A 288,358-nucleotide genomic window follows, 5' to 3' on the forward strand; every position below is an offset into this window, starting at 1 on the left:
TCTGGGACGAATATTAATAATTGACCACTTTACCGGATGTACCGGAACTCACGGAGAATCAGTGGGAGGCTACCACTAACTGGTCAAGCAAACGTCAGTCAGCATTGATTTTCCTATCATATTGCCATTACGAAAGATGATGAAAACCGCATCTCGCTGGAATGAATGCATTTATTAAATTGTGACTTCACACGTGTTCCAGAATCCGGAGCATCCGGATGTCCACCCGGTGGCCAAGGCACCCAGGGAGCTAAATTGACGTCCGGCCTAATGCACTTATCGTCGTGAACAATTTTGTTGAAGGTCCCATTATTCTAAATGGAAAAGATCCGATGGGAATATGGGAGTTCTGAAGTGATGCTAAACTTCTTTGGGGGAGTTGCAATATTCAAAGTAGGTGTTGCAATACTTATTTTTGCGCTTCCATACTTTTGGCGGGTAGTGTACATACATGTGCTCAGTTCGTCGAGCTGAGTTGATTAGTATTTACGACTTGCGTCTCCGAGCCTCGGATAAAATGTCGGTTTGTCAAGCTATCGTTATACCCTTCTTAGGGTGTAAGAAGGGTAAAAAGGGATATTTCTTGAGATTTAACTATTTTAAAAAATACAAAAGACTGCAGATTTGATTTGCCACCTTAAATGGCAATATAACAGCTTCTGTTTAAGCCCAAAAGAGTTCAAATCGGGTCATAGACGGCTGAGATATTGGTGTGACAATTCTTCATTAGTAGTCTGAAAATATGTCTCATATTCGTATTTCACAGATATCTCTGAAACCGAATTTCCAATTGCAGAAGAAAATGAATGGGTCCAATGACAAAAACATAGCTTTCGTTTAAAGATAAAATCGTACAAATCGGTCCAAGGACGACTGAGATCTTGATGGGACATATTTTACCAATGTGTGAAGTTGATACGTCTAATGCTTTATGTTCGTATTTCAGAGATATCTCCGGAACCCAATGTCTAATTGCAAAACAAAATACAATGGGTTCAATGGCAAAGTCATAGCTTTCGTTTAAAGATAAAATCATGCAAATTGGTTTACAGACGGCTGAGATATTCATGTGACATTATTTTGTTAGTTTTCTGAAAATGCACTTCATGTTCGTATTTCTCACATATCTCTGGAACCAAATGTCCGATTGCAAAACAAATTGAACTCGTACAATGACAAAGTCATAGCTTTCGTTTAGTGTTAAAATCGTGCAAATCGGTCCACGGACGGCTGAGATCTTGATGTGAGATTTTTGTAACGCACACACATACGCACACACGCACACACGCACACACACACACACATACATACATGTGCTCAGTTCATCGAGCTGAGTTGATTGGTATATACGACTTGGGTCTCCGAGCCTCGGATAAAAAGTCGGTTTTTCAAGCGATCTTTATACCCTTCTTAGGGTGTAAGAAGGGTAAAAAGAGTACGAAGAACAAGTTATTAGTGAAGCGCAGGAAAAAATGGAGCAGAATGATATGCGGAGGTTTTATGAGTCTGTCAATGGCGTGCGGAGAAAGACAGCGCCATCTCCCGTCATGTGCAACGACCAACAAGGGAATTTGCTGACAGATAAAATCGAAGTGGCTGCCAGGTGGAAGCAACACTTCGAGACTTTGTTGAATAGTGGAAGTGACGGTGCATCGGTGAACAGAATAAATATTGGCGACGATGGACAAGCTGTGGAGTCACCTACACTAGATGAGGTTAAAAAAGCTGTTAAAGAGCTGAAAAACAATAAGGCTGCGGGGAAGGACCAGCTCCCGGCTGAACTTCTCAAACATGGCAGTGAGCAGCTTTATAAAGTTCTGCACCATATTATGTCGAAAATATGGGTAGACGAGGAAATGCCTGCTAGCTGGTTGGACGGCCTCATTTGCCCTCTCTTTAAGAAAGGGCACATACTGGAGTGCGCCAATTACCGAGGAATAACCCTCCTTAATTCGGCGTACAAAATTGTGTCCCGTATTCTGTTCAACAGATTGAGACCGCTTGAAGAGTCCTTCGTCGGCGAATACCAAGCAGGTTTTCGTGAGGGTCGATCAATCGACGGATCAAATGTTTACCCTGAGACAAATCCTTGATAAATTCCGGGAGTACAACTTGCAGACACATCATCTGTTTATTGATTTCAAGGCGGCGTAAGATTCAGTGAAACGGAATGAATTATGGCAGATTATGCTTGAACATGGTTTTCCGGCGAAACTGATACGACTGATTCGTATAACGTTGGACGGATCGAAATCAAGTGTAAGGGTTGAAATATCGACGTCATTTGTTACCTTAGATGGATTAAAGCAGGGTGATGCACTCTTGAATCTACTGTTCAATATAGTGCTCGAGGGAGCGATTAGGAGAGCTGGCGTGCAAAGAAGCGGTACCATTATCACAAGATCGCATATGCTCATGGGTTTTGCGGACGATATCGATATTATCGGACCTGATTGCCGTGCCGTGGAAGAGGCTTTTGTGCCTTTTAAGAGGGAGACAGCGAGGATTGGACTCACGATCAATACCAGCAAAACGAAGTATATAATAAAATAAATCGCCGAATTCGGTAAAACTGTTCGGTAAATAATTTTACTGATTTTCGGTGATTTTGACAGTTGAACAATGGAAAAAATTACAAAAAATCTGTAAAATAATTACCGAACAGATCTGCTGTTGAGATTTCGGTAAAATTTACCGAATACTGTGAAATGAGTTAAGAGTGTATGGTCGCTGGCAATCAACGTGGGCTCATTAGTGGTGGTGGTAGCGAAATGGTGCTGGATGACGAAATCGAGGTGGTAGAAGAATTTGTGTATCTTGGAACATTAGTGACGTGCGATAATGATGTTATCCGCGAGGTGAAAAGGCGTATTGCAGCTGCAAATAACGCTTATTACGGACTTCGTAACCAGCTTATAAGTCCCGTAGTCTGCAAACGAAAACAAAACTCGCGCTGTATACTACTCTGATTCTTCCGGTGGCTTTATACGGCCATTGAACATGGACGTTAAAGGAGGCTGATCGGAGAGCTTTCGGAGTGTTTGAGCGTAAGGAGCTGCGGACAATACTCGGCGGTAAACAAGAGAACGGTATCTGGCGGCGTCGCATGAATCACGAATTGTACCAGGTATACAAAGGGCTGGATATTGTTAAGCTTATACAACACGGCAGACCACCGGTCACGTTGTTCGTATGCCGGAAGAACGTCAAGCGAAGATAATATTTAGTAGAGAAGCCGGAAGACGCCGCAGGCTTCGTGGAAGGCCGCGTACACGATGGCTTTTTGCAGTTGAAGAGGACCTGAGGGTTCAGGGCGACTGGAAGCGATGGTTGTATGACATTCGCCAGAAAGTCATTTGCCAGAAGGCCTTTTGCCAGAATCAATTAGCCAGAATGGACCATTCCCCAGAAAGCCTTTCGCCAGAATGCACCATTCCCCAGAATTGGTCATCTCCTTTTTAACATGCGCGCGTTTGTCCAGTATGCGCAATAATTCTTAATGTCACGTCGCGAATTTTTGGCATAACTATGAACAGTGTGCAGCAGGGACTATGTCCAAGGGCTTGACGATCCCTCCCCAGGCCTTCTGCGAGTTGTGGCGCCTGCCTAGGATGTGGTGGGGTTTGACAGTGGGCCCTGTTAAACCTCTATAAAAAGCTGCATGTATCCGCAAGTATGCTCCGCCAAAGCGACCGTGTGCCGCTCAAAGCGCACAAGCCCAAGTCCTGGTGTTAGGTGGGACGCTAAACAGCCCTGACACGACGGCCCTCCGACGAGACAGGAGGTTTGCGCAGGCCCAATAAGCCGCCTTTAAAACAACTATTACGAACGACATAGAAGATAATACGACTCGATACAATCGGCAACGACCTAGGCGACGAACAAAGGATCACGATTGGAAGCTTGGAACATGGAACTGCAAGTCGCTAGGCTTCGCAGGTTGCGACAGGATAATCTACGATGAATTACATCCCCGCAACTTCGATGTCGTAGCGCTGCAGGAAATCTGCTGGACAGGACATAAAGTGTGGAAAAGCGGGCATCGAGCGGCTACCTTCTACCAAAGCTGTGGCACCACCAACGAGCTGGGAACCGGCTTCATAGTGCTGGGAAAGATGCGCCAACGCGTGATTGGGTGGCAGCCAATCAACGCAAGGATGTGCAAGCTGAGGAATAAAGGCCGTTTCTTCAACTATAGCATCATCAACGTGCACTGCCCACACGAAGGGAGATCCGACGACGAGAAAGAAGCGTTCTATGCGCAGCTGGAGCAGACATACGATGGATGCCCACTGCGGGACGTCAAAATCGTCATCGGTGACATGAACGCTCAGGTAGGAAGGGAGGAAATGTATAGACCGGTCATCGGACCGGATAGTCTGCATACCGTATCGAACGACAACGGCCAACGATGCATAAACTTTGCAGCCTCCCGCGGAATGGTAGTCCGAAGCACTTTCTTCCCCCGCAAGAATATCCACAAGGCCACATGGAAATCACCTAATCAAGTTACGGAAAATCAAATCGACCACGTTCTAATCGACGGTAAATTCTTCTCCGACATCACGAACGTACGCACTTACCGCAGTGCGAATATTGAATCCGACCACTACCTCGTCGCAGTATGTCTGCGCTCAAAACTCTCGACGGTGATCAACACGCGTCGGAGTCGTCCGCCGCGGCTTAACATTGGGCGGCTACAAGACGGTAGACTAGCCCAAGACTACGCGCAGCAGCTGGAAGTGGCACTCCCAACGGAAGAGCAGCTAGGCGCAGCATCTCTTGAAGATGGCTGGAGAGATATTCGATCCGCCATTGGAAGCACCGCAACCGCTGCACTAGGCACGGTGGCTCCGGATCAGAGAAACGACTGGTATGACGGCGAATGTGAGCAGTTAGTGGAAGAGAAGAATGCAGCATGGGCGAGATTGCTGCAACACCGCACGAGGGCGAACGAGGCACGATATAAACAGGCGCGGAACAGACAAAACTCGATTTTCCGGAGGAAAAAGCGCCAGCAGGAAGATCGAGACCGTGAAGAAACGGAGCAACTGTACCGCGCTAATAACACACGAAAGTTCTATGAGAAGTTAAACCGTTCACGTAAGGGCCACGTGCCACAGCCTGATATGTGTAAGGACATAAACGGGAACCTTCTTACGAACGAGCGTGAGGTGATCCAAAGGTGGCGGCAGCACTACGAAGAGCACCTGAATGGCGATATGGCAGACAACGGTGGCGGTATGGTAATGAACCTAGGAGCACGCGCGCAGGACATGCGACTTCCGGCTCCGAATCTCCAGGAAATCCAGGAGGAGATCGGCCGGCTGAAAAACAACAAAGCCCCTGGAGTTGACCAACTACCAGGAGAGCTGTGGTGAGGCACTTGCTAGAGCGCTGCACTGGGTAATTACCAAGGTTTGGGAGGATGAGGTTCTGCCGCAGGAGTGGATGGAAGTTGTCGTGTGTCCCATCTACAAAAAGGGCAATAAGCTGGATTGTAGCAACTACCGTGCAATCACTTTGCTGAACGCCGCCTATGATGTACTCTCCCAAATTTTATATCGCCGACTAACACCAATTGCAAGAGAGTTCGTGAGGCAGTACCAGGCGGGATTTATGGGTGAACGCTCTACCACAGACCAGGTGTTCGCCATACGTCAGGTATTGCAGAAATGCCGTGAATACAACGTGCCCACACATCATCTATTTATCGACTTCAAAGCCGCATATGATACAATCGATCGGGACCAGCTATGGCAGCTAATGCACGAAAACGGATTTCCGGATAAACTGATACGGTTGATCAAGGCGACGATGGATCGGGTGATGTGCGTAGTTCGAGTTTCAGGGGCATTCTCGAGTCCCTTCGAAACCCGTAGAGGGTTACGGCAAGGTGATGGTCTTTCGTGTCTGCTATTCAACATCGCTTTGGAGGGAGTAATACGAAGGGCAGGGATTGACACGAGTGGTACGATTTTCACGAAGTCCGTCCAGTTATTTGGCTTCGCCGACGACATTGATATCATGGCACGTAACTTTGAGAGGATGGAGGAAGCCTACATCAGACTGAAAAGCGAAGCTAAACGGATTGGACTAGTCATCAACACGTCGAAGACGAAGTACATGATAGGAAGAGGCTCAAGCGAGATCAATGTGAGCCACCCACCACGAGTTTCTATCGGTGGTGACGAAATCGAGGTGGTTGAAGAATTCGTGTACTTGGGCTCACTGGTGACCGCCGATAACGATACCAGCAGAGAAATTCGGAGACGCATAGTGGCTGGAAATCGTACGTACTTTGGACTCCGCAAGACGCTCCGATCGAATAGAGTTCGCCGCCGTACCAAACTGACTATCTACAAAACGCTTATAAGACCGGTAGTTCTCTACGGACACGAGACCTGGACGATGCTCGTGGAGGACCAACGCGCACTGGGAGTTTTCGAAAGGAAAGTGTTGCGTACCATCTATGGTGGGGTGCAGATGGCGGACGGTACGTGGAGGAGGCGAATGAACCACGAGTTGCATCAGCTGTTGGGAGAACCATCCATCGTTCACACCGCGAAAATCGGAAGACTGCGGTGGGCCGGGTACGTAGCCAGAATGTCGGACAGTAATCCGGTGAAAATGGTTCTCGACAACGATCCGACGGGAACAAGAAGGCGAGGTGCACAGCGGGCAAGGTGGATCGATCAGGTGGAGGACGACTTGCGGACCCTCCGCAGACTGCGTGGTTGGCGAAGTGCAGCCATGGACCGAGCTGAATGGAGAAGTCTTTTATGTGCAGCACAGGCCACTCCGGCCTTAGTCTGATGATAAATAAATGAACAGCGTCAAAAGGGAGGGTCATTTGGCATGAGGGACATTTTTCATAATTTTGCTTTGTTGTTGTTTTATAGTTGTTTTCTACTACGGAATATAACAGCGCACCGTTCGATAATAGAATTGAAAAGACCTAATCCGTACATAAGACGTAAGCATATATAAGCCGAGTATAGCAGCTTGTCCGGATTAAGGCAAAAATGGCGGATGTGATCCTTTCTTTCAAATAGGTGTTTGCCCGGATAAAGGTGGATGTGATCCCTTCTTTCAAAATAGGTGCTCGGATTAAGGCAATGGTAGATGTGACTCCTTCTTTAAAAATAGGTGCTTGCCAGGATTAAAGCAATGGTGGATATGACCCCTTCTTCAAAAAAAGGCGTTTGTTTGAATTAAGGCAATGGTGAATGTGATCCCTTCTGTGTGCCATGAATTTATAGTTATTTGAATGCTCATTTGGCAATATGTAATATGCATAATATCCATTGCCGATATCTATCTCATCGATCTTACGTCTCACATGACTCGCCAAACGCAACCACGCCAACGAGACGAATTGAGCGTCAGTAGCCCATGACTTGACACACGTTTGCAAAGCAACCAGTTTTTCCCCTGATTAGTTATTATTAGTAAGTACTATTTTGTCCCCGACAAATGCATAACGTATTCGGCTGGTCCTTTTCCGATAACACGAGGCCACACACCTTCTTTAAAAGTAGGTGCTTGCCGGGATTAATGTAATGGAAGATGTGATTCCTTCTTTGAAAGTAGGCGCTTGCCCGGATTATGGCAATGGTGGATGTGAACCCTTCTTTAAAAGATGGGGCAATGGTGGATGTAATTCATTTTTTAAAAGAAGCCGCTTGCTCGGATTAAGGCAATGGTGGATGTGGGCCCTTCTTTAAAAGTAGGGGTTTGCCACAAATGAAGCAATGGTGGATGTGATTCCTTCTTCAAAGGTAGGTGCTTTCCCGGATTAAGGCAATGGTGGATGTAATGTCTTCTTTAAAAGTGGGCGCTTGTCCGGATTAAGGCAATGGTGGATGTGGTCTCTTCTTTTTTAAATAGTCAGAAATGAAGCATTGGTGGATATGATCCATTTCTTTAAAAGAAGGTGCTTGCTCCGATTAAGGCAAGGATAAATGTTATCCCGGAGTCCTCCTTAGCATAGCGGTGAGATGCGCGGCTATAAAGGAAGACCATGCTGAGGGTGGCTGGGTTCGATTCCCGGTGCCGGTCTAGGCAATTTTCGATTTGGAAATTGTCTTGACTTTTCTGGACATAAAAGTATCATCGTGTTAGCCTCATGATATACGAATGAATGAATGAAGAAGAAGAAGAGGAAGACGAAGAGTTATCCCTTATTTAAAAGTAGGTGTTTGTTCGTGCCCGTGTTTGAATATGTCAATTGTGGATATGATTCCTTCTTTAGAAATAGGCTTTTTGCCTAGACTTGTAGAAATAACTTCTTCAATGAAAGCAAATGGCGTCTAGTATGACTTAAAATGATATTATTCAATTGTAGATATGATTTAATTTTTGAAATGAAGTTTGCGTCTAAAATGAGGCGAAGAAATATGATATCCATTCGTAAACAGTTTGTTTGGTATTAGACAAATATGATTTTTTTTTTGATAAATAGTATCCATCTTTCTGAGAATTGTCTAATATGTTAAATAATCCCTTTTATGAAAATTAATTATTCCGCAAATCCCTTCATTAGTAAATAATTCTAAATCCCTGTTACGCAAAATTACCTTCTTTATATCATTTTTTTTTCTATTTCTTAGCAACCCATAATAATCGGAATTTCTAGTTTTACCATTTCTGGAATGTTTGTACGGCCCAGGACGTCCAAGAAACTTAAAAAATAATTTATTGTACATCACAGTAACTCTACGGATACGTTTGAATAAAAATCTTATTTTGAAACAATACAATCCGCTGCCAATATACCTAAAATTTTCTCTTTCGTAACTTCACCGTGTTCATGACGTTCTAGGTTGTCGTAGGGACTTGATCGCTCATTCCTGATATTTTTCCCTGATAGGGGAATTAATTTCAAACAATTTCGCTGAAGAGAGTGTTCACTTTAAAAATCCATCGTGCGGTTTTTTACATCCATTTTTCTGTTGGGGTCATATACTGCCGCTAACCGCAAGTCGAACACATCTGTATATGAATGCCGCTGGGGACTAAGACAAGGTGATGGACTTTCGTGCCTGTTGTTCAACATTGCGCTAGAAGGTGTCATGCGGAGAGCCGGGTGTAACAGCCGGGGTACGATTTTCAAAAGATCCAGTCAAATTATTTGTTTCGCGGATGACATGGACATTGTCGGCCAAACATTTGCAAAGGTGGCAGAAGTGTACACCCGCCTGAAACGTGAAGCAACAAAAGTTGGATTGGTGGTGAATGCCTCAAAGACAAAGTACATGCTTGTGGGCGGAACAGAGCGCGACAGGGCCCGCCTGGGAAGCAGTGTTACGATAGACGGGGATACCTTCGAGGTGGTCGAGGAATTCGTCTACCTCGGATCCTTGCTAACGGCTGATAACAATGCCAGTCGTGAAATACGAAGGCGCATCATCTGTGGAATTCGGACCCACTACGGGCTCCAGAAGAAACTGCTGTCAAAAAAGATTCGCCACCGCACCAAATGTGTCATGTACAAGACCTTAATAAGACCGGTAGTCCTCTACGGACATGAAACATGGGCAATGCTCGAGGAGGACTTGCGAGCACTCGGAGTATTCGAGAGACGGTTGCTTAGGACCATCTTTGGCGGTGTGCAAGAAGACGGTGTGTGGCGGCGAAGAATGAACCATGAGCTCGCCCAGCTCTACGGCGAACCCAGTATCCAGAAGGTAGCTAAAGCCGGAAGGGTACGATGAGCAGGGCATGTTGCAAGAATTCTGGACAGTGTTCGCTTCCGATCCGGCAGGTACGAGACGACGTGGAGCGCAGCGAGCGAGATGGGCAGACCAGGTGCAGAACGACTTGGCGAGCGTAGGGCGTATCCGAGGATGGAGAGATGCGTCCTCGAACCGTGTATTGTGGCGTCAAATTGTTGATTCAGTGTTATCTGTTTAGATGTAGACTAAATAAATGAAAATGATCGTAAATTCTCGAGTGAGGCACGATCACAGAGGAATTAGGTAGAAAGTATTTTTCTTTCCTTGGTTTTTAAGCTTGTACCGGGAATACCAACCGTAACCTTACATCCGTTATATTTGTTGATCTTTCTAAGCCTGTACATTGCAATCGAAACTATTATTATTATTAAATATTATGTCTTAATTAGAGAGACTTGCAGCCCTTGGTTGAATCGTCTATATACAACCAAAATTGTTATTACTGTTAGTCTACCGCAAATAATAAACTGGTTTCTTCAACAAAATTTCAAATGATACAAATTTGAGATAAACGGGCAGAGTATTATCGAAAAATTAAGGTGATTGATTGAATGAATGATTGATGTGAACATTTTTACACATTCTAGAAAATGGTATGTGATCATTCAAACATCACAGTTCTTCATACGTTGAAAATATGAATTCAAGTTCTGATAAAAGTTCTCGGCAAATGAACCGAAGTGTCATTTTATAGGCCTACTCAAATACCCTTCCACATAACTCAAACACTTTCGGCTTAGCGCAACCCACGATGCTTGATTAATGTTGAGGGCATTTCTCAGCGTTAATTTTCTAAGCCGCTTCATATTAACTTTCTGGCCATCCCATTTCCCCAAAAGCTCCGGAAAAATCCCTTCGTGTTCCACATTCAGAGCTGCCATCCTAACACTGAATATGGGATCCGACATCACATTACACGGGTCCCCGTATGGAATGCCATGCTTTTCATTCATCTGGTTCCATTCTTTCGTTTTTTTTTCACCGGTTACCATTTTCAAACACATTGTTACCGTTCTTCCGCTTCCCTCGTTGGGGAGCCACAGCCATTCATCCCGTCATTTATCTAGCTTTCTCGTTCCATCAACGCAAACACCGACAACGACCATCATCGTTGCCGTTGTCATCAACGGGCTTGCCGAGATGGATGCAGGGATCAGAGAACTCTTTGTGGGTGGAATATTTTTTTGCGCATAACCCGCCACCAACCTAGCCGATGACGACCCCTGAGCGAAGATCTGCGCGTTGTGGGGGGAGGTGACATAGGAAAAATTGATCTGTTTCCTACTATTCGGCAAGCTTACTATACTGCGTCCGCACGACACAAACTACAACAAGAATCCGATATAGACTATCGCTAGGTTTCTGGTTGGTTGGTCTGGTGCATATTCTCACGCAGATAAATTGAATTTTCTTCTAAAACTGCCGATTAGTTGACTGAATGTGAATGTGTTGTGGCGGTTGTGGCCAAATTCAATATCGGATATTTGAAAACCAAATTTTTCAAATTGTTTCCCATCAAAATTTCATCATAGTTTTATTCAATATATTTTTTGCTGAAAATAAAATCGAACAACTTAAATAGTGATATTCTCCACATATTGAACTTTTAAGAATGACGTCTCCCCTCCTCGGATTTTATTCTATTTCATTTTCAGCTTTCATTCAACTTCCCATGACTTGCATTAAAACATATAAGATAATTCTTATCAATCTTTTTGTGTATACTGTGTGTCTTCAATGAACCAAACAATGATTCTGAGGTATTTCGTTTTCAGTAAATTCACGCTTCGCAAAACAGTGTGAAATAAATACAATTTTGGTTTCGCTTGCAGTTCGCTAACCTTTGATGTAATTTCGCTACACAAATGCTAGATACAGCCGATGCATGGGTGAGGGGAAGAAATTATTTTTGCTATACCTCCATATCCATGAAAATATCTCATCTGAAATAACTATAGGGGAGAAGAGGGTGAAAACAATAAAAAAGGTACAGTGTCTACATCTACTCTGAGACGAGACCTGCAAAGACGGCTTCTTTTTCCTTGTTTTGACGCTTGTTCTTCTTTTCATCACAGTTGATCATCGATTGTCAACTGTTTCCTTGAGTGTTTCGCCTAAATCCCGGGTAGAATCTTCTAAGCACAATAAAATTGTCTGCAATTTACGGATTTGCAAACTTATTTTTATTAGTATTTTCCTATCGGGAATAAAACACGTATTCATAATTGTTCAATATTAAGCTGTCCGGCTATTCTAGAATACTTTTCAAAGTGGAAAAATACTCGTAAAACAAAATCATTTGCAATACTTATTGAGGGATACCAATACTTTCACACAAAAAGGTGCTGGTTGCATCTGACAATTCGTGACAGCGCTTGCTGGTTGCAGATGAAGTTACATTTTTTCTTCTTTGCAAGTCCCGTCCCAGCATCTACTGAGTAAAATTATATTGCCGTCTCTTTTCTTCCCACGGAAATTTATCTCAATTTCCATCAAAAGCTGGACTACTCATAGTTTGGAGTAGTCCTGCTTTTGACGGAAATTGAGTAAAATTTCAGTGGGATGAAAAGTGAGAAATGTGCGAATACTTTTCCAAACGATTTAGGGTCTGTCTCAATTGGATAATTAAACTGAAATTAAACTTAGGCTTTGGTCCGTTTCGCGAATTAAAATCAAATTAAACCTTAAAGTGACAGTTAAAAAATTTTCAAATAACCCTGCGCGCAGAGCAAGATTATTTTTGACAGATATCGAATCATTTTTGATCGATGTTTTATTGGTATTGCTGGGTAGCACCAGCCATTCTTATCTCCGGGTGATATTTTAATTTCCGAACTGTCACTTTTAAGTTTAATTCTCCAATTGGAACAAAGCCTTAAAAGTGACATTTCTATAATTATCGAATAACCCTGCACGCAGAGCAAGATTACTTTTGACAGATATCGAATCATTTTCTATCGATGTCCTATTGGAATTGCTGGGTAGCACCAGCCATTCTTGTAACGGGGTTATTTTTTAATTTTCGAACTGTCACTATTAAGTTTAATTCTCCAAATGAGACAGACCCTTAGCAACGCTGTTACTTTCGTAAACAAACGCTGCCAGCACTTGCCGCGGCACAAAATGTTAGACGATGCCCACCAGTGCGTAAATAAAGCCAAACTAGCAACCTCTATCATGACGCGAACGCGCACCGGTCGTTGGTAAACGGGTTTGGGAAATGTAAACGCAACCTTCGGTGAATAGCGAGTTGGCAAATTTGGCGACCCGCTCCAACCGTTGCCAAACCATCACACGGAAATATAAAGTAACCCATAAATAAAAATCTGCCGTCTGCTGAAAAATTGTTCGGTATTAATCATCAAAACCATTGTGATGGAGGTCAGTTTAGTTTGGATTTCAACTGATTGGCGGCGCTAGCGCATATGAAATAACCTGATAGGTTAGATATCTCGAAATCTGGAATTTTTAGAATATTGGCGTCTTCTACAAAGTTGTTCGGGTGGTCAAAACCATCATGACGAAAACAAGTTTAATTTGAAATACAACCGCTTGGCGGCGCTAGTGAATTGGAAATAACCTAAAGGTTAGATATTTCGATAGTTGAAATCTTAAGAATATTGCCGTCTTCTACAAAATTGTTCGAATGATTAAAACCATCATGACGAAAGCAAGTTTAGTTAGTAATACAACCGCTTGGCGGCGCTAGTGTATTGGAAATAACCTGATAGTTCAGGTATCTCAAAATATGTAATTTTTAGAATATTGCCGCCTTCTACAAAGTTGTTCGGGTGGTCAAAACCATTATGACCAACGCAGGTTTAGATTAAGATTTAACCGCTTGGTGTATAAGACATAACCTGCTAGGTTAGATATTTCGAAAACTGATTTTTTTTTAATATTGCCGTATTCCACAAAGTTGTTCGGATGGTAAAAACCGTCATGATGCTAGCAAGTTTAGTTTTAAACACAATCGCTTAGCGGCGCTAGAGTATAAAAAATAAACTGATAGGTTAAATATCTCAAAATCTGGAATTTTCATAATATTGCCGTATTCTACAAAGTAACTTGCCATAAGACGAGTTCGTACAATTCCATTTAATTCCACCACTTGGTTGTACCTTTGACAGATACTACAGTAAGACCATCTTCAGTGTCTCGTACTTGACTCGATTCGACTCAACTCGAGCGCCAACGAGTATTGCGGTTTCAAACTAAACTTCTGGTTTTGACTCCCCTTTTAAATCTTACATAATAACCAACCTAACAGATAATTCGGATAACTTTGTAGAAGATGGCCACTTTCTAACTCTAACGGATTTAGAAATATTTAACCTAACATGTTATTTCTCATATACTAGCGCCGCTATGCGTATGAATTCCAAACTAAACTAGTCTCCATCATAAATGTTATGGTTACACGAACAACGTTGTAGAAGACAAAATCTTTCTAAGTCTTATAGATCTCGAGATATCCACCTCACTAAATTATTGCATATAAGCTAGCGCCACCTAGCAGATGTGTGTCTAGCTAATCTGATAATCACAAAATGTATTACGCACATATTTATATTACAAAAGTTGCTCGCGCGTTCTGAAATATCTGAAAATAAATAATATTTTTTTCCTGATTTTATTTATTTCCGTGTTTGCCTCAATAGCAACCGGATATTCACCACCGGTGCGAAGCATGATTGCACTTCAACAACCTTGATAGAAACAACCGGTGCGAGAACAAGTGCATAAATAAAATATGAACGCATTTCGTTCCTATACTAGACACTCATTTGGATACACATTGGTGGGGATCGTCTTAGAGCTCGAACATGACTTTGCGTATGATGGCACCTTTCGATTTTGTTATCTAACGTCCAGCAATGCATAATCACTAAAATAAAAGTGCAATACAAATGAACTGCGGGCTGCGAAATGGTGAGTTGACATCCGGGAAGGGGCGCCTAACATAGCTCTGGTCCTCACAAGTTCCAATACTCACGATTCCACGGGTCCTCCGATGACAATTGACCGCCAGCTAAGGGTTGCGTACTTAGCTGGTAGTGCAGTCTGGGCACTGTTGTCCTTCTGACATCCGCTAGAGTGGGAGGGTGCGTCCTGTGGGATCTGCCTAGGATGTGGTGGGGTTTGACAGTGGGCTCTGTTGAACGTGTTGGCAGCGTGGAACACCAATGGACCGCCATCAAGAATGCCTTCATCGCCACCAGCAAGAACAATCTGGGCGAACTACGCACCCAGAGAAAACAATGGATCACCGATAAGACCTGGAGAAAGATAGAGGAGCGAAGAGAAGCCAAAGCCGCGATAGAGCGATCGAAAACCAGAGGAGCCAAAGTCTTAGCCCGTCAACGATACGCGGCTTTTGAGAAGGAAGTAAAACGCTCATGTCGACGGGACAAGCGAGCGTGGCAGACTCTCTGGTCGACGAAGGAGAGAGAGCCGCCGCAACCGGGGACATTCGCCTCCTCTACGATATCTCACGACGCTTAAGTAGGGCGAAGATGAATGCAACGATGCCTGTGAAAGACGCGAATGATCAGTTACCGACCCAACTGACCAGCTGAAACGCTGGTTCGAGCACTTCGAACAACTTTTTCAAGTGCCAGCCAGGCCATCACCACCTCGGCATGATCTGCCTAGGATCCGACGTATAACACGCGTCAATACCGAAGCTCCATCACTGCTAGAGATTCAAACAGCCATCCAAAGCATGAAGTCGAATAAAGCCCCAGGGGTCGACCGCATATCAGCCGAGATGCTCAAAGCTGACCCCATGACATCCGCTCAACTACTGCATCGTTTATTTCGTAATATCTGGGACACCGCAACTTTCCCGGTCGACTGGATGCAAGGTATCTTAGTGAAGGTGCCCAAAAAGGGTGACCTGACTGTATGCGATAACTGGCGAGGCATTATGTTGCTGTGTACCGTTCTCAAAGTTCTGTGCAAAATTATCCTAGCCCGGATTCAGGAGAAGATCGATGCGACTCTCCGGCGGCAGCAAGCCGGATTCCGTGCCGGAAAATCCTGTGTGGACCGTATTGTCACGCTCCGCATCATTCTGGAGCAGGTCAACGAATTCCAAGAGTCCCTTTACTTGGTATTCATTGACTACGAAAAAGCTTTCGACCGTCTCAATCACGAGAATATGTGGGGCGCCCTGAGACGCAAGGGGGTTCCTGAGAAAATCATCGACCTCATCGAGGCACAGCCTTCTCGTGTAGAGTGCTGCACAATGGGGTCTTGTCCGACCCTATCCGGGTCGTAGCTGGTGTGAGGCAAGGATGTATTCTATCACCGTTACTGTTCCTCATCGTAATCGACGAGATTCTGGTAGATGCGATTGACCGTGAACCAAACCGCGGGCTGTTATGGCAGCCTATAACCATGGAGCACCTAAATGACTTCGAATTGGCGGATGATGTTGCACTCCTCGCGCAACGGCGCTCTGATATGCAGAGTAAGTTCAACGACCTTGCCGAGCGCTCCTCTTCGGCAGGTTTAGTCATCAACGTCAACAAAACCAAATCGTTGGATGTAAACACCGTGACTCCTTCCAGTTTCACAGTAGCCGGGCAACCAGTGGAGAATGTTGAAAGCTTCCAATATCTTGGTAGCCAAATGGCGTAAGACGGCGGTACCAAGATCGACATAGGCGCACGGATAAAGAAAGCAAGGGCTGCCTTTGCGAGTATAACCTTCCTAATGCATTAGAAAAAAGTTACACATTGTGCATTGGGGTCCATTTGGACCAAAGATTTCATCTCGATCACAAAAACTCCAATTTCAACCGATTTTCGATCTTTAGGCGCCAAACGAAAGCTGTAGGTTCCAATAACAAGCCCACGGTATGATTCATCCAAATTGACCACTCGAGATCTAGTCCCCGGGGAACCTGTGCTAAAGAGGTACTGTTTGGGTTTCCCTATTTGGCACCAAATTATCGAGTTTCGTGTTATGAAACATAAAATTGCTTTGCAAATATGTGCTCTGATGATCCCAACTGTATTTGCTATATTGTATATGCCATTTCTGGACAAATTTATCCCTCGAGCGGTCATCGGAAAGCCCTCTGGAAGATCCGGAACATCCTTAAAATTGGCCAATTCTAAAAGTTCATCCCAAAGCTTCGCGATTTTTTGATAACCATTCATTCTGGCAATATGTGGGGGCTATCAATAGTTAAAGCCTTCTGTGACCTACAAATGTCCCAAAAACGGTCCTCCGGAAGATCCGGAACATCCGTAAAACGGCCAATTCCAAAAGTTTATCCTAGAGCTCCGCAATTTTTTCGTAATGATTCATTCTGGCAAATTGTGGGTACAATCAATAGGTAAAGTCTTCAGTGACCCCCAAATATCCCAAAAACGGTCCTCCGGAAGATCCGGAACATCCCGAAAAGCCAATTCTAAAAGTTTATCCCAGAGCCCCGCGATTTTTTCGTAATGATCCGGGACATCCGTAAAAGTGGCCAATTCTAAAAGTTCATCCCAGAGCTTCGCGATTTTTTGATAACCATTCATTCTGGCAGATTGTGGGGGCAATCAATAGTTAAAGCCTTCTGTGACCCCCAAATGTCTCAGAAATCGGTCCTCCGGAAGATCCGGGACATCCGTAAAACGGCCAAATCCGAAAGTTTACTCTAGTGCTTAGCGACTATTTGATAACCATTCATTCTGACAAATTGTGGGTGCAACAAACAGTTAAAGTCTTCTGTGACCCTCAAATGTCCCAGAAACGGTCCTGTGGAAGATCCGGAACATCCGTAAAGGTGATCAATTCTAAAAGTTAATCCCAGAGCTCCACGTTTTTTCGTAACCATTCATTCTGGCAAATTGTGGGTGCAATCAATAGTGAATGTCTTCTGTGACCTCCAAATGCCCCAGAAACGGTTCTCCGGAAGATCCGGAACATCCGTAAAATGGCCAATTCCAAAAGTTCATCCCAGAGCTTCGCGATTTTTTGACAACCATTCATTCTGGCAAATTGTGGGTGCAACAAACAGTTAAAGTCTTCTGTGACCCCAAAATGTCCCAGAAACGGTCCTTCGGAAGATCCGAAACAAAATCCGTAAAATGGCCAATTCTATAAGTTAATCCTAGAACTTTGTGATTTTTTTGGAACATCCGTGAAAATGGTCAATTCCAAAACGTCATCACAGAGATTCACATTATTTCGTAATCATTCATCCTGACGAATAATGGATGTAATCAGTAGTGAAAGTTTTCAGTAATCCCAAAAAGCTCCCGAAACGGTCATCCGAAAGATCCGGACCATACGTAAAAGTGACCAATTTCAAAAATACATCCCAGAGCTTCGCAGAGCTAACCGAATCGCCTGTGCAATCAATTGTGCAAGTCTTCTGCGACCTGGAAATGCTCCCGAAAGGAGCAGATACCACAAAATCATTTCAGAGCATTGCTATTTTATTCGTAACCATCCATACGGGCAAATTGTGTACGCAATAAATTATTTAAGTCTTCTTAGATGACCACAAACGGCCCTCCGGGAAATCCGAAACATTCGTAAAAGCGGCCAATTCAAAGCAAATTCTCGAATCTGCTTATATCATCGAATGGATTATGCAATCAATAGTGAAAGTCTATTGTGGCCCGAAATGACCACAATGCGGTCCTCAAAAAGCCCGAAACTTCCGTAAAATAGGTTAATCCTAAAATTTGATCCCAGACTTGAGCACTTTTGTTAGCATTCACGTAGTAATGGTGAATTATATGTGGAGTAAATAGTGAAAGTCCTCTGTGACCTACCAAAAGTTAACGGCTCCGGTTCTCCGGGAAATTTGGGACATCCGCTAAAAGTATGAATTCTAGAAGTTTCTCCCAGAGCTCCACATTTTATTTCGAAAACATCCATGTTGGAGAAGTGATTGCGCAATCAATAGGGGCAGGTGGGGAGACTTGATTCCCGGAAGACCCCCTGTTTTATCGAGAACTAAAGTAGTTTTGTTCTAGCGTATTTTTAAGTATAGATCCTCTAGACAAATAACCTTTATGTGGTGAGTTGTTTTCTGGATTGACAAACCTTATTCATTCTGCAGGCCGGTTTGTGTGTTTTGACTTTCCCAAAGATTTGTTTATTGGCCACGCAAAATTTGAACAACTTTTCATAACAATGACGAAATGATTTCGTTTTTTCACAGCACAAAGCCATAAATATGCTTAATGATCTGTACTGATGACAATGTCAACATTCCATCAATGTTTTAGAATATTTGGATTTGAAGTTATTGTCTCAATATGAGGACACTTGATCCCCCATTAGTTTTTCATTTATTTTATTTCGTCAACCAACGTAAACTAGCACATATACATATACATGTTTGTTTTTGTAATGCTATAGTATGATTAAATAATAGTTTTTTTTAGTAAAGTGATGTATAATTTTGATTTTGAATTTATATTGCTGAATTTGTAATGTTTGGTCAATAGTTTCGCAGTGTTGATTGTAAACAGCCATCATTCGGTTGAGAGGCCCAAATTTGGCGTAATTTGTTCGGCAGTGGTTGGTTAAAAATAATGTTCTATGTCGAAGAAGCCGAGAAGGTATGTAAAAATTAAATTTCGATAATTCTTAGAGAGTCTGTGTGGAAATCGCGTATGTTTATTTATTTTTGGTTGTGATACATCGGAAATCAGAAAAAGGGATCAAGTCAACCCAGTCTCCACTAGTAGGAATTTTCTAGGACGTCTGAATGTGCACAAAACCGTCCTCCGGGAGATCAGGAATATCAGTGAAAATGGTCAATTCCAAAAGTTCATCCCACAGCTTTGCTAATTTTCGCTTTCATTCATATGGGTGAATTATGTACGCAATCAATAGCGAAAATCCTCCATGATGTGCAATGACAATAATACAAGTCGAGTCAAGTACAAAACACTGAAGACGGCCTTACTATTAAGGTCGAAATACGTATCTGCAAAACACATAGGGGAATCAAATCAATTGGAAAGAATCAAACTCGTCTGATGACAAGTAATGACATTCCACTGATAGCTCAAAATAATTTTCTTATCAATAATAAAAATTCCTTCATAAAATCCGGAACATCCGTAAAAGACGCCAAATCCAACAGTTAGCGTAACAGATCATCATTAGCCAGCGACGGCGGCGTGGTGGCGTTCCTCGTTGAATTCCTCCGGAAGTTTGTTTAGAAGTTCCTCCGGTAATCCCTTCGGAAGTTCATCAAGTAAGTAATGAGAACTTTGAGAGTTCTTCCGCAAATCTCTCCAGAAGTTCATCAAGTAATTCCTCGGGGAGCTGCTCCGGGAGCTCCACCGAACTTCTTCCGGAAGTTCCTCCAGAAATTCTCAACGAAGTGTTCGGAAGTTCCTCCGTGAATTCTTTTTCGATTTGGCCACATTCACGGATGTTCCGGATCTCCCGGAGTACCATTACCGTACAGTACCGAAATCTTTTATTATTGATTGCAAACACAATTCGCCAGGATAGGTGGTTACGAAAAAATTGCGATGCTCTGAGATATTATTTTGGAATTGAGCACTTTTACGATTGAACTGGATCTTAAGAACTTGGATCTCAAGACCGTTTCTTAAGAACTTGGAGGTCACAGAATACTTTCCCTATTAATTTGTCAGAATGAAAGGTCACGAAAAAAAATCACTTTGCTGAAGTTTTGGAATTGTCCACTTTTACGGATGTTTCAGATCTTCCGAAGGATTGTTTCAACGACATTTGTAGACTACAGAAGACTTTCACTATTGATGCACCCACAGTTAACCAGAATGGATGGTTACGAAAAAATGGATGTTCTGGGTTGAACTTTTTGAATGGCCACTTTCACGGATGTTCCGGATCTTCTGGAGGACCGATTTTGTGGCATTTTGTAGGTCACAGAAGATTTTCATTATTGATTGCATCCATAATTCGCCAGAATATATTATTATGAAAAAAATACAAAGCTCTGGGACGAACTTTTGGAATTGGCCATTTTTACGGATGTTCCAGATCTTCCGAAGGACCGTTTCTGAGACATTTAGGGGTCACTGAAGACTTTTACTATTTATTGCACGTACAATTTGTCAGAATGGATGCTTGCGAAAAAATCACGAAGCTCTGGGATGAACTTTTGGAATTGGCCATTTTACGGATGTTCCAGATCTTCCGAAGAATTATTTCTGGGGCATTTGGAGGTCACAGAAGACATTTACTATTGATTGCACCCACAATTTACCAGAATGAATGGTTTAAAAAAAAATCCTGAAACTCTAGGGTGAACTTTTGGAATTGGCCATTTTACGGATGTTCCGGATCTTCCGGAGGACCGTTTCAGGGACATTTGTAGGTCACAGAAGGCTTTAACTATTGATTGCGCCCACAATTTGCCAGAATGAATAGTTATCAAAAAATCGCGAAGCTCTGGGATGAACTTTTAGAATTGGCCACTTTTACGGATGTTCCGGATCTTCCGGAAGACCGTTTCTGGGACATTTTGGAGTCTCAGAAGACATTAACTGTTTATTGCACCCACAATATTCCAGAATGAATGGTTTTCAAAAAATCGCGAAGCTCTGGGCTAAACTTTAGGAATTGGCCGTTCTACGGATGTTCCAGATCTTCCGGAGGACCGTTTCTGAGACATTTGGGGGTCACAGAATGCTTTAACTATTGATTGCCCCCACAATTTGCCAGAATGAATGGTTATCAAAAAATCGCGAAGCTCTGGGATGAACTTTTAGAATTGGCCACTTTTACGGATGTTCCGGATCTTCCGGAGGACCGTTTCTGGGACATTTGTAGGTCACAGAAGGCTTTAACTATTGATAGCCCCCACAATTTGCCAGAATGAAACATTACGAAAAAATCGCGGAGCTCTAGGATAAACTTTTGGAATTGGCCGTTTTACGGATGTTCCGGATTTTCCGGAGGACCGTTTCTGGGACATTTGTAGGTCACAGAGGGCTTTAACTATTGATTGCACCCACAATTTGCCAGAATGAATCATTACGAAAAAATCGCGGAGCTCTAGGATGAACTTTTGGAATTGGCCACTTTTACGGATGTTCCGGATCTTCCGGAGGACCGTTTCTGGGACATTTGGAGGTAGCAGAAGACTTTACTTATTGATTGTACCCACAATTTGCCAGAATGAATGGTTATCAAAAAATCGCGAAGCTCTGAGATAAACTTTTAGAATTGGCCAATTTTACGGAAGTTCCGAATCTTCCAGAGGGCTTTCCGCGGATGACCGCTCGAGGGATAAATTTGCCCAGAAATGGCATATACAATATAGCAAATACAGTTGGGATCATCAGAGCACATATTTGCAAGCAATTTTATGTTTCATAACACGAAACTCGATAATTTGGTGTCAAATTGAGAAGCTCAAACAGTACCTCTTTAGCACAGGTTCCCCGGGGACTAGAGTGGTCAATTTGGATGAATTACCTCGGGGGCTTGTTATTGGAACCTACAGCTTTCGTTTGGTGTCTAATGATCGAAAATCGGTTGAAATTTGAGTTTTTGTGACCGAGATGAAATCTTGGGTCCAAATGGACCCCAATGCACAATGTGTCACTTTTTTTGTGGCGCCTTTCCTAGATGTCGCTGGAAGCTGATTTTCTCAGGGAATCCTTATTTCCAAAAGTTAGGAAAAGTCAGAATTTTTCAGATTTTTATCTCGTTGCGTTACAAAGTTACAGCGGTGTTTTGGGTGTGCTTGGGTCGAAATGGACCCCAATGCACTAGGAAGGTTAAGAAATATCTGGAAAAACAGGCAGATAAGTGAACGCACCAAAATACGAATTTTCAACTCTAACGTGAAATCTGTGCTGTTATACGCTAGCGAAACATGGTGTGTATCAGTGGAGAACACTCAACGGCTGCAGGTGTTCATTAACAGATGCTTGCGGTATATAATTCGGGCCTGGTGGCCTCACAACTGGATCTCAAACAACGAGCTCCATCGTCGTTGTCACCAGAGGCCGATAGCAACAGAAATTCAGGATCGGAAGTGGGTCTGGGTCGGCCACACTCTACGTAGGGGCGGAAACGAAATCTGTAAACAAGCATTAGACTGGAACCCAGCGGGACATCGCAGCAGAGGCAGACCCATAGGCTCATAGCGGCGAAGCCTCAATAAAGAAATAAAAGAAGTCGACCGAAATCTAACCTGGCAACAGGTTAAAGCGATAGCCGGGCAACGCTCAGGATGGAGATCCTGAGGGAGAATGCATTTACACACTGACCCAGTACACGTGCATTGTAGTTGCCAAACTACCACACGGAAGTGTACTGGAGTGTCGGACTCGACCATACCGGTAATACCGACTAAACTCCCTTGGGCTCCACCATCGTTTCCCCCAGGAACTACCTCGCAGTACTACTTCTGGGGAGATGGCAGTACTAAGCGTACTCGCTCATTATCGCTCACACAGGCACTCGTCCCATGCGAGACTGACTTGGGTGCTCGCACACCATTCACTCCATTTGAGTCTTACTTGGATGCTCTCCCAGGCGCTCCGCTGCCATGCCTCGAGGTGTCAATAGCGGTAACTGCCTGGGCCTACAGATATTACGCTACGACACTCCTGCCTCAGCACGAGCAGATCAATCACACCACTGCCGAAGCAGACCACACGCTACCCTGCCGAAGCAGGGACACTCCCCATGCACCACATGTGCACAACTGTAGGTGTGTGGGTACAACCCACTGCTATCCTGCCGCCGAAGCAGCTTCTCCAAAGACCATTCGCTCCATGTGACCCTTTTTCGGGTGCTCACTCTAACACTCCACTGCCATGCCTCGAGGTGTCGATAGGTCCCTCGACTCCTACCTCAGCATGTGCAGTCCATGCTCAGACTTCTGCTGCGCTTCGAGGTGACAATAGCGGCGACACGCTATGACACTCCTGCCTCAGCACAACCAGATCACTCACTCCCTGCCGAAGCAGCTCACGCGCTACCCTACCGAAGTAGGGACACTCCCCAACTCACTCTAACACTCCACTGCCATGCCTCGAGGTGTCGATAACGGTATGTAGGGACAAATCAACGATACTACGCTACGACACTCCTACCTTAGCATGTGCAGTCCATACTCAGACTTCTGCTGCGCTTCGAGGTGACAATAGCGGTAACGCGCTATGACACTCCTGCCTCAGCACAAACAGATCACTCACTCCCTGCCGAAGCAGCTCACGCGCTACCCTACCGAAGTAGGGACACTCCCCATGTCAATTGGCACTCCCTGGGCTTGTGCTTTTGAAGCGGCACACAGTCGCTTTGATAGAGTCTGATTACGGGCACTTGTGGTTTTTTGGGAGGGATTTTAGCAGAGCCCACTGCTAAATCCCACCACGCCCTAGGCAGTTCTCCCTGACTCGCAGACAGCTGGGGAGGGGTCGTCAAGCCCTTGAACATGGTCCATGCTGTCCCTGCTGTCCCTGCTGCCCCCCTGCTGTCCCCAAGTCGGCCCTTTGCACCACCGGAGGTGTACAGGATCCATAAGTAAGTAAGTACAAATGAACATAATACCATTTAAAAACTAGACTACTAGAAAATCTTTGGAAACCCATTATTTGAATCAGATTAGTATTGTTCAGCTGTGTATTTTAGTTTTGATTATTATACGAAATTTTGAAATGACCCGAAATAACATGAAATTGTTGATTTAATACAAATAGTTAAAAAAAAAATGTCGCAAAACGATTTAAAATTTGACCTGTTAATAGATTTCGGTTTTACCCACGGTTCCCCTGCATAAATAGAATCAGCAGTCCCATTCCTGTTGAATTCACACAACACCGAAATTCCGTGTTCGACGTGTGTCCATCGCCTCTGATTTTGGATCCCGAGCCTTTCTGAATATGGCGATTATTTCAGCAGCATGTTGTACATCAATCAAAATAAACCCTTTTCGTCTAATGTTACGTGATGAGTTAAACATTCAACGATGCGAACATATGTCAATTGGTTGTGGTAGGTTATGTTTCGTTATTTGATTGAGCAGAAGATAGGGTTCAATCAAAGGTAATTGCCTATTTCCGGGGATTAAACCACCCGACTTGGACGTTAATTTACAAATGAAAACTCATATGTGAATATGTACGTTATGTGGAAGATATTGATTTGGAAAATGTATTGGAGGTAACCGTTGAAGAAGCGCGGAAACCTGCTTTCAAGCTTCTTTTAACGAGGTTTGGAAGCCTTCTTTTAAGAGGCTCGAAAGCTTCCTTTCCAGAGGCTCGGAAGCCTCCCTTCGAGCGTATCGGGATTATCGATCGGTTAATCGATCGACGAACTCTTTTGCACAACTACCGAAAAAATGTATTCGAGGTGCAAAAATATTGAAAAATTGCATTGCACTGTAAAAAATCGTTAAACCAACCAATCGCGTATGTGAATCGCAAGCACAGACATCAAAATCGTGCAACTTACGGGCTGGACTCTAATCCTCAGTTCAATTAAGTTTTCTCGGAGGGCGGACACAACGATGACGCCCGTAGCAGCAGTCTCAGCAGAAAGCGGATCATCGAGAGGCCGTCGCCAAGAGCAGCAATCTTGGGACTATCGTTTAGTTACTGTTAGTGGCGCATTGTGAAAAGAAAATCGGTTCTTCTCAGGATCAAAATTTTATGAGAAGAAAGGTTTGATTGTGAAATGAAAATGTTTTCTTAATAGTGGCTACTTGAAAATTATCGAATGACTGTCCGACAGCAGCAGCAGTCAAGTGAAATTTTTACGCAAGGTACGGACTATTGTTTGTTTGCTATGAGGCGCATTGTGGATCAAAATCGATTCTTGTCAAATCTACCATTTTACGCAAGAGAAGGTAGAGCCGAAATATTTTCTTCAAAGTGCAAATCATAACCGCTTGGCGACGGTAGAAAGTTGGAATAGGTAGCAGTGAAAGCGCGGGAAGTAAACGCTACAAATTTATTTACAATGGTGACGTCTCATAGAGTTGAGTGGGACAAGAGTACGCACTTAGTTTTCAATCGATCATGTAGTCCTTATGAAGCAAACTTGGGGCTGTCCAGAAACCATGTGGTCATATATAGGGGGAGGGGAGGTTTGGAAAATGACCACGATGAGCCACATGGGAGGAGGGGGGCTAGCTCTCGAACCACGTGGTTTTTTTACACGAAAAGGTTTTGGTGAACGACAATAGTGGCGTGAAAAATACAAATCAATAAATCAATGAACGCAATGCGCATCTTAAGCCCTCAGTACACTATTTGTCATGATGACAAATATTTGTCAAGTTTATCCGGATATCTGTCAGACTGACCAGAAATCGACATGGATATCAGGCTGACTTGACAAATATTTGTCATTATGACAAACAGTGTACTGATAGCTTTAGTGTAGATGCCCACGCAACTCAGCGTTAAAAAGACGCAGGTGTACATTGAGAAGAAGCGGTAACGCAGCGTTGACGCACCGATGCATACCTGCGTTATGTGACGGCTGCGTGCATGTTGGGTTAAAAAGACGCGACGTGGGCATCGGGCCTTAGATCCTATATCCATAAAAAACGAAAATACAGGTTGAGATACAGTCCTAATTTTCACAACAAATTTTGGAATGTATAAATGGAATCCGCCGGAAGCCGGAAGCCTACTTTCAAAAGGTTCAGAAAATCTCCTTTCAAGAGGCTCGGAAGCCTTCTTTCAAGAGGCTCGGAAGCCTCCTTTCAAGAGGCTCGGAAGCCTCCTTTCAAGAGGCTCGGAAGCCTCCTTTCAAGAGGCTCGGAAGCCTCCTTTCAAGATGCTGGGATGCTGTTGTTCAAGAAACTCGGAAGCCTCCTTTCAAGAGTCTCAGAGGCCTCCTTTCATGAGGCCTTCATGAGGATATGAAGCTTCCTTTCAAGAGACTCGGACGCCTTCTTTCAAGAGGCTCGGAAGCCTCCTTTCAAGAAGCTCGGGAGCTTCTTTTCCAGAGCATCGGAAGCCTCCTTTCAATAGGCTCGGAAGACTCCTTGCAAGAGGCTCGAAAGCCTACTTTCAAGCGGTTCGGAAGCCTCCTTTCAAGAGGCTCGGAAGCCTCCTTTCAAGAGGCTCGGAAGCCTCCTTTCAAGAGGCTCGGAAGACTCCTTTCAAGAGGCTCGGAAGCCTCCTTTCAAGAGGCTCGGAAGCCTCCTTTCAAGAGGCTCGGAAGCCTCCTTTCAAGAAGCTCAGAATTTTTCTTTCAAGAGGCTTGGAAGCATACTTTCAACAGGCTCAGAAGCGTCCTTCCAAGATGAAAAGGAAGCCTCCTATTAAGTTGCTCGAAAGCCGCCATTCAAGAGACTCAAAAGCTTCTCTAAAAAAGGCCCAGAAGCCTCTTATTAAGAGCTGCGGAAGCCTACTTTCAAGAGATTCAGAAACTCCTTTCGAAAGGCTCGGAAGCCTCCCTTCATAGGGCTCGGAATTATTATTTCAAGAGAATTGGAAGCTTACTTTCAAGAGGGGGTACCTCAATTAATGCAAAAGTTCGAAGGGGTACCTCTCAAGAAAAGGTTGAGAACCGCTGTTTTAGAGCTACAATAATCAAATTTAGTCTTTAATTATTTGTATTCAGAAATGTTTGCTGTTGAATAAATATTTTAAAATCAATCAACTTTTCATAAGTTAATAAAATTATTAATCTTCAATAAATTTGACCTATTGAAATGCCAGTTCGGTCTCTTTACCCTGTTTTGTTCAATAAGTTTCGTTAGGTTTCTCTAATTTCGACACTTCTACAGCTCTCAATCTGAAAGGAACAACTTTAAAATTTACAGTAAGGAGATACGCAAAACACTTACACACAAACAAATAACTTTTGTTTTAGATAATATTATACTCAACAAAATGTATCACTTTTCATTTCAAGAGTGCTTTATATTTAATAAAACTATTTTTGTTTTTTTTTGTTTGTAGGGGCAAGCATTATATCAGCCAAATAATTCGCCAAAAGCGGCTTTAGAGCATAACTAAAGTATAATTTGGGGTTTAGTAGTACTGTTGAGCATGTTCTAAATAGTTCTAAATGTTCTAAATAGAACCGAATTAAAGTCATTTTCAACTACTTAATGGTTTCTTGGATTGCGTTAGTTTTCAGGTCCGTTTTCCATATATCTTATGAGTTATGCATAATTTCATTTACAGCGAAAAAAGGGGGTACCTCCAAGTTTGAGTTTGAAGTTTGAAAAGGTATCTCTCAAGAAAAAGGTTGAGAATCGCTGAACTATATATAGTTATATAGAGTATAAATTCTCAGCGGAAATATTATAAATTCAGTAGAAAACCGAATCATAGCCGCTATCGAAATTGGATTTTTCTCATAATCCATACGTTAAACCTAATTTCGGAAGTGGTGCGCTGTATAGCAAATCACCAAATGAAAACAGCGCACTACTTCCGAAGTTAGGTTTAACGTATGGATTGTGAGAAAAATCCAACTTCGTTAGCGGCTATAATTCGGATTTGCACTGAATTGATAATATTAGGACGCAAGCAATAGCAAGGCATTTAGGGGTACCACTTAACAAAAGGGTTGAAAGCCGCTGGTCCAGAATACAAGTCCATTTTCGTGAACTGTAATGTATGATAATCTTCCGTCTCCACCAAATCATGAATTCCACATAGAAAATTGCATAGGGGTAATGACGGCTTTGGCAGGTTGTGTTCTATTATTGGCAGGGGGGGTTTTTTATGACTGATTATGCTCAAATTTGGCCCAAACATTCTTTGCATATCAAAGAATATTGTGGCCAAATTTCATAAAATTCGGTCTACAAAAACCCCCCTGCCAATAATAAAACAAAACCTGCCAAAGCCGTCTGTTCCCCTACTTGCAATCACTGAAAGCTCCATTTCTCGCATAAAACTTATCCAGCAATGCGCTCAATGCCGTCGAGTAGTGGGGAGCTGCATCGAATTAAGGTTAACGGTGGATTGAGAACTCTGTGTCACGATTCATTCCCTTTCTATATGCAAAGCAAACTACAGAGCGACTCGTTCGCATTCCAATCGCATAATCCGTTACGAGATTCACCAGCAGGGCTATCTGCTTACCTTCTTCCCGGGGTGGATTGCTAAACGCATTCAGTAAAGTCCAAAGCATCCAAAGATAACGAACCGGTAGAAAGCAATCGTACACCCGTAACAAGAACGCAAAACCGGAAATGAATCCGTGTCATATAGGAGGACTGCGATCCACTGGCTGAACGGCAACGACAGGTGGTCACAGTGGCTTGCACTTGATGGCAGCTACATTACGCCATCCACAAGTACTGTGCGCTATCTGGTGGAATTTGAATTTGTAAGGATTATATACCGACCTGTACCGACGATGACACACACAAACAGCTCCGGTGATCCCTTTACCGCCGGTACGTCCGTTGGAACCGCAGTAGGGTGCTGTTGAACAAGAATCGCAACTAACTTTCAAATATTTATTGTACTAGTGGGTGACCTCAACAATACTGGAGGAACATTGCCCAAAATCGACGATTATACACTTAAATTATTTTGCCGACCTCAGCAAAATTTTCACCGAGATTCCAACAGCCGAGATCTAGGTAATTTTTTTTTACCAAAATTCGGTAATTCCTTTACCGAAATTTCGTCATATTTTTACAGAAATTCGGCAAAGTAGACTTTTTACCGATGACTCGGCTTACCGAGATTCGTCGAAATTATTGCCGAGATCTCGGTTGTTGGATTCTCGGCAATCGTGAAATAATTTTAAGTGTGTATGGATCTCCCGAGGATCTCCACAATAAGCTGTAACCGTTCGGCTACAAAATCCTTGCATTTATTTAAAATTAGGTGTGTGTTGAAATGTTTCCAAACTGTTGTGTCCTTTTTATTATAATTGTGTTGGGTTAGTAGGATTAGGGAAAGACGAATTGTATTATTAGTAATAAAATCCAGTTCGAAAATGTATGCAAAATTTATAAATGGGTGAGGTTGATCAACTGTGGTAGAAAGTGGGAGAAGGATTCGTGTTGGATGGGTGGAAACAGTCGACATGGAAGGCATGTGGAAGGAAAATGGAAGGAGGAAAAATTGCGCGGGAAACTGTATGAAAAGGGGAGCTAGCATACCTTTGGGGAGTAGTTGGCTCACTAGTAAATCGGCGTTCGTGCGACACATTTGTGAGTGCGTGATTATCCAAAGTGCTTTAGTAGTACGAAAGTGAAATTGGCTTTAGTGAACGACCTCTTCTGTTCCCAAAAACTCGTTCAGGTAAACTAGACCACCGGAAATAGCCAAAGGCTAGTGTTGCGCTAGCAATCGGACAAATAGAAAGTATTGTTTCCGGTTTCGTAACTCTTGTATTTATTGTTTAGTTTCTTTCTAGTGATAATTTGCCCGTACTAGTTCGCAACGATCCGTACTATTTTCGTAGTGAGTATATAATTACTTCTTTTTGCATGTAGTTTAAGTATAAGTAATATAATAATCAACCGTGACACTGCCCTTATGAGTACTAAGCTATGCTAATGCACTTTAACTTTCTGCTGACTCAACTGTGCTCCTTTGTTGCTACTTACGATTAGCTGCCTGTCACCCGTCGACCGGTGGGTGGTTGACAGTTAACGAGCCATGGTCGGAGCTAAACTCATAAATAGACAAGGGTGATGTTGAACGCAAAGGTGCGTCGCATCTCGCAGGGTTGTGACACTCCCCCTCGGTACGTCACTGTTGTTCAGCTGGCTTACCTCCTGTTGCACCGACGTCTAATACAGCAACCTTGACCGCTGGCCTTTCCATCAGTCCAGTTCCTGTTTGCACGGTTACACGACGGACCTGTCCGTCTTCGGCTTGGACCGCTTCGATCACTCGTCCTCGTGGCCAACAATTCCTCGGAAGTTTCGCATCTACAATCAACGCTAGATCACCCTTTTGGATGGGTTTGACGGGCTGGAACCATTTTGTCCTACGCGTCAATGTGGGCAAATATTCGACCACCCATTTCTTCCAGAAGTTATCGGCGTACAGCTGGGCCATCTTCCACGATTGCTTTAGTACAGAAGGTTTGTCATCGAAAATGATCGGGGGCTTATTCCCATCAGCAGACCCTAACAGGAAGTGATTTGGTGTTAGAGGGGGTTCAGTGTCGGTATCTAATGGTATGTCAGTAAGCGGTCTTGAATTCAGAATCATCTCTATCTCCATCAGTGTGGAGCGAAGAATCTCATCCGATGGCAAACGCGGAAGGTCGAAATCTTTCATGGTGCGCTTGACAGACTGGATCAAACGCTCCCAACAGCCACCAAAGTGTGGGGCGGCTGGTGGATTGAAGGCCCACTTGGTGACAGGACTGACGAACTCTATCTTAAGTTTCTCCTCGTCGACATGCTTGAGGGCTTCGCGCAGCTCCCGGGAAGCTCCTATGAAGTTCGTACCTCGGTCGCTTATGAATTCCAGCGGCGGTCCTCTTCTTGCTATGAAGTTACGTAGAGCTAAGATACACGAATCGGTCGACAACGAATGTGCGATTTCGATGTGCACACCTCTGGTCGTCATGCAGGTAAGCAGGACTCCCCATCTTTTCTCAGTTCGTCTGCCAACTAGCACTAACATCGGCCCAAAATAGTCGACTCCAGTGTAAGAGAATGGTCGCTGGAAGGCTGCCAACCGGGCAGACGGAAGGTTTCCCATTGCTGGTGGCTGTGGATTTGCTTTAAAATCTTGCATCGTTGGCATCTTCTACGGACTTGATCAAACTCTGATCTGAGACGGGATATGTAATACTTTAATCGGATCTGATTCAACGCTGTACGGTGATTTTGATGTCTGTAAGTTGCGTGATAGTCGGCGATCACCAACTGAGTCACGTAGTTTTGCCTCGGAAGCAAGATCGGGTTTCATCAACCCAATCGCAGGCATTTATACGTCCTCGCATTCGCAAGACACCGTGCTCATCGATGATCGGATTCAGTTTGTGCAGCGGGCTGTTTCTCGGTAATGTGCGCTCCCATGAGTGTTCTGTTGAACCGTTGCGCAGCACCTGGATTTCACCTGGATAGGCCTGCTGTTGAACTGACCGGTAAATAATGTTCTCTGCTAGCTTCAGCTCTTCCTGCGTTAGTGGGCCGAGCTCGATGGAGGTCTTCCTGGCGCGCTTACGAAGATTCGATACGAAGCGATGAACATACGCAACCGACCTAAGTAGCCGTTTCCATTTTGAAAGCGTTCGAAGTTTACCAGTGGTTTTGTTACTGTGTGGTGAAGAATATTTGGACGAAGCTCCTCTACGGTTGCATCTTGATCTCCACTATAACCAAGCCATTCATTCTCAGGCTTCCGCAGAAAGTCCGGTCCATGGAACCAGCGACTGCTAGGCTGAAGGTTCGGCATCCTTTGCCATTTCGTCCCCTCGTCCGCTACATTTGCTTTAGTTGGAACCCATCCCCACTCATTCACCTGCGTTGTATCAAGAAGCTCGCTGACCCTGAAAGCCATGAATTGGCTGAAGCGTCGGTGATCTGAACGTAACCAGCATATCACGTCACGGGAGTCGGTCCAGAATACACGGCGAGAAATCTTCACACGGTGCGACTTGGTTATACAATTCAAGGCGAGGGATCGAGAGAAACTTCAGAGGAGCCACACGTGTTTTTGATCCAATAAGGGCACACTCCACTGTACCCTCTTCCTCGAACCTGAAATATGATACGGCAGCTATTCCATTCTCACTAGCGTAACAGAATATGTGCAATTCTACCCTATTCGTGCTGATGCTGACTTGACGAACATTCGGCAGCGCTTCGATCCATGTGGTCCATTTCTCGACTAGCTTGCCACTGATCTCGTCGTCCCAACCGCACCCGGAGCGCCAAATTTCCTGCAGCAGGATCTTTAAGTAGATGAGAAAATTGGCGATGAGTCCCATCGGATCATATATTGCCATCAACGTCCTCAGAACTTCACGTTTTGTAGGTATTCTGGCACCAGAGAGTAGCTCCACATCGTGCTTAGGTGACAACTTGAATGTGAACGTATCAGTTGTGGTATCCCACCACATTCCAAGCACCTTTTCTGTGGCCATCTCTGCGGAAAAACTCATGTTCTTCTCCTTCGTGTGATTCTCGTGCAAGTTTTCGACGACGGCACTGGAGTTGGATAGCCAGTTGCGAATTTCGAAGCCTCCCTGAGAATGTATGAATCGTACTTCCTTAGCAAGCTTCACTGCTTCTTGTTCGGTTTCAACATACGCTAGCATGTCGTCGACATAATGTTCGTATTTGATGCATTCAACTGCTCTTGCATACTCCTTTTCGAATCTTTTACCATTCAGATTCTTCACGTAACGTGCACAGCTCGGAGAGCACGCCGCTCCGAATGTCATAGCCACCACCGCGTAAACTTCGGGTTCAATTTCTGGGTCTCCATTGTGCCACAGAACCATCTGACTTCGCTGGTCCTGCTTCTTCATCTGGACTTGAAAGAACATTCCCCGGATGTCCCCTAAAATAGCGACACGAAACTCGCGGAATTTGTACAAAACGGTGAGCAACGATACCAACTGATCAGGTTCCGTAAGGAGAAAAGAATTTAGCGAAACACCGTTGATATTCGCCCATTAAAGACAATCTGAAACTTTCCAGGTTTGTTAGGGTTTGTAACTGGCACAATCAGAAGGTACCAATCGTTAGAGTGCTTCTCTGTTTACCCGCTGCTGAAAGCCGACAATGTACCCCTTCTCTTCGTATTCGGACATTTTTGCTTGCATTGCTACAGCCAACTCTGGATCTCTCTGCAAACATGCCAGACGATTCATAGCCATCCATCTGTTGCATGTGACATAATTTGGTCGTATCGCCACAATAGGCAGGTCTCGTATCGACTTGCTATCAAGCAGGTTTCAGTCGACAAAATTTGTATATCACGCTCCTCATCTTTTGATGGTAGTGATTTAGATGCAGCAGAGACACCCAGCGACTCGATCGAAAAATACTCCTTCATGGCTGCATTCAGATCCTTGTCTTCCTCATTGACGCAGGCACAGATGTGGAAACTGTGATGGCCGCTGTAGCTGGAGATTATTGTTCCAGACTCTATAGAACAGGGACCATATACCATCCATCCCAGGCGAGTTTTTGAGGCCACCGGTTCATTCTCGCTTCCTTCTATGCTTCTCGACGCATGCCCAAGCCGACAGTTATCCATACCTATGAGGATTCGTGGGAGATACTGTCATAGGATATTAATGGCAATCCTTTGAGGTAACTGTACTTAGTCGCTAATTGAGATATTGACACCGACTGCTTCGGAGAGAGAGATCTCGGACTGTATGAACTTCCGAAAGCTCGAAAACGTCGTTCCTGTCGGTCACGCCAGAAATTTTAAGTGCTAGCATAACCGACTCGTTTTCATGTCGCTTGTGGCCGCCCGTCCAATCGAGACACAATAGATTTGGCGTTCCTTTAAGGCCTAGCTCCTATAGCAAGCTATGTTCCATCAATGTTGACGACGATCCATCGTCGAGGAACGCGTACGTGAACACTTGCTTCCCCTTGCCGTAGATAGTCACCGGCACGTACCGAATAGAACCTTTCTAGCCGTTTTCGTATGCGTATTGCAGCTCTGCGTCGTTGTCATTTCGATCGTCGGCTTCGCGGACTCAGTTGCCGTCGTGGGCTTACTGTACCGCTTGTCGTCGTGTAGAAGTCTATCATGCATGAATGTGCAGCCATTCCTCCCGCACGGTGTCTTCACTTGACAGGCGCCGAAATGTTTCCGTAAACACTTCCTACACAGCTTCTGCTCCTTAACCACTGACCAACGGGAACCGACGTCCATGTCGAGGAACTTCTGACACTTCTCTGGGCCGCCACAGTCACACTTGCAAACGGGACAGCATTTTGTAGCTGTAACGGGACTGTCTTTTGTAGAAAGCGTGACATATGGCTTACTTTCAGAGTGAACGTTGATGTAGTTGTCTTCCCTTCGTCCGCGCTTCTCTTGTTTCGGAGCACTGAGAGATGGCAACGTGACAATGCTCGCTGCTTCGACCAATCTTCCCAACCAATCTCCAAACTCCGAAAGCGAAACCCTCGGCAATCCCTGTCGATGGTATGCCCAGTTCAACCTTATTGACGGTGGCAATCTCTCGGTCAGCTCCTGAAGAAGCGTCACATTGCACATGTACTCTTGCAGTCCTGAAGCAGTAATGGTAGCACATATGTTTTGAACTGCAACTCCGAAATCAATCAATGACTGCAGTTTCTCCGCCTTCGGTGGCGGCATCTCCCGAATCTTGTTGACCATCGAATGAACAATGATCTCCGGCCTTCCAAAGAGGGTTTTCAGGGTTGCCAGTACTCCAGGTAAGTTCGCAGGATGCAACAGACGACAGCGCACCGCTTCCATAGCCTTCCCCTTCAGACTTCTTTGAAGCCGCAACATGTTCTCCTCGTCGCTATATCCACAGATCCTGGTAGAATTCTCGTAGCTTGCGAGGAAAAGCGGCCATTCTTCCGGGTTACCAGAAAACAATGGAAGTTCTTTAGTAACAGCTTGGCGTGCTGAGATTTGACTTTTGGCTTAGCGTAGGGCCACCGACGAAACTGCTAAAATTCGGCTGAAAGACAGTAGCTTGAGCATTCAATCCGGTACCTCTACCATTAGCCCCTGCATCAATCGACGTATGACGATGTAGCAATCTATTCCGTTCTTCAAAATGCTTCCTTTCTAATGCCTGCCTTCCTTCTAGCAACTTCAGCTCCTGTGCTAGAACATCATCGTCTTGACTTTCGTCGTGCACACTGATTCGTGGCAGTGGATTACCGGTTGAACTTGCTGTCGGTCCTGCTCCGAGTGTCAATTGCAGCTGTGGGTTTCCGTACGCAGCTACCGATGGTCCACCAAAGGCGCCTTGAAGAGGCAAATTGTCCAACGAACTTGCTGTCGCTCCTCCACCAATTGACAATTGCGTGGGCTGATCGCCAGACAATCCCTTTCTTGCTGTTCCAGTCTGCCGAAGTTGGTTTACCATTTGTTCCTGCACTCGGCGCTCCGAATCCTTCAGATCCTGTTCATATTTCTTCCGTTGATCTCTGAGCTCCTTCAGATGCTGGTCTTCCTTCTCCTTCATCATCCTCTCGAATTTCTTCTGCATCGCCGCTAGCTGTTTCTGTAGATACTCTTCCAGACTCGGATCCGTTGGTGCTCCGCTTGCTGACTTTGGTTTTACTCCTTTGCTTGCAATTTCAGATGTGGCTGTTCCGGTTGGAAGTTTATTCGACGCCTCCAGGCATTTCTTGCAGCACCACTCCACATCCTGAACACTCGAATCCACACTGACACACGCGAAATGATACCACTGTCCGCACTCATCACACGCTACCATACGGCTGTTATCTGGTTGCCGACATATCTCACAGCTCACTCCCGGCGGCGGATTTTGACTCGATGGGGAAGTTCCCCGCTTCTGACCGTCACCTCTTTCGACATACTGACTGAAGCCCCGATCTTAAACGGATTTTATAAATGTTGCGCTAGCAATCGGACAAATAGAAAGTATTGTTTCCGGTTTCGTAACTCTTGTATTTATTGTTTAGTTTCTTTCTAGTGATGATTTGCCCATACTTGTTCGCAACGATCCGTACTATTTTCGTAGTGAGTATATAATTACTTCTTTTTGCATGTAGTTTAAGTATAAGTAATAATATAATCAACCGTGACACTGCCCTTATGAGTACTAAGCTATGCTAATGCATTTTCACTTTCTGCTGACTCAACTGTATTCTTTTGTTGCTACTTACGATTAGCTGTCTGTCACCCGTCGACCGATGGGTGGTTGACAGTTAACGAGCCATGGTCGGAGCTAAACTCATAAATAGACAAGGGTGATGTTGAACGCAAAGGTGCGTCGCATCTCGCAGGGTTGTGACAGCTAGTATTAAAGCTGGATTGGTCTTCAGGACCTTTGTTTTTCCGTTTGTTAAACCAACAGATCGGTAACCGCATTGCGTGCACGATCGGTCAATTCAACAATCTAAGTTGAGTTGGCCTAACAGTAAAGGAGCGAAACTCCAGACACCACTTCCGCCGGAGCAACCCTTCTCGGCGTGACCAATACGGTCTCGTCCGTGGTCCGTCGATAGCGTCAAAGAAGGGGACGCCGTTGACCCCCAGCTACGAAGCTAGCGTCTCTGGCGCGCCGCCATCGCGCCAGGCCCAGAAAACGTTCGATTCCGCCATTGGATCGTGCTGATCAAGCCAGTAACCCGCCATCCCAACGGACCCAGTCGTCAAACCTCCTCTCTCCGCAACAAATACGAGCGCTCGTCAACGTCGTCGAACATCACCAACGGTACGTACCTACAACGGATGCCACCTACCCAGATTGGACCCCATTTTGCAATAGTATAATAAAACTAAACTCCCAATCCATAATTGTTTCTAATAAACCCATAGACCCACACATAGAGTACAGTTCATCCCCATTTAAAGAATTCCACAGTTTGCGTACCCGTTGTTCCGCGAAGCCCATCCGAATTACCCAGTAGCATGCCGGCCCTGCGACACAGTTCAGGGGTCTCATGCTACTGAGCTAGTTATCCGGGAGTCGTTGTCGTCGTGAGGCTTGAGAGCACGCCGTATAAGTCTAAGATAGTCTCAAAGCCTTACACATAAGTGTAAAATTCATTGCCATATCGTTGCCAGATTGGCCTGGGCATATTTTTTTTCCATATTTTGTTTCAGTTATGACACCGCGCTTGGCACAGGCTCAAACAACGAAGTCACTTAATTCTGTTTTTTTTTTGTTTTCGGCCACTGTGTGTTTCGTCGCCCCAACGTCTGTGCCGTAAGGCTCCTAATACCTAAGATACTGCAAGACTGATACTGAACCGTACGGAGTCAAGATAAGCGACTGCGGAACGAATCAGGAAAGTAGATTAAAGCAAACGAGTCTATATATAGCTGAAATTCGAAAGTTCTTGCTTCCAGTCTTACACTTGAGCGAGAGGCTCCCTCCCACTATGTTTGGAAATGTGGCCTAATTACTGATTTGTATTGGTATTACCGGCCAATCGCCAATACTAATCAACTTCTTAAATTACTTAAACTCACGATGTTGAGCCCTCAAGCGCTACTTGTCCACCATCAGCCGAATTTGTTTCGCCGGAAAGCTATACGTTTAAACAGTATCTGCTAATTTCTTCGCATTGTTAGGGATACGGTCAAAATAACTAAATGTCCTTATTGCTTTTTATACCAAATTAGATAAACAGTTCATGTTTACAATATTTACCAAAATAGTACAGCTGAGGAACACTAGCATAGACAAGCTTTATCTTGGTCACACTCTCAGCTTACACTGAGCTGTTTGTCGAAAAAATCACAAAAAAAGATGTTCAACCAAAAAGTAAGCTCTCTACTGCCATACCATCAAAGGATAGAAACAACGCGAAGCGTTGGATTCGATTTGTGATGAAATTACAATTTCTTTTCACTTGTTGGTAACGACGTACGCAGGCATATAGCACGTTAGGTCTGACGACTAGTATTCCTGTACGATGGAATAAATTTGCAATCGTCTCTGTGTATAGCTTTCTATTCGTTGGCCACGCCATGCAGCTCAGCTGTATCTATTCCGCTTCGGAAACACCACGTTCAAATGCTAATAGGCTTTTCTTCAGGATTGTGCGAGTTGCTCGCTTCCCGGTTGGCATTGGGAAATTTGCACAAGTGAGATGGTTCTACCCTGTAGGGTAGGGTATCGGCAGGTATTCTTGGTAGCCTATTACGCTTCGGCACACCCATATAACGCCGCAATTGCATCTTTTAGTTCAATTTCAACATCGTAAATTCTCGAGTGAGCACTCACGATTACGGAGGATTTTGGCAAAATAATGATTCTATCATTGGTTTGTGAGCCTGTGCCGGGAATGTCATCAGTAACCCTATGCCTATATATGCCGTTGAAGGCACGTTCAATCAGTTTGTATTTATTACTGGAAGATGAAATTCTACCTGCGCCGTGAAATGTCCTACCAGGCAATCCATTGTTAGAAATATACCACATGTAAACATATGTAAATATCTCAGATGGAAGAAAATTAATATTTAAGGGTAACTTTATTAATTCATTCAATTAAGGCTGGAGTGGACTGTGCGGTACATTAAAATATTCCTTCATCCGGTTCATGGTTGCACGTTGCAACCTGATCGATCCACCTTGCTCACTACGCACCTTGCATTCTTGTCGGATAGCTAACGAGAGCCTTTTCATTTGGGTTACTATCCGACACTTTCGCTACGTGCGCGGCCCACCGCAGTTGCCCAATATCCACGTGTGAGCGATGGATAAAGGAAGAGGGCTACGCAACGGTGAGTTGACATCCAGGATAGAGCGCCTGCATGGAACCGCAAATCAACTGACTATTGGGTTCCTTTAACTCAAATCCGTTCTTGCGTGGAAGAAGCCAAAAGCAATTTTATTTATTTATCATCAGACTAAGGCCGGAGTGGCCTGTGCTGCACATAAAAGACTTCTCCATTCAGCTCGGTTCATGGCTGCACTTCGCCAACCACGCAGTCTGCGGAGGGTCCGCAAGTCGTCCTCCACCTGATCGATCCACCTTGCCCGCTGTGCACCTCGCCTTCTTGTTCCCGTCGGATCGTTGTCGAGAACCATTTTCACCGGATTACTGTCCGACATTTTGGCCACGTGCCCGGCCAACCGCAGTCTTCCCATTTTCGCGGTGTGAACGATGGATGGTTCTCCCAACAGCTGATGCAACTCGTGGTTCATTCGCCTCCTTCACGTACCGTCCGCCATCTGCAACCCACCATAGATGGTACTTAACACTTTCCTTTCGAAAACTCCCAGTGCGCGTTGGTCCTCCACGAGCATCGTCCAGGTCTCGTGTCTGTAGAGAACTACCGGTCTTATAAGCATTTTGTAGATAGTCAGTTTGGTACGGCGGCGAACTCTATTCGATCGGAGCGTCTTGCGGAGTTCAAAGTACGTACGATTTCCAGCCACTATGCGCCGCCAAATTTCTCTGCTGGTATCGTTATCGGCGGTCACCAGTGAGCCCAAGTACACGAATTCTTCAACCACCTCGATTTCGTCACCACCGATAGAAACTCGTGGTGGGTGGCTCACATTGACCTCTCTTGAGCCTCTTCCTATCATGTACTTCGTCTTCGACGTGTTGATGACTAGTCCAATCCGTTTAGCTTCGCTTTTCAGTCTGATGTAGGCTTCCTCCATCCTCTCAAAGTTACGTACCATGATATCAATGTCGTCGGCGAAACCAAATAACTGGACGGACTTCGTGAAAATCGTACCACTCGTGTCAATCCCTGCCCTTCGTATTACTCCCTCCAAAGCGATGTTGAATAGCAGACACGAAAGACCATCACCTTGCCGTAACCCTCTACGGGTTTCGAAGGGACTCGAGAATGCCTCTGAAACTCGAACTACGCACATCACCCGATCCATCGTCGCCTTGATCAACCGTATCAGTTTATCCGGAAATCCGTTTTCGTGCATTAGCTGCCATAGCTGGTCCCGATCGATTGTATCATATGCGGCTTTGAAGTCGATGAATAGATGATGTGTAGGCACGTTGTATTCGCGGCATTTCTGCAGTACTTGGCGAATGGCGAACACCTGGTCCGTGGTGGAGCGTTCGCCCATAAATCCCGCCTGGTACTGCCCCACGAACTCCCTTGCAATTGGTGCTAGTCGACGGCATAAAATTTGAGAGAGTACCTTGTAGGCGGCGTTCAGCAATGTGATTGCGCGGTAGTTGCTACAATCCAGCTTATCGCCCTTTTTGTAGATGGGACACACGACACCTTCCATCCACTCCTGAGGCAGAACCTCATCCTCCCAAACCTTGGTAATCACCCAATGCAGCGCTCTAGCCAGTGCTTCACCACCGTGTTTAAACAGCTCTCCTGGTAGTTGGTCAACTCCAGGGGCTTTGTTGTTTTTCAGCCGGCCGATCTCCTCCTGGATTTCCTGGAGATTCGGAGCCGGAAGTCGCATGTCCTGCGCGCGTGCTCCTAGGTTCATTACCATACCACCACCGTTGTCTGCCATATCGCCATTCAGGTGCTTTTCGTAGTGCTGCCGCCACCTTTGGATCACATCACGCTCGTTCGTAAGAAGGTTCCCGTTTATGTCCTTACACATATCGGGCTGTGGCACGTGGCCCTTACGTGAACGGTTCAACTTCTCATAGAACTTTCGTGCGTTATTAGCGCGGTACAGTCCCTCCGTCTCTTCACGGTCTCGATCTTCCTGCTGGCGCTTTTTCCTCCGGAAAATCGAGTTTTGTCTGTTCCGCGCCCGTTTGTATCGTGCCTCGTTCCCCTCGTGCGGTGTTGCAGCAATCTCGCCCATGCTGCATTCTTCTCCTCAACTAACTGCTCACATTCGCCGTCATACCAGTCGTTTCTCTGATCCGGAGCCACCGTGCCTAGTGCAGCGGTTGCGGTGCTTCCAATGGCGGATCGAATATCTCTCCAGCCATCTTCAAGAGATGCTGCGCCTAGCTGCTCTTCCGTTGGGAGTGCCACTTCCAGCTGCTGCGCGTAGTCTTGAGCTAGTCTACCGTCTTGTAGCCGCCCAATGTTAAGCCGCGGCGGACGACTCCGACGCGTGTTGATCAACGTCGAGAGTTTTGAGCGCAAACATACTGCGACGAGGTAGTGGTCGGATTCAATATTCGCACTGCGGTAAGTGCGTACGTTCGTGATGTCGGAGAAGAATTTACCGTCGATTAGAACGTGGTCGATTTGGTTTTCCGTTACTTGATTAGGTGATTTCCATGTGGCCTTGTGGATATTCTTGCGGGGAAGAAAGTGCTTCGGACTACCATTCCGCGGGAGGCTGCAAAGTTTATGCATCGTTGGCCGTTGTCGTTCGATACGGTATGCAGACTACCCGGTCCGATGACCGATCTATACATTTCCTCCCTTCCTACCTGAGCGTTCATGTCACCGATGACGATTTTGACGTCCCGCAGTGGGCATCCATCGTATGTCTGCTCCAGCTGCGCATAGAATGCTTCTTTCTGGTCGTCGGATCTCCCTTCCTGTGGGCAGTGCACGTTGATGATGCTATAGTTGAAGACCCCAGCTTGCACATCCTTGCGTTGATTGGCTGCCACCCAATCACGCGTTGGCGGATCTTTCCCAGCACTATGAAGCCGGTTCCCAGCTCGTTGGTGGTGCCACAGCTTTGGTAGAAGGTAGCCGCTCGATGCCCGCTTTTCCACACTTTCTGTCCTGTCCAGCAGATTTCCTGCAGCGCTACGACATCGAAGTTGCGGGGATGTAATTCATCGTAGATTATCCTATCGCAACCTGCGAAGCCTAGCGACTTGCAGTTCCATGTTCCAAGCTTCCAATCGTGGTCCTTTATTCGTTGCCGATTGTATCGAGTCGTATTATCTTCTATGTCGTTCGTAATAGTTGTTTTTAAAGGCGGCTTATTGGGCCTGCGCAAACCTCCTGTCTCGTCGGAGGGCCGTCGTGTCAGGGCTGTTTAGCGTCCCACCTAACACCAGGACTTGGGCTTGTGCGCTTTGAGCGGCACACGGTCGCTTTGGCGGAGCCTACTTGCGGATACATGCAGCTTTTTATAGAGGTTTAACAGGGCCCACTGTCAAACCCCACCACATCCTAGGCAGGCGCCACAACTCGCAGATGGCCTGGGGAGGGATCGTCAAGCCCTTGGACATAGTCCCTGCTGCCCGCAGCCAAAAGCAAGTAAAACGTAAAAAAAAGCCTTTAGAGTGAAATCAAGTTTTCGACCACTATTCTAGTTTGAATCGGGAGCAAAATAGAACAAACTCGCTGATTTTCTCAGCAGTGTTCCATTAATGTTTTTCAAATTTTCAATTAAATGAAATTATTGTGTTGCTGTGTAGAAAGGCGCCGTACAGTATTTATTTATTTATTTTATTTTATTTCATCTGACAAAAAAATGTCTTAATGAAATAGGGATGGGGAAAATCTTTTTTGAGATAACGATGTGTACTGAAAAAAGTATAAAAACTCCATATCTTTTAACAAACATTACATATACAAAACAGATTAAAACTACAAATACAATATAAAAATAAGAATGGTCTTATTGTTAAAACAAAATAAACACATTTTTTTTGGTACTCATTGAAGATGAAGCGTAATGACATGTACCGAACAGGATCGTACCTACCTGGATACCTGGTTGGCTACAGCCTCGTTACACCTATGCCTGACGTATTGTAGAGATCCATAATAATAGTATAAATAGTATAAATAGTGTAAGCTGCGAACATTTTCTTCAAGTCGAGTCAAGTACGAGACACTGAAGACGGCCTTACTGTTGAGGTCGAAATACGTATCTGTCAAGATACAATTAAGTGGTGGAATGAAATGGGATTGTATAAACTCGTCTTATGACAGGTGAAAACATTCCACTAAAAAGCTCAAAATAATTTTCTTATAAGTATTCCTTTTAGCTATGTAGGTTTTCTTTTAACCAGCGCTTAATGAGGAAGCGCCATAATCACTAAAATGAAAAAATAAATTTCCCCATACTAATTTGCATGCTAACTTGAAACGGCTTGTGCTAAATCAGTTTTAATCCAAATGAGCTCAAATTTTCAGAGAACACTCAGAACATGGTAAAGAATCAGATGAGCACTGTGGAGCAAAATCGATTTTTTGAACCACCCTAGTAGCCAAACTATGGTGTCGTAATCATGATTAGCCGTAAGAAGCCCTGAACGACCTGATGGATTGCAAGGTCAGCCATCCATTCCATCAAAGCTAAGAAGACGACACCATTCATCATTTCCGAACACAGAGTCAATTTTCCAATCAGTATTCTCTCTGCGGACAAGTAAACTCAAAGGCGTTTTTTTGGACTGCATTATCTACTCCGACGGCATTACAACAATTCTACCTTAAATTAATGATTTCGTGTGTGTTACGTTGTTACGTTACTTCTACGTGAAGTTGAACGATTTACAATGATATGGAAATGCTAATATCATCTTCCAAACTTGGACGTACATGTTCATGATAGAATTAAAGGCGAAAGTATAGAATTGATAGTTCCGTTAGGATACGGCAGGCATGAAGAAACAGGCATTGAACATCAGCATTTAGTCGAAAAGGATTTCGAGATAGGATTTCCTTTTGCCAGTGGAGATATATCAGCTTCCACACTGATATTCTTCCCTCCCCCTTCGCCTTCATACGGGAGCTTGGCAGAAGGAAGGTCGTGTGATATGTGCCATCACAAATATTGCCCTCCGCTCGCTTTCAAATCGACTTGTATAAAAACATTCTTCATGCCTGCCGTATCCTAACGGAACTATCAATTCTATACTTTCGCCTCTAATTCTATCATGAACATGTACGTCTAAGCTTGGAAGATGATATTAGCATGTCCATATCATTGTAATTCTACCTTACTTGATACTTGATGGGCTACAGCTCTTCGATGAACCTACGCCGAATGGAGTATCCTTTTCCACTGGACTCGATCCTGGGCCAATCGCTTCCACTCGCCCTGAACATTGAGCACCCCCAGATCCTCTTCAACTGCAAAAAGCCATCGTGTACGCGGCCTTCCACGAAGCATACGGCCTCTTCCGGGTTCTCTACTAAATATTATCTTCGCTTGACGTTCTTCCGGCATACGAACAACGTGACCAGCCCACCGTAGTCTGCCGTGTTGTATAAGCTTAATAATATCCAGCCCTTTATACACCTGGTACAATTCGTGATTCATGCGACGCCGCCAGATACCGTTCTCCTGTTTACCGCCGAGTATTGTCCGCAGCACCTTACGCTCAAACACTCCGAGAGCTCTCCGATCAGCCTCCTTTAACGTCCATGTCTCATGGCCGTATAAAGCCACCGGAAGAATCAGAGTAGTATACAGCGCGAGTTTTGTTTTCGTTTGCAGACTACGGGACTTAAGCTGGTTACGAAGTCCGTAATAAGCCCTATTTGCAGCTGCAATACGCCTTTTCACCTCGCGGGTAACATCATTATCGCACGTCACTAATGTTCCAAGATACACAAATTCTTCTACCACTTCAAATTTTTCACCATCCAGCACTATTTCGCTACCACCACCACTAATGAACCCACGTTGATTTCCAGCGACCATGTACTTCGTTTTGCTGGTATTGATCGTGAGTCCAATCCTCGCTGTCTCCCTCTTAAAAGGCACAAAAGCCTTTTCCAAGGCACGGCGATCAATTCCGATAATATCGATATCGTCCGCAAATCCCAAGAGCATATGCGATTTTGTGATAATGGTACCGCTTCTTTGCACACCAGCGCAATATTGAACAGTAGATTTGAGAGTGCATCACCCTGCTTTAATCCATCTAAGGTAACAAATGACGTCGATATTTCATCCGCAACCCTTACACTTGATTTCGATCCGTCCAACGTTATACGAATCAGCCGTATCAGTTTCGCCGGAAAACCATGTTCAAGCATAATTTGCCATAGTTCATTCCGTTTCACTGAATCGTACGCCGCCTTGAAATCAATAAACAGATGATGTGTCTGCAAGTTGTACTCCCGGAATGTATCAAGGATTTGTCTCAGGGTAAACATTTGATCCGTCGTTGATCGGCCCTCACCAAAAACCTGCTTGGTATTCGCCGACAAAGGACTCTGCAAGCGGTCTCAATGTTGAACAGAATACGGGACATAATTTTGTACGCCGAATTAAGGAGTGTTATTCTTCGGTAATTGGCGCACTTCAGTCTGTGCCCTTTCTTAAAGAGAGGGCAAATGAGGCCGTCCAATCAGCTAGCAGGCATCTCCTCGTCTTCCCATATTTTCGACATAATATGGTGCAGCAATTCATAAAGCTGCTCACTGCCATGTTTGAGAGGTTCAGCCGGGAGCTGGTCCTTCCCCGCAGCCTTATTGTTTTTCAGCTCTTTAACAGCTTTTTAAACCTCATCTAGTGTAAGTGACTCCACAGCTTGTCCATCGTCGCTAATATTTATTCTGTTCACCGATGCACCGTCACTTCCTCCATTCAACAAAGTCTCGAAGTGTTGCTTCCACCTGGCAGTCACTTCAGTTTTATCTGTCAGCAAATTTCCTTGTTGGTCGTTGCACATGACTGGAGAAGGCGCTGTCTTCCTCCGCACGCCATTGCCAGACTCATAGAACCTCCGCATAGCGTTCTGCTCCATTTTTCCTTCGCCTCACTAATAACTTGTTCTTCGTACTCTTTTTTCTTCCTGCGGTGGGTTTGTTTTTCGGCTGCTCTAGCTTCTTTGTACCGATCTCTATTCGATCGGGTATCCGACACCAACATCCGGCTTCTGGCAACGTTCTTCTCGTCTGTCACTCTCTGTCAGTCCGCATCGAACTAACTCGTCCAACTCGCCTCTGTGCAGTGTCTACCACTTCTCGTGCTGTTGTGCTCACCGCTCCATGGATCGACTCCCACAGATCGTTGATGTTATCGCTACCGTTGATTGAACTTATCCGTTCGTCGAGCTTCTGGCGGTACTCAGCCGATACTCCTTCCGCCGACAATCGCTGGATATTGTAACACATCGTTCGCTGTAATCTTTCGTTCGATACAGTTGACAACCGTGATCGAATTTTACTGACAACGAGGTAGTGATCAGAGTCAACGTTCGGACCTCTGAATGTCCGCACATCGATAACATCCTAGAAATGGCGCCCATCCACCAGAACATGGTCTATCTGGTTGCAAGTTTCACCATTTGGGTGTCTTCAGGTGTGCTTTCGGATGTTCTTTAATGCAAAGTAGGTGCTACTGATGGCCATCCCTCTGGCAGCAGCAAAATTTACTAGCTGTAGGCCGTTGTGATTGGTAGCGGAGTGAAGGCTCTCCCTACCGGTTATGGGACGGAAAAAGTCCTCTCTACCGACCTGAGCGTTAGCGTCTCCGATAACAATTTTCACGTACTGCTTTGGGCACTCTCCATAGGCTTCAAGACACTCATAAAACGTGTCCTTCACGTCGTCGGATTTATCTTTTGTCGGTGCGTAAACGTTGATTAGGTTGTAATTGAAAAATTTGCCCCGTAATCTCAACACACAGATTCGTTCGCTAATGGGTTTCCACCGCATCACTCGCTTCATCTGCTTGCCCATCACTACGACACCAACTCCATGTTCTGCCTTTTCACCGCCGTTGTGATAGATGTTATACTTGAATGCAGTGTTGGTCGTGGGGTCCACGGCTCGGAATTCACGTTCTCCGGATCTAGGCCATCGGACTTCTTGAATAGCAGCCACGTTCACTCCAAGCTTCTGTAGTTCACGGGCCAGAAGGCTCACTCGTCCAGGTTCATTTAGGGTCCTGACATTCCAAGTACCGAGTTTCCAATCATAGTCCTTATTTCGTTGCCGGGTCGGTTGCCAAAAATAACGTTCTCTTTTTCTTCTATCTCCATTTTTCGTGGTATTTGAGAGGCTTCTGTAAGCTACCTTACCGGGGTCGCGTTACCTACATCGCGATGATGAGGTTGCCACCTTAGGTATAGCTGACGCGATACAGCATTTCATTAATCAGCCGCTGGGTACCAGGCAGACGCTATTTGAGCCGCACCTCCTGATGAACAGACGCTCGAGGCGTACCTTCTCACTCTAGCTGATGTCAGAAAGACAACAGTGCCCATCAGGCTGCACTACCAGCTAAGTACACAACCCAGTGGCGTAGCCACGGGGGTGGTTTTGGGGTTAAAACCCCCCCCCAGAGACAACATTTTTGGAAGAAATTTTTTTTTTCGAAAAAAAAAATGTTCAGGAAACCCCCCCCAGACCAATTTTCTGGCTACGCCACTGACACAACCCTTAGCTGGCGGTCTTTTGTCATCGGACGACCCGTGGAAGCGTGAGATAGGGACTTGTGGGGACCAGAGCTCTGTTGGGCGCTCCTTTCTTGATGTCAACCCACCATTTTGCAGCCCAGGATTGGATTTGTATTGGATTGGATTTGGATTGGATTTGGATTGGATTTGGATTGTATTAGGATTGGATTTGGAATGGATTTGGATTGGATTTGGATTGGATTTGGATTGGATTTGGATTGGATTTGGATTGGATTTGGATTGGATTTGGATTTTGATTTGGTGGTTGTCAAATGTTCCTCATTTTCTGACAGCCCAATACAAGATCAAAAAATGGTTAAATTTTTACTCATTAATGAGCTTACGAATCTATCCGTGATTGTATTTTTTATCCGGGCGGGCAAAAGATATTTTAGTTACCAAATAAAGATTGTCGCTTCGGATCCCTTTGTTCTGCTGTCCGAAACATGTGTGGTACCTAACTGTCAAATCGTATGTATTTTTTCTTCATTGACATTTAGATCCCATATCCTCGCCAGCAAAAGATGTTCCGGACAGCGACGACAACGACAATGTTTATCTTATTGTAACAGATTGTAACTAAAATATTTTTTGGGCGGGCAATGCTTGACGTGTGTGGGTAAAATTAATAATGTTTAAAGGTAATTTCATATTGGCGTGTTGATGTACCCCTGGCGCTGAGGCGGGCGTTTTTGTGTTCGAATTTCGAAATCGAAGTGTCAGAAAAACATCAAAATCCTTTTACCACTTCGTCACCGTCGATCTGTTCTCCCGAATTCGAAATCATGGTGGGAAATGGTCGGTGACGAAAATGTGAGTGAACTTTGCAGTGCATTTGTGCTAAAAGAAATTGTGCAAATTAATGAAGAACTTCGCCAAATCTCTTGCCAGTGATTTGAACAATATTGTGGAGTCTTAAGTGCATGTAGATAAGGCAGATTTAGTTAGCTTTGAAAGCCATAAGTGTCGACGAAGAAAAACAAGGTGACTGGCCAACTAGCAATAATACGCAATCTCACGACGGAGAGTAGAGGGGATTAACAAATTCAGGCCAGCAGTACCAGTGGACAGCAGAAGAAGGAGAAAGAAACGGATCAACTGGAAACCTTATTTGCTGCAATATATCTTTCATTTCTTTAGTGGCAGCACTATGAGCGATAATTGGGTCGGCAAATCGGTTTCGATCCAGTGCCGCGGGGACATTGGCATTTTCCAAGGGGTGATCAAGCAAGTTAGTCCTGCGGAAATTGTGATAACGAAAGCCGTGCGAAACGGAATTCCGCTGAAGAAAACCAGTGTTGAAGTGACGCTAACGTGCAAGGACATTGTGCGATTGGAACTGATTTCTAGCTCAAATGTACCAAATCTGCTTCCGGTGAAACAACAAGCGCAGCCTCAAGGGTCAAACCAATTGGAAGCGACGGCTGTTAGTGGATTGGATTCTTTAAAATTAGGAAAGACAAACGGACATAGGAGTAAAACTCCGCCAAACGATAATAGGGCATACAATGCGAAACTGTCGACGAAATCGCCGGGACCGAATAGGTACGGAAACGGCCAGCAGCAAAAAAACGGATTCGAGAGCGGATCTGCAAAAAGCACAAGTCGTCCGATTGAGATCAACGGAGGAACATCGTCGCAAAAAAGTAAGAACTCATGTTTTTCTCTACGGGAAAAAATAAATTTTCAATGCGGAAAGGGTAATGTCTAATAATCATTTGGATGTATTTGGGTTATTGTAGCCTTTAAGTTATCTTAATAATTATAACAAAATTTCTTATGTAAGCCAAGATACATACGTACTCTATTTTACAGGTAACTCCTTGTGCAAAAATGATAACCAAAAGAAAAAGTCCCGTAATGGAAACGGGAATGGGAACGGAAACAGATATGCAAATAAGAATTCTACATTTGGAACTCCTGTCGACGATCCGATGATGGATGAGGAGTTTGATTTCGAAAAGAATCTGGCTCTATTCGATAAAAGGGCCATTTGGGACGAGATTGATGCCATCCAGCAGAAACCGGATCTGCTTCGCCAGACAAGTTCCGCTACCAACAGAAAGTACCGCCATGACGAAAATGTCCTCGCATCGGAACCGACCCAGTATCGACAGATCGAACTGGAAAATTTAGTTGTACAAAGATCTGTTGCCTCCGGCGGTGGGCCCAGCCAGGAATACGTAACAGACGAAGGCCTTGTGATCCCTTCCATTCCACGCAGCACTAGAAACCTGATCCAACAGCTGGCGGAGAACCACGGCCTAGCGTTGGAGCGCCAAAATGATCTCCTGGCACGAGGGGCCACCGAGATAGCCCTACAGCTGCTCGGAGGGTCACGTCGTCTGACACCGAACAATCAGCACCAGTGGCCCAAGATTGTGATCGTTTGTGATGAACCGTACAATGCAAGACTGAGTGAGATTGGAATTGCCACCGGCCGATTACTGGCCTGTCACGGCTTGAAGGTGGTCGTTTATGTATCGTGTGCCACCAATACCACTCGAACCAGTCACGAGCTGGAACTGTACGCGGCCACCGGGAATCTCTTTACGTTTAATGTTAATAGTAAGTAAAGTCATCTCCTAAACTCTGATAAGTTTCAAAAATCGAACGTTACATTTCTTTTTTTAGCGCTTCCATCCTCAGATCTGGTAATTGCTGCCATTAAGTCGCATAGTCCAGCCGAACCACTACGTAAATGGCTTTCGGAAAGCCGTGCCCCGGTATTGGTGATTGATCCACCTGCCGGAGGTTTGGATTCCATTTCGGCCAAATGCTCAATTCTGCCCATCTTGCCACTGAATGACCTCGGGCCGGAAAGTGCCTCAGGCCGACTATACTTGTGTAGCCTGGGCATTCCGGACAAGTTTTTCACCGACTCGGGCATAAAGTACAAATCACCCTTCGACAAAGCCGTCATTCCGATCCACCGGCGAAAGGAGTAATCAAGCTTGTCGGAACAGCATTCTATCACCATCATAATCATCTACGAGAAGTACCAAGCCAAATAGAGAGGGAAGCAAAGGAAACGCTTGATATATCGTGAAGGCATTTTAATCGTGATTGTGTCTCTTTGTGTGACGCGAAGGGTCGACCGAGCACACGGTCTGTCTGAGACGGATGTTTTTAGAAAATTTACTTTTTATTTTGTGGACGAATTCCCAAGCGGAACTACAAGGGAGACAGAAAAAAAAACCAAGACAAGAAAGAAAACTGACAATGGATACAGCTTTCTGGGGAGGCGTTTATTTTAGTGAAGCCGTTGCAAAGTTGCCATTCTACTCTGGTTCTACAGAAGGAAACTACATCGAAAACAAAACGAAATAATGGCAATAAATTCGACGAAAAAATGTGATGTATAAACGCCGGAATTGAATTGTGTACCTAATTTTATTTCAATGATATCACACAAAAAAGCATAATTAATTCAACTAGCATTATGTATTGTGAATATCTCTTTGGATTGAGCAAGGATAAACGAGTCTAGGCTGCTCAGAAGATATTGCATTTTATCGCAACTTGTGAATTCGAAATAGATGTTATTAATCGTGTCACAGGTAAGCTAAATAAATGAATGAATCGTGTCTCCGGAAGAAAGTGTGGAAGGTTAACCCTACTGAACATTCAACTTTTTCTATACGTATATTTTGAATAATATTTCGGACAGCAATAAGAAAAATCTTTTTATTACGCTAAGTGGCCCAGTAATTTTTGAAGAGGTGAAGCTTATTTTTCCGGGAGCTACCGTTGCATCAATCGATTATACTCAAATGGTGAACAAATTGAAAGAGCGGTTACACGGTGCACCGGTAGACCGTTATTATAAAATAAAAATGTCCATCAAAACCAAGAACAGCTATAGCTGGTGCCAACACTAGATATGTGAGGATTTTCGACTTGCCACCGGAAATCCCTGATACTGTTTTGTCATCTGTGATGGCAAAATTCGGAAAAGTGAAGCGCACAGTTCGAGAACGGTTTCCGGCTGAATATCAGCTCGATATGTATACCGGAGTTCGTGGCATCTACATCGAGATTGAAAATGTGATTCCTGAGGTGATGTATTTTCGAAATATGAAAGGACGCATATACTACGACGGACAGAAGTTGAAGTGCTTCGAATGCAAGTCAGACTCGCATCTGAGAAAGGTATGCCCATTGGGCATTGCCCAATACTTTTATAACGCCGTTAGGGACATAAAATGCAAGTAAAACAAACAGTCGCGCTTGAGAACAATTCTCATGGAGAAGGACACACAAAAAAACACCACAACCGGTGGATTATCCAGTAAAGTGGATAATGCCGAATCCAGCAGCGGTGCAAACAAAGCAGAGAATCTGATGCAAAAGAAAGAGAAGAAGAAAGACCCAAATCGAAATCCATTATCTGCAGCGCCGGTAGATAGAATATCTGGATAAATCAAAGCCAATGATACATCAGCAAGCGGCATGCAAAATAGTACTCCCGCCCCAGATCCCCCCGCAAATGTAGAAAGGAAAGATGCCGAATCCCATCGTACGATTGGATCGGGGACGAAAATGAACGACGAGAAATTACCAACTAACATTTAATGTCAATGTAAATGTTATTTCAACTCGATTATACGGCTTCAAGCTGAATATGTGTGCTATACATATGATCAAGAACTTCTATTCAATGCTTTTACCAGCAAATCTGGCGAATCTACTCAGCTGTTTTTGGCGTACCTGCACAACTACTTTACAGCATGTTATACAATTTTTTCTCGATTTTTACTAAACCATTTAGTAATATAATTCGCTTCAATGGCGCTTATTCAGATTTTTTCAATTTGTTAAATAAGTTTTATACAGCCAATGAATTCAATTTGATTAAATATTATTTGAGAGGAGAGTGAATTTCGGAGTTTATCTAATGTTTTTTTTTTGAAAACTCAAATATCAATTTTGTTGCTACCTAGATTCGAACTTCTGATCTCCTGATTCAATGGCCGCTGCTCTGTCATCACCGTCACTTTGACATATGTAAATAACAAAGAATATTATGGATGTGCTTCTTCGCATATACCCTATCCAGTATTTTGCGATGGTAATGGCGGCCAAGTGAGTGCCCTTTTGACGTTCAAGAGGTAGAAAATATTTACATATTTTAATCGTAGTAGGTCCTGAACTCTTGAAAAATATTGGCACTCATGAGCTCTGCCACATAAAGCAACAATTTTGTTTATCGAAAGTCAAAATATGTTTTCTGTAGATTTCTTTATTTCTTATTCGCTATATCTTTGTATTTCAGCTGAAGAATTTGAGAACCAAAAGCACAATTGAAAACCCTGCTACACACAATATCTAATTATCATGAAAGCTGGAATTAAACATGAATTGGCTGATTCGCTCTTAGGACGATGGTTGGTTAGTTAGCGGACGAAATTTAAGAAATAATATGCTTCATTACGACTAAGGAAATCCGCACTTCAGAATTATTCGCCAAGCTCCGTAGTAGGAACGTTTGTCGGAGTCCATCATAAGTCCGCTAGTATTTGCTTTGTTCAACTCCGTTAAAAGCTAACCAAATCTGTCGAATTCATACCGGCAAGTTTGCTTAGGGATTCTGGTGGCTGGGCAATTTGTTGATCTACCCAGTCCGTCTGAGTATTCGTCAAGTTAAATAATCGCGCAATAGATGACAGCGGTTTATATATTATAAAGCTATCTCAGCCGTAGCCTAATAACAAAAAGATTTCACTTTTGCGAACTGGGCTTTGACTAATTACCATTTATACATGCGTAATTCAATTTTGTTAATATAATAAACATATGTGTTTCGGATACGCGCGAAAAGGGTGGACGAAAAATTCCCAATAAAAACACGTCCTTTTACACACGTTGCTATCTTATTCCAACTAAAAAAAACTTCTTCGGTGACAGTGTTGGCAGTAAAAAAAGAAAATAACAATCAGAAGTAATTATAAAGAAAACCTTATTCAAGGGGTTTGCTGAATTTCATAACATCCTCCCCGCGTTGACACACCGTGTCAAATAACTCCATTTTCGCATTAATCTTCGATTGGCAGAATAGCTATCTTAGTTACCGCCCGGGTGACTTCTCCGTTAGCCGTTCTAATCTTCACCACACGAACTAATCCATCAGCACCTGGTGTAACCTCGACAATTCGACCCAAACGCCACATTTGTGGTGCAACGTTGTCCTCTCTCAGGACTACAAGCATGTCTGGCCGAATCGTTAATTTATTCTTATACCATTTACTTCTTGGCTGCAGTTCACTTAAGTACTCCGTCGACCACCTGCTCCAGAAATCCTGCTTCAACTTTTGCAGATGTTGCCATCGGGAAAGTGACGACACTCGTACATTATCATAACTTGGTTCAGGTACGGCTGTCAGTTCTCGACCCACCAAGAAATGGCCAGGAGTTAATGCGTTAAAATCGTTAGCATCATTGGAGACTTGCGTCATAGGGCGAGAGTTTAGTATCGCTTCTACTTGAACCAACACGGTGGTCATCTCTTCGTAGTTCAAGGATGCTTCACAAAGGACGATTTTGAGATGGGATTTTGCTGCTTTAACCCCAGCTTCCCAGACGCCACCAAAATTTGGTGACCTGGGCGGTATAAAGGACCACTGAATTTCTCGGGCAGTACAGAAGTGATGGATTTTGTTCTTATATTGTTGGGACTGAAAAAGTTTGAAAAGTTCGTGCAATTCGGAATCAGCTCCACGAAAATTTGTAGCGTTGTCTGAGATCAGTTTTTCCGGACATCCCCGTCGTCCAACAAACCTTTGTAAGGCCGCCAAAAAAGCTGCACTTGTGAGGTCCGACACAAGTTCTAAATGTATAGCCTTAGAGCTCATACAAATAAACAGAGCTACGTAAGCCTTTATTCTTGTGACACGACGAATGCCAGATCGTATGAAAAAGGGTCCTGCATAATCTATGCCAGTACAGTTGAAGACTGGCGATGGGTTAACTCGGTAATCAGGCAATGATCCCATAAACTGGATGACTTCAGGAGGATGCATACGGAAGCATCGGACGCATTTCTTCACCACTTGTCTAATGACACTCCTTCCTCGCACTGGCCAATACCGTTGACGAACTATGGCCAGTAAACCTTGCTGACCGATGTGAAGATGTTCGTTATGCAGTGACGCAATCAAAATTTTTGTCACATGATGGTGCTGTGGCAGTATTAACTGATGCTTCTTCTCAAACGAAATCTTGGCGTGTTTCAAACGACCACCGACTCTCAACATACCTTCACGATCGACAAATGGGTCCAACTGCAATAACTTGCTTTTTGACACTTGTCGTGTAACCACCATTCGTAATTCATCAGGAAAGCCTTCTCGTTGAGTTTGTGCAATGATCCTTTGCGTGTCGAAACGAAGCTCGTTGACGGTAAAAAATCCAGTTCTACGCAGAACTTTGTCCTTCTGTTTAGCGTTATTCATGAACCGACACATGTACGCCACTACTCGCTGAAGCACCCGAAAGTCACTGTATCTTGTTAATAGCTCACTAGGTGATGTCTCAATTGCAACATGTGCTTGTGAAAGTTCGCACATCTCTGCTTCCTGAATAATTGGCAAAACGGTTTCGTATGGATGGTATACGTAATGAGCATCGTGTAGCATCGGGGGTCCATGCCACCATAAGGATGATTGTTTGAGTTCGGAAAGGTAGACTCCCCGCGACGCTAAATCTGCAGGGTTGTCCTGTGTGTTTATGTATCGCCATTCAAAGCAGTTGGTCAGCTGGTTGATGTCACGTACCTTGTTGCCGACGAAAACTTCGAGACTCTCAGGAGATTTATTGAGCCAGCACAGGACTATTTGCGAGTCACACCAGAGCACGACGGAATTGACGTCTAGACGTAGGCAATCGATAGTTGAACCAAATGAGCCAGCAAATGAGCACCACACAGTTCCGCTCTCGGTATGGTGAAAGGTTTATTGCTTCGTTTACTACCAGCTTTCTTCGGTAATGGGGCGACACGTGTTTTACTGCTCAATAGATGGAGGTCGGCTGTTCCATCTGATTTAACGCTGCGCAGGTACACACATGCGCCGTACGCCTTCTTGCTGGCATCCGAAAAACCATGAATTTCGAAAATTACAGCACCATCTGCGACAGCTCTTCTCGGTATCTTCAAGTCATCGATGCGCTGCAATTCTTGAGTGAATCTATTCCATCTGCTTTCCTGATCTGCTGTCAATCGTTCATCCCAGCATACACCATGGGACCATAGTTCTTGTATAAAGATTTTGGCCTTGATCGTCACTGGTCCCAAGAACCCGAGGGGATCAAATATTTTTGCTGTGTCTGACAGTACTGTCCGCTTCGTGTTGTATTCTCGTGTCTCAGAAGTGTCAATTCTGAATAGAAAATTGTCGCTGTTGGGGTCCCAAAGCAATCCTAGTGCTTTAATCACTTCATTGGGACTATGTTCTTCAATTTTGACTTGCATTTCGCGCTCACGTTCTGGAATTCGTTCCAGAAGCACCGGTGTGTTTGCACACCATTTGTGCAAATGAAACCCTCCGCGATGTAACATAGCTATTAGTTGGTCTTGACCTTCCAAAGCCATTTGCAGATCATCAGCACCGGATAGAACGTCGTCCATATAAAAATCCTGTTCTACTATTTGAGAAGCATTCGGAAAAGCCGCTCTTTCATCCTGTGCCAATTGTTTAAGGCAAGCGGTGGCACAGAACGGTGCGCAAGACGTGCCGTATGTTATAGTCGTAAGTTCGAGTGTTTGCAACGGTTCCTGCGGGTTCTCTCTCCATAGTATTTTCTGGTAAACCGAGTCGGCTTCATCTACCTTGATTTGCCGAAACATTTTTACTATATCAGCGGTGAAAACGTATTTGTAGCGCCGAAATCTTAGAACAATCGCCATTAGGCTGTCTTGCAACACTGGTCCTGCGACCAGCACGTCGTTCAAGGAAAGATTTGTGTCTGAACGTGCTGACGCATCAAAAACAACCCTGATTTTTGTCGTTGAGCTCGTCGGTTTCAAAATTGCATGATGCGGTAGGAAGTAATCGCTATCATTATTCTCCTCAATATTAATTTTACGACAGTGTCCTAGCGACAAGTACTCGTTGATGAACGATACATACTGTTCCTTTAGCTCCGGTTGGGAATCAAATCTTCGCTCCATCTGCAGGAACCGTCTCTCTGCTAGGTTTCGTGAGCTACCGAGTTGAGCGACTGTGCTTCGGAACGGTAAGCGAATTAAAAAACGACCGTTTTCTCGCCGATGAGTTGATTGAAAATGCTTGACACACTGCTCGTTCTCTGCCGTAGATATCGTTGATTCCGGAATCTCCTCTTGTTCCCAAAATCGCTGTACAGAGTGCTCCAAGTTTGTATCCGTCATTTTGCAGGGGGCGGCCTTTACCAACAATGGCTTATTAAAACTTTTGTATGAGCCGCATACAATCCATCCAAGCTCTGACCTCCACAGCATAAGATTATCGTTGTTCAACTTCAGGCGCTCAGTGATCAGCAGCTCGTAAAAGAGCTCGGCTCCGATCAGCATATCTACTTTGGCGGGAATGTTGAATCGTGGATCCGCTAGATTAAGTTCTGACGGTATTTTCCATTCACGTACGTCGATTTTCTGCAATGGAATGATACCAGTCACCTGTGGGACGATGAGGAAGTCCATCGTCCACGATGCCTCCCCAACGGAAGACTTTACTTCGGTGGTAGTTTGCTGTTTAGCTGTTATCTTCTCTCCGTTGATGCCTACGATTGGAACACAGACATTATCCAATTTGAGTCGCAGCATTTTGACGCAATTTTCCGATAAGAAATTGGATTGTGATCCAGAATCCAGAAGCGCTCTACATGAACGGTAACCGCCACGAAAATCTCTCACTTGGACCACAGCTGTTGTCAATATCACCTCATGACCGTATCGTGACTTCGCAACCGCACTGGAACAGGTGATTGTTGATGTTGTTCGTTCAGATTGCAACGATTGCTCCTTTGATTGGTCAGATACATTTCCTTCGGCAAATCCAGTCTGACTATTGACTTTCTTCTCCACCATCACTGGAGCCTCGTTATGTAACTGCGTATGATGCTTCTTTCCGCAGCCTACAATCGTGCACATCCTTGACTTGCACTGTCCGACCCGGTGTCCCCGTTTCAAACAATTGAAACAAAGCTGCTTATCTTTAACTATAGCAATACGTTCGGGCACCGTCATTTGTTTCAGTGTGTTACATTTGTTGATGTGGTGAGACTCTTCACATACTGGACAAACATTTTCGTTGATTTGTAATGCTGCATGTACCTTGACGTGTTGCCTCTGAGGCACAACCAGCTGCTTCGGCTTCATCCCATCGCAAGTTCTGTGCGCCATCCCAGCCTCACAACGCTCAAGAACAAAACAACGGTTTTGTAGGAACTGCATGGTCTCTTTGTAGTCCGGTAACTCCTTCGGCGTGACAGTGCTTTCCCAAAGATTAAGCGTAGTTTTATCCAACTTGGAAGTTAGCAACGAAACCACTAACTGCTCGGACATGCCCTCCATAGGTTGATCGTGGAATTCCAAAGCCTCAACGTGTCGACTGCATTCTTCAACTAGCTGCCGCAAATCGGATGAGCATTCCTTGTTCATCTTTTTCAGATTGAGTAGACCTCCTACGTGAATGTCGATGACCGTTCGCTTATTTTCAAACCGCTCTTCCAAAATATTCCAGGCTCCTTGGAAGTTATTCTCATTCAGAATCTGCTCACTGAGAACATTCTCCGCTTTCCCTTTTAATGATTGCGCCAGGTAATGTAGCTTTGTTGCGTCTGATAATCCGGGGTGCTTCTGCATCAGATCCTGGAACAACTGCTTGAACCTGAACCAGCGTTCATACGTACCATCGAATGTCGGGAGTGGAACAGTAGGCAATCCGGGTGGCTGATTAGCGATCACTTGCTGTTCTCTAGCTGTAGCGGCCGTAACTACTGCTGGAACGGCTACTTGCCTCGATCGAAATGTTTCCATAACACAGCAAATCTTCACGCGGAGCTCCTCATAGAGTTGTTCGAACGCTATGAAGTATTCTTCCTGCTCCTCGCGTTGGTCAGGAAAGCACGCGTATACTTCGTTTTGAATGTTATTATATTCGTCATAACAAGCATCCACCCGTCGCAAATAGGTGTCCAAATGATGAACGGTGATTTCCTCTGGTTTGCCCAGCACTTCCCTAATCCGCTGCAACTTAGACGACACAGCTTGTCTTCGGAACTCGAACGCGTTCATTTTCTGATCCATTATAAGTTGTTGTTTTTTGTTTTCCTTTCTTTTCTTTTGATCAGCTATCGGTGAATGCACTACGTTTCCTGATGCACTGGCCACACTGTTCTGCGCTTCAGTCATAGTCTTTTTCAGCTGGTTTTCCCTCTCACTCTTCTCATCCAGCCTAGTGGTGGTTTGGTAATGATATCCGGCTGGCTTTTTCGGCAGCCAACGCTTTCTTCTTCCTTTGCAATAATGCCGGCTTCCACGGAAGTCGACGCCTCGTCTTGTCGATAACCTCACCGCTCCTCAAAGGGACACTGCGGAATGGTGGTTATGCACTGTAAACAATTCGCATCCGGATGCCACTGCAAGATGCACGAATACGAAGTTGTTTTCACTCGCGAAGAGAAGTGATTTCCTCGGAACTGCACTTTGTCGCTTGGGACCGGTCACTCCGCGAGATCCGGTTCGATAATCGGACCAATAATGTTTCGGATACGCGCGAAAAGGGTGGACGAAAAACTCCCAATAAAAACACGTCCTTTTACACACGTTGCTATTTTATTCCAACTAAAAAAAACTTCTTCGGTGACAGTGTTGGCAGTAAAAAAAGAAAATAACAATCAGAAGTAATTATAAAGAAAACCTTATTCAAGGGGTTTGCTGAATTTCATAACAATATGAAAAATGTAATATAACAGATATCTTGGAGAGAGGGGCAAGAATATTCAGAAAGCAAAACATTATGCGAATGGGCAAAACATTATGCGACGCAAAGCTGAAGTTCGACCAACCGGACAGACAAAATTCATGATGTCTTAGGTTTTTATAGAGTATGAAAAAAGGAAAATTAAAAAAAAAATAACTCTTCCCTACTAATATCAGAGATACGGATAATAACCAAAATTCGGAATAACTCCTTTCTGATAACACGCATTCCAAAGATTCGCACAAAGTAAATAAGATGTGTATAGCAGAATTGATTTTCTAATGTTCACGATCTCGTGATTTTCATATTCTTCAGCTACAAATTGAAAATGTTTATTTAAAATTATATGGAAAATGAAGCGAATGTTGGAAACATTTTAATCAACAAAAGACTCTTTCGACTTTTCAGGAACAAAATTGTTGATTAAAGACAGAGCAGATGAGTGCCAATATTTTTCATATAACCGAAGCCTACTTTGATTAAAATATGTAAATATTTTCTACCTCTTGAATGTCAAATGGCACTCACTTGGCAGCCATTATCGATCGCTAACGCTATTAGGTTCTGCAGCATGACGTCACGAATGAATTCGGTCCTCGTCGAATGAACTTTTTTGACAGTTCAGTAGTACTTTCGACTGACTCCGACAACGGTCGAGCTCGTGATTGGTTGGCTGCCCCTGAGTCCAACAAGAAGTACTACTAATCTTTCACCAGATTGAGGTTACGTACAGATGCTGCAGAACCTAATTTTCAGATTCATGCTGTATAAACGTTAAAAAGAGGCCTACATGCTTCTTAAGAACAAACTTTTGATTTACAAACAAATTTTTGGACCTGCCATGTTGTATGCTGTGCCAATATGGACTAGTTGCTGCAATACCAGAAAGAAGGCACTCCAGAGGATTCAAAATAAAATTTTGAAAATGATTCTGAAGTTGCCTCCAAGGTATAGTACCAATGAACTTCATAGAGTTTCTAATATTGAGGCATTGCAACAAATGTCCAACAAAATAATTTCCAATTTTAGACAAAAATCGTTGCAATCTTCTATTCCAACGATTAACTCCTTGTACCCTTAGTATAAAATAGGTTAAGTTTAGTTTAAGTTGAAAACATTGTAATTCCTACATGGTTCAATTCAACCAGAGGAAAAAATTCTAACTGCCAGATGCAATTGAAATGTATTAATAATAACTAAAAAAATATGACATAGCAAATAAGGATGATAGTGTTAAGAAAACACGGAACACCTAGTCTAACAGATGAATGCATGTATTAGATAATTAGCAAATAAAATTAGTTAAAATAAAAAAAGGCCTACATGCTGCTTTCACCACATAAGCCTTAAAATTATGCTTTTAGCATTATTTCAACCATTATTCAAACATCTATCAGCATGTTCTGTTGGCTAACTTTTAAGGTTCCCCCAAACACACGCGATGCGACAGTCGCGACGCGATTCTATCGCTTGGCGACAGCGATTCTGTCGCCGTTGGTATGGCAGCGTAAATAGAACTTTGCCGGCAGCGACCGAACGATAGAATCGCGGCGACTAGTTGTCGCCGTCGCGACGATGTAATCGCTTCGGTCTGGGGGAGCCTTTATGCATCATCAATCGCTGAAATTGTTTTTAGGCAACATTTTCTCGACCTGTATAAATGCTACTCTGCTGCTAATCGTTTAACAGTAGCCGTCAACAGAAATGTTGCTTCTAAATGGCTTGTTTTCTTACACTATCTGCTAGCATTAATGGCAGCGCTTTGTCAGTTGCTATAAGAGCAGGTGAATACCTTTGTAACTGCATTACAGAAATCAATAGCTCATACACAGCTCCAGCAACAAAAATCAAATGTAAACATTGCGGTTTTGACGTTCCATACTGCAGTAAAAAATATACACGTCCATGCGAACTGTTTTGCATTTGAATACGCACTACTTTGGAATCAAATCAATATCAATAGCTGAGCTCGTCGCATTCAACCACCACTTCCATTTGACGTGCACAATGTTTTGAATATTAAACAACAAAATAAAAAAATAGAATTACCTCAGCTCAGATTTGAATAACATACCTTTGCTTGAAAGTCCTTCGTCTTACCATGACTCCATCTCACACTTCGAAATACCTTGTGAAATAAGCAGAACAGATGAAAGAACTGTCATCTATTTTTAGAACAACACCAATATCGCTCCACTCTTAAATCAATAGCCTTGAACCTGTGAATTCAATAGCATAGCACTTTCAATTTTAGTGAAGACATTATTGGTGCCGATCGAAGTGCTAATCATTTCAACATCTAGTGAGTAGCACTTTGATCAACAGTGTTGATGTTATGGAATTGTCTGCATTCAACACACTTGTGAAAGGTGTGACACCACTTCCAAATCAAAGGAATATCATTTTCAATAGTAGTGATTTTAAAGTTGATCATTCAATAGATGGAACAGTTAAATTGAGCGTGTTGATTTTTTACCGTGTGATAAGCTATTAAAAGATGCAGTATAATAGCCTATTCAGATTGGGCTATTTATGACTTTGTTAAGTGAGAGGGTATCCAATTATTACGAGGTGTTCAGACTGCAGCAAGATAATATATCTTGACGTTTTCATGTTTCCTCATTTGCACGCTAATACAGGGTTGAATTCAAGGAGAGTTTTAAAATTTAATTTGCGAAATCAAGCATTTGTGTGGCGACAATCGAACATTTTTTTCTGAACAAAGTTTCTACGAAAAAAAATATTTAAGAAAATATGAAAAGGGATTTTTGAAGAATATTTGAAGCTCTCATTAAGGATAATGAGCGAAGCTATATTCATTAGTTGGGTGCTCCGTTCTTCGCGGAATCAGACTATTCCTCAATTTATTTTTAAGTTTAAAAAGTATTTTGATTCTGTACTATGATCGAACGGAGATTTGATAGAAAAATTTAGATACTTTCATTACATGTACCTTAAACTGCTCATTACATATACATTATATACATATATGTATATAATAATGAGCAGTCCAAAGTACATGTAATGAATAGAATCAACAAGATAAAAATAGTAAGTTTAAACAACTTAAAAAAAAGGTAGAATGTAATAGATATTTAGAATTCAATTGATGTATTGAATATAACAATATTATTAGGAACAACAACATATCCGGATGGAAGAAGAGGTGCTGATAAACATGTGATATAATTTTTATGGGGTGTTTGACACTTTGTAACAAAAATTGGCTAATGGAGGGGGCTGGTTCTGATTCAGTGACAAAATTTACGTATTTCCCTCTAACTTAAGTCATGTGCAATCTTCGATTACATGTTATATTACGACAGAAAATTATCCACGAAATGTGATCACTCATTATTCATTACATTGATTGTCGCGGAGTTTGTTTGTAGTTTAGAAAGGCTACTAATGTGGAAAGCACGAATAATTATAATCATAATTTTCCTCGTCGATGCTAATCTTTTTTCCTACAAAAAGTGGGTTGTACTTCCCGAGTTACCCCAAGTGAAATAATCAATGAACCCCTAAGAAATTCAGATAAACAAATCTGTTACTTATCTTGAATGCAGCCTACGACCAGTACAGCTTTTGAAGAGCTCCAGCCATTTCATCACAACTTCGTGCTTTTCGTTTTGATTTTCGTTTGAAAAAGAAATTATGCTTCATCCGCAATATATTCGGGACTCTCCAAGATCTCCTTGCTACGGTCATTCTTCTTTTTAGTCCTCATCCGGCCATCTTCTTCTACATCTCCTCACATTAGTTATTAGGTTCAATTACCTATTACATTTAAGTTTAGTAACTTGAAATTCACGACAATTGACAAACCGGATGAATTTTTTCGCGTTTATGAATTCGGAAGTTTATGAATTCAAACTTAAAGAGATCCAATTACTCAGAAAAAAAAGGATAACTTGGGCAATCTAGAGAGTCAATTGAATTTAAAGAATGAAGGTTTGAATAATTTTGAGAAAACAGACATTTTGCGTAAGTATCATATAATCTAGGCATACCAAGGATTATTTTATGCAACGCAGAGTTTTACCCTCTCTTGCATTATGTGATGCTGAAATTAGGCTCCTAATCATTTGATGGCAAAAAATAAAAATAAAATAAAAACAATTACACAAAATTAAAATATTCTAGTTAAATTTTACTATTTTGGTCGAGCATGGGTCAGCCGCTTGACACCCGCGTTGAAAAATATGTTCCATGCGTGCCCCCACATAAAATAATAATGTGTGCCAATCACTAATGAAACTAAAAGATTTAAATGGAATTAGGTATTGTTCCCGCTTATCATTTTAGCACCGCCAGGGGGAACTTGGCCGGTACCCTCTGCACTTTTCTTTCCCTTTCCACAAACAATTACTATCATTTGTGATATTTCAACGGAATCTTATTGGGAATTCTAAAAAGGCAGACAATCAATGCAGTTACATTGCCAGGTAATACGCAAGTGGCATCCATATATAGATGGGACTGACTTGCGATTCACGACAGAACAGCCCATGAAAACATGAACTTAAATACGTTTTAAAAATCGCGGCCTCTTTCGGAGTTTAAATCGAAGAAAAACTTTAATATTTCATTTGAGTAGTGATAGTTGTGTTTACTATAAATTAAATAATACATACATACATCATTCCGTTTTTAACAACATATTTTAATAAACTAGTTTAGATTGACCAGCTCTCAAAAATCACTTTCTTTGTGCGCGTACAATTTACGAAATAATTTAATTTTAATAATTTCGCCTCTGAAATTCTTTCACTGGATAGCGACATTCGTTTTTTTTTTCTGCATACCAAATTATTAAGAATTTTGCTGTTGCTATTGCTTTCACGGAAAACTCATGTAGATCACTATGCAAGGCACTCCCACATCTAACTCTTCCGCGTTGCTCTCTGCTAGCTGCAAAATTGTTTAAACATTCCTAGTGTAAAACTTGATTGGAAATAACATCCTAGTATTTTTTATGTTTGTGATTCAACGGAACGAGGAGACTCGCGTAGTTGGTTAAATATTATGGCAGACAACTTCCTGAAGTTTTATTTCTTCTTTATACTGAAATTTCATCTTAATTGTATGTGTTGCTTTTTACTTTTCTGTTTCCTGTACATAATTGTTTACGGCTAGATAAAATAAAAAAAACTGGATTCTCTTTCGGAGATGTCTGCTCCTTCCCTAGTGCTCTAATTACGCTCTGGTGATTTCTTGTAATCTACTTGACGCGGGAATGTAGCAGCGTGATCGATGGCGTTCATTGGTTTCAGCATTTTAATCTACTCCAGCGAACCCTTGGCTACCCTCGATAGCCTTCACTAGTTTGTCTTTCAGATGAGAATAACTTTCGTATGGTGGGAGATCCAATCGGTTGAAACTAGAAATTAGAAATAGGATTAGAAACATACCAATCAAACCATCAACGTATGATTGTCATCGTACATACCACGTATGCGCCCGTGGGAAGTTATCAGTCGTACCCCACTTCTCGATTGTGAACATCTGTGGTCCATTGGAGCCATACAGCTCCTTGAATCCATTCATCGGAACTCTCGAGGTACCCGTCACGAATTGCAATAACCGGGACCGCATCTCGTTGCTAAACGATAGAACCGCTCGCCAGAACCATTGCACCACTACATGATTTGCGTAGTAATCACCCTTGTAAAGCGTATTCTTCTTCCAGTCACTCACGTCAATGCTCTGAATTCCACACATCAGCAGCTCAAGTTCATTTTCATCAAATATCTTTAGTAAATGTAGTGGTACCAAGGATCCAAATCCTTCCAAAAATGCCTGCATTTGACTCTTTACCCTGGCTACGAACCTCCACTCAATCACAAGTTTGATATACTCGTCCTTGTTATCATTGGTTACCTCAATGTTAGCCCCGTTTGGCTTCAGGTCCCGCTGACTAGTGGTACCGAAACTTTCCTCATCCACGCTAAACGTTAACATCAGTTCCGACGGATCGTTTTCCTTGATGTACAACAACGAGTTGTAATACTCTGTATCAACGGACTCCATATCCTTCAGATCGATTTGTTTCTGAAGCATCATTTTGTAGAACGGTCGAATGAAGAAAGCATCCAACAATTTGCCGTGGTACACGGCCATGCCCGCTATTCGTCCGATGAATCTAATTAAAATTCACATAAGCGAGATTGACAACAAATAACCAGTTGTAGAAAATACTCACTTGAAATAATTTAAATGCTCTTCGTTGCACAGCCCACTGGACGGGTTGATCTGCAAGGTGTAGTTGTCCATAGCCGAGTATTCGAACAGCCCGTAGTATGGGTTGAACATCTCCTTCGACAGCAGGTAGAACCACTCCCGAGCAAGTCCACCGTAGTCGAGGCCTGCCTCGCCTTCGAATTCCACCCACAGTTTGGTTTTGAGCAGTTCCACCTTTGTCACTGAATTGATGATTCGGTACGAGTCTTCGAGGATCGATGCGCGGCGTACCTTGATATCGATTTTGTTTGGAACATTGGCCTGCAATTGAAATAATAAACGTGATAAGCAATTTTTGTTCACTGTTTGACCAAAGCCTGGTAAGCTGCTGAAATACACCTGTGTTCAAAATAATAGCAGCGGAAGCTGTTTTTCATACAAAATAGTCAACTTTGACAAGCTGTAACTTTGTACCCCGATGACCGTTTGAACTGAAATTTTGGCAGTTAACTACAAATATGTTGAAATTTACACATACTACACTGACAAAAATCCAATCATATCCATTATGTGTGGCTCACATAAATTTTGACAATAGCATTTCCCACATAATGGCTATATGAATTCGCATAGCATATATGTGGAAACACACATAACCGTTATTAACTAATAACCTTTATGTGGATTCTCCTATAGCGGGTGGTTATTAACGCACACATAAAATTTATTTGTAAAATTCTTTAGATTTTTGCCAATAAAAATGTGTGGATTTTTATTAGTGTAAGTATGCTAAGTAGCTATTTTTTGAACAATTTGACCTAGTGCGTAATTTTTGAACGCGTCATTCGAGTTTGTGTAAATTTCAACATATTTGTAGTTCACTGCCAAAATATCAGCTCAATCGGTCATCAGGGTACCAAGTTACAGCTTGTCAAAGTTGGCCATGAAAAACGGCTTCCGCTGCTATTATTCTGAACACAGAAGCGGATCCTGGGAGAACATCCGAGGACAAGAACATCCGAGGTCCACCGTCTGGCCGGAATAAAAACCTTACATGAACGCTTTGGTGAGTGTAAAGAAAAGTTTAGGGTCCGTTGCTTGCATTCGGATCAGGCTCCAATTAGGGCGCTAGTTCCAATCTAGGTTATCAAATTTTTATTGTAAATATTAGTGTACATAGTAGTTAGGTTATCAAATTTTAAAAAACACACTAGCGCCTCCTGAAGGCCGTCATGATAGATTATATTTTAAAAATTAGGCAACAATATAAAAATAATAATAATAATAATTAAAATTGAAGTTGGAGGGCCAAGCCGGCCGATCACTGTACATTAGGGTGGCTCAAATTAGTATGGGAAAAACTTTTTTTCATTTTTTTTATGGGCCGCCCTCTTATTCGGTTCTATTTGATGCCCTGATGCTCTGGACAAAATTTCAGCCAAATCGGTCAACGCTCGGGCGGTGCTAAACTTGTTGGATGTTTATATGCAAAAATGTATGCAGAAACATCCAAAAACAATGAATTTCAGTTGGACGGCACAATAATGAAGAACTATGATACTCATTCAGATCTTGAAGAATTTAATACAGAATGTTGTGCAAAACCGCGAGAAGATTAGAGTTTGCCCGGCTAAGTTATTAGCATTTCTCTGAAGTGGGGTTTGAGCAAATTTCGTTTTTTTACCTTTGAAAAGAAATAAATTCACCCCTACAACACTCCAGTAAAATGCTAATATCTTTACCTAATAAACTCCAATCTTATCGCGGTTTTCAGCATAACATTCTGTATTTAATTCTACAAGAACTGAATGAGTACCACGGTGCTTGATCGTAAATTGTGCTATCCAACTGCAAATCACTGTTTTTGGATGTTTCTGCATACATTTTTCCATATAATCTTCCAACGAGTTTAGCACCGCCCAAATATTGACCTGAAATTTTGTCCAGAGCATCAGGGCATCAAATAGAACAGAATAAGAGGGTGGTCCATCAAAAAATTTGAAAAAGTGTTTTTTGAGCCACCCTACTGTACATGGTTACAAATAATTGTAGAACAAAAAATGCTTAAATAAAGAAGAATTTTACTAGGGTAAAATGCCCAATAGTAGACTCCTTAGTAGCGGAATTTTGCTCTTCCTGTCATAAGGCTTAGAAATTTTCAACATATTAACTCTGCTTGATATCTAACAACAAGATCTGCATCCCCTCTTCACGATACATACATAAAACACCCAAATTCACGACGAATATTCCTATAATGGACACTCTTGTGTTTATTTTTTATAGAATTGTAAAAAATCATCTAATTTTACTTTCCATAGCATTTCCAATGCATGTAATCAAATCATAGGACTGTAAGGTAGGTTCTCTCGATAGAATTTCATAGCAAAATGTTGACATTGTGCAGTAATAAGGCAAAAATGGCTGGAGGGTCCACTATTGGTTGGGGGTCCACTATTGGGCACTTTACCCTACTACTAGCAATTGAAGTAAATTTCCGTCCTTAAGGGGTCCATTCATTACTAGCACTCATTCCCTACACGGTCGAACATTTTAAGCGTGAAAATGTTTCGAAAACTGTCATAGCATTTTTTGGTCAACTAAGCTCCATTGTATGCAAAGGTGATTGTAAGGTCAAAGTCACGAAGCAATTCATAAGCAGGATCAGAAGTAGCATTCCAAAAATCGATGTGGCAGAGCCATCCAACGGTCATGGAATACCAGCAAGACTAAGCTGCGCCGCGAAATCATAGACCATATTCTAATATTCATTAGTTTAAGTTTGAAGACTAAGGACATCTCTTCGACAGACAAAATTTTCAAATCGACTTATCTGCTTTTGTAAACAAAGATTCAAACGACGATTTGACGAATCTGATAGCTCTCCCACGCAAACCAACACCATCAACAGGAAGCGGAAACCTTCACCTACCTATTGATGGTGTTGGTTTGCGTGGGAGAGCTATCAGATTTGTCAAATCGTCGTTTGAATCTTTGGTTACAAAAGCAGATAAGTCGTTTTGAAAGTTTTGTCTTGATATTATATCAGATTGAACTGTACTTCTTTGTTGTTTTTTTTCCGAGTCATTCTTTTTATTCCTCATTGTAAGAATCTTTTTAAAGGTATGAAAAAAAAAAATCTGGGATATGGTGCATTCTGGGGTATGGTTTTCGGGGAAATGTTTCATTCTGGGAAATGGTTTTCTGAGGAATGGTGCATTCTGGGGAACGGTTTTCGAGGAATAGTTTTCTGGGGTACGGTCTTCTAGGGAATATTATAGAATCAACTGTCTTATGGAAAACGGCAATTCAGAAGATCAAGAAGAAAGTTTTTTGTCGCTATGGTGGAGACCAAGTCTTATCAGTACCTACTCACCGGTTTCTTCAGCTGGCTCTTGAGATACTCGTACTTTTGTTTGTAGTCTCTGGAGTAAGGCACCGCCTGTCCGGCAATCTTTGGATTGGACAACCGCGGATCGTCCCACTGCGTTGTCCGGGTATTGTGGTCAATGAAGAATGTTCGCCCGTCGTTGTGTACCCGTTCCTCCCATCCCTCCGGTAGCGGTCCCAATTCATCGTCCTGATGGCGTGCATTTGCATTGGCTCCGCTAGCACCGCCCACACCTCCTGCCTGATTTCCGCTGTTAGGCCCCGCGTTCGGAATAGTGCTGGCCACTCCGGTTCGGGGATCCACCCATGATGTTTTCTTGTTGACGTGATCAATGAAGAACAGACGACCAGTGGCGGCGTATTGCATGGTCCAACCTGGTGGTAAGCCATCTTGGTTGGGTAACGGGGGTTGTGGGGAAGGATTTGTAGGACCGGGTGAATTTGGAGGTCCGTCCGTTGTCTGCAAAATAAAAAGTAACAGATTTTAAAAATTATTTATACGTATGGTATTCAGATGCTATAAAAAAAGTAAAAGCAATTCCAACACCCTATAAATCCTGTTAACATGTATGAACTCTAGTAATAGCTATATTAGTTACCATCGAACTACCAATCAGTCAAATGAACAAATTGTGCAGAAGTTTGATCCGGAGTTAGTGCGTGAATGCGAAAGCAACCCTCAACCAAGTCCCAACTAGCGGTGAGGGAAGCATTTTTAAACAATCAAAATTGAAGACGGTTCAACAGTTGAAGACTTGGAACCCGTACCTCCCTACTGCTGCCTCCGGTATCGTTCAATAGCGCACTGGTATCATCGCTTTCGTTGGTATTGCTGTTGTTGTTGACTCTATCGCCCGCGTTGTTATCCTCCGGCGAATGGCGTCCGTTTTCCAGGGAAGTTCTGGGCGCAGGTACGGGAGGCTGCTGAGCCAGCCGCCTTCCACTGGTCGGGGTACTATTGGCTGACGGCGGCAATGGCGCTGGTCGGATCGGTCTACCAGCATTCGAGAGCGACGTAGACGATGGCGATGGAGATAAGCCATTTCTTCAGAAAGGGATTTCAATCGAAAGAAAACGTAAAAATAAGGTTTGATATACAAAGGGTTCGCAAATGAAGTGATAGGCAACCTGCTGTTGTTGTTGTTCGTGGTGCTGGCGGTGGTGGTATTCAGAGAGGCGACGGAACCACTTAACGATCGATCCAATCGGACAGTGGCATTGTTTTCTGAAGTTATACTCAAGTTGTCCTATGTTGAATGAGAAACATAACAGGATTTGGTATTTTTTTTTTTTTTTTTAACTTTATTAAAGTGTTTTTTTAATCTACAGATTAAGTTCAACACCGAAAGGATTTGGTATTGAATTACACGGTCAAAAGGTTTTCTGCCGTTCTACGCATATAAATACTCCTAAACATACCAGTTTTTGTGCTTATGGAAGAAGGAATACAGGATCATTTTTATAGGAATACATATTTCAGGAATACAGGAATATTTTTAAGATCACGGGAATTGACGATGCTAAAGTGTATTTTTATCTGTGTAATATATCACACGTGGATCACTTCAGTACTGAAAAGAATTGGCTACTTGGCAGACTATGCGCCTGATCGTATAACTAGGTATATTTATTAGGTTTAGGGCCAATTTTTTCACCTCCGCTTAATTCTTAAGCGGTGCTTACTTATACGCTTAAACCTGGTTTAAGCACTAAGCGGAGGTGAAGAAATCGGTCCTTAGTAGTTTTTTTTTACCAATATTGGTAAGCAGCTACTTAAAATCAATTTGAAAAACCCATATTAATCCACCTAGCAGTGATGATGCCTTTCTCGTGTATTATAAAATATTTTGGAAAAATCACTTTAGAAAGGTCAAAAAAGCTCTTTAGAGGAATAGATCACTTGCATGTTTTTGCATTGATTAAAATGCATTGCCACCATTTTTGAAAAAAAAATCGGTTTAGAATTTTTTTTTTCAAGTGGGACCTAATTTTTATCTCCTAAATGTCCGATCGGGCCAATTTTCAATAGCAAACAATGGGGCCGCATTCCCTGTCGAATTCAACTTTTTGCGAGTTGATCGGATAATGCTAAGTTCCAAAAAATGTTTATCAACAATGCCTGCTGAGTGCTATTCTTTGGTATTGTATTTTTCTCTACTTCTACCCGCCTATGAAAGACAAAGCAGGAATGGGTTAGCCAACTCGGTTTTCCAACAGCGGGCTGTCCAATGAGAGCTTGAGTAGCTCGAAGTTTCTTCCTGTCCTGCTCATGCCCATTTGTTGACAAAAAAGAACGAGCAGGACGGGAACAACTTCGAGCTATTCGAGCTTTTACGTACAAAAGTGGAGGCAATATATGTGTATTTCTTATCCGACATTGTGCGGTGATGTATGCGGTGTGCCCGATTTTTAAGCGAGTTATTTTGTAATTCATTGCGATGTAGTTTGTGATAATAAACTCATTGGACGGCATTTCCTGTCTTGAGGCCTCTTGAAAGGAGGCTTCCGAGGCCTCTTGAAAAGAGGGTTCCGAGGCCTCTTGAAAGGAGGCTTCCGAACCTCTTGAAAGGAGGCTTCCAAGCACCGAGCCTCTTGAAAGGAGGCTTCCGAGCCTCTTGAAAGGAGGATTCCGCGGCCTCTTGAAAGGAGGCTTCCAAGGCCTTTTGAAAGAAGGCTTCCGAGCCTCTTGAAAGGAGGCTTCCGAGCCTCTTGAAAGGAGGCTTCCGAGCCTCTTGAAAGGAGGCTTCCGAGCCTCTTGAAAGGAGGCTTCCGAGCCTCTTGAAAGGAGGCTTCCGAGCCTCTTGAAAGGAGGCTTCCGAGGCCTCTTGAAAGGAGGCTTCCGAGGCCTCTTGAAAGGAGGATTCCGAGGCCTCTTGAAATGAGGATTCCGCGGCCTCTTGAAAGGAGGCTTCCGAGCCTCTTGAAAGGAGGCTTCCGAGCCTCTTGAAAGGAGGTTTCCGAGGCCTCTTGAAAGGAGGATTCCGCGGCCTCTTGAAAGGAGGATTCCGCGGCCTCTTGAAAGGAGGATTCCGCGGCCTCTTGAAAGGAGGCTTCCGAGCCTCTCGAAAGGAGGCTTCCGATGCCTTTTGAAAGGAGGCTTCCGAGGCCTCTTGAAAGGAGCCCAGACAACCAGAATGCATGCATAATAAATAGAGTTGGTTTTCTGTTATACGATGCCTATGCACAAGTATCATCGCTTATCAGTCGCGAAAATGCTTTTTACGTACAAAAGTGGAGGCGATATATGTGTATTTCTTATCCGACATTGCATGGTAGTGTATGCGATAAGCACGATTTTCAAGCGACTTATTTTGTTATTCATTGCGATGTAGTTTGTAATAATAAACTTCGTTTGACAGATAATCCGATTTAATTTGAGTTTTTTTGTAGGAATATGCGATGTCAACATATGAAGCTGAAATGAACTCGTAAAATAGCCTACTGTGCGGGAAAGTTTATAATTAAACTGATAAGTTTCGCACCCCAATGTGAGTTCTATGAAATCTGTATCAGTAAACGATTTGAATCATGCTGTCTTATATGCGATGTGTGGTTGTCTGGGAGGCTTCCGAGGCCTCTTGAAAGGAGGCTTCAGACCTCTTGAAAGGAGGCTTCCAGGAGCCTCTTGAAAGGAGGCTTCGAGCCTCTTGAAAGGAGGCTTCGAGCCTCTTGAAAGGAGGCTTCCAGGCCTCTTGAAGGGAGGCTTCAGAGCCTCTTGAAAGGAGGCTTCCGAACCTCTTGAAAGAAGGCCTTCCGAGCCTCTTGAAAGGAGGCTTCCGAGCATCTTGAAAGGAGGCTTCCGAGCCTCTTGAAAGGAGGCTTCCGAGCCTCTTGAAAGGAGGCTTTCGAGCCTCTCGAAAGAAGGCTCCAGAGCCTCTTGAAAGGAGGCTTCCGAGCCTCTTGAAAGCAGGCCTTCTGAGCCTCTTGAAAGGAGGCTTCCGAGCCTCTTGAAGGAGGCTTCTGAGGCCTCTTGAAGGAGGCTTCCTGAGCCTCTTGAAAGGAGGCTTCTGAGCCTCTTGAAAGGAGGCTTCCTGAGCCTCTTGAAAGGAGGCTTCCTGAGCCTCTTGAAGGAGGCTTCGGGGCCTCTTGAAAGGAAGATTCCGCGGCCTCTTGAAAGGAGGATTCCGCGGCCTCTTGAAAGGAGGCTTCCGAGCCTTTTGAAAGGAGGCTTCCGAGCCTCTTCAAAGGAGGCTTCCGAGCTTCTTGAACGGAGGCTTCCGAGCCTCTTGAAAGGAGGCTTCCAGGCCTCTTGAAGGGAGGCTTCCAGAGCCTCTTGAAGGAGGCTTCCAGGCCTCTTGAAAGGAGGCTTCCGAGTCTCTTGAAAGGAGGCTTCCAGGCCTCTTGAAGGAGGCTTCCAGGCCTCTTGAAGGAGGCTTCCAGGCCTCTTGAAGGAGGCTTCCAGGCCTCTTGAAGGAGGCTTCCAGGCCTCTTGAAGGAGGCTTCCAGGCCTCTTGAGAGGAGGCTTCCAGGCCTCTTGAAAGGAGGCTTCTGAGCCTCTTGAAGGAGGCTTCCAGGCCTCTTGAAAGGAGGCTTCCGGAGCCTCTTGAAAGGAGGCTTGAGCCTCTTGAAAGGAGGCTTGAGCCTCTTGAAAGGAGGCTTCCGGGCCTCTTGAAAGGAGGCCTGAGCCTCTTGAAAGGAGGCTTCTGAGCCTCTTGAAGGAGGCCTGAGCCTCTTGAAAGGAGGCTTCCGGGCCTCTTGAAAGGAGGCTTCCAGGCCTCTTGAAAGGAGGCCTGAGCCTCTTGAGGAGGCTTCCTGAGCCTCTTGAAGGAGGCTGAGCCTCTTGAAAGGAGGCTTCCGAGTCTCTTGAAAGGAGGCTTCCAGGCCTCTTGAAAGGAGGCTTCTGAGCCTCTTGAAAGGAGGCTTCCAGGCCTCTTGAAAGGAGGCTTCCTGAGCCTCTTGAAAGGAGGCTTCCAGGCCTCTTGAAAGGAGGCTTCCAGGCCTCTTGAAAGGAGGCTTCTGAGCCTCTTGAAGGAGGCTTCTGAGCCTCTTGAGAGGAGGCTTCCAGGCCTCTTGAAAGCAGGCTTCCTGAGCCTCTTGAAAGGAGGCTTCCAGGCCTCTTGAAAGGAGGCTTCCTGGCCTCTTGAAAGGAGGCTTCCGAGCCTCTTGAAAGGAGGCTTCCGAGGCCTCTTGAAAGGAGGCCTGAGCCTCTTGAAAGGAGGCTTCTGAGCCTCTTGAAAGCAGGCTTTCAGGCCTCTTGAAAGGAGCCTCTTGAAAGGAGGCTTCCGAGCCTCTTGAAAGGAGGCTTCCGAGCCTCTTGAAAGGAGGCTTCCGAGCCTCTTGAAAGGAGGCTTCCGAGCCTCTTGAAAGGAGGCTTCAGACCTTGTTCGAAAACCATCCAATTTAAAAATAAAAAAAAAAAATCAGGTTTCCTTCGGATACCACAGGAAATTCCATTCCCTCGGAAATTTCTCCAGTAATTTTCAGCAAAAATCCGTTCAACCAATCAAGGACAAAATTTCAAGAATTTCTTTCAAATTCCTTCAATTTTTTTTCAGAAATAACTTCCTCTAGGAAGTCCTTCATAAATTCTACCATATGACGTTCCTGCATGAACTATTCCGGAAATTTTGTTCCAAGAATTTTTCTCGAGAATATTTTAAAGAATGAAATTAGAAATATTAAAGAAATTTTCGGAAGAACTCTTAAAGTAATCTCTGAATGATCATAAAAGAATTTCGGAATGAATTTCAGTAATGATTCCCGAGAAAAATCCTAAAGGAATATCCAAAGATCTCAAGGTATTGCTAATTAAATTTCCGGAGGAATGTCCGAAGGAATTCCAAAAATCGAAAGGATTCCTGGATGAACTTCTGAAGAAATTTCCCAATTTAATTTCCGCAGAAAGCCCTAAAGCCATTTCAAAAAAAAATCCGAAGGAATTTTCCTAAGAAAATTTCTAAATGTTTTCCTGAAGCAATTTTCGTAGGTATTTCCGAAGAACATTTCATAGGAATTCCAACCAATTTTCCAAAGCAATGGAATTTCTTAAATAATTTCCGAAGAAAGTCTTATAAGAATTCGTAATGGAATTTCCGAAGAAATCTCGGAAGGAATTTTTCAAGATGGAAGTATTCGTAAAGGATTTTTTTTAGGTTTTCCTAAAGGAATTTTTGAAGGAATATCTTGATGCTTTTCCGAAAGAATTTCTGGATCTATCTTCAAAATAATTTCCTGAAAATGTTCCGAAAGAATTCTTGGAATTCACAGATAAATTCAACAATTTTGGAAATCCCTTCAGGAGTATCTTTGGAAATTCCTTTAGGACTTAGGAGGTAACCTGTAAGAATTTCTGAAAGTATTGCTGAAAGCATTGCTAAAAGAATTCCTGAAGGAAATTCCGGAGGAGTTTCTAAAATAATTCTTAGACAAATTTTTAAGGATTTTTCGGAAGAATTCCATAAGCAAGGAATTTGAAGGCTCTTCTAGATTTATTTGCGGAGGATTTTGGAAGAATTTCTTTGAGGAGAGAGAATAAATTTACGATGGAATTTACGAAGAAATTCTCGAAGGTATGCCTGAAAGAATTTCTGGGTGACTAACCGGATTAATTCATGGGGAGGATTTTCCGAACGAACTTTTGAATAAATTCATGAAATATCACCTGAATGATTACTGACGAAATTTCCGAAGTAACTTCTGAAATAAATTTCCAAGGAATTCTCGAGAATATCCGAAGAAGTATAACGATGGATCGACTGCAATGGAAATTCCTCCAGGAATAATTTATAAAACTTCCCCTGTAGGACTTTTTTTTAGTAAATCCTCCCGAAATGCTCTTGTAAGTTTCTCCTGAAAATATAATGTACCTGTCATAAGACGAGTTTAAACAATCCCATTGAATTCCACCACTTAATTGTATCCTGACAGATACGTATTTCGACCTCAACAGTAAGGCCGTCTTCAGTGTCTTGTACTTGACTCGACTAGACATCATCCATTCGAGTAAGGCCGTCTTCAGTGTCTTGTACTTGACTCGACTTGAGTCGAGTCAAGTACAAGACACTGAAGACGGCCTTACTGTTGAGGTCGAAATACGTATCTGTCAGGATACAATTAAGTGGTGGAATTCAATGGGATTGTTTAAACTCGTCTTATGACAGGTGAAAACATTCCACTAAAAAGCTCAAAATAATTTTCTTATCAATATAATGTAGTTTTTTTTCCAAAATTCCTGCTGGAATTATTCTAGAAATTTTGTTGGAAAAATTCTTCCGGAAAATTATGGAAGAATGAAATAGGAAATCATAAAACAGTTTTCGGAGGCGTTTCAAACGAAAATTCCAATGGTTTTTCCAAAAAAAAATTCGTAAAGAATTCCTCAAATATAATTTACGAAGGATTCCTAAAAGAAATTTAAAAAAGATTTCCTGAAGAGATTCCCGAAAGAATACTCAAAGGAAATTTCGTAGAATTGCTAAATAAAATCCGGAGGAATGACCGAAGGACTACCTAAAAGAATTTTCGAAATAATTCCTGGAGGAAGAGAAGTTTCCAAAAGGATTTCTTGAGAAGGTACTGACAGAATTCTTGAAATATATTCCGAAGAAATTCCTAAAGGATATCCTAAAACAATTTCTGTATGTGTTGCAGGTACTGAAAAAATCCTAAAAGCAGGATCTTTTGAAATTTTCTTATAATTTATAATTTCTTCTTTTAATTCCAAGGAATATTATGAGAAATTTCTGGATTTATCTCCGAAATAATTTTCGGAGGATTTTCAGATGAAATCCCAAGAAATTCCTAAAGAATTCTTGGAGAAATGTCCAAAGAAATTCTTGCAGAAATTTAGGAAGGCCGAAAATTCCTTCAGAATTTAATTTAGAAATTCCGTTCGGAAATTTCTTTGCTGTTCAATCAAAGTTAATTGCCTATTTCCGGGGATTAAACCACCCGACTTGGACGTTAATTTACAATGTTATGGAAACTCATATGTGAATATGTACGTTATGTGGAAGATATTGATTTGAAAAATGTATTGGAGGTAACCACTTTCCCTTCGGTGGACTCGAACCCATGACCCTACAGTACGCTAGACTGACTAGTACGCTAGACAATACTTCCACATGTGAATTGTACACGTCCACATTAGAGGAGCCTGAGTATTTAGAATGTCTTTACGTTTTTTTTATATTGACAACCTTATTTATTCTTCAGGGCGGTTTATATATTTTGACCTTCCTAAAGATTTTGTTATTGGCCACGCAACATTTGAACAACTTTTCCATAAATATGCTTAATGATCTGTACTGACGAAAATGTAAACATTCAATGCAATGTTTTAGGATATTTGAATTTGAAGATATTGCCTCAATGGAAGGGGCCCTCCTTAGCCGTGCGGTAAGACGCGCGGCTACAAAGCAAGACCATGCTGAGGGTGGCTGGGTTCGATTCCCGGTGCCGGTCTAGGCAATTTTCGGATTGGAAATTGTCTCGACTTCCCTGGGTATAAAAGTATCATCGTGCTAGTCTCATGATATACGAATGCAAAAATGGTAACCTGGCTTAGAAACCTCGCAGTTAATAACTGTGGAAGTGCTTAATGAACACTAAGCTGCGAGGCGGCAATGTCCCAGTGTGGGGATGTAATGCCAATTAGAAGAAGAAGAGAAGAAGGAAGGACCCATACACAAATTTGGCGAAAAAATTCAAAAAAAATATGAATCTGTTTCTAATTTTTTGTGGATTTGACAGATTTGATGAAGGGTTGGTAGAGAAAAATTATTTATCGCGTAGATATCATAGAAAAGGGATCAAGTATGCCCAAATTTTAAAATTGTATGTGCTGTAGAATTCAATAACAAAAATCATTCATGTATACGCACAGCAATTCGAAAATTCCGCGTATTTTTAAAGAAAATATATTTAAAAAATCTTATGGGACCTTTCTAATTTTATCAAAGCAAGTTTTTGGAGAGGGATCAGTTTCCACCAAATATTTTAAAAGTCGATTTTTGACAGCACTTAAAAAAAACCATTGTGATAACAACAATCATTTAAGGACTGTCATACATCAGTAAAGTTAAAAACAGGTAATCTTCGATATAACGTACTCCCGACATAACGTACACTCGACATAGCGTCAGGGTTTGAAACCAAAGAAGAATGAGCAAATCTCTAACTTATCATGTCTGTATACACTCTCGATAGGTAACATATTTACCGTGAGAGACGTTTTTCGGTAGCTGTTACGATAATGAACTGATTCGAGGGGCTACAACCCATGATAAATTTCTTTCAATAAGCCCCAATTGCGAGAGGCACCGGTTCTGATGATACATTTCAACTTGTTTTACACAGCTGTGCCAAAAAAATATGGTCCCCATGGTGAGCGAGAACAAAGCGTTTTATCAAACCCATTCGGTGGGGCCGCTTATCCGCATCAGTTTTTACAAGTGCGATAGTTTTTTTTTATTGATTGTTATGATTCGAAGAGGTTTTTGCCTCTCTTTTATCGTTGTTCGTTATCTATTGAGAGCGATTTCTGCAATCCCTGCATAGCGTAGATTTTTCCCCGTTATAACGTACACTTTGAAAAATAATTTGAATTTGGGTAGTTATTACAAAATAATTTACTAAATTGTTATGATCATTCATGGATGACATTTTTGTATGGAGTCTAATTTTATCAGCTAGAGGCATTAATTACTGTTTTTCCCAGTTTGCACTATCCTCAGAATTTTCCCGAGGTGGAGGTGGACTGATATTGAGTTAATGAGCTTTTAGGCATATTCTATGGACAAATGTCTAGTTGATATTATTCAAAGTCAGAATCGATGATGGGTTGTTTTCAGGTCCAAGTCAGCTAATGTCGAGTAAAGTATTGGTATTGTCGATCCAGGCTTAAAATGTGTACCAAATTATTTTTAAATTAATCCTAACGGAAATTCTGGGAGGAGCTCCCAAAATAATTTCTGGCGTATTTTGTGGGTGAATTCCTGAATGAAATTCTAAAAGAATTACAAAAAGAATTTCCGAATAAATTCTTGAAAAATAAATCTGATTGAATTCATGAAGAAATTTAAAAAACTGAAGAAATTTTCGAAACGAATTCGTAAAATAATTTCTGGAGGAATATTTTAAAGAATTTCCAATCGAATCTTTTTCTTCTTCTTCTATATACATAAAAATGAATTTCTTTCTGTCTGAACCTTATAGACTCCGAAACTACTGGACCAATCGGCGTGAAAATTTGTATGCAAAGGTTTTTGGGGCCGGGAAAGGTTCTTAAGATGGTTCGAGAACCCTCCCGCCTTTGGAAAGGGGGACTCCCATACAAATGAAACAAAAATTTCTGCATAACTCGTGGACTAATCAAAGAATAAATTAATTTTAGGCGATACGAAGTTCATCGGGTCTGCCAGTTTTTGAATAAATTCCAATGGAATTTTTGAAGAAATTCCTAAAATAATTTCCGAAGGAGTTTCCTGAATGCATTTCTAAGCAATTCCTAAAGAAATTTAGGAAGGAACTCCAAATAGAATTTTCGAAGAAATTCCTAGATTTCTACAGGAATTCCTTCGGAAATTCCGTCAGGAACTCCCTCCAGAACTCCTTCTGGAATTGTTCCATCTGGAATTTCTCCTGGATTTCCGGGTATGTTTATTTATTTTTAGCTGTGATACATCGGAAATCAGAAAAGGGGGTCAAGTCTCCCCAGTCTCCCCTATCTCACAAACGAACTTACTATGGTGGACAGGGGGTTGGAAATCATCAGAAAATCCCTTTACGAAATTAGTGTATCGCCCCCAACGATACACTAATTTCCAATCAATTGAACTGATTTATGTACTAATAATAAATGAACCTTCATACGGATTGCGATTCTATTAGAGTTGATAAACAAAGTGTTTCATTAACTATGCTGTACACACCATTTCCAGTATAGAACGCCCATGCAATTAAAAATACTAATTTGCAAACTGGTTAATAACAAGTGAACGCAAAATCTTCCTGGCACTGTTACACGAAGCAAACAGTGAGAATGAAATCTGAGAAACCAGCTCATGATCTCACATTTGCGAAAGCGCGCGAGAGTATCCGACCAAGCAAAACGTGAAGCTGCGAAATGCAAACTACGTTTCGCGATCGACGTTATCAGTGTTGCTCTTAGTTCGCTTGAAACCGTTGTCCCGTGTGGAAGTTCTGTAAAATAACTCCAGCTGCATGTGGCACTAATAAATAGTAATTAGAGACGCAAATCGAGCCAGACAAGATGAAATTCATACTCGGGTAAAGGAAATTTTTAATTGTCGTTTCCCCATCAGTGCTCAGTGATATACATTTCAGATCGTTGCTCATGATACTCATGATCTGCCAGTCATCACTCGCCATCGACAAAATTCACAACTGCTTCCCCAGTAGCTTTACCGGAATGTGCATCCTGGGTCATGTGTTCTACAACCGATCGCACGAAGTTAGGCACATATTTCCACAGAACTACTCCTTAATTCGCATAGGAAACGATGGATGGTCGAAGGCTATCACTTCTGTTATTCGAGTGTTTGATGGAAAGCTGCATGCAGAGCTCGGTCATCCCCCAGCCGTGGAAATTCTGGACTCCGAGGTAGAAACACTGGAAATACCGCGAGCACTACTCCACGCAAACTTTGCCGATAACCGATTGCACACATTCTGGATCGAGAGCGGCGACGCGGAACCCCTTTTATCCTATCTTGATCTCGGCCAAAACAGTATATCAAACTTGACCAACATCACCGCTTTCGTAAACCTGGAAACCATCTACCTGTACTACAACCGAATAGAAGCCCTAGAACTGAACGTTTTCAAGAGCTTCACAAAACTCAAAGTGGTAAACCTCAACTACAACCGGATTACCACCCTTTCAGGGGACTACTTCCCGCCATCCCTCACCTATCTGGGTCTATACTACAATGACTTGAAAAGTCTCAACTACAGTGCCCTTCAGCTGCCATCGCTAGAAATCCTCAACATTGAACGAAACTATATCACTACATTCGATGCGGCCAGATTACTCCTCGGTTTACCGAAACTGCGAATGCTTCGCATGGGACACAACTCGTTTCCGGAGGAAACGCTTCTGTCAGCGTTGGAAGTACTGAAGCAGCACAACGTCAGCTATCGGGACGAATCGGAGGAAGTTTCCTGCTACTACGATACCGAGGAAATCGAAGGAGTGTGCATCGAACGGCAAGCCATGGGCAAGGGTTGGCTCAAGGCGATCACACTCAGCATCCTAACGATACTGATTGCGATTGTATTCGTACTGCTCGTTCGCTGGGTGTTCATCGCCATGAATAAGTGAGCAACTCTATAACGTTGGCGTTGGCGAGATGGAGGCGGCCTAGTCAAAGCTACACACTATTGATAGGAATTGGCGTGAACCACGCTGCGGTGTTCGTGCATTAGACAGAATATGGAGATAAGACAGAAGAGTTGTTTACCAAACATGACATCGACATGGAATATGATACTAAAACCGCAGCGACAAAAGCAATGTGAAACTATATCATGAGATTAGTTCTGTAGAAAACGAAATGTAAATAAATTGTAATGTGGAGACGAAAAGTTATAATCAATCAATCCTAAAGATGATTTATAAAATTGAACGGGATTTCCGGGGAGATGTACATAAGGGTCACGGCAAAACGTGTTTAGCTGTGTGGAATTCGGCCTGCTGATAAAGGTCTGTTATGTCAAAATGTAAATTTGAAATCAGACTAATTGTGTTTGGAACGTTATAACCCACCTACGGTGATAAGTTGATGCGAGTGTAACTATAAAAACAAATAAATTCAGCGCATCGGAAACCAATTGAGGTAATTTGCACTTGCATTACTGCGACGACTAAGCAGCTACTGCGCCGATTAAAGTACATAATCCAGATTATCGCAAATTAAGTTTTAATAGCAGCATAGAGGTATGTCAGAGTACACATTTTTATTTTGGGGAAAAAAATACGGAATAATTCGGTTAAATAGGTGAAGATGAAGAATAAAAACATTTTTATGATATCTGTATTACTTTATAATGGGAGAGCGCGTTTATTCGTGTTTGATATTAGACACAAAACGATTGCACGATCGTAGGAGTATTTGGTTCTGCTTTGTGCAGAAGAGTAAGTTAATTATAAAGTTAAACCTTCAGGAGAGTTAATTAGGGTAGAATACGGCATTGGCAGGGTGCGACGGTTGTTGGCAACCTCAACAATATTTGCGTTTTCCAGCAAACATACACTATTTATGAACATAATTATGATTCAATCACACAATTTCATGTCTAAGCTTTCATTTGAATAAGTTGTTTGTGTAGAAGTAACAAGATTTGATGTGTTAATCACCGAAATAAATTTGCACCTACGAATTCCTTGCCATTATTGCATTGCCAAAGAAAGCAGCGCATGAAAAGCAAACTGTTACTTACTTTTTTGGATCGCCTGTTTCTCCTCTTTATTGCGTATGACACGACAAATTAAGTACGTAAACTACTTTTTACACTTTATCAACACTTGATTATCACCACAAAGAGCAAATTTAAGCAATATTTGCTCTATGTTTCACTAAATAAAATCGGGACTGTTCGTTTTCTTTGACAGCAGCACACTTCGGAATAGAGCGAGAGAATGTGTTTGTGAGCATATCAAACACACGCCAAAAAGGTACCACGCACAATTCTATGTGATTTTATTTTAGCAAAAATACGAACAAAATATCCGGCGATGGCATTTATTAAAAAAAAAATTTTAAAATACAAATGCTTCTATTCTATTTGTATGCAGACCATGAATTATATCAAAAGTTATAGCCACACCATAGTATTGTAACCCTTATGTGGCTGACAGGACTGTTTTCCATTTGCAACTTCAATACTTTCCAAGCTCTTAAAAACAATCATAACCATTCCCGTTCCTACATAGCGCATTTCAACCATAAATAATTGCCTACTTTTAGGGTATTATCTATTATTCAACTGTGAAACGTAGTGTAAGAATGGGGTGGCTCCAGCGGCTGGATAGGACAGTGCTGCCCATTATTCATATGAAGACTCACCAGGTGGAATATATTGTTAATATACTATACTACCAGAACCGACGAGCTTCGTTTCACCTAACATTGATTAATTATATATTTTTTACATTATTTAAAAGACGATTAAGTATTCGAAATTTGCAAATTTTGATTCCATTTTTTGGATTAATTTTCGATTAAAGAAAAATTTTGTATTTCATTTGTATGGGAGCCCCCCTTTCAGAAGAGGAGGGGTCTAATACCATCATAAGAACCTTCATCGTTCCCAAAAACCTCTACATACAAATGTTCATGCCTTTTTCTAGTCTATAAGGGCAGACAGACAAAAATTCATTCTTATGTGTATAGATTTGGTTTTACGTAGTTTACGTCGAGCGGTCGTGTCTTGTACACAACCACCATGATTTTTTTTAATGAAACAAACATATCATGTAAGGACCGCAAAGAGCTAGTTGTATATTTGAAACTGGTTGATAGACTTTTGCTTACGACTCTAAGGGATTACAAAAGACAAAAGGTGAAAATCTTGGCAGCTCACAAAAAGCATTTAAGTTCCTTTCTCCAAAATGGCCAACATTATTCAAATAGGTTGAAAATGGTAAAAGTTATGATAATATCAATATCTGGGTACACGGGTACCCTATCTGCCATTCACGTCTGTTTTTTGTTGGCCGCATATGGGTTAAATTTGTTTTACAATGTGTTTAAATGCTTTTGCCTATATGTCTACATCACATAAAATTGATGCCAAGGCTAAAAATCCATGTTTTGTTTTAAGCCAATTTGATAAACAATAAAGTTTGTTCCAAAATTGAGTGAAGCGAGATGAGCGTGCGGCCGATAATTATGAATGAATTTTACTACTGGAGGATATAAACAACCAGCATTTGGCACTAATACATTACCAGTTTTCTACTTCCATGTCTAGTTGCTAAAGGGAGCAAACTCATTGCTGATAATAGAAATTGCTATGCCAATAGAAGAAACGTTGACCTGTTACTTTATATTAAATTTACTGAGTTTGTGGTAAAAGCTGTTATATTTAGTGAACACCAATCATCAAAGAAAGAGCATACAAATGTATACCAGTTGAACTATACCTGTGGTTTAGTGTATTTATTCATTATTTTTATCATTCTATTTGGCGAATGTCTTAGACTGCCAAGAATAGGTATTTTCCCCTAAATAGACAGTAATAAAGCACATGAGACACTGAAGACCGACTTACTGTTGAGGTCGAAATACGTATTTGTTGAAGTTACAATCAAGTGGTGGAATTAAATGGGATAGTACGTGCTCGTCGGGGCAGCCAATTAACGCAAGGATGTGCAAGCTGAGGGTAAAAGGCCGTTCCTTCAACTATGGCATCACCAACGAGCCTTGCATACACGAAGGGAGACGAGAAAGAAGCGTTCTATGCAGAGCTGGGGACGGGACGTCGAAATCGCCATCGGTGACATGAACGCACAGGTAGGAAGGGAGGAAAGAAATGTATAGACCGGTCATCGGACCGGATAGTCTGCATACCGTGTCGAACGTCAACGGCCAACGATGCAAGAGCTTTGCAGTCTCCTGCGGAATGGTAGTCCGAAGCACTTTCTTCCCCCACAAGAATATCCACAAGGCCACATAAAGATCACCTAACAGAGAAACGGAACACCAAATCAAACCACGTTCTAATCGATGAAAAAATTCCTCTCTGACATCACGAACGTCCGCATTTACCGCAGTGCGAATATTGAATCCGACCACTACCTCGTTGCAGTATGTCTCTCGACGGTGTACAACACGCGTCGGAGTCGTCCGCCGCGGCTAAACATTGGGCGGCTACAAGTAGCACTCCCAATGCAGTGCGACTCTTGAAGATGGCTGGAGAGATATTTGATCCGCCATTGGAAGCACCGCAACCGCTGAACTAGGCACGGTGCTCCCGGATCAGAGAAACGACTGGTATGACGGCGAATGTGAGCAGTTGGTTGAGGAAACAAATGCAGCATGGGCGAGATTGGATGGAAGGTGTCGTTTGCCCATCTACTAAAATGGCGATAAGCTGGATTGTAGCAACTACCGCGCAATCACATTGCTAAACGCCGCCTACAAGGTACTTTCCTAAAGGTATTAAATTGTATGCCGCCGACAAACACCAATTGCAAGAGAGTTCGTGGGGCAGTACCATGCGGGATTTATGGGTGAACGCTCTACCACAGACCAGGTGTTCGCCGTACGTCAGGTATTGCAGAAATGCCGCGAAAACAACGTGCCTACGCATAATCTATTTATCACACTCGAATCAATCGGGTGCAGCTATGGCAGCTTATGCACGAAAACGGATTTCCGGATAAACTGACACGGTTGATCAAGGCGACGATGGATCGGGTGATGTGCGTAGTTCGAGTTTCAGGGGCATTCTTGGGCCCCTTCGAAACGCTCAGAGGGTTACGACAAGGTGATGGTGTTTCGTGTTTGCTATTCAACATCGCTCTGAAGGGAGTAATACGAAGGGCAGGGATTGACACTAGTGGTTCGATTTTCACGAAGTCCGTCAAGTTATTTGGTTTCGCTGACGACATTGATATTATGGCACGTAACTTTGAGAGGATGGAGGAAGCGAAGCTTAACGGATTGGACTGGTCATCAACACGTCGAAGACGAAGTACATGATAGGAAGAGGCTCAAGAGAGGACAACGTTAGCCACCCACCACGAGTTTGTATTGGTGGTGACGAAATCGAGATGGTTGAAGAATTCGTGTACTTGGGCTCATTGGTGACCTCCGATAACGATACCAGCAGAGAAATTCGTAGACGCATCATGGCAGGAAATCGTACGTACTTTGGACTCCGCAAAACGCTCCGATCGAATAGAGTTCGCCGCAGTACTAAACTGACTATCTATAAAACGCTCATTAGACCGGTAGTCCTCTACGGACACAAGAGCTGGACGATGTTCGTGGAGGATCAACGCGCACTGGGAGTTCTCGAAAGGAAAGTACTGCGTACCATCTATGGTGGAGTGCAGATGGCGGACGGTACGTGGAGGAGGCGAATGAACCACGAGTTGCATCAGATGTTGGGAGAACCATCCATCGTTCACACCCAGAAAATAGAAAGGTTGCGGTGGGCCGGACACGTAGACAGAATGTCGGACAGTAATCCGGTAAAAATGGTTCGAGGTGGAGAAGGAGGTGGAACAGCGGGCAAGGTGGACCGATCAGGTGGAGGACGATTTGCGAACCCTCCAAAGCCTGCGTGGTTGGCGACGTCCAGCCATGGACCGAACTGAATGGAGAAGACTTTTGTATACTACACTGGCCACTCCGGCCTTAGTCTGGTAATAAACAAAAATTGCCCCACGAACTCTCTTGAAATTGATGTTAGTTGACGGCATAAAATTTGAGAGACTATCTTGTAGTCAGCAATGTCATTGGGCGATAGTTGCTGCAATCCAGCTTATCGCCTTTTCTGTAGATGGGGCACACGGGACCTTCCGCCCACGGGTAATGTCATTTAGATGTTCGATGGGACTAATTTGAAAATAACGTTTTTCGTCACACCGGGATAAATGGACGCATATTTGTCACACTAAAAAAAGAGATATAACTATCACACAAAAAGACACAAAAAGAGCACTGCGTGATGTGTCCCGAGGACCGTCCAAAAAATGTACCATGCTTTTAGGGTCATCTACAATCCACGTGGTGGGGGCACTCCTTAGTCTAGCGGTAAAACGCGCGGCAACAAAACAAGACCATGCTGAGGGTGGCTGGGTTCGATTCCTGGTGCCGGTCTGGGCAGGCGAATGAGGGTAGCAAGAAGTCTAGGGTAGGCGCCAATCGCTCCAGAAGAGATGCCCTAGTCATCACGGCGGATGAGGCCAAGTACTCGGACGTCTTGAAGGCGATGAGGAGTGACGTCAAGCTCGGTGAACTCGGTGCCGACGTACGTCGAATAAGACGTACCCGGATGGGCGAGATGATCCTCGAGCTGAAGCGGGGCGTCTCGCAAAAGGGCGCCGCCTACAAGAAGTTGGCGGAGGAAGTCCTTGGCGAGACGGTCAAGGTGAGGGCACTCACGACGGAGGTGAATCTAAGGGTTAAAGACCTGGACGAGATCACCGAAGTCGAAGAGCTCGTCACAGCACTGCGGCGACAGTGTGAAGTGGAGACGCCCACCGCAGCCGTTCGGCTACGGAAAGGTCCGGCAGGGACGCAGGTAGCATTGGTTCGGCTATCTGCAGCGGACGCCTCCAAGGTAGTCAAGTTAGGGAGCGTCAAGGTGGTATGGTCGGCGTGCCCTGTGGGCATATACGAGCAACCCGAAGTTTACTACAAGTGCCTGGAACCGGGACACAAGCAATGGGACTGCAAAGGCCCTGACAGAAGCAATCTCTGCCGACGCTGCGGATTGGAGGGACATAAGGCACAATGCTGCACGAACCCTCCTAATTATTTGATTTGTTCCAGCAAAGCTGTGAACAGCAAGCACCCCATGGGGGGTTCGATGTGCCCGGCGTTTAAGCGTAGTGCAAAATCACAGTGCAGGTAACGCAGCTGGCTTGCTCGGCATGGCCCGAGTGTTTGGTGTGCGCAGGTTTATAGGAAACGGCGGAACACGTGTTGTTTGTGTGCCCATGTTTTCGCGCAATGCGTGACCACATGCTTGCCACATGTGGTCTGGACACTACCCCGGACAACTTAGTTCGGAGGATGTGTAAAGATGAAGTTGGCTGGAACGCCGTTTTATCGGCTATCGACCAAATCGTCTCGGAGCTACACAGAAGGTGGCGCGTGGACTCAAGGATGGCTAGTTCAGGCGCAAATAAGAGGTGGTCCAAGGGATCGGAGTCGGCTTCATGGGTCATACCGGTGGTCATGCTCTGTGGTCGAACTCGATCCTTTTATCGAACAAGTGGCCGCGCGAAGGACAACATGGTATCGTCGCTTTCGCGGCGACGGTCAACCGGGCGGGTTCCGAGCCCGAGGACGGAAAGGGGTCCTCGTCAAGGCTGAGGCAGGCGTAGGCACCGCGTCGGCAAGTCCCTCTGTGTGTTGACGAATAGGCCCTGTCGCAAAGAGGTCAATTTGGGGTGCACGCGGCATCATCATTCTTGATATCAGTCGTGCAGAGGGAAGCAGGCACGAAGTCGACCCTTCCCACCTTCCGAGGACATAGGGCGTGGTAAAGCCACCTGGAAAGCCGGCAATGCGGTGGCACGATACCATGGTGTTCTTCTAAAAAAGCGAGTCACGATGTTCAGTGCTGCAAGGATACGCAGCTAACCTCGAGGGTGCATTGTGCACGGGCCCCCCTTTGAAGCATTACTTTCTAGTTGTACCGAAGGGACTATAGGCTTGGCGGCAATGGAAACGGTTTAGCGGGTCGGGGATGTAGTCCTGCCTCCCTCGTTTGCTGTTGGAGGTGGTCCCTAACTCCGCACTTCCTGGACAACCCAGGATGTTTGTTGAGCAGATTCCCCCTCCATTGCTTAGGAAGAAAAAAAACATACACACGGACAGACAGACATGTGTTCAGCTCGTCGAGCTGAGTCGATTGTTATATAATACTATGAGTCTCAGAGGCTTCTATAAAAAGTTCGTTTTCGGAGTGAAATGATAGCCTTTCGGTACAACTTAGTTGTACGAGAAAGGCAAAAACGTGGAAAAATTAGTTGTTTTTTGGCAAAGTTTGAGCCCGGCCCAACGAATATGATTATTCTTCTATAGTTTATCACGTTAAAGTCAATAAAAAAGCGAAATTTAGCGATAATAGCATGAATGCATTTTGAAACTTCAAATGGCTTTTTACTCGCAGGGGGGAGAATATCAGCGTGGAAGCTCTCTCCACTGAAGATATATCAGCTTCCACACTGATATTCTGCTTCACTAAATGCAACGTCTATAAATTACATAAGTGTGCAATCCATACACAATTTTAAAATGATTGATATAAAAAGTGTGACGGTTGGTGGGATTTTGGAGAGGGGTTGAAAATGGTTGATTTTTGCATTACGAAATTAATGGATTATACCTTAAGGGGGGATTTTTACAAGATAAATTCCTTTAGAAAACCTCCAATTGTAAGGGCATCAGTGCCGATGACCATTGGCGTAACTAGCCCCGATGCCTAGGGTAGCATTAAGGTTTCTTAGTGGTAATGTTATAAATACGATCCAACCACCTAAGGCAATTGCGGATCAATCACACTCATCCATTTTCTCTTTTCTCAAGCACGTGCTTTCTGTTACCAGTCGATGATTGCTACAACGACTCAAATTGATAGCGTATGGCTATTGTCAAAGGACAATATGCGACGAATCGCTGTTAGGTTCCCGATAGGCAGTGAATATTTTTGCATATTTCATAAATATTCTATCAATCTCAAATGAAAAGAAATTTCATTGTTCCTCCAGGGATACCGACGGTAGTCCTCCAAGCATACCGAAGGGAACTACCAGAGATTCTGAATGCAATCCTCCGGAAATTCTGACAGAAGTATTCCAGGAATGTTCCAGGGGTTCCAACGGAAACCATTTTGAAACCATTTTTTGCACTTTTGGTGTTCACTATTGCTTCTATGGCATTTTTGTTGGCGTTTTTATAGCAATTTAGAATCCCGCACCATGATAACACGAAAATGACACAATATGAAAGCGTCAGTATCTTCGTTCGATGAGTTTGAGGTAATACTTAAAACTTTTCAGGTGTCGGGTCTACCCCCACATAGGGTGTTCAATTTGCCCCATATAGTCAATATTTTTAAACCTTCTTCTTCTTCTTCTTGATGGCATTACATCCCCACACTGGGACAGAGCCGCCTCGCAGCTAAGTGTTCATTAAGCACTTCCACAGTTATTAACTGCGAGGTTTCTAAGCCAAGTTACCATTTTTGCATTCGTATATCATGAGGCTAACACGATGATACTTTTATGCCCAGGGAAGTCGAGACAATTTCCAATCCGAAAATTGTCTAGACCGGCACCGGGAATCGAACCCAACCACCCTCAGCATGGTCTTGCTTTGTAGCCGCGCGTCTTACCACACGGCTAAGGATTTTTAAACCTGTTTGAAATATTGTAAAATTGCGAAAACTGATCACAAATGGATGCCAAAGCACTGTAAATAACAGAATTATGTTATAGGATGATCATTAATTGAGAAATCATCTTCTATAGAAAAGTAAAAGAAAAACATTTTACTTTTTTGACAAATTTATGCTTTCAGAAAACAAAACAATGACCTCTACGCTATAAATTAGTGGTTTTTAGAGTTTGCTACATTGATAAAAAAAATGATTGAATAACTAGAATATTGGGAGTGTCAAATCTGTTCATAATGTCCCATGATCACCAACAGACGCCAATACAATCACCAGAAAACAGTGTGTTTATTACAGATATTCTAAACATTTTCTCTAGAATTATGCGTAGAACGGCTTTGAAACTAATGATTCCTAATATTAATTTTGTTGAAACATTCCCACCACTGGCAAGGACACACTTACAAAAAAGTTCAGCACAACACAAATGCTAAACATCCAAATATTTGATGAACGAAAATAATCATTCCTTGGCAACTGATAATTACGTAATAGAAACATATGAATATCCTACTCACCAGATTGCTATTGTTGGCACTGCTGCTACTGCCGGTCGCACTGCTATCACTGGGATCGTTACTGATGTGAAACCTACGCTGGAATGCAGCCGCCATTTCGTTAATACCGGGATGCGAGGGCATTGCCGTTGGCCGTTCCCACTGGGTCGTGCGGGCAACGTGATTCACGTAGTAGATCCGTCCAATCGCGTCCTGCCTTTCCTCCCAGCCCGGTGGCAATGCATCCGCGTTGGACGCTGTCACTTGAGCCGAGCGGAGCTGCTGCAAAATGAGAAGATCACCGTTTTCAAGGTTTAAGTCGGGATAACCATCTTGATTGACTACTAACGGCTGCCGGCGTAGGTTGCTCCGCCGCGGACCAAGCATTTTGATCTCCACCGTCCTGATCTCGCATCACCGCATGGTAGATATCCAGCGAACCACGAATCTTCGACCGTAGCATGCCGGTAATTTTCTTCGGTCGTAGCGGATAATTTTTGGTTGCTATGGCTCGTCCCTCCTGTTCTCGGGGTAGATTGATCAATGTCAGCTCTACCATTCCCAGGAATCCATCGCGGGTTAGCCGGTTTTCATCGTACACCTGGAAGACTAGTTTGTGCTCGTTTGGCTTTACCCGAAAGATAAATTCCTCATTCCACGTTGGATTTAGTGTCTTGAATAATGAAAAAAGCAAAAATTTTACCTCAAATGAAAGAGTAGATGTGTGCGAATTACCTTCTTTTTGGTCTTGGTGACCATAGAATCAATGTTGACATCGCCAACTATCGTGTTGACGTCCACCTTTACGTAAGGATCACTGTTGCCGAAGATATCCTTCTTGGTTAGCGAGTGAGCTGCCACAACCTTAATCCTAACTAGACAAGTTTCATCATCATTCTGCGGAAATAGAGGAGAAAAATAAATTCATTAGATTCCAAATGCATGATTCATATGTTTGTGGAGAAGAGATTTGTGGTAGATAAAAATATAATTCACCAGGAACATTGTAAAAATTTGGAGTGTTGTAGCTGCAGACACAAAATACTCATAAATTCACGAAAAAGAACCAGTTTTCACGATATTTGATATGTGCTGTCACATTGCACAGTCACAAGACTATCCGTCTATAGCATGTTTGCGCGATCCCATCGATGTATGTTAACTAACTCGACGACGTATGATGAAGCAAAACCTTCTCGGCAGATAGCTGTCCCGTTCGATAAACTGTGCTGCTTTATCGCTGATAAGTTTCCACAACACAGAGTATGGTGATAACAGCGCAGACAAGATAAGACCAGGAACCCTACTGACCTTCCTGGACGAGGTTGATGGTGGTTTGTGTAGGTAGTCAAGCCGGGAGCCCTCACAGAAATACATTTGAGCGGATGAAAATGAGTGAAGCTGTTGACGTAGCTTATATCAACAACGGTGAGAACTTCCTCACTTCTGCGGGGAAGCCCATATGAAATCGGTGTGGGTTCTGCGTGAATTAGATAAGCAGCAATCGTATTTAATTAAAATTATAATCTAAATGGGGTACTTCGTGTACATTTAGGTATAAAATAGACACATTTGAGTACATGACGCTGTTGTTAGCCGCTTCTAATACGGAGAACAGACACAACGGTGGAGGTATGTACTACGTAGTCCTTAGCATTCTGCCTAGAACGTCTATCTATACCTCCACCGGCTATACCCATAGTGACCATCTGGCTATCCGGTACAGGATAAGCAGCGAGCCAAAGAGAGGAAGTCGAGGAGCTACTCCTCCCACAACCAGAGCGTGGAAGGTCGCCCACTTCGACAGTAGAACCTTCTCAGTGCAGCTTTGCGCCTGGAGGAAAACACGGAAAGTTTGAGTGGGGATGATGTCAACCACAGGTATACTGGTGGAGCGAGCATATTGCAGCCCTTCGAGCAGCCTGTCTCCGGGCTAGAAGAAAAACGCAAAAAACACGCTCGGCGGAAGTGAAGGGGAACGCATCGAGCAATTCAAAGCAGCGAGACTGGCTCTAAACAAGGCCATCAAAGAAAGCAAGAAAGCCTGCTTCGACAGATTGTGACAGAGCGCCAATTCGAACCCATGGGGGGACGCCTATAGGGTGGTGATGGCCAAAACAAGAGGAGCACTGGCATCTCCCGAGCGATGTCCAACGAGGCTGAAGGCGATAATTGAAGCACTATTCCCGCACCACGGCTCAACCCATTGGCCGCCAGGCCAGGAGCAAATGACGAAGCAGTGGCGAGGGTGACGGTAGAGGAGCTAATGACGGTGGCAAAGTCTCTCGATCCGAGTAAAGCCCCTGGTCCGGACGGGATCCCGAACATGGTGTTGAAGGCAGCCATAAAGACTAATCCGGACATGTTTAGGTTAGCCATGCAGAGGTGGTTACTGGAGAAGTTGATCCTGAACAGGCTGTCGCCGTACATGGAGGAGGTAGGAGGATTATCGAGTGAGCAATTCGGCTTTCGGAGAGGAAGGTCTACTCTGTGTGTCATCAAATCGGTGGTTGACACTGCAAAAGTCGCCATCGAATGCAAGCGGCGTGGTAGGGGAGCACGGGGCAAGTTCGCCACCCGGGGCAAGAAGAGCACCCCTTAATTTTACCACTATTATGCTATTTTCTCTCTGAATAACCCCGCACATTGTTCGACTATAGTCTAACAAAAGACTTGACACAGAAAAAATATCATAAAAATAAAATGATTCTGAAAAACAGATGAATTAGCAAAAGTTGGTGAAAACTTGAGTTTTCTTATAAGAAATCAGCATTGGAAAATAAAGTTTTTAAAAACATGAACATTTTTTAATGAAAATCTTGACCAACTACACATATAATATACAAAACCCCAAATAATATACAAAATACTAAAACTCTGTTGTACAACTTACAATTATGATTTACTATGCGCTGAATCTGTTGAGTAACGTAAATTATCAAATTTACTGAAATTTTTAACTGATTTTTGTTATTCAATGTGATTTCGATGGTATTAATGAAAAATAATAGCATATCGATCTCAAAAACTGTTTTATTGTTCTAATATGGCCAATGCGCATTAAAAGTTATTATTTTTTGTGAATATTTGTGCTCTAATACTTTTCAGTTAGAAAAAAATATTTTTAGAAGGGTGCCCTTCTTGCCCCGTAGGGATGCTCATCTTGCCCCTTAGTGTATTTGAATCAGTCAAAAACAATATCTTAGTTAAGTCACATTTATCTGGATTACCGTTCTTTTTTGAAATTCGCGTTCTAGTCTAGATGTTCGATGAGATGCAACAAAAAAGAACTGTTGTATTGTAATATAGAAAAATATACTTGCTGAGAAGGTATTCAGTATCATTCTCAGGGTGCTCATCTTGCCCCGTCCTACCCTATACGTTATTGCGCAGTAATAACACTCGATGAGCGGAATGCATTCAACAGTGCGTGCTGGATGGAGATCGCGAACTCGTTGTTTTGGCTGGGAGTACCGGTAGGGCTGTACAAGATTCTGGGAAGTTACTTTCAGAATCGAGTATTGATCTACGAGACAGACGAAGGCTTGGTTAGTGCCATCACAGCAGGTGTCCCACAGGGATCAATTTTGCTGTGGAACGTGATGTACGATGGCGTGCTGAGGATAAAGCTCAAGTTAGTGGGATTCGCCGATGAAGTAACCATGACCGTGTACGGAGAATCCATCGAGGATGTCGAATTGACTGCAGCCTATTCGATCAGTTTAGTGGAGGAATGGTTGCGCAGCAAGAAGCTCCAACTGGCACATCATAAAACGGAGATGATAGTCGTTAACAACCGGAAATCGGTCCAAGAGGCAACAATTATTTTTTCAAGCAATCCGTAAAGAATTATCCTACTATGAATGGGTAATACCGACCACTCTCCTAAAAAATGATTGATTTAGCGCTGTTGCTGCTGGAAGCACTGCCTCATATACGGAGGAGCCGCATCAGCCCTGATAGAAGGAAACGTCATCTATACTGTCTGAAAACCTATCGGTGAGGGAGCGAAGTATAGGTACCCGATTGTCAAAACAACATTGTAACGTGGCGAGTGAATGATTGGCAGAAATCTTTAAAGTAATTATTATACTTGCATTCTAAAACTATTATTAAGGTACAGTGGGGCAAGTGGGTAAAGGAAATCGTATATTTCATGTTCATCAAGTCATAAAAGTTGAATATAATATAGAAATTGATCATATTTATGACATAACGAATCATCTATCCAATCTTTATATGCATGCGAACAAGATCTTTGAAAAATACTTTTAGGATACAAAATATTTGGGAAACAAAAATATCGGTTTCAATTTTTCACTTGCCCCACATGAGGGGTAAGTGAAAAAATTATTTGTAAAAAATTATTTTTCAATATAAGAACACATTTTCTGTTCATATATTTCCAGCCGGGTGGCATCCCTATCTCACACAATAGGTTTATTTTGCAGCCAACATTGCGCGACCGTATCCCACTGACAGTTCTGTATCCTAATGAGATTCAAATGTGATGTTTGTAAACAAAACAAATACTATCATGAATTTTACGCTGAGATGTTGGCTACAAAAACATGGCGTCGTGCCACCGACCTGTATATTTCATGCAAATGATAATTATAATGAATAGAACATAACTGTGATCTGTTGTTATGCTTTTTGACACTTCATGAAAGTCAAAGGGCAGCAGGGACTATGTCCAAGGGCTTGACGATCCCTCCCCAGGCCATCTGCGAGTTGTGGCGCCTGCCTAGGATGTGGTGGGGTTTGACAGTGGGCCCTGTTAAACCTCTATAAAAAGCCGCAAGTAGGCTCCGCCAAAGCGACCGTGTGCCGCTCAAAGCGCACAAGCCCAAGTCCTGGTGTTAGGTGGGACGCTAAACAGCCCTGACACGACGGCCCTCCGACGAGACAGGAGGTTTGCGCAGGCCCAATAAGCCGCCTTTAAAAACAACTATTACGAACGACATAGAAGATAATACGACTCGATACAATCGGCAACGACCTAGGCGACGAACAAAGGATCACGATTGGAAGCTTGGAACATGGAACTGCAAGTTCGCAGGTTGCGACAGGATAATCTACGATGAACTACATCCCCGCAACTTCGATGTCGTAGCGCTGCAGGAAATCTGCTGGACAGGACAGAAAGTGTGGAAAAGCGGGCATCGAGCGGCTACCTTCTACCAAAGCTGTGGCACCACGAACGAGCTGGGAACCGGCTTCATAGTGCTGGGAAAGATGCGCCAACGCGTGATTGGGTGGCAGCCAATCAACGCAAGGATGTGCAAGCTGAGGATAAAAGGCCGTTTCTTCAACTATAGCATCATCAACGTGCACTGCCCACACGAAGGGAGATCCGACGACGAGAAAGAAGCGTTCTATGCGCAGCTGGAGCAGACATACGATGGATGCCCACTGCGGGACGTCAAAATCGTCATCGGTGACATGAACGCTCAGGTAGGAAGGGAGGAAATGTATAGACCGGTCATCGGACCGGATAGTCTGCATACCGTATCGAACGACAACGGCCAACGATGCATAAACTTTGCAGCCTCCCGCGGAATGGTAGTCCGAAGCACTTTCTTCCCCCGTAAGAATATCCACAAGGCCACATGGAAATCACCTAATCAAGTAATGGAAAACCAAATCGACCACGTTCTAATCGACGGTAAATTCTTCTCCGACATCACGAACGTACGCACTTACCGCAGTGCGAATATTGAATCCGACCACTACCTCGTCGCAGTATGTCTGCGCTCAAAACTCTCGACGGTGTTCAACACGCGTCAGAGTCGTCCGCCGCGGCTTAACATTGGGCTGCTACAAGACGGTAGACTAGCCCAAGACTACGCGCAGCAGCTGGAAGTGGCACTCCCAACGGAAGAGCAGCTAGGCGCAGCATCTCTTGAAGATGGCTGGAGAGATATTCGATCCGCCATTGGAAGCACCGCAACCGCTGCACTAGGCACGGTGGCTCCGGATCAGAGAAACGACTGGTATGACGGCGAATGTGAGCAGTTAGTGGAAGAGAAGAATGCAGCATGGGCGAGATTGCTGCAACACCGCACGAGGGCGAACGAGGCACGATACAAACGGGCGCGGAACAGACAAAACTCGATTTTCCGGAGGAAAAAGCGCCAGCAGGAAGATCGAGACCGTGAAGAGACGGAGGAACTGTACCGCGCTAATAACGCACGAAAGTTCTATGAGAAGTTGAACCGTTCACGTAAGGCCCACGTGCCACAGCCCGATATGTGTAAGGACATAAACGGGAACCTTCTTACGAACGAGCGTGAGGTGATCCAAAGGTGGCGGCAGCACTACGAAGAGCACCTGAATGGCGATATGGCAGACAACGGTGGCGGTATGGTAATGAACCTAGGAGCACGCGCGCAGGACATGCGACTTCCGGCTCCGAATCTCCAGGAAATCCAGGAGGAGATCGGCCGGCTGAAAAACAACAAAGCCCCTGGAGTTGACCAACTACCAGGAGAGCTGTTTAAACACGGTGGTGAAGCACTGGCTAGAGCGCTGCATTGGGTGATTACTAAGGTTTGGGAGGATGAGGTTCTGCCGCAGGAGTGGATGGAAGGTGTCGTGTGTCCCATCTACAAAAAGGGCGATAAGCTGGATTGTAGCAACTACCGCGCAATCACATTGCTGAACGCCGCCTACAAGGTAATCTCCCAAATTTTATGCCGTCGACTAACACCAATTGCAAGGGAGTTCGTGGGGCAGTACCAGGCGGGATTTATGGGTGAACGCTCTACCACAGACCAGGTGTTCGCCAAACGTCAGGTATTGCAGAAATGCCGCGAATACAACGTGCCCACACATCATCTATTTATCGACTTCAAAGCCGCATATGATACAATCGATCGGGACCAGCTATGGCAGCTAATGCACGAAAACGGATTTCCGGATAAACTGATACGGTTGATCAAGGCGACGATGGATCGGGTGATGTGCGTAGTTCGAGTTTCAGGGGCATTCTCGAATCCCTTCGAAACGCGTAGAGGGTTACGGCAAGGTGATGGTCTTTCGTGGGGCAGGGATTGACACGAGTGGTACGATTTTCACGAAGTCCGTCCAGTTATTTGGTTTCGCCGACGACATTGATTTCATGGCACGTAACTTTGAGAGGATGGAGGAAGCCTACATCAGACTGAAAAGCGAAGCTAAACGGATTGGACTAGTCATCAACACGTCGAAGACGAAGTACATGATAGGAAGAGGCTCAAGAGAGGTCAATGTGAGCCACCCACCACGAGTTTCTATCGGTGGTGACGAAATCGAGGTGGTTGAAGAATTCGTGTACTTGGGCTCACTGGTGACCGCCGATAACGATACCAGCAGAGAAATTCAGAGGCGCATAGTGGCTGGAAATCGTACGTACTTTGGACTCCGCAAGACGCTCCGATCGAATAGAGTTCGCCGCCGTACCAAACTGACTATCTACAAAACGCTTATAAGACCGGTAGTTCTCTACGGACACGAGACCTGGACGATGCTCGTGGAGGACCAACGCGCACTGGGAGTTTTCGAAAGGAAAGTGTTGCGTACCATCTATGGTGGGATGCAGATGGCGGACGGTACGTGGAGAAGGCGAATGAACCACGAGTTGCATCAGCTGTTGGGAGAACCATCCATCGTTCACACCGCGAAAATCGGAAGACTGCGGTGGGCCGGGCACGTAGCCAGAATGTCGGACAGTAATCCGGTGAAAATGGTTCTCGACAACGATCCGACGGGAACAAGAAGGCGAGGTGCACAGCGGGCAAGGTGGATCGATCAGGTGGAGGACGACTTGCGGACCCTCCGCAGACTGCGTGGTTGGCGAAGTGCAGCCATGAACCGAGCTGAATGGAGAAGTCTTTTATGTGCAGCACAGGCCACTCCGGCCTTAGTCTGATGATAAATAAATAAGAAAGTCAAAGGGCACTAGAGTGCCTCCATTAAATGATTTTTATGTTTTCTTTACTTGAATTTTTTGAGATCTAATATCTCATCTCCATTTGTGTCTAACACTACTTTCTATTTCAGGTTTATAGTAAGATAATGAGCCTTGGCGATAATGCAGAGAAATTATCTTTGAAATATTCATCAAACCTGGAATCATATTGTGTTTTATTAACAATCCACTTATGATTTCAGTAGAAGATCAATTAACAAAATTAACAAATAAATAAATTTTATAAATTTCAACTAAATAATTCATAATTGTTGATATATTTGCTATAGTAGTGATTCTTGTATTTAAGCTATATAAATAACATTTTTTCACGAATTATTTATCAAACTTGGATTATTTAAAACACTGACACGCTTGGCACTTTGGGTTCCTGATTTGGTATTACCACGTATCACTGTAATAACCAAAAGCCTTCGAATGAGTTCGAATTGGTATCATTTGTTTATATACGCTTAATAGAACTTATTTGTGTTTGAAAAAATAGAGAAATGCATTCAGTGTCGAAAAATTTTCACTGCCCCACCCATGGTAAAAAACAGGCAAAGCAATAAAATATTTTTTTCAAAATCTTTGATGTTCATATCAATATTTTTGTGGCTGGAATTCAAAACTACAAAGAAAACCAACTTATAAATGCACTAATTGAATGTGTTATGGAAACCAACATAAAAAAAAATTAAATTTATTGACACGCAAAACAACTTGTGCAAAAGATAAACTTGAACGGTTAATAAATTTTTACTCTCGCATATTGAAATGGTTCATTATTTCATGTTTAACTTATTCAACGCATTGATTTGAATGGCCTTGTATGGTTGTGAAGTGAAATTAAATAATTCTGTGCTTCATAAGTGAAATCCTTCCTTTTTTTTACTTACCCCATTTACCCACTTACCCCACTGTACCTTATCCTAAAAGTTCCTGAAAATACGTGAATTTGTTATACATTAGTACGATTTACTCGTAACAGTAAGTTACAAGAAATATTCCTTGAATTATTGAAACTTAGAGCTAGGGTTGACACGTTTACTAAATTCCAGGATACAGATCACAAAGAGATTACATCATAGGTCTATAGGAAGAGTTTAATCTATTACCGACAGTGTGAAGTATTTAGTTCATGTCCACACCTAAGACTAGAAGTTAAGATCCATTTGTTTGTTTTATTTAGTACATCTATCTATATTTGTCCGGTTGAGCAGATTGGAGTCATTAACACCGAACGGACACCGAACGTGTAAGTGCTAACGAATTTAAAACTTAACCTAGCTTATCGAAAATATATTTGCAGTTTAAAGCATTTCCACACTACTACGAACCATGTTTATATGCTAAAAGCCCGGTGACCGATTCCGAGATCTGCTCCCCGTCAACACAGCTTTAAAACGTTCGCCATGAATGCGCCCAGTAAGTCTGTAACGCCAGAACCTACCGAACAGGGAGAATGCGTCCATTGCTCGCGCCCCAATACCTACGACAATTTTGTCCAGTGCGACCAATGCGATAGCTGGTGGCATATGCGCTGCGCAGGCGTGACCGCATCGATAGCCGAGCGACCATGGACTTGTCAAACTTGTTTGCTCCTGAGCGTGGTTACATCGACCAGCACGGCATGAATCGCTTTACGATTGCAGCAGCTAGAAGAAGAGCGCGCGATCCAACATCGAGAGTGGGAAGCCGAGCGGAGAACACTACAGATGGAAAGGAAAACTTTGCAGGAGAAATATCATTTGTTGGAGCAACAATTAGAAGAAAATAGAGGAAACAAGAGCAATCGCAGCCGAGTGAGTCGTGGTTCCAATCAGTAACGTGTAAGCCAGTGGGTGGAAGACCATCTTTTGGAAGAAGCTGTGGGAGGAACATCACATGGTGCTGGAGAGGTAATGAACCAGCATGGAATTGAAGTGCAGACCGATAGTATCCAGCCGACAGCTGACTCTGCTTTCGGTGTCAACCAAACAACAGTGGTGCCGCAATTCCAGAAGGAAGACAACACAAAGGAACACCCTTTGCTCTCGAACACCGCAGTTCAGCAGCTACTAATCGATAGGAATCCGCCGCGCATGTTAGGTGCAATTCCTAAAAATAATCCGAAGAACCAATTCTATGGCCCTAAAACCACCCGCACAGCCACAAGGTAAGCATCGAAACAACCTCAGTTTGTTTCCGAATAGAAAACTTCCCACCAAGCTTAGGGGCAATTATGAAGACACCCTTGCAAAGTTAGGATCAATTAGTCTAACACCAATTTCAAACTGCGCTACAAAAGTTAGTACTGAGCTCATCAAATCGAAAGAAATGCTACTAACCGCCTGTCAGTCGCTCCTCCCGCTTACGCTGCACCAGAGATGACTAATTGTGTTCCATCTCCCTCGCAATTAGCCGTACGTCAAATCATGCCTCGCGATTTACCTCCCTTTTCCGGTGATCCGACAGATTGGCCCATGTTCATTAGTACATTTACGAATACAACTGCCGCGTGTGGGTACTCCAACTTAGAAAACTTAGCCAGACTACAACGAAGCCTGAAGGGTGCCGCGTATGAAGCCGTTCACAGTCGACTTTTTCTACCAGCCGCGGTTCCACAAGTGATGAATACTCTTCAGCTATTGTATGGACGACCAGAGCTGTTAATAAATGTGCTTTTGGAAAAGGTAAGAGCAACCCCTGCACCAAAAAGCCAAAAGACTAGAAACACTCATTGAGTTCGGAATGGCCGTGCAGAGTTTATGTAGAGTATACCCGCATTTGCTCATGGAGCTAGTGGATAAATTGCCAGCACATGTAAAGATGGAATGGGCAAGTTACATGCAACTATATCCGTTGGTAAACCTCAAGACATTTGGCGATTTTATGAACGGAGTGCTGCGTTTGTGGCGGACGAGGACATCGAGTTCAAGATTGCGATAGTTTTGAATCGCTCTCCATCAATGAGCGATGGAGAACTGCGCAAACCCATGATCTGTGCCGCAGCTGCTTACGTACATCCACATGGCAGGCGACGATTGTATGTCATACCCCAGAAACCCATTGCCCAGAAAGTGATTCCCCAGCAATTAATTCCCCTGAATGCACTATTCCCCAGAAAACCATTCCCCAGAATACCACAATCCCCAGAAAGACATTCCCCAGAATGCCCCTATCCCCCAAAAGACATTTCCCAGAATGCCTCCATCCCCCGAAAGACATTCCCCAAAATGTCCTAATCCCCAGAAAACCATACCCTAGAATGCACCATTTCCTAGCTTAGACTAAATACTTCGTAATTGCTTCATCCCGGGCAAATGCGTACTTTTAAAGAAGGAGTCATCTACTCTTTTGCCTTATTCCGGGCAAATGCATACTTTTAAAGAAGGAGTCATCTACTCTTTTGCTTCATCCCGGGCAAATGCGTACTTTTAAAGAAGGAGTCATCTACTCTTTTGCCTTATTCCGGGCAAATGCATACTTTTAAAGAAGGAGTCATCTACTCTTTTGCTTCATCCCGGGCAAATGCGTACTTTTAAAGAAGGAGTCATTTACTCTTCTGCCTTTTTCCTGGCAAATGCGTACTTTTGAAGAAGTAGTTCTCTACTCGTTTGCCTTTTTCCGGCCAAACGCATACTTTTAAAGAAAAAGTAATCTGCTCTTTTGCATTATCCCGGGCAAATGCGTACTTTTAAAGAAGGAGTCATCTACTCTTTTGCATTATCCCGGGCAAATGCGTACTTTAAAAAAATGAGTGATTTACTCTTTTACCTTTTCTGGGCAAATGCATACTTTTGAAGAAGTACCCGAGCAAAGATGGAGAGCAAATCGATAACTAATTTTGTTGTTGTGAAATCGCCTAATTTTGATAACTCAGTATGATATCCTTTTGGTCGTTTCAACGGTTAAAATAACAAAATGTATAGCAGAAAAATCTTACTGTGACATCAAATTGAAAACTATTTCTGCTGTCGATGAGAGCAAATCAAAAACTGATTTTGATATTGGTTTTGGATAACGAAATAAGTAATCAGTTTAATATCAGTTCATATTATTCAGAAATCAACATCAAATTGTTACCTAAATAAGTTATCAATCATGAATATCAAAGTTTATGTTTATGTTTATGATATGATGTTTATGTTTATGATTAAGTTTATGATTTCAATTTGATGTCGATATCAAAATACGTTTTTTTTGCTCTCATTATGATGTCAGGCTTTGCTTGGGTAGTTATCTACTCGTTTGCCTTTTCCGGGCAAACGCATACTTTTAAAGAAAGAGTCATCTACTCTTTTGTCTTATTCCAGGTAAATATACATACTTCTAAAAATGGAAATCATATATATTCTTACGACCCATTGCATTTCATACTCTTTTCAACGATTATGCCAAATGGTCATTATACCAAACGGCATTATGTCATATGGGCTTCCCCCAATATGAACAACGAGTATAATGGATTATATTGTCAGATTTTCTAGATATGATACACTGCGCGGCGTTTGTAATGTTCCCAAATGGGTACTTGCACAAAACTTCACGCGGCGAATGACTGTCGAAAGGTACGGCCGCGCCAAACGATACACCGCAATGCTATTCACCCATAAGAATCAAGTAAACGGGGTGCAGAAAGCGCGGCGGTACCTTTCATGAAGGGTTCGCCGCGTACAATTTTGAGAAAATCAGGCAATATGCTCCTTTGTATTATATGTGAGCCCTAACGAACATATCAAATGGGCTCTATTCCGGGCAAATGCGTGCTTTAAAATAAGGCAGCATATGTCGTTTTACCTTATTCCGGGCAAATGCGTACTTCAATATAAGTATTTTTGCAAAGAAATATAGTAGGGTTAGGCGGGCAAGATGGGTCACGGGTAAGATGGGTCAGGGCCGTTTTTGAGCATCGTGTACATTTTCATGTGGAGATTATGACTTTGTAGGAGGAATAATTTGGTTCTACTTTATTATCACTCGATTTGATGATAAAATTTTATTTTGGTAGTGTATGGCAAGGTAAAATATTTTTCAGCATTGTTTCTTATGCGAAGCACACTTTCTATAAAACGTGTAATCTCGTCGAGCAATGTGAAATTTAAACATTTTTAGTAACATAGTGAACGTATTATAAGTAATGTAGGTGATGTTATACTAACTGCGTTGAAATAAATAAATTTGATCGAAAATTAGACATTCTAACGTGAACTTACAAATGGGGCAAGATGGGTCAGCACATACTGAGGGGCATAGTTCGTATTCAAAACATATTTTCCATTGGTGGCTCAATCATTTTAGGGTTACTTTTGACATAATGATGTTAATTTGTTCATTGAAAATGTCTATTTTTTGTTTTTAAGAAAGCTATACTTAGAGGGCTTGTTTTCATAAGAATTTGCAGATATTTTTATATGTAGAGCCATTTCTTCATCCAAGGCTTAAACATTATTTTTTATTCAATATAATCATTGGCAATAAAGCTATCTATCTGTGTGTAATTCAATATTGGGAATGAAAACAATATTAATTGCAGTATTTAAAGGTGACCCATCTTGCCCCGCTGTTTGACCCATCTTACCCCGCCATTTTTTGATTGACAGAAAAATAGACTTCTACTTTAATGACTCGAAATGGAATAAAAAGTAAAGTTTTTGTTATTTCATACCCCAGGCTTACAGATTATGAGCTATTTTTATAGATCCATGTTGAAAAATTAAAATAAAATGTTTCTGTTTTGAGAAATTCAGGGTTCGCCTTAGGCGACCCATCTTGCCCCATCATACCTATCTAGTATTTTTAATTTATTGAAATGACAGCGAAAAACATAGTTTCTTAGACTGATACTTTTTTCTGGGGAACAAGTCATTCTGGGTTTTTGGTTTCTGGGGAATGGGTCATTCGGTTTTTTTTTCTTTGGAATGGGTCATTCTGGGGATTTCTTTTCCGGGAAATGGTGCATTCTGGGGAATAACATTCTGGAGAATTGGTCGTTCTGGGAAATGGAATTCTGGGAAATACCATTCTGGGGAACTGATTCTGGGGATTGGTATTCTGGGCATTGACATACAACCCAGGCGACAACTTCTTAAATTTTGTGCTCAAACGATAATAAACACGGAATTTTCATTCAATCATTATTCTTTACTAATTTCAGCTAATTGTCAACAGTCACGTTAAATCTTCTATTTGGCGTTTTTGTTTCATGGTAGTAAGGAAAAAGAGTTCAAAATGTAACGGTAAATGCTTCAAATCAAGATACGACTTTCAAACGATTCTTAATCGCTGGCGAGTTTTTATAACTTGATAATTTAAAAGTGAGATCGCGGGTGAGTTTGATCTTCCCGATTTTTCTAAAATTTGATTTTTCCATCCCTGGACTTCCGTACAGTCGAAAGACTTGCTTTGCCAGGACAAACTCTGCGAATGAACGACCTTACCGATAAATTTCACCATCTTCGACGTTTGCCAATCCGGGGATACGAGAACGCCGTCCCGCAACTACTGATTGGTGTAAACAATTTACATCTGACAGTTCCACTGAAAGTAAACGAGGGAAGCATCAACGAACCTATAGCTGTGAAAACGCGTCTTGGTTGGAGTTTGTACGGTGGTGGCAACAATCTCACAGCGAACTTCTTCAACTTCCACGCTTGTGATTGTAATCGGGATCGTGATCTTCATGACATGGTAAAAGACTATTTTACGCTGGAGGATGTCGGATCTAAACCAATAGATGCGTTATTTTCAGCAGAAGACAGGAGAGCAAAACAAATTCTGCAGCAAACCACAGTAAACATAGGAGGCAAGTACGATACAGGTTTACTGTGGAAATACGACAGCGTCGAATTGCCAGACATGATGGCTCGGCGCAGACTCGAATGCTTAGAGCGTCGTATGGATAAAAACCCTCAACTGCGAGAGAACCTAAAACATCAAACAGCGAAAAAGCTATGCCCATCAAGCCAGTGAAAAAGAGTTGTTGGAATCTGATCTGAAGCGTGTTTGGTATTTACCACTAGGGGCAGTGGTTAACCCTAAGAAACCTGAGAAGGTGCGGCTTATTTGGGATGCGGCTGCTAGGGTGAATGATATATCACTGAATTCGTTGCTTTTAAAGGGACCAGATCAACTAGCCTCTCTAAAAGCAATTTTAGACCGCTTTCGACAATTTGCAATTTCTGTTTCTGCAGATATCATGGAAATGTTCCATCAAATAAGGATCTGCAAAGATGATCGAAACTCACAACTCACAACGCTTCTTGTGGCGAACTACTCCCTCTCGAGAACCAGATGTTTTTATCATGGACGTCGCAACATTCGGATCGACATGTTCACCCGCGTCGGCGCAGTATATCAAGAACGAGAATGCGGCCAGATTTTCTGAAGAATGTCCTGATGCTGTTACAGAAATCACAGAAAACCACTATGTGGACGATTATTTGTCCAGTTTTGAATCCGAAGCGGAGGCAGTACGAATCTCTGAGCAAGTAAGATTGATTCACGACAAGGGTGGGTTTTTGTTGCGCCATTGGAAATCGAATAGTACATACGTTGCCCAATGCATGGGAAATACTGCAGAATCAAGTAACGAACATTTACTTTTGGACAAGGCCAAGCCATACGAACGTGTACTCGGAATGCTTTGGCTTACTGAAGAAAATACGCTGAGTTTCTGTACTCAATTAACCGACGAAGTTCGTCAGACTATCGAAAGTAATTCGCACCCCACGAAGAGGCAAGTTCTGCGTTGCTTAATGAGTTTTTTCGACCCACTTGGGCTGCTAAGTTACCTTCTCGTTCACGGTAAAATCTTATTACAAGATTAATGGCGGGCCGGCACACAGTGGGATCAAGACATCAGCGACGAACAAAGTGAACAGTGGCAAAAGTGAATGGTTCCGTTACGGCAGATAGCATGTGTGAAAATTCCTCGTTGTCATTTCCCGAACGCCACACGTCAGGATTATCGTGACCTACAGCTACATATCTTCGTCGACGCAAGTGAAGCGTCATTCGCAGCCGCAGCGTACTTCCGAATTACCGATACGTGCATAGGTGTAGAAGTGCATTGTTCCCTGATTGCTTCGAAAACTAAAGTCGCTCCACTTAAGCCATTGTCGATACCTCGCTTAGAACTACGAGCCGCAGTGCTTGGCTGCCGATTGCTACGTTTTGTTCTAGAGTCACATAGTGTAAACGTGAAGAAACGACATTTATGGTCAGACTCTTCTACTGTTTTATCATGGTTAAAAGCGGACCCTCGTAAATATAAACAGTACGTGGCCTGTAGAGTTGGTGTAATCCTATCAGTAACGGAAGGAAATGAGTGGCGGTGGGTGCCATCGAAGACAAACCCAGCAGATCTGGTAACGAAGTGGGGAAATGGCCCCTTTCTTGAAGTAGGAGGAATCTGGTTCACTGGACCATCGTTTCTACAACAACCCGAAAAGTATTGGCCGAAACCCAGGCTGCCTAAACAAACTACGGATGAAGAGATACGCGCGTGTAACATTCATTGTGAAGATAATTTGTTATCATCGGTGATTGACTGGAATCGATTCTCGAAGTGGGAACGGCTACATAGGACCATGGCATTTGTACTTTGGTACCTGAATAATTTGAAGCGATTGCCACACGACGGTGGCAAGACGAAAGGACACCTGACACAAGCAGAACTTATCCGGGCAGAGAAAATGCTGATCAAGTTGGCTCAACGAGAGGCATATCAAACTGAGACAACAATCCTTTTTAACAACCGCAAACGTCCAATAGCAGAGCAGAAAGCCTTAAGCAAACGAAGCGCACTGTATTCCTTATCCCCCTTTGTCGATGAAGTCGGTCTTCTTCGTATAGATGGCCGAATCGAAGCAGCGACGAATGTATGTACTGATATGAAATTTCCAGTTATTCTACCAAGAGAACATCGTGTCACGACATTGATTGTAGATGCTTACCATAGGAAATTCCTACACGCCAACGCAGAAACAGCAGTGAACGAGATAAGACAACAGTATTATATTTCTCGACTACGAGCAATGGTTCGAAAAACCCAACTTGCAAATTGCATAAAGCCATTCCATGCGTTCCACGTATGGCTCCGTTACCACCGGCCCGTTTGGCATCGTTTAATAGGCCTTTCACATATGTGGGATTGATTAGACTTTTTCGGACCGTTAATGATAAAAATAGGACGCGGTAACGCTAAGAGGTGGATCGCCCTTTTCTCGTGCCTTGCGTTTCGCGCCGTGCATTGCGAGGTAATGTACGGCCTGACAACTGACGCTTGCATCAAGTCCATTCGTCGATTCGTATGCCGTCGTGGTGCGCCTGCGGAGATTCATTCAGATAACGGCACCAATTTCTTGGGGACTGAACGAGTTTTGATGAAACAGATTCAGCAAGGCCTCGCTGCTACTGTGACCAACACTACTACAAAATGGGTCTTCATACCCCCTTCGTCTCCACACATGGGCGGCGCCTGGGAGCGCATGGTGCGTTAAACAAGCACCAGTTAAACAAGCGATAATGGGAGCATATAACGAGTCCTTACAAACATTTGTCATCGAAGCCGAGAGTATCGTCAACAGCCGACCGCTCACATACCTGCCTCTAGATTCTGAAGAAAGTGAAGCTCTGACACCGAATCATTTTTTATTGGGCAGCTCCAACGGGATTCGACAGCCTGTCGTGGAGCCGACCACAATTTCCGTCAGAGGTTCGCGCGACATAATTCATCATCAGCTGAACTGTTTTTGGAGAAGATGGATAAAAGAAATGCTGCCAACATTGACGAAGAGATCAAAGTGGTTTGGTGAAGAAAAACCCATATCTCCTGGAGACTTAGTGCTGATTGTAAATGATGGGAAAAGAAATGATTGGACCAGGGGACGTGTGCTCGAGGTAAAGGCCATTGTAAAGACAGCAAGGGGTTTATTGCGTAGACCTGTAGCAAAGTTGGCAGTTTTGAACATTGAGCAAAAAAGTAAAACTGGGACTTGTGGCCAGTGTTACGGGGGGGGGAGGATGTTGCTGCTGGAAGCACTGCCTCATATACGGAGGAGCCGCATCAGCCCTGATAGAAGGAAACGTCATCTAAGCTGTCTGAAAACCTATCGGCGAGGGAGCGAATTATAGGTACCCGATTGTCAAAACAACATTGTAACGTGGCTACTTGCATTCTGAAATTATTATTATCCTAAAAGTTCCTAAAAAATACGTGAATTTGTTATACATTAGTACGATTTACTCGTAACAGTAAGATACAAGAAATATTCCTTGAATTATTGAAACTTAGAGCTAGGGTTGACACGTTTACTAAATTCCAGAATACAGATCACAAAGAGATTACATCATAGGTCTATAGGAAGAGTTTAATCTATTACCGACAGTGTGAAGTATTTAGTTCATGTCCACAGACTAGAAGTTAAGATCCATTTGTTTGTTTTAGTTAGTCCATCTATCTATATTTGTCCGGTTGGGCAAATTGGAGCCATTAACACCGAACGGATGTATTAGCTCGATTAAAAGAATACGAGTAGATCTTGCACCGTAGGTATTTTAAACTATTATTATTTATTTATTCAGACTAAGGCCGAAGTGGCCTGTGCGGTATATAAGAGTCTCCTCCATTCGGCTCGGTCCATGGCTACACGTCGCCAACCACGCAGTCTACGGAGGGTCCGCAAGTCATCTTCCACCTGATCGATCCACCTTGCCCGCTGCGCACCTCGCCTTCTTGTGCCCGTCGGATCGTTGTCGAGAACCATTTTCACCGGGTTACTGTCCGACATTCTGGCTACGTGCCCGGCCCATCGCAGTCGTCCGATTTTCACGGTGTGAACGATGGATGGTTCTCCCAACAGCTGATGCAATTCGTGGTTCATTCGCCTCCTCCACGTACCGTCCGCCATCTGCACCCCACCATAGATGGTACGCAGCACTTTCCTTTCGAAAACTCCAAGTGCGCGTTGGTCCTCCACGAGCATCGTCCAGGTCTCGTGTCCGTAGAGGACTACCGGTCTAATGAGCGTTTTGTAGATTGTCAGTTTGGTACGGCGGCGAACTCTATTCGATCGGAGCGTCTTGCGGAGTCCAAAGTACGTACGATTTCCAGCCACTATGCGTCTCCGAATTTCTCTGCTGGTGTCATTTTCGGCAGTCACCAGTGAGCCCAAGTACACAAATTCTTCTACCACCTCGATTTCGTCACCACCGATGCAAACTCGCGGTGGGTGGCTCACATTGTCTTCTCTTGAACCTCTTCCTATCATGTACTTCGTCTTCGACGTGTTGATGACTAGTCCGATCCGCTTAGCTTCCCTCTTCAGTCTGATGTAGGCTTCCTCCATCTTCTCAAAGTTACGTGCCATAATATCTATGTCGTCGGCGAAACCAAATAGCTGGACGGACTTATTGAAAATTGTACCACTCGTGTTAATCCCTGCTCTTCGTACTCCCCCTTCCAAAGCGATGTTGAATAGCAAACACGAAAGACCATCACCTTGCCGTAACCCTCTGCGGGTTTCGAAGGGACTCGAGAATGCCCCTGAAACTCGAACTACGCACATCACCCGATCCATCGTCGCCTTGATCAACCGTATCAGTTTATCCGGAAAACCGTGTTCGTGCATTAGCTGCCATAGCTGGTCCCGATCGATTGTATCATATGCGGCTTTGAAGTCGATGAATAGATGATGTGTGGGCACGTTGTATTCGCGGCATTTCTGCAGTACTTGGCGAATGGCGAACACCTGGTCCGTGGTGGAGCGTTCGCCCATAAAACCCGCCTGGTACTGCCCCACGAACTCCCTTGCAGTTGGTGCTAGTCGACGGCATAAAATTTGGGAGAGTACCTTGTAGGCGGCGTTCAGCAATGTGATTGCGCGGTAGTTGCTACAATCCAGCTTATCGCCCTTTTTGTAGATGGGACACACGACACCTTCCATCCACTCCTGCGGCAAAACTTCCTCCTCCCAAATCTTGGTAATGACCCAGTGCAGCGCTCTAGCCAGTGCCTCACCACCGTGTTTAAATAGCTCTCCTGCTAGTTGATCAACCCCAGGGGCTTTGTTGTTCTTCAGCCGGCCAATCTCCTCCTGGATTTCCTGGAGATCCGGAGCCAGGAAAATTATGTCCTGCGCGCGTTCTCCCAGGTCCATCACCATACCGCCATCTTCGTCTGCCACATCGCCATTCAGGTGTTCTTCGTAGTGCTGCCGCCACCTTTGGATCACCTCACGCTCGTTCGTAAGAAGGTTCCCGTTTATGTCCTTACACATATCAGGCTGTGGCACGTGGCCCTTACGTGAACGGTTTAACTTCTCATAGAACTTTCGTGTGTTATTAGCGCGGTACAGTTGCTCCGTTTCTTCACGGTCTCGATCTTCCTGCTGGCGCTTTTTCCTCCGGAAAATCGAGTTTTGTCTGTTCCGCGCCTGTTTATATCGTGCCTCGTTCGCCCTCGTGCGGTGTTGCAGCAATCTCGCCCATGCTGCATTCTTCTCTTCCACTAACTGCTCACATTCGCCGTCATACCAGTCGTTTCTCTGATCCGGGGGCACCGTGCCAAGTGCAGCGGTTGCGGTGCTACCAATGGCGGATCGAATATCTCTCCAGCCATCTTCAAGAGACACTGCGCCTAGCTGCTCTTCCGTTGGGAGTGCCACTTCCAGCTGCTGCGCGTATTCTTGGGCTAGTCTACCGTCTCGTAGCCGCCCGATATTAAGCCGCGGCGTCCGACTTCGACGCGTGTTGTACACCGTCGAGAGTTTTGAGCGCAGGCATACTGCAACGAGGTAGTGGTCGGATTCAATATTCGCACTGCGGTAAGTGCGGACGTTCGTGATGTCGGAGAAGAATTTACCGTCGATTAGAACGTGGTCGATTTGGTTTTCCGTTTCTTGGTTAGGTGATTTCCATGTGGCCTTGTGGATATTTTTGCGGGGAAAGAAGGTGCTTCGGACTACCATTCCGCGGGAGGCTGCGAAGTTTATGCATCGTTGGCCGTTGTCATTCGATACGGTGTGCAGACTATCCGGTCCGATGACCGGTCTATACATTTCCTCTCTTCCTACCTGTGCGTTCATGTCACCGATGACGATTTTAACGTCCCGCAGTGGGCATCCATCGTATGTCTGCTCCAGCTGTGCGTAGAACGCTTCTTTCTCGTCGTCAGGTCTCCCTTCGTGTGGGCAGTGCACGTTGATGATGCTATAGTTGAAGAAACGGCCTTTAATCCTCAGCTTGCACATCCTTGCGTTGATTGGCTGCCACCCAATCACGCGTTGGCGCATCTTACCCAGCACTATGAAGCCGGTTCCCAGCTCGTTGGTGGTGCCACAGCTTTGGTAGAAGGTAGCCGCTCGATGCCTGCTTTTCCACACTTTCTGTCCTGTCCAGCAAATCTCCTGCAGCGCCACGACGTCGAAGTTGCGGGGATGTAATTCATCGTAGATCATCCTGTCGCAACCTGCGAAACCTAGCGACTTGCAATTCCATGTTCCAAGCTTCCAATCGTGATCCTGTATTCGTCGCCTAGGTCTTTGCCGATTATATCGAGTCGCATTATCTCTTATATTGTTCGTAATGATTGGTTTTCTAGGCGGCTTATTGGGCCTGCGCAAACCTCCTGTCTCGTCGGAGGGCCGTCGTGTCAGGGCTGTTTAGCGTCCCACCTAACACCAGGACTTGGGCTTGTGCGCTTTGAGCGGCACACGGTCGCTTTGGTGGGGCCCACTTGCGGATACATGCAGCTTTTTATAGAGGTTTAACAGGGCCCACTGTCAAACCCCACCACATCCTAGGCAAGCCCCACAACTCGCAGATGGCCTGGGGAGGGTATATGTTTCGTCCAGGGTGGGACGACCCTACGTTGTGTTTCACTTCTATTGGGATTCCGGGCGGCGATCAAGTAAAAACGACTGCAGACTGTACTTCAACTGTTGATTTATTTCCTCCGAGAGGCAGCGTGTCAGCTCGGAGGTTACGTTAACGATACTGTATTTTAAACTAACAATTTTCATTTTCTTTATGTACTTAAATATTACATTCAGATACTCATTTTTCTTATATTTATGTTGGGACCCTCCTTTGCCGTGCGGTAAGACGCGCGGCTACAAAGCAAGACCATGCTGAGGGTGGCTGGGTTCGATTCCCGGTGCCGGTTTAGGCAATTTTCGGATTGGAAATTGTCTCGACTTCCCTGGGCATAAAAGTATTATCGTGCTATAGCCTCATGATATACGAATGCAAAAACGGTAATCTGGCTTAGAAACCTCGCAGTTAATAACTGTGGAAGTGCTTAATGAACACTAAGCTGCGAGGCGACTCTGTCCCAGTGTGGGGGATGTAATGCCAATAAGAAGAAGAAGATGTTGTAAAAATATGTTGATTTTTCTCGAAATTGAACCCACAAAATTTTGTAATGAAAAGTGAAATAGAACACAATTTTAATCATCTTTTAGTGATGGGCATTGATGATTTATTGGCGGAAAAAAATTGTTTTATTTTTAAAATTTAAAATGTTTACTCAAGTGCATAGTATGCATCGGCCAAAAGTTTGGGTGTTTGGGAGTGTACATACACACAAACAAAAGATATTTTAGTTACCAGATAAAGATTGTCGCTGTCGTCGATGTCCGGAACATCTTTTGCTGGCGAGGATAGGGGATCTAAATGTCAATGAAGGAAAAATACATACGATTTGACAGTTAGGTACCACACATGTTTCGGACAGCAGAACAAAGGGAACCGAAGCGACAATCTTTATCTGGTAACTAAAATATCTTTTACACAAACAGATAACATTTCAATTCGTCAAGCTGAGTTGATTGGTATATAACAGTCGGCCCTCCGGTCCTTCCATCAGAAATTCTTTTTTAGAGTGAACATATAGCCTTTTCGTTACACCTTGGTGTACTACCGTTATACGCATAACTGTCCCATGTACATAGAAAATCCCAGCAAACATAGGACAAACATGCGTATGACGGCAGTGTACGAGAAAGGCAAAACTGAACTGATCATATTATTGGAAAAAGATGATAATCATCCATATTCTACAATGAACTTCGAAACTTTGTCAAGACAAAACACCTGGTTTCAGGCAGAAACATAAGATATGTTAGTATTTGATAACCCGTAGGTTCTTCTGGCAAAACGGTACTTTTTTCTTAACATAAGTTCATCTATTTGCGGCGCAGTGCAGTCAACCACAATGAATGCGAATTTCTTTTATCTTATCAGGCGAACCAGCGACGATTGCAGCTAAATAGCACTGTTCAGACACCGTTGGCACATTCACAGAAACCCACTACAGATATCGTTATCTGCAGAATAAGCAAGCAAACAGAGATCATCATTTATCGGTACTACCTACTTAGTATAAAATAAGAATATTAAATTATAGATTTTTTCGATTGAAATGCCTGAGCTCACCGGCAAACAAAAATGATCAATGGATATCATCTGCTCACCACCATTAGTATCTAATATAGATAGATTTATCGCCGTCATCAAAACCAATCGAACGGGTACGACGAAAGTGAATGACACCGCCGCCGTCGTGGCTCTTTGTTCTCTGCTGCCAATAGTTTCGTGAACAGATTACCCGAAAACCCTACCTTCCCGATAAAATGCCCCCACTTACCGCATTGAAGAGCGATCCCCTCGGTGTAGACGAGGCTAGCGCCAGTGACGATCCGTAGCTGGAGTTGCCCACGGATTGGGCCCTGCGTCGGGGTGGCCGCTGCGGCATCGACGACGACGAGGAACTTCCGCTGGGCATAATAAGCGATGTGTTGAAGTTGCTAAATTGCGATCTCATCACTCGGTGCTGCTATACTGCTGCTGCAGTCACTGTTCACCACACGGGAACTCACCGGGGTATCGTTCCGAGGCGAGTCCAATTTTTATTTTACATATGATTTGCACTGTGTTTGCTCCTTTGCCGTAGATTAGGTATCAGTACGAACTACACAACATTCTTACACGACATTTGACAGCATATGCCAACTTCTTTCTTAGGGTGTACCAAAAAACGATGGTCTAACGTTTTCAAATAAAATATTTAAAAATCAAAAGTTTCAGTTGATTTGGGATTTTTATGTTGAATTGAAGGATGATTACCTATACTACAATTAGTTCAATACGTCGCGTGTCTTGCGATACATCATGATGGTTTGGCAGCCGACAGACGTATTATGGTTCGTGCACTTCGAGAAAATGCTAGGCGCCAAAACCTCTATCCTTTGAAATCATTGTGTCGATAATACCAGTTTTGTACGGAACCAGAAAATATTTAAATATACACGGTCAGTGAAACTGTGTAATTCAAAGAAATAGATTTTATAAAAATAAATAACCTGACAATGTATGTTTGTTTAATACAAATCGAACGCATGTTTTAATAATGGCTTTAATAAAATGGCTTTGAAACATTTCTAACCTAAACTGACAAAAAATCTCTCGTACTTGAAAGTCGTTAATGAACAAATGAAAGGACACAAACTGAGTTCGTAGAATTTTTATTTGGATTTATTTTGAGATTCTTATCTAGAATGCTATCAGAAATCAAGAAGGGGAGTGATCCTTGATTCCAGTCTTAAACAAAAATAACAAAAGCATGAGGATTACTACTCCTGGCCACGCCCATCTTCACCGTAACTAGGGAGAGGAAGGAAGTGTTGATGTGATACTTACTTAACGAGAGGCCACCGACTTAGCGACACCCTCATAAATACCACGGAGTTGGATAATGAGGAAGGTATTCGTTGGGTCAGGATTTATCTGTAGCTGGCAATGTAACCGTGGTAGATCTTACCCCGTAAAGGTGTCTACCCAGCATTACGGGTTATTTTTATTTGGATTCGAGTTACATATTTGACTGAGAAGGAAACAGTTAAATGGGAGTTGGAAGAATAATAATGCAGTGGCGTCGCGTAACCTCACTTTTTACCTGTGCACTGATACAAAAAATGAAAATTTTGACATTTCTACAGCCCAAATGGAAAATAAAATTATCAGAGTCGTTTAAACTAATCAAAATCTAGTTATTCTATACATTTTCGAACGAAAATTCCTTAAATTTAAGTCCAGTGCACAGGTAGATTGAGGTTAGGGAAACGCCACTGTAATAATGCGATAAGAAAGGGCTTGACGATTCCTCGCCAGTCCACTGCGAGTTGTGGGGCATGCCTCGGATGTGTGGAATTTGGCAGTGGACTCTGTTAAATTTCCATAAAAAGCTGCAAGTATCAAGCAAGCGTCCGCAAGCAGGCTACCCAAAGCGTTCGCACTAGCCCAAGTTCTAAACAAACCTGACAAGACGGCCTTCCAGCGAGACAGAAGGCTTGCGCAGGCCCAATAAGCCGCATTAAAAAAATATTACTGACAAACCACAAAGCCCCTGGGGTTGACTAACTATACCAGGAAAGCTGTTTCTATGTGGTGGTGAGTCACTGGTAAGAGCGCTACACTGCACTGGGTAATTACCAATATTTGGTAGGAGGTTGGGGCCCTCGTTAGCCGTGCGGTAAGACGCGCGGCTACAAAGCAAGACCATGCTGAGGGTGGCTGGGTTCGATTCCCGGTGCAGGTCTAGGCATTTTACGGATTGGAAATTGTCTCGACTTCCCTGGGCATAAAAGTATCATCGCCTCATGATATACGAATGCAAAAATGGTAACTTGGCTTAGAAACCTCGCTGTTAATAACTGTGGAAGTGCTCAATGAACACTAAGCTGCGAGTCGGCTCTGTCCCAGTGTGGGGATGTAATGCCAATAAGAATAAGAATAGAATGGTAGCAGGTTCTGCCGCAGGAGTGGATGGAAGGTGGCGTGTTAAAGCTAATGCTGGAACACTTATTTCCGGATAAACGATTTTCGGTACGATTTTCACGAAGCTATCTGGTTTCCCAGACGCCATTGATACTATGACGCTCAACTTGGCGAATCACGCCACGCGGTACTGCAATCAGGTTGTAGGGCGCGCAAAATGCGCTAGGTGAGCATTACTAGTTGATAAAACCAAACCAAAACCAAACTTGGCCCATAATGCGTTGCTGCAGTGCAGATTGCACTCCACACATGATGGCAAATATTTTCGCTTGAAAGACAGTGCACTGTGTATCCAGTGAGACTATGCCAATCACAGCTCACGCGAATAGACGCCTGCACCTGCTCTACCTACGAGGAGGGAGCCGTGAGTGTAACAAACAATGCTGTCCGACATACATCTCGCCAAATGGCCACTCATCCAGCGAGGGGAATTGTGTTGAAAATGTCCTATAAGGAAAACTACTAACGTGTGTGAGATCACTCGGAGCAAGGAAAATTTTGTCCCAGTTAACCATAAGCGGTAATAACGAAGTGTGTGTAGAACTGCGGTTTACAGGATTCTCTTCCATAAAACCGAGTACCCTTCTTTTTCTTCAATGGCTCTACATTCCAACTGGAACTTGGCCTAGCTTTTCAACTTAGTATTCTATTAGCATTTCCTCAGTTATTAATTGAAAGCTTTTCTATGCCCGCCATTGCATGAGTATGTATCTTGTGTGGCAAGTACAATGGATACACTATGCCCAGGGTGTCGAGAATGTTTCTAACCCGAAAACATCCTAGACCGGACCGAGAATCGAACTCGCCATCTCCGGATTGGCAATCCTACGCCTTTGCTCGCAAGGCTACTGGAGACCCCAAGTATGGAGACCGAGTACCCATAGTCAGTAAGTACAAGAAAATGCTTCTTGTTTGAGATGTATGTGTAGTGGGGCCACGTCGAGGAGAACTTCGAGAGCAGCCGTGGGAGTTGAAAAGAACGCACCAGTCATTGACATTAGGCACATCCTTCGAAGATGGCTTAATTTAGACTGAATTGTCCTCACTTTCCCCTTTTGCTACCACACAAGACATCCATAAGCCATGTAATCCATTGTTATGTATATCCATTTGATATATTTGGGTTTAAGACCCCTAAGTTTTACCAAAGGTTCGTCGGCATTGGCCGAAAGCCATACACGCCTTTTTGATTCTGAATTCAATGTTAGAAAGCCAGGAAAGCTTTTAATATAAAATTAGACCCACATACTTTACCTTGATCAGTTACATTCAGGACCGGATTTAGCCGGAAGGGGGCCCCGGGGCCGACGGTATGTGGGGGCCCCAAAAAATCAAAAAAGGTTGGTTTTGGTACATAAGATTTGTGGGGGCCCGAGGCCACGGACCCCCCAGCCCCCCATAAATCCGGCCCTGGTTACATTGATTTCAGAACCAAAAAGATGTAATGGACGAATACCATGACGGGTACGTTTTTCCGTAATAAGAACAATAGATGTTTTATTCGGATTGACCGAAAGGCCATATTGGCGACACCAACTTTCAACTACCTGAAGAGCGTTTTGCATCAGGTCGAATAAGCTAGTAATCCACAAACCCACTATCAATGTTAGATACTCGTCGGCAAATCCATAGGTAGGAAAACCGCCATTATTGAGTAACCTCAATAGCGTATCTGCAACGAGATTCCACAAAAGTGGAGATAATACTCCCCCTTGAGGGCATCCGCAGACACTTAATTTCCTAATCGCTGCTTAGCGTAATGTCGAGTAGAGATGTCGGTTTTTAAGCATCTGGTGAATCCTTTTGGTAATTATATTAATCCATTTGGTATTCCAATATTGCATCGAAAGACACGTTGTCGAAAGCACCTTCAATATCTAAGAAAGCACCCAAGTACGATTGCTTTTGAGCGAAAGCTTTCTCGATATCGTACACAACCTTGTGTAGAAGAGTCACGGTGCACTTTCCAGATTGGTATTATTATTATTTATTCAGACTAAGGCCGAAGTGGCCTGTGCGGTATATAAGAGTCTTCTCCATTCGGCTCGGTCCATGGCTACACTTCGCCAACCACGCAGTCTACGGAGGGTCCGCAAGTCATCTTCCACCTGATCGATCCACCTTGCCAGCTGCGCACCTCGCCTTCTTGTGCCCGTCGGATCGTTGTCGAGAACCATTTTCACCGGGTTACTGTCCGACATTCTGGCTACGTGCCCGGCCCATCGCAGTCGTCCGATTTTCGCGGTGTGAACGATGGATGGTTCTCCCAACAGCTGATGCAATTCGTGGTTCATTCGCCTCCTCCTCCTTTCGAAAACTCCAAGTGCGCGTTGGTCCTCCACGAGCATCGTCCAGGTCTCGTGTCCGTAGAGGACTACCGGTCTAATTAGCGTTTTGTAGATTGTCAGTTTGGTACGGCGGCGAACTCTATTCGATCGGAGCGTCTTGCGGAGTCCAAAGTACGTACGATTTCCAGCCACTATGCGTCTCCGAATTTCTCTGCTGGTGTCATTTTCGGCAGTCACCAGTGAGCCCAAGTACACAAATTCTTCTACCACCTCGATTTCGTCACCACCGATGCAAACTCGCGGTGGGTGGCTCACATTGTCTTCTCTTGAACCTCTTCCTATCATGTACTTCGTCTTCGACGTGTTGATGACTAGTCCGATCTGCTTAGCTTCCCTCTTCAGTCTGATGTAGGCTTCCTCCATCTTCTCAAAGTTACGTGCCATAATATCTATGTCGTCGGCGAAACCAAATAGCTGGACGGACTTATTGAAAATTGTACCACTCGTGTTAATCCCTGCTCTTCGTATTACACCTTTCAAAGCGATGTTGAATAGCAAACACGAAAGACCATCACCTTGCCGTAACCCTCTCCGCGTTTCGAAGGGACTCGAGAATGCCCCTGAAACTCGAACTACGCACATCACCCGATCCATCGTCGCTTTGATCAACCGTGTCAGTTTATCCGGAAAACCGTGTTCGTGCATTAGCTGCCATAGCTGGTCCCGATCGATTGTATCATATGCGGCCTTGAAGTCGATGAATAGATGATGTGTGGGCACGTTGTATTCGCGGCATTTCTGCAGTACTTGGCGAATGGCGAACACCTGGTCCGTGGTGGAGCGTTCGCCCATAAAACCCGCCTGGTACTTCCTCACGAACTCCCTTGCAGTTGGTGCTAGTCGACGGCATAAAATTTGGGAGAGTACCTTGTAGGCGGCGTTCAGCAATGTGATTGCGCGGTAGTTACTACAATCCCGCTTATCGCCCTTTTTGTAGATGGGACACACGACACCTTCCATCCACTCCTGCGGCAGAACTTCCTCCTCCCAAATCTTGGTAATGACCCAGTGCAGCGCTCTAGCCAGTGCCTCACCACCGTGTTTAAATAGCTCTCCTGGTAGTTGGTCAACCCCAGGGGCTTTGTTGTTCTTCAGCCGGCCAATCTCCTCCTGGATTTCCTGGAGATCCGGAGCCGGTAGAATTATGTCCTGCGCGCGTTCTCCCAGGTCCATCACCATACCGCCATCTTCGTCTGCCACATCGCTGTTCAGGTGTTCTTCGTAGTGCTGCCGCCACCTTTGGATCACCTCACGCTCGTTCGTAAGAAGGTTCCCCTTTATGTCCTAACACATATAGGGCTGTGGCACGTGGCCCTTACGTGAACGGTTTAATTTCTCATAGAACTTTCGTGTGTTATTAGCGCGGTACAGTTGCTCCGTTTCTTCACGGTCTCGATCTTCCTGCTGGCGCTTTTTCCTCCGGAAAATTGTTCCGCGCCTGTTTATATCGTGCCTCGTTCGCCCTCGTGCGGTGTTGCAGCAATCTCGCCCATGCTGCATTCTTCTCTTCCACTAACTGCTCACATTCGCCGTCATACCAGTCGTTTCTCTGATCCGGGGGCACCGTGCCAAATGCAGCGGTTGCGGTGCTACCAATGGCGGATCGAATATCTCTCCAGCCATCTTCAAGAGATGCTGCGCCTAGCTGCTCTTCCGTTGGAAGTGCCACTTCCAGCTGCTGCACGTATTCTTGGGCTAGTCTACCGTCTTGTAGCCGCCCAATGTTAAGCCGCGGCGTCCGACTTCGACGCGTGTTGTACACCGTCGAGAGTTTTGAGCGCAGGCATACTGCAACGAGGTAGTGGTCGGATTCAATATTCGCACTGCGGTAAGTGCGGACGTTCGTGATGTCGGAGAAGAATTTACCGTCGATTAGAACGTGGTCGATTTGGTTTTCCGTTTCTTGGTTAGGTGATCTCCATGTGGCCTTGTGGATATTTTGCGGGGAAAGAAGGTGCTTCGGACTACCATTCCGCGGGAGGCTGCAAAGTTTATGCATCGTTGGCCGTTGTCATTCGATACGGTGTGCAGACTATCCGGTCCGATGACCGGTCTATACATTTCCTCCCTTCCTACCTGTGCGTTCATGTCACCGATGACGATTTTAACGTCCCGCAGTGGGCATCCATCGTATGTCTGCTCCAGCTGTGCGTAGAACGCTTCTTTCTCGTCGTCGGGTCTCCCTTCGTGTGGGCAGTGCACGTTGATGATGCTATAGTTGAAGAAACGGCCTTTAATCCTCAGCTTGCACATCCTTGCGTTGATTGGCTGCCACCCAATCACGCGTTGGCGCATCTTACCCAGCACTATGAAGCCGGTTCCCAGCTCGTTGGTTGTGCCACAGCTTTGGTAGAAGGTAGCCGCTCGATGCCCGCTTTTCCACACTTTCTGTCCTGTCCAGCAAATCTCCTGCAGCGCCACGACGTCGAAGTTGCGGGGATGTAATTCATCGTAGATCATCCTGTCGCAACCTGCGAAACCTAGCGACTTGCAATTCCATGTTCCAAGCTTCCAATCGTTATCCTGTATTCGTCGCCTAGGTCTTTGCCGATTATATCGAGTCGCATTATCTCTTATATTGTTCGTAATGATTGGTTTTCTAGGCGGCTTATTGGGCCTGCGCAAACCTCCTGTCTCGTCGGAGGGCCGTCGTGTCAGGGCTGATTAGCGTCCCACCTAACACCAGGACTTGGGCTTGTGCGCTTTGAGCGGCACACGGTCGCTTTGGCGGAGCATACTTGCGGATACATGCAGCTTTTTATAGAGGTTTAACAGGGCCCACTGTCAAACCCCACCACATCCTAGGCAAGCCCCACAACTCGCAGATGGCCTGGGGAGGGATCGTCAAGCACTTGGACATAGTCCCTGCTGCCCGCAAAATAGCATGATTGGTAAGCATGTTGATTAACATTAAGAGCCATGTTTGCCAAACAGTCATCACGAATGTGATGATCGATAATAGTGTAACTGTCCTATTTTGGACCCCTAGAGGAAGTGCATCCCAATATATGCTTATATCTTTTGAAATACAGGTTCGATATGGGCGGAAATGACACCATTTCAAAGATGAAAGTCTTATTTATGAAATAGAAATTCGAAATGAGCTTCAGTTATTGATAAATCAGTGAAATTTGCCATTTTCTGAAATGAAAATATTCTTCGTTTTGGACAGTGCAACATATTTTGGACCCCCAAATGTACACATTTTGGACACCCCCAATTTAAACTCTTCAAAGTCGAATTTCTAATTTACCCTGGTCAATTGAGTTGAAGTCAAGTCTTATCTTTCGGTTGGCATGCATCAATGAGAAGATTCCTGCGTTTTAAATTCACAATTTCGACAAAAACTTATTGTGTACGTTCTGAGATTTTCAGTGATGTATACTTTTAAGCGTAACGCATTGTAACGCTCGCCTTCTTGAACAAACTAATTTCCTCGAAATTTCATCCAAATATTGCTTTTTCGCACGGGAAACCAGTGAAATGCTGAATGCTGAACAATGTTATTTTTCTTGAGCCTAATGGGGGAATTAGCAGCGGCATTGTTTTTAGTTCAGAAATGAGAAAAATGTCGCCAGGAGGGTCCAAAATGTGTAGGGGTCCAAATCAAGTTGGTTACCCTACGTTCTAAGCATTTCAGAAGAAATGAGGTCAGACTGATGGGTCTAAAACTCTTTGCTTCTTCATACGAAGCACGTTCTCCTTTTGGGATGAACTTTACAGTGACATCCCGCCAGGATATGGGAATATTCCCAGTAGCAAAACTAAAACCTTTTTTAAAACATGTTTGACATGCTCAACACCTCTCTGAAGTATAACGGGATAAATCCTATCCTCCCCTTGAGATTTGTAGGGAGCAAAACTGTTAAGAGCCCATTGAATCGATTCAGTAGTTATGATTCTACGTGCTTGAGCCCAAGACATAGCTACATGAAAAGACAGCAGGATCATCCGAAGATGTTATATCGACACATCCAGGGATGTGCGTATCAAATAAGTGCTCTAACGATTCTTCATCAGAAGAAGTGTAGTCGCCATGAGTATTTAGTATTGTCCGGCTCCCTACTTCATTGAGCGCCGTTGCTGATGAAGCAAGTGTGTAGGAGCCGGACAATACTAAATACTCATCCTACTTGGTTGGCATGTGTACAAAAATACATATGGGAGAGTTAGTTCTGAAAATGTATTGCGAGAGATCGGCTGGTACCTGGTGCTGAGAATTTGGTTTCATCAGTACCCGCTAAGCTGCGGAGGATGACGGAGGTCCTTCGTAGCTTAGTAGGGAAAGCACCTGTCTAGCGTACTGGGGTCGTGGGATCAAAGCCCAGCGAAGGGGCGGTTACCCTCCAATACCTTTTCCGAACTAAATCTATCACATGTTGTACATATGCATAATCGAGTTTCAGACATAGTAATTAATTTCCACTCCGGGTGGCTTAATACCCGGCATATAGGCAATAAACTTCGAATGTACTTAAATTCACTGTTTTTAAGTACGTGTTACTTCCGTTGATATGTTTATAAAATGTCTTAAAAAACAATTTCTTGACCTATAATTGTAATTGAAATAATCGATAAGTTTGAGTAAAATTTAAATTGAATAATAATATAATATTTCATCAAACGATTAGTCAATCATCATGCTCCTTCCTGCTTCCTTCACTTCACCCATAGGTTCACGTGATTCATTCTAAAATTAAATTCAACATTTATTTGGAACACCCTACTCCTTTTCTTCACGGACGCACCAAAGCAACGGAACCTTCGTACTTCACTTTTCCACTAGCACTATGAAAATCCGGTTCTACGTCGTATCCACAGCCCCAGAACAATGATCTGTCGTGTCACTTCGGTCCTTCACGAAAGCCTTCTTTCTCCCTCACTCACTCGGAACCAATTTCCTTCAGCACGCACTGCACCGCAATGAGGACACGAGAAAGCGACCTTTAGAACAGGAAATAGATGCACTAAAAAATGTAATCCATATAGGAAAGGGCATCTAAAACGCAACGAACAAAATTCACGGTTCTTCCCTTCGAATGTATTCAAACAGTCGGACCTGCACCTACTTCCACTTCAAAACTTTTTTGCGTTCAATTTGATTATACGCGAGAGAAAACCGACACAATGACGACCGACCGACCGTACTGCGGAAACTGCTTATCTCGTATTGAGTATTAGAACAGGGCACCAGCTGAACCTACTCGTCGCGTGCGCGTATTCGATTCGATATCTAGCAGAAGAACCAAGAGCAGAAAAGGCTAATCGGCAGGCAACAAGCAGCGAAACAAAATTCTGCTTCTCCTTCATCAAACCGTGACGTGACCGCGACCGTCTGCTAGAGTCCGACGAGAGATTTTTCGAAGTCCGTTCTTTACGTTGTGTTTTCCTTTTGTTACGTTGTTTACTACGTGAAGATATAGTGGTGTGGGTGTGGGTGGAAAAAAGTACAAAAAACAAACTGCTTTGTCAAAAACGCAAATGATGTCATTTTGAACAGACAATAATTTAGCAACCGCAAATGGTATCATTTTGAACTGGCAGAAATGCATAGTCGAGTTGAAAAAAAGCGAACAAAAACATTGAGTAAACTTTGAGTAGTGCTCGTTGCAGTGATTAATCGTATCTCGTCTAGTCGACTTAATTTTACGAATTTTACTAACCGTAGTTCTAGAACTATTTTTTTCTAAAATTAAATATCTTTTGCACTATAGGTATGTGCACTTTTTAGTGATTTTAGGTACTCTTCACCCATATTTGAGTGAACTGAAGTAAGCGTGTACCAAAAGAAAGCTTGCCGGACGCCGATATTGATATTTTTTTCTATCGAAATATTTTCCCATCAGTAGGTTCTTATAAAATGTTCGACTTGATTTTTTCTCTATTTTTTTCGTTTTCGTGTGTCGTGTTCAAAGTGATGAGCTTCAAGTATTCGCGTCTCGCGTTTTTCTATTAAATTCTATCGTTCCATTAATATTGCCATGAAGATCTCTTCCGTGAATTCGCTCGTAGTTTACCTAATTGCGGTTGTTTGCGTAGAGTACGTTTCGGCTGAAGGAAAGCTGAAAATCGGAGTCAAAAAGCGGGTAGAAAACTGTTCCCTCCGTACGAAGAAGGGTGATTTGGTGCACATGCACTACACGGTAAACATCTGAAATGGGTATCCATAAAGTACGTCACACAGGAAGCGAGATTTTCATGATGAACAAAATTTGGTTTATTTCCGTGTGACGTAGGTACCTAATGGGTCTGATCATAAGTAAAAACGTTTTACTTTTCTAGGGCACACTGGAAGATGGAACCGAGTTTGATAGCAGCATTCCACGAGGGGAACCGCTTACGTTTACCCTGGGTATGGGCCAGGTTATCAAGGGTTGGGATCAAGGCCTGCTCAATATGTGCGAAGGGGAAAAGCGCAAGCTAATCATTCCGCCGGAACTGGGATACGGAGCACGGGGCGCAGGAGAAAAAATTCCGCCCAATTCCGTGCTAGTTTTTGAGGTAGAGTTAGTGAAAATCGAACGCAAAACGGAATTATAGAATTGAAGCTGCATCAGTAAGTATAATCGTTTTGTAGCAATTGATTAAAAGTTATTCCAGAATTTAATTCTTCAAACCCAACATTACTATCAGAAGTGAACACTCCCACAAATGTTTCCTGTCAGACCTGCACATTAGTCTCTACAATACTACTGATCTGGTTGAATATGTTTTAACCCCTTGAAAGTATACCCTCATCCCGCCCATTCTAGTCTTTCGATAAATTAATACTGAATATGGATGGTTGGATCAATTTCCTGTTTTATTACGAATGATAATGAGAGTTATATTTAAAGGGACTCAGAGCGCTCTATTTCTAATACTTTTTAATTGCCTTCCTTATCAGCGCCAGGCGCTGTTTGTGAGCTTCAGTCACGGTAGCGCGCTTGTAAGGTCGTAGCTCATCCGTTCCGAATCCAGGTATCCACATGTTCCAATTGCGTTCTGAAAGTAAATGAACCAAGTTTTATATCTTCGGTTTTACAAAACCAACATGAAATAAATTTACCTAAATGTAGTTGAACATCGCGAACTTCGACCTTGGGAACTTTTCGATGCTTGGCCAGTAGGCACGCTGCATTTACCGTATTCTCGACAAAATCGTCTGCAATCTGCAGCAGCAATTCTTCAACTTCCTCGTCTAGTTGTTCCGTGGGATCAATCTCCCGTACCAGCTCCTGGAGGCGAGGTTTTGTGAGAATCTGGGTAGCGGTGTCCGGCGGTCCACCAGCACTGCCGGAACTTGAAGCAGCTGCCGATGATTTCTGGTTCCCAGCACTGTTCGGGGCCCCCGCAGCTCCAGACATGGTTCCCACTCCGGCTCCGGCCAACGGACTAGCCTGCGAGGGCGATGCCATGTTCTGGTCAAAGTCAGCGTTCTGCTGGTAATCGATATTATTTCCTGTTATGGACATTGTGCTAGGGTTTTGTGGGTGGGTTAAATAGAACTAGTGATATTGGGTGCAATTAAGCGACAGAAGGTGCGAAAACACAAAACCTAGGTAAATCCAAAAGAAAAATACCGGATAAAGTAGGATTAGACTTGCTGGTTTCGAAATCATTAAAAAAATCTACCCTACGAGGTACGTTTAAACTAGAAGCGATAGTAGGTACCTAGTCCAAGCTAGTTTTATAGGGAACAAATTAAAGCTTGTCCCACCGATAGGAGTCGATAGGAATATGCAAACTTGAACAATAATTTCTACACCAATCACTACTTTGTTAGGGGAATACGACACAGGCGAGAAAATAAGTAAATTATAAAACCTATGTTCCTTGAAGATCGCGATGCGGAGCGCCACTAAACAACGGAGCTCAAAATGATGGGAAAGATGGTCAAGGCACAAGTTGTCAAATTAATATTTCTGTTCACACGCACACTCATGGCGTTCTGTTGAAAGTGTGTGTGAGTGAGCAAAAGCAGTTCGATTGTATGGGTTCGGTCAAAGAAGGTCGATTAGTGTATAGGTCGAAATGTAATTAGATATTTCTCGGGAACTTTTTCAAATCGGCGTATGTAACATTTTCATCGAGCTGAGAAAATGAGCTTGGAAGTTTTCAGATTTCATTTTTATTCCTATTTAGAAACTAATCATTTTTATTGCAATTGAATACACCTCAACGATACATTATGGAAAGGTTCATCGTCACTGACCCTGAAATCTGCACTGCGTGTGAACATTACAGTTATTTTGATAAAAATATATGTTACAACGTTCTGCAACAGATAAATCACATACGTCGTTTTGATACGTCAGCATGACCGAGGTCATGCTACTTTCGTCGAAATGTTACGCTGCTCCGTACTCTGCATTGTTGATACGTCGAAATGTTGCGTCAAGTTGAAACGTTTCACGCACATGCGACAAAAAATTGCAACACTTACAACACGACGTAAAAACATTTGCTGCAGAAAAACAACGTAAAATGTTTTTCTTAACGAAAGTCAGAATATTTAAGCAACATGCTTAATTTTGAAATCAGTGATGAAAAAGTACAAGCAGACGCACGTTTTAAACTATTTAGTTGTTCGAAAAAACTTTTTAAAGTACATTTTCCGCTAAGCGGTGTATGTGCAATATTTTCAACAATGATGTTACACCGTTTTGCAAACAATTAATTTACATTTTTAAACACACATTTTCATGTAGCTTTGAAGATATACACATTTTTAGATGAATTTGATGCCATATGCTGTTGAAAACGGGTTTGTTTACAATTTGCGACATACGCCGTTTTGAAAAAGTACCCGAGATTTTTCCACAACGCATCATAAACTCGCTGAAAATACATAGTTATTTAGTATATATTCCATCCATCATCCCTACTAGTGAATTTAATGGAGAATAAAGTAGGAGATGCGACATTTTTGGAGCTCATAAATATAAAATTGTTTATGAATTGGTCGGGGGCTTTGACTACACGTTCACGATTCTTCCACTTTTTTACTTAAAAGTACCCCAGACGACGGAAAAAGTTTGACACGTGGATTCTTTTTCGCAAATTACATATCAATTTGTCCATTTCAAGGCATGTGCTGTGCATATGCATAGCCAAGATATTTAACAAAAAAAATATTTTCGTACGATTGAGTTGCCGAATAATATGCAATTAATTGTAATCAAGTGTCAGTCTTCCACCGTCATTAGTCGTTTGAGCACACGCGACCGCATGCGTAGAACAATCACACTCATCAAATGCTTTAGCCAAGCAAGTCTTTGGCACAGCAATAATTCACACTCTACACTACGCGAAAAAAGTATAAGGACACGAGTCAAATGGCCAGTTATCCGTTGATCATCCACGTATCCAGAGTCTATCATTTGGAGCAGGCTTGTAAAATGTCATCTGCATGTCATTTTACTAATTTGTTCATAACTTTCTTTAGAAGCAGAATTTCTTCCATAATTTTGAATGTACTCATAACGATTGAGTAGGGTTATATTTTTGTCCAAGGGTACATTACTCTAAGTATAACATCAAAAGCTGGAGAGTGAAAACTCTCCAGAATGTCACGTGTCATTTGACATAATGTCATTTGAATGACATTTTACCTCCCACGCCCCAGATTACATATTTACAGCAAAGTCTCGTTAGACAAAGTTGTAGGCCCATTTAACCGCAATAAGTTCGTCATACAACATGAATTGATAGCTACCTTCTGAAAAAAGTTCTGGGAAAATTATACAAACGAATGCAAATGACATTTTACAACACTGATTTGTAAAGAATACGTAAAATGCTGCTAAATTGGTACGAATTTAACGAGTTTTGTATTCTAGACTAATAATTAAAAACAGACTATTTTTTTCACAGGAAATAATTATAAGGACAGGAAACAGTTATAAGACAAAATACTCAACAAAAACGATATTTATTAAATGACATTCACATTAATTAATAGGGGTCACTCCTCCGCTGTCGTCTCGGCATAAAATTTATGTAGATTTCAGTTCATTATTGTTGCATTGATCTATTCTTCGACGATAGCAGTTCGGAGTTGAAGAACGGTGTCAAACATACCCTCATTTTGTAAATCTTTTCGAGAAAATAAGCCCCAAACATTCTCAGTTGGATTGAGATCTGGGTTACATGCCGGTCATTCCGTAACAGGAATGTTACTGTTTACCAGAAACGATTTTGTGTCACGCGCAGCATAACAAAAGGCATTGTCCTGTTGAAATATTATGTCATCGCTCATAACATTTTCAGTAAATGGAATCGAAACTTCTCCTAGAAACTGTACACACTTTACAGAATTCAGAATTTTGATTGAAATGAAAGACACTGGTGTTTTTTTTAGCTAGACCTAAAGCAACCCAGATCATCAGAGTGCCCTATCGGAAACTCCATGAATCCTATAGGGGTTTTAAGGTTTTTAACATCGTGTGTATTGCCAACAGCTTAATGATCCACGATCGTGAAAAAGTGAAGGCAATTTTGGATATGCAGCAACCGGGAGGCATCAAGCAAGTCCGTTAATTTGTGAGGCTTTTTTACAATGTTCTTAAAACTCATACGTGAATATGTACAATGTACATTATGTGGAAGATATTGATGGAAGATATTGAAATGTATTGGAGGTAACCACTTTCCCTTCGATGGGACTCGAACCCACGACCCTCAGTACGCTAGACTGGTGCTTTAACCAACTAAGCTACGAAGGATCCTTCGTCGGTCTTCGCAACCTAGCGGCTACTGAATGAGCTGGAGATTCCCAAATGGGACGCATAGTCAAATCACTCACAATCCATTTGTCCAACACTTCCACATGTGTATAGTACAAGTTCACATTAGAGGAGCGTGAGTATTTAGGCTGTGAACAATTCCACCGATTCGTTTAACTTTTAGTTAAACTTTGACAGTTCGATGGTTATTTCGCTGTGGTTAAAAATAACCCTGCTCCGAAGCACGCGACCGCATGCATAGGGCAATTAAACTCCTCAAATGCTTTAGCCAAGCAAGCCTTTGGCACAGCAGAGTGTGATTGATTCGCACTCTATACAAATCCGCCCAGCCCGTTGTTGGGGGCATAGAGTGCGATCCTCTCGTTTAATAAACAATGTGCACTCGCTTGACTGTGGATATACAACAGGAAAGCACATGTGGAGATTGGACAAATCAAGCATCCGAAAGATATTCAATTAGCAAAAAAAAAGCTAACCGCGGTGGAGGTTGGTACTCGGATTCTGATGGCTTTTCCGCAAACGTGATCTTTAAGTGGTCTTGTTGTGTTGGGGCTGTCACGCCTATCTAGAGAGTAGGAGATTGAGGGTTCGAGTCCCTCCAAGACACGTGGATTCTTTTTCGCAAATTTCATATCAATTTGTCCATTTTCGAAACATGTGCTGTGCATATGCACAGCCAAGATAAATATTTAACAAAAAAATGGTTTTCGTACGGCCGAGTTGCCGAATAATAATAACAATGATTTTTACCTTTCTCGTATACAAAGTATACGTAAAGGCTATATGTTCGCTCCAAAAACAAACTTTTTATAGAAGGCTCGGAGACCCTTAGTGTTATATACCAATCAACTCAGCTCGACGAATTGAGGTGATGTCTGTGTGTGTGTGCGTGTGTATGTGTGTACGCATCAAAAGAGCAAAAAGTCTAGCTCACTTTTTTGTACTTACCCTTGACCGATTTCTTTGCAACAGATTGCATTCGACGCAGTATTCTGCCCCATTGTTTTTTATTGAAAATTGGCCGGATCGGACTATGGGCTTGGAAGTTATGGTCAAAATACTTTTTCTCATAAAAAAGCGCGTGAAAAAGTCTAGTTCACTTTTAATGCACTTACCCTAAACCGATTTCCTCGCAACAGGTTGCATTCGACGCAGAATCTTGTCTCATTATTTCCTTTTGAAAATTGGCCGGATCGGACGATGGGCTCAGAAGTAAGGCCCAAAATCTCGCCCAAAATACTATTTTTTTACCGCACGAGAAAGGCATCACCGCTAGGTGGATTAATCTGGTTTTTTTTTTGATAACAATGAATAAGTTTTACATAAAACTGTACAATTTTTTTTTTCAAAAAAGAATGCAGGATTTAAAAAATATTGAGATCAATCCAAGACAAAGTTTTCAAAACGACTTAGGGGGAAAGACGGCTTTGGCAGGTTTTGTTCTATTATTGGCAGGGTTTTTTTCGACCAAATTTTATGAAATTTTGCCACAATATTCTTTGATATGCAAAGAATGTTTAGGACAAATTTGAGCCTAGTCAGTCATAAAAACCCCCCTGCCAATAATCGAACAAAACCTGCCAAAGCCGTCATTCCCCCTATCTGCTTTTGTAAACAAAGATTCAAACGACGATTTGACGAATCTGATAGCTCTCCCACGCAAACCAACACCACCAATAGGTAGGTGAAGGTTTCCGTTACCTGTTGATGGTGTTAGTTTGCGTGGGAGAGCTATCAGATTCGTCAAATCGTCGTTTGAATCTTTGTTTACAAAAGCAGATAAGTGGTTTTGAAAATTTTGTCTTGAATCATGAAATGAAATAAGAATATTTAAATCCATGTATTAATATAGGCATTGACGAATACATAGACGGAGTGGTGGCCATTTTTTCGGGCACCACTATATACCCCTGGGGAGTGACGGATTACAATTATTACAATCACTCGACCATTGAGAAGCCCCTCAATTCAAATCACGTCAGTTTGACAACAACTGTCATTTCCATTTTTGTTTACCTCCTGTTTCTGATTCAAAATGTTCATGCACGGAAGAAAAAAAGTACCCAAAATTGAGTATTTTTAAACTTACTTTTGAGTTATTTTTTCTCTTCTCTTTCATCCACTCTTTCTTTTGTTGTCAAAAACAAAAGAGCCAAACAATCCAACGACGCCAGTTCAATACGGGAAGCCAATTTTGAGTTTTATTACCTGAGGTCAAAATTGAGTGAATTAAACTTACATTTGGGTAAATAAATTTTCCGTTGGGTAATTTTTTAACATGCGGTAGTAAAGGCAAACTATATACACTGCCAAAAATATCTGTATAAGATATATGTGTCGCCGTTATAAATTTTTGCAATAGCTCCACTTTAATATAATCGATATAGAACCACACATAAATTAAATAATTGCTAATTCGTGACCACACATAAAGTTGATTTGGATATATATGTTATTAGTAGTTCGCGTGGAGAATGGCTATGTGTGCGCTGATATACAACATAAGTTGAATCTATGGATTTTTGCCAATAAATATGTGTGGATTTTTAGTAGTGTAGTATACTTCGATCCTATACTTACTCAATTTTGGCTTCCCGTACCCGGTAAAAATCGTTTACTCATTAATGGGTACTTTTTCTTTGTTATCTCTTTCCCTCTGCTGAAAAATTTACCCATTTTGGAAGAATAAATGGATCTACTCATTTAAATAATTCTCCAAAATGGGTAAATTTTTCAGCAGAGAGTTAGAACTAGCAGATAAAAAGTACCCATTAATGAGTAAACGATTTTTACCGGGTACGGATGTTCGAGGTTGGGTGAATTAAACTCACTATTGGGTAGTTTATTTCTTCCGTGCAGAGTTCAAACAGGCATTCGCATCCATTTTCTTTGTTGATGTTTACATTTCTTGAGAAAGAAAAATCGATTCGAAAATCTTGTAATTTTCCAACATTAATTCGCTAAAATGACTTCGCAACCAACAATATATGGTATTCAAAGTACAGCAGGGGCTGTTCCTATCCGAAACCCGAGAGGTAAGCATTAGCATTGATGACCCCAACTATGTCTATTGACTTGTGACTTGTAGGTGAACTGTCCATGCAAAAGGTGAAAGTTCACCGATATGTATCGGGAAAACGTCCCTGAATACGCCCAACATTCCAGTAGCGAAGAGGAATCTGACGAGGATGATTTCATCGACAATCGTAGAACGGCGAAAGAATCCTATCGCGAATCCCGTCGCCACGAGGAAACGGATGGAGGAGATGACATTCAGGGAAATATGGACGATCCTCGTATTCGGCGCTTGCATGCCATACGGAGTGCAGCGGAAGCGGAGGAGATTGAACGTGAGCGTAGAGAGCGTCATCGGGTGATTCACGAACCGGAACTTGTTCAATCAGAAGAAGAGGAGGAAGCTAATGAAGTCGAGGAGGAAGCTAATGAAGTCGAGGAGGAAGCTAATGAAGTCGAGGAGGAAGCTAATGAAGTCGAGGAGGAAGAACCTGGCCAACATTTGCGTCACCGACACAGATCGGAGGAGTCGGATGATGAAGAGGAAGACGAGAACGTACCAGGATCTGGGGAAAATCTCACCAGGATGCGGCGCATTTCCATTGGTTCGGAGTCGGAATCGGATACGGAACTGAGCGATTCCAAGATTGAACGTAGGAGAAATATGTTGAGACTGAAGATGTTACAATACAACAGAAAAGGAAGAGGAAGTTCTTCAAAAAAAGGATGAAGGCCAATCGGACACATCGGAATCGGAAAGTTCAGAATACGAAGAGACAGAGAGCGAGGAAGAGAATGATCCAAGGTAAATCAAAGGTAAAACCTGGTCTAGCAAATTGGTAGGGAATGACGGCTTTGGCAGGTTTTGTTCTATTATTGGCAGGGGTTTTTATGACTGATTAGGCTCAATTTGGCCTAAACATTCTTTTGCATATCAAAGAATATTGTGGCCAAATTTCATAAAATTTGGTCGACAAAACCCCCTGCCAATAATAGAACAAAACCTGCCAAAGCCGTCTTTCCCTAATTATTATTATTTTTCTAGATTAAAACCATTGTTTGTACGCAAAAAGATAGAACGACGGTGATCGAGAAGGAGCGCGAAGCCAATAAACAAAAACAACTTGAGTATGAATCGAAAAAAGCTGCCAAGGAGCGTCATCGACAAACCTTGAAGCTAGTTGAAGACAGCATCAAGAAGGACATGGAAAAGGCCAAAGTGGATAATGAGCCAAATTTGAACGATGTCAATACAGATGATGAGAATGATGAGGTTGAATATGAAGCGTGGAAACTGCGGGAATTAAAGCGTATTAAATGAGATCGTGAAGAGAAGGAGTCGCGGAGAGTGAGTGAGAAAGAAGGAGTGAGAAGAAAAAACTGGAAATAGATCGAATACGAAACATGACGGAGGAAGAACGCCGCCAGGATCAACGACTCAATCCCAAACAGGTTACAAACAAAACTGTCAAAGGAAAGTATAAGTTCTTGCAAAAGTACTATCATCGCGGTGCTTTCTACTTGGACCAGGAATATCAAGTGTACAAGCAGGACTTTTCCGCTCCAACGCTGGAAGATCACTTCGACAAAACCATCCTGCCAAAGGTCATGCAAGTCAAGAACTTCGGGAGATGTGGCAGAACCAAATACACCCATTTGGTGGATCAGGATACCACAAAAGCCGAATCACCTTGGTTTGCAGATTCAGCTAATAATATTAAATTTTACAATGAAGGCTGGAGGAATGCGTCAAGTTTTTGACAAACCATCTTCTTACAATAACAAACGTGACATCTAAATATTTAAATACATACAATATTATCTTTTTGTTGTAGTTTAAAAATGGTATATATATATATATATAAACTTGCAAAATAACAGCACATTATTTTATACCGTATTATTCGCTATTTACACTACAATCATGATATATATCTTATCTAGTATCTTGATATTGAACGTCATATGAAACAAAAATCCAATTTTCATGATCCTTAAGTTCGTAGGCGATAAATTACTAAATTTATCACGTGATAAATTTGGTGGTTATTTTTTTACGGTGAGATAAAATGTTCAAGACTGTATCCTATTCAGTATTTTTAATTATTACGATTATAAATTGATACATCACAGGTATATGGAGTTAGACATCAAGATGATTATGATTAAAGAGATAAGATCTCGTTCGCCGGAATCGTGAATAATCAATAAGGATAAACACGATGTTAGTTTTTATTACTACTGTGGCTGTGGGAAGCGTGTGAATAAGCACATATATGCCGATAAAGTAGCCTGAAATCTAAAAATAACATGAACATTCGGTTTTGCAGAATGAATATTAAGTATTGCTCAAAAATGCTTATAGATGTCGCTGCTGCTTGTATTCAAAAACACTACAAATCAACCAGTCAACCAACCAACCAACAATGAAGTAACCAATCAATCAACCATTCTTCCAAATAACAAATCAAGCAGCAACCAACCAATCCTACCAATCCTAATCGTACAGAATGTAGGCCTGGGTGTCCCCTTTGTTATATTCGATCTTTTTGATGGCACCAAAACGGTCGAACTCACGCTCCAACTGAGTAACCGAAGTCCATGCACCAAGACCACCAACCCAAATTCTGGTCGTCGGAGTAGCTTTACCGTATCCTATCTTGCACTGGAACTTGCCAATGTACTGACCGGACAACTCAACCTTAGCTCGGTGAGCCATGTCCAACGTTTGGTAACGAACAAAAGCAAAACATTTCCAGTTCCTGGCGGTGGACGCTTGTTGTCGATGTCCTCAACGATACCATACTTCCCAAAAATGCGACGCATTGTCACGTCATGTTTTCTATACGGATTCATATTTTTATGAACGATGCAAAACAAAAACGACGTCGCAATGTGCGAGGGAGAAAAACAAACAGACAAACTGTCAAAACGTCAAGAGGGGTAAGTCAGCGCTCGTAAAATATTTATGTATAATGTAATTCGTCACCCACGAGGGGTATTTTCTTCAAAATGAAGAAGAAGACATGGTGCCCGATTTTCTGATGGCTTTGTACCGGACATTTAGGTCTATGTATTCGTCAATGATATAGGTATATGTTGAGAAAATGTGCAGAGAAGCCAAGGAAGAAGTTCACAGTACTATTCGATAGAAAAATGGTCAATTTAAATCGTGAAATAGATAATAGACAGAAGATGACAATAGGGCAGCAGGGACTATGTCCAAGGGCTTGACGATCCCTCCCCAGGCCATCTGCGAGTTGTGGGGCTTGCCTAGGATGTGGTGGGGTTTGACAGTGGGCACTGTTAAACCTCTATAAAAAGCTGCATGTATCCGCAAGTAGGCTCCAAAGCGACCGTGTGCCGCTCAAAGCGCACAAGCCCAAGTCCTGGTGTTAGGTGGGACGCTAAACAGCCCTGACACGACGGCCCTCCGACGAGACAGGAGGTTTGCGCAGGCCTAATAAGCCGCCTAGAAAACCAATCATTACGAACAATATAAGAGATAATGCGACTCGATATAATCGGCAAAAACCTAGGCGACGAATGCAGGATCACGATTGGAAGCTTGGAACATGGAATTGCAAGTCGCTAGGTTTCGCAGGTTGCGACAGGATGATCTACGATGAATTACATCCCCGCAACTTCGACGTCGTGGCGCTGCAGGAGATTTGCTGGACAGGACAGAAAGTGTGGAAAAGCGGGCATCGAGCGGCTACCTTCTACCAAAGCTGTGGCACCACCAACGAGCTGGGAACCGGCTTCATAGTGCTGGGTAAGATGCGCCAACGCGTGATTGGGTGGCAGCCAATCAACGCAAGGATGTGCAAGCTGAGGATTAAAGGCCGTTTCTTCAACTATAGCATCATCAACGTGCACTGCCCACACGATGGGAGACCCGACGACGAGAAAGAAGCGTTCTACGCACAGCTGGAGCAGACATACGATGGATGCCCACTGCGGGACGTTAAAATCGTCATCGGTGACATGAACGCACAGGTAGGAAGGGACGGTCATCGGACCGGATAGTCTGCACACCGTATCGAATGACAACGGCCAACGATGCATAAACTTCGCAGCCTCCCGCGGAATGGTAGTCCGAAGCACCTTCTTTCCCCGCAAAAATATCCACAAGGCCACATGGAGATCACCTAACCAAGAAACGGAAAACCAAATCGACCACGTTCTAATCGACGGTAAATTCTTCTCCGACATCACGAACGTCCGCACTTACCGCAGTGCGAATATTGAATCCGACCACTACCTCGTTGCAGTATGCCTGCGCTCAAAACTCTCGACGGTGTACAACACGCGTCGAAGTCGGACGCCGCGGCTTAACATTGGGCGGCTACAAGACGGTAGACTAGCCCAAGAATACGCGCAGCAGCTGGAAGTGGCACTTCCAACGGAAGAGCAGCTAGGCGCAGCATCTCTTGAAGATGGCTGGAGAGATATTCGATCCGCCATTGGTAGCACCGCAACCGCTGCACTTGGCACGGTGCCCCGGATCAGAGAAACGACTGGTATGACGGCGAATGTGAGCAGTTAGTGGAAGAGAAGAATGCAGCATGGGCGAGATTGCTGCAACACCGCACGAGGGCGAACGAGGCACGATATAAACAGGCGCGGAACAGACAAAACTCGATTTTCCGGAGGAAAAGCGCCAGCAGGAAGATCGAGACCGTGAAGAAACGGAGCAACTGTACCGCGCTAATAACACACGAATGTTCTATGAGAAGTTAAACCGTTCACGTAAGGGCCACGTGCCACAGCCTGATATGTGTAAGGACATAAACGGGAACCTTCTTACGAACGAGCGTGAGGTGATCCAAAGGTGGCGGCAGCACTACGAAGAACACCTGAATGGCGATGTGGCAGACGAAGATGGCGGTATGGTGATGGACCTGGGAGAACGCGCGCAGGACATAATTCTACCGGCTCCGGATCTCCAGGAAATCCAGGAGGAGATTGGCCGGCTCAAGAACAACAAAGCCCCTGGGGTTGACCAACTACCAGGAGAGCTATTTAAACACGGTGGTGAGGCACTGGCTAGAGCGCTGCACTGGGTCATTACCAAGATTTGGGAGGAGGAAGTTTTGCCGCAGGAGTGGATGGAAGGTGTCGTGTCCCATCTACAAAAGGGCGATAAGCTGGATTGTAGCAACTACCGCGCAATCACATTGCTGAACGCCGCCTACAAGGTACTATCCCAAATTTTATGCCGTCGACTAGCACCAACTGCAAGGGAGTTCGTGGGGCAGTACCAGGCGGGTTTTATGGGCGAACGCTCCACCACGGACCAGGTGTTTGCCATTCGCCAAGTACTGCAGAAATGCCGCGAATACAACGTGCCCACACATCATCTATTCATCGACTTCAAAGCCGCATATGATACAATGGATCGGGATCAGCTATGGCAGCTAATGCACGAACACGGTTTTCCGGATAAACTGACACGGTTGATCAAAGCGACGATGGATCGGGTGATGTGCGTAGTTCGAGTTTCAGGGGCATTCTCGAGTCCCTTCGAAACCCGCAGAGGGTTACGGCAAGGTGATGGTCTTTCGTGTTTGCTATTCAACATCGCTTTGGAAGGTGTAATACGAAGAGCAGGGATTAACACGAGTGGTACAATTTTCAATAAGTCCGTCCAGCTATTTGGTTTCGCTGACGACATAGATATTATGGCACGTAACTTTGAGAAGATGGAGGAAGCCTACATCAGACTGAAGAGGAAAGCTAAGCGGATCGGACTAGTCATCAACACGTCGAAGACGAAGTACATGATAGGAAGAGGTTCAAGAGAAGACAATGTGAGCCACCCACCGCGAGTTTGCATCGGTGGTGACGAAATCGAGGTGGTAGAAGAATTTGTGTACTTGGGCTCACTGGTAACTGCCGAAAATGACACCAGCAGAGAAATTCGGAGACGCATAGTGGCTGGAGATCGTACGTACTTGTGACTCCGCAAGACGCTCCGATCGAATAGAGTTCGCCGCCGTACCAAACTGACAATCTACAAAACGCTAATTAGACCGGTAGTCCTCTACGGACACGAGACCTGGACGATGCTCGTGGAGGACCAACGCGCACTTGGAGTTTTCGAAAGGAAAGTGCTGCGTACCATCTATGGTGGGGTGCAGATGGCGGACGGTACGTGGAGGAGGCGAATGAACCACGAATTGCATCAGCTGTTGGGAGAACCATCCATCGTTCACACCGCGAAAATCGGACGACTGCGATGGGCCGGGCACGTAGCCAGAATGTCGGACAGTAACCCGGTGAAAATGGTTCTCGACAACGATCCGACGGGCACAAGAAGGCGAGGTGCGCAGCGGGCAAGGTGGATCGATCAGGTGGAAGATGACTTGCGGACCCTCCGTAGACTGCGTGGTTGGCGAAGTGTAGCCATGGACCGAGCCGAATGGAGAAGACTCTTATATACCGCACAGGCCACTTCGGCCTTAGTCTGAATAAATAATAATAATAATGACAATAGAGAATTTGCATGGGAAGATAAACGAAAATCTTGCCTATTAGATGAAAATCCATTTTCGTTTCATCACTTTTCGCGAGAATTATCGCAGAACAATTACAAAATTGTATGGCCGCGCCGGGATTCGAACCCAGAATAGTAACAATAATAGCTGTTGTGATGCGCTTACTTTAGCCACACCACCACGCTATCTGTATGAAAGCGTTAAGTTATTTGTTCTAAGCTACTACCATTTGCATTGATGATGTCACGAAAACAGGCCTGGTAGCGGGTCACTTTTTAGTGACTTGGTCACTTTTTTCGGGCTAGTCACTAAAAAGTCTCTTTTTTCGACCTCAAGTCACTAAAGTCACTTTTTCTCGCAAAAAGTCACTATTTTCAACTATTTCGAAACTATTGACTGAGATTTTTTTATAAGGCTTTATTCCATCGGAAGATGCTTTTTTTTCATGACGGAAATGAAATTACGGATCTTGGAAAAATGATTGCTCTGTAACTTCGCCAGCCATTTAACTCGCTGCTCTTATTGGCATTTCACCAGTAGCTAATTGAAGGTGTTTTACGTCACAATTTATAAATTGGTATACAGTCATGCAAGGAGGAGACCTGTCGATTTCGAGTTTTTTTTAACTCAAACTTTATGCAGTAGGGGATGACTTGACTTGACTTGATTCTCCCCTGTTTTACCAAGAACTAAAGTAGAATTGTTATAGTGTATTTTTTTAATAGATCTTCTAGACATATGATCGTTCTGTTGCGAGTTTTTTTATTGACGACCTTATTTACTGAGTTTGCTCCTAAAGATGTTTTTAGTGGCCACGCAAAATTAGAATAACTTCTCCCAATATTGCCCAAATGCTATCATTTTTCACAGCACAAATCCATAAATATTAGAGTGGGGCGCAGTTGTATGAAAAACGCAAACTTCTTCTAATTAAGTGAGATCAAGGTTTTCTGACTCGTTTTGGGGCCACAATCAACTGTGCAAAACATGGGCTCGATTGGTTGCATCCCCGCTTTCCGCATCGCGTTTGAAATTTCTATGGAAATTAGTATGGGAAAACGTACTTTTTGCATTTTGCTCTTAGCGGACTTAATTTATCTTCAATCACGTGACTCAATACGTGAGCATATAGTCCTCAAGATGCCGAAACAGTTTGCCGAAAAGGCATGGAGCTGGAAGGTCCACAAAAAATGTTATTACGCTTCGAAAACTGTTTGTTCAAACCATATGCGAGAAATCAATGTTTCTGCCAGCACTACCGGACAACCTATGATTATCAGAGAACAAATCCCATCTTCTTTCTTGTCGGAATTTTTACTTTGTGAAATAATTCCGAATAACTCCCATTAGCTCCAAAGCCATATAAGATCAATAATTTCGAAATAACACTCAGTTAAATTATTGGTGCACGTAGTTTGGCAGTGCTGGCAGAATAAACGATTTTTCGCGTATGGTTGGTCTATAATATATAATATAATATTATATATTATATATTAATATGCCACTTGGTCTACTATGAACTAAAACCTCTAGAAGTAAAAATGCAAAAATATACGTTTTCCCATACTAATTTCCATACAAACTTCTAACACGATGCGGAAAGCGAGGAAGCAACCAATCGTGCTCAAACTCAAATGTTTGAGACCCAGAATGGTTTCGAAAAATCATTGATTTAAAAAATTGACCATGACGCCCCACTCTAATAAATATTCTAAATGACCTTCATTGATAAAAATGCCACCATTCCACCACAATTTCAGGATATTTGGATTTTAAGTTGTCTCAATTTGAGCAGACTTCCCTCATTGGGCATCCATATAAAATTTTGTCTAAAAAATTTAAGAAAGTTTAATTTGTTCTCAAGCGGCTATTTTTTTTTGTAGATTTGACAGATGTGATGAAGGGTTTGCTCTAAATAAATATTTATTGAGTATCATAGATATCATAGCAAGGCGACCATCAAGTCTCCCAAATTTTGAAGATTGCATGCGCTGTCGAATTCCATAGTAAAAATCGTTCATGAATACGCACAGCAAGTCGGAAAACCTGCGTATTTGGATTAAAAATATTTACAAGTTCAGATAGCATGGTCCTCATTACAAGCGGAGGTCGAAGGTTCAATCCCAGGCTCGTTGTACAGGAATCTCCATAATTTTTGTATGTTGTTCCTGTCCCACTGAAAATTCCAAATCGTAGAGTTCTCTGCATCTTTCTTAAGTAGGTGTTCAGCTAATCCAATGAGGAATAATTTTCAGAAAAGAAAAACAGGTGTTAAGAGTGATAACCATATTTCGCTCACTTCCAGTGGCGTAAAAATTTGATTTGCTGGCAGACTACTAGTTTTGAGTTGTCCTGCTTTTTACAGATATTGAGTTAAATTACCGTGGGGCTAAAAGAGAGGGCAATACAAATTTACTTAGTCACTAAGTAGATACAAGTTATCGAGTACGATTTTCGTTTTTCTTTCGTTCTAAGAGAAAAGAGTGGTGAGTGAAAGATGTTTTCCGCCACAAATTACGAAAAAATTATTGTCCTTCGACCGAAAAACGCCTGATTTCGTCTCATCGAACTTGCAACTGAAATTGGAAGTCACTATTTGGTCATTTTTTCTGCAACTTAAAGTCACTATTTGGTCCCTTTTTTCGTCAGCTTTGGTCACTAAAGTCACTATTTTGAGTGACTTCAGTCGCTACCAGCCCTGCGAAAAGACTCGAATATGAAAGAAAAAGAACAAACCAACGTTTAGCGGCAATCGAAGTGAGCGAAAAATTGTTATTACTCTCCAGGCTGTTTTTCTTTCCCGAAAAGCGATTTCTCCCCGAAAACTTTCGTGAGGGAAAATCATGTGCTCCTGAGATTGAGTGAGCGTTACGAACCCTGATGACTAATACACTTTTAGGACGATCATAGCAATCCTATGGGGCAAACAATAAATAAAATTAAACAAAAACAATTGAATAAATCTACGGTATATAAAAACACTCTGTCGAAGAAATACATTTTATTGTAAACAGGGCTGGCATACTCCTCAGAGTAGTCGAAATGTGCGTGTCTTTTGCACTCCTCAAAAAGACCGCAGAGAGTGTGTTTCGCTTATCGCTCATTCTTTCTCTTCCACAACGCAGTGAGTCCTCTTTGTGTTTCTACTCTGCATCGAATGCATTTGTCAGACACGAAGAGTTGAGGATAAATGATGAAATAAACACACCGTGTTCCTCAATGAGTTTTGACAAAACGGTGAATCAAACAGAATAAAATAAACATTGTCAAAGAAAATTAAACGTAGCTGTTGATACTATTTATGCGTAATAAGATATTTTTGTTTTTGCTGGCCTTTGGGATGCCTGTGGGCAAAACTATTTAGAAGCAATTGTAATACCAGCATTATTCCGCCCCACCTGCTTTGAAATAAGTTACTGGCGAGACGATTTCTAAATACAAAATGGCTCGGGAAAGAAATGGCTCGGGAAAGCACTCGGTGAAATTTATAAAACTCTTCTCACAAATTCTAGACATCAGTGCAATATCACAGAATAAAATTCAAAATCGAAATTATGTGTTTTTATGCAATATAAGGAAAGTTCATCCCCGTACTGCTAACCGCATTTATCTAAATTGCTTCTAGAATTTTCGAGAAGCGTTTTAAAAATTTAACCGTTTGCTTTCCCGTGCCATTCCTTTCAAATATCATCTTTTAGCTTCTTCTTCTCCTTAATCTTTTTTATTTAATCTTTATTCGCCAATTTAGCATGGAGCGCCAAACTTTATTAAAACCTCGTCCTTTCTAACTGAGACGTTAGTTAACTAATTTTCAAAAGCGAAGTATGTTTGTGTTCCAAACAATTTCAGCGAGCTTCATAGAAATCGAAATCGTTTCCAAGAATATTGCACTAAGTGGCACAGCTTTGTGCTGGCCCAGCTCTCACCGGAATGATTCTCTCACTCTTCGTCTTCGTCCTCACTCACCGTGTTGGCTTTGTTACACAATAATGCTGTCCAATGAGCAGCTCGAAGTAGCTCAAAGTTGTTCCCGTCCTGCTCGTTCTTTTTTGTCAACAAATGGGCATGAGCAGGACAGGGCGAAACTTCGAGCTACTTCAAGCTCTCATTGGACAGCACTAATGAGTATCAGCGTCACTCTCTGTGGTGTGTATTAAAATCTCCTCATTGTGCACAGTGTGTGAGGAAATGACAGCTCTGAGTAAATTTTTTGTAGATACAATAGACTGGTTTAAAAGTAATGGAAATCGTACAATACAATAACAATATTTTTTAATGTCTCCCATAAATTTTATTGTTTTTTTTTTCACAGTTTACACCGTCTAACCTAAGGTTGTTTTCTTTTCGCGAACATTTCCCTGCTCAGTTGATTTCTTAGAAACAACTAAAATTGCTTAATTTGAATAGTTTAATTCCTCCGTAAGTTCCTTCAGGAATTCCTTCGAAAGTTACCTCCAGAAAAAAAGCTTTGATATTTTTGAAAATTTGGCCGCCACGTGGTGGATTCTGGCGATGAATGCTTTGATAGCACGTGCTATTTGTACTGCTGATAAATTTTACACATGAGAGCACTGGAAAATGATCACAAAAGTTGTCATTTTGTTGCAAGGCACAATAAATATTATTTCAAGAAAAAAAGAACGATAAATTACATTTATCCTGTTTATAAAAAGAGATTTTATAGAAACACGTGCATTCAATTTTGCGACAACTTTTTGCAATAATTTTCAAATAAATACACATTGTAGAAAATTCTCAAGCTTCTTATTAATACATAATGAAAAATACTATTAAAATGCATCAACCCCAAAGATCAAACTGGTTGTTTCTTTAATTTTTAATACATTCATGTAATCTACGGTGTGCACTTTTGCGAGTGGTTGTATTATGCTGTATGTATTTATATGTCTAGAAAGGAACTTGAAATGATTTCTCGAAAAGTCATCATGGGGGGTACATCGGAATTGAACAAATTCCTTCTTATAATTATTACTCCGCTGAAAAGTACCACTACCATGAACATGCAGCTCAGTGGATTTGATATGAGAATACAAGTCCACAATGACCATCCGATAAGTATTTTTGACAAAACAAATCAACACATGTGGAGGAACGCGCCTTCGCTTGGGGCCCTCTGACCGTCAATTATTGGCGATTGTTGCATACGCAGAACTCGTCTTATCGCTCGCGCACACTTAAAACCATCGTCAACAGAGCTACGTAGGACATTGACGTAATAACGTTTTAGCTGATCGCTTCGTAACAATTGATACTTAAGTCGCATTTTCCTACGTACAATTATCAAATAGTACCTAAATATGTCCCTGATGACCACGGTACGACTGATGGCTCGGATGAGCACCCGACAGCAGCTTCCGGCCAAGGTAAATCCCACAGATCTATGGCATGCAGTTATGACACACTAACTTCTCAATTTCAGTACATGGCAACACGATTGGTTCACAGCGAAACGGAGAACTCTACTGCTAATGGTTGCGAGCTTGCAAAATTTCCAGGTGCGCAAGCGGCTTACATTGGAAAGCCGGTAATGGCACTACCGGGAAACACCGAAACTCTTCCAATCTATCGAGCAATGAATGTTGATGGTGTGTTTGATGATCCCTCACAGGATCCTAACCTGAGTCGTGAAGTAGTTCAGAAGATGTTCCGAGATATGGTGTTGTTGAACACGATGGATAAGATTCTCTACGAATCGCAGCGCCAAGGAAGGATTTCATTTTACATGACTAACTTTGGTGAAGAGGCTAGCCACATCGGTAGTGCTGCAGCCTTGAGCCCTGATGATTGGGTGTACGGGCAATACCGAGAAGCAGGAGTGCTGGTATGGCGTGGCTACACGATTTCTGATTTTGTGAACCAGTGCTATGGTAACCGCGAGGATGAAGGCAAAGGTCGCCAGATGCCGGTCCATTACGGGTCTAAGAAGTTAAATTTTGTTACAATCTCGTCCCCTCTGGGAACTCAGATCCCTCAGGCGGTTGGTGCGGCCTACGCCTTCAAACTACAACCCAACAACGATCGATGTGTAATCACCTACTTCGGAGAAGGTGCAGCATCGGAAGGAGATGCCCATGCTGCTTTCAATTTCGCAGCTACGTTAGAATGTCCGGTGATTTTCTTTTGCCGTAACAACGGGTTCGCCATTTCGACTCCTTCAACGGAACAATACCGAGGGGACGGTATCGCCGGACGTGCCGCCGGTTACGGCATTGCAGCACTGCGTTTCGATGGAACTGATACGTTTGCGGTCTACAACGCCACGAAGCAAGCCCGAGAGTACGTTCTGAAGCATAACAAACCGATCGTATTGGAAGCTATGCAGTACCGTATTGGGCATCATTCAACATCGGACGATAGTACGGCTTACCGGTCGGTGGAGGATCTTGAAATTTGGAACACGGTTGAGCATCCAATCACGAAATTGAAGAACTACATGAAGCAACGCAATTGGTTCAACGAGGAAGAGGAGGAGAAGCATGTCAAAGCGATTCGTAAACAGGTGCTAGCCCAGATCAACCAGTCGGAGAAGATTCCGAAACCGGACTGGCGCGAAATGTTCCAGGATGTGTATCATGAAATGCCGACGCACTTGAAAGAGCAGATGAAACAGATGGAGGAACATGTGGAGAAGTTCAAGGAACACTATCCGTTGAAGGATTTTAAAAACTGATGCTGATACTCGAGATAACATACTGCTATGGAGATCCCTTGGTTGAGCTTAAACAAAATCAATCAGTACGGTACCATAGGGTGAAAGGAAAAGCAGTGGAAACATGGCCCGGGGGGCAGTGAATAAAGTGCATTTATTAATTTGTAGTTTGCTATGATTCTCAAGATTTTTTGTCTTCCTGGATACAGACAGTCATTGGCGCAACGCTATTAGTTCAATTCATACAATAAGCGTACAATAAATTTGTATATTTTTACAAAAACTTTGAATCTGTTTTTGATTTTAATTATAAATTGTAATTTGAAAACTATTGATTTACGACATGAGCCAGCTTCGGGCTGTAAATCTCGCTAATAAAGCCTATTGATTTAAAACAAAGTAATATTGTGAGCCATTGCCAAAACGAATTGAATAGCTAGAAGCCAGTTTCGTAGAAAACCTATTAGGGAGCGTCCACAAATTACGTAACGCTTAGAGGGGGGAGGAGGGTTTAGCGAAGTGTGACGAGCTATGTAAAATTTTCAGATGTTTCATACAAAAAGTGTGACATAGGGGGGAGGGGGCTTGAAAATGCCCAATTTTTGCGTTACGTATATAATGGATCCTCCCTTATGGTTTATCATATTCCTCATAAGCAACAGCAACGCCTATGTAGTTTGAACAGAGGTTGCATCGAGCATGCAGTTCGGATTTGGTATTATAAGAGTAAAATCAGCAGTGATTCAAATCGTTCGGTGCTGTCAGTTTGAATATGAATCTGAAACATTAATTTTCCCAGCAGCTGTTCTAGATTCAGTTTTTATACCAGTCAACTGTCAACAAAATAAAACTGGTATAACGTTCCGTTCTATTTTCTGCAGATTTGAACCACGATTGAATCACGAGATTCAAATATTTTTCAATTGTTTTGGTGTATGGATGCGTCATTTTATCTACGGATCAATCCACTTTGCAATTCCGGCGCCTTTCTTGGCAGTAACATAATGATTTCAATTAATTGAAAATTTGAAAAACATGAATAGAACACTGCTGGGGAAACCAGCGAGTTTGTTCCATTTTGCTCCTGATTCAAACTAGAATAGTGGTCGAAAATTTAGAATGAAACTGAATCACTCCTGATTTCACCAGAGTAAAATCAGCAGTGATTCAAATCGTTCGGTGCTGTCAGTTTGAATATGAATCTGAAACATTAATTTTCCCAGCAGCTGTTCTAGATTCAGTTTTTATACCAGTCAACTGTCAACAAAATAAAACTGGTATAACGTTCCGTTCTATTTTCTGCAGATTTGAACCACGATTGAATCACGAGATTCAAATATTTTTCAATTGTTTTGGTGTATGGATGCGTCATTTTATCTACGGATCAATCCACTTTGCAATTCCGGCGCCTTTCTTGGCAGTAACATAATGATTTCAATTAATTGAAAATTTGAAAAACATGAATAGAACACTGCTGGGGAAACCAGCGAGTTTGTTCCATTTTGCTCCAGATTCAAACTAGAATAGTGGTCGAAAATTTAGAATGAAACTGAATCACTCCTGATTTCACCCTTAGGGTCGTGTTTTGGAAAAATAGGATTCCTATCATTTTTTTAGTCTTTGTCGTAAGAAGCCCTTCGGAAATGTATGTCGTTACCTTATATCTTCTTCTTCTATCTTTCTTTCTTCTTCTTATCTTCTTCTATATAAAAAAATGAGTTTGCTTTTCCTTTGAGGCATTATAACTTACGAACGGGTTGGCCGATTAGCATGTTTCATGCTTCAGGCATGGCAGTGGAGGGTAGAGTGAGCATCAAAGTTAAGTCTTAAATGGTGTGAGTGCCTGTGTGAATGTGTACATTAAGTACAGCCTATCCTAAAGAAGTAATGCTGGAAAGCTGTCCCGGGGGGGAATTTAGGGTTGGAGCCCAAGGAGGGCTTAGTGAGTGAGAGTCCCACACTCCAGTACACTGCCATGTGGTAGGTTGGCAACTACTACGCGTGTGCTGGGTCAGTGCATTACCATTACTCCCTGTAAAAAAGGCACTGATTCTGAGCAAGGCATGGTCCGATCTGCTAGTAGTCAATAAAAAATACGAGAAGGCAAGAACATAAATAAATCCACCTAGCCGATGATGGTGCATTTCTTGCGCATTATAAATGTATTGAGAAACACATAAGCAAGTCGAAATAGCTAGAGTTTAGAGTGATAAATACTATTAATTCCATCAACTAATTTCCAAAGCTAATTTTGCAATACTAATAATAGCCTTACTATTGATGTCGAAATAAGTATCTCTATACTTACAATGATGGAATTGAATGGAATATCTAGTAACACCTCCGTCTTATCTCAAGCGGTGACATTCATAAAATACGAGGAAGGGGAGGAAGGCAAGAGCAAGGTGAATACAGACAGGTGTAGCAGTATGCCAAATAAGGCATTTTATGAGACGTTTCGCGGTGGCCCGATTATTTACTTCTAATGTTTTGTTTTGGTATTATTCTGCGTGAACATTCCGTTAGGTCCGAACACAAAATAATGTTTGTAACGTTTTACTTTTCATTCGAGTTTTCTTCAGCATTTCATGCTTAGAATGCAATGGTATAAATAATCTAACGACACGTTTTAAGAATCATATGGAAAACTTTGTTCCAAAGCCCTGATAGACGAAAAGTAAAACAGGCAGAATTGATGATGGGACCCAAGATGAATACACAGCTAGGTGTTGCAACATGCTTAGTTTGTGGAAGAGAAGAAGGCGGGGGTGAAAAATTCATTTTCAGTGCAAAACGAAAACAAACCGGCTGGCTCTCCCATACTAAAATCCAAGATGGCTGAATCGTGAGTTTGGCACATTGGAACACCTAGTGGTGTATTCATCTTGATGGGACCCATCGGAATGTTCAGCGCGAAATTACCAAACAAACGGGCTCCCACTGATTGCCAAAGTAGATAAACACGAGAAAAACAGCTGTTTCGATCTGTCTCATAAAATGCCTTATACATGATTCAGCCATCTTGGATTTTTATATGGGGCAGCCACCGAGTTTGTTTATGTTTTGCACTGAAAATGAATTTTTCACCCCCGCGCTAGTCTCTCCCATCGACCGTCGAAGCGAGTGAACCCTGATATAAGAACCCTGGGCAAGAGTATGTATCTATTTCATAAAAAAATAAAAAATAAATCAGCTAACTTTTTTTTAGAATGCATGATGTATGTTTCATTTGCTTTTTTATTGTTTTATTACATACCTAATGAAAGCAAATCATGACCTGATTTAAACTAATTTCAAATAATAGTAATAAATCTCAGATAATAAACTTTCAGTTTATTACTATTGCTAGCCACCTTGACCTATAATACCCTTAATGCCAATACCGACCATACATACGTGAGAATAGTCGCATTTATTATACCTTGTAAGTAGTTGTGATAAGTTGTGATTAGACTTAAATCTAGATCTCGATATTGACGATTAAAGGTTGCATGAAGAAGAAGAAGCCGAAGGATGATATTTGAAAAATATTGCGTGGGGAAGCATACGGGAAGGTTTTTAAAACTCTTCTCAAAAATTCTAGGAGCAATTTAATTAAAAACGGTTAGCAGTACGGGGTTGGACTTTCCATCTACTGCATAATAAACGCAATTTTTCGATTTCAAATTTGATTTTATGATATCATACTTGATACACAGTAAAAGAAAAGTCCAACCGCGTACTGCTTTCCGTTTTTAATTAAATCGCTTCTAGAATTTTTGAGAAGAGTTTTAAAAAATGTTCCGTATGCTTCCCCGTGCAATATTTTTCTAGTATCATCCTTCGACTTCTTCTTCTTCATGTAACCTTTAATCACCAATAGTCGATAGAGACATAAATAAAAACATCATGCATCAACGCAGGCTCGATGTTGCAAATTTGTATGACTTGTTTTGTTATTCTGGCAGTGCCAATCGTAGCAACCGACTGTGTATTCCAATCAAGTCGGACCGGTCGCTTGGATTCCGCTAACGAGTGTTTGCTTATTCCCCGTAGCGTTTCGCATCCAGAAAGTCAATCATCCGAAATGGCCGGCAAACTGTTCGCTTGTGATTTCGAAGTTTTTGGGATAGTACAAGGTAGGAAATGTCCTGATTATATAAATAGATGAAATTGATTGTAATTGTGTCCACTTCTCTACACTACAGGGGTTTTCTTCAGGAAGGTAACATTTTCAAATAGAACTAATAATATGTAGGGGACCTCTTTAAATTGGGAAGAAAACGGTTTGTCGTAGTGTACTCCAATTATTGTCTATACAAACTATCGAGGTATGAAATCTCTTCACCCCTTAAAACTGCCTCTTTTTGGTTGCAGTACACACAGAAGCAGGCAACGAGCTTGGGACTGAAAGGATGGTGCAAGAATACTCGTGATGGAACCGTCAAAGGACAAATAGAAGGGGAAGTAAAATCCATGAATGAAATGTAAGTCGCTCATCGATAAAGATATCAAATGAATTAAACTTTAGAATCTAAGAAATGGTTTTTTATGTTGTAGGAAGCATTGGCTGCAAACGAAAGGAAGTCCTACCAGTCGTATTGATAAAACAGTTTTTAGTGAAATGAGGGAAATATCGAAGTTATCATTTAACGATTTTTCAATCAAGCATTGAAATAGAAACCATGACATGTACATTGTTTTAATATATTGTATAATTTTTTAATTCGTACTCTTTGTGTTTTGCTTTTTTATTTTTCTTTGTAAAATATACCCGAGCAGGGGAAAATAACTCAATAATACCTCTATCTTTTATTGATACCATACTCTGTTATGAACTAGCCTTGCATAAGAGGTAGAATACCAAAAAAATAATTTGCAAAATACTTAAGGCATAACATGCTTAGGTATTTCAATACCAAACAAATAATAATTTGTGGAGCGTTTGGTATTGAAATACTCAAGCATGTTATGCCCAAAGTATATTAATTTTTGGTATTATGTTTTGGTATTTTACCTCTTATGCAAGGCTAGTTCATACCAATTTCTGTTATCGAGGTCGTCACTCCTGCTCGGGTATATTGTCGGCGTAGCACCAAGTTAGAATTCGGAAGTCGGGACTTCCGAACCGAACTTTCTTCCGAAGTTTTATCTGTCAAACTAGTTGATGCGTTGTTTAGCGCATCTTAAGGCGAATCTAGCGCACTACTTCCGAAGTTGGGAAAGTTGCCTGTATCTGGAGAAAAATCCAACTTCGGTATAAAAAGCGGTATAAATTTGTTCCGGATAGACAATACTGTGAATGGTATTCAGACTACAAGCTTTATCGCTTGGTAAAGAGTATAGATAGTGGAATATATAGATGAGCGAAGATAAATCCTCTGTCTCCAAACGAACTGTCAAACGTGTCTCCAAACGAGCATGACGTCACGATTTCAATGGAAACGTTAAGGGCTGTGACGTCATACACTCAGGAAAATCGACACATACTTTATGGCAAAAATCCATGTATTTTGAAATATGCATATCATGCGTCGGCACATACTTATTTGCATACAAATTCACACATGGATACTATGGCCCACATGGAAAGTATGTGTGAACATACATGCAATGCATGTGTACGCATGGAATATATGTGTCGAAAATATGGAATCCATTTCGCTACCCCCATTGCAAAAATCCATGTGTAAACTCATGAATATAATGCGGAGTTTTTTGTGAGTGTATGCGCGTGTGCACGGGCAAAAAAATCGACTCAGCCATGCTTTCGCTCATCTATAGATTCTACTATAGATAGTAGAATCTATAGATGAGCGAAAGCATGGCTGAGTCAATTTTTTTGCCCGTGCACAGGCGCATATGACGTCACAGCCCTTAACGTTTTCATTGAAATCGTGACGTCATGCTCGTTTGGAGACACGTTTGACAGTTCGTTTGGAGACAGAGGATTTATCTTCGCTCATCTATATATTCCACTATCTATAGATTCTACTATCTATAGTAAAGAGTAGGTATAGCTCGTATAGCTTTGTCTGTGGTAAAGCTATAATGCAACGTACACACCTGTCAAGCAGTTTGACGAACATTGACTCCGCCCCCCAGAAAACGCTTCGGTTGCTGCTTTGTTTGAACGTGTGTGAAGTTGTTCGAACAACCATTTGACAGTTAGCGGCTCGGTTGGAAAAAAATAAAACGGTTTGATTTTGGTTTGAGTTGTCGGGGTGGAGTCAAGGTTCGCCGAACATGTTTGAGCATTTGTAGTGAAGTTGCATAAACCCCCATATATTTTTTGATGGTTGGTGCTCAAGTTGGCGCTTCGGTCGTTCGTGTGTGATATTGTTGGTCGAATAAATTGATGGTTCGTGCCGCTGTTGGTAAAACTTGATGGATTTTTGAATAAACGAGAGGTGGAGTCAATGTTGGTCAAACTGCTTGACCGTGTGTACGTTCCATTACCCAGTAACTCATTGTCCGTTTTAACAGTCTCCGACATTCCAAACCGACAGAATGTTTCATACAATGCCTTTATCGTCAAGCTTGCTGTGATTTGTTTCATGATAATTATCTCTGTAAATCGACTGAAATAGTCGATGATAACAAGGAGATTATGCCCCGATGGAAGTGGCCCATCAAAATCAATGGTCAAGTCATCCCATGCTTTTTCAGGCATCTTGGTTCGAATAAGTGGTTCTGGGTGGTTTGGGGCGGAAACTAAAGTACATAATTTGCACCTTTTCCACAAAATCCTCTACTTGCTCGTCTAGATGTGGCCACCAGACTTCTTGCCGCAGTCTCCTTTTCATCGCCACCCTCCCTGGGTGTGTTTCATGAGCGACTTTGTTCGATGTCTCAAAGTTTCGGGAATAACGAGTCTATCTCCCCTCAACAGCAGATTCTGAACGACACACAGTTCTGAATCAAAAGTCTTTTTGAAGTCTTTTACCTGCTCACTCCATCTACCAGTTTGCAAACTTTCGATCACTTTTTGTAAAATTCCATCGCTCGATGTTTCATCGGCAACTTCCTGAACAGTAACAGCATGCGGGATGCTGGCCAGTGCCAGTTGATAGATGCAAAAAGTTGAACTCTGTTGGTTGCGAGACAGCTAACCGTGAGAAAACATCTGCCAAATGGTTTGACCCTGGTTCATACGATACTTCATAGTCATACGCTTGGAGCCGCAATACCCATCTCTCGATCCGTGCACAAGGTTTCGCCCTTTCAGTTTGCAGCCTCACATCATCAGCGACGGTTGTGTTTTCTTTTCTGCTCTCGCTTCATTCGCGCAATCTAGGAAAAATGTGTGGTGTACGGAAAAACACCCTGGTGATCGATTTTAGTGTTCTTCCTGTTCGTCCAGAGCCAGGAAAAGTGCAACACTTTTTGGAGAGTGAAATAAAACTCCAATATGAAGACGTTAAAAGCATTCAATTGCACAATACGCGCAATTGTGTGCTCATTGAGATGCAGTCGCATGAAATTGTCTCGCACTACCAGTCCGAGCACAATTGTAAGCGTATAATGCACAAAGGGTTACAAAGAATTTCGGATTCCTGTGTATGCAGATTGCGATGCAGTGACTATTAGGGTGCATGACTTGCCACCTACAATGAGTCACGCCACTGTTAGCGAATTCATGCTAAAATTTGGCGAGGTTATTTCTATCAGAAATGAAACCTGGAAGCACTACTTTCCTGGTATACCGAATGGGGTGCGCGTGCTGCGAATGAATTTACTGCGTCATATTCCATCATTCGTAACCATAGGCAACGAGATGTCGATGGTAACTTATTTAAACCAGCCTAAGTCTTGTCGTCATTGCGGCCAGCCAGCTCATCGTGGCAAGAAATGTCTGGAAACAACATCGTCATCCAATGATAAACCACAATTACCGACATCGACACCATCGTCCGTTGGAATATTCGCACAAGATGACTTTCCTCCTATTGATAGCGTGCTGCGAAAGCAATCATATCCTGCAACAATAGAACCTAGTGCTGAAGAAAGAAAAACACAAAGCGACAACGAGTGGACCGACATTGACGATGAAGCATCACACTCATCAACCGAATTCAACGAAGCTACACACAAACGACGACGTTCAAAGAAAAACAACGAGGAGGCTGCAGCTAAAAAAGTGTGCTGTGACCAGTGTTCTCCAAACACGGGCCACGATGTAATAGTTAATTCCGAGGTTAATTCTCAAAATAAAGTTTATTCGGGGAAAAATAAAAGTGGAAAGGGTTATTATAAGAAATTATAATACATGATTTCGGCTCTGCAAAGCTGGTAACGGCGAGTGAGCCTAAAATAAACGAGATTAGAAAAAAAAAGGTTTCGCCCTTTCTCTGAATAAAAAAGCAACGATTTGCAATCAGTCACAAGTTTAAACTTCTTGCCGAGAAGGTAAAGTTGAAATTTATCTACAGCCCAAACCAGAGCCAAGCTTCTTTCTCGATCTGGAAGTATTTCCGTTCAGTGTCTATCAACGCTTTGCTCGCAAAAGCTATGGTTCTTCGACGGCCATCTTTATCCTGTTGGAGAAGAACGGCTCCTAAACCCACTGGGCTGGCATCTACTATCACAATTCTCATTGGGGTCATAATATCCAAGACATTGTGACTCACAAATCGCCATTTTGATTTCTTCCAATGCGTTTGAGTGTTTCTCCTGCCATTCAAACTTTTCACCTATACGCAGCATATTACTTCAGTTTTATCCGCCAAAAGAGGGTAAATCGCCCGACGTATGTTACTAAACCTAAAAAGCTTCGTAATTCGGACAAATTCGTCGGTGTTCTAAATGATGCAATAGCCGAAATCTTATTTTCCATTGGTCGAATACCTTCGCTAGATAATGCATGACCAACGATATGTTGAACACACAATTTTCCTAATTCAAAATTCCGCATTCCTGAATGCGCTCCATAAGCCGGGCCAGCCTAAAGTCATGCTCCTCTTAAGTTCGTCCCGACACTATCAGATCGTCCAGCTAGGCAACGACTCCATCCAACCCGGTAATCACAGACTCCATGACTTTCTGGAGCACAGTTAATGCCAAACATGAGCCGCTTGAATCTGTAATAAATTGTGTTTAAGTCAAATATACAAAAAAAAAAATATTACAAAAACAAATGAATAAACAAAAATAATTTTAGTTTAAATTTAGTTTACTACTCAAATCTCTGTCATTCAATTACCTGAAAAAAACTTGCTTTGTAATAAAAGTTGTAACCTCCCTTGTACGTACGCAATTTCAACCTGGTGGTAGGCTTCCTTTATGTCCAACTTTGAAACGAACGGCCCCATTTATTCCATCAAACAGTTCCTCGACGATCGGCAATGGATGAGTTTCTCTTCGAATCGCCTTGTTCACTCTGCGCATGTCCACACACAATCGAATCTCTCCAATCTCTCCTTTGAGAATAGGTACAATGGGAGATACCCACGGTTACGGCTCATCGACTTTCTCGATGATGTCTCAATCCAGTAAGCTTTGTAGCTTTTCGGTAATTTTAGCTTCCAGCGCAAATGTGCCCTTCTGTAAGGTTGTTGGACCGGTTTTACATTGGGATCGACAGGAATTTCCACTAAAACTCCTTTTATTTTCGGAAATATTTCCGAGGCTTGAACGGATCCCACATTATAGCCTATTTTTAAAACCTTCAGTTCTTTAGCAGTCTCGTCTCCCAGTAGGCTTTGCGTTCCATTCTCAGCGACATAGAACGTTGCTATCGCTTTGCTGTCGCCGGCTACGATTACCGCAGTGAACATACCAATGATTTTCAAGGGACCCATATGCCTTGAAGGAGCGATTTACCTTAGTACTATACGTTAGCTTTGCACCCTTGGCTTGTAATGTTTTCCATGTGCGGTAGTCAATGAGTTTGGCTGCAGCTCCTGAATCGATGGTCATTTCAACTCTAACTCCTCCAACTATGAACCTGAAAACATTCTCGCCCATCACGTAGCGTATCTCTGCATCCGTATTACTCATTGGTTTGTCATCGCTTGTCTTGGTTTGGACATTTGTCTCATGGTCCTCAGTTCATAAGTAGCGAGCTCCAGGATTTCTGTAAGCAATACGGCATCGAGCATAGGAGAACAACGCCATACTGGCCCCAAGCCAATGGGGAGGTCGAGAGGATAAATCGATCAATTGGTAAACGCCTGAAAATTAAGTTAAGTGTTCAGTCTGTACGACCTCTGGTCGAAGACGGTGTTCCTGTCTTTTATAAAAATAAGTCAAGAGACTGCTGGTTCTGACTGGCAGTGGGACCTCCGCTCCTTCGTGTTAATGCATAACTCTACACCATACTCAACGATAGGAGTAACTCCATCGGCCCTTATGTTTGGAAGAAAGCTAAAGGATAAACTTCCCGGGCTTATGTTCAAGGGTACTACGATATTGGAAGAGATTCAGGATCGTGATCATATTAGGAAGATGAAGAAAGCGGAGTATGCGGATAAACGGTGATTCTGTTGTTTTAAAAAGAATCCAAAAGGATAATAAAATCTCGACGGCATTTGATCCCGAGGAGTATAGGATAATTCACCGTAATGGTTCAGATTGCACTCTACAGTCAACAGAAACAGGAAGGATTATACACAGGAATGTATCACACGTGAAGAAACTATTTCCGACGATTACCGATAGCTTAGAAAAGCCAAACGAACATCAACTAGAGATGGAAGCAACCAGCACGGATTCTAAGGTAATCGACCGAGCAGTGATGAAACTAACGTACCGAACAAAAGGACAGATGATATGAAAACTCGGCCCCGGAGAGAATCGAAGCAACCAGCATATTTGAAAGATTTTGATGTACATAACATTGATTTTTAAAGAATGGGAGGAATGTAGTATCGGGCACATGATTTATATAAACCTTGGGATACTGACCTTTATTTATAATACCTTTATACATGTTTGCCATTTACCTGTTAGAATTAGAATGACTTTGAAACAGAATGGAAATACACTCAGTTGAACTTTGACTACTCCACAACGCGTGCGAGTGTTTTATTAGAGGTCCGAAACCGACGTTACAAGCAGTAGTGAAGGTTTTTGTCCCACTGAAGACGGCGATTATAGGCTCAACCATTAACCCTGAAATCATTGATTATTAAATATTTAATTTAAAAAACAATAATAAAAAAAAAAATTTAAAAAAATTTGTCATGCCAAACGGTCGTTATGCCAAATGACTTTGGGCTATAAGGGTTGCTGACGTTTAATCATCTTTCTCTTTCAAGCACATGAGAAAGATAGGATTTGTTTTCATCGGGAAACGTCTCCCGATGAAAACAAATCCTATCTTTCCTGTGAAATCCGTTTATTACTGCGAAGAACCGCTCCGCTGCCACACAACCTTGTTACTCGAACTCCAATGTGTAAAAGGCGGAGAGACACCGACCGCTGTCATATGTTGAGGTATACTCGCATTGCTCCCAGTAGCATTTACAGATGCTCACTCAACATTTATGCGCATCCTTTAACTTGAAGGTACTCTTAAGCATTCAGTGCACTGTTTGTCTGGTTGACAAATATTTGCTAAATTTCAACAAATTTATTTGCTTTGCGTGTACTGACTTGTCAAATATTCGTTTATCAAATATTTGCAACACCGCGCAAAACAAATATTAGTAGAAATGACAAATCGTGTACTGTCAAAACTTCAAATATTTGATGATGTTTGCAACTCTTTACTGATGTTGAGTTGCAAATATTTACAAATAATTTTAAACTTGATCGAAGATCGAATTAAAAGATCTGGAACAAAAAGGAAAAGAACAAATCTGGAAAAATTACATTGTCCTATTTGTTTTAAGAGGTTTTAAGTGCGTTCTGGGGTAGTGGATGGTTATCCAGTTCTCCGCGAGCGGTAATGGCCGCCAGCTTGCCTGCGGGTCAGTCTCTGATTTGACGTTTGTGGATGTCAACTGCACCCACCGCTCCGAGCATTCTGACCAATGTGACATATCCAGCTTTCCACGCTCGCCATAATGGCGGATGCTATAAACATTTTGACATTAACTGCTTCCCGACACTGAACTGAAATTTTCATCCAAGCAAACTATATATATTTTCCGTAACCAATAACAGTTCAAGGGGTGTCTCACCGTTAACAATCACAGCGAATTTGAATCGAAATAAATTCGATTTGAAGCGAATGGCATTCATAGCTACAACTTGATGAATTTTGCAACACACCTTCTGCGACACTGAACTGTATTTTTAGTCCAAGCAAGCGTGGATTTTATAAGTTACCAATGACATCAAGTTGTTTATTTTTTGATCAACAAGAAAATGGATATGATTTCTAATTTGATATTTTTTTTACATTATGTAATAATATATTCATTGTTTATTTCAGATTGAAAACTAACCCTTGCCGAGATGATTTACAAGGAAAACAGCTGAAAATAGCTTTGGAAATTTTATTGCGTTCAGCAATATTAACAAGAACTAAGCTGTTGTTGCCCGTTGCCTACAAATTTATTATTCTGTTGACTTCGAGCTTGAATTTGAAAAATTACAGCACAGATGTTATATTCGTCATCCTGTAAAAGACTTTATTATAATATGCTCTGATCCCATGTAGAAATACTTGGATGTCCATAACCCGTATTAGGTACTCGAGTCATTTCCGGGCTTCTGCACTTGCTACCTCAACCTTAGTTCTACAACTGAAGAAATGCGTATGATGAGGATGTAACAGCTGGCCTTCATAGCTTAGATTTAGATTTATTCACTAAGCCCAAGAAATTATAAAAGATTCGTCTTTTGGGGATTACATCTATATCATATACATATGTGCAACATCTACTTTCTTGAAGTGGAAGAGCATCTTGCTTTCTGCTTAATCTCTTCTAATCTTTCTGCTTAATCTCTCTCTTAATATGAAACCCAGGTAAAAACACGGCCCCCAAAAAGAACTTATTAATATCTTATTAATGTTACAATGGTGTAACTATCTGGTACTATTACTCTAACTAAGGGTTAGCAATGAGCATGTTTTCTTTGTTTGCTGTAATTTATAGACGTTTTCTGATAGTTCACATATAAATATTTTCTTTCCATAATAGACTTATGCAGGGGTTCATCGAATTCACTCACCCGATGGATTTTGACATTTGAGCGGGTCGTCTTCTCGAACAAAAGTTCATTTTGCGTTCATTATGCGACCCGCTCAAACGTCATAATTTCTTGGGGGAGTTCATTTTGCGTTAGTCTATACTTGTTGGTTACTATCACTGTCATCATTTGACTTGACAGATGTTTTATACGTTACGTTGCTAAAATCAGCAATTGGTCTTATAACCAAACTCAATTGAAATCGAAATAAAGTAGTTTTGGTTACTTCGTTAATTTCTGCAGATAAATTCAATTTAATCTATGTGAGACACCCCTTGTAACAGTTAATGTGTTGTTTGTTGATCATCAACAAGAAAATTGATAATGGATTTTTTTCGAACAATTCCCATTATTTCATATTAAAATACTAATGTTTGTTTTATTTTAGAAACCAAATACTTTATGAAATGGACATCAAAATGTGTTTTTTTCCGCAAGCTGAGAATCTGATCCCAAAGTCGCTGATGAACATGATGATTTACTTTTACCGGTGTAATAGTAGACGTAACAATATTAAGGATCAGGAGGTACTTCGAATAGTTCAAAGACGCCAAGTTATGCCATCTCAAGAATGTCCCTGCCCGATTCACTGTGAACGAAATGTTATCGATTAATTCTTTTCGTATACGAAATCTAGCCCTTTGTCTCAAGCTAAAGAAAATTGTTCATTTCGTCTTTCTCCGTTTTGATTCCTGGGCATACAAGCATACAATTTTATCAGACACTCTCTTCCCATCAACAGAAGACGTGGCTAAAAAAGGTGTGTGATGCCAAAAATGCTATGCGACCACTATCTGCCTGCGCAAAAACTGTGGAACAATATGAAGACAGAGGGGGTCCAAAACAATGTACGAGAATAGCTCACTTCCCGAAAGAACCGATGTTGATGGACTAAACGTTTGGACAGACCCAGATTGTCAACCGCTGTTTCTCCATGCTCAGTGGATATTCATGGTGTGACAGAACTCAATTTTTGCCATACGACCAGCGAAGAATTCCAAAAGATACGAGATTCAGACGAATGCTACTGGAACAGATGAGATCCCATTTTCTTTCATTAAACTATTATGTCCTTTCATTCTTCCTCATCTGACTCACCTGTAAACACAATTATCGACACCGAAAATAAATGAGTTTGCTTGGTTTTGCTTCCGTACGTGGTCTTGCCAGGAACTAATAACCTGGTCTTGCCTTGGTTGTTTCCTCTAAATCTTTTTGGGTTCTGTTGGTAAAGCGCCATTTCCTTCAGAGAAACTACCTGCTCGATGTTCGTTGAGAAATTGGCTTGCGCCGGTCGATAGCACGGAAGTTCCTGACAAGGATAGTTTATAGAGTAGATTTACGTATTAGCAAGCGAGAACACTACCTCGTGGTTTGTAATAGAGTTTGCACTAGTTTGCAGTGCTGATGCAACGTGAATACTGAATATACAGTCAGGATAGTTTGTGATCAGAAGAAAGATGGTAGTCATTGTATTGTCGGTTATGCGTGTGGGGCCCATTGGTAGTACACACTTCAACCTGTTTATGTAGTGTTTATACGATGTTATGCTCTGTGGTTTGCTGTTGGCAAGGAAGTGGAGGCGGCTTCTTCTTCTTCTTCTTATTGGCATTACATCCCCACACTGGGACAGAGCCGCCTCGCAGCTTAGTGTTCATTAAGCACTTCCACAGTTATTAACTGCGAGGTTTCTAAGCCAGGTTACCATTTTTGCATTCGTATATCATAAGGCTAACACGATGATACTTTTATGTCCAGGTAAGTCGAGACAATTTCCAATCCGAAAATTGTCTAGACCGGCACCGGGAATCGAACCCAGCCACCCTCAGCATGGAGGGCCCCTAAGTGGAGGCGGCGTTAATGTTGAAACCTCCGACCACAAATAGCTTGTCGAACCAAACATCAAGAAGATCAAGAAGCATCTTTACATAACATTCTCGTGGGGATTTGAGCAAATAGGATTGTAAATAGTTGCCACGCCGATATTAAGGTTGCTGATCATCGCTTGGACGACAAGGAACTCGAAACTGGAATCTCAGGGTTAAATGTTGATTTGAGTATTATAATAGGGGTAGCATTGATTCCCTTTTGTACGTACAATACAACTCCACCACAAAAAAATTAAGCCACCTCCTCTGTTGACAAGAGAGTGTCTGATAATATTGTATGCTGATATGCGAATGAGGTTCAGTGAGGTCAACAAGATGTTCTGTACTGTTGACTGGAGTATACTGCTTTTGCCCTGGATTAAAAATGAAGATGTTAATACGGACAAAGATGGAATGAACAATTTTCTTTTGCTTGAGGCGAAGGGCTAGATTGCGTATACGAAAAGAATGTGTCGAAAACATTTCGTTCACAGTGAATCGATATTCGAGGACATGGACATTCTTGAGATGACATATCTTGGCGTCCTTGTGCGATTCGAAGTACCTCCCGATCCTTAATATTGTTACATCTGCTATTACACCGGCAAACGTGAATCACCATGTTCATCATCGATTTTGAGATCAGATTGTCTGCTTGCGGAACTTTGATGTCCATACAGCTATGAGGGTATCTAAATATCTAAAATAAAACAAACATAAGTACTTTAATATGAAATTTGAAAGAATTCCATTATCAATTTTCTTATTGATGATCAACAAACAATACATTGGCTGTTATTGGTAACGAAAGATATAAGTTTGCTTGGATGGAAAATTCAGTTCAGTGTCGGGAAGCAGTTAATGTCAAATTTTTTATAGCATCCGCCATTATGGCGAGCGTGGAAAGCTGGATAAGAAGGTACTGATTCAGTGAATTCAAGCCTTGTTATATAACGCATTGAACAAAATGCTCGAATGGTGGGTGCAGTTGACCTCCAGAAACGTCAAATCAGAGACTAACCCGCAGGCAAGCTGGCGGCCATTACCGCTCGCGGAAAACTGGATACACTCACAAAAAACTCCGCATTATATTTATGAGTTCACACATGGATTTTTGCAATGGGGGTAGCGGAATGGATTCCATATTTTCGACACATATATTCCATGCGCCCACATGCATTGCATGAGTGTTCACACATACTATCCATGTGGGTCATAGTATCCATGTGTAAATTTGTATGCAATTAAGTATATGGCGACGCATGATATGCATATTTCAAAATACATGGATTTTTCCATAAAGTATGTGTCGGTTTTCCTGAGTGTAGGTGCGTACATACAAATCTCAAAATAAAAAACCCAGATTAATCCACCTAGCGTTGGTGGTGCCTTTCTCGCATTTAGTTAAGACACCAACCTTATATGGTGTTTATATGGTCCGATGTACCATTTTCTTCATAACTCTTAAACGCAATGACCGATCGATATAAAATAAGGATTACTATACGAAAAGTTGTCTAATGTTTTTTATAGCTTTTGTGCACACACATACACACATACATACACACGGACAGACAGACATGTGCTCAGCTCGTCGAGATGAGTCGATTGGTATATAATACTATGGGTCTCAGAGGCTTCTATAAAAAGTTCGTTTTCGGAGTGAAATGATAGCCTTTCGGTACAACTTAGTTGTACGAGAAAGGCAAAAAAGGATTCTCGCCGATAAGGCAAATAAGGCATAAGGCGATCGGTTACAAATATGTAATTAACATTCTGTCCTACTGGTCTCCGAAAGGTAGAAAGGAGGGGGGGGGGGGATAATAAGCAGGGTTCCGACTTTTCGTTTCAATGAGACCAAAGCAAGCGTTTTTCGGGCCAAGGGAAAATCTTGTTTCGGTGTTTATGTTGAGGGTCATCTTTCACCCATCAATCTTTTCTCTAGAATTGGCATTGGAAGATGAACGAAAATCTTGCCTATTAGATGAAAATCCTTTTTCGTTTCATTACTTTTACCTCTCACTCACTTTTCGCGAGAATTATCGCAGAACAATTAACAAAATTGTATGGCCGCGCCGGGATTCGAACCCAGAATAGTAACAATAATAGCTGTTGGGATGCGCTTACTTTAGCCACACCACCACGCTATCTGTATGAAAGCGTTAAGTTGTTTGTTCCACATAAGCTACTACCATTTGCATTGATGATGCCACGAAAAGACTCGAATATGAAAGAAAAAGAGCAAACCAACGTTTAGCGGCAATCGAAGTGAGCGAAAAATTGTTATCACTCTCCAGGCTGTTTTTCTTTCCCGAAAAGCGATTTCTCCCCGAAAACTTTCGTGAGGGAAAATCATGTGCTCCTGAGATTGAGTGAGCATTACGAACCCTGATAATAAGAAATAAATATTAAAATGAAAAAAAAAATAATAAAAAAAACTCCTCGGATTCGTTAGAGAATATTTCGAAAATCCTGGAAATTATCTGAATTTTATTATGTTGCCCCCTCAAAATATTATTTCTTGGTAAAAAAAATCCGAGGGGGTGGACAAAATTGTTTTTAAATAATTGTATCGGCCTAACTATGAGCGGATTATCCTCAGTGCAGTTCCACAATTTTCACATAGTTGAGAGATTCGTTTCCAATGATATTTCGTATGCGGTTCGTTGGGAAATTGATTAAAAAACCGATTATTCCACTCATGTGATGTAATCGGACCTGGGACCCAAACGTTCGGGGAAATTAAAGGGACATAGACCAAGGGAATCCCAGCAAACATGGGACAATTATGCGTCTACCGGCAGTATAAATAAAGTTAGAAGGAACAGCTCATGAGAAAAAAGGCGTAATCCTCATTGATACGGTTGTGAGTTTTATAAATGTGCTGCAAAAACAAAATTGTAAAATTCCACAGCACTCATTTTTAACAGAGGGATTAATTCTCCAATGATAGATAACAGAAGTTCCTTAAGGGCCTCATATATGACCCGGCAAACGTCTGGAACAATTCTGGAGATTGTCGTCTGTGGAATCCTGAATAAATATTGCAGTGACGCTTTCTCTGGTAGCGCAGAATCTCTACGTCAGTGTTAATCTTTCTACTGGAGATATTGATTTTCTTATACTCGTGTCCTGCTTCTGGATACGAGTACCAACCAAACTTAAAAGGTAGTCAAAATCGGCGGCGGACATTCTGACGAAGTTCTTGTACTCTAAATTGTGATTGCTGCGTAGCTCTTGCAACAACCCATCTGTTTCCCGACCCAGTCATGAACCCAAACCCAGCAAAACAACAATCTCTAATGCGAGTTTGACGACAAACAATGTACTGTCTTTTTTCAAAAGAAACATTTGACAAATAATCAAATAAAGTTTTCAAACATAATATATGACAAATAGGTTTTATTCAAATATTTGCTCATCGTGTACTGGCGCATGTCAAATAATCAGCAAACGTCAAATTTTGTTAAAACAGGCTATGACAAATATTTGTCGATTAAACAAACAGTGTACTGAATGCTTTATAGAACAAGAACACTTTCGGTATCTTGTTCGGTATCCCACATTTCCTATGTGCTTGAAAGAGAAAAATGATTAAACGTCAGCAAGCTCTATTTAACTCGTACCAAATGGTATAGACCAGTGCAAGATGACGTAGGTTGACAGTTCACAGAGCTATTTCACTAGGACTTAGTCTCCGGCGAAGCTTCTGATAAAATTGTTTGGTCATTTTATTCGCATGTAGATATCCTTTGCGATTGATTTCATGCTGAATGCAAACAATATCATTGAAATACTTGGATCACAGCAATTTTAAACTAAAAATATGAATTTTAATTTTCCCCTCATCGATTTTTCTTCTAACACCTTGTAAACAAGCTCTGTGAACTGTCAAAATAAGTGAGGTTAAGTTAGAATTTGCATTGGTCTATTATGCCAAACGGCATTGTGCCAAATAGCATTATGTCATTTGGGGTAACCCCGGTTTCTGCCGAGGGATACCCCACTTGCAAACTTGTCAGTTTAGGCCGTTTAGGCTGTCACCTCTCTGTCACTCAAAAGGACAGAATCAAAACAAAAAGCCCCAAAACGTCAGGAGGCGCCACCGTCCCCCATCAAAGTGCATCATCGCGAAAGAAAACGCCAAAAAGGCGACGAACGCGACGAACTGGATCGCAAAAAGTCTTTTCCTTTTGTCTGTAAACCGCAGTGAAAAGAGAAAGTGGTGGCGCAAGCAATCACCAAATCCCGCATCATCCGTCGATCGTCGTACTTTTTGTTGGCCGTGTGCATATTTTCCTGTTCTGTGTGTGTCCCTAAAAATAAGTTAATGGAAAACGCAACATCGTAGAAGTGAACAAACTGAAAATCCTTGGAGTGTATTGTGGGGGAACTGCGTTGACTTGATTATGGATTAAATTGGTGAAAGAATCATCTGTCAAAAAGCGGATAGTCACGAGCATCGCAGGAGAGCTGCTGAACGCGGAGGAGCATCAGCCGATAACAAGTGAACGCGGGGACGGCGGATTGGTTTGCGTGCATAATCGAAGTCTGTATGCGGAGTAGGGTGCCCCAAGAACACTCAATGTTGGAACGTTAAATCATCAAGCTAATATGTTCAGTCTGAAAACAAATTTTCGACAGAAGGCATGGACACCCATTCAGGATTATATGTTTTCTTGGCCTGATTTATAGTTTTGTGACAGAGGTTTATTAGACCCAATCAATAGAATATTGCAATTTCTAATCGATTCAAGCTCTTCTCAAGTTGAGGATTATTTTAGTTCTCAGATTTTAGTCTTATGGCTATTCGGACTACAAGCTTTATCACTTATTCTTTATTGTATACTGACTGAAATGAAATGTTATAAAAGGTGCCAAGTGCAAATTAGATGTTGTATACAACAGGTCATTCAGACTACGAGCTGTATCATATAATAACAAGTAACTTTTTATCTCCATTAAAGAGCCTTCATACATTTGATTCTCACGATGAATAGCCTATTAGTCGTTTTGCAAACATCGAGTATAAGTTGCAGAGAGCCATTCAAGCAGCTGGTTTGTACAAAATAAATTAAAAAATTCCCATAAAAAGGCGTTACATTACAATATGTAGATAGGGTGGAAGCAAAATTTAGAACTGGAGATTGTTCACAAATTTTGTAGCACTAAATTTGAAAATTGTGGATCGCCACTTTCCCCCTCATAACACTTTTTGATTGAAACGAAATGACTGGTGTTGACCTCTTTCCTACAACGTTCTAAAAAGAATGAATTCGCGAATGATTTTTGAACAAAATGTATAACAATAATTTGCAGTTTGTAATTTTATTGGGTACGATATCCTGTTGGCTTTTGCCTTGTTTTATGGCAAAATAACCAATTAGATTCAGAACAACAATAAAATGATTTAAAATGTTATGCTCCATTTATGTCATGTGCAGAGGTCTTAGTTTAAAAAAATAGTTGTCGCGAAATTCAATTTCATTCCGACTTTCTTCTGTCGCCCTATTTACTAATACGTACTTCCCCAAACACATGCGCAATTGAAAAACCATTTTCACAAGTTCTGGATCTTGGCTCTGAACAGCTTATTGAGAACAGTTTTGAATCGTTACATTTTATTGTAAGCCAATTATTTGAAAAATGTAAATATTCTACAACAACATTTAATTAATAAGTTTGTTTGAAATGATTACCGTCAAAAACAACGTTCTGATTTGGTATAAGAAGCGAATTTTAAATATACATTATTAAATGTAACTTTTTCAACATTGAGCTTTTTTGGTTTACCCTAATGTGAATTATATTTTGTTGTTGATAAGGGAAGGCGTGGATCATCATCCCGAGTGGCGAGATAGTGATACGGGTCCGTAGCCCAACGAACACAGTAGGATGTGGTTTGGCATCCATTAAGGGACTGTAACACGGCATTTAACGAAACGCAATAGAAAAACGAAAGGCCTCCGAACTGGGTGAACTAAATCTAGGTCACGTACTGCCCATTTTGTTAGCGCTGTTTGCCAATTTGGAGGAAGCTAGCAGAATTTGGGCAAAGATACGGAAGAAGATGGACGGAAGTATTGTGGGGGGTGCCGGTGGTGGAGGCACCAGTGGTCCTGCCAGTGGTTCCGGTGGACGAGATATTCGGGACAGTGATGATAGTGGCGATGAGAACGCTCTGGAGACTAATGGGCAGTCACGGTTAATGAAACTATCGGATCCTCTTATACGGAGTAGTGGAAGTGGTCAGAAGAAATCGTGGTCCGAATTGAAGTCCATAGTCAACGACATGAGACGACAGATGGCTTCGTTGGCGAGCATGTTTCCAATGAATGTTAACTTCAGAACGTTGTCTGATGGACGGACGAGAGTATATTTTCTCAGTCCACCACCCTCGAGCGGATGGGACACTGTGTTGTTCTATGCTGATGTTCCTCAAAGTGAAAAGGATAATCGTGCCCCGATGCGGCTGGAATGGAGCCCTACTTTGGAACCGATAATTTCTCATCTATCTACGAGTAATTCACGTGAAGTGCAACTGCTTCTGGAGCGGAAACGTTTGTCGATATGGGGCATCACTTCCTATGAGCTGCATAAATCGAGTGGAAAGATAGTGTTCCCAGCATGTAATACCTTGTACCAGTGCTTGGATACTGGCTATGGTGAGGGAGCATTGTTTCCATCAGAACTGAGAATCTTCCAGCGGTCAGCTGCCATAGATCCACAAATTTGTCCACAAAACTCAGATCTCGTGGCGTACGTATGCAATGGGGACATTTGGGTTGTACATACTCTTAGTGGCCACAGCGAGCGATTAACCTACGCTCATGACGGTAGAAGATCGTTTGCTGAAGATCCCTTGACCGCTGGAGTGCCCTCGTATGTCATGCAGGAGGAGTTCAGCCGCTATCAGGGTTTCTGGTGGCAACCTAACAGTGACGACAAAATCTATAGAATAGTTTACGAGGAGGTGGATGAAAGCGACGTCAGTCTGTACACGTTCCCATCATCGCAATCCGTTGGCGGAGACTACGAAGAGTATCGCTTTCCACGGGCAGGATCACCGAACGCAAAATCAAAACTAAAGTTGGTTCAGTTTCGCCTTTCGGAGTCGTTGAAAATCGTCGACATCTGTATTAAAGAACTGCAGTGCCCGTTGACGTATGTGTTTCCCTGGTTGGAGTACATCGTGCGGATTGGCTGGACACCGGATTCAAAATAGTAAGTAATGGGCTGAGCATAATGCAATTAAACGTAGAGTCGGCTTGACTTAATTGTAATTGTAATTTTTATTGGGTACGAAAAATTTTTAGTTTACACTGTACATTAAGTCAAGGAAGTCTATATATATGGATAATGCATTGGAGCTAAACAAGATTTAACTAAATTTGTGAAGTGTTTATACTACTCTTCTTAAAGCATTTTAAATGCGTATATTCTATCTTCTCCTTTAACTTCTAATGGTAATCCGTTCCAGCATGATGGTCCGAATACTAAAACACTTTTCTCGCTGGATGTTGTGTATCGAGGTATGTTAAATCCTCTTTTACGTTGCTGCTGTGATCGTTGTAGGTGTTGCAATAAGTATTCTGGGAGTGTTTCGTCGAAGGCCTGCTTCATGAAACAACAAATGCGATACCTGTAGTTGGAAGGAAGATCGTGTCCAAGAATAGTAGCCCGTACATCAGCGGTTAAATCTCGACGACGAAGGTTGTGGACGAAACGAATCGCCGATTTGAAGCAGCGATGGAGTTGTTCTCGGAGTGCGGCTGACATACCAGGATAGTACACCACGTCACAGTAGGTGAACAATGGTACCACCACGGCTTGCACTAGTTTGCGTCGAGTCGGAAGAGAGAGCACTGCCGTAAAACGTCGGAATGTCCTCAGAGTGCCATATACTTTTTTCACCACGTCATTCACCTGCTGCGTCCAACTCAGGTTACAGTCCAACTGTAGTCCTGGATTAGTTACACTGTTACAAACTGGAATCCTTGAGCCACTGAATACGATGTGTTCTTCCGGAACAACTCTGCCCGTCTTACTAAAAACGATCGCTTGCGTCTTCTTTGGCTTAGAGAATAAACAGTTTATCTTTGACCACCCGACCACCGCTGCAAGGTCTGCGTTGCTGCTTCGTACAACATTGTTGTACAAATTCACATGGGTAAAATGTTGTTAAGTTGCAACATGGGTTTTCCACTTACCCCATCCTTCTAGGGTAAGTGGAAAAACAACTCCTAATTTTAAAATCTATTTCCATAAATTTCAAGCGACCAAAATGGTATGAATTACCACACAGTTGGTGCAAAATTGACTGTTTTTGATAACCCATTTTGACTGAACGCATTTAAATCATTTAAACTGGTTTTACACTAATTCAAACATGCACTATCGATTTTTCCTTTTCCACTTCCCCCAGTGTACCTTATTCAGTTTGTTTTCCAGTAGCTGATGATTGACACAATTAAATGCCAGCTTAAAGTCGACAAGGACCATGACCGTGCAGTGGTTGTTATCGAAACTGTTATAAATGTCATGTACTACCTTGGTAATGGCAGTGGTCGTGCTGAAGCCCTTTCGGTATCCAGATTGATAAGGTGCTAGTAGTGCGGGATTAGCATTATTGAGGTATTCGGTAATTTGATCCAACAAGATCTTCTCCAAAATCTTGGAACGGCAGGAAGTCTTTTGGTTGAAAAGGATTGGAGGTTTTGGGTATAGGCGTGACTATGGCTTTTTTTTTCATATAGGTTTTAGAATCGATGATGCTATTAAAGAGGTGTGTCAAAAGTGGTAGGATAACATGACATAACAGTTTTATGAAGGATACCGGGATTGCATCCGAACCGGTCGCATTCGTCTAAATTTCATATAACTTCAAGCAGACACAGACAGCGTTGGCATCGGTGTGACGATCATGGCACCATGATCAATATTTGTGCTATGTCGGGGTTCTGCCGCTGCAACAATGGGGTTATCGATCTGCACTTGACGATGACCTTCAGCAAAGAACTGGTTTATCTCATCCGGAGTCAAATCGTTTACACAAATTTAGCTGTTTTTGAGTTGTTGTGTACCCCTCTCTTCGCAGATTGTACCAAAACTTCTTAGCAGGCAAGTTGAGATTGAAATGTTCTTCTGAATAACGCTTCTTCGCTGCAGAAATGTGCGAGCTTGTTATATTCCGCTTCCCTACATAATCCTGCCACTGTACAACAGCGCACGCCCTGTTCGAGTTTCGCGAAAAAAGAGGATAGGCAAGATCTCTGTGCACAATTGCTTGTTGTATTTCATTTGTGATCTATGGTGTACGCCGATCACGAACAATAATGAACCTTTCAGGAGCGTGCCTTTCAAGCAGGTTTCTCAATTCGGTACTCAACAGATTTGACTTGGTACTTGAATCGATGTCTGCATAGAAGGCTCGCATATCCTTGGCTAGAAGATCCGCTTGTAGTTGCAGTTGATCTATGTCTTGAATGTTTCGTACCCGGATGGTCTGTGCAGCAGGTTTCTGTACCCGGATGTTGGCGAGAAAATACACCACTTCGTGATCAGAGATTGTGTTTGCTGTAGTGGTTTTGGATTTCATTACAGAATCAGGAGAATGTAGCACTGATATCAGTAATGCGTGTAGGACCAGTTGGAAAGATTGCAAGATTAAACACTGCGTTTATTCGCTGGAGGGCAGCCGCATTTGCAGTTTGTTGAGCTGCAGCAACATTGATGTTGAAGTCTCCCACAACATACATACGGTCGAAACCAAATTCCAGCAGGTCCAATAGTAGCTCCTCGTAGACTTGACTTAACTGTTGGTTGGAACTAGACGGGTTATACAAGACAACAACGCCTATGTAGAGTTCGTTAATTCTTGTTTGTACTGCAAGAAATTCAATACGTCAGGCGATCGGAAGTTCTGAATTTTGAGAAGATTTCATAATAACAGTAGCTTTCATTCCTTTCTTGACGTATATTCCTACTCCACCACATGTCCTTGTTCCTCGACCCCGTCTGGAGGGCAACGTGTGCTTGATGAAATTGTATCCCGGAACACGGATAGGACCAGCCGGAGAAGTGGACTTGAGCTTGGTTTCAGTTGTAGCTAAAAAGTGGTATTGATTTTTATCGAGGAGAATTTTTACACCATCGCCTTGAACACCATAAGGCCTCTGACGTTGAGGTGTCCGATGCGAAGGTTTGATAGGCTAAGAAAATTATTTTGAGCTTTTTAGTGGAATGTTTTCACCTGTCATAAGACGAGTTTATACAATCCCATTGAATTCCACCACTTAATTGTATCTTGACAGATACGTATTTCGACCTCAACAGTAAGGCCGTCTTCAGTGTCTCGTACCAAGTCGAGTCAAGTACGAGACACTGAAGACGGCCTTACTGTTGAGGTCGAAATACGTATCTGTCAAGATACAATTAAGTGGTGGAATTCAATGGGATTGTATAAACTCGTCTTATGACAGGTTTGATAGGCTGTTTCTAGACATTTTACTATAGTGTATCTGATCGGCAGTGAATTTGTTTGAATCCTCTCCTGCTGGACAGGACAGAAAGTGTGCAAAAGCCGGCATCGAGCGGCTACCTTCTACCAAAGCTGTGGCACCACCAACGAGCTGAGAACCGGCTTCATAGTACTGGGTAAGATGCGCCATCGTGTGATTGGGTGGCAGCCAATCAACGCAAGGATGTGCAAGCTGAAGATTTAAGGCCGATTCTTCATCTATAGCATCATCAACGTGCACTGCCCACACGAAGGGAGACCCGATGACGAGAAAGAAGCGTTTTACGCACAGCTGGAGCAGACATACGATGGATGCCCACTGCGGGACGTCAAAATCGTCATCGGTGACATGAGCGCACAGGTAGGAAGGGAGGAAATGTATAGACCGGTCATCAGACCGGATAGTCTGCACACCGTATCGAATGACAACGGCCAACGATGCTAAACTTCGCAGCCTCCCGCGGAATGGTAGTCCGAAGCACCTTCTTTCTCCGCAAAAATATCCACAAGGCCACATGGAGATCACCTAATCAAGAAACGGAAAACCAAATCGACCACGTTATAATCGACGGTAAATTTTTCTCCGACATCACGAACGTCCGCACTTACCGCAGTGCGAATATTGAATCCGACCACTACCTCGTTGCAGTATGCCTGCGCTCAAAACTCTCGACGGTGTACAACAGGCGTCGAAGTCGGACGCCGCGGCTTAACATTGGGCGGCTACAAGACGATAGACTAGCCCAAGAATACGCGCAGCAGCTGGAAGTGGAACTCCCAACGAAAGAACAGCTAGGCGCAGCGTCTCTTGAAGATGGCTGAAGAGATATTCGATCCGCCATTGGTAGCACCGCAACCGCTGCACTTGGCACGGTGCCCCCGGATCAGAGAAATGACTGGTATGACGGCGAATGTGAGCAGTTAGTGAAAGAGAAGAATGCAGCATGGGCGAGATTGCTGCAACACCGCACGAGGGCGAACGAGGCACGATATAAACGGGCGCGGAACTGACAAAACTTGATTTTCCGGAGGAAAAAGCGCCAGCAGGAAGATCGAGACCGTGAAGAGACGGAGCAACTGTACCGCGAGATAACACATGAAAGTTCTATGAAAAGTTAAACCGTTCACGTAAGGGCCACGTGCCACAGCCTGATATGTGTAGGGACTCAAACGGAAACCTTCTTACGAACAAGCCGGAGGTGATCCAAAGGTGGCGGCAGCAATACGAAGGACACCTGAATGGCGATGTGGCAGACGGGTATGGTGATGGACCTGGAAGAACGGGCGCAGGGCATAATTTTACCGGCTCCGGATCTCCAGGAAATCCAGGAGGAGATTGGCCGGCTGAAGAACAACAAAGCCCCTGGGGTTGACCAACTACCAGGAGAGCTATTTAAACACGGTGGTGAGGCACTGGCTAGAGCGCTGCACTGGGTCATTACCAAGATTTGAGAGGATGAAGTTTTGCCGCAGGAGTGGATGGAAGGGACGAAAATCGGACGACTGCGGTGGGCCGGGCACGTAGCCAGAATGTCGGACAGTAACCCGGTGAAAATGGTTCTCGACAACGATCCGACGGGCACAAGAAGGCGAGGTTCGCAGCGGGCAAGGTGGATCGATCAGGTGGAAGATGTCTTGCGGACCCTCCGTAGACTGCGTGGTTGGCGTCGTGTAGCCATGGACCGAGCCGAATGAAGAAGACTCTTATATACCGCACAGGCCACTTCGGCCTTAGTCTGAATAAATAATAATAGCATCCCAGCCTTCCCCTTAGTCAAAAATTGACTTTAAAGTCCTTTTCAAAGGTTGGTCTAAAATTGCATAAACCTGTTTGTGGATTACATTACAATAAAAATTTGGATTTCTGTACAGTGATACACGTACCATGTTGTACGCGTACAGCAGCAGGATGACACACATATTTTTTTACCATTCGCTGTGTTACTATTGTATTATCTGCGTTACATACAGATTTTTCTTACAAAATAATAAAAATTTATTTTCCATTTTTACATGACCTGTAAATATATTAATAAAATGTAAATACATACTTCGTTAAAATCCGGCCTTTTGCTGATTATTTTAAACATTTTTATTGTTGTTTAAAACACACTTGGTGAATTTTCGATTGATGTAAAGAAACACTACTATCTGTAAAATTGCTAAAAAGTTAATTTGTCGTTATCAAAATTATTTTACCAATATGTACAGCTTTTTTATGATTATTGGGATGGACAAAAATCGCAAAATCCCTATTTACGCCCAAAAAATCCCTATTAAAAACGGTTCCCGCTCCAATCGTGGAAATTCTTCGATATGCAAAATTTTCTAGTCTACCAGGCATTGTCCGCTGTCTTACAAAATATGTAAGTATTTATTTATTATTATATTCTTTATTATCGTGATTTAAAAAAAAATTAGTGTACAATCTGAACATTCTTCGGATTTTAAAGGCGTTTTCCTAACTTTGTAGATCTTTGCTGATTTAAGGATACTCCAAAAGGATTTCTCACATTTTCTGATATCCCATTTTCTTAGATTCTAGAGCTTCGATTGGATCATTGCCATGACCTTAACTTTACAGAATATCTTCAGACACGTTTTACTCCGTAAATCATACAAGTTCTTAATATTCCCACATTCTTTAAACCCTCCCGGGTAATCAAATACTTCAGATTCAGTTTGACAATTTCAATTTTCGTTGATTTTTTAGTACATATACGGAAATGGCGAAATGGCCTAGATTCTCAAAAATATTTAAACCTCCATTCTCCAAGTTCAGTAGACCCTCTAGAGTGTCCCAGATTTCTTTTTTCGGCTCTGGACCATTTTTTTAATCCAATTTCTTACGAATGCCATAGCTTATCCAGAATTTACAGATTCATCATGTGGTAATGCGGGACATTTTCCGGGCAATTCGGATCAATCAGGCTGAATCCAGGACAGCTCTGCATAATCCGAGAAGTCTGGACACTTTATGTTAAAATTAGTAAAAGGATTGATGGAGATATCTGTGCTGTTAAGTATTTCTTACACAAATAAATTTTCTAATTCTTTTTGATCGATAATCAAATATAAAACACTTGATAAGTGTTCTTGTAGGCGATGAAATATTCATTTAATTGTTGGGAAATAATTAGTTTAAAATATAAATAGAAAATATGTTGACGTTTCCTTTTTATAAGAAATATTTACAAGAAACTAAGAAAAACGATCAGCGTTCCAGACTTGTCTGAAAATCAGATTTCAAAAAAGCTGATAATGGCAAAAGAAAATCATTTAAGGTCATCAATTATAACCAGAACAAACAGTTACAATATTTTACAATATGCCTACTGAACGTATCATTTAGTAAATTTAGTGAAATGATGTGGCATATAAATTTCTAAAATAAGTAGTTTGAATTAAAATGGAATATAAAAATATATCGCCGACGAACACGTTAATTGGTCGCTTTCATATTCCAACAAGAAAAAATACATTTTTCTTATTATGTTTTAACGTCAATGATGGGTAGTGACCGCAACCAGATGGCGCCATTGTTTGCGTTACTAGCATTGCTTGCATTCAAATTTGCTTTGCACTGTACCTGTAACGTTGTATACAACGGGCGCAGAGCAGGGTACGTATCAGCGTAGAATCATCATTGCTTGGGTAATACCACCGTGATTCTGGGTGACAGATATATGATTTTATGTTGTACAGTGATTTTCGCATCATATATCTGTCACAAGTATTAGACGTAGTTTACGTCAAAATATCGATTCGATACACTTTTCTTAATCAGCGGCGATAAATATTTCCCTACAAAACTGTGTATTACCGCTGAGTTCTTGATATATTTGCGTGTTGAGCCAACATTTCATACTATGCTAATATTACCTTCCGTGACCCTATCAATTATGTCACATGTGTTTACGTTATTCAAACAAACCATTTCTGCATGCTCTATTTTCCGCAGTATCTGGGCGCAGCTGCTGAACCGTATCCAGCAACGATTGGATTTGGTGCTGATTCCACTGGATAACTTCTGCGAACTGTACAGCAGTTCGTCACCTTCTCCTATTGGAAGTAGTGGGCAACATGCGCAGTCTACCAACTTCACGAGACCTTCATCTTCCAACGACTACTGGAAACTTCCGCTGGACCGTTCGACCTATCCCCTGCAGGTCATCTACTCGGAAACCTCCAAAAACTGGGTGAACGTTAACGATGTGCTACAGTTTCTCGAAATAACGGACAATGGAGTCACGTTCCTCTGGGCCTCGGAGGAAACAGGCTTTCGGCATCTGTACTTGGTAACCTCTAGTCTTGCTGCAAGTGGCAGTAGCAATGGTAGCAGTTCTAGAAACAATCACACTGTCGATAATACTAATAGCAATCACTGTCATCACATGGATACCAGCGTCGGAGCGGAAAGAATCAGCAATAGTCACTTACATCAGCATTATAATCACACAAACCTGGATGGCTCTGGAAGCACGCTGGTACCCCGCATTGTGAATAAGGTCAAGTAGTGGGTCTGATGTTACTCAATCGACCATTCTAACTTTTGTTTTGTACTCATTCACAGATGGCACTAACCTCTGGCGATTGGGAGGTGCTGGGACGAAACGTTTGGTTTGACAGGCTGAATCAGTTGGTCTACTTCATGGGTCTTCGCGAAACGCCATTGGAAAAACATCTCTATGCCGTCAATTTGCATAAACCGAACTTGCTACGGTTGCTCACCGTTCCTGGATACTCATTTACCGTAGAGTTCAATGATGTATGTTACGTTATTTCCACTTGATTACGCAGTTGTAATTATCCCGCTTTTTCCTCACAGAACTGCACAATGTTCCTGCAAACGTACTGCAACATCCAGACGCTACCGTCGTGGGAGATGATGCAGGTCAAGCAAACATGTCTCAACGGAAGTGTGTCCGGCCTGGAGCTGACTTCAATGGGATATTTGTTCGAGGGTGGACCGTCGGAAAACACTCAATTCAATCCAACGATTTACAGCCCCCGGTTGGCGTCCGGTGAAACGATTCATGCTATGGTATTCAAGCCGCACAATTTTACGCTGGGTGTCAAGTACCCCACGGTACTGAACGTATACGGCGGACCGGAAGTTCAAACCGTTAGCAACACCTTCAAGGTATGTGTGTTCCTTAGACAAGTTAATAAACGAATCCTAACTATAATTGCAATTCCATCGTTCTAGGGTATGCGACAACTGCGGATGCACATGCTGGCGGCCCAAGGCTACTGCGTAGTCTGCGTAGATTCGCGAGGGTCCAGGCATCGAGGAGTGCAGTTTGAGAGTCACATTCGCTGTCGGATGGGTACGGTTGAGCTGAACGATCAGGTTGAAGTGCTGAAGCTAATCGCCGAACAGCTCGGATACATAGACATGGACCGGGTGGCGATCCACGGATGGTCCTATGGTAAGCGTTCAAAATGTGATTGCTCTCATCCTGATTACTGAGTACGTATTCTCATAGGTGGCTATCTGAGTTTGATGGGCCTGGTGCAGTATCCGGAGATATTCAAATTGTCGATTGCTGGTGCGCCTGTGACCAGTTGGGAGTTCTACGATACGGGTTACACCGAACGGTACATGGATCTTCCGGAAAATAATCGATCTGGTTACACGGCGGGATCGGTGCTTAATTACATCCACAAGTTTCCCGATGAGTAAGTATTTTGGTTTTGTACGTACATCGTTGTAAAAATTAGGCATACGAAAGTAGAGGTTGATTTGAAACTGCCTATTGGAATTCATTGGCCTACTCCATAACGATGTGGAGCGTGACAATATGGTCAAAACAGGAACTCACAGCACGGAATCTAACCTTCTGCCGCCGAAGAGTCACGTCGATCTTCTCCCAAATCCGTGCTAGGATTGGTTGCGTGTTTACAAGCACCGTTGCATTCGTTGCGCGTAGGCGTCGTGAGAAATCGTAGAGAAGGCTAGTTTCCCAGGTTGGAACGGCTTACTCTCTTACGCCAACGAGAAAGTTCGTGCACGCATTTTCCAGAACCAAATATCGTTGCCAGGCCGAAACCTTGGCTCATCTGGAACTTTAAGGCCTTTGAAAGCTTAGTCATACATTCGTAATTGTTTTAAAACCACATACATTAAAGATAACATATCACAGAATAAGGGTGTCCTACGAAAGGCTGAAACACATAAGGCTGAATACTCATATGACTGAAATTTCGAAAGGCTGAAAATCTCACAAGGATGGAACTTTTAAAAGGCTGCTAAATTATCAGAAGGCTGAAATGTGACGAAACTCTGAAATCGGTGGGATGCAATGACAAGTTGAGTGGTTGAATAGTGAATAATGAATGAAGAAACGAAAATAAAGAATAAAGAATTGAAAATAAAAAAAACAAGAACAAAGAATTAATAATAAATTATAAATAATAAAGAACGAAAAACCAATAATAAAGTAGAAAGCAGGAAGAGAAAATAGGAGAAAGAAAGAATGAAGAAAGAATAAAATAATACTAACAAGGAAGAAGGAATAAAGAAGGAAAAAACCCTGATTAATCCACCTAGCGGTGATGGTGCCTTTCTCGTACATTATAAAAATAGTATTTTGGCCATTACTCTTGATCCCATAGTCCGATCTGGCCAATTTTCAATAGGAAACAATGGTAGAGTATCCTGCGACGAATGCAACTTGTTGCGAGTAAATCGGTTAAGGATAAGTGCCTGAAAAATGAGTGACATTTTTTTACTCAATTTTTCTGTAAAAGAGTGGTATTTTGGCCATAACTTCCGAGCCCATTGTCCGATCTGACCAATTTTCAATAGGAAACAATGGTAGAGTATCCTGCGTCGAATGCAACTTGTTGCGAGTAAATCGGTTAAGGATAAGTGCCTGAAAAATGAGTGACATTTTTTTTACTCAATTTTTCTATAAAAAAGTGGTATTTTGGCCATAACTTCCGAGCCCATAGTCCGATCTGACCAATTTTCAATAGGAAACAATGGTAGAGTATCCTGCGTCGAATGCAATTTGTTGCGAGTAAATCGGTTAAGGATAAGTACCTGAAAAATGAGTGACATTTTTTTTTTTTGGGTGCGCACAGACACACACACACACACACACACACACACACACACACACACACACACACACACACACACACACACACACATACACACAGACATCACCTCAATTCGTCGAGCTGAGTCGATCGGTATATAACACTATGGGTCGGACGGAAGTAGACGGAAGTAGAAAGAAGGAAGAAGAATGAAGGAAGAAGAAAGAAAGGAGCCAGAAGGAAGTAAGGAAGAAGAAGAAGGAACAGGGAAGAAGAAATAAAGACGAAAGCAAGAATAAGTAAGCAAGGGAAAGGAATGGGGAAGAAGGAAGAAAGAAGAAAGATTGAAGAGGGTAGTTGGAAGGCAGAAGAATAATAGAAAACGAATAAGGAAGAAAGAAAAAGGAACATGGAAGAAGGAAAAAAATAAAAGGAAGAAGAAAGAAAGAAGCAAGAAAGAATAAAGAAGAAGAAATAAGAAGGAGAAAGAAGAAGAAAACAGCAAAAAAGAAGGATAAAGAAACATGGGAAAAGGAGGAAGAAGCAGGAAGAAAGAGGTAAGAAAAAAAGGAGATGATAGAAGGAAGAAAAAATGAATAAAGAAGAAAGAAGGTTGAAAGAAGGAAGAAAGAGAAAGAAGGAAGAAGAAAAAATATAGAAGGAAGAATGAAGAAAAACAATGAAGAAGGAAGATGGAAGAAAGAAGAAGTCAGTTGAAAAAAGGAGAAGGAAGAATGTAGAAAGAAGAATCGGCTTACTCCCTTATGCGAACGAGACAGTTTGTGCACGCATTTTCCAGAACCAAATATCGTTGCCAGGTCGAAACCCTGGCTCCTCTGGAACTTTAAGATCTTTTGAAAGCTTAGTCATACATTCGTAATTATTTTGAAACCCCATACATTAAAACAACATATCACAGAATTAGGGTATCCTACGAAAGGCTGAACACATAAGGCTGAATACTCATATGACTGAAATTTCGAAAGCCTGAAAATCTCACAAGGATGGAACTTTTAAAAGGCTGCTAAATAATCAGAAGGCTGAAATGTGACGAAACGCTGAAATCGGTGGGATGCAATGACAAGTTGAGTGGTTGAATAGTGGATAATCAATGAAGAAACGAAAATAAAGAATAAAGAATTGAAAATAAAAAACCAAGAACAAAGAATTAATATTAAATTATAAATAATAAAGAACGAAAAACCAATAATAAAGTAGAAAGCAGGAAGAGAAAATATGAGAAAGAAAGAATAAAATAATACTAACAAGGAAGAAGGAATAAAGAAGGAAAAAAGAAAGAAAAGGAAAAAGGAATAGGAGCGGAGCAATAAGTAGGAAGAAAGAAGACGGAAGTAGAAAGAAGGAAGAAGAATGAAGGAAGAAGAAAAGAAAGGAGCCAGAAGGAAGTAAGGAAGAAGAAGAAGGAACAGGGAAGAAGAAATAAAGACGAAAGCACGAATAAGTAAGCAAGGGAAAGGAATGGGGAAGAAGGAAGAAAGAAGAAAGATTGAAGAGGGTAGTTGGAAGGCAGAAGAATAATAGAAAACGAATAAGGAAGAAAGAAAAAGGAACATGGAAGAAGGAAAAAAATAAAAGGAAGAAGATAGAAAGAAGCAAGAAAGAATAAAGCAGAAGGAATAAGAAACAAGGAAGGAGAAAGAAGAAGAAAACAGCAAAAAAGAAGGATAAAGAAACATGGGAAAAGGAGGAAGAAGCAGGAAGAAAGAGGTAAGAAAAAAAGGAGATGATAGAAGGAAGAAAAAATGAATAAAGAAGAAAGAAGGTTGAAAGAAGGAAGAAAGAGAAAGAAGGAAGAAGAAAAAATATAGAAGGAAGAATGAAGAAAAACAATGAAGAAGGAAGATGGAAGAAAGAAGAAGTCAGTTGAAAAAAGGAGAAGGAAGAATGTAGAAAGAAGAATCGGCTTACTCCCTTATGCGAACGAGACAGTTTGTGCACGCATTTTCCAGAACCAAATATCGTTGCCAGGTCGAAACCCTGGCTCCTCTGGAACTTTAAGATCTTTTGAAAGCTTAGTCATACATTCGTAATTATTTTGAAACCCCATACATTAAAAACAACATATCACAGAATTAGGGTATCCTACGAAAGGCTGAACACATAAGGCTGAATACTCATATGACTGAAATTTCGAAAGCCTGAAAATCTCACAAGGATGGAACTTTTAAAAGGCTGCTAAATAATCAGAAGGCTGAAATGTGACGAAACGCTGAAATCGGTGGGATGCAATGACAAGTTGAGTGGTTGAATAGTGGATAATCAATGAAGAAACGAAAATAAAGAATAAAGAATTGAAAATAAAAAACCAAGAACAAAGAATTAATAATAAATTATAAATAATAAAGAACGAAAAACCAATAATAAAGTAGAAAGCAGGAAGAGAAAATATGAGAAAGAAAGAATAAAATAATACTAACAAGGAAGAAGGAATAAAGAAGGAAAAAAAGAAAGAAAAAGGAAAAAGGAATAGGAGCGGAGCAATAAGTAGGAAGAAAGAAGACGGAAGTAGAAAGAAGGAAGAAGAATGAAGGAAGAAGAAAGAAAGGAGCCAGAAGGAAGTAAGGAAGAAGAAGAAGGAACAGGGAAGAAGAAATAAAGACGAAAGCACGAATAAGTAAGCAAGGGAAAGGAATGGGGAAGAAGGAAGAAAGAAGAAAGATTGAAGAGGGTAGTTGGAAGGCAGAAGAATAATAGAAAACGAATAAGGAAGAAAGAAAAAGGAACATGGAAGAAGGAAAAAAATAAAAGGAAGAAGATAGAAAGAAGCAAGAAAGAATAAAGAAGAAGGAATAAGAAACAAGGAAGGAGAAAGAAGAAGAAAACAGCAAAAAAGAAGGATAAAGAAACGTGGGAAAAGGAGGAAGAAGCAGGAAGAAAGAGGTAAGAAAAAAAGGAGATGATAGAAGGAAGAAAAAAGGAATAAAGAAGAAAGAAGGTTGAAAGAAGGAGGAAAGAGAAAGAAGGAAGAATAGAAAAGGAAGAAGAAAAAAATATAGAAGGAAGAATGAAGAAAAACAATGAAGAAGGAAGATGGAAGAAAGAAGAAGTCAGTTGAAAAAGGAGAAGGAAGAAGGTAGATGGAAGAATGTAGAAAGAAGAAAAAAGACGTCAGAAGATAGAGAAACGATGAATGAAGGAAAAGAAAAAGGAAGTATGAAGAAAGAAGGAAAAAGTAAGACGGATGAAAGATGAAGAAAGAAGAGATAAAGATGAGATAAAGAAGTGTAAATAACAATTTTTTTTTTATTCATTTATTTATTTGTTAGGCACTCTGTGTTACTTGACCGCTACTGTGCCGAGATCTACTGTGGTATTCTACTCTACAGAATCCACATAGAATCTATTTTTAGACTTCCATTACCATTATTATTGTCGTTGCCAGTCCATCTCATCGTGAGTCCATTGTGTCCGTTTGTCTATGTCGTGTATTCAATGATCGTTGCATTGTTCGGTTGCCATTAATCCGGGTAACGTTGGAGCAATGCCTCCGAGAAGAACAAGTTGTAAAGTCGTCATCAGGCAGCCGTGACGGTAAGGCACGTACCCCGAACGCCACCGTATGGGCTGCGGATCTGGCGACTGACGAGGGTTTGGTGGAGGGGCTGGGAATCGAACCCATGACCATTCGCTTGTAAGGCGAACGTGTAGCCAACTACGCTACGGGACCCCACTAAATAACAAAAATATAGAAGCAAGAATCACCAAACCAAATGCAAGAACCAAGAACAATAAATAAAGTCTTGTTTCTTTCTATCCTATACTTCCGAATTTCTTGTGCAGTACGGACAAAAAAATGAATAAAAAAAAACAAGGAGTCGCAAAAAGAGTTCGGTTTATATCCGTGTGTTTCCTCATTCACATTCGAGTTTCAGCCTTTTATTATTTCAGCCTTATGTAAGATTTCCACTTTTTCTTCCTTACGTGTTCAGCCTTATGAGTTTTCAGCCTCACGTGGAAGCCCCCAGAATTAATCATTAGCTGAGAAATGTTGATATGAAAATCATATTCCAAACTTAGACGTACTACATGTTCATGATAGAATTAGAGGCGAAAGTATAGAATTGATAGTTCCGTTAGGATACGGCAGGCATGAAGAATGTTTTTATAGAAGTCGATTTGAAAGCGAGCGGAGGGCAATATGGGCGCATATCAAACGACCTTCCTTCTGCCAAGCTCCCGTATGAAGGGGAAGGGCAGAATATCAGTGTGGAAGCTGATATATCTCCACTGACAAAAGGAAGGTGGTTTGATTTGCTCATATCCCATCGCGTGCGGAAGGATTTACTATCGACGAGTACTGTCTCCAAATTTCTAATATGACATCAGCATCTAGTCGAATAGAATTTTTATTGCACAGTTCTGTTTTCTCTGTTCTGCGTGAAATTAGGGTACTTCACGGTACATACTTCGATTTTTAATATTTAAAGGTGCTTTTACTAAAATCTCATTCTAAATCTTCTACAACCTGTTAAAACATCCTTTACTTTGTCATAAGACATCGTCTAAACATTCCACTAAAAAAGAGCTAAATAATGTTCTTGATCCTTTACTTTTTGAACGTTGGGATTATTCTATGCCTTTCCCTCTAAAGCAGGTGAAGCAGTCGCTTAACAAGAATGCGGAGCCAAAAACATTTCATTACTTGAGATACCTCCGTGTCTTCGACTTGCCGCCAGAGACACGTGATAGAGGCTTATCGATGGCACTCGAACAATATGGGAAAGTGAAGCGTTTGACAAGATGAAAAATTCCCGCGTAATCTGACTTAGGGCATATGTACATTGGTATTCGTGGCATCGACCTGGAAGAAGAAAGCAAAGAACGAAAAAACGGGTTATATCTGGAATTGTTGTCTGGAAAAAAAAAACTGCTTGGAACCAAAGGATAAAGCAGTTTCGGAAAACTTGAACCTGATCGGAAGAAAAGATATTGAGAACGAACGCAAAATGGAAGATAAAGCGAGTGCAGTGGAAGAAGAAGCGGGTACCATCAGCCATTGACTGCCTCGTAGAATTATGAAGATATGACGAATGCCGATATATCTTTTTACAAATTTATTCGAAGGGAGAAAACTCCACTCAACGTACCATTATTGAGAAATAAAATTTGAATAGTAGCTTGCCTTTGCCTTCTCAACATCTACACTTGTTCATTCTGCTCTTCCTCAACAGAGACAACCGTCTGCTGATCATCCACGGTTTAATCGACGAGAATGTCCACTTCTTCCACACATCACAGCTCGTCAACGGACTGATCAAGGCGAACAAACCGTACCAGCTGCAGGTCTACCCGAACGAGCGTCACTCCTTGCGCAATCTAGAAGCCAGCAAGCACTACGAAACCAAGTTACTGTCATTCTTGCAAAACCATCTGTGAGTGTCCCTGTCTGATTCCGTTGATAGCGCCTCTCCTGGTTCGCCATCGAATCACAGTGCGTCCTCTCCTATCCACTGCTTCCGATTTCTAGTCCGTAACATCGTGCTTTCCTTGTGTAAGTGTTGTCCTCGAAACAAAACGAAAAAGAATCTAAGGAAACAATCGCTTGTTGTAACGTAAAAGTTTTTGCTCGTGTAATTTGTTAAGAGATCAACAATCGACCGCACTGTGTACTCTCGTATAAGCAATCTAAATACGTTTACTCTAGTAATAGTGCCCGTTTGTTAAACTGTTGAACCGCTTTCGACTGAAGCATCCGGCGAACGATGTAACCGCAATCGACTGAAGTGATAAAGGTAACTATGCAGCATCATACCAACACCTGATACAAAAGTGGTGATCCACAGGCTCATTAAGTCAAGTTCACATAGATTTTAAAACCATTCATTCGTTCGCTATCACAAAGAGGATAATATCAACCAAGCATGCCGCAAAACGATATTAGTCAGTCATCCAGTCAGTGCAACGTCTTATTCGTGTTTTAGCAATCGTATAGAGGAGGCATCTGAATGAAATCGAAATTATATACATATTACTATGCAAGATATGTAAAGCGAACGTCTATTTTACTCCAAGCAAAAGAAATTAGGCAATACATTGTAACGTGTTCTTTATATGTGTAGGAATCATTTATTTTTCGTTCATTTTCCTAGCTTGTGTGACCAACAATGAAAAACATGATAGAAGATTTTCTAGCGACGCGGATTGTTTATTTTGTTTTTTTTTTCTCCTTAGAATTGATGATTTTATCTAATTTTAGTAGGAAGACAGTTGAGTACTACATAATTGTTATTTAGGGATCATTTCGTTGACTTCCTCTCAGAAGCATATTTTTCTAAAAAGGAAATACGGCGAAAGTTATGCGTACAACAAGTAGAGCGATTTTGGAAGCATCATAAGTGCTGAGCTGGCGTGAGAAAGCAAATTTAAATAATGAAACTCATCAGTAGGAATAACAGCAGATCGAAATAATATATTTATTGTGCACAAAAGTATAAAAATGCTTGAAAGTCCGACCCTTTCTGTATGCCGAAATTTCCGCTATAAGATACTATTTATGTTCCAGGTTCAACAAGTCAGGTTCATGACTTTGGATGAGTTTCTGCAATTGGAATGGAGAAAAATTGTTTTGTAATTGATTTTCAGAACGGTGAAATGATTGTAAGTAGGATTTTAGTACCCAGCAGTTGTTTTTCTGCTCTCGTCGCCTTCGGACTTTAAATTGCAGGTCATTTTTGTATGCATCTATAGCAAGAAAGAAACAGAAAGAAGGAAGAAAGAAGATCGAAGAAAGAAAGAAGATATAATACGGAAAAAGGAAAAATGAAGAAGAAGAAAGATGATAAGTAAAGAAGAAGAAATAGGGAAGAAGGAAAAATGAAGGAAGATTATAAGAAGGAAAAAAGAACAAGGAAGAAAGATTGAAAGGGGCTTCCAACTCCAAGAAAAAAGAAGAAAATGAAATAACAAATAAGTAGGAAAGAAGAAAAACAAAGAAGAAGGGAAAAGTAAAAGGAAGAAGGAAAAAAGAAAAGAAGATGGAAAAAGGAAAAATAAAGAAGAAGGAAAAAGGAACAAGAAAAGCAAAAGAAAAAAAGGAAGAAAGAAGATATAAGGAAGATAGTTGAAAGAAAGAAAAAGGAAGAAAAAAGAGGGAAGAAGGAAGAAAGTAGAAGGAAGAAATAAAACAGAAGGAAGAAGATAGATAGGGACAAAGAAGAGGGAAGAAGAGAGAAGGAAAATGGAAGACGGATAGAAGAAGAATAAAGAAAGAGGAATAAATTACAAAAATATAGCAGTAATTATGGCAAGAATCAAAAACCAAATGCAAGAACCAAGAATAATAAATAAAGTCTATGTTACCGTGGAGGCACCATATTTGACGCAGTTAAGAAAATTTTAAAAAGAATCATTATTTAAAAAATAATTCCAATATGGATTCGCTTAATATTCTGCATAACGAGCTTTCTACTATTATAGAATGTGTAGAAAAAATGAAACTTCGAAATATAAGTTTATTTCTTAGTTTTTTAATCTGTTTTTATGTAGTACTTGAGGTGCCCAACTTGACGCACTAATTTTACTATGTTTCTTATTTGACGCAAAGTTGTTCCTAATTTGACGAACTTCAAAACTATGTTAAAACTCAATCAATTAAATGCCTTATTTATTTTATTATATAAAGACAGTGTAATAGAACTTGGTACGATATAAAATAACAAGTTAATTAATTATACAAAGATGCATTTTTTTTGTTCAGTTGTTCTGCAGGTTATATGCTCTGTGGCATGTAAGTGTTTTGTTAGTTTCATGAACCCTGCACATCATTCAAAATGCTTCTCATTTAGGTGTAAGAATCGTGTCAAAATATATATTTACGGGAGGATTAACTTTTACATTTCATTACATAACCAGCCTACCATAGTCTGTTGTATTTGTAATAAAAAAATAACTTTCTTTGGTAATCTGCAATTTTGAATCTATAAGATATATCTCAAAAAATATGAGCTGCCGTCTATATACATTTTTCCAATAAACTATTAACATAAACTGAAGCTTATATGAGAAAGGAAGCCATATTTTTGTTTGATTTCATATTCAGGGTTGCACGACAGGCGACAGCGACAGGAAAGCGACAGAGTAACAAATTGAAAATATGTTTATTTGTTTTGGCTTGTTATAATTTCGTACAAAGAAAGTAAATTGAATTATATGATACTAATTTATTACAGAATATTGTTTTCTCGCAAGAATTCTAAAACTAGCATATAAAAACTGCATAATTACCAAATACCGGTAAGAAACGCGTCAAATAAACGCATCAAAATCGAAGGCAGAATTAGAGAATTAGTTAAGAATTAGTTAAAACTTAATGAATACATATTGCTTTTCCTATGACTATTATTGAGGCCTTGTCTATTCGTATGATAAGATTAACTAGGAACATCACAATGCATTGTGAGCCAAATTTGACGCAGAACATTTTGGGTTGAAAAATGCGTTCGAAGGTTGCAATGATCAACGTAAAATGTAAAGCTTACTAATAATGCTCAGCTGTTTGTAGGTAGGGGTAAAAGATTCTCACAAAAGTTATTTTACGTGAAAAAATGATCATTCGATCCTTAGCATTGTGTCTAAGAAAGAAAAAAATTGACGCATTATGAGTATGACTTCCATATATTTTATTCGGGTATGTTGATTCTTCATCAATAATATGCTTTTTATGCCATATATGCAAAGAAGAAGAGCAAATAAAGCCATCTAGCTTGATTCGTTGATATATTTTTGGCGAAAATAGGTTTTCTGCATCATTTGATTTGAGAGTGCGCCAAGTTTGGACCTGCGTCAAATATGGTGCTTCCACGGTACCTCCATATTTCTTGTGCAGTACGGACAAAAAAAATGAAAATTCTGAATCAAAATTGAAAAAAAAAATTGAGCTGAAAGTGCAATATTATTCTTAAATTTAATAAAAAAAAACAAGGAGTCACAAAAAGATTTTGGTTTATATAAGATTGTACCCCCATGTATGTAAAATGTGAATTCTTCCATTCAAATCTGTTCTTTGCGATTTCTTTTTGAAACTCCTATAAGTGTTTGTTCGAAAATGTCTTGTGAAAATCCCTTATAAATATAATTTTTTTTTTGAATTTCTTTGGAAAATTGGTTAGGAATTCTTTCGGAAATTCCTTTGAATTTTATTTCAGCTGTTTTTTAAAGAAACTTAAGAAAACTTCTTAAGGAAATGTTCCGGAAATATGTTTGGGAATTTTTTCAGGAAATCCTTCAGAACTTCTTACTAGCGATTTTTCAGCTTTCTTCTTCTTCTTCTTCTTCTTCAATGGCTCTACATTCCAATTGGAACTTGGTCGCTTTTCAACTTAGTATTCTATTAGCATTTCCTCAATTATTAGTTGAAAGCTTTTCTATGCCCGATGGATGCACTATGCCCAGGGTGTCGAGAAAACCCGAAAACATCAAAGACCGGGCCGAGAATTGAACTCGTCATCTCCGGATTGGCAATCCTACGCCTTTGCTCGCAAGGCTACTGAAGACCCCAGCATTATGTATGATTTTTACTGTTTCAGGCTTCCGTATTCACCCTTATGAGTTTTTAGCCTTATGTGGAAGTCCCAATAAACCATAGAGGAAGATTGTCGCTGCGTAACGACAGTAACGACAGCGACAATCTTCCTCCATAGTTTATCACAGTCGTCTCTCTATATCTCAATACTGAAGGGACCATCGAGATAAGGAGAGATCGAGGAATGGAAGTAAAGTTGATATGGGTACTAGATCGAAAAAAGCTAATTGCTATGATAAACACAAATGTCATTTCTTGTTTCGGATGTGTTTGTTATTGTCCCAAGGTGGTCTGGTAGCCTAAAAATTTGAATATATGGAATATATCAACATAGGGAGAGAGAATCCGGAACCAGAACACTTCTAGATAGAGAGATATAGAGATATGTAGAGATATATTGAGATAGAGAGGTTATCAAGAAGTAGAAAGCAAAAAATACGTAGATTGAAGGGACCGAGCAAACCATTGACATAGGGAGAGATGTCGAGATGTAGAACATCGAGATGTAGAGAGTCGACTGTACCTCTATTCTTCTCTTTAAATACATCGAAACATAAGTAACTTCTTGAAAAACATTTCACTGTCATAAAAAAAGACATACATGATGGGCTTTTATTAATGGTTTACGAGGCTTATAAGACTGATTTTCAATTTGATTACTTATTACAATGTCTGAAAATCGAGCTTTCTCCGCAGGTCAGAAGACTACTTATGTTATTATTTACTTATGATAATATCTTCCATCTGCAGTTCTTCTCATTTAGTTTTCGTTGTATTTTACTTCTGTTTGGATCCGCGTATGTCCTGCATTTTCTCTTATATTTGCGTCGTGCTTCTTATGAATTCTTTTTTTTTTTGTCTTTATTCAGCCCTAGGCTGGCTCGTCTCCGACTTGTGAATTCTATTTCCTCTGATAACAATGACATTTTGTTTCTTCTGGTGATTAGGTATAAGTTCCTGAAAAATGGGTGAGTTTCTTGGACATATACACAAAGATAAAGATCACCTCAATTTGTGGCATATGTTCAATCATTAAGCTTCAGATGAAAGGAAGTATCTTCATGAAAGACATGGAAGTCTTATATTTTCAGAAGTTTATTCTAATTTCTAATAATTTCCAAGGAGGTTCATCACAGTTAAACAGGTTAGGTACACTCTCTAGCAGTGCTGGTAGAATCAAACTCAAAACTCAATAATCGAAGCTTCATGCGCGAACTAACTCGCCGGCAATTTTGCAAGCAGGGCATCGCGCTTGAAGCAGAATAGCTTCGTTTTGCTCATTCGCTGAAAAACGATTTCGCCCCAAAAATATTAAATTCACGTATTTTAAAGTATTTATTTATTATTATAAATTATAAACGTATTTTATAATATTTATTATTTTAAAAGCGGAGAAAGTTAATTTGGTGCATTCGACACAGAACGCTTAAAAATCATGCAATGATGCAAACTGCGAGTCAAAAACTTAACGATTGTCTGGGTCATGAGTCCGGAGGAATTTGACTAGCGCTTGATTTGAATCGTGGATAAGATTTGAGAATTTGAGTTCTTACCAACACTGCTCTCTAGCATAACGCATGAGCAGAGTCAAGCAGAGCGACAACCATGCATGGTACCAACCGTCAAGAGTAGAAACCGGAAGAGATTTGTATCGCGCCTATGTATTTTCTTTTTTGATTTCGAGAATAAACCTGTTTCAAAAGTTGTTTTGCGTAAGAACACATAGTTTTTTTTATTTCTAAAGATTAGTGAAGTGTCTGTAGCCACGAGTTGTTAAGATTCTCGCCTAGGAATTCCGAAGCTTAATAACCAGAACTATGGCAGCTGGAAATGCCACTGTCGAGCTACTACTAGTGAGGCAGGACCTGTGAAAATATGTGAACCAAGGAAATTCTCGGGTAGCGAATACTGCGACGGAAGGAAACACCGGAAATGCTGCGCAAGTTGCTGCGGAGAAGGCAAGAGTGACCATTGGATTGCTGGTGTAGGAAACACAACATGATCTGGAAATTGCAGAAAAAGTGACGCTGTCGGCCAAAGTTAGAATGTTCTATCGTCTTTATGACTTTTTTTTGAAAACATTGAGCAGCGTCTGTATGAGATGGAACAGTTGTTCGAGTAGCTGTCGACAGCTGGGACGAATCTTGGACGAGAGCTAGAGGTGATGATGGTCCTCCGTAGCCTTCCGAAGTCCTTCAGTACCATCACAACGGCTTTGGACTGCCGTAAGGAAGGTTTATTTAACCCTAGAATTAGTGAAGCAAAAGGTCATGGATGAAGTGATGAGACGCATAGGGAACGAAAAAAGTGAGAAAACGTTGAAGGTGAACGAAAAAGTGTCGGTCAAGAAAAGTTTTGTTTGTCACAACTGAAGAAGAAAGACTGTCGAGTCACAAAAATTTAACGCATCCTATATGGAAGAAGAAGAAGATACATTCGCGTTCGCGGTTGGTGACTCAATCGGTGAGTGGACAGTAGACTCAGGTTCGTCGTGGCATATTTGCGCAAATCGTAAATACATTGACCGCATCGAGGATCGCATTTTGAAAACACCAACTGTAGTGATAGTGGCTGATGGTCGCAAGTGTGTGGTGTGGTGAAAGGTGAAGGAACGTGTCGGATCAGCTGTTTCGTGCTAGATCGTAGAGTTGAGCAAGTGGTGCTTTCCAGAGTTCTATTCTTTCCGGAAATGAACGCCAATCTGATTTCTGTTAGATGTTTGGTCAGGAAAGGAGCCGAGGTGAGTTTTTCTGCATCTGGTTATATTATTTCTTGTAATGGTCGGACAGCAGGCGAAGCTGTACTGGTTGATGGATTGTTCTTGTTAAAAACGCAATAAAAAGCAACTACTGCAGTGGCCAAGAGCCATAACCCATTATCAGGGATTGAATATGAAAGGTAATGAAAAAGTCTCTCACTTATCATATCTGTAATACAGAGTCTGTATACATATACGACATTACAGGCCCGGTAGCGGGTCACTTTTTAGTGACTTGTTCACTTTTTTCGGTTCAGTCACTAAAAAATATCGTTTTTCGACCTCATGTCACTAAAGTCACTTTTTCTCAGAAAATGTCACTATTTTTAACTATTTTGAAACTTTTGACTATGTTCCGTGAGCATCGTCGTGAAATGAGAAAAAATGTCGATAAAATTGAAACTTTATCCGTCGAAAGCTGCTTTATTCATGACTTGCAAGCAGGGTTTGCAGAAATCGCTCTCAATAGATAACGAACAACGATAAAAGAGAGGCAAAATCAGTTCCGAATCATAACAAGCCATGATAACAAATTTATCAAACTTGCATACAAGTGCGAAAAAACAGAATCGGATAGGCAGCCCCCACAGAAAAATGGTGATTCTCGCTTTGTTTTCACTTCTTTCGTGCTGGTTACTGCACAGCTGTGTAGAACAAATTGAAACGCATCATCAGAGTCAGTGCTCCCCGCATTTGGAGCTTTCTAAAAGAAATTTATCATGGGGTATAGCCTCCCGAATCAGTTCTCAATCATGACAGCTGGCGAAAAAAGTCTCTCGCGGTATGCTACATATCGTATATGTATACAGAGATGATAAGTGAGAGACTTGTTCTTTCTCTTTAGGATTCAATCCCTGCTTGCAAGATAAATTTGATTTGACTCAATTTGGAGACGTGCAACATTTCGTTGGGGTTTGGGTATAGAAGGAAGGAAAACACTATTACCTAAACCAAAAGGCGTACATACGGAAGCTTTCGATCGATTCGATATGCAATATGCAAAGATGTCGAAGATACCGATGGACACAGCCTTCATACAGCAAAAGGAGTAGAAAGAAAGGTTACCTGATAATGAAAAATATAAAAGTTTAATTGGAGGTTTGCTTTATCTCGCTGTGCTTACCCGTCCCGACATTTCCATTAGCACGCTCATTCTAGGAAGAATGATGAGCCAACCTACAACTACTGATTGGGTAGAGGCCATACGAGTTCTTCATTATCTGATCGGTACTTGTGATTTGAACCTGTGCATAGGTGCAGATGACAATCTTGAAGGTTTTGCGGATGCTGATTGGGCCGGAAATGTTCACGACCGGAAGTCAAATTCTGGTTGATGCTTCTGCGGCACTTCAGAAGTAGGTGACGTGGAAGGGTCTGCCTCGTAGCTGGTAAGAAGCAGCATAGAGGAATTTTGCCCCTAGAATCGCCTCTGGCTTGGCAGATAATTGGTGTCACTCTTTGCAAGATAGGGTGGTTAACACAATGATCGAGGACTACCTGGGTGAATGTGCTAAGACAAGACAAATCAATCCTATGGAACTGCATCGATGCGCTATAAGCTGAAATAAGCTGAAAAGAATACTACATTTTGTTAAGCTGTAACAGGCAGGTCATTTCGGATTCAGATTCATGTCTAGCATGCTTGGTTTGATCTTTGTTCTTTAATAAATAAAAGAAATGGTTAAATTAGCACGATTCCACTTCAATGATATCGCGGGATCATTAAACCACATTTGAAAATATTCGTTACCTCCTATGTGGGTTGATACATATACACAATTAAAAGAACTTAACACCTAACACACTCTGCAACTCTATCACACTGTTATTCCGGCTGACGGTAGACACCATTGAACAGCACCGCTTGTGTACCGTAGTCGTAGATGAGGAATACGAACGGATGATTACAGTGGAACAGGGCCGGTTCAACGGGTCGCGATGACCGGAAGCTGAACAGCACCGTACTGGAGGCAGCCGTTGATCCCTTCTCGTTGACTTCGATTTTCGATTTCTGGAGAATGTCATCGAAACCGATGGGTTCCTTCTCCGAGAAGCCCGTGAAGTCCGCACTGCTTTCGAAAATGAAGCCCAATCCTAGCCGATCGAGGACTGGCTTCAGCTCAACTGTCTTCTCGATGTTGAATTTGGGGAATTTGACGTCCACCGTTCGGGGTATGCCTTCGTTGACGATTTCACTAAGGATACCGGTGTCGGAGGTTAGTTGCGCTAGGAGCTTGTCCAGAGAGTTAGGAACAGTCGGAGGCAGAAAGACGAACATAGAGATTCGATTTGATTCATCTTGACCCTTGTAAGGCATCTCAAGGATGTGACAGCCGAGTTTTTCGTTGGCAGCTGTAAATGACAAATAATTTCTGTGAACACCTGTGCTCTCATGTTAATAAATAAATGTTAACATACCATGACTAAAGGTAGCTTGAACATGCATCATATCGACGAATTCCTGACGATCATTAGAGACGTAGAAGATTTCCTTTTTAGTTTGCTCTGGCTTAAATTCTGTTTGCCAAGTACCCTGCAATTAACACAAAACGGTTTCAAAAATCGAAGCCGAATGAACCATGTTGATACGTACCTTGAAGTATGCAGCATTAGCAATGGCCAGTTTTGTTTGTTTAGTGATCGATCCTGGTTTCAACAGGTCCTTGATCATACCTTGAGTAATGTTCTCAACCCAGTTGTTGATGTACTGCCGTTGACCATCGGGATCTTGTTTGTAATCTAGCTTTTCGATTTCCTCAAAGAATTTGTCCTCGATACATTCTCGGATGGGAATTTGCTTGCCGAAGAAGAGTTTGTCGACGGAAGAGAACTGAATATCGGTATTCTGGTTGAACCGAGACGCCAGCGATTTCTTTCCAATGTTGTACGCCTGCCAGATCACGGGCTTATCCTCGGTCCAGTGCAGTTCAAGGCCATTGCGGAGCTGTTTTTCCGTGTCGGATCGTGCCCCGAAGAAGGCCAACAGCAGTACGTGGTAGAGACTGTACGGGCTGAAAAATACGTTTTCCGTGGGGGTTGCAGTGTTGATGGCTTCCAGCATTTTCAGGGTGAAGATGGATTCCCCTTTGTAGAGTCGATTGCGGGACAGCGGATTGTCCGCCTTGGTGTGCTGAATGTTGTCATCCTCGGCTAAACACTGACCATAGATAGTGGGGGCAGACAGTGCCACCAGCAGTAGCACAGCGAAAAGGGAATTCTTCATCTGGAAATGTAGGATAAGGAGATGGTAAGTAGTTGGTATGACTAGGAGGAAAGTAACATTTGCCTTGCTAGTTAATATTTGAATGAGCGTGGGGCGCATTCGAGGATGGAGAGATGCGGCCTCGAACAGTGTATTGTGGGGTCAAATTGTTTATTCAGTGTTATCTGTTTAGATGTAAACTAAATAAATGAATGAATAGTTGCATATTTTTTACTTGAGAATGATGGAACAGTGAACACAATTTTCAGTATCTGATTGTTGGATATAATGTTTTCGGCAGGGGTCTGCGAAGCGGCCATGTTTCTGATGCCAGCATCAAAATCATCGATTAATTTAATACGAAGACGTAATCATAATCGTTGAAACCTGCCATTGAAAATGTATTTTGAATATCATGTTATTTTGGCGAAGTAGCGCTTGGTGCCGATTGAAATATGAAAATTTATTAAAGACATATTCTTTTTGAAATACACCTCGCATTCATACTTTCGCACAAGTTCTTAAAAAATGATGAAAAATAATTATGTCTACATATTTGGTTTTCGGTCAGCGCAGAGCAAGTGAAATGAACCGACGGCTAGTTCCGAGAATTGATTTATGATAATAATAGTGATAGGACGCAGAAAAGAATGTGAAACGATGTTGATGTAATCATTATCAGTGATATACAAAAGCTATTGTTTATACTATAAATACTGGGAGCAATAAACAGATGGGTTGAGTTTTATGACAGATAACAACAAGTGTTAAGCTATCAGTACACTGTTTGTTATAATGACAAATATTTGTCAAGTCAGCCTGATATCCATGTCGATTTCTGGTCAATCTGATAGATATCCGGATAAACTTGACAAATATTTGTCATCATGACAAACAGTGCACTGAGGGCTTTCATTTATTTCACTGATAAAATCAAAGATAAGTGAAGTGAGATTTACTAACAATTTTTTATTTGACGTTTGATCTACTCCTATGGATCTATGCTTACACAAAACCGGATGACTTTAAATCATACACTCAAAATAATCCAAACGTCATTATTACGTGAAAACATAGGTGGCTTTTTTCCATCACCTTTTCCACGTAAGTGCTACGTGAAACGTAAGTAAACAAAAAATGAACTCATGAACACTCACTGCACCTGAGTGTCACGTGACAGCTATGTGATTTTTTGGTGACTTACACGATATGATGCGGTAGCTTTTCAATTATACTCCAGTGAAATGTATAAATATTTTGATTAAAATACAAGTTATTTTTCGTTGACTATTATTAGTCCAAATATTTCATCTAGTGAAATAAAAAATAAAAACTTCTCGAGCTTTTTAGACATTTTTACTATATTTATTGAAAATAGTTCACAACTTTTTTAACTCGATTCATTATGTCGTTGCCAAAAGAGTTTGTAAAAAAAAACTTTTGATAGTGGATGTGTATACAAGAATTGACTTCAATTTTTTGCATGGGTTTCTGGGCAGCCATCTGAGTTGATTCCACGACTTAATTAATTCCCTGTAAATATAAGCAAACATTTATGTACGATTTGATTCAAGCAGAATTTGAAAATAATCTCTCACGGGCGTAGTTTTTTGCTTCGCTAGCTCCGATTGTCATACACATGAAACACAAAAATTAGCTACCATTTTTGGTTATCCCTAATTTACCTTTATTTATATCTACGATATTTCCATAGAGTTACTGTGTTTAACTGTAGAGTTAATGTTACTGTGTTTAACTTTAAAATTAGGAAGCAACAAATCTATTTTGGCGCGAGGCTTGATCAGTACATTTTTAGAATGAATGCAAGTATTACCTGTCAAAATCTAGGTCAAAATGACCATCAGTCGTGTACGTGATTTTCACGTAACAGTGATGAACCCGTAACCGTAAAAGCGACAGGATGTTCGTGTAACGTCTATATTATGCCCGATAATGGCTACTTTTGTCAGATAAAACTGTAAAGAAGTTCATTTTCTGCGATCTAAGTGATTTTCCACGTAGCATGGACGTGTGAATTATTTTGAGTGTACCATGTATCATAGGTCCTTATTATTATTGTCTAATCATAATTGCCCAAAACAAAATTTTCTGTGCTGTAAATTTCAAAGGAGATATAGTGAATATTTACTAGCGAAATAATGTAGGGGAACTGGGCGTGGTTTTCATTATGTTACATCGAGGCAATCTAGCCAGCCTATCCACCTAGTAACCACCTAGTAGCCACCTAGTAACAGTGGTTACCAACTACATTTGTTTATTCAATAAAACATTCATTCTGTATTTTCCAATCGAACAAGACGAACGTTTATTTAATCTGTTCAATACAGAACAATAACCATGGAGCACCTAAACGACTTCGAATTGGCGGATGACGTTGCACTCCTCGCGCAACGGCGCTCTGATATGCAGAGTAAGCTCAACGACCTTGCCGAGCGCTCCTCCTCGGCAGGTTTAGTCATCAACGTCAACAAAACTAAATCGTTGGATGTAAACACGGTGACTCCTTCCAGTTTCACAGTAGCCGAGCAACCAGTGGAGAATGTTGAAAGCTTCCAATATCTTGGTAGTCAAATGGCGTCAGACGGCGGTACCAAGATCGACATAGGCGCACGGATCAAGAAAGCAAGGGCTGCCTTTGCGAGTTTAAGGAAAATCTGGGAAAACAGGCAGATAAATGAACACACCAAAATACGAATTTTCAACTCTAACGTGAAATCTGTGTTGCTATACGCTAGCGAAACATGGTGTATCAGTGGAGAACACTCAACGGCTGCATGTGTTCACCAACAGATGCCTGCGGTATATAATTCGGGCCTGGTGGCCTCACAACTAGATTTCAAACAACAAGCTCCATCGTCGTTGTCACCAGAGGCCGATAGCAACAGAAATTCGGGATCGGAAGTGGGGCTGGGTCGGCCACACTCTACGTAGGGGCGGAAACGAAATCTGTAAACAAGCATTAGACTGGAACCCAGCGGGACATCGCAGGAGAGGCAGACCCAGAGGCTCATGGTGGCGAAGCCTCAATAAAGAAATAAAAGAAGTCGACCAAAATCTAACCTGGCAACAGGTTAAAGCGATAGCCGGGCAACGCTCAGGATGGAGATCTTTCAAGTCGGCCCTTTGCACCACCGGAGGTGTACAGGATCCATAAGTAAGTAAGTAAAATACAGAACAATTGGCGACGAAAGGATTTCAAACCTACTAGCAAAATGGAAGGATTCGCACCACCCAGATTTTCTTTGGGAGATCAATGGGAAATGTATCAAGAACGTTTGGAGCAATATTTTCTAGCCGTGGATTTGAAAGATGAACGTAGATCCGCTGTACTTCTTACCTCAGTTTTGCTAGAAGTTTATCAAACGGTTAAGAATATCTGCCATCCAGAGAAACCAAATGCAAAGTCCTATGAAGAGCTGTGTGCGTTGTTGAAGGAGAGATTCTGTCCAGCGATAATTACCATCGTTTTATAGAGCAAAGCAAACAACTGGAGAAAGCGTACTAGAATGGTATGTGCGCTTGATGAAGAACAAGACAAGTGAAAAACGCACTCTTACCCCACCGGTGGGGTAAGAGTGCGCATCGGGTGGGGTAAGAGTACGCATTTATCCAATCATGTGCTTTAAGTATATATTAACACAAATAAGAGTTAATAACATTTAATTGATGTTTATTGAGCATATATTAGAAATAACGTAACTCTTAAAGGGGGAGGGGATCCTAAAAATGTGCACTTTCATACGAAAAACCATTGTTTTTTATATATACAAAAAACTACAGAGGTAAAAATATATATCAGGTTTCGCGTGGTGTATACAAAGGCATTTTCCTTAAAGAAAGTCCACCAATCACGTAACGTAAAATTTGACTATTTCATCACCCCTCCCCCTATCTTACACTGTTTGTATGAATCCTCTAAAAATTATATGGATCTTCATACATCTCGCAACCCCTCCCAGCTAAACGTTGCGTAATTTATGAATGTTTCTTTTGTTTAAATGAAATTACCATTTAGATGAAATTGTGTTTTCGTACTATGTTTAGGTGTACAACAAGTCCTAATACAATTTCATTATTTCGCTTCAGTGCTTTGTTCGCTAAGTCCTTTCTAACACCGAATTACTTCAACTTATCCTAAAAACTTGTGATTATTTCTGAATTCTGTCCCTTTTTCTTAGTTGTAGATCTTTACGCTTTGGAAGAAGTCTTATTTCGGCCGGAGATACGGGTTTGACATCATAACTTGAAGATTCATATGCGTACTCTTGCCCCACCGGTTCCTGCGTACTTTTACCCCACAGTCCCAAACATTATTCAAGTAATGGTTTTGACTTCTTGGAAAACCAACCGGATTGGTGTTCTGTACCATAAAGTACTCTATACAATAGGTTATCGAAATGGTATAATGTTCACCCGATTGAACATATATATGGTGATGAAATACTAGTTGCGGAAACACAATTATTTTTAGCAAAATGACCAAAAAGTTATCTAACTCCATATCTCCCTTGTTGTTTATTCAAATCGTTTACAATTACACATGATACCGTGCGGGACCGAAATCCGTACAGCTCCGAAATCCGTCCACCTCATGAGATATCAATAAATTAAAGAGGTATATAAATGGAAAGAAGACTTCGAAATTAAAACAACAAAAATTAAAAACAAATCGCTATCCACCAACGCGGAGTTTTGGCCGCCATCTTGATTTTGGGTAGAGCATAATTGCACCAAAAGTAACTATGTTTTAATTGCTAATTGAGAATCATTACATAAGATAAGCGGAATACAATTCGAAGAGATCGCTTCTCAAGGTCCGTATCGAACTATTTACAGTGGTAGTTTAGTCAATCAGACTGTTTCAATTTAAATATTTAGTTAAAAAATAGCTGTACGGATTTTGATACTTTGATTCGAAATCCGTCGACTGTGTACGGATTTCGAGTCAGGGGTAGTTGATTTTAATCATTATTTTATCATGTTTTTCGTAGTTTTTAATGAGTAAATGTGAAACACTTCAAAAGTACAAGCCTTCATGCTCCTGTGTCAATGACAAACGTTTTATTTACGTTCGATTCCTATTTTCTAATGATGGTTTCATATACTAAGGTGCTTAAGTGTACGGATTTCGATGCCCCACGGTAATAGTTGGCCAGAATACCTGTCAAACTGATGCAGTGCTGCTAGTTTATCTTTTTTAATTACTTCAAAAAATCGAAAACGTACTCTTACCCCACGCGCACTCTTGCCCCACTCTACTCTACGTGGATATTGCATTTAATGGGCGAATGACAAGATTTGAAATGGATACTGGGTCACCAATTACGATTATCTCAGAGACGTTTTACCGCAGCAATTTTGAAGAATTTACGCTACATCCGTTCCGTGGGAAGTTGGTGTTTTATACAGGAGGTGAAGCAACACCGAAGGGAGCTTTTGATGCTGTTTTATGTTATCAAGGTCGACAAGTCGTTGGTCAAATTGTGGTCGTTGAAGGAGGGCGCAATCCATTGATTGGACGTGATTTTATTGGAGAGTTGCTTCACTTGTGGTACATCAAACTTGATACGGTGTCGAGTCAAGTCAAGTCAATTCGTTTGTGCGCTGATTATCGAGTAACTATCAACCCGTTCCTGGAGGACAAGCGATACCCTATGCCTATTGTGGAAGATTTGTTTGACGCATTGCGAGGTGGAAAGCTATTTTCAAAACTGGATTTAAAATCGGCGTACGTAATCGAGAAAAACTATTGGCATGGAGTACTGGAAGGAATATACATATTATGTGGAGTAAAGGAATATACATATTATGTGAACCTTTTACCCTCTGGTACTAAACCAGGCTGTGCGATATTTCAAGAAGTTCTGGCTATTGCCGGATTGTCCAGGGTGCATCAATTTCTTAGATGACGTTTTAGTAACTGGTGCAACTGTAAGCGAACATCTCAAGAATTTAACGGGAGTACTTAATAAGCTTTTAGAGGCAGGATTTCGACTAAATCGTGTGAAATTCGAGTTTTTCAAGGAAAGAATGCAGTTTCTGGGACACATTATTGATGGTGGTGATGGAATGCATGAGGATCCAGAAAAAGTAAGTACGTTTTGCTATTAATGAGGTAGTTTATGCCAGAGACTATCGAGATCCTGAACGACATCAATGGATCAAGGCAAAAGTTGTGCGGAACAAAGTTGATAAATTATACGAATGCTATTCTGAGGATTTGGATACGATAATACGAAGATCACATCAAATTCTAAAGTACGATTATGATGATTACGAGGAGAAAGAAGTTGCCCGTTGAGAAATAGTATGTGAAGCAGTACCATTTCCCGATGAAGAGTATTTATCGGCAGAAGATGACGATAATTTATTAGTACTGTGCATGCTGGCAGCCCTGCTTCGCCAGATCTACCATACAGCGCCAGGCGAACAACCCCTGACAACCGATGATTACGGAAACCGTCCACGTCGAATGACGTCTCTAATTCCATCTTTCATGTCATTTCATCATTTCGTGCCAATGAGCTGCGAGAAAAGACGCGCCATTGCAGTGAAATAGAATTCGATTATGCCTATGAACTAAATTTGTTGCTACTAAAATTCACAATTGTTCCTACCTAAAATTATTGGAAGACCGATTTTCTTGAAGCTTGACACACCATAACCTCATTTGTGCACGCAGTTAAGAATCGGTTGGAATCCGAAAGAAATTCGTTAATAGGAACAAGTACAGCAAGATCAACCACGACAAGATAAACCACAACGAGGTCATTATCGTGATGATGGAGTTACTGCAGCGATTCGCATAAGAGTCCCATGTAGATTTTTGAACGATTTTGATTTTCTTTCGGAAATAACCTTTTTACAAAAACTGATAAAATAATAGGCTTTGTTCTAGAAATTTGAAAATCAATACCCACTTGTGTTGTCCCATCTTGCTATTTATTCGCACAAAGGTCACATTCCACATTTTGATACACTTTCGCACAAAGCATCAATGTAATTATGGTCCATTTATTAGTTCCATAGCAATGTATACAGATGAAGAATATTATGCCAAATTTTCAGAAAGATTGCTGGTTTTATCGATTTATTAGATTTTTTAAATTTCTCCATGTAAAACGAGCTTGATAAATTCAACGGCATATTTCTCAAGTTGAAGAAAACTGACATGGGACGCTTATGCGGATAGGGGCAGAGTATACGTCACAAGAAGCAGTCGGATAGTATACCAATGGTATACGAATACCAAATAGGAAATAGCTTGCGGGGAAGATGTGCTGTCGAGTGGTTTTCATTATGTTACATCGAGGCATTCTAGCCAGCCTATCAGAGAGTCACCTAGTAACAGTGGTTATAAAATACATTTGTTTATTCCATTTTTTTTTTTTGTTGGGGCGTAGAACCACTGCGTCCATTGAGTTGAACTTTTGTGGTATACCCCTGATTACTCTTAACTATCTATTCGCATCTTGTAGGTTGATCACCATTTGTCAAGTAAACAACCTAAGACGCGTCTTTTCCCAGTCCGGTATAATTGAGTTAATAAAACCCACTACCTTTCCAGGATTTGCAGTCCAAATATCTCCTGGTTGCATAAAGCCACTATTTAGAAATTTAGATCTACCCTTGTACAATGCATCGCAACTGCAAAGCAGATGTTCCGAGGTTTCACGTTCCATGTTACAGAAACGACAGATATCACTCTGAATCTGGCCAATATTTTTCAAGTGATATCTGCTCCGGCAGTGTCCGGTTATTAGGCCAGTGAAGGTGCAAAGAGCTCTCTTGCTGAGCTCCAAGAGCTTTTCGGTTACTTTAACATTGGGAATTATAAATCTCTTTGATTGAGCACACTTTTCGGCAACCAACCAGTTGGTCACCAACCTTTGTGCTTCCCAGGATTTCAATTCCATTTTTATAGTACAGTATGATATACCGCAGAAAGGATCTGGGCCAATAAACTATGTGTTTGAAGCTCGTCTGCCTTTTCATTACCTTCAATGCCACAGTGTCCTGGAACCCAGTACAGATTTACGGAGTTCTTTTGGCACACTTTTCGCAATGAAAGAATGCAGTCCCAGACAAGTTTTGATGTACATTTAAAGCTACTCAATGCTTTGAGTGCCGCTTGACTATCTGTGAAGATACAAATATTTGCATATCTATATTTCTTCTCTACACAGATATTAGCACATTTCATTATAGCAAAAATCTCCGCTTGGAAGAAAAAGTTTCTGAAATGTCCAAAAGATATTGTTTAGAACTTGTAAAGGGAATTCACCGAAATAGCCGCGAGAAACCCTTCAGAATATTCACTGGAGGTTTTCTGGGAAGTCCCCGAATTTTTTTGCTTAATTTCGGGGAATTTTCGCGAGGAATTCTTTGTAAATATAAGCAAAATTATTGGAAATGCCCGTGGAAAATTCTTATTCGTAAATTTCTTCGACAGTTTTAATGCAAATTCTTTGGAATTATCGATGTAAAATTTTCGGAATTTCTAAATAAATTGCTGAAAACTCCCACGAGAAATTATTTGAATTTCCCACCAAAACAGTTTGAGTTTCCACAAAAAAAAATATTTGCAATTTTTGTAAAAAAAGCCCTTCTAATTTGCATGAAAATTAATTCGAATTTTTTACAACAAGTTCACAAAAAGTTCAACTTAAAATTTTCCATAATTTCCAACGAAAATTATTCAGAAAATATTTTTTGGAATGCCCATAAAATTTATTTAAATTTCCTCAAGAAATTGCTCCAAATTTGCAAGACAAATTAAAAAATATCGTAGGAAACCATTCTAAATTTCCTCGGGAAATAATTCTAAATTTTCACGGAAAAAGACTCAGAAACTTTTGGAATTTAGAAGAAAAATCTTGGGATTTCAACAGATGATTATTCAGCGGGATATTGTATGGAATTTTCAAGAAAAGCATCGGAATTATCATGGAGAGTTATTTGGAGTATTTCAAGGTTATCAATTGGGAAATTTTACGAAATTTCCACGCAAAACTTATTGGAATGTAGACTTAACATTCTCAAAATTTCAACGCGAAATTTTTCTAAATTCTTTAAATTCACGATTTTTACAATTGTGAACCGGCGTTGAGAATTATAGGTCAGATGCGTGACAGACTTTATCAATGGCGCGCCGATGCAGAAATGTCGGCGATGGTGGTGCACACTTCTAGGAGGAATTGAATTCAACAGTAATTAAATTAATTGGCTTTGAGATTTGATTTCAGGAGTTATGGACAGAGGATTAAATTTGATTTCGTTTCAATTTGATTTTTGTTTTGTTGGATTTTGTTCAGTGTGATTTTGTTAAGTTTGAAATTCGAATTTTGTTGTAATGTTTACATGGAAATGGAATTGAATAGCTGAATTGCTTAAAACGTGGTTGATTTCCATATTTTTCCAATCACATATGATGTTTTGTAAAATTTGGTAAAGTCTACGTAGACATCATGGGGGGGAGGGAGGTTATTTGAAGAAGTCTACGAAAGTCTACTAGGGGGGACGGGGGGGTTTGAAAAAGTGAAATTTCGGTCTACGTGGTTTGTGGACAACCCCTAGTTTTAAGCCGTAGCACAGACTTTTACTTTAGTAAATTCATAAAATTTTTAAGGAGAAATGTTAAAGATTATTTCGGTAAAGTCATGCATAAAAAAACGGAATATCCTAAAAAAATCAAACAAGTGAAATTCGCACGAAGCTGCTGTATAATTCGCTTTTAAAAAACATTAAATTAAAAAGTCTATGTAGACTTTTGGTATACCCCTCCGTCCCCCTTCATAGACTATCGTAGACTTTTTCAAAACCCCTCCCTCCCCCTCGAGAGTCTTCGTGGTTTATGGACAGCCCCTACGTAATTAATGGATCTTCCGTAACACGTTAAGCCGAAAGTCATCTAGACGAGTCGCATTTGGCCGAATTGAACATTTGTCCGAAACGGTTTTAGGTTTGTTTTCATATACGTTTCTTGCTTTGGCACAATATCGTCAGCTTAATTCTAATTAAATTATCTCATGGTCAATTTCTTCACCTCCGCTTACGTTTTAAACGTATGGTTAAGCACCGTGAAGAAATTGGCCATAAGTTTCGAGAAATTTTAACTGCTCTTGAGGTTTTCTTTAATTTAGTTATAAAAAGGACACACTAACTGACTTTTGTAGTTTGTCGCATCCAATCCTGTGTAGCTAATGCATTGTTTTAAGTTTCTAAGAAAAAGGTTGTTGAATACATTTCATTCCATTTCGCAATAAGAGCAGTTTTCCTGTGATGTGTTTAGTACGGAGAGCTTAAATACGATTCATTAAACATTTAAAAATGAAAAATGTTTTTGAAAGATGGAAACACGTGAGTGAAGCGAAGAGAAAAATGTGTAATCTTTCAGCCCGGTGGTAGTACAGTTGACTTTTAAACTAAACAGAGAAACTGAAGATGCATCGCTCAGTCAATTGCAAGAAACTCTATTATGGTTAGCCATCCCGTCCCAAATGTAAACCTAATCAAACCAGTATCAAACATTTATTCTGGCCAACGCATGCAAAGCAGGTCATTTTGAGAAGGTCTTCTCCAACCATCAGTAATGCACATACTACATGTAACAATAGCTAATTAAATTAATAAATTCATCGAGCGTCGGGTAATGTTAGGCATTCACCGAAACAACTTCCATAAATACTCTTCCACTCATTGTGTTATTTTTTTCGACAGTATAAAAATGTATGCGAGTAGGCCAGGCATCCATGCAAGCATGCGTCTCTCTAGTCTGGCGATGGACTAGGCCCGCCGAAGTTGAGTGCCTGGTCTGCATTATTCGCACGCATATATGACTCATTCCCAGCAAAGCAGAAGTCAGTGTGGCTTCATCAGCAGGGGTTTTGTTTTTAATTCCGGCTTGTTGCCGCAATAAACTCGAAGTGGATCGCTGTCAGTTATGTGTTTGCTCACATACATTCTGCGCATATTTATTGAAGCCAAGCCTTGCCGAACAATGCGCGGGAAATGTGAGTTACAGAATTATTTAACCTTTTTATCTCTGGGTTTCATCTATACAACTTTTTGTAGTATTAAAATTAAATTTTAGGAGTGTTATACCCCTACACTGCCGTTATACGCATATTTGTCCCATGTTTGCTGGGATTTTCTATGTACATGGGATAGTTATGTGTATAATGGAAGTACACTTCTGTATGGAAGTAGAATTATTTCCACCCGTCATATTGATCACAGATATTGATTTGAGGCTAATTCAGTCCTTCGCATTCGGAGAACTGAGAGGGATGGTTAGTCGGACACTTATTTAAGAAAGATGCAGAGAACTCTACGACATCTCAAGAAAGTTTTTGAATTGTGAATGTGAAAGTTAGAAATCGCTTTGGTTACGTAGGGGTAATGACGGCTTTGGCAGGTTTTGTTCTATTATTGGCAGGGGTTTTTTTATGACTGATTATGCTCAAATTTGGCCCAAACATTCTTTGCATATCAAAGAATAGTGTGGCCAAATTTCATAAAATTCGGTCGACAAAAACCCCCCTGCCAATAATAGAACAAAACCTGCCAAAGCCGTCTGTTCCCCTATAACGTAAGATTGAGAAGGAATCAAAATTGAGATTCAAATTAGGAGCGGGACGAGACTGGAATTGAACCCACGACCTCCTGCTTGTTAAGCAAAAGCGCTAGCCATTAGACTACCAAGCTCGTCTGTTCTCTAATACTTGTAAATCATGAAAAATCGCAGTTATTAATGAATAAATTTTAGATAGCTAGACGGACAACTGGTCGAGTAAAATGGTATAACTTTGTTGTACGAGAAAATCAAAAACAAATTGAGCACGCATTTTTTACACGAACAGCACGACACTTGATCGTAATCTTAAGAATGCGTTACAGTGTTTATCTTGCCCGTTCATTCCAACTGACTCAGTAAAGCCAAAGCTCAGGATCAATAATAATCAATTGACTCAATAAATTATAACAACCCCTTCCCATTTCGACGCACCAAGGTATAACAAATCCAATATTTGCACCGGAGAGTGACCGATCGACCACACCAATCGATCAGTTGCGCGCTGATAAATGGAACGTCACGCAACATCACCCAGCGGAGCAATGCAGCGGGCTTCAGTCAGCAGCACTCGATAGCACATTCCCCGTGCTATTCAAGGTGACTGCTACTGCACTGCACATTGTGGGAAAACCCCAAGACGACAAGAGCGCGACAAGCGTCGTTGTCGTCGATGACTCGAGGATCCGACGGCGGCGACAGTATCGATCGGCGTATTTCCAATTGCAATTAGCTATTTTTCCAACAAAGCGTGGAATCAGTTCCGATAGTAGCATTGGTTCTATCCTTTGGTAATGAAATCAGTACGGTCTCATTGATCGGTTTGGAACACTTCTTATGGCTTGATCTTTGTTTCACAATGTATCAAGGACTAAGGTGTTCTTTGGGTTTATGGAATTCAATGAACGGGGTGCAACCAAGCTGCACAAAACTACTTATTTACTACAGTAAAAAGGCACTTAGTGCGGCTTGGTTGCACCCAATGAGTACATTTAACATGCATTTTGTGATACAACAAAAAGCTTGTTAAATAAACAGAGATACATCCCACAGGTGTGTAATACTAAATACGAGTAAAAAACTACCATTATCACCAGCTCGCCTCAGATTCGGAGCGATTTTAATCAAATGTATCATAAAGCGTTGCCTTCAATTCTAATCCTATCATTCTTGAAATATATATTCAGCGTATGATGTGAAGCTGCTGGTGATCCGCTACCTATCGTGATTGTACATGTGAATGAAAAATCAATTCAAGCCTTGATTCAATTATCACTTTATAGTGAATTTTGCAATCAATACTTATGATTAAAACCCAGATTAATCCACCTAGCGGTGATGGTGCCTTTCTCGACCTTCGTAAAATGTGTGTGCTTGAAAAAAGATGAGCTAGTGGCTAGGAGTAAAAAAGACAAATTTCTTTGTCCGTTCTATGAAAATCAGATTATTTATGGCAAAGATATTGTAGATCCAGTTGAAAACCGAAAATCATATTTTGTCCCATTTCCGGATGTCGCAACTGCATCGCGAGTGGTGCCCGACTATGGCACAGTTGCGCACTACTCGCGATGCAGTTGCAACATCCGGAAATGCGAGAAAATGCGATTTCGCGGGACCTCGGTTCGGTTTTCAGCTTGATCTACAATATGCTAATAAGAATTTCGACATTTTTGTTTCCTTTTGCAATCTTTTTGACGTACATAACCCTGTTTTATTTCACCCAGTCATATATTTTAAGGATATCACTTTTGTTGTTAGTTGTTGAGTAGTTTTGCGCACACACACACACATACACACACACACACACACACACACACACACACACACACACACACACACACACACACAGACATCACCTCGATCCGTCGAACTGAGTCGATTGGTATATAACACTATGGGTCTCCGGGCCTTCTATAAAAAGTTTGTTTTTGGAGCGATCATATAGCCTTTACCGTATACTTAGTATACGAGAAAGGCAAAAACACAATAAAACAAAAGTTTATAGCTAACAATAACGTAAAATATATGTATCATTATTTGCATTAGAATTTTTGTAGCACTTGCAAGAATTTTTAGAATAAAATAATTGTTTTTTGAAAAGCTAAGCCTAGTATATGATTTCTATCTTCAAACATTCAATAATTGACTAGCAATTTAACGTTCCTTCATTATTGTATATATTTACGATATTGTGTAATTATGTAAACCCTATATTACGGGGAATCCCTGATATTTTTTCAGATCAGCTGCGTGTATTGATGCCTGTATACGGTTCTGCTTAAAATTCTGTAGGCTCTATGAGTAATCATTCATCTCGTAAATATGTTAATGTCTCTAAACTATTGCAATGTTTCTTTGTGAATCAGGCTACGTTATTTCACCGGTTGTTTTATGACGCAGACCCCTCAATTTCCCGATGTTTGCATTTTTTATAGGTTTAGCTGTTAAACGTTAACTAAGCATCGTCTAATGGACGGTAATGGATTTAGAAATAGGGGTAGTCGGAGTCTGATGATCACCCTAAGCGGTGATGATCTTAAAAATCATTTTCTAGATGTGCTGGTCGAAAACAAAACGTCAACATTAAAATGATAAGTAGTAATGATAATTGAGAAATCAAAACGCTGTGAATACGAATAGGCTGCTTGCAATTATCCTAATAATAATTGACCTTTCCCGTCAAAAATTGTATCTTGTTTTATTGTCTCAGTCGATTCTTTGGCTTATTAAAGGTCAACTTTCCCAAAGAACACATCTTTTTTGAAGCCTCTAACTATTTTTAAAATCGAAAACAAAAATCAAAAAAGTGCTGTTTTTTTAGATTGGCCCGATTTTGAACGAACATCGGGTGAATTTTTCAGGCCGGTTCCCACGTGCAGCACTTTTTCGGTTTTTGTTTTCGATTTTAAAAATAGTTAGAGGCTTCAAAAATATGATTGTTTTGGGAAAGTTAACCTTAAATAACCTAAAGAATCGATTGAGCGAATAAAAATTTTCGTCGGGAAAGGTCAATTGGGCTCACTCTACAAGTATAGAGTGTGAGATGAGGTAAGTCGATTTTGGCTCTTCTCATATGAGTCGAGTCGACCCTACGTATACGAATATTTATAGTAGAGATGAATACCTTACTAAATCCGATGCCTTAATATGAATAAATATTAAACATATTGTGCCTTGATAAGAAAATTATTTTGAGCTTTTTAGTGGAATGTTTTCACCTGTCATAAGACGAGTTTATACCATCCCATTGAATTCCACCACTTAATTGTATCTTGACAGATACGTATTTCGACCTCAACAGTAAGGCCGTCTTCAGTGTCTCGTACTTGACTCGACTTGAAGAAAATGATCGCAGCTTACACTATTTATACTATGCGTAGCTATAATAATTTATCTAGGTACTAATCTTACTACGGTGCTTATTTCTACTCGCTTGATGCGCTTAATGCTTAGGTATAAACTTGAAGAGCCAGGAGCTACCATTTCCTTGATCTTTATTCAACAACCGCGTTTGTACCTGTCGGTAGATTTCCAAGCTCTCAGCAACATCAAGTTTCCACGGAGAAGAGACATTTCTTAAAATTTTAATGTTTGATGTCGTAATTGAATGATTTTCCTGATATACATGTTCAGCTACCTTAGAACTAAACTCATAGTTTAATCCCTTATCAGTTTCCCTCTTAGCCTTACTTACTTCTGCAATATGTTCTTTGAACCTTACATCTAACGATCTTTTTGTTTGACCTACATATACTTTATCACACTGTGAACAATTAATTTGATAAACCCCGGCCTTATTTAACATTTCTACTCTATCCTTTGTGGAGCCCAACAGTGTCTTCAGTTGATTGCTTCTGCTGGAGAATACTAAATCGATGCCGAATTTCCTCAGTCGATGGCGTAGCTGGTGGGTGATGTGTCGATCATAGGGGACCGATACCCTCTTCCGCGGTTCCTCGATCGGTGTTAGTGTTGTCAGTTCGTTTTCCGTAGGTTCCTCTGCTTCTTGTTGATGATTGCTTGTATTGTTCTTTCCTTGTATCCATTGATCCTCGCTGTTTCCAAGATGTGTTGTAGCTCCTTCGTTTTCCTTCTTCGCTCAGGGGAATCGTCTGCATCCTGTGGATCATGTGATGAAAAGCTGTCATTTTGTGCTGATGCGAATGATTTGATGTGTATGGGATGACTCTCATGGTGTTGGTGGGCTTCCTGTAGATTTCGAAGTCTAATGTTGCATTTGTTCCCTTGATAACCAGTAGATCCAAGAAAGGTAATTTACCTTCCTTTTCCTCCTCGTGGGTGAATTTGATGTCTTTATGCACGTTGTTTATCGCTTCCAAAATCCTGGGTAGATCTTTTCGGTTGATGATGCTGAAAATGTCGTCCACGGGACGGGACCAGGAAATACAACGGGACCAGAATAGTGTGAGAAACATCGTAGCAGACGCCATCAAAGCAGGACATCATGGGACATCAAACAAAGACGAGAGGAGGATTTTAAAGGAGTTAAAGGAGAAACCAGTTTACTACATGAAGGCGGACAAAGGAAACGCAGTGGTGATAATGGACAAAGAGGACTACGATGAACAGATGACGACAAAAATCAACGGAGGACCATACAGGCATTTGAGAGTGGACCCACTACCCGGACTAATCCGACTTACGGATAAAACGATAAAGGAATGCAAGACGATCATCGGAGAAGCCCGCGTTAAAATGACGAACCCTGTGTTACCAAGGATCAAAGGACTACCAAAGATACATAAGCCAGGTACAGAGATGCGAGAAATAGTTTCATCAGTGGGACACAAAACTTGGCCAAGTGGTTAGTCAAGGAGTTCCAGAGTATGCCGAAGCCGTTCCCCAGCAGATCAGTTGTAAACACCCAGGAGTTCACCAAGAGGATATTGGAATCAGGAAACATCGGAGAAGAGGACATCATGGTATCATTCGACGTAGCGGCATTGTTCCCAAGCGTTCCAGTGAAGGATGCTCTGAACCTTTTGGAGGATTGGCTACTAGGACAACGGACGGATACAACATGGCGAGGAAAGGTAAAGATGTATCTCAAGCTTGCAAGATTATGCATGAATGAGAACTACTTTACATTCCGTGGAAGCTTCTACAAACAAACGAAGGGTGCACCTATGGGAAATCCGCTATCACCGTTTTTGTGCGAATTATTCATGGCGAATTTGGAGGACAACCTAGAGGAACAAGGAGTACTACCCGAGAAATGGTGGAGATACGTGGACGACATTTTCAGCATCATCAACCGAAAAGATCTACCCAGGATTTTGGAAGCGATAAACAACGTGCATAAAGACATCAAATTCACCCACGAGGAGGAAAAGGAAGGTAAATTACCTTTCTTGGATCTACTGGTTATCAAGGGAACAAATGCAACATTAGACTTCGAAATCTACAGGAAGCCCACCAACACCATGAGAGTCATCCCATACACATCAAATCATTCGCATCAGCACAAATGACAGCGTTTCATAACATGATCCACAGGATGCCGACGCTTCCCCTGAGCGAAGAAGGAAAAACGAAGGAGCTACAACACATCTTGGAAACAGCGAGGATCAATGGATACAAGGAAAGAACAATACAAGCAATCATCAACAAGAAGCAGAGGAACCTACGGAAAACGAACTGACAACACTAACACCGATCGATGAACCGCTGAGGAGGGTATCGGTCTTCTATGATCGACACATCACCCACCAGCTACGCCATCGACTGAGGAAATTCGGCATCAATTTAGTATTCTCCAGCAGAAGCAATCAACTGAAGACACTGTTGGGATCAAAGGATAGAGTAGAAATGTTAAATAAGGCCGGGGTTTATCAAATTAATTGTTCACAGTGTGATAAAGTATATGTAGGTCAAACAAAAAGATCGTTAGATGTAAGGTTCAAGGAACATATTGCAGAAGTAAGTAAGGCTAAGAGGGAAACTGATAAGGGATTAAATTATGAGTTTAGGTCTAAGGTAGCTGAACATGTATATCAGGAAAATCATTCAATTACGACATCAAACATTAAAATTTTAAGAAATGTCTCTTCTCCGTGGAAACTTGATGTTGCTGAGAGCTTGGAAATCTACCGACAGGTACAAACGCGGTTGTTGAATAAAGATCAAGGAAATGGTAGCTCCTGGCTCTTCAAGTTTATACCTAAGCATTAAGCGCATCAAGCGAGTAGAAATAAGCACCGTAGTAAGATTAGTACCTAGATAAATTATTATACCTACGCATAGTATAAATAGTGTAAGCTGCGATCATTTTCTTCAAGTCGAGTCAAGTACGAGACACTGAAGACGGCCTTACTGTTGAGGTCGAAATACGTATCTGTCAAGATACAATTAAGTGGTGGAATTCAATGGGATGGTATAAACTCGTCTTATGACAGGTGATATTGTGCCTTGCGATAATGAGACTACTTTTTCTATAATTTTCCGGGACTCTCGTAGGTGAGCGAATTTTATCCGCACTACAGTCGGGATTCGCTGGTTGGGATTTTAATACTTGGGTCACTTTTTAGTTGGGCCTCCGCTGGTTGAGCCATGGCCCAACTAAAAAGCAACCGTACGTCAAAATTCATTGTAAACACGGAAAACGGGATTGGGCGTCACTGGACATCATTTGTGATGTTTAAGTCGAAATACACGTGTTCAAATGGCTGTCAGTTGGCCCAATTAAAAAACCGAATTCATTAGTTGGGCCGAGGTCGTGGCCCAACCAGCGAATCGCGACTGTACTTATTTAATAGCATGTTCGATCGAAGCATTCATTGCCTCACTCCAGTAACATTTTGGTTTAATACTGGTTTTAAAGAACTCTTGTAGGGCAAACCGTTATAAATCCAAAAATGTTACACGAGGCGTCCAATTCCTAGTAAACTATTTCCTGCAAATTTGTTTTCTTACTCGACTAGGTATCTGGCGCATATATTTTGACTGCGATTTAAATTATTAGTACCAGCCAGGGAATCATTTTTTCTCGAATGCGCTTGCAAAATAAGCGACAAAAGAGAACCAACGACAAAGCTTTGTTTTTGTCCGAGATAATAATGACAAAGATCCGAAAAATTTTGTCAGCAACAAAAAAGAAGACAATTTTGTTGCTAACTTTTCATTCCGCTATTTTACATTATCTCTACAGCAAATTTCGATTTTATGGTATCATAGCATCGTATTCTCGGAAATATCAGAGCATCCAAGGCAAATGATTCTTGTCATATTGTGTTTGGGTTCTGATAAAGGCTTGTTGCGAAGTGCGTTTGTCAGTAACAAACTCTGTTGACGACAAAGGGTATATTGTTAGGCGTTGCTCGAATATTGATTCCCTGGTAGAGTTCAGGCAGGCATTTTCGTCTTATCGTCATAGTCTCAAATATCAATAAAATAGAAGCTTTTTTGCCAAATTCATCCGTACCCAATCGTAAGCTTAGGCGAAACGTTCTGCTATAGTGGAGTTCTAGCAAAATGACGTTGCTTTCATTGATTTTAGCCCCTATGACGATGGACGGATATACCTGGCGTGTCCCTACCAGCATTTTTTTTTAATGCGCGTATCAGTATTGAACTGATTGTCTGATTTGGTTCAATCTCTGCTTATTCTACGAGTTGAATTACTTTAGGTTGCTCGAATGAAGTCGTGAATGAAGAGTAATGGTAATTTGTTACCTCGCAGATTAGTATAGGTTAAGTTGGTACTACAGTTATTAACTAGGAAGTCGAGGAAACTTCCCAATCGGAAATTCCCAAGCCTAGATCGAGATTCGAATCCAGTCATGAATTCTCTGGAGCCGCCTTTTTTACCGTTGACCCCTAACGACGTTCAACAAACCGAACTTAGTTTTGAAACCATGTTTACCCAGCTTACAACGCCAAGTATCCATCTTCCCCTTATAGCCTTACCTCTATGCTATTTACTGCGTCTGGCGCTTATACGTGGGCGAATGGAATTAATTTTAATTTATGCATATCAAACAATCCGCAACTAAAAATATTAACAAAGGTTGCCGGTAGGAGTAGAACAAATATAAAACAACCGCAACCTGTTTGATTTGACATGGCATTGTTCTCTGTGGCGTTGTAACTGTTCCATGTCAGTCAGCTCGGGTGAAAATTGATCATTTATATCAAAAAGTTGTTCCCCTTTCAACAATTTTTTGTATGAATGATCAATTTTCACCCGAGCCGACTGACGATCCACAGTTTTTTTTTGCATATGGTAATCATTTATAAAAATTTCCAGAAAATTATATTTTTTTAGAACAATAATTAAATTTCAGAGAAAATATTCGATTTGGTAGATCACGTGCCTCAGCTTAACTCCGCCAGTGATTGTGTAAAGCCAGTTCAGTTACCTTTGTTTGGATCTGAAAATGACTACATCTGAGGTCGGTCATATGTCGCAGTTACTGGTTGATGGTCCGCTGAGCACGTCTTCCAATGACTGGGCGAAGGTTGGTGAGGGGGCTGGGAATCGAACCCATGACCGTCCGCCTATACGGCGAACGTGTAGCCTCTTAAGCTACGGGATCCCTCAGACGGTCTATTTTATATCGTTCAGATTACATCCAACATCCATTCAATCAGTGGCGCCGGGACTGGGTGGGACAAGTAGGACATGTCCTACGCATGAAAATACCCGGGTAGGACAGTCGAAGCATTGTCCTACGCATGATTATGGTAAGAACATTCAATATGGATAACCAAAAATCTAATACTGTTTCAATTTCTAGATCGAAAAAAATATCGTTTAAGCGTTTCAATGTTAATCAGTGGTTTGGAAGTTTATCAGAGGTTTAACAACTGACAATCGTGGAGGATTCCGGGATTATAAAAGAGAAATCTGTTCTGAAAGGCTCTCCAGAGTCTGTGAGGATTTTTTTCTATTCAAAAAATTGCTTAATGATGTAAGTATTGAGATTTTCCAAGAATTCTTGAAGTTTCTAATAGTTTTTGCTCTTCCATAAAATTGTAAAAAAAAAGCTGGAAGTACGTAATTATTTCTGCTGATTCAGGAAGGCTCAGAGATTTTCCGAAATTTTATAAGAATAGACAGACCGACAGGCGAACTGAACAAACGTTGAATATCTAAACAAGGATAAAGCAATTGAATAAAGGTTGGGATTTACCACCTATTCTGGATGTACACGTTACAGCAGCACTCAGATATAGATCAATAACGGTGCCAGTCAGTTGGGGAATGAGAGTAATGTTAGAGTGTAGTTATTGTTCTTACTAGATACTGAGAAAAGGACACTTCCATCGAGGATTCACCTAAAAAACATCACTTTTTTATGCCACATTATGTGTTATGTAGTCCAGACCTCCTCTCTATAAGGCAGAAGCTGTAGTCACTAGACTGCCGAGCTCGTCTCCAAAAGTTTAGAAACTAAACAAGGTTAGAAACTAAACAATATGAGAGAATAGAAATATGCAAAAATGAAGTAGTTTATGACAGAGGTTCCCAAACTTTTGGATATGCGACCCACCTAGCAGAATCCCATATTGCTTGCGACCCACCAGCACCAGGTACCAAATCCATTGATTTTGTGAAATTGGATAAAAATGAGTTCGCGTTAGATTGGACAAATTATAATAAATTGCTTTATATCCCATCATAGTATTTGTCAAAAATCCGCCCTTTTTTTGGATTGGATGTAGATTGGATTTGAATAGAATTTGAATTGAATTTGGATTGGATTTGAAATTTATTCAAATTGAAATTGAATTGGATTTCGATTTGATGAGGATTGGATTTGAATTAGATTTGGATTGGATTTTAAATAGATTTGGATTTGATTTAGATCGGATTCGAATTGGATTAGGATTGGTTTTGGATTGGGTTCGGGCTCATATTTGGATTGTATAAGACTTCTTTCTACTTGCCCAAATATCGTATAACAAAAAAAGGCCGTTGACCTCGTCAGGTTTGTTGTTCATCCAATCATTAGTTAGATCCTAATTCAAAATATGGAATAGATTTGTGGGACAAAATAGTAACAAAATTATGAATTAAGATTTGTCTTTCGCGACCCACCACTGAACAGCCCACGACCCCCCTGGGGGTCGCGACCCACAGTTTGGGAACCTCTGGTTTATGATGATTGTAGCACATTCAGTGTGGTTGCAAGCCTATGAAGAAAAGAACTCTGAAAGCTTCTCAGAGTTTAATGAAATCTGTATGAATCTCGAATATGTACGTTTGCATGAAAACTTGGAAGTTTTGAAAGAAAGAAGTCTAAAATACGGAGTAACATTATTCTTGAGATTTCTGAAAAGGAGAGAGATTTCTGAAAGTAGGATTCATACTGTATCCATGCTTTACTGGTAAATCGTAGCGATGTTTCTAAAGATTCCTGAAGGTTCGAATTCTATTAAATATTTTATTAAATTTACAGAAAATCATAATCAATTCTGGAAATTTGTAAAGATGTTTAAAGACATACTGCTTGGAAATGTTCTATAAACTCTGGAAATGCAATGATTGTCTTAATAGGGAGTTTTATAACTTATCTGAATATGTCCAATAAAATCTCTTGAAATCCGAGAGGATACCCGGAAAGTCCCTGAAACTCTCTTAAAGTGTTCTATAAATTAGATAATACAGTTTTTGCCCTACCCACGTCTCGAAACGTGGCCGCGCCTCTGCATTCAATAATTGAAACATTAAACATATGTTTCATTCAAACGTACTGCTCACTTTTCATACACTCGTATGAAATAAAAACATTAACATTTTAACTTCAAAAAATCAATTTTAGAAAATTCGAAAACGTATTTTCGAGATTGCGTAAACATAATTTCGCGATTTTCGCGACAACATTTAAGAGAACCGCGATTTTTGTAACTGAACGAGCAAATCCACGGTAGTTGTAAGATTTTTGTATATTGCATTTGTCATTGTACGTCCACAAAAAATGACCTTGGACCTTGAATTTTGGTCGATTCTAAAATAACGTCAAACATCGATTTTCGAATTCAATTCATCGATCTCGATTGATAGGCGCCTATATTTCATGATTTTATTGCTAAAATTCATTTTAAAATGGCGTCAAACATTGATTTTTGACATCTGTTGACATCTACATTTACGAATTTGCTATAAGCTTGGATTTTGTTCGGCCATTTCGGATTCCAAAATGGGGTCGAATACAATTTTCGAAATCTATTCATCGATCATGATCAGGAAATCAATTTTTCTTGGATGCGCATGCGAAACAAGTGACAAAAAAAAACTTATTTTAGCATAGCTTGATTGATTGTACACATTGTAGTTGCTAGTCGTGATTGGCCGAGAAAGAACAAATAATGCACAGCTCACAAATTAAATAGTTTTCTCGGGACTAGAAAGCTATTCTCACTGTGTACATGCTTCGGAGTTTCTTTAATTCAAGACCAATAACGATGCCGGCCGACACTCATTGCTACAAGAGTCCGAGAAATTATCTGCATCTCCATGAGCGCACTGGAATGGAATAGTGTGTTAGTTGGGAAGGAAATATGTTGGAAATCGCCTTGGTAAGCAACTAATTATTTCTTTTGAACGATGCCATATTCATAATGGTACAAAAACGGAAAAGCAACGCGTGTCTAACGTATTTTCCCGAAGACAGATTCGATATTTTAACAACTTCACGACGACTAAAACACGCACTGCACTTACTTACAATTGTTCGATGGCTACTGCAAACTCAAAACAAGCGACAAAAGAGAATTAACGATAAAGCCCCAAGTAACACAGTTTTTTGAATAAAAGTAAAAAATTCATCTTTCAAACATATAGGTTGTTTATGTTTTGGTATATAAACCTTTTTCATTACCTTCACACGACCAAAACAGCGCAATAATCCAATAATTGTTGAAATTTTCAACATCTTTCAGTCGCACGAAAGAAATCGCAATACATTCACAAGACTAAAGTTGGAAGTGAGTATTCAATAACATTCTCTCAACATGATATGATTTGTCAAATTGAATATTGTGTCGCCAGCACTAAATTGAATTCCGACTTCCGACGTTTTACTTCCGAACTTACTTCCGACATCATGGATGTCAGAACAAAATTTGAGTTTGCCACCAAAACATTGTCGGAAGAGCGTTCGGCAGTACGGAAATCGACTTGCGAACTTCAATTTGGTGCCAGCGACGTTGTCAGCGACAAAACGAGCTCAATTTTGTGACAGATAACACCGTGCAGTGTTGCATATTTATTTTATTTTTTCGTATGAATCTCGTCGGAAGTGGGCCTTGCTGCCAGTTCACCAGCGTCATACAAACAGTTTTGGTCTAAATGCACAATACAACAAAAGTTGTTGACAAATGTTTCATACCAAAATAATATTTACAAGATTGGATGAAAAAATGCTTGCATAAATACTGCTTCGAATTCCATTTTGAAAAAAATAAAATATAATACACATAGGTACATAGCATTTGATATTCGTGACGATGGTTTATATACCAATCATGACTCTTCGTGGAAATTTTTTATTTTACTTCTCCTAAATTCATGCGCCATTGATTGGAGAAAAATACGCAATATATCAAAAACATAAAATATAGAAGCTCATCTGTAAACACATGCTCCAATCTCCAGAACAGCGATATGGCGAGTTATCGACAGACGATAGAGACGATGAAAAATATCCATGGCTTAGATCTGAAGAGATGTTGAAATAAAGTTCAAAGCACTGATTTCAGCTGAGCCCGCATCATAACTATACATCTTCTAACTAAACAAATGTCAAAAAACAAACATGTCAATTGTAAGTTCGTGAAAACATCCTGACGTCATGTTTTATGTCTTGAGAGTGTAAAACAAAACATCTTGAAAATCCTAACAAATGTCAAAAAACGACATATTATCAGCAAGTCGTGAGAATGTAATACAAAATATCTTCTAAGATCAAAAAGCTGTATGTTTAACAGAAACCTTTTCACAACTCACATCAAACATGTTATGTTTTGTATTTTATATTTCTAACCGTCATACAACAAGTATCTTAAACTCCTCAAAAAAAGATGTTTTTGGTGTTACTTGGGAGCTTTGGTTCAATCAAAGTTAATTGTCTATATTCCGGGGATTAAAACGCCCGACTTGGACATTAATTTACAATGTTATGAAAACTCATATGTGAATATGTACATTATGTGAAAGATAATGATTTGAAAGATGTACCATACTGTAGGGTCGTGGGTTCGAGTCCCATCGAAGGGAAAGTGGTTACCTCCAATACATTTTTCAAATAAACAACAACAAACGCTGTTGCTGACAAAGGGTATATTTAGCAGCCCGGTGGCATCCCTATCTCACACAATAGGTTTGTTTTGCAGCCAACATTGCGCGACCGTATCCCACTGACAGTTCTGTATCCCAATGAGAATCAAATGTGATGTTTGTAAACAAAACACATACTATCATGAATTTTACGCTGAGATGTTGGCTACAAAAACATGGCGCCGTGCCACCGACCTGATATTTAGCCGTTGCTCGAAATAGCCACTATCCTGAATTTTTGTTCGCAACTTGGAAGGCGTCAAAAACCGATTTTTGAATGCTATTCATCGATTCAGATAGATAGACTCCCATATTGCATGGTTCCATTGTTGAAATCACAAAAAAACTGCTTTAAACTTGAATTTTGGACGACCATATTACCGGCCATCAATCGGATTCCAAAATACCGTCAAAATCGATTTTTGAATGCTATACATCACATCGGACTCATATTGCATGGTTTTATTGTTTAGATCACAACGAAACTGCTTCAAAGTTGAATTTTGGTCAGCCAATCGGATTTCAAAATGGCGTAAATAATTTATTTGGCGTAAAATAAAGATTTTTAAATTCTATTCATCGATCTTGATTGATAGACACCCATATTGCACGCTTTTATCGCTGTGATCCCCACGAAATAGCAATTATCCTTAATTTTAGTCCGCCATCTTAGATTCCAAAATGGCGTCAAAAATCGATGTTCGAATTCTATCCATCGATCTCGATTGATAGACACCCATATTGCCTTGAGGTATACAAATGATCTTTGAAATATCATTATTATATATATCATATTATTGTTTTAACAAGAGATTTATGTTAATTTCAAGCACCATAATTTTTAAAATTAAATTGTTTTTCTTTTTATAATTTTATTGATTTTCAATAAATACACTTTTTTTATTAAAAAAAATATTTTGAAGGAGTTTCAAGTTTATTTGCAATTTAATTTCATTTTTTCGCCATGGAAGTAAGAAGCCGATCTGAAACATTTTTTTTTATGTATTTTAAATCCAGAATACATTTTAGATAATTTAGTTACCCAATTGAAAATATGATTATCGGAAAAGATGAACGTAATTTGTGTGTTACAAAGTACTTTCTCTCCACATCCTTCGAGCCTTCCTTCCGAAAAAATCTTCAGATCCTCCAATTGCTGAAGTAATTTAAAATTAAAACCAGATTAAAATAGTTTTTGTTTAACAATTACAAAAATTTACACAACGTATCTTATCGAATGGATAATATATCACTCGCAATCGTTGGCAAACTTCAAGAATATTTGTAAAAATCGAACAAATGTTCTGAAGTCCCAAGTTTGTTTATTTTAAAATGAAGCCAAACATTTTAAAATTTCCTATACTTCTATAAAATAAATATGTATGTTTTAACCAGTAACATCGAAGCTCTGTGATCGAAGGTTTCGGGCCTTATGTACACGATATTGAGCTGCCGCTTCAAAGTACGAGCAAATTCAATGTGGACGGTTTGGAATCGCGGTCCAATTTTGAAAATCCCTATTTTTTGCATTACGTGTCTTATCACCAAATCGATGAGAAAAATGCTTTCAATAATTGATTAAACAGACCACGAATAACTCTAAACTTCAAGATCTAATTAATTCATTTAGTATAATGATACTTTCTTCTCGCAATTAGCTCAATCAAATTAGGCGTTATCAATTTCAATAGTAATATACTGAGTTTTATTTCTAGTCGAACACGCAATTACCGGTTGTGAGTAAAATGCTTTAACAAATAGCACTAGTGTAATATCATATTATCGAAATCATAATTATTATATTTTTTTAACGTGCTGAGGTTATTTTCAAATGTATCAATGTTTTTATTTGAGCTTTTCAAAAAAAGCTCAATTTCATCTTAGATAATTAATACTAATATTAATATATTAATTATCTAAGATTTCATTTAGTCTTGTTGAAATAATAATATTTGGTCATTGAAGGTATCTTAACAAATATTGTTAAAACAATAAATTTAGTCGTATATTTTCTATGGGATTTGATGATTTAAAAACAATCGGATTTTTTGGTTCATTGCGAACAGTTTTCTGTCTTGTTACCGTCATCAACGGATACAATATGGGAGAGATGTTACCGATAGAAATAGAACCTTTGAAGTAAATAAAAAGTGTACGACTAGTATTAATTAAGTTAGTTCAAATATTCAAATTTTCATTCGTCTGTCCTATAAGATGTCCCTCGTTCCTAGCTCACCTCTCATCTATATCCATTCCTAGAGGTTGGTATCTCTGATTACTAATCCGATTAGAAGAGAGAGGGATTAAAGAAGGTGAGACGGGGTAGGAAAAGAGGAATGGAATGAAGGAGACGAGAAACTGGTGGAAAAAGAGGGGTCGATTTGAACGGCGAGAAAGCAAAGGTGGATCTCGGAGATAGAAAACATAGTTTGGTGATTTTGTGAACTGGGTTCCAAAAAAAGTTTTAAAAAAACGTCTGGAGAAGCCATCGTGGTAGCCGTTGGCAACGCTATTTGTGGGACGTGGAAATAAGAGCCCTTGTTCGTGCCCTGGAAAGTAAGGTGAAGGCCGTTCGAAGCAGCATCACAAGTGAAGAACCCGAACTGTCTGTGTGGCTTTGAGACCAAGAAACGTGGACGGTGGCGAGCTCACAGGCTGGTGGCCGACAAGCCCTTTTCGATATTGTCGAGCCACACGTGGTGGGTGTGTGGCAACTACATCTTTGGAGGTGCGGACTGCTGTGAGGTCCGGTGGGATTACCACCGCTCACGAACAGTCTTAAATCCGATTGTTGCTGCCCCATTCACGAGCCTGGGGACGTCATCCCGGCAAAGTTTATCGCCCCTATCCATGCTACCTCGTCGGACCCAAGGCCAGAAAACAGCTCCAAGTGTCAGCTCCAGTGGGGACAGGGGAAAACCAGGACCCCCCCCCACGCCCCAAAGGCGCAAAAAGGGCGAGCTCATAGGCTGGTGACCGGCAAGCCCTACGATATTGTCGTTTCACACGTGGTGGGTGTGTGGCAACCGACGTTTTGGAGGTGAGGGCTCCTGTGAGGTCCGGTGGGATTACCCCCGCTCGCGGACAGCCCAAAATCCGATGGTTGCTGCCCCATTCACGAGCCATGGGACGTCCATCCAGAAGCGACTAGTTGCATCGATCTGATCCGGCAAGAACCCGCATACGCAGAAGTGATTTAGCACCATCCGGCACGGGTGCAGTCCAGGTACCAGCCGGGAATTACGTTCCGGACATCTACATTCTCCATGCTGCAGAACGGAACCCTCGTACATCGTCCCACCGGTGATCCAGGGGACAGAGCCGCCTCGCAGCTTAGTGTTCATTAAGCACTTCCACAGTTATTAACTGCGAGGTTTTTAAGCCAGGTTACCATTTTTGCATTCGTATATCATGAGGCTAACACGATGATACTTTTATGTCCAGGGAAGTCGAGACAATTTCCAATCCGAAAATTGCCTAGACCGGCACCGGGAATCGAACCCAGCCACCCTCAGCATGGTCTTGCTTTGTAGCCACGCGTCTTACCGCACGACTAAGGAGGGCCCCCAATGTTGATTGCAATATTCAAATTAATTCATGAAAAAATGTTACTTAGATCCTTTTGAAAAATTAAGCGAGAAATGTTTATGATAGTTCAAGACACCTCCCCGTTCTATAGTGGGAGAAGCTCCCATACAAATGAAACACAAATCTCGGCATAACTCGAAAACTAATCAAGCGAATGGAACCAAGACAAGAATTGTTTTTTTGATGGTTCGTGCAGTTTTCTCTTTTTTTTTTCGATGAATACTACTATCTCCCTCGCCTCCACTCCCCCTTTTTTTTATATAACTATTTATTATCTCCAACCGTATTCCAATCTGAATTCAATCCTAATTCATTCTTATGCAATCAAACATATTTCAATTCTGTTCCAATTGTAGGTCAATCCAAATCAAATAAAACGAAATGCAACTAAAACACAGAATCAAATAGAATGCAACAAAATTTTAATCTGGAATCTCTTTCAAATATATTATCAGGACAAATCATTGAACAATCAAATCTAAATTTAAACCCTTTTTTAACATAAAGCTAATTCAAAGCCGTGCAAACTAATTCAAAATTAATATGTTCTATGGTGAATTGCATTATAAACGATCTACATCAAATTCGAGCCCAATATCAATGTAAATATAACAACAATCTAAGTCTAATCAAAATACATTTAAAAACTTTTCTAACTGTGCTAATGCTATTTTATTTTAGTCAAGATTCCATTGATACTATGCCATACCAATCCAAATTAAATGCAATCAAGTCCAGAGCCTATTTAAATGCAATTCGAAGTCATACAAAGTCTAATCCAAACCAAACCTAAATTCAATTCAAATGCAATCTAGTTTTCAGTTCAAATCCAATTTGAAATGTACAGGTATGTTCCGTTTTTATCAACACGGTCCGTGAATTTCAGTTGATAAAATCGGAACAGTGACAAAATCGGAATAATTTTCTTAGACGATTTTTTAAGCTAAAATTTTAGTAAACATGATTTATTGTTGGTAAAATGTGAGATTTTCAGGTTCTAACATTTTTAAATGCTAAAAGACTGTTAATAAACCACGTGAACATGCTAGTGGGTGGCAAGGGCTTGTGAAAAGACATAGGAAATATATATTTATCATCAATGGTGACTGGTTGAGGTTCCTGACAAGTAAGGAGTGCATTAAGGGAACGTCTATAAATGATGTTACGAAAAATTAACCATTGTCAATCCCTCCTCCATTCATTGTCCCACTTTTTGTATGAAATATCATATAAATTGATATGAGTAGTCACACAACTCTCTCCTCCACGTGACGTTATTTATGAACATTCCCTAAGATAAGGTAGCATCCGTTGATAACATAACAATAAATTTGAAAATATTTGACCTCCTTAACCCTTTCGGGACGGATGGATCATATATGCCCAGCGTTTGAGATTGGCTGTGAAAAACTACCGGCTAGGTCCCCAGTTTCTTCAGCCAAAATGTTCATCAGGATGTCGGCTACCGAGGAAAAATCTTGGAGGTCAAGTTTGACTATACCTTGAAGACCTAGATATCCAAAACCTTGGGAAGATTTTGCTTCTGACAGCTTGCAGATAAATCTGAAAAATTTGGATTCTATACCACATTGTTTAATAAATCTGAACACTCAATCAAATTTAGTCATCTTGATCGTTGAGACAGTGATCAGTTTTCTGGAATACGAGATGCTTAAGGTTCTCCAAAACGATTTCGAATTCAGCCCATAGTATCTACCAAATCAACCAAGGCTTATGCAAAGTCATCATCATCGTCATATACCCAATCCAGTCCAATGGGCACATGCGCATAATTTAAATCCAGTTCTCTCATTGATAGTCAAGGTATTCCAAAACGTTCCCAAGTTCAACCCAAAGTATCTACCGGACAACCAAGGCTTCATGCAATGTCCTCAACATCGATATGTATCCAACATGGGTCAATAAGCATGTGCGCACCAGGCAAACTCAATTCTCTTGAATTTGAGATGTTCAAGGTACTCCAAAACATTCTCGAGTTCAGCCCAAGGTCAATCAATCAAAGCTTTTGCAATGTCTTTGGCATGAACTTAATATATCCAATAGGAATAATGCAAACACAATTTCCTGGAATACGATGTGTTCACGATTAGATCCGGTCCGGTCTAGAATATTTTCGTTTGGGATACATTTTAGATTCCCTGCGCATAGCGTTCCGTTTGTACTTGGCTCACAAGATACATACTCATCCAATGGCGGGCACAGAAAAGCTTTCAATTAATAACTGAGGAAATGCTAATAGAATACTTGAATACTAGTTGAAAGCCGAATACTAGTTGAAAGCCGACCAAGTTCCAGTTGGGATGTAGAGCCATAGCAGAAGAAGAAGAAGAAGAAGAAGAAAAAGAAAATGTCCAAGGTCCTCCAAAATGATCTTGAGTTAAGATCAAGATATCTATTAGATGCACAATAACTAAGGAGGTGTATGTATGTGTCGAGCAATTTAGTTGCGGACTTGGATGATTACATAAAACAATACGATTTCCAGAATATTTAAGCCAACCGTAAAGGCCTGCAATGGCTATAGAACAAGTGATGATTGAAGTCATATAAGCTAAATGGTTTCACTAGGGTATCATATCATCGTTCATAAGTTGGATCATTGGATAGGTCAAAGCCGTTTTGAAAATTCGGTAGTGAAATGAGCTGAAATCCATGACGTTTTGAAGAGATGTGATAAAGTCGGTATTAAGATGTGGAACATAAATTTTTGGAAAACTGTTCGAAAAGACTATCAAAGTAACCGTGAAGATATTTTTGTATGGCATCATTTGTTCCAACGATTCGATATCGAGTCTTAGAACATCAACTCATGGAGGGTCCACTGTAGCTTATGAAAGAATTAAGTGATATCCTACCAGCTCGATGGAACTGTTGGAATGTTTTTGATGTTATGCACGGATATATCATTTAGGTTGAACGTGAAGATCACATGTTTGGAACTCTAGGACATTTTAGAGAACAGAAAAGACCTGTAGTAGCTTGTAAAAATAATGAGTACCATTCTATCGGTTCGACGGACCTGCTGGGATGGTACACAGGTACATCTTTCTGGACTTGGTTGAGCAACTAGATCACATGTTCTGAACAACATGTCTTTGAACAACAAAAAAGGCCTGTAGTAGCTTGTAAAAATTATGAGTGAAATACTATCGGCTAAATTGATCTGCTGGGACATTCAACGATGCATGGATACATCGTCCAGGTCTTGGTTGATAGGGTAGATCACATGTTCTGAACTGATTGGACTCAAGGATGTTTTAGAGAAACTAAAAGGCCTATAGCTGCGTGTAAAAGTAATGAGTGAAATCTTATCGGCTCAAAGTACCTGCTAGGGCATTTGGGGCTCCAGGGGCATAGGGGCTCCAGGGCATTTTAGCGAACCTGAAATAGTTTACGTTTACTCAAAACTCGATCAATTTATGTCTTATGATCACATAGATATTTTTGGCCATAAATCCCAGCTTAGGAGATTTTGTTTGTAGACATATTTCCTAATGCATTCGAGGATATGTACTCCAAAACAGTTTGGACGGCTTAGAACATCCGAAAAAGTTTCCCAAAGATTTTTCGCTTATATCAGAACGTCAGATAACAATTTAATCCTTCGCCCTGAAGTAATAAAGTTCAAACAAACCCGCATCTTGTCTCTTTTATTTCGATGGGAAGAAGACGGCGGTAAAGAGAAACCTTGTCTTGTTAGTTACGGCTTTTTTACCGCTAAACAGTGCTTGAAATACTTTAAATACAACATTTGGCCAGACACTAACCCAAGTTATTTAATTTTAAAAGCTAAATCTTTAAAAAACTGATTGAATTTTCTTTTTGATAAAAACGGAATAATTGTGTTGACGAAATCGGAGCTTGATAAAATCGGAGCGTGACAAAATCGGAACGTGATATTATATTATATTATATATTATACGTATTATATCCAATTGTATACGTATTATATCCAATTGTATACGTATTATATCGTATACGTATTATATCCAATTCAAAAACGCAAACAAATGATAAGTCATGTTGAATCAAAATCCGAAACGAACTCAATCTCATTCCAGATTTCATTAAAAACCAAAAATTCAAAATATTATCGAATTCAAACCAAATTGCATTAAAATTCAAACCAAATCCAGTTCCAATCCGTTTACTCCAACGTTTATCCAATCGCAAGTCTAAAAATTTGGATTCATAAAGTTTTTAAATTATCATGTCGGTAGCGCTTCAGTGTTTTTATCTGTTTTGACATGAATCTAAAATCCTCAAATCTATTTCTTTTAAAGACAATTTAAAAATAAAAGTCATGCAACAAAATTTGAATTTCGGAGTTCTTTTGCCCCGGCATCAATTGCAATAGCTCGAAGTTCTATGCTCGTTCATCAATTCTATAATCTCGCATCACCCTTGCTTCGCCAAAAATGTCATTGCTCTTTAAACAATATCATACTTTGAAGTCCTCTTACTCAATCAACAGTTTTAAATCTTCTATTTCTTGGAGTCTTCTTGCTCCTTTAATAATTTCAAAACTTTGGGAGTCCTCTAGCTCCTTTACTAGTTTCAATTCTTCGAAGCCTTCTTGATCCGGCATCAATTTATATTTCTTGGAGTCCTCATGCTCCTTCAATAATTTCAAAACTCTTTTCTTGCTCCCCCTTCCCCTCAATCCTGTTGCTCCTTCTACAATTTGAAATTTTGGAATCCTATTGCTCCTTCAATAGTCCTAAATCTTCTATCTCTTGGAGTCCTCTTGCTCCTTTAATAATTTCCAAACTTTGGAGTCCTCTTGCTCCTTCATAAATTCCAATTTTTCGGAGCCCTTTCGCTCCGGCATCAATTTATGTTTCTTGGAGTCCTCTTGCTCCTTCTACAATTTGAATCTTTGGAGTCCTCTTGTTCCTTCATTAGTATAAAGTTTGTTGGAATCCTTTCTCCGAGAAAAAAACATACCATTTTCGCATTCGTATATCATGAGGCTAACACGATAATACTTTTATGCCCGCCCAGGGAAGCCGAGACAATTTCCAAACCGAAAATTGTCTAGACCGGCACCGAGAATCAAAACCAGCCACCCTCAACATGGTCTTGATTTCTAGGCGCGCATCCTACCGCTAGGCTAAGAAGGGCCCCACAAAAGAAGTCAGGAAATTAGAAAAAATCACTGGTTTGAATCGATAATACCATCAGAATGCTTGTTTACAAATTCCACGTAAGAACACAAGAAGATTTCAATGAGAAAGTATTTTTTTAGAATCTTCGTATTACCCTCCATGCCTCCCAGCGAAGTAAATACTTAAAAGCTAATTCAATTGTATATAAAATCTAGGAAATGCACGTATTGCAGCGTGTAGCAATGCAAACAACTTCTTATCAATCGATTTGAACTACTCACATCAATACTAACCAACACAAATTATTATTCAACAACCGGTAGAAGGTCATCCCCGTTTAGTGCAAAACAGCATAATTCCATCATCTTTACTCACACCAAAAAAAAACAAACCACAATCCATAACAGTTAACAGTCATCGTCACCAGCAGAGGTTATCTCCTTGATTGTCAGTTGGCAGAAATTAAAGCCCACCAGTATTCGCTTGCTCACTGCTAAAATACGAAAAAAAAATGTCGCATATATTCCCCATTCGAGGCTGAGGTCAACGGTACTCCTAAATCCGGCACCACGCACTATGGTGACGGAGCTTGGCCAGATGGTGCGGCAGGGAGGTGCCAGAGTCAGTACACCACACTCTTAACACTTTGCAATGCCATGCCGTATGCCGACGATTCGTCACCGCCTGCCATAGCCCCAATAATTTGAACGACAGTGCACCATCTCCGCCTCAGTTAACCCTCCTCCGTTGGTGTCTTGTTGTGTTTCTCGTAGTATTACGTAAGGAAGCAGACACTAAAGGGGAGGCATGATTCAATTCCAAGTTACTCAACGAATCTAGCGTCGACGGCCGCCTGAGCTGCAGCCAACCGAACACGACCCGCAGCCATCCGTCACCAGTTGGTTAGTTGATCACTTTCGTTCAATGTGCAGCTCAAAGCCCCTGGCAAACTTTATTATACACGGTAGCAATTGGTGGAGTTGGTCGGGGTTTGAGCGCATTATGACTTATGAGGAAGCTGCCGAACACTGCGATCCCATTGTTTGTGAGAATAAAAAAGGCCGCAATCATCATCATGGTGATGAGCTCATGATCACATCCAATTACACCAATATGGAATCTTATCACGCAATTTGGTACACTCTCCGTATGAAAAACCAATGCCACACTGATCGTCAACGCTTTGTTCAACGTCACATAGAACAGTTTTTGGGAAGTCCCCTCATGCTCAAACGGGCATCTACATTCTAATTCTTATTCTTAAAATCTACAACGCCATATTCTAAGCACGTACTTTCTGAAATCTTCCACTGCTTTCCAGATCAATGCGCTTCGTCACTAACCGTTTATCAATACAGCCTCGACTGGATTCTGTCGTTACAGCTTTAGTAATCCTCGATGCACGATCCTGCCTCGACTGTGTGCCTTGCAATCAAAAACACCGCCAAACACTGGGAACGCGAAAATAAAAACCGGTCCAACCACCACGAGGTCGGTTGTGAGACTGCACTGTCGATCGATACTACGCGGCGCGTTTTTTTTTTCTGAAGGTGCGTTCGATCCACCACCGTAATCAGCGAGGTGCTCCAATAGACTGAGTGGGATCGTGCTCGGGTGGTGAGCTTTTTACCTCACGAACCTTCACGGGGATGATGCGTCCACGGCAAATGTAACGTTAAAGTTGAAGTTTATGTTGCCCAAAGTATCGAACATTATTTATTACAGTTTATACTTGTACCAGGTTTCGCCAATGCACCAGATATGACTTCAGTTAAGGACGCTACCTCAAGGACTGAATGCAACCTGGGTTTTCTCGTCTATTTGGTTCATATTCACCGAGAACTTAATATGGTATTGTTACTGGTACCACTATCAACAGCTTTTGCTACCAATTACAGCACGATCTAACGACCATATCTGTAGACATGTGTGCGGAAAAGCTCGTCCGATAGTAGAGCAACTTTCTCAGTAAACATTGTGTTTAGCTGCCACAGGTACCGGCGAGATAACTATATACGATCTGCCGCTGATGTAGCTTTAACTGTGTTGTGGTGCTGCCGATTCAAGGAAGGAAGTCCCAAATGGAACTATTGAGTGAGTGCTATGACGGTATTGTTGAATCGATTCCGGTATGGGAATTACGCGCGGTTTTTCGCATCAGAACAACAGATCGCGTACCGGCTTTCAGTTACTGCCTCCCGCGTAGCTCCTATCAACTTAATAGTAGTCGAACGATAATGACGATGATAAACGGTCGGAAAGTTGGAGGTCTAATTTTTCGAACGAATTGTTGATGAAATATTATAATGTTTACCGTTAGTTATAACTTCATGAGAACCCGAGGAATTCCTAATAGCAATTGAATATTTGATTCCATAATCATGTTTATCGCCACATCTGTGCTACACTTTTTTGTAGGGTTAGTTATGAATGCTTTAATTTGAATCTTCCGCACATGAATAATCGCAATGCGAACGTACACCATTGCTGGTTCAGGTTCGTATATTGGCAAGCGTAGGTGGTGTTAATTGACAGTTACTCATAGGTTCTTGTAGTTCATTCATTCTTTTGCTGAAGTGCTTCGTGTGTGAAGTGTCATAGTAGGGAATGATAGCTAACAGAGACGGAGTTTCATTGTTATTCACTCATTGACAAGGACATTTTTTTGCAACTCAGACGAGTTTGACGACTTGTTAAAGGCCGGATATAAATAATCGTTGTTATTGAGGTTCCGCGCATGAGAAATTCTTCTAAGCTTTCCATTTTTTCTCTTATGGAAGTAATAATCAAAAATTCAACTATGAGTAAGTAATAATCAAAAATTCAATTTACGGAGGTGAGCCACTGAGCCAGCCAAGGGCTGAAAGCCTCCTTAATAAAGATACAAAAAAAAATATATAAAAGAAAAATCAGCTATTACACATTACGGTTTTCTTCCTCAACGTTCTAATACAACGAATCTGCTATGCTTTTCTAATGCGCTCTTCCGTGAAGTCGAGAAGCGCAATCAGGTGGACTCCGTATAATACGTAGTTTTTCGAAAGCTTTCGACACCGTACCTCACCAACATGCCGCTGCAAAGTTACGCCACGTGGGTTTCCCTGAATGAAGCAGATTGCAGATTGGATAATGTCATACGCGACTGGCAGATTGGATAATGATCTCAGGGATAATGTCATACGCGACTGGCAGAAAGGCTTTCGTTCGTGTTGATGCCTCACGGTCTAGGACTTTCAGCATTACCTCAGGTGTGCCCCAGGGCAGCGTTTACTGTTTATCTTGTACACCCAGGTTTTTTTTACATGGTTTGGTTTTGGTCGTTTAAGACCTTCAGCGTCAATGAAGCAATGAGTTAACCCCACCAAAAAATTCACAAAAAATCAAAGAAAATTCAGGGGGTATTTGAAAAGCTGTAAAAATTCAGGATAACCGAGAAATTAATGAATTCCAACCGCGTAAAAAAAACCTGGGTGTATAGCAATGACTTGACCAACTGCCTTTACCTCTGCGAAGCTTCTGTACGCTGACGACCTCAAAATTTTCAGAGTAATTCACTCTTTGTTGGATTGTGCTGCTCTACAAACTGATATTGACGTACCGCCGTTGGTGCGATGAAAACGGGATGAGCGTGAATGTGGCGAAATGTAAAGTAATCACCTTCTGCCGAATCATATCCCCAATAATGTACAGCTATACATTTCCCGATGCTGCACTAGAGCGTATTTCGTCGATTCGTGACGTTGCAATGGACGAACATTTTTCTGCAATAACGGGGAGGGCATTCGCATTCCATCCTGAGCGTTGCCCGCTTATCGCTTTAAGGTCACTCCTGACGGAATCTAAGTTTAAAAGTGCTCGCGTTTTCGGGGGCACACCACTCGATTCGGAAGCAACGCAAAACTGTCATTTTTATTATTTCACGCATGCTGCGACGCAGCAAAGCTAAATCAACAAAAATGACAGTTGTGCGCCGCCTCTGAATCGAGTGGTGTGCCCCCGAAACGCGAGCACTTTGGAACTTGGATTCCGTCAGGAGTGACCTTAACCTGTTGCCAGGTTAGATTTCGGTCGACTTCTTTTATTTCTTTATTAAGGCTTCGCCGCCATGAGCCTCTGGGTCTGCCTTTGCTGCGATGTCCCGCTGGATTCCAGTCTAATGTTTGTTTACAAATTTCGTTTCCGCCCCTACGTAGAGTGTGGCCGATCCAGCCCCACTTTCGATCCCGAATTTCTGTTGCTATCGGCCTCTGGTGACAACGACGATGGAGTTCGTTGTTTGAGATCCAGTTAATGAACACCTGCAGCCGTTGAGTGTTTCCCACTGATACACACCTGTCGTGACTTCACGTCCGTACACCAACGCAACCGTTTCAAAACTGACTTCATTGGTACTCCTCTCTGCATACACGCTCAAGTACGAATACTTAGTTCAATCATTCAGACCTATCCAGATCAACTTTCGAAATGAGCTGCATACATGTTTTACTCTACATCATACAATCTCTACAACACCATGTTTCGCTAGCATATAACAGCACAGATTTCACGTTAGAGTTAAAAATTCGTATTTTGGTGCGTTCACTTATTTGCCTGTTTTTCCAGATAATTCTTAATCTCGCAAAGGCAGCCCTTGCTTTCTTGATCCGTGCGCCTATGTCGATCTTGGTGCCGCCGTCTGACGCCATTTGGCTACCAAGATATTGGAAGGTTTCAACATTCTCCACTGGTTGCCCGGCTACTGTGAAACTGGAAGGAGTCACTGTGTTTAAATCCAACGATTTGGTTTTGTTGACGTTGATGACTAAAGCTGCCGGAGCGCTCCGCTCGGCAAGATCGTTGAGCTTACTCTGCATATCAGAGCGCCGTTGCGCGAGGAGTGCAACGTCATCCGCCAATTCGAAGTCGTTTAGGTGCTCCATGGTTATAGGCTGCCATAACAGCCCGCGGTTTGGTTCACGGTCAAACGCATCTACCAGAATCTCGTCGATTACGATGAGGAACAGTAACGGTGATAGAATACATCCTTGCCTCACTCCAGCTACGACCCGGATAGGGTCGGACAGGACCCCATTGTGCAGCACTCTACACGAAAAGGCCTCGTACTGTGCTTCGATGAGGCCGATGATTTTCTCAGGAACCCCCTTGCGTCTCAGGGCGCCCCACATATTCTTGTGATTGAGACGGTCGAAAGCTTTTTCGTAGTCAATGAATACCAAGTAAAGGGACTCTTGGAATTCGTTGATCTGCTCCAGAATTATGCGGAGCGTGACAATATAGTCCACACAGGATCTTCCAGCACGGAATCCGGCTTGCTGCTGCCGGAGAGTCGCATCGATCTTCTCCTGAATCTGGGCTAGGATAATTTTGCACAGAACTTTGAGAACGGTACACAGCAACATAATGCCTCGCCAGTTATCGCATACAGTCTGGTCACCCTTTTTGGGCACCTTCACTAAGATACCTTGCATCCAGTCGACCGGGAAAGTTGCGGTGTCTCAGATATTTCGAAATAAACGATGCAGTAGTTGAGCGGATGTCATGGGGTCAGCTTTGAGCATCTCGGCTGATATGCGGTCGATCCCTGAGGCTTTATTCGATTTCATGCTTTGGATGGCTGTTTGAATCTCTAGCAGTGATGGAGCTCCGGTATTGACGCGTGTTATACGTCGGATCCTAGGCAGATCATGCCGAGGTGGTGATGGCCTGGCTGGCACTTGAAAAAGTTGTTCGAAGTGCTCGAACCAGCGTTTCCGCTGGTCAGTTGGGTCGATCAATAACTGATCATTCGCGTCTTTCACAGCTGGGTGCTGCGGATAGAGCCGCTTTTCTGCGATCAAGCGAGTAGAGGGATATTTTGAAATTACTCCCATAAACAAAATTATTTTGCAGTTACTTGGCTGTCAAACATTTCCCGCTCTTCGAATTTCTCTTTCCACGCTGCATGAGGGCGCACAAAAGCGCTAGACGCTACATGTCTTCACGATTGTTTACATACATTAATGCTCCAATCAGCTGCTGAATCTCGTGAAATTTTGTAACGGGTGCTTTTTAGTTGCATTCCTACTAATTTTCCACTCGAAATATAATGTGAGAATATTAGCTACAAAGACTACAAAACTCAAACAAAGTTTATTTTTATTTTTTTCCCTAAATAATAACAATACTTCTCAATATTAAATCAGAAAAGAACATAACCACAATCTTCAATGTTTGGCTCCGGCACAATAGAAAATTTTGGCTTCAGTTTGACAACCAAATCGATCCTATCCGCACCACCCAGTTTCACAGGCATCGTTGCATTCATCTTCGCCCCGCTTAAGCGTCGTGAGATATGGACATGAGCGTTTTACTTCCTTCTCAAAAGCTGCGTATCGTTGACGGGCTAAGACTTTGGCTCCTCTGGTTTTCGATCGCTCTATCGCGGCTTTGGGTTCTCTTCGCTTCTCTATCTTCCTCCAGGTCTCATCGGTGATCCATTGTTTTCTCTGGGTGCGTAGTTCGCCCAGATTGTTCTCGCTGGTGGCGATGAAGGCATTCTTGATGGTGGTCCATTGGTCTTCCACGCTGCCACCTTCCGGAATATCTGCAGCACGTGTCTCCAGTTCTTCAACGAAGGACCGTTTCACCGTGGAATCTTCCAGTCGGCGTGTGTTGAATCGTCGTCCAACTCTTTCCTCCTGCCGACGAATCCGCGCAATGCGCAGGCGTATTTCGCCAATGAGGAGGTGATGATCAGACGTTATATCGGCACTACGTTTATTCCGTACATCAAGAAGGCTCCCGCTTCCATTTTCGGCTGATGCAGATGTGGTCGATTTGATTTTCTGTAAAGCCGTCACGGGAGACCCACGTGACCTTGTGAACCGGTCGATGAGGGAAGAGCGATCCCCCGATCACCATGTCGTTATTACCTCAAAATTCTGCGAACAGCTCTCCGTTTTCGCTCATTTCTCCGAGATCATGGCGTCCCATAATGCGCTCATGGTTCGAGTTGTCGGATCCGATCTTCGCATTGAAGTCGCCCAAACAGATCTTGATATCACCCTTCGGAATTCTATCTACGACGGCATCGAGTTGTCTGTAGAAGTTCTCTTTGTCTTGCAGATCGGCAGCATCGGTTGGCGCATAACATTGGATTATAGTAAGGTTTCGGACCCGTGTTCTAAATCTGGCAACGATTATCCTTTCACTTATAGGTTCCCACTTCATAAGCGCAGAGTGTGCCTGAGCGCTTATTAGGAAGCCAACTCCGCGATGCCGGGGAGCGTGTTCACCTCGTGAACCAGAGTATAGCAAACTTGTCCCGACGGCGTTCTGTGTTCTCCAAAGTTTGGCCAACGGACTTCACTCAGTCCCAGGATCTCAAGCTTCATGCGGCGTGCCTCATTGGCAAGTTGTGCCAATTTACCCTGCTGGGCTAGGGTTAAAACGTTCCATGTTCCTATTCGTGTCCGTTGTTTCGCGCTAAGAGTCGTCACCGTAAAATCAGTCCATATTCTTTCATTATCGGATTCTCGAACAAATTGATGTTTCGGGAGCAGTAGGTTGTTGGCCCAAGGTTCTCCATCCACCGGGATGGGGCTGCCATCTTAGGGATAGCTTCCGGGGAATAGCATTTCATACTCAGCTGCTGGATGCCAGAACAGACGCTGTTGGAGCCGCACCTCCTTGGTGGACAGACGCTCGATCAGTCGGGTCAAATTTGTTTAAAGTCCCACCCAACACCAGGACTAGGCTAGGCTTTGAGCGGCAAACGGTCGCTTTGATAGGGCCTGCTTGGGGACACATGCTTTTTATAGAAGTTCAACAGAGCCCACTGTCGAACCCCACCACATCCTAGGCAGACCCCACAGGACGCACCCTCTCACTCTAGCTGATGTTAGAAGGACAACAGTGCCCAGGCTGCACTACCAGCTAAGTACGCAACCCTTAGCTGGCGGTCAATTGTCATCGGAAGACCCGTGGAACCGTGAGTATTGTAACTTGTGAGGACCAGAGCTATGTTAGGCGCCCCTTCCCGGATGTCAACTCACCATTTCGCAGCCCACCGAACAACGTACGGATACAATACAGTCGCGATTCGCTGGTTGGGCCACGACCTCGACCCAACTAACGAATTCGGTTTTTTAGTTGGGCCAATTGACAGCCATTTGAACACGTGTATTTCGACTTGAACATCACAAATGATGTCCAGTGACGTCCAATCCCGTTTTCCGTGTTTACATTGAATTTTGACGTACGGTTGCTTTTTAGTTGGGCCATGGCCCAACCAGCGGAGGCCCAACTAAAAAGTGACCCAAGTATTAAAATCCCAACCAGCGAATCCCGACTGTAATCACTTTAGCTCTTTAGCTCTGCACCCCACCATAGATGGTACGCGCACTTTCCTTTCGAAAACTCTAAGTACGCGTTGGTCCTCCTCGAGCATCGTCCAGGTCTCGTGTCCGTAGAGGACTACCGGTCTAATGGGCGTTTTGTAGATTGTCAGTTTGGTACGGCGGCGAACTCTATTCGATCGGAGCGTCTTGCGGAGTCCAAAGTACGTACGATTTCCAGCCACTATGCGTCTCCGAATTTCTTTGCTAGTATCATTTTCGGCAGTCACCAGTGAGCCCTTCCAAAGCGATGTTGAATAGCAGACATGAAAGACCATCACCTTGCCGTAACCCTCTGTGCATTTCAAAGGGACTCGAGAATGCCCCTGAAACTCGAACTACGCACATCATCCGATCCATCGACACGACAGCTTCCATCTACTCCTGCGGCAAAACTTCCTCCTCCTAAATCTTGGTAATGACCCAGTGCAGCGCCCTAGCCAGAACCTCACCACCGTGTTTAAATAGCTCTCCTGGTAGTTGGTCAACCCCAGGGGCTTTGTTGTTCTTAAGCCGGCCAATCTTCTCCTGGATTTCCTAGAGATCCGGAGCCGGTAAACTTATGACATGCGCGCGTTCTCCAAGGTTCATCACCATACCGCCATCTTCGTCTGCCACATTGCCATTCAGGTGTTCTTCGTAGTGCTGCCGCCACCTTTGGATCACCTCACGCTCGTTCGTTTGCAGGTTCCCGTTTATGTCCTCACATATATCAGGCTGTGGCACGTGACCCTTACGGGAACGGTTTAACTTCTCATAGAACTTTCGTGTGTTATTAGCGCGGCACAGTTGCTCCGTCTCTTCACGGTCTCGATCTTCCTGCTGGCGCTTTTTCCTCCGGAAAATCGAGTTTTGTCTGTTCCGCGCCCGTTTATATCGTGCCTCGTTCGCCCTCGTGCGGTGTTGCAGCAATCTCGCCCATGCTGCATTCTTCTCTTCCACTAACTGCTCACATTCGCCGTCATACCAGTCGTTTCTCTGATCCGGGGGCACCGTGCCAAGAGCAGCGGTTGCGGTGCTACCAATGGCGGATTGAATATCTCTCCAGCCATCTTCAAGAGACGTTGCGCCTAGCTGCTCCTCCATTGGAAGTGCCACTTCCAGCTGCTTGGGCTATTATACCGTCTTGTAGCCGCTCAATGTTAGGCCGCGGCGTCCGACTTCGACGCGTGTTGTACACCGTCGAGAGTTTTGAGCGCAGGCATACTGCAACGAGGTAGTGGTCGGATTCTATATTCGCACTGCGGTAAGTGCGGACGTTCGTGATGTCGGAGAAGAATTTACCGTCGATTAGAAAGTGGTCGATTTGGTTTTCCGTTTCTAGGTTAGGTGATCTCCATGTGGCCTTTGTAGAGATTAAGACGGGTATGATAAAATAAATATAAACAGAATAAGAGGGCATATACATTGGACACGAGTGCCAGATGTGTGAGTGACAGATGAGCGGAGTTAGCTTCAGTTTTGTGATGTATTTCGCGGGAAGAAGTAATGCTTCCGAGCTGCTGCGGATCGAGCAGCAGCTGGAGACGGCTGATTCGGGTGAGGCCGTTTCCTCCGAACATGACAGACAGGAGCGCAAAAATCCCAGAATAAAAGAGAAAGCAGGAGAACCCTAGGATGGAAATGAAAGGGGCGAAATTTACGGAAGCAATGAGACGGCCGTGTGATAAGATGCGCGGCTACAAAGCAAGACCATGCTGAAGGTGGCTGAGATGGATTCCCGGTCCGGTCTACGAAATTTTGTGTTGAAAAATTTTCTGGCAGGGCAAAAAAGTATCATCCTGTTAGCCTCATGATACCTAGTAAATACCTGGGTTCGGAAGTGCGTAATGAACACTATTCTCCCAACAAACAATTTAAGCTGGATAAGCTAGTTTTTTAGCTGAAGAAAACTATTTTTGGTTGAATAAGCGCTCTATCAGCTTCTAATGTTGGGCTGAAAGGTGGATTACTCGTGACAAAAAACTGAATAATTTTTAAATTGTAATTGGTGTTAGTGGACATTTCGAAATATTTGAGAGATAATCTATCTTCTATATATGGGTAATGACGGCTTTGGCAGGTTTTGTTCTATTATTGGCAGGGGGGTTTTTATGACTGATTATACTCAAATTTGGCCCAAACATTCTTTGCATATCAAAGAATATTGTGGCCAAATTTCATAAAATTCGGTCGACAAAAACCCCCCTGCCAATAATAGAACAAAACCTGCCAAAGCCGTCTGTTCCCCTAATAAAAATGAAATGGTCTGTCTTCGTATCCGCATAACTCGAAAACGGCTGGATGGATTTTCTTCATTACTTCAGCAGATATATTCATTATCGTTTCCGATGGGTTTTTATAATATTTCCTCATGCAAAAATTACGAATAAGGTTGAGTAAATCGTGAAATGCTAAAATTAAGATTCGTATGGAAAATTCGCATGGGCCTTTACGCCTACTGTGCAGGACAACGTCTGCCGGGTCGACTAGTATATAAAAAAATGATAGAATACAAGTATGAAATAACAAATAAGGGGAAGGAAATTCTTGGAACATTTTTGTAATTTTCAACAAATTATAAGTGTATTCGAATATCCACCTTTCTTCTTCTTCTTCTTCTTATTGGCATTACATCCCCACACTGGGGCGACAGAGCCGCCTCGCAGCTTAGTGTTCATTAAGCACTTCCACAGTTATTAACTGGGAGGTTTCTAAGTCAAGTTACCATTTCTGCATTCGTATATCATGAGGCTAACACGATGATACGAGACAATTTCCAAACCGAAAATTGTCTAGACCGGCGCCTGGAATCGAACCAAGCTACCTTCAGCATGGTCTTGCTTTGTAGTCGCGCGTCTTACCACACGGCTAAGGAGGGCCCCATCCACCTTTAGAATATTTAAATTAATGTAGGACCCAATTGTGAGACGTATAGAACACCGTTAGCCAACAAGGATTGTCGTGGTCAACCGCTGTAACTCATTTTTTTTAAGTTGACAAATGTCATTTCATCTGTCAATTATTTATTATTATTTTATTTTATTAATTGCGAATCAAGAAAGTGATTGACATTGAACATCATTTGGGGTCAAGTGATTGAACATTATTTATGGTCACGGATGATATTCCCATATGCACATTTAATGTCACATTATTTGCCAAAACTTCTCCGTAATCGTATGTATTCGAGAATTTACTATGCAGCTAGTTCAAATTAAACTTCAAGATGCAATTAAGAGGGATGTACCGAAACGTAAATAGCCATCTAGGAATACCAGCCGATCCTATATTCGAAGCAATTTAAGCTAAATATGTAGGTAAATACATAAATTTATTATTAAGAATTTTATCGTCAACGGTTCAACATCTGCATGCGTGTCGATTCAAAAATCCCGCGCTCATCATTTTGTCGGACTCAGCTTCTCGCCAGCCAATCAGAAATCGCGTGAGCATACCTCGCGCAGCACGCTCGCTCGCATCCACCCACAGAACTGTCAAAAGGTGAAAATTTTGCTCGCATCGCACAACGAAGTACAGAGTGCTCCGGTGAAAAAAGTTTCAAACAATGTAAAACGGAACCGACCGCCAGTGAAATTAGCACGAAATGGCCACGCAGAAGCCAGGCGAGTGGGCCAACTCACTGTTGGCCCGTTTCGAGGAGCAGGTAAGTGAATTTCCTGCCAGTGCAAATTCCAGCTTTCAGTATGCAGCCCCACCGAGCGCTAGGACTATGCCATCCGGAGGGGGCGAAGATTTTTCATCCAGCGGTCGATCGATATCGGGTGGCTGGCCTTGTCGGACTTGCGCTGTCGCCGTGTGGGTGGACTATGCGGCTGTGTGCGAGCCGGCTGTGTAGTACACGGTTTGTTAATGTTTACATTTTTTTAGGTTGTCGGTGCCGGTCCGGTGGGTTGGGTTGGGGAGTTTCGGTTCATTCATGTCGTTGTTTAACAACAGAGTTGTAAGGCTTGCGGCCTGGATGGAGATGGTTTTATGAATGAAAAGGACTATATGAATGGATGGGTGGGAGTTAATTCATGAATGAGAAGTTATTTTGATGGAACACTTTATTTGCTGCGCCCGTAAAGTAAAATTTTCAAGCTGATGAATGAAAATCGGCATGGTTGAATGAATGATTCGAGTCAGTCAGTAGTATTTTTCCAATGTTTAAAAAATAAATTATTACACAGAATAAGACTCGGATAGTACTCTCAGTTCAAAAAAATTGAACACATCTTTTCTTTTAGACGACTCAAACAAATTTAGGAATCTACGAGGTTTTGAATATAACATGACAATAAAATTTGGCTTCATATAATGCACAATTCGAAGCACGCTTATTATGTGTCATGCTTTGATGATGCATGTCAGTGGGAAACACTTGAAAGTGGTTTAGTTTGAAAATCTTTAAAGGGAAACAGGAAAACGTTTTTTTTTACTTTCTCCAATAGATTACACGAATCTTACTAATAATATTAGATATCCGCTAAAAATATGCTTGAATTATTATTTACTTTTTACAGCTACCATACCGCACCGGTCCCCATGGAACCCAAGCACGATTGAGTATCGATCAAACGATGACCTGTCTAATTCAGATTTCCCGTTACCGGTTCTCCCTGGTTATATCCGGCCTGACCAAGATGCTACAACGTGTGAACGAAATCGTAAGTGTTGGTAGCTGACGTACTCCTGTGTTCAGAATAACAGCAGCGTAGGCCGATTTTCATATGAAATAAAGATTGATTTCGAAAATGTAACTTTGTTCTTCGAGAGCAGAGAGCAGAGGCAATAAAATTTTTCCTATTAGTTTTAAAGTTACACAAAATGTTCAAACAACAGCAGTTTCTATTTTTGATATATGTACTGGTTACTTAAAATGTCTTATTCCACTAATCGTACAGCTGTTATTATTATTATTTTTTTTATATATTTATTAAAGAGACTTTCAGACTGGCTCTTCTATTTGTTATTATTCTGAACACAGGTGTGCGTGCTCCCATTTCGGCAAGATCGTACAATCTTCCTTAACATTTGATTTCAGTTTATTATCCTGCAGTTTCAGCCGCCGGCCTGCCGTGGACATGAACCGGAACGGTGCTGCTACGATTCATTGATCATCATTCTGGAAACGTTGGAGCGGTGTTTGTCGGGCCAGTCGAAAGATACGGCCCGGTTTGAGGAGGCAATGAATGTGAAGCTGCTACTTAGAGAAATTTGTCAGTTTATCGGTAAGATATTATTTTGAAATCTATAAAACCATCTTTTTAATGGAAAACGTTTGGTTTCAGATGGTCAAAATGAAAACAGTCAAAATAATGCATCTCTCAAAGCACTTGCATCGAAGGTTTTGTATGCTTTGTCGCAGAATCATTTTGGTGCCGTGTTCAATCGAATCTCTGCCAGATTGCAAGAATTAAGCACTTGTTCCGAGGAAAATCCTGATTACAGTGACATCGAGCTGATACAGCACATTGATCTGGACGTGAACCGACTTGCCAAATTACTCACAGAAACAATTCAAAAATTCAAATCACTAAAAAAGTCAGCTCATTTCATACTGCTTAACTCGTTGGAAAGAGCTCTTTGGAATTGGATTGAGTTTCATCCGAAGGAATTTGAAGATCTGCAAAGAAATCCCAATGAAGAACTATCCAAAGGCTGTGAAACTTTTTTCGACATACTGGATTCTTATGCTGAGAACAAAAAAGCACGATCCGCGGTGTGGCCATTGCAAATTATGCTGCTTGTTTTGAGCCCTAAAGTTCTGGAAGAAATCGTTAATGCAGACTCCGGAGCCCCATGCTCTCCGAGACACATTAAAAAGAAGCATTTCATGGAGGGCATCAAGAAGGGTTTGGGAGCACATGCTTCATCGAAACAGTCCACCGAGTCGGCAGCTATAGCGTGTGTTAAGCTCTGCAAAGCATCGACGTACATAAATATCAACGATTCAAACAATGTCACCTTCCAGTTGGTACAGAGTGTCATCAATGATCTGAAAGCGTTGCTGTTCAATCCGGCGAAACCGTTTTCGCGAGGCCAAGGGTTCAACTTTCAGGATATTGATCTGATGATCGACTGCTGGGTGTCATGCTTCCGCATAAAACCGCACAACAACGAAGCGCTCAAAGTTTGCCTTAGCCTCAACTCACCTCCTGCGTATCACTTTGTGATTGTGAGCTCATTGTTAAAAATCGTAACGCAGGCAAGGCTCCCGTGGTGGCCCCAGATTGATTTAGTCTACGCTAGATCTGGAGAATTGCGAGCTTTGTTCACCGACACGTTGAACAAAGCCACTCAAGGTTACATCGCGCATACTCCGCTTAGAATGATCACTTCTTTGACGCTTAAATCCAAAGACGCACAAAGTCGACTGACACGTCCTGATGAAGGACCAGCCCATAAAGCTTTACTATTGCTGATGGTTCGCCTTATTCACGCAGATCCGATGCTATTGCTGAATAGCCTGGGAAAAGCCGGCCATGAAGTTCAAAGTTCAACCCTGGAACTAATCAACGGACTCGTCTCGCTCGTGCATCAGCCAACCATGCCAGATGTGGCCCAAGAAGCAATGGAAGCCTTACTAGCGTTGCACTCTCCAGACAAAATCGAAGTCTGGAACCCTGAAGCCCCTATCAACACATTCTGGGATGTTAGTTCTCAAGTTCTGTTTTCTATCTCTCAGAAACTGATTCAGCATCAAATCGCAAACTACACCGACGTGTTGAAATGGCTACGAGAGATCCTCATCTGTCGCAACACTTTCCTACAGCGCCACAAGGACTACGCAAACGTTGGCAGTCAAATCGCCATCTGTCGACAGGCTCACATCAAACTGGAGGTTGTGTTCTTCATGTATCTCTGGTCTGTGGATTTGGATGCCGTGATGGTCTCACTTTCCTGCTTCGGACTTCTCTGTGAAGAGGCGGAAATACGTTCTGGATCAGATGAGCTTACCGTGGGTTTCATACTTCCAAACTATCATCTGTACCAAGATTTATCGCACACTTCCAGCACGTTGACGACGCAGAATGTCGAATCTCGATACAACTTCTACGAGCACACTCAGGGTAGGGCTGCTCTTCAAAAGAACATCATGTCTCTGCTAAGAAAGATCGAACATTGCGTCAATGGTGTTCAGCCGGCATGGGAAGAAACGTTTCGAAATTGGGAAGTCACCTCCAAACTGCTGCAAAACTACCCGAAAGGTAAACCCGAGGAAGGTCAAGCAGAAGTATTTCATCGAAGTATGGGAAAACGACGAGCAAGCCATCAAAGCTCGGAGCACGACTTGGAAGAGCAGATCACTGAATGGGGAAACATGACATGGTTCCTGTTGGCTCTCGGTGGAGTATGCCTACAGAAGCCTCGTAACCAACGATTGACGCAGTGCCAAATGTTACCCATTGGAGTAAGTGGGCCCTCGTTGATGCAATCGACCACGTCATTGTCCAGCTCGAGCTCCGGGCGGGGATCAATGCATCCCATAATGGGATCTTTGGTATCGTCAATGGGCGGTGGCAGCCAAGACGTCCAATACTGCCCGGTTACTCAATTCATAGGGCAATTGTTACGGCTGTTGGTATGCAACAACGAAAAATTCGGACCTCAAATCCAGAAGCATGTAAAGGAGCTGGTTGGACAAGAAATGTCTGCCCAGTTGTATCCGATACTGTTCGATCAGATTCGTGCGATTGTGGAGAAATTTTTTGATCAGCAAGGTCAGGTAGTGGTGACGGATATCAACACGCAGTTTATAGAACACACAATCTATATAATGAAGTCTGTGCTTGATGGACGACAGAGCAAAGATCAGAACGATCAACCAGCGAATGCTGAACATCTGGGAGTGACGAGCATTGAAAATCTGATGTTGGCCATTGTTCGATATGTACGCCACTTGGACATGACTGTCCATGCGATTCATATTAAAACCAAACTCTGTCAGCTAGTTGAAGTCATGATGAAACGACGAGACGATCTTGCTTTCCGCCAGGAAATGAAATTTCGCAACAAGTTGGTGGAATATTTGACCGATTGGGTGATGGGCACATCCCATCAAATTGCTCCGCCCAGCTCGGGAGATGTGACGATCATAACTCGGGATTTAGACCAAGCTTGTATGGAAGCTGTAGCCGCATTACTACGGGGACTTCCTTTGCAACCGGAAGAGTCCGATCGAGGAGATCTGATGGACGCCAAGAGTGCTCTGTTCCTGAAGTACTTCACACTCTTCATGAATCTCCTGAACGACTGCGTTGATGGATCCGAGGCAGACAAGGATACCAATAACCCACCTCTACTTCCGCCTCGGCCCCGAGTTGCTGCTGGAAAGTTAACCGCCCTTCGTAATGCGACCATTCAAGCCATGTCGAATCTACTTAGTGCCAACATTGATTCCGGATTGATGCACTCCATAGATCTGGGCTACAACCCGGATCTGCAAACGAGAGCAGCCTTCATGGAGGTCTTAACCCAAATTCTTCAGCAAGGCACGGAGTTCGACACGCTTGCCGAGTCCGTAATGGCCGATCGATTCGAGCAGTTGGTTCAACTGGTCACGATGATCAGTGACAAAGGAGAACTACCCATTGCAATGGCCCTCGCCTCGGTTGTTACCACGTCGCAAATGGATGAACTTGCACGCGTTCTGGTAACACTTTTCGACGCGAAGCATTTGCTGTCGCCATTATTGTGGAACATGTTTTACCGGGAAGTCGAAGTATCGGACTGTATGCAGACTCTTTTTCGAGGCAATTCACTTGGCAGCAAAATAATGGCGTTCTGCTTTAAGATTTACGGTGCAAGTTATCTTCAGGGATTGCTCGAACCACTCATTCGACCTCTCCTGGACGAACCAGTCGCCAGCTTTGAAGTGGATCCTGCACGTTTGGAAGCCAGCGAAGATATCGAAGTCAATCGCAAAAGTTTGATCGCCCTCACCCAGAAGGTTTTTGACTCAATCGTCAACAGTGCTGACCGTTTTCCGCCTCAACTCCGATCGATGTGCCATTGTTTGTATCAGGTGCTGAGCAAACGCTTCCCAAATCTGCTTCAGAATAATATCGGAGCTGTCGGAACGGTCATATTCCTACGATTTATCAATCCGGCGATTGTATCTCCCCAGGAACTAGGAATTGTGGGCAAACAGGTTCCCACTCAGATCAAACGTGGATTGATGCTGATGTCAAAGATATTGCAAAACATCGCAAACCATGTGGAATTTTCCAAAGAGCAACATATGCTGTGCTTCAACGATTTCCTAAGGTCGCACTTCGAAACAGGACGACGATTTTTCATTCAAATTGCATCGGATTGTGAAACCGTCGATCAGACATCACACAGCATGAGCTTCATCTCGGATGCCAATGTTCTGGCTTTGCACCGGTTGTTGTGGTCGCATCAGGAACGAATTGGTGATTATTTGTCCAGTAGCCGTGATCATAAAGCGGTCGGTAGACGTCCGTTTGACAAAATGGCCACGCTGTTGGCATATTTGGGTCCTCCGGAGCACAAACCAGTGGACTCTCATCTGTTGTTTTCCAGTTATGCTCGCTGGAGCTCCATCGATATGTCATCAACGAACTTCGAGGAGATTATGGTGAAGCATCAAATGCACGAGAAGGAAGAGTTCAAGACATTGAAATCGATGAACATTTTCTATCAAGCCGGAACGAGTAAGGCGGGGAATCCTGTGTTTTATTACATTGCTCGGCGCTACAAGATCGGCGAAACCAATGGAGACCTGCTGATGTATCACGTCATATTGACTCTGAAACCTTTCTGCCATTCGCCGTTCGAAGTGGTCATCGATTTCACGCATACCTGTTCTGATAATCGATTCCGCACGGAGTATCTTCAAAAATGGTTTTACGTTCTACCGGAAGTTGCTTGTGAAAACCTGCATGCGGCGTACATCTACAATTGCAACTCTTGGGTACGGGAATACACCAAATTTCACGATCGCATTCTTGCCCCTCTGAAAGGATGTCGAAAGTTGATTTTCTTGGACTCCCCTGCCAAACTGAACGACGTCATCGACCCAGAACAACAAAAGCTCCCGGGTGCGACTCTATCGCTTGACGAGGATCTCAAAGTTTTCAACAACGCTCTCAAACTAAGCCATAAAGATACCAAAGTAGCTATTAAGGTGGGCCCAACTGCTTTACAAATAACATCGGCCGAAAAGACCAAAGTGTTGGCGCATTCGGTTCTGCTGAATGACGTATATTACGCATCAGAAATCGAAGAAGTTTGCTTGGTCGACGATAACCAGTTCACACTGTCGATCGCAAACGAAAGCTCCCAGCTGAGCTTCATCCACAACGACTGCGACAACATCGTTCAGGCGATCATTCACATCCGTAATCGATGGGAGCTGAGTCAACCGGATTCGGTGACCGTACACCAGAAGATTCGCCCGAAAGATGTCCCGGGAACGTTGCTGAACATGGCATTGCTCAATCTTGGATCGTCGGATCCGAACCTCCGTACGGCAGCTTACAATCAACTTTGTGCACTGACAGCTACATTTGATCTCAAAATCGAAGGTCAGTTACTAGAGACCCAAGGTCTGTGTATTCCTTCGAACAATACCATCTTCATCAAGTCCGTTAGCGAAACGTTGGCTACGAATGAACCGCATTTAACGCTTGAATTTTTGGAAGAGTGCATTCAAGGCTTCCAACGGAGTACGATCGAGCTGAAGCATTTGTGCTTGGAATACATGACCCCCTGGTTGGCCAATTTGGTGAGGTTTTGTAAACCGTCAGACGAAGGAAAGCGTCAGAAGCAGGTGGCGCTGATTTTGGAAAAATTGATCAACCTCACCATCGAGCAGAAGGAAATGTATCCTTCGATTCAGGCCAAAATATGGGGATCGATAGGACAGATTCCGGAGTTAATCGATATGGTGCTGGATAACTTCATACACAAGTCGGTGAGCTCCGGACTCGGATCGCCACAGGTGGAGATTATGGCCGATACGGCCGTAGCTCTAGCATCAGCCAACGTTCAGTTAGTCGCAAAGAAGGTTATTGGTCGATTGTGCCGAGTCATGGACAAAACTTGCCATTCGCCGACGCAGTATCTGGAACAGCACATGATGTGGGATGATATTGCTATTCTGGCTCGCTACCTGCTTATGTTGTCCTTCAATAATTGCCTGGACGTCGTACGTCATCTGCCATATCTGTTTCACACAGTGACCTTCCTGGTTTGCACCGGTTCGCTGTCGATGCGCGCATCGACTCACGGTCTAGTCATCAACATCATACACTCACTTTGTACCTGTACCAAACCGTCCTTCTCGGAGGAAACTCAACGCGTCCTGCGGCTATCGTTGGACGAATTCTCCCTGCCAAAGTTTTATCTGCTGTTCGGCATCAGCAAAGTCAAATCCGCAGCCGTAACAGCCTTCCGTTCGTCCTGTCGTCATCCAAATGATCGCTGGTTAGGCAACGAGCGTGTTTCCCAAGCCCCGCCTGCCGATCGAGAACGGCTAGCTCTACCTTCGCTGGAGGTCATCACCGATGCGCTTCTGGAAATAATGGAAGCTTGCATGCGTGACATTCCGGACTGCGATTGGCTACAAACGTGGACATCGCTGGCGAAGAGTTTCGCCTTCTGCTACAATCCAGCGCTACAACCACGTGCTCTAATCGTTTTCGGTTGCATCTCGAAGAGTATTACCGATCAAGACGTGAAGCAACTGCTACGAATACTGGTGAAAGCTCTGGAATCATTCAACGATATTATCCTACTTGAATCTCTAGTCATGTGTTTGACACGCTTGCAACCGCTATTAAGACCAGAATCGCCGATTCATCGAGCGCTGTTTTGGGTGGCCGTGAGTGTTCTACAGCTGGACGAGTCCACTCTTTACGCAGCGGGTCTAGCGCTGCTGGAGCAAAATCTACACACGCTCAACTCGCAGCAACTTTTCGACAAACAGAACATTGCCGATGTCATGATGGCCACTCGGGAACCACTGGAGTGGCACTTCAAGCAGCTGGATCACGCCGTTGGACTGTCGTTCAAATCGAACTTCCACTTTGCACTGGTGGGCCATCTGCTGAAAGGGTTCCGACATCCAACTCCAACGACGGTGTCACGAACATCGCGTGTGCTCACCATGCTGCTTGGTATCGTGGCTAAACCACATCGGCGCGATAAGTTCGAGGTTACACCGGATAGTGTGGCGTATTTAACAGGTGAGTGTAAAAAGGGGGCTGATTATTTCTGAGGAAACATCCGTAAATTACGTATCGCTCAAAGGGGAGAGGGGATAAAAATTATCAACTTTTACGTTACGTAATTAATTAATCTTCCCCAATACCTATATCCGGGCCTTTGGGATGCCAGGGTTTGAAACGTTATTTCACGGTGAATTTCATCCGCTACCTCTCTTGGACGATTCTCTCAAATACGTTTAAAGTTATTACCATTTTAAGCTTAAAAATTAATGATTGGCCCAACCAATTTTAGCATTTTTGTTTTATACCAGGGTTCACGAATCGTCTTCCACCATCATGCATTTTTTTTTTTCGCTAAGTCACTTTCAGTATCGGACCCTTGTTGTCCGCATATAAATATAGTAACCGTTCGATAACTGGGCTAAGAGCACAGTCCAGTTAGCAAATGCTGCTTGCTAACTGGGCTTGCCTGTCAAATGCTAATGGACACCGAGATCGAGGGTAACTTTGATCTAATGTTTCGAATTCCTTTTTTTTAAACAATCGAAATATGAATAACGAATAATTTGCCAATTGGAAGAATCTGATATTATCAATTCAGTAGAAAACCGAATTATAGCTGCTAACGAAGTTGGATTTTTCTCACAATCCATACGTTAAACCTAACTTCGGAAGTGGTGCGCTGTTTTCACTTGGTGATGCGCTATACAGCGCACCACTTCCGAAGTTAGGTTTAAGGTATGGATTGTGAGAAAAATCCAACTTCGTTAGCGGTTATAATTCGGTTTTCTACTAAATTGATAATAAAATGCAAGCAACCCAAGATGTAATAATTCCACATTTACAACTGGAAACGAATCCATGAAGAAATATCTCAATTGTACAATACGAAGATAAAACAAGTGGAAGTTTTGGTAGACAGCGTGAAGCGAATATCGGAAAACCACAAAAATAAGGATGTTCGAAAGCATAAATTCTGGTGGAGCGAAGACGTTGATAAAGCTTAGGTTGATAAACCGTCTAATGACCGGGCACAACTTCTTCCGCTACTAGCTCGAATAAAGTTCGTGGAAGACGAAATATGCGAATTGTGTCAAGAAACCGAAACAGAGGACCACGTTATCATGGATTGTCCACGATACGATCATCCACGGATGAATTACACTTTTGAACTCCAACATAGAACTCTAGTGGAACTATTAAAAACAAACAATATTACGCTATACAAAGAAATTTGTGACTTTGTAAAAATTTGCAAGCTGAACTTGTAACGCGTGAGAATCGCAAAGTCGACAGGGCATATAGTCAATCTTGACTGGTCCTCTAATCGAGCTGTCATCACACGGCATAAAGAAGAAAAATATGATTGTGTTCACGATACTCGCGTGCCGTCACTCGAAGGACTTGCTTCGCTTATTTAATTAGCCCCGAAAAGTTCACCGCAATGCAAAGTTTTCCACCAAATGCACTAATTGCAGTACACTGCACTCAAATCGACCACGCAAAGTTAAGGTGATTATACAATTGAGCCGCCATGTGGTGAATTTCAAATTCACCACACGGTTTTCTACTCCTATTGCCAAAAGTTCAAATCTAGCGAAATAATGTTCGTACAATGCTGAAATTAAAGTCGATTGTTTAGCATAAGTAAACAAACGTTCTACGGATGTGTCATCTTCATGGGCGTTGTGGTTCTTTCAATTCGTGCTCCTGAAAAATCACTACAAAAAGCACGTGGTTTCCAAGATGGCCGATTTGTGCCTTTGTTGTATAACCACCTCAAAGTGGGACTTTTAGCTGAACACTGTTTCTGTTCACTGAGTTTTAGTCGAGTCATTGAAAAGGGTAGTGTAGGGTTGGATTAGATGGGCAATAAAATTCAATTGAACTTAGAACTACTATTTACAGCTATGACTATTTCTAACATTCCGGCCACCTTGAAACAGGATTGTTTCAAAATATTAATTCTACTATATACAAATTCGTCGTTGGTGGCAATGTCACGTACAGTCACTCTCAAAATTGAGCGTACAGTATGGATTAGTTGACTACATTCGAAAATTTCAAAGGAAATTAAATGATTGGCTCGGTTTTTTTAATGCATTTCAATATTCATCCTTTCCTTCAATGTATGCGTATATAAAATTGTTGAAATTTTTTCTCTAAAGTTTATTTATTTGAAAATAATCTCAAAATGCGCCTATTAGATGTGACAAAATTGAGCGTACAGCAAACTTTTTTATATAAAATTTCTTATTATAAACACGATTAATGTATTTTAATATTGTTTTTTTCATGATTATATTTATAATAATAAACATCCGCTACTTAAACATGCAATGTTTTTTAATTAAACCATGTTTTGGTCAAAATGGTGAACAAGTGAGAGGTAAGAACATTGCTATTTAACAATTCAATGCTGCTGGGCAAAATAGATGCTTAAATTTGTATGTTTCACCGGCATCGTGCATATATTATATATGATAGATAATCAAAGTCGAATGATGACGAGCTCGGTGGTCTAGTGGCTACTACTTCTGCCTCATAAGCAGGAGGTCGTGGGTTCAATTCCAGGCTCGCCCTTTCCTACTTTGTATTTCTATCTTAGTTCTTTCTGTGTTTCACGTTCTACCAAAACAATTCCTACTGTTATAACCTTCCACACAATCCCAAACCTCCCGTGGCACCTATGAGAGGTCATAGAGTTCTCTGCATCTTTCTTAAGTAGGTGTCCAACTAACCATCCTTCCCCTTCCTCAGCATTCGCAAGGACGTGGCCAGGACAGATCTCGACTATTGGAGAGTGCATTACTTCCATCTAAGAGATACTGATTAGTCCCAAGTCAATATCTGTGGTAACGGATGAAAGTGATGCTACTCTCATACAATAGTCTTGGCTTGTACCACCTACGAATTTGTGCGAATTGCTCAATGCTAATGCTAATGCTAGATAATCAAAATCGAGTCAGACAAACGATAAATTTGGGAAAATTCAGTAGGTAAATGATGAAAACAGATGTAAATATACTGAGAAAACGACAAATGTTAGGAATGACAAAATTCAAATTTAGTATGTCTTTAACATAAATTTGTTTTAAAGCTCGATTATTGTCTCAGGTCTATTATTAAGAGTAATATTATTGAATCCAATCATTCTCCCACCATGGGTTGCTCTATCTGGTTTCTGTTACGTTGTTCTCGGTGTCGGAAGCAGTGCAATGCGAGCTACGGCGCGCACCACCTCGTTAGCGTTCGCTGTCTTGAGGGTCACCACACGGACGATGCCATCTTTTCCGGGGTGGAGCTTGACAATTTTTCCCATCGGCCAGTTTGCTGGCGGAACGTTGTTCTCCTTGATGATGACGATGGCGCCCACCTCGATGGTGACGGATTGCAACCTTTAGTTGCACGGGACTGCAGTTGTTGCAAGTACTCGGGGTACCAGCGAGACCAGATCTGCTGCAGATGCTTCTGGGTGCGATCCCAGTGGTCCAAACGGTTGTCGGCGGTCTCCTTCCAGTTGGATTCCGGAACCGCTTGGAGGTTGCTTCCGACAAGGAAGTGTCCTGGGTTCAGGACGTCAAGGTCGATTGGGTCCTTCGGTATCGGTGTCAGGGGCCGAGAATTAAGACACATCTCGACTTGGGCCAACAAGGTCAGCAGATCCTCGTAAGCAAGATTGACGTTGCCGACAACCTTCAGCAAGTGATTCTTCACCAATTTGACTGCAGCCTCCCAGAGGCCTCCGAAGTGTGGTGCTCGCGGTGGAATAAACTTCCAGATGATTTCGTTTCCGGAACACCAGTTAAAGATTTCAACAGACAAAATGACCATAGACCTATTGTAATGTGTCTGCGCAAACGGTGAAGAGTGGCAAATCGATTCGATAGGCTGTTGAGCGGCTTATTAATCTAATTTTGTATGGAGTACACTAAACTGTTGTAGGAATATCATATTCATTCACATTACGACACTTTTGTCTCCCAAAAGAACGTTTTGGATGGGTGGCCCATACTGCCCCAAATGGTGGCCCATATTGCCCCGTATAGTAGGGAACACACATTAAAAACAACACATTTTCAAAACTGCATTCCAACAATTTTTTAACGCATTTTTCATCATTCTTCGACGTAATATAAAAGGTAACACTCCCTAGTATAAGTCAACTGCATTTGAATGACGATTTTTTGAGCTTTTCAGCGCTTTTTGGAACGCTTTCCTTAGGTGGCCCATATTGCCCCGATCACCCCTAAACATTGTCGCTGCCCGGAACATCTTTTGCTGGCTAGTTACAAGATAAAGATAGTCGCTTCGGTTCCCTTCGTTCTGCTGTCCGAAACATGTTGGGTACCGAACTGTCAAATCGTATGTATTTTCCCTTCATTGTCATTTAGCACCCTATGGTTACTGGAGAGACATTTAGAGCACAAGTTTCTGTAACCTTGGTGGTGATTATTTCCCATGATTACTTCCGGTCTTTTACTATACTTAGTATAGTAATAGTCAAGCATTCGTTGTACATATTACTAATATGGGGGGCAGGCGTGATGAAATGTTATAGAATTTAAAAAGAAAACGAATGTTAAGACCAGTATAATGTGGGGTATAGTCAGGGTTTAACTAAATTAGCTAATAGTATAACTTATTTTGCCACGCATAATAAGTTACATAATAAGTTACATGCATCAAATTCTTAGAAGGTTTGATTTTAGCATTACTTAGCGCAAATCGGCTACCTTCTACCAAAGTTGTGACACCACCAACGTGCTGGGAACCGCCTGCATAGTGCTGGGTAAGATGGGCCAACGTGTGATTGGGTGGCAGCCAATCAACGCAAGGATGTGCAAGCTGAGGATAAAAGGCCGTTCCTTCAACTATAGCATCATCAACGTGCACTGCCCACACGAAGGAAGAACCGACGACGAGAAAGAAGCGTTCTACGCACAGCTGGAGCAGACATACGATGGATGCCCACTGCGGGACGTCAAAACCGTCATCGGCTACATGAACGCACAGGTAGGAAGGGAGGAAATGTATAGACCGGTTATCGGACCGGGTAGTTTGCACACCGTATCGAATGACAACGGCCAACGATGCATAAACTTCGCAGCCTCCCGCGGAATGGTAGTCCGAAGCACCTTTTTTCCCCGCAAAAATATCCACAAGGCCTCATGGAGATTACCTAACTAAGAAATGGAAAATCTAATCGACGGTAAATTCTTCTCCGAAATCACGAACGTCCGCACTTACCGCAGTGCGAATATTGAATCCGACCACTACCTCGTTGCAGTATGCCTGCGCTCAAAAGTCTCTACGGTGTACAACACGCGTCCGTCGTCCGCCGCGGCTAAACATTGGGCGGCTACAAGACGGTATACTAGCCCAAGCATACGCGCAGCAGCTGGAAGTGACACTCTCAACGGAATGCAGCTAGGCGCAGCGTCTCTTGAAAATGGCTGGAGAGATATTCGATCCGCCATTGGTAGCACTGCAGCCGCTGCACTTGGCACGGTGCCTCCGGATCAGAGAAACGACTGGTATGACGGCGAATGTGAACAGTTAGTGGAAGAGAAGAATGCAGCATGGGCGAGATTGCTGCAACACGGCACGAGGGCGAACGAGGCACGATATAAACGGGCGCAGAACAGACAAAACTCGATTTTCCGGAGAAAAAACGAACAATGGGTAATGTCTGTGACATAACCGCTACGTGGACGTAGGACTTGACTTGACCATGCCTTTAAGATACATAATATGTCCAAATTTCTCACATCAACTATTTTGGATAAATAATCGGCGTTGCATACCATTCCTTGGCAAAATCTTCTCATCAAACCGACACAGAAATCAAATCTACCTCGAACAAGAAGTCACGACAGTGGCAACCTTCCCACTGAAGGACTGCCTGAAATAAACCACAAGTTGGCTCAGCAGGGGATTTAGACTGTATCTCAGCCCTTCCACTGAAGAGCCTTCTAGTCCGTGAGAAAGCGACTGAAAGGAGAACATTATTCTTAACTCTTAGAGCCTTGAAAAAGGCTGTTTGCTTCGGCTAAGTGCAAAAAGTAAGAAAACGATCTTTTCAAATAACCGCGAATTTCTAGTGATGGTATAAAAAAGACTGAATGCTCTGCGAGCGAATGCACTTTTCTTTTATACCTTATTTTGAATCTTCTCTGCTTTCCAATTGGTGGGCCAATCAGCTAGTGTCTTGTATCCCGCTTCTTTGTCAGCCAAAGCGTCATCATCATCAATGTGTTCGAGAAGGGCTTCTTCTTTTTTACGCTTGTTGCTCGCTGCTGGCGTCTATTTCCTAACGGGACTTTTCGTTAGATACGGCCAATAAGCCGGGCAAGCGAGCTTAGAATTGCAGTTCAGGTGGGAAGTACGTGTTCTTTTCTGAGACAACATTGTTAGTAGTAGAAGGAAGGAAACACCCGGACATGGAATTTCGGGTGATAAGATTTAGAATTGGTAACATGGAACGATCATTCAGTCACGTTCGCTTTGTATGCGGTCAGTATCAAACAATGTTTATCTGCATATTTTTTTATCAATGCCAAAAAATCCAACATTTGATGAAAAATCGATTGATAGTTTATTAATGTTTGAGCTGTTATCGGTGTTTTTTTTATCCAAATAAGATTATGTGAGAGATTTGGACATCTTATGAATCTTTAAAGGCATGGTCAAGCGAAGTCCTTCGTCCGCTTCACGGTTAAATCAGAAAAATTATCCACTGTTAGTTTTGACGCTATTTATGAAAATCACGCATAAAATTTTCTCTCTAGAATATTGGATTTGGCACCCAAGTACAATTTATATCCCGAAGGGTATTGAAAGCATTGATATTGATCTCTATTATTGGCTCTCTGAAGAACCGTTTGTTTTTTGGCCATAAATGCTGCATCATGTGGCTTTTCTTCAGCCTGCCTCGGCTCAGCACCGATGCCGGCCGGTCTCGGCTCGACTCTGCTGCCGCTGCCGGTATCTGCTCAGCATTGCTGCTTTGTCGGGTCTGTTGGGTGGACTACTGATGTACTGGCTAGGTTTCGGCTGATGATGGTCGCTTCGATGGTGTCGAGCCGAAAATGCGGTCGGTGCAGACTTCATTCCCTGCTAAAAAGTGTGAGTGCTGTTCAATCGCTGATGCGGTTGCTTCGCTTGTCCCGGTCAGAATGAAAGGAAAGAATCGCGTTGCGCTATTTTATGGCTTCTCGGCAGACCCAGCGGCTGCTCATTCGCTGGTGTCTGCACCAATCAGAACGTGGTAATGGAATGATGCAAGAATTATGCGGTACCCATATTTATAGGTTCCCTTGATCTCAAAGTTTTTCATTGAAAACAGTTTCATGCCTATTGAAACAAGTTTTTCGGGTCTTATCAAGCATGGACATGGAAGGCTTACTTGAAATCTGTCGATTGAGGGGCTTACCGCAGAAATTCGTCCACTGAGACGAACGCTATTAACGTTTAAAATCTTTCAACACAGCGTTACGCGGTCGATTTGAATATTTTGAAATGACACCCGGTATAGTAAAGAGAGACGTAAGTCCTACGTCAAAAGCGCCAGCAGGAAGATCGAGACCGTGAAGACACGGAGCAACTGTACCGCGCTAATAACACACGAAAGTTCTATGAGAAGTTGAACCGTTCACGTAAGGGCCACGTGCCACAGCTTGATATGTGTAAGGAGGAGGAGGAGGAGGTGATCCAAATGTGGCGGCAGCACTACGAAGAACACCTGAATGGCGAGGTGGCAGACGAAGATGGCGGTATGGTGATAGACCTGGGAGAACGGGCGCAGGAAATAATTTTACCGGCTCCGGATCTCCAGGAAATCAAGGAGGAGATTGGCCGGCTGAAGAACAACAAAGCCCCTGGGGTTGACCAACTACCAGGAGAGCTATTTAAACACGGTGGTGAGGCACTGGCTAGAGCGTTGCACTGGGTCATTACCAAGATTTGGGAGGAGGAAGTTTTGCCGCAAGGGTGGATGGAAGATGTCGTGTGTCCCATCTACAAAAAAGGCGACAAGCTGTAGCAACTATTGCGCAATCACATTGCTGAACGCCGCCTACAAGGTACTTTCCCAAATTTTATGCCGTCGACTAGTACACATGGCAAGGGAGTTCGTGGGGACCATGGACCAGGTGTTCGTCATTCGCCAAGTACAGCAACCGTTCGCTAACTGGGCTAAAACACCGCAGCCCAGTTAACGAACGCCGCTTTTTAACTGGGCTGACGAGGGAATTCGCGATGCATTGTTGTGATCGTGTTTTACATGAAGCTTAAAAAATATACCATTCAGAGTCCCCTCGTCACCGAGTCTTTGTTGTTGTTTTTTGACGGATAACTGCTTTTTAACTAGGCTTTGGCCCTGTTAGCGAACGCCCAGTTAAAAAACAGCTCAGTTAAAACCACCCTACTGTCATCGCCTATCTCTCCAATGAGAAGAAATGGTGGCTAGCATCTCTGGGGTTAGCGCGCGGTGGGCCCCACTGACAATTCAAAATTAGTAAACAAAAACATCATTTCAGGAGTAATTTTCTGTGATGGAGTAATTGTTGTTAAGCGATTTGAATGAATTTATTACTATTATCGTTATGTAGCACGTATTCCGAGCAGTGAAAAATGTGTTCGATTTTCAATTTAATTGTAATAAGACCGTCATGCAACACAACACAGTTAGTACGATGCAAAACAAATTTGAATGTTTGGTAACAATATTGTATCAGAAAATACGCCCATAGCAAAAAAATAACGTGAATTTTATGCTGGAGCCAGAAGCATAGCTGTGTGTCATCCGGCTGGTTAAAACGCGCCCAGTTAGCGAACTGTTGCTGTACTGCAGAAATGCCGCGAATACACCGTGCTCACACATCATCTATTCATCGACTTCAAAGCCGCATATGATACAATCGATCGGGACCAGCTATGGCAGCTGCCATTTTCTTACGTTCCATATAAATAAAAAATGATTTGTATGGGAAAAATCTTACATGGGGGGAGGGGGGTTGAAAAACCCAGAAATAATGCTTACGTAACAACTAAAATATCTTTTGTTGCAACTAACGAATCGTTGCTTGGATCTTTGATGATTGTGCATCGAAACGTGTTTGTACTTATTCTGCGTCTCGAATGATTCGAGAATTTTCTATTTTGACACATCTCACGTGAGACTACCGTGTAATTTTAATGGGATGTATCGACATTCGACAATTCTCACTTCATTCGAAACGCCTCACCTCACACGAGACGGAGAATAAGCACAGTTGTTGGACTTGAGGTCAATCTATTTCGATTGACTGTTCTTGTTACTCAACGAATATTCATTACAAGTAATATAAGAAAATCTATCATCATTCCATTCCAGCACTGATCTGCTTTTCGGAGGAAGTTCGCTCCAGGTGTCACGTGAAGCATACCCTTCCGCGCTGGCCAGCGGATTCTGGGGGAGTCGGTGATGGCAGCGGAGTGGGAGATCCGTCGGCAGCGCACGCAGCCGGTGGCAGTCAGTCGGGTTCCGGTGGACAAAACGTTCGGCGCCAGAAATCCTGGGACATGCTGGACCAGTCGGCCATCCAGTATGCTCGCCAATCGCACAAGGTGCAACCTCATCAGGTACGTGTGGGGCGGGGGTTTGCAAATGAAATCATTTGGGAAGACAAGTGGAATCTGCTTCACTTCATAGTCGGAGGCAATGAATCCTCGCTGAATCATTCCAAATTTCGCAGCGACATTCTGTTAATTCATAAGAAGACCCTTCACTGTTCAATATTTCTGTTTGTGTAGACTTTGGTAGGAAAAATTGACGTTCGGTATTTAGTTAATCATTCCTTTCTACCCTGTAGAAATTATTAACTGGTTTTCAAGACTCTAACCTACGGTTCACCATCGTAGATCACAATCATGTTCCCTGTTTCATATATTGTACCATTTGTTAGGACTTGGACTTTCGTTGGCTTCCGAGTGGAGCCTACGATATTATGATTTTTTTTAAATAGTTGTTAATTCGTAATATGGGTTTCTGATATTTTTTTGATGTTTCTCCTATTTCAATCACAAGCCATCTGTGTATAAACAACATCTCTATCACTGAATTCTGTTTCATTATGCTCACAGTTGGTTTACCTAAATCAATTGGTTAAGATTGACGACTTGGAATTTTTTGTTCGGTAAACCAACTTTTTAAAAAATGTCTTCTTCCTAATGCTAATCAGTATTTCTGAAATACTCAAAACATCCGACTGTAATGTAATTCACGAACCCGTTTTATATGCATCCCACCGTTTCCTTATCTAGGACCCGGCTATCAGAGGAAAATCCTGGCGAAGTCTTGACTATTCCCATAATCCGCACCTGGGGATGATCAGTCATTCCTCGTTTGTATCACATGCTTGTACTAATATCAATACGACTACTACCACACTGTCCGCGTACAACACCACCAGTATCACAAATAACAACATCAACAACACGATAAATGCAGGCAGTACCACAAACAATAGTAACCAAGTCTGTGGTGGCGCCTACCATCGGAGCGACTTCCGCAATCGACGCTCCTCATCGGAACCAGTTAGTCAGGTTCTGACCAATCCAAACATTGCCAAACTGTTGGCTCTCAAGCAAGCACACATTTATTCAGGTACCAGTATCTCCTCTGCCCCTCCTTCTGCTGCCATTGGCACAAACTGTAACACTGGTTTCGCGATGAACATTGCTACTAGTAGTACTCCTACAACTGCTGCTGCCACAACTACCACTATTACATCTACTTCGACTAACTTGAACAACAGTGTCACTTCTATCACCTCCAATCTAACCACGACTTGTACTAGCACTACAACTACGAACAGTTCGCTGACGATCAGTACGGCGCACAGCAGCGCTAGTGGCGCCACTAACAGCACTAGTCCGGCACAATCGATCGAAGACGTAGAGAATGACGATGAAGCCAACAACTTCATCGTTGACTGCTTGCAAGACATGTCAGCGATCAAAGTAAGGAAGTTAAACCCAACCCACCAGCAACCAGTTCCCGTCCATTTTTTTCTCTCTCACTCAACTTCTTTACCTTTGAGCATCTCTCGCTAAAAAAACTGTTTCAATCGTATCAACACCTACATCTTGCCCTTATTTTCCAAAATCTGAACGTTTTTTCTCACATATTTTCATCTCCTATTCGAAATCGTGTTCTTCTCCGCTCAGTCTTTTTTCAGTCGAGTATACACATTTTCGAATTAATTTTCTACTCCAGATTTTTTCCCTTTCTCTGTTTGGTCGTAACGTCATTTTTGCATCTCTGTTCAATTCATACCTCTAAGTGCTATTGACTTAAAGCTACGTCAGATTTCGAACTCTTAGTGTACCAATATCTGAAGACCATGCTCGATGAACGCCTCGGTTATTGGTTGATGTTTGTTTAAAGTATTGCTAAAAGCCAAAATTATCGTGAGCAATTGATATCAGAAAAAACCCAGCTTAATCCACCTACAGTGAGATTTTGACCCTTCCTTAATCAAAAGAAAATATTTTCAGACTCCAGTATTTAAAACGAGATAAAACTACTCAACCTCCCACGGTGATTGGAAGTGTAAATGTAAAATTAATTGCCTACCAAAAGGCGGATTCCATGGGTTGAGTGACAACCGTGACAACAAACGAATGATTCCGCACTGTACGTCAGGTTGCCTATCTATCAGGCGCTCGTCGGATTGAATAGCTATTGTAACATGTGGTAACATGGTTGGTTAGAAACTATCGTAACGCTGGCAGCATGTATCCAGTATTTTGCGCTCGGTAATGGCTGCCGAGTGAGTGCTTTTTTGACATTCAAGAGGTAGAAAATATTTTCTTTTTTTAATCAATGCAGGCCTTGATGCTTTGGAAAACATTGGCACTCATCTGGTATCAACAAATAAATGATTGTCAAATATTCTCCATTGTGTACAATAAAGGATTTGGTAATTTTCTTACGATTTTTTTTTGTAATAATTATATTATATTTTTAGGATAACTGCAAGTTTACAAGCAAACTTCTGCTTTATAAGAGATACTTTTGGCCCAAGAATTACAAAGCTCCGTTTCAGAGGGAGTCCAGCAGCAAAACCTTGACTGCTGGGAGTTGTTGAATTAGAGCCAACGGCAGTCTGTGGGGCACCTCTTTTGGGATTCCGGGTCTTAGGACGTTCGGACGCTGGTGAACTGTTGGATCATGGGAACCTAACTAGCAAATTACAACCTCCGAATACACGGCTACTTCCGCTGATCACCTGAACTTCAGCTGCACGCAAACTTCATCCTGAATGACCCTCGAGGCTTGACCAGAATAGCTCAAAATTTTCCGGTTAGAACTTAGAAAAAAAAACTCTTCACAGCTCAACTCAACCGTCACCAAAATGTGCTTTTCTTCGGCCATAAATGCTTATTTTCCTTTTTGATGCTTCTCGAACAGCTTACCAAGCGTTCAGCAACGTTTCCTCCAAAACCAACGATTTCTTTCTCTTCTGGATGAATAAACCCCAGTTCAGTGAAACTCGTCACCCACAGCATCACACCAGATGCGCCTAGCGATTGACCCATGCGCATGAATAAAACGACCGTTAGTGTTACCAAGAGTCAAGCAAGATGAATAATTGCAAAGGATATAGTTTTTATACGTGATTTATACTTAACCGTCATACCGTTTGCTTCTAGGTTTTAAATAGTACACTCGCTGAAAGTTTACAATTAATAATAAAAATTCCAATTAGGCTCAATTTCCTAGTATCCTAGTTATCACGACTCTGGGTGCATGCATGTTTCATTTCAGAATACTAAACATGGATTAGACAGTGAATACCTTTACAAATATCAGCGAAAATGAGTCGGTACAGTTATTATCGGTTTGTATAACATGGCAAATGTAACATGGTTCATGATCACGAGGTGCCCTCGGTCAGCCAACAGCTGCTTAAGGAGTGTTATGGCACATGTGCTGCCGGACTGCGGGCTGGAGGCAACTGACTAGTGACAAGGAAGGTTTTAATAAATCGAGCGTACTGAATCCATTCTGACACTGGCTATCGCATCACCGTGTCTGGTTCCAGATTTCCTTTCCCTAAAAAACACTTTAATATAATCTTTATACTATGAACGATATTTTGTGGTTTCCACATTTCTTAAAAATAAATTAAAATAATTACGAAAAGCATAAGAAAAAACCAAACACATCAATAATGTAAAGGAAAAATTTGACATTTTGTATATTTATTGATACCGGATGAGTGCCAATGTTTTTCAATAAATCAAGGCCTACATTGATTAAAATATGTAAATATTTTCTACCTCATGAATGTCAAAAAGGCACTCACTCGGCCGCCATTATCGAGCGCAAAATACTGGATACTCGTAATTTCCAGAGAACTTGATATTAATTAATCCAGAACTAACTTAATCAGTCATTGATCTGAACGAAACTCAATAGCGTTCAATAATAACATATATCTTGCCTTATGGCTGCCTAATTTTGTAAAACTAATAATGTTTAATACCTTAAAAATGAGCGAGATTTATATGGTAGTAAATTTCAGAATTTGCACACATACGCACATATACATGCATATAAGTGGTCTATTAGTATCTCAAAACACGCTCACATTTGTTATCTAACTTTCACTAAAGAAATTTTTGGAACCCTTCAAATTTTTACGTTTTTGCTTTTCTGAGAAGGTTTTGTGGTACATGTTTCTATCTGTTCCTCAAATAAAATAAATTGTTTCTTTGAAACAAATCCGAAAAATAAGCATATTTTCGTATCATATCGCTTGTTGTAGTTATATTTTCAATATTAAAGTGAATTTGTTTCAATTGCCATACATTTTATTTCATAATTCAAGAGGTTTATTGATAGATTAATACATAGCACGCCTGCGTAACGCATACAAAGTGAAATTATAGACACTTCCGTAGGAAGGGTCAAAAACTGTTTTGGAGCAGTTCTAAAGCCTCTCCGTATACGAAGTCGTTTTGAAAATTTAGTATTGATTTGTTGAAATTCGCCGTGTTCAGGAGCAATGAAACTAATGAAAGTATTAAACTGGTTAAATTTAAATCGTATACATACAAAATTTTAGTAGGTATTTTTTATTTATACAAACTAAGGAAAAGCAATTCACTTTTCAGTTATAAGTTTGATTTAAATATTAAAGAGCACATTTAACCTCCGAAAAGTGATCGTAGTAACCGTTATGATCAGTGGTGTTTTTGACAACCCGAAATTTTCGAAATTATTTTCTTGCTAAGTAGGTACCTTACCTATTTATAAAGTTGTAGACTGAAGATTGAAAAAAGTGTAAGTGTTCGAAGGAATAATGTGAGTAGGACGCCTCCGGTGGCAATTGCCTTGAATCGTTCGCTGAATGGAAGATTCCGGACCTTATGTACTCGACCTGTCGGACCCTCCTTAGCCGTGCGGTAAAACACGCAGCAACAAAGCAAGACCATGCTGAGGGTGGCTGGGTTTGATTCCCGGTGCCGGTCTAGGCAATTTTCGTATTGCAAATTGTCTCGACTTCCCTGGGCTTAAAAGTATCATCGTGTTTAGCTTCATGATATACGAATGCAAAAATGGTAACTTGGCTTAGAAACCTCGCAGTTAATAACTGTTAAAGTGTTTTGTGAACACTAAGCTGTGAGGCGGCTCTGTCCCAGTGTGGGAATGTAATGCCAATAAAAAGAAAAAAAGAAAAAAAATGTACTCGACCTCATCCTGCTCCTGCTAGTCTGTGATAACGGTAATAACATGGTGAAGCCGCGTCCCAGCATTTAAGAAGATTCAGCCCAGGGCTCCTCCTTCTTCGAAGATGTTTGATTCCGCATCATTCGAAAAAGTATTAGAGAAGTGGAGCAACGTAAAGTCAATTCAAGTCAAAGTCCATTTTGCGGTGACGATACTAACTAATGGTCCGAACGAGACTCCGCTGAAGCATCGGAAATGGATTGAATTTGGTGAGATTGTTTTATTATGTTTTTACTGTAATTTAAATTTCTAAAACTAAATACGCGCTGGATTGTAAATTCAGAAGTTTGTTTATGTATACTTCATCCAGTTGATAATGGTAGCATAAACAGGCGGGGCTTATTGTTAGTAAGAGTGACCTCGGACTGATCATGAAATACCAGGCAGTCTGAAATGGATCACTGGAGCTACAATAGAGCTGGCACCTTCTAACTCCCGGATTAAATCTGACTGCAATACAGACAGCTTTCTTTCATAACATCACTCCCAGATAGTGGGGGTTAGATTGGACACACACAGGGAATCAACTTGACTTAAATTCGTTTATTTTTCAATTTTTGTATAGTACAGTATTTTAAAACAATTCAAGTAGTTGGCCACAAGGCCCTTCAACTTTAGTTTTTTTTAAGGTTATTTTCAATGAAATTTAAAAAGATTATCTAGCTTGATTTACCATATCATCCTTTAGGAGGAATTGATTATTTCAGAAATTTGATAACCTATACAGGGAATCAATATTCGAGCAACGCCTAAAGCAGAAACTATGATAGCATAAAACCGAAATTTGCTCTAGAAATAATGCAAAATAACGGGATGAAAAGCTAGCAACAAGATTGTCTTCTTTTTTGTTGCTGACAATTTTTTTCTGACCTTTGTCATTATTTTATCTCCGACAAATACAAAGCTTTGTCGTTTGTTCTCTTTTGTCGCTTGTTTCGTATGCGTATTCCAAAAAAATGATTCCCTGGACACGCACATAGCATTTCCATCTACTAGGACGTATATAGTATAGGACAGAGTGTATGTAGTTAATGTCGAATTCGTTTTTAAAAAGTTCCAACCTAAGTGCTGTCAAAGTGTTTTTTTAATCGCTCAGGTTGGAACTAGGTTCGCACTAATTCCAACCCCAAAGCTGTCAGCTTCGCACTGTGTTGTTTCACGCAGAGGAGCGACATCCAATTTTTTTACTATGGATTTTGACAGGTTTGCCTGTTCGTTATTTTTTGGGGATAAATTTATCCCCCAGTGTCAAATTACCCCAATACTGATTCATTTTGCAATAGTATGTGCGTGAATTTTGAATGTTGACGTTTTTACAGGAGAATATGATGCAAAACGCCCATACCACTCAATAATGCAACATGATACAATCATGAGAAAATAGAGAAAAATTTAACGAATTATCAATTAAAACAATTTTACACTCGATTCCATGCTTCAAACTTAAGAATGTTCAACTTATTTGCTTAATTATTTAGAATGCTAGTTGCACAAGGTACTGTCTACGCCTTTGTTCGTTTTATATCATTTTCACCCTCGCAATTGTTTATGTTGCATTTGCAGTGCACTCGTATTGGTGATTCAGAAAAGATGTGACAAAGATGGCGTAGCTTGTCATCCCCGTGGTTTCACGGCTTCTCACGCTTCTCACCAGGTTCACCAATACAACTGCACTTCAACTGTCAAAACCATATGGGTGTAGGGTGACCATATGAAATTTTTCCGAAGGAGGACAATTCATCCAAATTTAGCGAAAAAGGAGGACATTTGGTTGAAAAAGGAGGACGCCAAAAACATTCATCGATTTTTATTTTTTAATATGATTAAGAATCTTATATTTGTTAAATTTTTGCACATTAAACTCTACTGCAAAAAGCAAATACAACACCTTTTTCTAAACATAACAGATTAACTACGTAGTGGTATAAAATGGAAATTACTAAACTCGTATTAGACAGTTGAGGACATTCCACTAAAAAAGATCATATATTTTCTCTGATAACAGTTTACTTTATTAACTCCAGATGGACCTTTCAGACTCTCATAATAGTCTACATAAAGCGCTTTCTAAATATAAACTACCAGCAATATCTTTTTAATGGGAACAACTAATTTTAAAATCAGTACTCAGTAGTGAACAAATGTTGAATATTATTATGCTGCCATTTTCAGCGATATTCCATAGAATTCTAACAAGAATCATTGTTTACAATTGTGAATACTTTATTGCAAAAATAAATAACTGGCCAAACATTAGGTTCTATAAGGACCGAATACAAGATGCTTAATTGTCCAGTGATTTTTTTCTAGAATGCCATTGAGAATCACAATTGAAACCATTAGAACCACTAAGTATTCAATTGAACGAATTTTAAACTTTTTAGATTTAGACTAAAGAAACTGAAAACGTTTCAGATCAGTTTTAGCTATTCCATTCTAGGCATGGTAAGGCAGATGCTCTTTGCCTCACATATTCAAGAAGCATACCGTGCGAAGCGTTTAAAATCCAATTTGATGGGTGTTTACTCGAAGAAAATTTTGAGTTTACTTTGGATTTTTTTTCCTAATCCATTTCTCACAATATTTCGATGCTTCTGATATTTTTGACACCTGTATAACTGTAACTCACGGATTTCACTTTCTTTACATTATTTTATTCTAAAACTCAAAAGAAAATATTTCAGAATTTAAACCAGAAACGCAAACGTATCCAATGTTTTGTTACAGAAAGGACTTCTGTTGTATTATTGTATGTTAAACTAGAATTTCTTCATGCAACTGTTTTTCCAAAATTTCCAAAAAGGAGGACATCTGGTTTTTAATGAAAAAGGAGGACATGTCCTCCTTTAGGATACCATATGGTCACCCTATATGGGTGGAATAAACAAGCCGAAGCGAAATACAAACCAGAGTAAAAACGAATCTGTTTGTGCATTTAATAAAGAATGCGCATCGAAAGCCGTTTTACGGAAATTTTTTATTCCCTATGATATTTGTCAACATTTGCATTATATTTAAATTCCCTTAGGACTTTTTTCAGTAATCCTAGGATAATTTGTTTTAAACGGAAATATTATGAGCTTTCGTTAATTCAAATTGCAATTTATTCTAAAATTCCCCCATTAATTATTTATTTAAGTAGTTCTTCAAAAAATTACGGAAATTCTTCAAAGAATTCTTATAATTCTTTCAGGTATTCCTCCTTGAAGTCTTGTATGCATTCCATTGCGAATTCTTCCAAGAATGCATTAGAGCAATATTTCAGGCATTCCTTCATATTTTTTTTTCCAGAAGTTCATCTGGAAATTCTTCCAAGAGTTCCTACGAAGTTTCTCCAGGAATTCCTTCGGAAGTTTCTCCAGGAATTCCTGCGGAAGTTCCCCCAGGAAATCCTCCCGAAGTTCCTCCAGGAATTCCTCCGGAAGTTAATCCAGAAATCCCACCAGCTATTCCTCCAGGAATTCCTCCGGAAGTTCCTCCAGAAATCCATACGGAAGTTCCTTCAGGAATTCCTTCAGAAGTTCCTCCAGGAATTTCTCCGGAACTTTCTCCAGAAGTTCCTCCGGAAGTCCCTCCAGAAATTTCTTCGAAAGTTCCTCCAGGAATTCCTCCGGAACATCCTTCAGAAGTACCTCCGAAAGTCCCTCCAGAAATTTCTCCGAAAGTTCCTTCGGAAGTTCTTTCAGAAATTTTTCCCGAAATTCCATCAGGAATTCCTTCGAATGTTCCTCCAATAATTTTCCCTCCAATAATTTTGCGGAGGAATTTCTGGAAGAACTTGCGGAGGAATTTCTGGAGGAACGTCCGGAGGAATTCCTGGAGGAACTTCCTGAGAAATTTTTGGAGGAAGTTCTAGAGGAATTTATGGTGGAACTTCCGGATAGATTTCTGGAGGAGCTTCCGGATTAATTTCTGGAGGAACTTCCGGAGAAATTCCTGTAGAAACTTCGTGAGAAATCCAAAAGTAAATTTCGTAATTCGCGAAAATCAGAGCGCGTACTTGATCATTTTTATCATAATCTGATTAGCTGTGGTCCACAAACTGCCAGTTTACTGGTAAAGTCCGGTATGGTGTCGATCATATGTTTCGAATCAAAACAAACACGATGCCACGCACACCACCATATCCAATGACAGATGGAACTGAAAACGTTTTTTGCCTTTCTCGTACAACTAAGTTGTACCGAAAGGCTATCATTTCACTCCAAATTCGAACTTTTGATAGAAGTCCCGGAGACCCATAGTGTTATATACCATTCGACTCAGCTCGATGAGCTGAACAAATGTCTGTCTGTCCGTGTGTGCGTGTGTGTGTGTGTGTGTGTGTATGTGTGTAAAATGCCATAAAAAACATTAGCCAAATTTTCACATAGAAACTCTTAACCGATTTTCTTGCAACAAGTTGCATCCGACAGAGACTAAAACGCTGTTGATCACTATTGAATTTCATAATAATTGCAAATTGCAAAAAATAGATAATATTAAAATAGTGATGAGATATAGTGACATAGAACAATAATGTGTTATGAAAAATGCCTTGCATCTATGAATATTTTTAAAGTTTATCCATGGCTTGCTCCCATTAAGAGTTTCATCGTACTATAAAGATGCTCGTGTTGCACGCATTTAGGCGTAAGTATGCTCTTCGTTCAGTTTCATAGTACTATGAAATTGTCCGAAAGTCAAAATTCGAACATAGGAAATTCGAGAAACTTTTGGCAGCGCCATCTGTCGTATACTAGTGTAAATTTTCTATCATAACATTAGACGGTGTAACTGTTTTGCCTTTCTTGTACATCATCGAGGTGTAAGCGTAAAGGCTACATTTATTAACTTTTTGCGCGAGGAAGGCGCCATCACCGCTAGGTGGATTAATCTGGGTTTTTATTCAGGGTTCGGGTTGGCACTGACCCAGGTTTAAAAACGAATTCGACATAAGAGTGGCGTCACTGTCAGAATTGGAACAAAATTCATCTGTCATTCCCATACAAAATCGTGTTACAAACGAGCAGGAGACCTGTCGCCACTCTTTATGTCGAATTCGTTTTTAAACCTGGGTCAGTGCCAACCAGAACCTTGAATAAAAAAACATTTTCAGTTCCATCTGTCATTGGATATGTTGGTGTGCGTAGCATCGTGTTTGTTTTGATTCGAAACATATGATCCAGATGATCGCGGTCATCCACTGGCAGTGCGTTGGTCTTGACTAATCAGATCATGATAAATACATAAATCTAGAGTGCTTTGAAAATAGGTCGTATGTGCAAAAGAGAGTCTCTCTTTGGATCTATTCTCTTTCGATTATTACGAAACTATACAACAGTTTACTTCGAATTTCTTGGCAGGTATACAAAGACAATAGCTTTGTCTATCATGCTGAAGTGGAAATGTAGCAAAACATGCCAAACTAGCCGATATATTAGCAAAAGAGAGCGTGATCAAAGAGAATCTCTCTTTTGCACATACGACCTATTCTCAAAGCAATCTAGAAATATGTTCAAGTGCGTGAACTGATTTTTGCGAATAGTGGAATTTACTTTTGGGCGGATATAAATAGGGGAACTGCTCCTGGAATTCATCTCATGGCATCGATATTCATCCCATCAAAAGCAAAGCAATGGAAAGGAATTTGGATATTTTATTATTATTGTGATTTTTTTTCGGCAGTGAGCACGCATGTTGACAAAAAGAGGCGACGAAATTGGTGCTGTATTTCTTTGTTTCCCGATGAGATGAATATATTTATGATCAGTGAGATTGAGATCGGAAAAGCTCCCCTATTTAATTATATTCAATAATCCCGTGCACATTTTTATACCAAGAATTCCGTATAGAATTCATGTAAAAGAGATTTTCTATTTTACGAAAATTCACCTATTTCAACAAAAGTTTTTTTTTTGAGAACACTCAGAAGCATGAAATAAAAATTCTCCAGGATTCGCTATTTTTTTCCTCGCTACCTGTACCTCTCCTGATAAAGGTAGCCTCACATTTCGGGAAAATTTTCCGCCGGATTTTGGGCCCCGTGCATTTTCAATTTTCAAGAATCTCCCGGAGGAATTGCTCAAGGTACTTCCGGGGGAATTTATGTACGAAACTTGCAGAGCAATTCCTGAAGGAAACTTCGAGTAAGTTCCTGTATTCAAGAAGGATTCCCTGAAGGAAATATTGTAGGAATTTCCAAATTAATTCCTGAAGCAACTTCCAGAGAAAATCCTGGAACAGTATTCAAAGATATTCCTAGAAGAATTTCCAAAGGAATTCATCTCGAAAGGATCCCTTGGAAAAAAAAAAGATTTTCAATGCGCATTTTATTTTAATAAACAAACAGTTTCGTTTCTCCCTTCTGCTTGTTTATTCCGCCAAGTCCCACCCACCCACGTGGTTTTGACAGTTGAAGTACATTTGTATTGGTGAACCCGGTGCGAAACCGTGAAACAACACAGTGCGAACCCGACAGCTTTGGGGTTGGAACTAGTCAAATATACTATATTAACAATATAGTTCACTTTGGCTGATTCCAACGGACAACACAGTAGCGACGCGGTGTCACAAAGGGCAAGCAATGTAATAAAGAGACCTTTCGAGGGGTGTTTAAAAGTAAAATGCAATATGCAGTTTAACATGTCGAAATAATATGCTAGAAATTATCCTTTAAACCCATTTTGATACATTAGTTTGAAAATAAAATTAAAAAAAAATGTAATTCAAATAGTTAAACATTGTAACACAGACAAACAGACATAACACATTGGACATGTACTCATCAAATTCATCGTCGTTCAAACACTAACGACATCTGTTAGTTTCAGTTAGCTGGGCAAATCACGAACTAGATGGCGGTAGTGAACAAACGTCAAACTCGAGCTAAAACGATGCGCGCGCCACGAGTGATCGATTGGCCAACTAATGATTATTTGAATTGACCAGCAAATCAGTGAACGAGGGAAATTTGACGAGTGTTATGTCTGTTTGTCTGTGATTGTAACATAAGTGTAAATTTTGCAATTATAGCACCGACAAACCGACGGGCCTCTCTGATTCCAAAATTGGCAAAAAAAATTACAATCGTTTTACTTCGAGTGTAGTAACTCGTTCTGTCATTACTGACATTAACATTCATTTTATAGAAAAAATCAAGAAAAAGAAAAAGCAAAATGCGCGCAATCCACCAGCTGGTCGACGTAAACATTATATGCACGTTTCAAACAATCTACACAGCGATGAAGATAAAAATAACCAAGTAATAGAAAATCTTTTTTGATGCTTAAATCAACATTTAAGCCTTTAGGATCATTACACACATTTTTGAAAGTCGAATGTTTTTCATTTGGCTAACGAAACCTATCATAAAACTCTTGATATTTGTAATATCGAATATTGATTATTATGTGGAAGCTGATGAAATAAATTAAAGCGTGCATGATCAAGTTTTCCCGCACATTTGTGAGAGCTGTTGTGTAAACCATCGCACAGATGGAGCGAGGTAATGAAAGGAGAGTAATTGCCAAAAAAATTGAAGAACTTTATATGGGAAGGCACGTCGGTTTGTCGGTGATTATAGCACCCCTTGGCCATCGTTTTCAGGCGTTAGTTACCCTTTGTGACGCAAGATGGTGTGATTATGCTGTCCGTTGCCTAATGTATGGAGATTCATTAAGTGAGCTATATTGTTAATATACTATATTTGAACTAGTGCGAACCTAGTTCCAACCTGAGCGAATAAAAAACGCTTTGACAACAGCACTTAGGTTGGAACTGGTTCCAACCTAGGTTGGAATTTAAAAAAAAAACGAATTCGACATTAACCTTTACGATACCAGCAGACGAAAACGACTAAAAATTATTTTTCAATTTGCTCCCATTTCGTCAATGATCACCCGATTTTAACGAAACAGGCATGGTTGGATCGAAAATTTAATATATTTTCAGGAAATGGCTTCAGAACGTGAATTTTCGTAATGGTTCCGGATTGAGGCCAAAACCCCGTGGGGTACCTATGGTAACCCAGAATGTAATTTTTCCAAGAAACTCACGAAAAAATGGTTTTGTTCATGAAAAATCTATGAATGGTGAATCTAAATGCAATCATATGTTATATTTGAGATTTCAAGGACCCAGCAATTGATTCCGGGTACATGGCTGCTTGATATCGGTTCCGGTAGGGACCTAAAGTGGACACTTCCGAAATGGATATATTGGAACCGTTTAAATGTCCAAATGACTTGAATTCACTCACAAAAGCAAAAGGAGCTCATGCATTATACTTTAAAGTGTGTTTGACCATCTTCAGGTGGCCAACCTGGAGCCGGTTCCGGTGGGAACCCAATGAGGACATTTACGGATTTGATCATATTGGTGTCGTTCGACGGCTTAAAATTCGGGATTTTACTCGAATAAGCGTCTCGAACTCATGCCGAATATTTCCAAGTGAATTTGGTCACACTCAGATGGCCAACCTGGAGCCGGTTCCGGTGGGAACCCAATGAGGACAATTACGGATTGGATCATATTGGTGCCGTTCGACGGCTTAAAATTCGGGATTTTCCTCAAACAAGCGACTAGAACTCATGCCGAGTACTTCCAGGGGAGTTTGGTAACCTTTAGGCGGCCAACCTGGAGCCGGTTCCGGTGGGAACCCAAAGAGGACAGACCGAATTGGGCATATTGGTGCAGTTCTACGGCTTGAAATTTGGGATTTTCCACATATAAGCAAATGGAACTCATGCTTAGTACTTCCAAGTTATTCTGGTCACCTTCAGGTGGCCAACCTGGAATAGGTTCCGGTGGGTACCCAATGAGGACATTTACGGATTTGATCATATTGGTGTCGTTCGACGGCTTAAAATTCAGGATTTTACTCGAATAAGCGATTGGAACTCATGCCGAATATTTACAAGTGAGTTTGGTCACCCTCCGATGGCCAACCTGGAGCCGGTTCCGGTGGGAACCCAATGAGGACATTTACGGATTGGTTCATATTGGTGCCGTTCAACGGCTTATAATTCGTGTTTTTTCACGAATAAGAGAATGGTGAGTACTTCAAAGTGAGTTTGGTCACAATCAGTTGGCCAACTTGGAGCCGGTTCCGGTGGGAGCCTAAGAGGAAATTTACGGAATTGAACATATTGGTGCCGATCGTCGGCTTAGAATTCGTGATTTCTCATGAATAATGGATTGGAACTTATTCAGTGTGTTTGTTTTTCATGACCTGGAACATTGAATCGTTCCAGTTGATGACCCAATGAGGACATTTTAAAAATCGAGCTTATGGGTGCTAGAGCTGTGCGCATATTGAAATGTTATCGGCGGCGACGAGATAGACCATTTTCAGTCAGCGACGGCGGCGTGGCGAAGTTCCTCCAGGAGTTCCTCCGGAAGTTTCTCAAGGAATTTCTCTGGAAGTTCATTCAGGAATTCCTCCGGAAGTTCCTCCAGGAATTCCTCCGGAAGTTCCTCCAGAAATTCCTCCGGAAGTTCCTCCAGGAATTCCTCCGGAAGTTCCTCCAGCAATTCCTCCGGAAGTTCCTCCAGCAATTCCTCCGGAAGTTCCTCCAGCAATTCCTCCGGAAGTTCCTCCAGGAATTCCTCTGGAAGTTCCTCCAGGATTTCCTCCGGAAGTTCCTCCAGGAATTCCTCCGGAAGTTTCTCCAGGAATTCCTCCGGAAGTTCCTCCAGGAATTCCTCCGGAAGTTCCTCCAGGAATTCCTCCGGAAGTTCCTCCAGGAAATCCTCCGGAAGTTCCTCCAGGAATTCCTCCGGAAGTTCCTCCAGGAATTCCTCCGGAAGTTCTTCCAGGAATTCCTCCGGAAGTTCCTCCAGGAATTCCTCCGGCAGTTCCTCCAGGAATTCCTCCGGCAGTTCCTCCAGGAATTCCTCCGGAAGTTCCTCCAGGAATTCCTCCGGAAGTTCCTCCAGGAATTCCTCCGGAAGTTCCTCCAGGAATTCCTCCGGAAGTTCCTCCAGGAATTCCTCCGGAAGTTCCTCCAGGAATTCCTCCGGAAGTTCCTCCAGGAATTCCTCCGGAAGTTCCTCCAGTAATTCCTCCGGAAGTTCCTCCAGGAATTCCTCCGGCAGTTCCTCCAGGAATTCCTCCGGAAGTTCCTCAAGGAATTCCTCCGTAAGTTCCTCAAGGAATTCCTCCGGAAGTTTATCAAGGAATTCCTCTGGAAGTTCCTCAAGGAATCCCTCGGGAGGTTCCTCAAGGAATTTCTCCGGAAGTTCTTCAAGTAATTCCTCCGGTAGTTCTTCAAGCAAATCCTCCGGAAGTTCCGCCATGAATTCTTCGGAAGTTCCTCCAGGAATTCCACCGGAAGTTCCTCAAGGAATTCCTCCGGAAATTCCTCAAGGAATTCCTCCGGAAGTTCAATAAAGAATTCATCCGGAAGTTCATCAAGGAATTCCTCCGGGAGTTCCTCGAGAAATTCCTCCGAAAGTTCCTAAAGGAATTCCTCCGGAAGTTCCTCCAGGAATTCCTCCGGAAGTTCAATAAAGAATTCATCCGGAAAATCATCAAGGAATTTCTCCGGGAGTTCCTCAAGGAATTCCTCCGAAAGTTCCTCAAGGAATTCCTTCGGAAGTTCCTCAAGGAATTCCTCCGGAAGTTCCTCAAGGAATTCCTCCGGAAGTTCCTCAAGGAATTCCTCCGGAATTTCCTCAAGGAATTCCTCCGGAAGTTTATCAAGGAATCCTTCTGGAAAGTCCTCAAGGAATTCCTAGGGAGGTTCCTCAAGGAATTTTTCCGGAAGTTCTTCAAGGAATTCCTCCGGTAGTTCTTCAAGCAATTCCTCCGGAAGTTCCGCCAAGAATTCCTTCGGAAGTACCTCCAGGGATTTCTTCGGAAATTCCTCCAAGAATTCCTCCGAAAGTACCTACAGGAATTCCTCCGTAACTTCTGGAGGAGTTCCTGGAGGAATTTCTGGAGGAGTTCCTAAAGGAACTACTGGAAGAGTTCCTGAAGAACTTCCGGAGGAATCCCTGGAGGAACTTCCGGAGGAATTCCTGGAGGAACTTCCGGAGGAACTTCCGGAGGAATTCCTGGAGGAACTTCTGGAGGAATTCCTGGAGGAACTTCCGGAGGAATTCCTGGAGGAATTCCTGGAGGAATTCCTGGAGGAATTCCTGGAGGAATTCCTGGAGGAACTTCCGGAGGAATTCCTGGAGGAACTTCCGGAGGAATTCCTGGAGGAAATTTCTTAGGGATTCCTGGAGGAACTCCGGAGGAATTCCTGGAGGAACTTCCGGAGGAATTCCTGGAGGAACTCGGAGGAATTCCTGGAGGAACTCCGAGGAATTCCTGGAGGAACTTCCGGAGGAATTCCTGGAGGAACTTCCGGAGGAATTCCTGGAGGAACTTCCGGAGGAATTCCTGGAGGAACTTCCGGAGGAATTCCTGGAGGAACTTCCGGAGGAATTCCTGGAGGAACTTCCGGAGGAATTCTGAGGAACTTCCGGAGGAATTCTGGAGGAACTTCCGGAGGAATTCCTGGAGGAACTTCCGGAGGAATTCCTGGAGGAACTTCCGGAGGAATTCCTGAGGAACTTCCGAGGAATTCCTGGAGGAACTTCGGGGGGAATTCCTGGAGGAACGCCGAAGGGAATTCGTGGAAGCACGTCGGGAGGAATTCCTGGAGGAACGTCCGGTGGAATTCCTGGAGGAACTTCCGGAGGAATTCCTTGAGGAACTTCCGGAGGAATTCCTTGAGGAACTTCCGGAGGAATTCTCTGAGGAACTTCCGGAGGAGTTCTTGGAGGAACTACCGGAGGAGTTCTTGGAGGAACTACCGGAGGAATTCCTGGAGGAACTTCCGGAGGAATTCCTGGAGGAACTTCCGGAGGAACTTCCGGAGGAATTCCTGGAGGAACTTGCGGAGGAATTCTTCAAAATTACTTGCGGAGGAAAATACTTCAAAATTATTTAACTTGCGGGTTTGGCTAAAATCCTCAGTTTAAACAAGATTTTGCGAAAAACGGACACAAAAGCGCCCAACGAACGCACCAAACCGGTATCAACAGATTAGCATCGGCATGAGTGATGATCATCGGATTGTTCAATAATGACGTCAATCCAATCTCAACCAAGGCCAAAAGTTTCAAATTCTAATATGCTATACCTTAATAATATCACATACTATAACTGACGTTGTAGTAACGAGTTTGCCGAAGTAGCACATCCCATCTAAATTTTCGGGTGTATACGTTGGATGCAATCCTAGCTTCGCGATTCTTCAAAAACCATCGGTGCGATGGAATGATCATCTCCGATATCCGGTTCTATTTCACAATAAGTTTCTTCCTATTGCTAGCGGCGCAGCTTTACCGTGTTGGGCAGCCGTAGGTTAGAGATGGATTGAAGACAGTCTTATTCAGCAGAATCTTAGAGTTGGCATCCAAATGTGAACGTCGGTTTATGTGCAGATATAGCACTCTGATGAGACTTTATGTCTGAGGGCTCATAAAGACAGGGGCTCGCTTGCTAGTGATGGGCTCGCTTGCGAGTAATGCAAATAGCCTGCGACTTGACGGTATTTGCTTTTATCTTCCACTTTTTCTGTTATTTTGAGCCCCTCCAAACTATATGATACTACAAAGGATGGATCGGAGTTTGAAGCGATGAAACCAGTATCGTTAGCAAAAAGTAAATACTTGACATCATCAATTATCACAAAATCAGCAGTGAAAATATTGTAGAGCATTGGAATTAGGACAGCTCATTGCGGAACATCGAATGAAACTTCGTGGCGATCAGATGTGTGTCTTTTCAGAGAGACAAAATAGAAGCGGTTTAATAGGAAGCAGCGAATAATTTTCAGAATGTACACTGAGTCGTAGAGTCGTAGTTGGTGGTTAGTTGAATGTCCTCTTTTGAAGACGAACTGCTCATAATCATTGACATGTGTTTGGTCAATGTGTATGATCGACTCATGTACTGCAGCGACATTATCTGGATTATCAACCATTTACATATAGTTGCGATGTGCTTGCGCGCTCATGGCCAGTTGCTAGGCTTTCTCCGTGGATGATGCCTTGTTACCTTGTCGTAAAGGAGAACGTTACTTGATGGACTTAAGCAGAGCTTTGGTGAATCTACAGAGTTTGTCATGGTTGTCGATCCGCGTGCATACACGCAAGAAATAAACTACCCAATAGTGAGTTTAATTCACCCAACCTCGAACATCCGTACGGGAAGCCAAAATTGAGTTAGTAGAGTCGAAGTAGTTTGCCTTTACTCCCATGTTAAAAAAGTACCCAACGAAAAATTTATTTACCCAAATGTAAGTTTAATTTCAATTTCGATCTCAGGTAATAAACCAAATTCAGCTTCCTGGATTGAATCTGCGTCGTTCCTATCGCGTTATCTCGATTTTCTTCCTTGAAGAGCGTGTTCCCAAAAGTAATTTCAGCTTTATTTTTCCGTAAAGTGCCTTTAAATTTCTACGCGAAACGCGCCGCGTTTTGCACGCGACCGCAAGCTTTACCCCGGATCATGATTCCAATACGAGTGTTGACGTTGACGGTGTCAGCGTTTGCAACGCCGCGTCGCACGCTGCCCTGCGCCTGCACTTCCTGAATCATCAGGAAATTGTCATTCCACCCTGGATACTGTCTGGCACCCAGCTGATACGAGTTCTCCTGTATTGTCACTTCCTTCGAATCTGAACGTCCAAATGATTTGACCACCATTTTAAAGGAGTTCAAGCAGGAATTGACTACAGTGTCACCTGGCAGGAATGCCATCCTGGTTGCAAGTTCCTCCAGGAATTCCTGCAAGCGGAAGTTCCTCCAGGAATTCCCTCCAGTTCCTCCAGGAATGGTCGGCTCCGGTGAAGTTCCTCCAGGAATTCCTCCGAAGTTCCTCCAGGAATTCCTCCAGTTCTCAGAATTGAAGTTCCTCCAGGAATTCCTCCGAAGTTCCTCCAGGAACTCCTCCAGGAATCTCTAGTTCCTCCAGGAATTCCTCCGGGAAGCCTCCAGGAATTCCTCCCTCCGGAAGTTCTCTCCAGGAATTCTCCGAGTTCCTCCAGGACCTCCGGAGCCTCCAGGCCTCCTCCTCTCCGAGCCCTCCAGGAATTCCTCCGGAGTTCCTCCAGGAATTCCTCCGAAGTCTCCTCCAGGCCTCCCGAGTTCTCCAGAATTCCTCCGAAGTTCTCCAGGAATTCCTCCGGAAGCCTCCTCCAGGAATTCCTCCAGAAGTTCCTCCAGGAATTCTCCGGAAGTTCCTCCAGGAATTCCTCCGGAAGTTCCTCCAGAATTCCTCCGAGTTCCTCCAGGAATTCCTCCCGAGTTCCTCCAGGAGTCCTCCGGAAGTTCCTCCAGGAACTCCAGTTCCTCCAGGAATTCCTCCGCAGCCTCAGGACTCCTCCCGGAGTTCCTCCAGGACTCCTCCAGCCTCCTCCGAGCCTCCTTCCCTCCTGAAGCCCTCCACCTCCTGAGTTCCTCCAGAATCTCCTCCCAGTTCCTCCAGGAATCTCCAGAAGTTCCTCCAGGAATTCCTCCGAAGTTCCTCCAGGAATTCCTCCGGAAGTTCCTCCTGAATTCCTCCGGAAGTTCCTCTCCAGGAATTCCTCCGAAGTTCCTCCCAGGAAATTCCTCCGGAAGTTCCTCCAGGAATTCTCTGAAGTTCCTCCAGAATTCCCTTCCGAAGTTCCCTCCAGGAATTCCTCCGAAGTTCCTCCAGGGACTCTCCGGAGTTCCTCCAGGAATTCCTCCGGAAGTTCCTCCAGGAATTCCTCCGGAAGTTCTGCCAGGAATTCCTCCGAAGTTCCTCCAGGAATTCTCCGAAGTTCCTCCAGGAATTCTCTCGGAAGTTCTCCTCCTTCTGGAATTTCAGGATTTCTTGGAAATTCCTCCAAGAATTCCTCCGAGTACTTCACAGGAATTCCTCCGTAACTTCTGGAGGAGTTCCTGGAGGAATTTCTGGAGGAGTTCCTAAAGGAACTACTGGAAGAGTCTCCTGAAGAACTTCCGAGGAACTCGAGGAACTTCCGAGGAATTCCTGGAGGAACTTCCGAGGAACTCTGGAGGAATTCCTGAGGAACTTCCGAGGAATTCCTGGAGGAACTTCCGGAGGAATTTCTGGAGGAACTTCCGAGGAATTCCTGAGGAACTTCCGAGGAATTCCTGGAGGAACTTCCGAGGAATTCCTACAGGAACTTCCGGAGGAATTCCTGGAGGAACTTCCGGAGGAATTCCTGGAGGAAACTTCCGGAGGAATTCCTGGAGGAACTTCCGGAGGAATTCCTGGAGGAACTTCCGGAGGAATTCCTGGAGGAACTTCCGGAGGAATTCCTGGAGGAACTTCCGGAGGAATTCCTGGAGGAACTTCCTGGAGGAATTCCTGAGGAACTTCCGAGGAATTCCTGAGGAACTTCCGAGGAATTCCTGAGGAACTTCCGGAGGAATTCCTGAGGAACTTCCGGAGGAATTCCTGGAGGAACTTCCCGGAGGAATTCCTGGAGGAACTTCCGAGGAATTCCTGAGGAACTTCCAGGAGAACTTCCTGGAGGAATTCCTGGAGGAACTTGCGGAGGAATTCCTGGAGGAACTCCTGGAGGAATTCCGAGGAACTCTGGGAATTCCTGAGGAAGTTCCGAGGAATTCTGGAGGAAGTTCCGAGGAATTCCTGAGGAACTTCCGAGGAATTCTGAGGAACTCCGGAGGAATTCCTGGAGGAACTTCCTGGAGGAATTCTGGAGGAACTTCCGGAGGAATTCCTGGAGGAACTTCCGAGGAATTCCTGGAGGAACTTCCGAGGAATTCCTGGAGGAACTTCCGGAGGAATTCCTGGAGGAACTTCCGAGGAATTCCCTGAGGAACTTCCGGAGGAATCCCTGAGGAACTTCCGGAGGAATTCCTTGGAGGAACTTCCGAGGAATTCCTGAGGAACTTCCGGAGGAATTCCTGGAGGAACTTCCGGAGGAATTCCTGGAGGAACTTCCGGAGGAATTCCTGAGGAACTTCCTGAGGAATTCTGGAGAACTTCCGGAGGAATTCTGGAGGAACCCGGAGGAATTCCTGGAGGAACTTCCTGAGGAATTCTGAGGAACCTCCTGGAATTCCTGGAGGAACTTCCGGAGGAATTCCTGAGGAACTTCCGAAGGAACTTCCGGAGGAATTCCTGGAGGAACTTGTGGAGGAATTCCTGAGTGAACTTCCGGGGAATTCCTGGAGGAACTTCCGGGGAATTCCTGGAGGAAGTTCCGGAGGAATTCCTGAGGAAGTTCCGAGGAATTCCTGAGGAACTTCCGGAGGAATTCCTGGAGGAACTTCCAGAGGAATTCCTGGAGGAACTTCCTGGAGGAATTCCTGAGGAACTTCCGGAGGAATTCCTGAGGAACTTCCGAGGAATTCCTGGAGGAACTTCTGAGGAATTCCTGGAGGAACTTCCGGAGGAATTCCTGGAGGAACTTCGGAGGAATTCCTGGAGGAACTTCCGGAGGAATTCCTGAGGAACTTCCGGAGGAATTCCTGAGGAACTTCCTGAGGAATTCCTGGAGGAACTTCCGGAGGAATTCCTGGAGGAACTTCCGAGGAATTCCTGGAGGAACTTCCGGAGGAATTCCTGGAGGAACTTCCGGAGGAATTCCTGGAGGAACTTCCGGAGGAATTCCTGGAGGAACTTCCGGAGGAATTCCTGGAGAAACTTCCGGAGGAATTCCTGGAGGAACTTCCGGAGGAATTCCTGGAGGAACTTCCGGAGGAATTCCTGGAGGAACTTCCGGAGGAATTCCTGGAGGAACTTCCGGAGGAATTCCTGGAGGAACTTCCGGGGGAATTTCCTGGAGGAATTCCTGGAGGAACTTCCGGAGGAATTCCTGGAGGAACTTCCGGAGGAATTCCTGGAGGAACTTCCGGAGGAATTCCTGGAGGAACTTTGCAACGCCGCCGTCGCTGACTGAAAATGGTCTATCACGTCGCCGCCGATAACATTTCAATATGCCCACAGCTCTAGCACCCATAAGCTCGATTTTTAAAATGTCCTCATGTTCAGGTCATGAAAAACAAACACACTGAATAAGTTCCAATCCCTTATTCATGAGAAATCACGAATTTTAAGCCGACGATCGGCACCAATATGTTCAATTCCGTAAATTTCCTCTTAGGCTCCCACCGGAGCCGGCTCCAAGTTGGCTAACTGATTGTGACCAAACTCACTTTGAAGTACTCACCATAATCTTATTCGTGAAAAAACACGAATTATAAGCCGTTGAACCGCACCAATATGATCCAATCCCAAATGTCCTCATTGGGTTCCCACCGGAACCGGCTCCATGTTGGCCATCGGAGGGTGACCAAACTCACTTGGAAATATTCGGCATGAGTTCCAATCGCTTATTCGAGTAAAATCCCGTATTTTAAGCCGTCGAACGCCACCAATATGGTCAAATCCGTAAATGTCCTCATTGGGTTCCCACCGGAACCTATTCCAGGTTGGCCACCTGAAGGTGACCAGAATTACTTGGAAGTACTCAGCATAAGTTCCATTTGCTTATGTATGGAAAATCCCAAATTTCAAGCCGTAGAACTGCACCAATATGCCCAATTCGGTATGTCCTCTTTGGGTTCCCACCGGAACCGGCTCCAGGTTGGCCACCTAAAGGTTACCAAACTCCCCTGGAAGTACTCGGCATGAATTCTAGTCGCTTGTTTGAGGAAAATCCCGAATTCTAAGCCGTCGAACGGCACCAATATGATCCAATCCGTAATTGTCCTCATTGGGTTCCCACCGGAACCGGCTCCAGGTTGGCCATCTGAGTGTGACCAAATTCACTTGGAAATATTCGGCATGAGTTCGAGACGCTTATTCGAGTAAAATCCCGAATTTTAAGCCGTCGAACGACACCAATATGATCAAATCCGTAAATGTCCTCATTGGGTTCCCCACTCGGAACTGGCTCCAGGTTGGCCACCTGAAGATGGTCAAACACACTTTAAAGTATAATGCATGAGCTCCTTTTGCTTTTGTGAGTGAATTCAAGTCATTTTGGACATTTAAAATGGTTCCAATATATCCATTTCGGAAGTGTCCACTTTAGGTCCCTACCGAACCGATATCAAGCAGCCATGTACCCGGAACCAATTGCTGGGTCCTTGAAATCTCAAATATAAAATATTCTTGCATTCAGATTCACCATTCATAAATTTTCCATAAACAAAATCATTTTTTCGTGAGTTTCTTGGAAAAATTACATTCTGGGTTACCATAGGTACCCCACGGGGTTTTGGCCTCAATCCGGAACCATTACGAAAATTCACGTTCTCAAGCCATTTCCTGAAAATATATTAAATTTTCGATCCAACCATGCCTGTTTCGTTAAAATCGGGTGATCATTGACGAAATGAGAGCAAATTGAAAAATAATTTTTAGTCGTTTTCGTCTGCTGGTATCGTAAAGGTTAATTACATACACTCTGGTATAGGAGAAAGGCAAACTTGTAAATTATAAGACGGCGCCAGTGCTTCAATGGTAAGCGTAACTGCCTCACACCCTAGCGGGCCTGGGTTCAGTCTTTCAGTCTCAGTTGGCGTCGTTGGCATTTTCCAAGACGAAAAAATTTTTCATTTAATGTATTCCCTCAGATATAAAGAAAAGCCGTAGGTCCACTGGCCCATGTGTTGATAGGTAATGTCGGTGGCGTCGGTGGCCGTCCTTCGAACTAAAGCAAAAACCTTTAGGTTTTAGGGGCAAGCCAGAGTAAACGCGACGAGCGATGCGACGCGACGCGACTCACGTAAAAGAATAACAATCATTATCAACAGGCTGTCAAATTGCACTGTCGCGTCGCGTCGCATCGCACGTCGCGTTTACTCTGGCTTGCCCCTTAGGTGGAAAAAGCTTTTCCAACAAACGCAGCTGAACACAAAATACGGAAGAAATCCCTTTTATAGGCGGTACATATCAAACGCAATGAAATCAGATTTCTGTACAAAAATAAGTTCGGAACTCATATAAAAGGAGCAAAAATATGTTTGATCTGAATGCATGGTCTGGTCACCATTAGTATTATCTCACCTTTTTGTTGAAGCAGTTGAAGGTGAAACTGATTAAAATGAGCGCCTTTGAGAGTCGGTATAAGAAGCTTCTCGAAGGGTATAAACAGCGGTACTTCAATTTAAAAAGGTCTCCTTCAAAGATTGAGAAATACTACATACTGCTTCATTTATTCTCAATAGCGATGGAGTAGAAAGCCTACAAAGGGTCTTTATCTTTTGCAGTAGTATTGGGACTCTATCTTTTGCAGTAGTATTACATTACCGTGGTTTATCAGTTCTCGATCAATTTTTCTCATTTTGCTTTACATAGTTGGAATCACATCAAGTCGATTATTCTTAACGCGATATGGGAAGCACGAACAATCATCAAATCGTCATTATTTTCATCATTGAATGCTTAATTTTTTTCTACAACAAATATAATTTTGAAAACGTAACACGTTTTTACGAGCGTGTTTACTCGAAATATACATGCCGATACATTTAACTGTAAACATCAAACAACTGAAAGCCGAAATACGTCGCTCCGAAATTACGAGGTGACAATTCAAGAAAGAGACAAAAGATAGGAAAAATAACACGGTGTGCAGTGCCTCCCCGAGTCACCTTAATATTCATTATTCTTGTATGCTTCCAACTTACCAGTTCATTCAATAACAGCTCAAAGTGCTCATTTCATCTGACATCTGCTAAAATTCACCAAGTTTCGTTAGACTAGCTTTACTTTTTCTCAGTGCAGAGAAATTAGAAAACAAGTCCAATAAATGTGGAAATTGATAACTTTCGTAAATTTAAAGAAACGCTACACGGAAGAAAAAAAGTACCCAAAATTGAGTATTTTTTAAATTACTTTTGAGTTATTTTTTCTCTTCTCTTTCATCCACTCTTCCTTTTGTTGTCAAAAACAAAAGAGCCAAACAATCCAACGACGCCAGTTCAATACACTCAGCCAAGAAAACTAATGATAATCATACGAATATCTTATGTTTTTTTGCTATAATAATTTCTTATAAACTTTATACGAAATTCTTATGAACTGTGTGTTGTTTGACCGAGGATGATTTTCATAAGATGTCTTATGAAAATATTATGTTTTTCCAAAGCATATTCAGAAAATCATAAATGAATCTTATAAATATCAATCATTCTTGCATACGAGGATCATAATATTTTAAACAGAATGTTTATATGTGCTGTACTCTCTCATATGCAAAAAAAGAAAGGGAATACAATAAATTACCACAAATAATTGTACAACATAAACATAGCAAATAGCAATAATATTTTATTTTTATCGTCTTCTATTCTTTAATATCTAAGAAACGGATTTCTATGTGTTTGTCATAAACCACCTTGCCCGCCTCCTCCTGGCCTTCATGTTTGATGGTATTTGCAAATTGAGCTGCTGCATTTTCCCTCAAAATCATTAGATCGGGTTACTCGGCCGAATCAATTGTTGTTTCGTTGAGATTGTTTTCGTTTTCCGGTACAAATTGCAGGGTGCTGGAAGCGAATGAGGTGGTATTCTGCATGATTCCAGAGACAGCAACAAGATTCTGCAAATTGTATCACGTTGAAAGATTATTGAACGTCATATGAACAAATTGCGAGGTACTGACAAACAAAGCACAAAATACTCACATTTCTGATCCTCCAAATCGGTTCTACTACGCCTGTTGCTGCTTCAACTGAGGCAATAATGTTTTCTGAGGCGATTGGTATTCAGTCTAGATCGTTCTATCGCAGACTCGACCTTTCGGTTTCTTGCGTTAATAATATGTATTCCGCCACGTTGACTTCTGATTTTATAAGATTTGTCTTATGACTTTTTCACATTAAGAGTAATGATGAAAATCATAAGACAAATCTTATGTTTTATTTTTTCTATAGATACCTCCTATGAACTTCATAATAGGATAACTATAGTATAACTATTATATATAATTATCATAAGAGACTCAATGAAAATAGAAATCGATAATTTTCTCACGTTTCATAAGATGAGGCTTATGATGCTTATAATACAGTTTAGTTGAGTGACGGGAAGCCAGATTTGAGTTTTATTACCTGAGATCGAAATTGAGGGAATTAAACTTACATTTGGGTAAATAAATTTTTCGTTGGGTACTTTTTTAACATGGGAGTAAAGGCAAACTACTTCGACTCTACTAACTCAATTTTGGCTTCCCGTACGGATGTTCGAGGTTGGGTGAATTAAACTCACTATTGGGTAGTTTATTTCTTGCGTGTATGCACGCGGATCGACAACCATGACAAACTCTGTAGATTCACCAAAGCTCTGCTTAAGTCCATCAAGTAACGTTCTCCTTTACGACAAGGTAACAAGGCATCATCCACGGAGAAAGCCTAGCAACTGGCCATGAGCGCGCAAGCACATCGCAACTATATGTAAATGGTTGATAATCCAGATAATGTCGCTGCAGTACATGAGTCGATCATACACATTGACCAAACACATGTCAATGATTATGAGCAGTTCGTCTTCAAAAGAGGACATTCAACTAACCACCAACTACGACTCTACGACTCAGTGTACATTCTGAAAATTATTCGCTGCTTCCTATTAAACCGCTTCTATTTTGTCTCTCTGAAAAGACACACATCTGATCGCCACGAAGTTTCATTCGATGTTCCGCAATGAGCTGTCCTAATTCCAATGCTCTACAATATTTTCACTGCTGATTTTGTGATAATTGATGATGTCAAGTATTTACTTTTCGCTAACGATACTGGTTTCATCGCTTCAAACTCCGACCCATCCTTTGTAGTATCATATAGTTTGGAGGGGCTCAAAATAACAGAAAAAGTGGAAGATAAAAGCAAATACCGTCAAGTCGCAGGCTATTTGCATTACTCGCAAGCGAGCCCATCACTAGCAAGCGAGCCCCTGTCTTTATGAGCCCTCAGACATAAAGTCTCATCAGAGTGCTATTATCTGCACATAAGCCGACGTTCACATTTGGATGCCAACTCTAAGATTCTGCTGAATAAGACTGTCTTCAATCCATCTCTAACCTACGGCTGCCCAACACGGTAAAGCTGCGCCGCTAGCAATAGGAAGAAACTTATTGTGAAATAGAACCGGATATCGGAGATGATCATTCCATCGCACCGATGGTTTTTGAAGAATCGCGAAGCTAGGATTGCATCCAACGTATACACCCGAAAATTTAGATGGGATGTGCTACTTCGGCAAACTCGTTACTACAACGTCAGTTATAGTATGTGATATTATTAAGGTATAGCATATTAGAATTTGAAACTTTTGGCCTTGGTTGAGATTGGATTGACGTCATTATTGAACAATCCGATGATCATCACTCATGCCGATGCTAATCTGTTGATACCGGTTCGGTGCGTTCGTTGGGCGCTTTTGTGTCCGTTTTTCGCAAAATCTTGTTTAAACTGAGGATTTTAGCCAAACCCGCAAGTTAAATAATTTTGAAGTATTTTCTTGCGATGAACATGAACAGAATTGGTTGGTTTATCTATTTAGACTTTCCAACAATTATCGATTTTCAAAAAAAAAACTATACAGAACCAGACGTAATTCTTCTTCTTATTTGCATTACATCCCCACTGCAGTGCAGTTGGACATTGCCGCCTTGGGTATATATCAATCAAAGCAACCGTGGTACTTCAATAGGATGCAGACAATAGCAAGACATGTTGTCATTCGTCACGGACTGGAGTGACAGTTTTCCAGCATACTTCTGCTTACCTAGCAGCATGATAATCTACACAATTCCCATCAAAATCCAGGAAGGATTCTTAGGAATCTTTAGGGGATACCCTTCATAATCCATGGAGGATTTGCTTCAGAATTTCTCGTTGATTTGCTTCGGAATTCCTCCGGAATCGTTCGTAGATTTGTTTCGGAATCGTTAGGAGGAACTCCTTGACGATTTGTTTCATATTTCGACGATTTCCTTCGGAATCCCTTTGTCGATTGTCTTCGGCATCTCTCGATGAATTGCATCGGAATCATTCGGCAGTTCGCTTCGGAATACATTGCTTCGGAATTCCTCAAAGATTTAGTTCGGACTCCATCGACGATTTACCTGTGAATCCCTTGACGAAACGCTTCGGAATCATTCGACGAATTACTTCGAAAGCCTTCAATGATTTGCTTCGGCACCCCTCACGATTTGCTGCAACATCCCTGGAGGATTCCCTTCGGAATGGCTGGAGTTTTTTTTCGGAATCCCTGGAGGATTAATTCGAAGTCCCTTTCGACGATTTGCTTCGGAATCCCTCGACATATTGCTTTGGAATCCTTCTACATTTTGCTTTTACATCCCTGAAACATTGCCTACGAAATCTCTGGAACATCCTGTTGGAACTCCTGGAACATTCCCGTCGGAATACCTGGAGGAGTCCTTTCGGAATCTCTGTACGATTCTCATGGAAAATAGAGAAAATTGAATTGAAAATAGAGAATATAGATGAAGGATCTATAGCCCCCCTATGCATCGGGGCTAGTTACGCCAATGACCATAGACGAAGTTTCTTCATAGTACAAAACTTGGTACTGCGGATAGAGTTGCTTTTCTGCTCTCAAGCTAGTAGAGGGATATTGTGAAATCACTCCCATAAGCAAAATTATTTTGCATTTAGGGTAAGACGGTATAATGCGCCCCACGTGGCCAAAACGCTCCACTTTTATTTCTAGAAAACTATAACTAACTAAGGGTCAAAATCAGTTGGTACCTATAAATATTTGTAAAACCATCATCCTATGTGAATATGGGAGTATTTTTGTATTACTTAATAAAAATAATAGAAAAATACAATAAGTTACAGTTTTGATGTAACTTTCAATGTTTGTTTGCTTAACATTCTGGAGCGACGCTAGCATACTGTCCGCAAAACTTGCACTGGAACACTCAGTTGGGCAACCAAATAAGTTTTCTCAGTGGTTAATATGATATAAAATTGCTTCCATCTTCAAAAATGTAACGTTTTTCAAAAATATGTTTCACTGGTCAAAACGCCCCTGTGTAGGCAGGACGATATGCCCTTACCAACTGGACACAAGCACGGCGAGCTCAGACCGCATCGTGCTTTCGTGCTGTGCGGTTCTTTCTCTCTTTGCGGAAGGAAGTTTTTAATACTACCTGAAGCTATTTTAATTTCAACGGTGCTTCTTAGCGCTATTTGTACCCACTGATCCCGTTACGATCTTTGCAAGGACCCGTGCCTTCGTTTTACGTTGGACCCGTTTGCGGAAGTAAAATTCCGACAAGCGGTGGTAATCCTGCAGGGACACCGTTCTGGGAAAAAACCTCTTAGAAGGTCACGTCTCCACGCTCAGCAATGAGTATTAACAAAACAAGAGGAAGGGGAGTCTCTGAATTCTCCACTTCCTTCAAAGAAACAAGGTTTCAAGACCGTCCTGCCCAAGCGCGGAAAAATAGAAGGAAGCTGGAGAATTCAGATATTCCTCTAACTCTAATATCGGAAATAATTCTTCTCCAATCGAACTGAGCAATCAGTTCGATTTGATTAATGATGAATTGAGCAAATCGAATCTACCTTTAGCCCAGGTGATTCGATTCATGCGAAAAGCAAAGGATTCCGCCAATTGTGGTATCTGTTGCCGAGTTTTCTGGTTTCGGAATGAGATTTTGAGTAACCTTCAGGGGATCAAGGTTTCATTTCAGATTGCTAGGAAGGGTGACTGCCGCGTTTTGCCGGGATCCTTTGACGATCGCAAACGTCTTCTTCACTATTTAACTGAGAAGCGCCATAAATTCTTCACATACGACGACAAAACTGAACGATTGTTCAAAGTCGTCTTGAAGGTCTCCCAGTGATGACAAATCACTGGATGAGATTAAATTGAAATTTCTCAATTACTTGGATTTTCACCAGTCCAAGTAATTAAGATGAAAAAGAAATCCCATTCTGGTACTTCCCAGAGGGCATTTCTCAAGAATTTTATTTAGTTCATTTTAACAAAAGTGAACTAAATAATATGAAAAGTTTGGAAAAGGCCTGTATTATGTCCCATGTCCGTGTTACATGGGAACATTTCCGCAGGCCTGGGGAAATTTCCAAAACCCTCACCCAGTGCCGTAAGTGCCAAAAGTGGGGTCATGGAACCAAACATTGTCACATGGATGCTAAATGCATGATTTGTGGTGGAACCTTCACGCCAAGGACGCATGTCCTGTGAGAGAAGATTCCAATAAATTTAAGTGCGCAAACTGTGGGGGCAATCATAAATCCAATTTCTGGGAATGCCCTTCACGCAAAAAGTTTTGAATTCCTCGTGCAAAATTGATGACGGGAAATTCCAATCGGATCCTAGATTCGACGGTAGAAATTTTTCAAACGCTCAAATTTCGAAACCGGTCACCGGTCGAGCAATTCATACCCACCACAATTCCCAAACAAACTACGCCGCTCGTCAACGGGTAGCAAGCACTTCAGTAAATTCCAATTTTTCCAATGTACCTACGTATGCAAACATCGCTGCTGGTAGACCAAATTTCTCTTCTCAAAATGAGGTTTATACCCATGTCCCAACGGAAAATAACGGACATGTTGCTGATTCAGGTAGCATGACTGCTTCCGATTTTGATTTTAACTGAACAATTGCATCACATGATTGATGCAATGTTCAAAG

At 42.0% G+C, this 288,358-nt stretch overlaps 12 protein-coding genes and 2 pseudogenes across 39 annotated transcripts in view; 8 read left to right on the forward strand and 6 right to left on the reverse strand.

The window, feature by feature from the left end:
* The first annotated feature begins 48,306 nt into the window (after positions 1-48,306).
* On the forward strand, positions 48,307-50,927 carry LOC134227619 (enhancer of mRNA-decapping protein 3). The gene is made up of 3 exons (XM_062709234.1): positions 48,307-49,199; positions 49,369-50,121; positions 50,188-50,927. The coding sequence occupies exons 1-3, from the start codon at positions 48,704-48,706 to the stop codon at positions 50,499-50,501; spliced, it is 1,563 nt and encodes a 520-aa protein (XP_062565218.1). The 5' UTR covers positions 48,307-48,703; the 3' UTR covers positions 50,502-50,927.
* Positions 50,928-53,588: 2,661 nt separating this feature from the next.
* Positions 53,589-55,187, reverse strand: LOC134221620 (uncharacterized). Its single transcript, XM_062700809.1, has one exon. The coding sequence runs from the start codon at positions 55,185-55,187 to the stop codon at positions 53,589-53,591; it is 1,599 nt and encodes a 532-aa protein (XP_062556793.1).
* Positions 55,188-55,420: 233 nt separating this feature from the next.
* LOC134221621 (uncharacterized) lies at positions 55,421-58,942 on the reverse strand. Its single transcript, XM_062700811.1, has one exon. The coding sequence runs from the start codon at positions 58,940-58,942 to the stop codon at positions 55,421-55,423; it is 3,522 nt and encodes a 1,173-aa protein (XP_062556795.1).
* Positions 58,943-64,092: 5,150 nt separating this feature from the next.
* Positions 64,093-124,190, reverse strand: LOC134219562 (E3 ubiquitin-protein ligase Nedd-4-like). Of its 10 annotated transcripts, none has more exons than XM_062698324.1 (12): positions 123,529-124,187; positions 114,744-114,938; positions 114,265-114,662; positions 91,418-91,579; positions 91,032-91,355; positions 90,704-90,961; positions 70,215-70,333; positions 69,855-70,131; positions 69,073-69,546; positions 65,719-66,017; positions 64,966-65,658; positions 64,093-64,896 (listed from the first exon to the last, which is right to left on the reverse strand). In XM_062698324.1, exons 3-12 carry the CDS (start codon positions 114,439-114,441, stop codon positions 64,794-64,796), a joined length of 2,886 nt encoding a protein of 961 aa, XP_062554308.1. In that variant the 5' UTR covers positions 114,442-114,662; positions 114,744-114,938; positions 123,529-124,187; the 3' UTR covers positions 64,093-64,793. The 10 variants fall into 10 exon arrangements, with proteins under 10 accessions (XP_062554308.1, XP_062554303.1, XP_062554307.1 ...); XM_062698319.1 differs by having other exon boundaries at positions 90,704-90,964; positions 123,689-124,184; XM_062698323.1 differs by lacking the exon at positions 114,744-114,938 and having other exon boundaries at positions 90,704-90,964; positions 123,871-124,184.
* LOC134219567 (toll-like receptor 5) lies at positions 80,120-81,917 on the forward strand. Its single transcript, XM_062698339.1, has 2 exons — positions 80,120-80,315; positions 80,373-81,917. Exons 1-2 carry the CDS (start codon positions 80,299-80,301, stop codon positions 81,367-81,369), a joined length of 1,014 nt encoding a protein of 337 aa, XP_062554323.1. The 5' UTR covers positions 80,120-80,298; the 3' UTR covers positions 81,370-81,917.
* A 424-nt stretch (positions 124,191-124,614) lies between the features above and the next one.
* LOC134219571 (peptidyl-prolyl cis-trans isomerase FKBP2) lies at positions 124,615-150,179 on the forward strand. The gene is made up of 3 exons (XM_062698347.1): positions 124,615-124,944; positions 125,084-125,357; positions 150,070-150,179. The coding sequence occupies exons 1-2, from the start codon at positions 124,783-124,785 to the stop codon at positions 125,339-125,341; spliced, it is 420 nt and encodes a 139-aa protein (XP_062554331.1). The 5' UTR covers positions 124,615-124,782; the 3' UTR covers positions 125,342-125,357; positions 150,070-150,179.
* On the reverse strand, positions 125,579-126,753 carry LOC134219568 (transcription initiation factor TFIID subunit 12). 6 transcript variants are annotated; one of them, XM_062698343.1, is made up of 3 exons: positions 126,608-126,753; positions 125,850-126,219; positions 125,579-125,785 (listed from the first exon to the last, which is right to left on the reverse strand). In XM_062698343.1, the coding sequence occupies exons 2-3, from the start codon at positions 126,196-126,198 to the stop codon at positions 125,658-125,660; spliced, it is 477 nt and encodes a 158-aa protein (XP_062554327.1). In that variant the 5' UTR covers positions 126,199-126,219; positions 126,608-126,753; the 3' UTR covers positions 125,579-125,657. The 6 variants fall into 6 exon arrangements, with proteins under 6 accessions (XP_062554327.1, XP_062554326.1, XP_062554325.1 ...); XM_062698342.1 differs by having other exon boundaries at positions 125,850-126,222; positions 126,608-126,745; XM_062698341.1 differs by having other exon boundaries at positions 125,850-126,338; positions 126,608-126,719.
* On the forward strand, positions 132,329-134,421 carry LOC134226799 (microfibrillar-associated protein 1-like; annotated as a pseudogene).
* LOC134226800 (RNA-binding protein spenito-like) lies at positions 134,408-135,625 on the reverse strand (annotated as a pseudogene).
* On the forward strand, positions 144,124-145,996 carry LOC134225440 (2-oxoisovalerate dehydrogenase subunit alpha, mitochondrial). Its single transcript, XM_062705523.1, has 2 exons — positions 144,124-144,427; positions 144,484-145,996. Exons 1-2 carry the CDS (start codon positions 144,362-144,364, stop codon positions 145,732-145,734), a joined length of 1,317 nt encoding a protein of 438 aa, XP_062561507.1. The 5' UTR covers positions 144,124-144,361; the 3' UTR covers positions 145,735-145,996.
* LOC134219570 (acylphosphatase-2-like) lies at positions 149,565-150,424 on the forward strand. The gene is made up of 4 exons (XM_062698346.1): positions 149,565-149,831; positions 149,901-149,917; positions 150,070-150,179; positions 150,253-150,424. Exons 1-4 carry the CDS (start codon positions 149,621-149,623, stop codon positions 150,365-150,367), a joined length of 453 nt encoding a protein of 150 aa, XP_062554330.1. The 5' UTR covers positions 149,565-149,620; the 3' UTR covers positions 150,368-150,424.
* Positions 150,425-164,786: 14,362 nt separating this feature from the next.
* LOC134219564 (dipeptidyl peptidase 9) lies at positions 164,787-184,724 on the forward strand. 6 transcript variants are annotated; one of them, XM_062698330.1, is made up of 8 exons: positions 164,787-165,253; positions 166,526-167,924; positions 175,181-175,727; positions 175,793-175,987; positions 176,048-176,362; positions 176,429-176,651; positions 176,709-176,901; positions 183,459-184,724. In XM_062698330.1, the coding sequence occupies exons 2-8, from the start codon at positions 166,771-166,773 to the stop codon at positions 183,661-183,663; spliced, it is 2,832 nt and encodes a 943-aa protein (XP_062554314.1). In that variant the 5' UTR covers positions 164,787-165,253; positions 166,526-166,770; the 3' UTR covers positions 183,664-184,724. The 6 variants fall into 6 exon arrangements, with proteins under 6 accessions (XP_062554314.1, XP_062554315.1, XP_062554313.1 ...); XM_062698331.1 differs by having other exon boundaries at positions 166,531-167,924; XM_062698329.1 differs by having other exon boundaries at positions 164,787-165,249.
* A 7,483-nt stretch (positions 184,725-192,207) lies between these two features.
* On the reverse strand, positions 192,208-228,981 carry LOC134227193 (serine protease inhibitor 88Ea-like). 2 transcript variants are annotated; one of them, XM_062708520.1, is made up of 4 exons: positions 228,721-228,981; positions 193,159-193,788; positions 192,984-193,098; positions 192,208-192,917 (listed from the first exon to the last, which is right to left on the reverse strand). In XM_062708520.1, exons 2-4 carry the CDS (start codon positions 193,786-193,788, stop codon positions 192,391-192,393), a joined length of 1,272 nt encoding a protein of 423 aa, XP_062564504.1. In that variant the 5' UTR covers positions 228,721-228,981; the 3' UTR covers positions 192,208-192,390. The 2 variants fall into 2 exon arrangements, with proteins under 2 accessions (XP_062564504.1, XP_062564503.1); XM_062708519.1 differs by having other exon boundaries at positions 228,672-228,981.
* A 10,231-nt stretch (positions 228,982-239,212) lies between these two features.
* Positions 239,213-288,358, forward strand: part of LOC134219559 (neurofibromin) — a 124,194-nt gene continuing 75,048 nt past the window's right edge. For 4 of the 8 annotated variants that reach the window (XM_062698302.1, XM_062698303.1, XM_062698305.1 and 1 more), the window contains exons 1-6: positions 239,213-239,398; positions 240,258-240,401; positions 240,779-240,965; positions 241,026-247,949; positions 257,308-257,555; positions 258,237-258,935. In XM_062698302.1, coding sequence (XP_062554286.1) covers positions 239,339-239,398; positions 240,258-240,401; positions 240,779-240,965; positions 241,026-247,949; positions 257,308-257,555; positions 258,237-258,935 — 8,262 coding nt within the window. In that variant the 5' untranslated portion in view covers positions 239,213-239,338. The remainder of the gene's footprint in view (positions 239,399-240,257; positions 240,402-240,778; positions 240,966-241,025; positions 247,950-257,307; positions 257,556-258,236; positions 258,936-288,358) is intronic. The other 4 variants (XM_062698304.1, XM_062698307.1, XM_062698308.1 and 1 more) reach the window with 2 other exon arrangements.

This window comes from Armigeres subalbatus, chromosome 3 (assembly GCF_024139115.2).
Source record: "Armigeres subalbatus isolate Guangzhou_Male chromosome 3, GZ_Asu_2, whole genome shotgun sequence".
Lineage (NCBI taxonomy): Eukaryota > Metazoa > Arthropoda > Insecta > Diptera > Culicidae > Armigeres > Armigeres subalbatus.

Excerpts from the sequence above, each read along its gene's own strand:
- LOC134227619 (XM_062709234.1), top strand. The coding sequence starts at position 48,704 with ATGAGCGATAATTGGGTCGGCAAATCGGTTTCGATCCAGTGCCGCGGG. Across the intron at positions 49,200-49,368 it reads AGGAACATCGTCGCAAAAAA|GTAACTCCTTGTGCAAAAAT; the intron begins GTAAGAACTCAT and ends TCTATTTTACAG. Across the intron at positions 50,122-50,187 it reads CTTTACGTTTAATGTTAATA|CGCTTCCATCCTCAGATCTG; the intron begins GTAAGTAAAGTC and ends TTCTTTTTTTAG.
- LOC134221620 (XM_062700809.1), bottom strand. The coding sequence starts at position 55,187 with ATGCTACACGATGCTCATTACGTATACCATCCATACGAAACCGTTTTG.
- LOC134221621 (XM_062700811.1), bottom strand. The coding sequence starts at position 58,942 with ATGACTGAAGCGCAGAACAGTGTGGCCAGTGCATCAGGAAACGTAGTG.
- LOC134219562 (XM_062698323.1), bottom strand. The coding sequence starts at position 114,441 with ATGAGATCGCAATTTAGCAACTTCAACACATCGCTTATTATGCCCAGC. Across the intron at positions 70,132-70,214 it reads ACGAACAACAACAACAGCAG|AAATGGCTTATCTCCATCGC; the intron begins GTTGCCTATCAC and ends CCCTTTCTGAAG. Across the intron at positions 69,547-69,854 it reads CCGGAGGCAGCAGTAGGGAG|ACAACGGACGGACCTCCAAA; the intron begins GTACGGGTTCCA and ends TTTATTTTGCAG.
- LOC134219571 (XM_062698347.1), top strand. The coding sequence starts at position 124,783 with ATGAAGATCTCTTCCGTGAATTCGCTCGTAGTTTACCTAATTGCGGTT. Across the intron at positions 124,945-125,083 it reads TGGTGCACATGCACTACACG|GGCACACTGGAAGATGGAAC; the intron begins GTAAACATCTGA and ends TTACTTTTCTAG.
- LOC134219568 (XM_062698341.1), bottom strand. The coding sequence starts at position 126,255 with ATGTCCATAACAGGAAATAATATCGATTACCAGCAGAACGCTGACTTT. Across the intron at positions 125,786-125,849 it reads CGATGTTCAACTACATTTAG|AACGCAATTGGAACATGTGG; the intron begins GTAAATTTATTT and ends ATTTACTTTCAG.
- LOC134225440 (XM_062705523.1), top strand. The coding sequence starts at position 144,362 with ATGTCCCTGATGACCACGGTACGACTGATGGCTCGGATGAGCACCCGA. Across the intron at positions 144,428-144,483 it reads GACAGCAGCTTCCGGCCAAG|TACATGGCAACACGATTGGT; the intron begins GTAAATCCCACA and ends TCTCAATTTCAG.
- LOC134219570 (XM_062698346.1), top strand. The coding sequence starts at position 149,621 with ATGTTGCAAATTTGTATGACTTGTTTTGTTATTCTGGCAGTGCCAATC. Across the intron at positions 150,180-150,252 it reads GTAAAATCCATGAATGAAAT|GAAGCATTGGCTGCAAACGA; the intron begins GTAAGTCGCTCA and ends TTTATGTTGTAG.
- LOC134219564 (XM_062698330.1), top strand. The coding sequence starts at position 166,771 with ATGGACGGAAGTATTGTGGGGGGTGCCGGTGGTGGAGGCACCAGTGGT. Across the intron at positions 175,728-175,792 it reads TACCCCGCATTGTGAATAAG|ATGGCACTAACCTCTGGCGA; the intron begins GTCAAGTAGTGG and ends ACTCATTCACAG. Across the intron at positions 175,988-176,047 it reads TTACCGTAGAGTTCAATGAT|AACTGCACAATGTTCCTGCA; the intron begins GTATGTTACGTT and ends TTTTCCTCACAG.
- LOC134227193 (XM_062708520.1), bottom strand. The coding sequence starts at position 193,788 with ATGAAGAATTCCCTTTTCGCTGTGCTACTGCTGGTGGCACTGTCTGCC. Across the intron at positions 193,099-193,158 it reads CTAATGCTGCATACTTCAAG|GGTACTTGGCAAACAGAATT; the intron begins GTACGTATCAAC and ends TGTTAATTGCAG. Across the intron at positions 192,918-192,983 it reads TCAAGCTACCTTTAGTCATG|CTGCCAACGAAAAACTCGGC; the intron begins GTATGTTAACAT and ends TGTCATTTACAG.